Source organism: Astyanax mexicanus, chromosome 19, assembly GCF_023375975.1.
Source record: "Astyanax mexicanus isolate ESR-SI-001 chromosome 19, AstMex3_surface, whole genome shotgun sequence".
NCBI classification, from domain to species: domain Eukaryota; kingdom Metazoa; phylum Chordata; class Actinopteri; order Characiformes; family Acestrorhamphidae; genus Astyanax; species Astyanax mexicanus.
Genome location: NC_064426.1, coordinates 29,123,319 through 29,411,676, shown reverse-complemented (window position 1 = coordinate 29,411,676; position 288,358 = coordinate 29,123,319). Strand labels below are relative to the sequence as shown.

The window sequence follows — 288,358 nt, the reverse complement described above, 5'->3', positions numbered from 1 at the left end:
TGAGTGCAGATCTTTCAGCGTCATTGCCGTAATCTACGGAACACGTTACTACAATTTGTTCACCCCTGCTTTAAAACTTTCTCTCCCATTTTTTAAAACTTAGATCAGTTAATGTCCTGCCAGTTTTATTGTTTTTAATACATTTAACGACACTAAGTATGTAACTATAATTATTATGAATTGTATTACTATTGTTAAAATAATAATTATTAATATTTACTAGGTTTTTGTGTCGCTGTGTAGTTTTGTTGTTTTAATGAACCATTTCTGTAAAAGGCATATATATACACGAAATCATTTCAAAAAAGGCCTTTAAAAAGGAAATGTTGAGCAACTTTCTTATTTACTCGTTATTTTAAGGATATATGTAGTATTTGTATTTAATAAACTAGTATTATTTATATGTTTGTTTGTTTATTTATTTAGCGCTTTTTCCTGCATGACGTTATTCATACTTTTTACCTTATAGTTTACTTCATTGTTTCTATATTAGCCTGAATTCCTTCTTGTTTTCCTGATTAAACCAAAATAATAAAATACAACAGGGCCCGGTATGGTCGGATCTGTCTATTATTATCTGTATAATATATTAAATATCTTATATTTTAAGATTTGTTTATTTACTTACCGAATTGACGTTTCATTTATGTTTCAATTTGAAGTAAATCACATACGTTAAAATATTATGCTTTTGTTTCCTAGTTTTTTTGTTAAGTCGGCTGACTGTTTGTAAAAAACAACCGGTTTCTGATAAGTGTTAGATTGTTTTTCTGGAAATGGAAATTAACTCCAGCAACAGCGCGCACGTGCGCATCTCTCTTTTTCATAGTGCTGAAAATTGCCTTTGTCCCGTAGAGGTCGCCCGCTCCACATTTGTTTGGTTTGGTTTTGTCTCTCTCATTTCAAATGTTGCATCCTTCAGTGAAAATGTTTAGATTTGACTTTGACTTTTTGTTTTTCCCATTATCTTCTCAATTTAGTAGTATTACATTTTAGAGATGTCTTCTGATAAAATAATCCTCTAAACAGGGGGCACTGCATGTCCATGTGCATCGCCAATGATAAAAAAATTGAATAGAAAATTGAAAGCTTCCACCTAGATATGTATCCTGGACAGTAATGGTTAAAAAAGGATGTTAAGTATAAGGTGCATAAAGAAACTTTTAGATTTGCAGAAAATAATTTAGCCTAATAGGACAATACAGATAACCATACTGAGCACCAGAGGGAGACATGCCATATGAAACTGCGAGAGAGAGCATTGCTTTGCCAAATTCCCACAAAAGGGGGCGCTATGGTTCAGTAATAAAAGTGTATTGCAAATTGGCAGGGTGGTAAATTTACATAATTCGTAACTTGTGTACAGTACAAATACTCCAGTTGGTAAATACTTAAAGAATGATTCACATAAAAAGTACTGACCATTTGACAATTTTATTATTTTTAAATAATAATTTATAGTATAACTGCATTGTATATAATATCATACACATAATATTTTAATCTCTGCTTTTTTGTACAACAAAAACTAATGTAATTTAACTGATGAGTTTATGCATAAATTATAAAAATAAAAACTGACCCAAAGACAAAATAAAAACCCTGTAGTAAGAGCATTTTTTATCTTGGATTACATTAAATTTGACTCTTTACAAGATCTTTTAAAACGTTCCGTTTTACTATGTAGTGAACAATATTATCTACATTAGTTAATTTTCTGGTATTTGCCAGTTGACCACTGGTCAGGTAACTCCTGCTGCTTCACATGCTTCAGTTTGATGATTGGTAGTTCCCCTCACAATCAGACTGTGGTATCTGCTGACTCACTATCGGCACTGAATGATCAAACCACTGGTCTTTGGGCAAGCTCACTTCTTTTTAACCATGAAGTTGATCTTCAATATGACTGTATCATTCATCATGACTCGCATACTGTCAGAATTATATGATCAGGCTTTATTTTGACGAGACAGAAAAAAAGCCATGGAATGATGACACACTTGTTGGTATCAAGTCAGCAATTAACATCACTTAAACTACAGGTGGAGATTTTAATATGAGATTTTCAATGATCCATAAAAAAGTAAAGAATTCCAAATTCCTTCATGTTCCTTTCTTCTTCGTGAGGGTTGTAATATTTGGGACAGGTTCTCAGAACATTACATGGTGCATTTCAATTTGTTGGACATGTTAAAGAATTCATACAGTTTTTCCTTATTTCTTTATGTAATTATTTTTTTACATAGGAGATTAATGTTGAAACACGTAAAAAACTATTAAGGGACACCTATGGAATTACGTAGTAAACAGTAAAAAAAAAAATTCTCCTCCACAATCCCCTGAACTAAACCTGATGATCTGAGATGGTGATTCGAGGTGATTTAATTGGGATGAGCTGGAGCTTCAGGTTCTTATTCAGAACCTCCAGGAACTCCTTCTATCAAGATGCAGAGAAAACTATTCAAGATTACTCTTCCCCGTGAGACACTGAGATTAAAATACCAAGAGTGTGCAGATCTGTCCTCAAAGATAAATGTGCTTAGAAAAATCTAAAGTATAAAACATATTCTGGTTTGTTTAACACTTTTTGTTGTATAGCCTGTATAGCTTTAATACAGTCTTTAATATTACATTTACAATGTAAAAAAATCATAAAAAGAAAGAAAACACACTGAATGAGAAGATGTGTGTCCAAACTTTTGACTGTTATTTTATGTGGACACCCCTATATAACTAGAGAGTTTGGTTACTTTTTGTTAAAGGTCCCAAGAGTGAGCGTATATGTAAATGTAAAACCACGTTATATTTGTACTGTAGACACTTTGACCTCAACTGTGTCCTAAGACAGACACCAAAGGAAGTCTGCCGGCTTAGTTCAAATGTCTTCAACAGTGTCTAACTCTAGACAGAGTTAAGATCATGTTTCTAGACTTCCCCTGCTGATAGAGATCAGCACTAGCTATGATTCCACCTGACAGACAGCAGCAGGGGTTGATCTATGGGGTGTCATGTGGTGTGAAAGATCATACAGACGAAACGGAAAGGACATGTACGTCTATAATCCTTCAGAGGAAGTAGCAGCATTTGAGGCTAATTTGACTCGGCTGGTAGTCTCCTGATGTGACATAATAACACCACTTCCCCATGGAGCGGCATGGGTTAAGTGATTTGTTTAGTCAAAGGATTGATCTTAGATTATGGTCAAGATCTTGTCAGGAGGACAGCAAGTGACTGACCACAGCTCTACAGTGGACTAGTCCGAAGTGAATGCTAACAATCTTACATTTAACGTTTACAGGAAAATGAAATTAAAACAGATACTCACGTGTCACATGATAAAATCTTATGACTTTATTATGCCATAGTGTTTGGGCACCCTTACCAGTTGACAACTGTTGATTTTTGCAAAGAATAAGTTGCAAACACTTGTACTAAAACATCTGTAGCTGAGACTTAGTAGAAACATCAAAACATAATATTTGTAGCCGATTCTAGTGCACAGATGTCCACCCCCCTACCTTTTTAACAGTTCTGATTTATGATTTTTTGACATTATCTCAGACCATGATTGGTATCAAGCAAATATCTAGACGGTCAGGCCCAGTTTAGTCCTCGGAGTCCAGACCCCCAAAAAGCTCTAAGAGTCCAAATCCACTAGACAGTTCTGGGAGAGCAGTGCAAAGCCACTATAAACACTTGAATCAAAAAGCCCCTGTAGCTAAAACTTAGTAGACATAAAAACATAAAATCAAACATAAAACTCTATCAAATTCTAGTGGACAGGTAAAATCATGTGCCAAATTAAGTTTGGGCCCCCTTAGCTTGGAAACAGTTATGATTAGAACATGATTGGCAAATCTGGCCTGAGGTATGTCATCTGTTGTATAGGTACAGACAGATGTATTAATCAAATATATGGGATTCCAGAACCACTAGATAGTTCTGGGAGTCAGACCTCCAAACAGCTCTGGGAGTCCAAACCCGCCAGACAGTTCCAGGGAAGCAGTGCAGAGCCATTCTAAACACTTCGACCAAAAAGCCCCTGTAGCTGAGATTTAGTAGACATATAAAGCTTGAAATCAAACATAAATCTTTTTATTCAATGCTATTGGAAAGGTAAAATTATGTGCCAACGTTTGGGCCTCTTTAGCTTGGCAATGATTCTGATCATAACATGATAGGTGAATCTGGTCTAAAGAATGTTATATTACATATTTCTGGGAGTCCAGACCTCCAAAAAGCTCTAAGAGTCCAAATCCACTAGACAGTTCTAGGAGAGCAGTGCAAAGCCACTATAAACACTTGTACAAAAAAGCCTCTGTAGCTGAAACTTAGTAAACTTTTAAAACATAAAATCAATTATAAAATAAAATCGATCAATCTTTTAATCCAATGCTGGTGGACAAGTTTGAGCCGCCTTAGGCATGTCATCTGCTGTACTTAGTTACAGTCAGATGTCTCAAATTTCCAAGCTTATAAATTCCTTCAATCCCTCTGCTCATCTCAGCAACTTCAAATCAATCATCTACTGGCAGCTGCTCACACAGAATTACAAAAAAAAATGTTATGTCAAAAGCCAGGCTCTGTCAGGTTTGGGGTTGTGTCAGTGCCAGAGTCAAATATCAGAATTTTATCATTTTAAATTTGACTTTGAGCTTTAATTGAATCCACCATACAGAATGTTGATGAAGAGGATCCCTAATAGAGAATGAGGGAAACATTTTGGCACATACTGTATATTTTAATGGTTGTAATTTTTTTTTCTAATAAAATGCAGGTCTAAAATACTGGAATTATTTATAGATGTGTCACGTCCCTGTCCTGTCTCTGCTTTGTCAGCCTCCATGTTTTTTCCCCTCATAGCACATGGTTTTTAGTGTCTCTCCTTGTTGTTACGAAGGAGGGTGTGAAGGAGGAGGAGGACGTAAGTGCAAAGATATTTATTATAAACAAACAAGATAAATCAAAACAAATAAAACGCGGGTAACGCAAAACAACACGACTTGGAATAACAAACTAAGAAACACAGACTAAGAAACTAAGACTAGGAAACATACGGGCAGCAAGGATACATACAGATTAAGGATCTCGGATACAGGATACAAAATACAGGATACAAAAGACAAAAGACTCGACACTGAACATTCAAACAAAGGGGCTTAAATACAGGAGGAGAGTGAGAAACACCTGGGCTTGGAAGACGAGGGGGCGGGGTTACAAACAGGACACAGGTGAGAACACTAATACTATAGGGCAGGGCTGGGGCGGAGCTAGGGTGGAGACAAATACTAAAAACAACAATAGCACATGGCTGGGAACACTGACAGGAAAACAGAGGGGCAGGAGCACAAGAGACCAAACGAGGGAGAAACAGAAGACAGACAAAGGCTAGGGTGTAACATAACCCCCCCTCAATGGCGCCACTACCAGAGGCGCCGAGAGAGAGGGAACAGGGACTGGACAGGGGACACGAACGGAGACTGGACAGAGGACTGGACAGGGAACACGAACGGAGACTGGACAGAGGACTGGACAGGGAATGGTAACTGGACAGGAGACGTAGACCGGGCAGGGAACTTGACATGGGACGGAGACTGGAATGTAGACTGGGACGGGGACAGGACACATAGCTGAACAGGGGACTGGACAGGAGACAGAGACTGGACAGGGGACCGAACAGGAGACGGAGACTGGACAGGGAACGGAGACTGGGACTGGACAGGGGACAGGACACAGGGCTGGACACGGGGCTGAGACTGGACAGGGGGCTGGACACTAGACAGGGACGGAGACTGGGCAGCAGACCGAACAGAAGACTGGGACTGGACAAAACTGGACAGGGGAACTGGAACCAAAACAGTGACGGGAACAGAAACAAATACAGTGACTGGGACGGGAACAGAAAAACCACCGGGGACAGGAACTGGAACTGACACAGATACGGGGGCCAGGATAGGGAGAGACAGGGGTACAAACATTGGTGGGTGCCCAGGACTGGCAAAAGTCTGTAGGGAAGTCCAAGGAGCCAGCCTGGGCACAGTTCTGGGGGCAAAGACAGGGGGCCTTGGGGCAGGCCTGGGGGTATACAAAGTTCGAGTAGCAGATACGGGCGCAGCGGGAGCTGCTGGAGCTGGAGCTGAGGCTGAGGCCGGAGCAGCGGGAGCTGCAGGAGCTGAGGCTGAGGCCGGAGCAGCGGGAGCTGCAGGAGCTGGGGCTGAGGCCGGAGCAGCGGGAGCTGCAGGAGCTGGGGCTGAGGCCGGAGCAGCGGGAGCTGCAGGAGCTGGGGCTGAGGCCGGGGCAGCGGGAGCTGCAGGAGCTGGGGCTGTGGCAGCGGGAGCTGCAGGAGCTGGAGCTGTGGCAGCAGGGGCTGGAGCTGTGGCAGCAGGTGCTGGAGCTGGAGCTGTAGCAGCAGGTGCTGGAGCTGGAGCTGTGGCAGCAGGTGCTGGAGCTGGAGCTGTGGCAGCGGGAGCTGCTGGTGCTGGAGCTGAGGCTGTAGCAGCGGGAGCTGCTGGTGCTGGAGCTGAGGCTGTAGCAGCGGGAGCTGCTGGTGCTGGGGCTGTAGCAGCGGGAGCTGCTGGTGCTGGGGCTGTAGCAGCGGGAGCTGCTGGGGCTGGGGCTGTAGCAGCGGGAGCTGCTGGTGCTGGGGCTGTAGCAGCGGAAGCTGCTGGTGCTGGAGCTGGAGCTGTGGCAGCGGGAGCTGCTGGTGCTGGGGCTGTAGCAGCGGAAGCCGCTGGTGCTGGAGCTGGGGCAGTAGCAGCGGGTGCTGCTGGTGCTTGAGCTGGGGCAGCGGGTGCTGCTGGTGCTTGAGCTGGGGCAGCGGGTGCTGCTGGTGCTTGAGCTGGGGCAGCGGGTGCTGCTGGTGCTTGAGCTGGGGCAGCGGGTGCTGCTGGTGCTTGAGCTGGGGCAGCGGGTGCTGCTGGTGCTGGAGCTGGGGCAGCGGGTGCTGCTGGTGCTGGAGCTGGGGCAGCGGGTGCTGCTGGTGCTTGAGCTGGGGCAGCGGGTGCTGCTGGTGCTTGAGCTGGGGCAGAGGGCGCGGCGGGTGCAGCTTGAGCAGGCGCGGCGGGTGCAGCTTGAGCAGGCGCGGCGGGTGCAGCTTGAGCAGGCGCGGCGGGTGCAGCTTGAGCAGGCGCGGCGGGTGCAGCTTGAGCAGGCGCGGCGGGTGCAGCTTGAGCAGGCGCAGCGATCCTAGGAGCTCGTGACCTGGGAGTAGGCACAGGAGCAGAGGCGGGTAGCCCAGGCACATGAACTGGGGTGGCAGCGGGCACAGAGTCAGAGGCGGCCGGAGCCGCGGGCACAGAGTCAGAGGCGGCCGGAGCCGCGGGCACAGGGTCAGAGGCGGCCGGAGCCGCGGGCACAGGGTCAGAGGCGGCCGGAGCCGCGGGCACAGGGTCAGAGGCGGCCGGAGCCGCGGGCACAGGGTCAGAGGCGGCCGGAGCCGCGGGCACAGGGTCAGAGGCGGCCGGAGCCGCTGGCACAGGGTCAGAGGCGGCCGGAGCCGCTGGCACAGGGTCAGAGGCGGCCGGAGCCGCGGGCAGCGCTGATACAGAGGCGGCCGGAGCCGCGGGCAGCGCTGATACAGAGGCGGCCAGTGCCGCGGGCAGCGCTGATACAGAGGCGGCCGGAGCCGCGGGCAGCGCTGATACAGAGGCGGCCAGAGCCGCGGGCAGCGCTGATACAGAGGCGGCCAGTGCCGTGGGCAGCGCTGATACAGAGGCGGTGGGTCCTGCTGCGGTGGAGGCGGCTGCCACCGCGGGCTTGGAAGCGGCTGGCACAGCTGGCGAAGAAGCCGCTTCAGCGGGAGCTGAGAGTGCGGCTGCCGCCAAGATCCGGACTGGAGCCGCAGATTCAGCAGTGGGCGTGGTTGTAAACACCGGACCGGAGCTTGCTTCCGGAGCCGGAGTCGAAGATCTTGAAGCCGGCCGGGCTGGTGAGCTGGAAGCCGGCCGGGCTAGAGAGCTGGAAGCCTGCCGAGCTGGAGTGCTGAAAGTCGGCCGGGCTGGAGAACTGGAAGCTGGCCGCGCTGGAGAGCTGGAAGTCGGCCGCGCTGGAGAGCTGGAAGCCGGCCGAGCTGGAGTGCTGGAAGTCGGCCGGGCTGGAGAGTGCGGTGGAGCTAACATGCTAGTTAGCTTAGCTGGAGCTGGGCCGACACTCTCCACCCCGAGAAGAGGCGCCGGGAGCGGTTCATCCCCCCGAATTAGCTCCGCGAGGAACCGGAGATATTCCAGGTCCGCCTTCCTCGTGGCATTCCACTTTGCTACGTCCATTATAGGTCGAGTCTTATGTTACGAAGGAGGGTGTGAAGGAGGAGGAGGACGTAAGTGCAAAGATATTTATTATAAACAAACAAGATAAATCAAAACAAATAAAACGCGGGTAACGCAAAACAACACGACTTGGAATAACAAACTAAGAAACACAGACTAAGAAACTAAGACTAGGAAACATACGGGCAGCAAGGATACATACAGATTAAGGATCTCGGATACAGGATACAAAATACAGGATACAAAAGACAAAAGACTCGACACTGAACATTCAAACAAAGGGGCTTAAATACAGGAGGAGAGTGAGAAACACCTGGGCTTGGAAGACGAGGGGGCGGGGTTACAAACAGGACACAGGTGAGAACACTAATACTATAGGGCAGGGCTGGGGCGGAGCTAGGGTGGAGACAAATACTAAAAACAACAATAGCACATGGCTGGGAACACTGACAGGAAAACAGAGGGGCAGGAGCACAAGAGACCAAACGAGGGAGAAACAGAAGACAGACAAAGGCTAGGGTGTAACACTTGTCTCCGCCCATGTCTTTCGTGCTCCCATCTGTGTTCATTTGTAGCCCCGCCCCCTCATTACCTGTCCCCAGGTGTTTCCTGTTTCCTGTTCCCTCCATATGTATTTAAGCCCCTGTGTTTTCAGTGTTAGGTTGTCTGGTCTTGTGCATGTTATACGTCAGTCAGGTTGCTGTTTCTTTGTTTTCTGTCTGTATTTTAAGTCTTGTTTATTCTATTAGTCCTGTCTGTTCATATATTGTATTTTGTTTTGAGATTAGTTTTGGTTAATTGTTTTCTTGTTACGAAATTATCATCTTCCCTTCTGCAATAACTGACAAGATGCATATTAAAAAAACATAAAGTATATTGAATTAATACTGTCTGCAGTCCAGTCAAACTTAAAGTCAATGTAAAAAAAAAACACTGGATGTTTTATTTGTACGATTTCAAATAATTCAAATTAACCCTCTGGCATTTTTAAATGGAAAGTGAATTTCAATTATTTTAGCATGCAAAGTGTCTGAGATCGACTAGGTGTGTCCAGCCTTTTGCCTGGACCTAAATGTGTGCACAGGTACCACTTAAGGTCTTAACTTTCACATGACACTCTCATCCCACGCTAGCAAAGAGTAGCAGCTGCTCCCTGATCAGCTCAGAGGTCATGACCCATCAACACTCTGGGTGTGTGGAGGTCAGCTCCAGCTGCTAGACTCTCATGATATCTTTCCCCAGCTCAGCTTAAATACAACCCCTAGGGCTAGACAACTGCCCCGAGGTCTTCACTGCTGAGCTACAGCAGCATTCCTTTATCTATTCCCATCGGACAAGTTCACCTCAAGACATTCTGCTCAGCAACATACCACAGTTCCACCTGGGTATCAGGCAGCACTTCCCATGGCCCCGCCTGTTCATCTGTCTTTGCACCTGCACTTTCAGATGGCAGCTAATATTAACCTGCGGCTGAGCAGTTGGTCCAGTTTTCCTTTTTTGGATGGCTTCTAAAATTTAAAGTGAGAGTTTGTTGAGAAATCTAATTCACATGTTTTTTTCCTGCTTCATGATTGTGCTTTGGTGTCCGAAGTTAACTTGTTAAAGCTAATTCTAATTTTATTTTTACTTTGACCCCCATTTTCTCACGTATTGGAAGGCCAATTGCTTAATTATCCCATTCCTATTTGTATGAACTCTATTACTATTACTAGCATTGCACTCAACACTGTAAATTTGCACTGGAGCTTTGGGAAAACTGTTTATTACCTGGCAAACTGCATGTCCATATCATTACCTATTTTTCACCTCAAACTGTGTTTTTTTTTTTCTAATGTTTTACAAACAAAATATAAAATAAGTTATTTTTCCATCAGTTTCAGGTATGCAAAGACACTTCTAATTTTGTAGAAATAATAAAACTAGAATTGTGAAATTAAACTCGTGTATGCTTTTAGAAGAATCCTCTTTACTGCCATGTAATATATTTAAAGCTATGCAGTTTCCGATTCAAAGACACCAAGCAGGACGAGCAGTGGCCCTCCTATTCAGGGAGATGATGTCAACCATACATCTAGGAGTCTAGACCCACCAGATAGTTCTGTGAGTCCAAGCCCACCAGACAGTTCTGGATGTCAGACCTCCAGACAGTTCTGGGAGTCTAGACCTCCTGACAGTTTGAAGGTCCAAACCCACTAGACAGTTCTGGAAGTCTAGACCTTCAAACTGTTCTGAAAGTTCAAACCCACCAGACAGTTATGTGAGTCCAAACCCACCAGATAGTTCTGTGAGTCCAAACTGTATATATGATCAGACCATCAGCAGGGCTTGTCATTTCCAACTTAGTAGTATATGATATTGGGAAAACATTTGGTATAATCACCACAATGGTTTATGCAGTGTTATGAATATGTTGTATGTCAAACAATAAAAAAAACTTATGAACTGGTGTATTGTATTTCTGGATGCACAGGATGCAGATTAATTTACCATTGTTTATTCCAAAACTAATGACTTACTACATCTGAGGTCAGTGGGAAATTGTGCAAATTCGATTGCTTAAACTTTCAAATGAATCATTTTCAAGAATGCCTTTTTTATGATCTTCTGAAGACCTGCAATAATGAAACCATCTGTAGCCAGCTTTTCAGAGTGTGTCAGCAGCGGAGTAAGTAGACTAGAATTCTTGTGTGGAACAGAGGAGAGCGTGATTTGGTAGACCACTCCATGCATTTCAGAAAAAAGAAACTGACTCACAAAAAATCCCCTCATCAATTCAGTGCTCTGCGGTTAATGGAGACAGCACTGTGAATTTATTTAAAATAAATCTGGATGTTTTTACTGTAGTAAGGTCAGTTAAACTGGGAATTAGAAGGAATTGTTTATATGTATATGTATATGAGACATCAGTGCATTATAGCATGAAATGAAACACAACAAGTTATACAACTTATCTCACATCAATCTGTGTCTACTTAAACTTGATTTAAGAAAGGCAATAAACAGTAACTAACTGTGACCAGAACAATGTTTGTCCAGTATAATCCAAATCTGAACAAAAATAACCATTTAATGTTTTAAGTTCATTTTCCTGATGACCATGAAAAAAATGGCCAGCATTAAACCACCCTTTACATTAGTGACCCCATCACCTCTCACAAACAGACTATCCACACACAACTGACAACAATTATACATCTATAACCAAACTATTCATATATCACCTCTACACACACAGAGATCAAATAATATAGCTATTTGTCTTTATTTGTTTTCTTTATTTTTTCTTTCATATATAACATATTCTTTTTTGCAGCTGTTTGGTTTTCTCTTTGATGTTGTTCTTTAATATTTGTATATTTTGCCTGTTATTTTGCTCTTATTATTATCTCCTTATTACATGCATAATGTCCAAAGATACTAGACGTCTTTTAACTCCCCAATAAACAGAATAAAGAATAAAATAACACTGCTGTTTCCTTAAATAAGCTGCTGGTGTATCTTCACAGCATGAACTCACAGGTCAGTGTCCTCTGCTGAGACGCACACAGCGCCGCACTTTTAAGATACAAAGGCGCCAAAGTCAGAGCTCACCTGCCTCTTAAAGGGAATGACAACTGACACACTGATTGGTTTATTTTATGTTACACACATTACACACATCCATGATTAATAAAGAGAATTAGTACATGCCAAAGTCACAGCGACACGCCCTAATTCCAGATACATGACCCGCAATTGATGTAAAATAGGGATGCAATCAATTGCTCACAGCAAAGCTAGTACAAAGGTAGTAAAAATCTAGTAGCTATTCTTCCTTGGACAGTAGAGACAGTTACTCCAACAAAAGCAGGATAAACTCTTTTTTAATACCTTTGATGTTAAAAGAAACTATAGAGTCAAGAATATCAAATAATAGGGAGAAAGAATTTGTGTACAGATCATATAGTCTCTACATGGTACATAAACCTTCTCTCATCACCATCATGCCAGCTTACATGTGATATAGCTTCTGCATGTGATCATGATGATGCTTTCCATCAAATGCAGTCCAGAACAGTAAACACTGGAGCGTACTCACTGCTTGTTTTGGAGGCTGGCCATGTTTTAGTGTATACAGAGATGAGAGGCTTTTCAATAAACTACTGACTTACTTTCTCACTGTCCTGTATGTACTGCCGGAATGGACGCCCCATTGGTTTGGATCTGTCTGGGAAAGACATCACCATGCAACAGGCTGAGACTTAATGCCACATTTTTTCATTCAGACAGCACAGCAGAGGCCCATTCCAGCTGTTATTCATCCATTTAGAGCTCAGTGTGGCTGATACACAAACCTACAGAGTAGAGGTACAGCCAGGCAAAACGGAAGAAGAAGATGTTGTGAGAATAGAAAGGGTGTGTATGTAAATGTGTAAATGCACCAGTTTATTAATAAAACATACTGTACCTGTAGTAATGAGGCTGAAACAGCACTGAATAGATTCTATAAACTGTAAATTATACGGTAGAATGGTTTCCCAACACACACCCATAAACTGTAACTGAGTTTACTCTAAAGTACTGTATCCAAATATGTGGGTATTGTATCAAAATCTTATTCATTTAAAGTATTTCTTGCTCTTCGGCATCTCCTACAGACGGGAAGTGGAATTTTTACTTTGAGTGTCCCCAGAAAACAGGACATGCTTTACACATGCATTTCTGGACAAGTGAAATAAGCACGTGAACTAAGGCTGTAGAACAATACTACAGGATTTTACATGCAAATTATTTGGGTTTTAGAGGATCCCACAGCTCTAGCAAGCATTGAACAGTATTTTGGTTTGTGTTGCACTTTTTACCACAAGTTTACCACATGATTATTTATGAGTTCCTTCATAGTCTGATGTAGATGACTTTAGTATTAATTTACAATGTAGGAAAAAAAAAATCAAATAAAATGTTAAATGACAAATTTTGACATTGGTACTACATTTTACAATAAAAACAGGAAAAATCATATTAAAATGACAAGAATACTATCAATATACAAAGAAATTAAGTATACTAATTAAGTAATTGATGTACATAATTTTGCTGATTTATCACTATAAAGTGCAGGTCAAAAAAAAAAAGTAAAAAAAAATTCTGAAAGCAGGGTTACCAAAAATGTTTGTAAAAGGTGATCATTTTCTGGAATCCCTACTGCCAAAATTTTTCTTTTTTTGTTTTTACATTTATTTTTTTTTGTAACAGTGGACATTAAAGTAATATGCCACATAAATGCTCTATTCTGTTTTAGACTTTATTAACTTTATTATCTGTTTCAGACTTTTTTTTTAGCGTTGTCATAGCAGGCGCAATTTAGGTTGCCTTAAAATTGTTATTAACCATATTTGGGAATGAGAATATCTTTGTGTGCGTGTGAAGCAATATCACAGGTTTTATAGAAGCTTTATATTATTTAAAGCAAAATTAAAAAGAAAAGAGGAACTGAAATTCTGAGTTATGTCTCCATTCTTTCGGTTTATTGTTCAGACCGAGTGGTCATGCTGGTCGTGCAGATCAGCAGTGTGTGCTGCAGTTTCCCACGTGCCGATCTTCAGCATCGTCATCCCACAGCCTGCTTCAATTAGCTGCTCTGAGCTGCTGTGTGGGGGCGGCTTGCATCATTGAGAAAGCTCGCTGCAGGCGTGCGAATGCTGTGAGAATGTTTGAAGGGTGAGTTGGTAAACAGAGCGCTGGAGTTGAGTCTGAATGCGCTGGCCTGTATGTGACCCGTATCCTTTCTTTGTTTTTTTTTCTTCTTTTTTATGACTGTACACAGACTGCATTATGGATTATAAGGCCTCAGTATGAGGAATCCTGTGCGTGAGATACAGATGGCCTGTGGGAGAGGTGTGGGTACTTTGTACTGAAGTATGAAGGCTATGCTTTTTCATGTTATGGCACGTTGACATTGACAGTCATATCATTTTCTCTTTAATAGCCTGAGGATTAGAACAGCAAGACCCAGCCATTAACTGAAGTATGTGTATGTGTGTGTGTGTGTTCGCTGAACTGTATATTCACTGCTCAATGTCACGTGGGCCAAACCAAGAAACTACACATGCAGATACCAATCAAACAATGTATTATCACAGGAGTGAGGCTTACAGAGGTTGTCAAAGAATGGGAATGGCAGTAATAATAACCAACATACCAGATAGGCTAAAAGGTCATATTCAGGGAATGCAGAAGTTAAAAGATTAGTCATAAAACACAAAAAACAGGTCAGTAACAAAGGAAAACAAACAGAAGAAACGCTTAGTAGAAGAGCTACTAAACTAGCTTCAATACCCAGCCAGGAGCAACTGATAGAGGGGGTATTTATATAAACACAGACAGGTGTGGGTAATCAGAAGCTCGGAGAGTGTGAACGCAGTAGCTTTACGTGATCAGCAGAGTCAGAGAAGTCCGGTGTGAGTGCATGCTGGGAGTTGGAGTCTTTAATGCATGTATCAGAGGCCAGAGCAGGCAGTGGGAGTGAACTGGGGGAGTGCTGTCACTAAATATTTTAATATACAGGAATATGTCAAAATGTTATGATAATCATACACATATGAGGACCACTTTAAAATAAGGCTCCTTTATAAGGGGTTTATAAATAATTTATAAATAAGTTTATTTATGGTTATTAATTAGGTTGTAAATACGTACAAAAAAACATTAATAAGTAGTTTAATTGATTTTTAATTGGAATTAATTAATTGAAAGGGCAACAGTGAATTGCCAAACAGTGATTCCACATATATTTATGATATACCATTAGTCACTATTATCATACCTTTGATAACTTTATTAATTTATCTACCTAAATTATTTATGCATCCAGTGATAATAATAATAATAATAATAATAATAATAATAATAATAATAATAATAATAATAATAATAATAATAATAATGTCGTGCATACAAATTAGTTAAATTAAATGGGTTAACTGACTTTCTATACTATAGCATTAGATATGTGTGGGTTTCTGTTGTTTGGTTTAGTTTTACACAGGCACAAACTTAAACGCACCAAAATATGCATCAAAACCATGAAAACACAGTGTTCCCTCTGATTGGTCAGAGCTGTCTGACTTGGGAACAAGAAATTAAATATAGTGAGAAGAATCTGTTTTCCAGCATGTATATCTGTGCAGTGTGAAGCTGCTTTAACACAGAACGCTGAAAATCTGCCGCTGTGCTTTCAAACACAGTGTTTTCAATGGGACTTGTAGCGCAGATGTACATGTAGTAAATGTGGTTGCACGGCTGCAAGCAGTGACACTGCACATACCATACGTGTAAACAGCATGGAGCAGCAGAGACAGCATTTGTTCATAGCTGTGGTAATTAGTGTTATCTGGATAATATTTCAGATTAAATTGCACTTTTAAGCAGTTCAGCTCAAATAAAAGGAGTATATTTGATAGCTGGGTCGGATTGAGACTGGATCACGTTCTCACCACCGGTCCAGATTTCGTTTGGGATTATTGCCGTTCACACTTGAGTGTGATTACTGTTTTCACACTTGCTCAATTGAACCAGACTAAGGGTACAAACGAACCACAATCTGTTTTAATCGGGTCAAATAGTGCTGGTGTGAAAACACCCTAGGTTGATATGTTAAGCAGCATGGTGATCATGTTTACCTATCAGTGCTGGGGTCTTGGGTTCACATCCCTAGCTGTGTGGAGCTGTACGGGTTTCTACCAATCCAGATCCAGAGAAGGAAAATCACAGAGCCTCACCTGGACAAGAGAAAATCACCCCTACGCACGAATGAGTCACAACTGCATGTCATTTAACCATTGTTAAAAATCTGTGGAAAATACTTAGCTTATCCGCTCAAACACTGAATGTTTAAGTTTATTTGCTTAAACATAATAAATTAATTAAAAAATAGCATGCTTTAACAAGACATTATATATTCAGACTGCATCCAATGACCATAACACAAATGGTTTTCTTATTTAGATAGAATGAGAGACAGAGAGACAAAAAAGAGAGAGAAAGAGAGAGAGATTGTGAGAGAGAATAAAAAGTACAGACAGTCCATAACCACTGTGTGTGTGTGTGTGTGTGTGTGTGTGTGTTGAGACGGAGGACAGATTTATAGGTGGAAAGTGTGGAGCACTCAATGTCTTCATTGTCGGGGAAACACATGGTGAGAGATTTTGGGTAGCTGAGGTTACCGGGGCATTTCACCACGTTTCCCACAGGAGTTACGGGCCAAATTAAAGTCTCACACACACACACACACACACACACACACAGAAGCATGTAAAACCTGGACACATGCTGGAACATGGAAAAACAGCCGGAAACATGCATGCACGACCATATGCCTCTTATACACTCATCACAAAAAAAAACAGTTGCACCCAGAAGGTGATGTTGGATTGCAATGCTCTTCAGAAGGCAGGAACCAGGAATGAATGATTAAAATAGACTGATATGGGCAACTCTTGGTCATATTTACTGAATTACACATACAGAAGTATTGTGTAATGCATGCATAACGCCACATACTTTACTTACAGCATGTAGTTAAATATTCTCAAACAGTTACTGCTGATTTATTGGTAGAGGTGAAGTGTTGAAAGTACATGAAATCAGGGATAGCTAGAGCACAGTATCTGTAGTACAAGTTTTTGAAATGGCAACAGCATGTGGATGAGCATTGTCCTGCTGGAAAACAATACAAATGTGATATACAATACAAGTATATACAACTACATGCAGGATATGTGTTCCTGTTTCAGAATGTCAGTGTACATTATATCACTTCTCATACAACTCTTATAATTATGATTTTCTCTGCCTGTTGAATTTAGTTAACAAGTGGAAAATTAGGTATTTCCCACTTTCTGGCACTGCTCACACACACCCTGGTTAAAAAAAAAAACTTAATTGTACTTAAAACATACTGAGAAATGACTAAGTATGCTGTAAATATACTAACAGATTTATGTACTTACTTAAAATACAGGGGTTGGACAATGAAACTGAAACACCTGGTTTTAGACCACAATAATTTATTGTCCCGGACGGACAGTTCTGGTGGAAACAGGAGAGTTGAGGTGCACATTGAATTCTGCCGTGATTTGGGCAGCCGTGGTTTTATGTTTTTTGGATACAATCCGGGTTAGCACCCGAACATCCCTTTCAGACAGCTTCCACCAGCGTCCACAGTTAATCCTGTTGGATGTGGTTCGTCCTTCTTGATGGTATGCTGACATTACCCTGGATACCGTGGCTTTTGATACATCAAAAAGACTTGCTGTCTTGGCCACAGAGGCGCCAGCAAGACGTCAACCAACAATTTGTCCTCTTTTCAACTCTGGTATGTCACCCATAATGTTGTGTGGATTGCAATATTTTGAGCAAACCTGTGCTCTTACCCTGCTAATTGAACCTTCACACTCTGCTCTTTTTAGTGCAATGTGCAATTAATGAAGATTGGCCACCAGGCTGCTCCAATTTAGCCATGAAACCTCCCACACTAAAATGACAGATGTTTTAGTTTCATCGTCCATCGTCGTACTTCATAAAAAGTACAATATAATGTATTTTAAATAAATAAACTACTATGAAGTACTCTTTTTTTACTTTTAGTTTAATGTAATTTAGTATACTTCTAAAATACCTATTTCCAAATATACTTTTTACATTTTTGTACAACTTTTTAGAAAGTAAATTAAATGACTACACTGGTGGTTTTTTTTTTTTTTTACAAATATATATTTAAGTATTACATCAATATAACAGTTAATATGTATTTCAATGCTCTGCAATTATAATGAGGACAATATAAATATAAGTAATTTATGGGATACAGTGTTAAATAACACATTTAAATGTTAAATATAAAATTAAAGTACATTTGTAACACGCTTGAAAATGTAGTACAGTATATTAAAATATATTTGTTACCCAACAAATTATACTATAAGTGTGCTACCAGCAAAAGACAGGAACAAGAAGCATATTTGTACTCTAATGTAAATAGATCACATATTTAACATCAATCCTTAGTACATTTCTAATATACCTGGTGTATAATACTGAGTATAACAGTTGTAATGCTCATTAAATGTATTTTAATTTTACTGTAAGCATATTTAAAATATGGGGTTACATACATGAAGTAGTTTAAATGTTTAAATGTTACTTAAGTAGATTTAAAATATTTCATTTTAGTAGAGTTAAGTACACTTAGCACAATTTAAGTAGGACTTTTGTGCTATTTTTATACAATTAAAGTAAAATAAATACAACAAAGGTTTAATTATACTGATTAATAATGTGGCTACAAGAACACTTTAGTGCACTATAGTACAATAATGCTTAGTAAACTTTAATCTACTTTTTTTTTTCACTAGGGCGGCCTTACCACAGACATCTTATCTGCAAATGTCTGGTGTGGCTGCAGGTTTTACATTCTAATCAACCTGGTATGACTTGGTTAACTGGGTGCTCTCAATCTTAAAACTGATTAGTTATCTATAGTGCTTCAGCTTGTGCATGGTTGAAATTAAAACCTGGAGCCACACAGGACCCCAGACTTAAAGATAAGATCGGTGACCCTCGGTCTAGAGTGTTGAGTTGTGTTCAGACTGCAGGCAAATCGGATTTGTTTCTCAAATCAGATCTGATGAGATGACTGTCCTGTGACTACTATTTGAAAGTGATAAGATTGGATTTGCATGTCTGGACATCACAATCATCACAATATCACGTATCTACATGGGTTGCTGTGGTATTGCGGTTGTGGCAGTGACTAACCTTTGCCGCTCTTCTTGGACCCCTGCACTTCCTTCACTATAAATTTGATGAGGTTGTTGTTTGTTGGATTGTAAGCAATGCAATTATGGCCCCTTCTCCCCTTTCATCAAGTTACTGTCCGATATCAATCAAAAGATGAAGCTAAACTTTCCTTCAGGACATGAAATGCTGGAAAAAGATTCCACAAGCAGTCAGGTAACCTTTGGTTGAGTTCTTGTGAACTTTTAAAAACTGCATGCACTTGTTCACTTTACCAGCCTTTACCAACTTTTATACCTCTATATTTGCACTGATGTTTATACAGGTTCTGTTCTGTTTACAATGGTACTGTCAGTCCCTCTTAGTGTCCTTATTATTTTTTCATATTTACATTTTTATCTTGCTGTTGTTGTTGGAAGGAGAGTAACGTAATTTTCCTGTACATATTCAGTATTGACAAAAAAATATTTGACTTGACTTGACTTGAGCTCTTTTTGAGATGAGGTTTGTTAATAAATTATAGAAGTAGGAACCATAGTCAGGGGAAGACATTTAGAGGTGCACAGTGGCTCTCCATCACCTTAAAAGCTTGAGAGTGAAAACATACTAATAGTTTTATACTGTCTAGTACTTGTGTAAACTCTCCCAAATACACCAATACACTCTTAAATTCCATTTTACTATTCAATCACACCTAAAAAAAATGAAGTAATTACTTCCAAGTAATATGTTGAGTTCTTCAAAGTTTCAGTTCCACCTTAAATGATGCTGCTATTTTCACACAATCAAACTAACACTGTAAATGGTAAAGCAGTTACAGGTTCCTGGAAAAAAAAAATCTGCACTTTTTAAGGTGACACAAAACTGCAAGCTGGAGAACTAATAGCTGTATTATATAGCCATGCAATAGCTGTTACACAATTATTGTTCAGTAGCTGCTTAAATAATGAAGTTATTGACTCATCTGTACAAAGCTAATTGTGATTAAATTTAAAAACACCTCCAACTGTCCACGCAATTTGTGGCTTTTTAAAGTTAAATCATTGTAATTAAACTGAGAGTTTTTCCAGAAAATCAAATACACCCATTCTATATAATATTTAGTATATGAAAGTTATTAAAGAATTGGAACAGAGTAGTAAACACATGTCTAATGCAAACCAAAAGCAAAGATCTTGTATCTCCTTTTTGACATAATCAAACTGATGACCTTTATAGAAGTTTTGTTAGTCAGTGTAAAAAAATAAAAATATTTATTTATTTCCCATATTTCAGCTTAGCCATGTAACTCACCCACTAGGCGAAGACCAATGCACTCAGAGGAAAGCACTGGATCCCCAGCTCTAACACATCCGCCAACAGATATGTGTATGTGCCAGCCATCACCATTATAAGAGAGATGGGACAATGGGAAATAAACAGTGGCATCTGCCTACCCAGAGAAGGCATGGCTAGTTGCGTTCTCTCTGACTCTGGCTGCTGATGCCAAAGCAGCATGACTCAAGTATTGGAATTTGCACTTTTTGGCCAAAGTTTCTGTATCTTTTCAATGTGTTTTGTTTTCTCCTGTCAAGTTGTGGGTTTGTAGATACAGAATTTTAAACTGACAATGAAAAAAAAAAATGCATTTTAGACATTTTAATCCAAACAGTTGATTAACTTGAGTTATTACATAATTCAGCTTCAGCTTCAAACACTACTATTGTTTAGTCGTTTAGCTTCGTAGATTTTTGTTATCATTTTTTCCTGAGCGATATTAGATTTGTGCTGTTCTGAGCCATCAAAAATATGTGTGGTGTGTAGTTCTTGGCCCACTTCTCCTGTCTGGCTTAAGTTATCACAAAGGGATGTTGAGGGAAGGCAGAGCTCCCATGATTCTGAGCGTGTGTGAGGGATTTGAGTGCCGTGTGACCTGCGCTAACCTGCCAAGTCTGGTCGGACAGTTCCAAAAGCGCAGATTTGTCTGAGCGAAGTGTGTTCAGGGTAAATGGAATGGAACGGAGTTCCACTTTTGCACTGACCTTAAACTTTGATTGGTCTTTTGTTAACGCCGGCGGGGAACGCACACTCGGGGTCAAACTGCAGCACAGTCAGACCCACTCATGTGACAAATTCAATATTATGATGTGGAAAAAATGCTTTATTGTAAATGAAGGATTACTGTAGACTGGAAAAGGCTCAGTCTGTTCAGGTTTTGGCAACATGTGCTGAGCAACTGTTCAGCTCCTGATGGACTTCTCTTTGTTAAGTGTGTGTTAGCCCTTTCAGGCACTTTTTTATTTTCATCCAGAAATTTCGGTAACACTTTATTATACAGCCCACGTTTTAGAGTGTAAGTTTCCTCAACTGTGTCATAACTTCTATGTACAAATAAAGAATAAAGAGTAATAAAGAATAAAGAGTCCCCATACACATTATTTAGCTACCTTGAGATGAGGAAAAAGTTATAGGACATGATATTACTTCCAATTCCTATTGCAATGATATACAGCTCTGGAAAAAAATAAAAGACCACTTAAGTTCCTGAATTAGTTTCTCTGATTTTGCTATTATACATATATAGGTATATGTTTGAGTAAAATAAACATTGTTTTATTCAATGAACTACGGACAACATTTCTCCCAAATTTTAAATAAAAATATTGTAATTTAGAGCATTTATTTGCAGAAAATGAGAAATGGCGGAAATAACAAAAAAGATTAAGAGAAAACAAGTTCATATTCAAAAATATAAAGTTTTAAGAGTTCAGAAATCAATATTTGGTGGAATAACCCTGTTTTTAATCTCAGTTTTTGTGTATCTTGGCCTGTTCTCCTCCACCAGTCTTACACACTGCTTTTGGATAACTTTATGCCTTTACTCCTGGTGCAAACATTTAAGCAGTTCAGCTTGGTTTGATGGCTTGTGATCATCCATCTTCCTCTTGATTATATTCCAATTTCAAATTATTTTCCAGTTTGCAATTTGATAAAATAATAGAAACTCATCATTTTAAGTGGTCTCTTATTTTTTCCAGGGTCGACCCGAGGGGGATGGGTTCCTTCCAAGGTTTCTTCCACTAAATGGGAGTTTTTCCTTGGCATCTCTGTGGTGCTGCTCATAAAAGGCGTGGACCTGTTTTACTCTGGAAAGCTGATTTGTGACGACTTCTGTTGTAAGAAGTGCTATATAAATAAAATTGAATTGAATGTCAGTTTACAAAGAACTAAATTCTTAAGTACCTATGACCTTTTCACGCATTCTAGAATTGTTATGTTTGCTCGATTGTTTTTTCTTCTAGTTGATGCTGTAAAAACACTTTTAGTTGAGTATGTACTTAAACTGCTCTACTCACTTCTAAAAAAATCCTCTTAAAGGCTCTGCCACAGGTTCTTCAGTCAAACGATGAAAGTGTAAGAAAGAGAAGATCTCTCCGTAGATCTGGATGGTTCTGAGAACAAACGTAGAGCTTGTAGTGACTAATGAGTTGCAGACTGTTTTACACACTCAGCTCTGACTCATGTGGATCTAGGCTCCTTTCCTAAAACCTGAAAATGGGGATGGATTACATTAAAGCCGCTAAAATAAAGATTGATGGCCAGAAGTGGAGGCTTTAATTTCTGGAGGCGAACCCACTCTCGTTTTCTCAGACTCACAGTAAAACGCTCCTCCGCTAAACAAACAGCCTGAGGTTACGTTTGTAAATCAGGAGTCAGGATAATTGAGAGGAATTGTGCTTTCAGAATAATAATAACAGACAAAGATCTACCTCAGAGACCTTCATGTGGATTCTGTCATGCTGAATATTCTCTTAAAGTTCTAAAGAGCTGCAATTATACTGTACAGACAGGAGAGACTTTACCCAAGGTCAAAACAATAGTTCTACACAATGCTGCGTCTGTGCTCTCTGAAGTGGTGAAAGCATCCAAAAGCAAAATATTATTTTTTCATGGGTTTCGTTTAAAAAGTTTAGTTAAAGAGATACTGACTGGCATTGTCAAAAAATGTGGTTATATTCTATATAAGTCAAAACTGTACTCAGTCACCCTTAGGGGAAATTTGTTAGCACATTACTTTACAGATCGCTAATAAGTGGGTAATAATATGGTAATATTATGGTAATAAGTTGTATTTATTGATAAATTAAATGTTAATTTCCTACATGTTACTGATTTAAAAAATTGGGTAATAATATAATAAAACTAAGGTAACAAGTTGTATTTACACATTAATTAATTGATCATTTTGTATTTGTTACTAAACAATAAATCAAGTTATTGTAGAGGTAACAGATCAGTAACAAGTAAGTAATGACATGATAATATTATTGTAGTTGTGTTAATAGTTAATAGTTGTGTTATTATTATTATTTTTCTAATTTTCTAGTTGTTACTAAACTAAGAAATAAGGCTTAAAATAAGGCTTATTTATAAAGGGTTTATAAATTGGTTTTAAAAGAGTTTAATACTGATTATTAATTAGGTTATAAACCATTAATAAGCAGTTACAGCACATAAATAGAAAGTGATTTCACATTTATTTAAACCACAGTTCTTACAACATTTCTGTTTATAACTTTATTCATTTAACAATAATAACATATTAAAATGACAAAACAGACTTTTAATATTATTTTATTAAATATGTTAAAAAAAGTAATTGTCACTCTCAGTCTTTTTATTTATGTGTTGTAATTCTTCACTTTTTACAACTTAATGTATAACCACTAATCAACTCCTTTATAAACTATTTATAAACCCTTTAAAAAGGAGACATATTTTAAAGTGGTAAAAAAATATGCTTGCAATTTGGGATCAGAAGGACTTTCTACAGTAGAGTAAATTAACTAGTTTTAAACATAAAGTTGGAGGAAGCATTTCCACCTGGCCCATGTTTCTGTCTGGATTGGCTGTAGAAACTTTTGACTGGGATCCCCATCATCTTGTCTTCAATCAGTTAAGTGTAATGTTGTCGTGTGACCACTAGAACATATGGGCATTGTACTACTTTTGAGTTCAAAGGGTCACATGGTCTCAAGAGGTTAACACTAAAACGTTACCATATTTTTTTCTTTACTTAGTTAAATAGTTTGTGCTATATTATGAATTAGAACATTAATCAAATAAAGCTATTCACTGTATACCTGTAACTCTACCTCTTCACAACTGATGCTCTCAAACACATTAAGAAGTAGTTGACTCTTGACAAGTTCAGCACAGCTGTTAACTGAAAGCTGAACATTTCAGGTGACTCTACCTCATAAAGCATAAAGACTGAGAAAAATGCAGCAAAGATGTGCAAAGCCGTCATCTAAGCAAGAGTTGCCATATTGTGGTTTGTTCCATATGTTTGTCTTCATAGTTTGACTTTTGTATTAATCTACAATGCATAAAATATTAAAATAATGAAAAAACACTGAATTTAAGGTGCGTCCAAGTGTTTGACTGGTACTGTATTACAATTCCATAATGATCTACGATGTACAAAAACTCTAGTGCTGGCCATGGATGTTGCAGACATGAATTATTACATTTACTGAATAAAATCATGTGAATTTCTTATTTAAAAAAATAAAAACTAGTCCAAACACGACTGAAACAGTCAAAATTTCCACTGGGCATAAAAAGAATGCTTTATCTTTTTGGATGCTCATTTGGATGCAAAGCCTCCAAAAAGTGTGAGAATTGATGATACTGAAAGAGTAATGAACAGGTGATGGTTATGCAGCGCTAATATGAACTGTGGCATGTGCTCCTACAGGTGCAGCGTTTTCACTTCAGTTTAACTAAGCAAGATTTTCTTTTCCCACAGCGAGTCTATATGTGTCTGTCACACTGGTCAGCATTCCTCCAGGGACATCACACACACACACGCACACACACACACACATACACACATTCCTTCTGCACTTCTGGTGGAGCACCATCGTTTCCCCCATTCTCTGACCAGTAAAGTCTTAGAGTCTGGTGAGTGGCCTACCACAACCACAGCTGTCTGCAGGGTGACCTTTCCAAATATGACTGACCAGTAACGGCATTGCTCTGGGACTCCAAGCAAAGTGCCAAAGTCTTCTAAATTTTGCCACAAAAAACAAACACAAAACAGCAAAGTTAAATTCTATATTTATTGCTATGTTAGCATATTGTATTATCCAATTTATACAGTATACGTTAGTCAGTTCATGCTACTGTATAATCTGCATAGACGGTCAGGGTTCAGACTGCTACAGTGCCAGTAAAACAGGCTGAGCTGTAAGAATTCTGTTCTATAAGATAAGTAAATGCTCACTGTGGCTGCTGACAGTCACCAGGCCCATGCCATCCATATTAACCTCATCTCCAGACTGAAGCTGCTGCTGATAAGATGCCAGACGAGGAAACACTGAGCTGCCTGTCTATCTTTCATCTGATTTATACAGCACTACCTGAGATGCTTTCCTACAGTCTGGCATTCCTGTTCTGAAGTCTGCTCAAGCGCTTTTAAAAAGTCAATAAACTACATTACAAAAACTAAATGTATCCAAAAAATGCCTGAAATGTGTTCCTTTAAAGTAATAAAGCATACCAGTCCGTATTTTTTTTTAATCATTACCTAACCTTCAAAAAAAATTGTTATTCTTGTGATTTCTGCCTCTGCAGCACCCTCTCAGGTTCAACTGTGCTATAGGTGAGGATGATGTGTTTGTGTACTTTGGTACGCAGGCCCAACATCACAATATGCAGATCAGTATATCAATAATACCACCCCTCTGCTGACGTTGGTATCAGAGACACACTGCTGCTGCTGCACTTCAACCAATCAGCTCTCTCTCCTGCCTCAGCACTAAACCCATACATAATCCAGTGCCCCTCCCAAATTACACCTCCCATTTTTAGTTCTGAGTCAACAAAAATCAGGTGGTTAAGTGCCCCAGGTCATGTTTTTTATTTATAAAACCCTGTGATTCACAGTTTTACCCTTCCATTCTGAAACATATTGTTCTATACAGAAAAACTGGCTCTAACTAACACTGAGACCAACATTTTTTGGGAAAATGCATAACCATAATTTTTTGGACAGGATTTTTGTCCTTTTTTACTGTGGTAATTTCTGCCTCTGCAGCGCCCTCTCAGGTTCAACTGTGCTATAAGCGAGGATGATGTCAGTGCAGCCAATCAGAGCTCTCCCTCCTGCCCCGCCTCTAAACCCATACATCACCCTGGCCCCCTCCCAAACTACACCTTACATTTTTTTTTAGCCTTTATCAGATTTAAGCTCATGGTGGAGTCAATAAAAATCAGGGTGTTTAGTCCACCTGTTTTCTTTAAAAAGAAAAAAAAAGAAAAAAAAAATCTGCCTATGCAGGAGAACTGGCTCTAAACTAACATTAGACTAAACTTAAACTAGTGATAAAACTAGAAATAAATTAGAAATAAAACTGTTGGGGAGAATGCGTAATCATATTTCTTTGGACATCATTTTTTAGAATTAGAATTTAGGATTGCGTTAGACTGTGGATATCACTACAGGTTTAAATGTGCTGCAAATTCTTATATATATATATAAGATTATATATATATATATATATATATATATATATATATATATATATATATATATATATTCAGAATATACCACTGCACTGGAAAGAAAGGCTTCACTTTGATTTGTGCCTTTCCCATCACAACGCACAGTTTTGGTGTTTAAAAATCACAACCTTTAAGACCTGAAAGGGGAATAAACTGCTGTTGATTTGAGATTAAATGTTACGTGCAAATGCCTAAAAAATTAATGTGAACCGCATGATGGCAGATCACCTTTGGTCTTTATTACAGTCACTTAGACAGTCCAACATAATGTTTTAATGAGGTCCTGCAAGCAGTGGCTTTGCCTTTTCTGAAGGCACACTTTGCTGTGCTATTTTCCAACAGGACAATGCTCTTCTACATACTGCTACTGTCTCAATAGCTTGCCTTAAAGACATTGAGATGCTACGCCATGACCAGATGCCTCACCAGATCTGTCCTCGAGCGAAAATGTGCGAGATGCTATTGGACACGCTATCAACACGCTACACTCACCACTACTTCAAAATCTGCAGGAACTGCATGAAAATATTCTCCCGCTGCACGGGATTGGATGGATTATCCCAGAACACCATTAGGAACCTCTACAACTTCATGCCGAGATGTCTGGCATGTTGCCATGTTACACAAATGCATTACACACTACTTCTATACTGTTTGTGCAGCTCAGCAAATATGACCATGAGCTGCACTTCCTTCTTACATTGAGTGTATATTTTGTAGGGATGGGACAATATATTGATATTGCGATAAATGTTGTATTGTTTCGATTTTTTTTTTTTTATTGCCCCAATTTGATTGTCTAAAGTTACTGCTTAATTTCTCCACAAGGTGGCACTGTTAAAATGAATAGTGTAAACCAGCTGTGAAGAATATTGGTTGTTATAATAATTCTGTAATACTGACACCAGTAAATCCATAATTCCTGGTATTTACTTATTTAGAAGCATTTTATCCTCTTTAAAAACATAGATGCCTTGAAGTATTCTAGAGAACTGTCTTGAAATATATATATATATATATATATATATATATATATATATATATATATATATATATATATAGTGTTGCAGAATCACAGTATCCGGATAACATCGTCTTTAAAGACAACGTAATGGGATAATATCAGATCAAGATATCAGGATATGCCCTGTAAATCCCACCCTTAATATTGTGATATAGATTTTGCTCTTATCGTCCAGCCCTATTCCCCAGTACTGTAGGCTGCAGTTGTTCTGGCAGTATTGAGGTTGTCCCCTGAAGAGGTAAGTGGGGACTTCCCTTAGGACCGTACTTTTCCACTGAAGCAGCTGTGTCAGACCTTGTGCGTGCAACAGTTCCACAAGGTCTGAGCCCACTGCTGATCTGCACGTTCTGTTACACTGGCACCGAGCCTACCCAAACACCCCCCCCCCGCACCTTCCCCTTAAACCCTCAACCCCGACCCCGTGACCCCTCCACTGCATGACATGCTAGCCGCAGCTGCTTCCCACGGAGCGGCGGGACAGTGTGTGGGTGAGAGTAGCGCAGAGTGTGGCACTCGTAACCTTCAACCTCGGCCTGCTTTATCTGAGCGTGATCCGGGACTCAGGACCCAGAGTCGCTTATTAAAGAGGAAACAAACTTTCCAAAATCTGTAAAAATAGAAAATGCTTCTGCATCACAACTTCCACTCTTAGCCTCGTAAGTCCGGAGAAAAAAGGAAAAGGGAGACAGAACTGAGTGGGTCGGATTTGCTTTGAATGTCCAGCTGGGAGGTCAGCACTCCTTGGGGACAATGTGAGGATATGAGTGTTTGATGACAACAACTGATAAGGCTTAGTGCTCAGCGGGTTTCGCTTCAGGGGGGTGTATAGGGATGTAGGGGGTGGGGAGAGGTTGAACGCAATGAGATTCTTGTTTTCCTCAGAATTAGTCCTGTTTTCACTCCTCTGAGACATGACTAAGTTTAGCTAATGGCTTGAGGGCCTTGACTTTGGTGACTCATTAGATCTGTTGACATAAGCCTTTGATTGAATCGCTTGCACTACAGCTGCATCATTAGCCTGATGAATTGGTTTGAAAGGCCAAAGGTAGATAGATTTTCTTTCTTTTATCTAGAACAGATTGGTAGACTGGTCATTCTGGTTTTTAATGCTTCAAATAAGTTGTAGTGACTTTAGACCACTGAATGAATGTTGAGGGCTGGTACAAATACATGTATTGTTTGGGTGCTAATCCTCTGGCATGGCATGTTCTGGCACTTGCATAAATGTCAAAGATCTGTTCCCACCAGCTAAAAGTTTCTGATTCTTTTGTGCTTGTACAGTAGAATTTGGACACACCTTCTCATGCAATGTTTTTATTTTATTTATTTTTTTCCTAGATTGTAAATGAATACTGAAGTCATCCAGACTATGAAGGAACACAAGATATGGCATAATGTAGTAACTTTTAGGTGTTAAACAAACTAAAATACTCTATGAAGCATTTAGGTGGCTCTTATCTGGGGAGCTGTTAACCTGTGGTTTCTGAGGCTGGTAACTCTGATGAACTTATCATGTTCAACAGACATAACTCTTGGTCATTTTTTCCTGGGACTGTCCTGATGAGAGCCAGTTCCATCATAACGTTTGATGGTCTTTGCAACTGCACAACTTCAGGCCCCTGAAGCTTTGTGGCACATGTACTACCAGCAGTTGAAGTGCTGCCCTGCCCTAAGCAAACTTACATTTGGTCCCCCAATGACATTAAGGAATACCTTGTAACTTTGAGGATATGTTATTTTTAATTCTTGGTTTCTTGGTGTTTCTGGTTGATGAACCATTAAATAAGCACAAAAAACAATGCTTCTTCAGTGGAAGATGTGGCTTATCTGTCAGATCTCAACATAACAATTGATTACACTACAATAGATATTCATCCATTAAGCTCCAAACGTGTCTCTACTGTAAATAATCATTTTGGTATCTTTTTAGGAAGGCCTACAACTGATGTATCTGTGGGAAAAAAGAACAGTTTACACTATCCAAACACACAACAGGGCACATAAAAATGGCAAGTCTGGGGATAATAGCTTAAGGCCAGTAGGAAACAATCATGTCCATGCAACTCAGTTCCCCGAAACAGTGCTAGCAAAGAGTAAACAGCTCACCTATATCCCAGAGCATTTTATCAGTTCTTGAAGACCTCATCAATGCTTTTATCTGCCCTTCTGGACAATGGGCCCTGGATTCCTGCTTTGTCCACCTGAGGATTAACAATCAATTTAGATAAGCATATCTCAGTGTCTAGACACACAAGCCATGCTGACGGGCTGACGATGTCACTTACTGAAACAGAGCAGCTCCGCAAGGCCGCTGAGCTCTGCTGTTTCCAGGTGTTTCCAGGGCTGCTGTAGCCGAGAGTGGAATCCTGATTGTTTGTGATCTGAGGGCTTAAGATTTGTTGATAAATGGTAAAGATGTTTGAAGAGGCCGGTAGACTGGTGAGCATGACCAGAGATGAAGGCCAAGAAACGTGTGTTTTTTTTTACTGTGTTATAGGAAACTTTCAGTATTGAGCAAGCAATGACCAACCGTCACACAAACCATCTGGAGAGCTGATGTACCAGGCCTCAGATGTGGTGCTGGCAAGCTGCTCAGTCTGGTGTGGAGAGCTGGAAAGAATTTGGGGGAAAAAATGAGGTGGGTGGGGGAAAAAGAGAGAGACTGAATTGTTTAATGATTCAGGATGGTTCTAGTTTATTCACACTGGTATGTCTTCACACTTGAAAATATGTAAAAAAAAAAAAAATAGGTTTCTTAATGCATTTTAATGACTGATTTGTAATATCAGTGTTTTAATTGGTATAGAACCTTTAAATGAACAGAATGTCATTTAGGACACAGCATTTTTTGAAGAACCATCCATTGAAAGGTTCTTCAGGGACCAAATGGTCCCTGTTCTTCAATGGTATTGCAATACATTCCATAACAAATTACATTGAAATGAGTTTAGGAACCACTCACTATCAAAACATGTAGTTACAGTGTATTGTGGTCAGATGAATCAGCATTGCATATCGTTTTAGGAAGAAACGGATGTTGTGTGCTCCACAAAAATGATCAATAATGAAAAGGGCCACCCAGACTGTTATCAGCGACAAGTCCAAACACCAGGGTCTGTCATGGATGGGGGTTTGTTAGTACACTTCTGTGATGCAGCATTAATGAAGAATCTGCAACATATGCTGCATTTAATATGACATATTGTTTGGATGACATGTTTTACACCTTAAGACATGTTTGGAAGAGGAATGGTAAAATAAATAAAAAATAAAACCTCTGGAAAACTTCAGTGACTGGTATCATTGGTGCAGAAATGTCTTTTTAGTTAAAGGACTGGCAACATTATTATTATTATTATTATTATTTTTTTTTTAAATAATAAAGTAATAAAGTAATTAACAAATGAAATGAAGTTAAGCAGACATTACGTTTTTAAAGAACTACTGTACCAGTCAAACATTTTGACACACGTTCCACACTTTTCACTTTTTCTACATTGTCCAGTCATATGAAAAAGTTTGGGCACCCCTATTAATCTTAATCATTTTTAGTTCTAAATATTTGGGTGTTTGCAACAGCCATTTCAGTTTGATATATCTAATAACTGATGGACACAGTAATATTTCAGGATTGAAATGAGGTTTATTGTACTAACAGAAAATGTGCAATATGAATTAAACCATTTGACCGGTGCAAAAGTATGGGCACCCTTTATCATTTTATTGATTTGAATACTCCTAACTACTTTTTACTGCCTTTCTGAAGCACAAAATTGGTTTGGTAACCTCATTGAGCTTTGAACTTCATAGCCAGGTGTATCCAATCATGAGAAAAAGTAATTAAGGTGGCCAATTGCAAGTTGTTCTCCTATTTGAATCTCCTCTGAAGAGTGGCATCATGAGCTCATCAAAACAACTCTCAAATGATCTAAAAACAAAGATTGTTCAACATAGTTGTTCAGGGGAAGGATACAAAAAGTTGACTCAGAGATTTAACCTGTCAGTTTCCACTGTGAGGAACATAGTAAGGAAATGGAAGACCACAGGGACAGTTCTTGTTAAGCCCAGAAGTGGCAGGCCAAGAAAAATATCAGAAAGGCAGAGAAGAAGAATGGTGAGAACAGTCAAGGACAATCCACAGACCACCTCCAAAGAGCTGCAGCATCATCTTGCTGCAGATGGTGTCACTGTGCATCGGTCAATAATACAGTGCACTTTGCACAAGGAGAAGCTGTATGAAGGAGTGATGCGAAAGAAGCCATTTCTGCAAGCACGCCACAAACAGAGTCGCCTGAGGTGTGCTTTTGCTTTTGCATACCTCAGGCAACTCTGTTTGTGGCGTGCTTGCAGAAATGGCCACTCTCCCATACAGCTTCTCCTTGTGCAAAGTGCGCTGTATTGTTGAGCGATGCACAGTGACACAATCTGCAGCAAGATGATGCTGCAGCTCTTTGGAGGTGGTCTGTGGATTGTCCTTGACTGTTCTCACCATTCTTCTTCTCTGCCTTTCTGATATTTTTCTTGGATTAAGATTAATAGGGGTGCCCAAACTTTTTCTATATGACTGTAAATGAATACTGATTGTATTGAACAATAACTTAAAAGTGTTAAACAAACCAAAATACTCTGTGAAGCATTTATGTGATCTTATCTATGGCACTGTTAACTTGTGGTTTCTGAGGCTGGTAACTCTGATGAATGTACAGTATCCTGTGCAACAGAGGTAACTCTAGCTCTTTCATTTCTGGGTCATACCTCTGATGAGAACCAGATAAAATATTAAACATATACTAGTTTTAAATAATTCCATACGTGTTTAATTGTTTAAGACTGTATTCCAGGCACTGTGTGGTTGAATTAGTGCTGCAACACTACAGTCATCTGGAGGCACTTGGTAATTGGGTAAATTGGGCTTATGTGAAAATCTCTGTGGCTCTTATGTGAACTTCAGAGAACCCACAGAATGAGTTGCGGGAACGTACGTGGGAGGGAAATGTGCGGTGGCTTTTTTTTCCTCGAAACGGGAGGAATGCCAGATGCTAAGTGATGATTTCCTGTGAATGAAGCTGAAATGTAAAAACAACAGAAAATCTTCCATACTCTCAGTGGAGTTTCAGAGTTCCCCCAGCATTAGGGAAACAACCACCATGTTTCTCGTAGGCCATGTCTTATAATGACAGGTCTCACTCTCCAACTCTCAAACCCACAGAGCTTGGAGCGAAGGCAATGCTGAGAATAATGAGTGTAGACGAGCAGTGGGATGGATGGGTGGGTGGATATGGGTGGGATGTAGCCCCACTAAAGACAGTATTGAGATACGGGTGGTGGAGCCTCTGGGCCTGAACATTAACTGCATGGGGCTTTTAATGTCAGGGTACGCCTGTGTTGCAAGCCAGTGCTAGGTAATTTGGCAAGGGTGTGAACTCCTTTTGACCTTCTTTATTTAGAAGCATGATGTAAAATTGAAACCCAAAGGCTCAGCTAAACAGGGGCTCATGCATAATATCCAGTTCACTCAAAGTGATGTATTCAGATCAAAACCATGCAGTTCTAAAGAAGCGTGTGCATTTCTGAGAACTGTGACTTTGCAGACTTCTGCAGAGGTGAGAAAACAAGCACGAAAAAGACTGTAGAAGGCTTGAGAATAAAAATTCACAACCTCAGTAACCAAATACAAACCATGCTCGGTCAACTCATTATCACTCTAACCATATGCAGAGCATGAGATGCAGTTTCCTATCAAGTGAAAAACTTTGATTGAGTGAATTGAGCGAATCAACAATGCAAACATTCTTAGTAACACACTGTTATTTACATTTATATTGTTTTTTTATTTAATTGCTGACAATTTAACCCAATATATTTCATGTTTTGTCAAGTTGGATAATCTAATTTAATTCATGAATATACTGTAAATCCATTTCTTCATATCATACCTACAACACATTCCAAAAACATAAAATAATCTTACAACACTTAAAAGACATTCAGGTATCAATGATACAAGCAATAGAATGTGTTGTTTTGTCATTCTTTTCACATTTTTGTTTCAGAAATTCTCTACATATTCTCTATTAGGTACAGTTTGAGACCTCAGACAGGCCAGTTGTCAGCCCTGTCACTATCCGTCTGCCTGCTTTGAATTCTAATTCTTCCGAGAAAGACTCTATTTCCCAGCATGCTCCTGTGCTTAACCCTCCAGACATGCTGGATCATGTGTCTCATCAGCGTTCCAGCTCGCCATGCTTCTAATCATTGCTCACACCAGCACCCTTAGTATATATAACTTCTGTTTTCCTTCACTCTTCTCCCAGTATTGAATATACTGTATTTGCTTAGCTCTTCGACCTTGCATTTTTTGGTTGTTCTTGACCATTTGTTATCGACCCTTTTCACCTCTCTGTTTATCCTTTTTGTATTTTGACAATTTCTTTGCCTTGCCCTTTTTGCACTTTTGTGGATTTCTCTTGCATGACCGTATTAACCTTATTACCTGCTCACTCTGATATGTTGTATGTGTGTTTATGCTGCCATTTTGTCATTGACCCTGCCTGTTGTTGACTACTCTTCTAAGCCTGACCCTTTATTTATTAAATTGAGTGTTTGGTATCCACACTTGTTTGTCCTGTTTTTGGCTCCTGTGACACCAGTCCAGTTCCAGTCTCCTTTCTTCCACAGCCATGCCTTTTTCTTCCAAAAAAGGACTGGACCACCAATTTGTCTAAGTAGAATACACATGTCCACAGTGAGATGGTCCACCCCAGAGCATAAAAAAGCTACACCTTCTCTGGAAATGATTAACATAAACTTTTCCTATGCTAATCAGAAGCCTCAAGTGGTGCTTTTGAATGTATGTAACTCTGTATTGCAGAGCTAGCTGATTAAGGTTTGCTAAATAATTATTTGCTCATGTGGTTTTATTAGCTTTTGTTGAACGGCGGTTATTAAAGCAGTACCATCTGAGAGACTGGACATCATGGGTGATCAAAGTTAGATTTGTCCCCAGTTCACCCAACCCACTCACTGGTGGTGCCCCAAAAACAGGATGGTGAAGACAAGCACATGCCTTCTCCGACACATGTGAAGTCAGACTCCACCACTTTTCAAACTGTTGCTGATGCAGTATTGCTGAGTAGCATCACAGCGCACTCGGAGGAAAGTGCAGCGACTCGGTTCTAATACAACAGCTCATAGACGCAGCCTTTTGCTGATCAACATCACCCTTTGTATTGATGAAGGGAAGGACCACCAACTACCAACCCAAAAAGAGCAGGGCTCAGGCAGCTGATGGCAAGCTGCATGAATGGGATTCAAACCAGCGATCTCCCGATCGCAACCCTTGCCTTTTATACACTTGAAATTCCTTTGAATTCCTTGAATGGTTTAATGATATTATGCTCTGTAGAGGGAGAAAAAGGCAAATTTCTTCCAGTTGTTCTTTGAGAAACATTGTTTATAAACATTCTCATACATTTGTCGAAAAACTGAAGATCATCAGCCCATCTTTGCTTCTCAAGGACATCTGTTTGAAATCACTCATAAATTCGATACTATCCCTAAATTGCGCCTGTTCCAACTATTTTGAAAAATTGAAATGAAGTTGACCAAACAAAACATGAAATATCTTCATGCTAGTTTATACTGTCTCAGATTAAATAAAAAAAGTCAAATTTTATCTAAGAAATGCATACAAACATGTATTTCCTCTAATTTGTAGCACCAGCAAAATCTGGAGCCAGACCCTGTTCTACATTCATTGCATGCACTGCACCCTCAGTTTGACGTCTTGCAACATTTGCATGACCTTTCATGGAAATGCTGTTAAAACTACCAATCTTCTGCAGACTTTTTTAGATACGTGGGACATAGGATTTACGCTACATTTAGCCTACGTAATGTACATGTTCCCGAAACGTGTAAGCATGATTACTGCGAACAGATTGTACTGTGTTGCAATTCCACCAATTTCCTGTTAGAATTTAACCTTCTTTTTAATTTAACTTCTGATTAAAAGTAAATCAAAGTGGTTTGATGTGAAAAGTGCTATTTTACTGTAATGATAGGAACAAGATGTCCAAAGCATTTAGCGTCTCTAAAAGCTCCCACACAGAATGTTCTGACACAACTAAACATGAGCACATGTTTTGTGATAGTTTTGTGATAAGGCTCTGGATTAAAACATACATTATATGGACAAGAGTATTGGGACACCTACTCATTCATTGGTTCTTCTCAAATATAAGCTGTTAAAAAGTCTTTTTTTGGGTAACTGTCTCAACAATCCAGGGAAGGCTTTCTACAAGATTTTGGAGCTTGTCTGTGAGAATTTGATTGCATTCAGCAACAATTGTACTGTGGTAATGATAGAAACACGATGTCCAAACCATGTAGTGTCTCTAAAAGCTCTCAAACTGAGAAACAACTGCTTATTCATTGTTTCTTCTGAAATTAAGTATATTTTGTTGGAGTAACTGTCTCTACTCTCTAAAGGGAGGGATATTTGTCCTAAATTATGGGGAATTGGAGGGAGAATTTGATTGATTTCAGCAAAAAGAGCAAAAGTTAATAGGATCAGGATTTTGGATGATTAGCACCACACCTAATGATCCCCAACTCATCCCAAAAGTATTGAATAAAGCATTCTTATTCCAGACAACACCAGAGTTCCACTGCTCAAGGGCATATTTATCTGCTTCAGAGATTTCTAATCTTTTGTCAATACTGTGTGTGCATTCGCACATACAGCTCTGGAAAAAAATAAGATACCACTTAAAAAATCATCTTTCTTTAACTTTACCAAATTAAAAAAAACCTCTGGAATAAATACAAGAGGAAGATGGATTATTACAAGCCATCAAACCAAACTGAACTGCTGGAATTTTGCACCAGGAGTAAAGGCATAAAGTTATCCAAAAGCAGTGTGTAAGACTGGTGGAGGAGAACATGCCAAGATGCATGAAAACTGTGATTAAAAAACACGGATATTCCAGCAAATATTGATTTCTGAACTTTATGAATATGAACTTGTTTTCTTTGCATTATTTGAGATCTGAAAGCTCTGCACCTTTTTGTTATTTCAGCCATTTCTCATTTTCTGTAGTTTCTGTAGTCTGTAGTTTATAGAATATAACAACAATGTTCATTTTACTCAACCATATACCTATAAATAGCAAAATCAGAGAAACTGATTCAGAAACTGAAGTGGTCTCTTAATTTTTCCAGAGCTGTATATGTCATCAATGGTAGCATCTTAACTAGGCATTCATTCATTGGAACATTAGGACAAATACATATACTACTGTTGTGTTTTACTCATAGGGTAGCAGTATGCAAATAGATCTTTAAGTGTTACCTCAGAGGATGGCTTGGGAATGTCATTGGACATAGCAACATTCATGGCACAAGATAAAACTTTTCATTTATTGAAACTTCAGAATAACTTTGAACTTTTAAGGTTGTAGGTGGAAAATAAGCTCTATAAAGAATACACAACGGACAGTTTAATATTTGACATGGTCACGAAGACTGGGTCTGTCCATAGCCAAAGGACATTTCACAGAATCAGCAGAAGCTTCAGGAAATGTGTAGGAGTTCAAACAGTGGGGCCAAAAAACAACCACGCATAGATAAAAAAAGGAAATGCAAAAGAACAGGAAATCAAGAATCTGATAAGAGAGGTGCATGGAGATCATCAGTGTTACACTGATGTCAGGTCAAACTGTAGATAGCACTTGACCTCATGTCTCCTTATTGCTGACTGGGTAAGATATGTATCATCCTAGGCTGAATCCATGTGACCAATGTGAAACTTATAAGTTACATAGCTGTATGACACACAGAGTGATCTATTTTAAGTGTTTATTTCTTTTATTGTTGATGATTATGGCTTACAGCCGATAAAAACACAAAAAATCAGTTTCTTAGAAAATTTGAATATTATATAAGAACAATAGGTACTTTTGGCAGTGTGCCAAGTCCTGCTGGAAATGGAAATCATCATGCATCTCCACAAAAGTTGTCTGCAGAGGGAAGCATGAAGTGCTGTAAGATTTTCCGGAAAAAACACTGAACTGATATAAATAACACAGTGGATCAACACCAGCAGATGACATGACTCTCCAAACAAACCATCACTGATTGGAGGAAACTTCACACTAGACCTCAAGCAGTTTGGACTGTGTGTTTCTCCACTCTTCCTCCAGACTCTGATCCCTTGATTTCCAAATGAAATGTAAAGTTTACTGATGATCAGTGATGGTTTGGAGAGACATGTCATCTGCTGGTGTTGATCCACTGTGTTTTATCAAGTCTAAACTTTGTATAGTGCATAATTTTAGGTTTCCCCCAGTTTCCTGTGCACAAAGTGCAGGATTTCAAGTCATCTATAATAACATGCCAAAAGTCATGGCATAGCACAATGTAAATTGATCATGATGTGTGACCTCAGGTGATGACTTGGGAACATCTTCAACTGTATAAGTTATAATATGTTCTCTTGTAAGTAAGGTTGAACACATCCAGACTGATGGGACATTCCACTTTTAAAGTGGGCATTTTACATTACTTGATCCAAACACATTTGTGTCACATATGTACTGGAAATACATCATAGACGGCATTACCACCCACAGTGGACAGCGCAGTGGATGGAAATGAGCGTGACTGGCAGATTTTGGCCAGAAGTGTCCATGTATACAGTGCAGCAAAAACCACACCCATATTCAATGCAGGAGACCCCACAGGCATGTCCCCCAGGTCAGTTCAGTGTTCTTTAGCTTCCATGGGACATGGCAAAAGTCGTGGGAGATTATGCTAGTTTCCATCCCATGACTTCTGGCATGTCACTGTTTAAAAATCGCTACTCTTTTTGTAATCTCGAGACATTTAACACAATTAAGAAAACCCAATCGAACTCACTTTTTGCTTCACAAAAAGTTTGAAACAAAGAAAACAAGGTTAATTAGCTAATGCTAATTCACTGATGCACATCAGTCAAAACACTGAAAGCTTGCTTGCATCACCTTAGCAGACTTTTGCATGCGTCCAGCTGCTCATACCAAACACTTTGTGTTGCAGACGCTAAACATTCACAGCTTCTCCACCCATAAAACCACAGGTTTGTTAAAGCGATTCACACATGTTTCTGTTGTCGTATTGAGCAGGCAACCTGATGCAGTAAAAAAAAAAAACCTGACACTTTTACACATCTTGTGCCTGTCAGCGTTAATTAGAATCAGATGTGGCGATTCTTAGAACTTAGTGCTTGTAAGACTTAACACTATGCATACATTAACTATAATTATCTATAATTATGCATTTTCTTTCAGACGGCAGCAGAAACCAAAATTGGCGCTGTAGTTTTTTTTAATTCGACTGCAACTTTCTGGACCTCCAGTGTATAAGAGGTGCAATAAAAAGCAAAATTCAATAGGCTAAAACACATATTAAAGTCTATCTGAGCTCTTTTAGCATTTTGTGTCTGTTCTTATTCCCAGACAAAGGTCAAGTTTGCCTAACCCAACCATTTAGGCTGTATTTTAGCGATGGACACTACTGAGGTAACTTGTTTATAACTGTTTATTTGTCTCTGGTATGATCATTAGAATCATTTAAAGTACTAAGTCACTTTGTGATTTTTTTTCTCTGTGATTAATACATTTATGAGAACACTGGGGACATAGTGGCATCCACCATAATTATGATGCTGTGGCTGTAGAGGTTTTAAGTAGTAGGACCATAGTAGTGTATATATATATGTGATGGGTAGGTGGGAGTTAAATACCACTTCAGTTTCTGAATCAGTTTCTCTGATTTTACAGACAACATTTCTCCCAAATTCCAAATAAAAATATTGGCATTTACAGCATTTATTTGCTGAAAATGAGAAATGGCTAAAAAATAACAAAAAGATGCAGAGCTTTCAGACCTCAAATAATGCAAAGAAAACAAATTCATATCCATAAAGTTTTAAGAGTTTAGTAATCAATATTTGGTGGAATAACCCTGGTTTTAATCATAGTTTTCATGCATCTTGGTATGTTCTCCTCCACCAGTCTTACACAAAGCTTTTGAATAACTTTATGCTACTCCTGAATTAAAAAAACTTGAATTTTTAAGTTTTCCTAAACCCATGTTTTACAGCCTGTTTTAATGCAGTTCTACCTGAGAGCTCAAAGGTCACCAGCATCCAAAACCAAAAGTCCAGATTCTCTAAATTCGTTGATGATTTTTTTATACTGCAGATGGTGGGATATCGAAAGTGTTTGCAATTTTACATTATGAACATTTTTGGATTACTTCCCCCACATTTTTGGATGTAGATTTTTTTTTGTTATTGCAGCTGTTTTTATTAGTACCACTTACTTTTGCATTCCTTTGTTGCTCCATCCCCCCAAAAAAATGTTCTAAAAAAGTTCATTCTGTCTCACTTTCCACATCTGATATGTGGTCTATGTTATTTTTGTGAATAAAATATGGGTCTATAAGATTTGCATAATTGAAATCTGTGTTTATTTACATTCATTTACTTTTTACACAGCATCCCACCCTTTTTTGGAAAGTGTACTGTATATATACCTATAAACGTTCATCTATGCTAAAATATATGGATACAATACTACTGATTTTACTTTTGCTATTCTAATTCTACATTTTCTTAGTTACTCAAGTTTTGTGCTCCAACCACCTGTGATTTGTAATTACTTTTTTAAAGCCCCTCAAAAGCCCATCAACACAAACTTCAGTGGAATCCTAACAGAATGGCTTTGTCTGCGCTCAGTGGCCCAAATTACATTACAGAGCTCCAGCCTTCTTTACACACAGGTGTGGGTTGGATCACTCACTGAGGCCAGTTTATAGCGCTGTGTCATTGTTCCTGTGTTTACGCCAGGGAACACCAGTCACACCACCTGTGTGACTCAGAAACCGGCTGTCTGTAGCTGTGGGACAAGAGACTGAGAAGGTATGAAAGGGATGCGTCACCAAGAGAAAGCCCTATCTCTGAATCACATCCCACAAACCTACCACAAGGCCTCAAACTGTCATTTTCACTTTTTCAGTAAAACCAGAAACCTGACTGAAATTCAGCTCTTCAGAAAAGCTTCTTCACTTCCAATGAATGAGAATGTAAAGATTTTTATTCAAGTCATTTCTATTGTCTATTCATCAGGAAAGTTTGATAATGTAATGTAAAAGACAACGGTCCTATTCACATATTCACAACAGCAGTGCTGTTCTTGTCAAAATGTAACCCCTGCAGTGCTATTATAATCAGATATTTACCTCAGCAGTGCTATTCTAATCCTATATATATATATACTATAGCAGTGCTATTCTAAACACAATTTAACCTCAGCAGTGCTATTCTGCTCATAAATTTGCCTCAGTAGTGATATTCTAATAATATATTCACTTCTGCAGTGCTATTCTAATCAAAATGTAACCTCAGCAGTGCTGTTCTAATCTTAAATTTACCTTGGCAGTGCTATTCTAATCTTAACTTTACCTCAGCAGTGCTATTCTAATCATAAATGTACCTCAGCAGTGCTATTCTGCTCATAAATTCGCCTCAGCGGTGCTATTCTAATCAAAATGTAACCTCAGCAGTGCTATTCTAATCTTAAATTTGCCTTAGCAGTGCTATTCTAATCATTAATGTACCTCAGCAGTGTTATTTTAATCATAAATGTACCTCAGCAGTGCTATTCTGCTCATACATTTACCTCAGTAGTGCTATTCTAATAATGTATTTACTTCTGCAGTGCTATTCTAGTCCAAATAAAACCTCAACAGCACTATTCTAATCATAAATATGCCTCAACAATGCTATTCTAGTCCAAATAAAACCTCAACAGCACTATTCTAATCACACAGTTACTCAGCAGTGCTATTCTAATGATGAATTTACCTCAGCAGTGCTATTCAAAGGGGGAGGTGCAGTGTGAACTTTAAAAAAAAAAATTGTTTGCTGTTAAATAACCAAGATAATCATATAAAGTGGTCCTGAGAACCAGAGTGTTTACAAAACATCCATCAGCAGTGGCTAGCCGCCAGCATTCAGTACCATGGCATGTCATAATGGCATAGCAGTCAAAGGGGGACTTAGTTTCACTTCCTTCCAATAGCTGCCATCGGCTGTGAGTCAAGGCTAAAAACTCAGCGACTCTATCACTGTGCATTTCCTCAGGAAAACCACAGAGGTTACGGTTTTGGTGCCCAAATAAGCAGCATACTATTCACTGGGCATGTGTGTGTGTTTCCTAGAATGTCTAATATAGTATAATAGGATTTTTAGAGACAAAAGAAAAATATTTTTAACAATAATAGTAACAACTTGACACCATTCGATCTATAATATGCTATTATTTGGAATTAATTTATACTTTTAATAATAAAGCTATCTGAAGAGTTGGATGGCCTTCTAAGAAAACCTTTCGATTGGTTTAGTTGCTTTTTATTGCGTGGAAGTTTACAAAGTTTACAAAAATTAGTTTCCAGTGCCAGTACTATTCACTGAAAATATGCTCAGAAATGGTTAAAAGTGGTTTATTGGGTGGATAAATGTGCTCTATTGGATGGAGATCTGGTGACTGTGGAGGCCATTCCAGTACAGTACAGAACTCATTGTCGTGTTCAAGAAACAAGTCTGAGATGATTGGCACTTTATGACATGGCGCATTATCTTGCTGGAAGTAGCCATCAGAAGATGGTACACTGTGGTCATAAAGGGATGGACATGGTCAGCAGCAATACTCAGGTAGGCTGCGGCATTGACATGATGCTTAATTGGTACTAATGGTTCCAAAGTGTGCCAGGAAAATATCCCCCACACCATTGCAGCACTTCCACCACCAGCCTGAACCAGCTGTTGATACAGGGCAGGATGAATCCATGCTTTCATGTTGTTGACGCTAAATTCTGACCCTACCATCCAAATGTCGCAGCAGAAATCATCAGAGACTCATCAGACCAGGTAATGGTTTTCCAATCTTCTATTGTCCAATTTTTTTGAGCCTGTGTGAATTGTAGCCTCAGTTTGAAGCCTGTTCTTAGCTGACAGGAGTCAGGGCACCCGGTGTGATCTTCTGCTGCTGTAGCTCATCCACCCTTAAGGCTTGACGTGTTGTGGTTCAGAGATGCTCTTCTGCAGACCTCGGTTGTAACGAGTGGTTATTTGTGTTACTGTTGTCATTCTATCAGCTGGAACCAGTCTGGCCATTTTCCTCTGATCTCTGGCATCAACAAGCCATTAGCGCACACAGAACTGTATCAGCTCACTGGATTTTTTCTCTTTTCTCCTCAAGGTTGGACTCGTTGTGTTTCAGAGATGCTCTTCTGCAGACCTCGTTTGTAACAAGTGGTTATTTGAGTTACTGTTGTCGTTCTATCAGTTCAAACCAGTCTGGCCATTCTCCTCTGATCTCTGGCATCAACAAGGCATTTGATCCCACAGAACTGAACTGCAGCTCACTGGATATTTTCTCTTTTTCAGATCATTCTCTGTAAACCCTAGAGATGATTGTGCATGAAAATCACAGTAGATCAGCAGTTTCTAAAATACTCAGATCAGCCCGTCTTGCACCAACAACCATGCCACATTCAAAATCATTTAAATCACCTTTCTTCTCCGTTCTGATGCTCGGTTTGAACTGCAGCAGATCGTCTTGGCCATGTCTACATGCCTAAATGCATTAAGTTGCTGCCATGTGATTGACTGATTCGCCAGTTGTGTTCATGTGCAGTTGGACAGGTGTATCTAATAAAATGGTGGGTGAGTGTACACTGACATGCATAAAGTCATGGGACAGAAACTAGTATTGCATTTCCAATTACTTTTACATTAAACAATAGAAGTTATTAAGGAACACTGCACTATTCTGCCACCAACTTCTTAGAATTCCAGTATGTGCAACATCTAGTTTGTTACACAGTTGCATCCTGTTTCTTTTTGCCTGAGGGGAATATTCTGATTAACGATACTGATTGCCACCATATTTACTTACTATAACTGAAGCCACAATTATCGCCATCTGTGTGTGAGGAAGCTCTATGTTAACAACATTCCAGTATGTTTTTTTACCATCACTTTGTTATGGTAACATGTCATGTATTATATTAAAATAGGGGAAACAGATATTTAAAGTTTCAAGCAAAAAAAATTATATGCTGCAATCTGTTTTACATCAGTGTTAACACCAATTACATACAAAACCTGAGATGCAAGGCGGCGGTAATCTGAGACCACTGATCCAGGTGATTTTAGTGCAACTGCACTCTGAATATACTAACGGTCAAAGCAAATATAGTGCTGAAATAGCTGCACAAAGAAGGAAGAATTGGATTTTAATGCTATTTGGAAGAATGTTACCAGGAACAATAAATGATTAAAAGACTGATACATGTATGTACCTTTTGGTCATATTGATTGAGCTACACATACTGAAGTAGTGTGTAATGTATGTGCAGTGCTACAAAATGCCACGTGTCTCGCCATGCAACTGCATTTGTGGGTTGCATGCTGAACTGTGTTCACAGACAGTGATTTCTAGAAGTGTTTTCCCCACCTGAGGGCCCGAAGATCACCAGCATCAAATACTGACTGTCAGCCTTGTACCTTACACAAAGGGATATCTTGAGTGTATTATGTACTGTAGATGGTGGGATATCAAAGTCTTCATAATTGTTCATTGAGAAACATTTCCTAAAATTGTTCCACAATTTTTTATACACTGTTTTTGCAGATACATTTTTTTAAACAGCTTTCCATATTTGCTTCTGAGAGATTCTGTATCTTTAAAATACTTTTTTATACCCAGTGATGTGAGATGTGAAAAATGTTCCTATTGACGCTGTTTTTTATTAGTATTACTTACCTTTCCAGCTTTTTGTTGCACTGTCTCAACTTTTTAAAAATGTGCTGCGGCCATCAAGTCCTAAATAAGTTAATATTTGTCATGAAGGTGTAAAATGTCTATGTTCTACGTCACATTTCTATATTCTGTTGTGAATAAATATGAATGTATAAAAATCGCAAATCTCTTTTTTAGATACATTTATCTACATTTTACACAGCATCCAAACTTTTTAGGAATTGGGGTTGTAAGTTAAAATGTCATGCCAAGGATCAAGTTCAGCAGAAGATAAGAAATCTCAGCATGTCTCCATACATATCTCATGTCATCTGACATCCGCCACTGACCCGTGGGCCTATTTTCAAGGAACGCTTTCCAGGAATAAGTAGAGCAGACGGGAGTTTGGAAGGAATAAACCCTCTAGTGTCATCAGTATATTTTACACTGAAATGCCTCACATACTTCTGTTTTCCATAGTTTTACAATTGAAATGCTGGAGCAGCGGGGAGCTGCGGTGCGGTGTTTCAGTCATGCGCTGGGCGCCATCAGCTTTACAGTATTCAGATTTACAAGCCGGACCCTCACCAGCCACCAGACTGGGCCCCCCACAGCTGTTTCTTATCTTTGAAGCCTGCCTGTGTTCCGTTTGTGCGCAATGACACATTTAGACCCTTGAGCACAACGGTTCCCACATGGATCTTGGTTTCGACATACATAGCTGGGAACACCCTATAGAACGTCTATATTATAACGAGGAGGTTGAAAGGTTTTTCATTCAGTGAGATGATTTACAAAAGGGGAACCAAGAGTTGCACATCGATGTGATCGCTCTAAAGAAAACCTCTTTTGGCACCTGTAATGTTAAGGGTTTAAGAATGAACATGGCAACGTCAAGCTAAATGTGTTCACATACTGATTTGTACAGCTACCTTTGTCACAAAGCAACTTTACAATTTACAAATTCTGGGTTCAAAACAGATACCAACATTGTCAAGGAAATCTCTCTCAGGGCAAGACGTCATTCAGCACTATGTTTCTAAACATTTTCCTAGAAACGTCATAAGACATAAGACTTATAATGCATTCCTAAACCAGTGTTGCCAACTCCACAGTAAGGAAAGTAGCTATTGGCTGTCCTAAAAGTCGCTAGAAGTAACTAAATGACGTCATTACCTAATTTGCATAATACATGTTTTTGAAGCTGTAAAGGATTAAGGTTGTGGGAGAGAAAAAAGTGAGTAAAAACACCATAAATATGTTAGAAAAGTTACAAATGAACAACTTCTGTTGCTTTTTAAATAGGACGTCAGTTTTGTTTACAATAACTTCATTTTTACACAGAATTACATAAATTAGTTTTTTGCCATGTTCTTAAATGTTATTATAAGAGCAGCCGGAACTGTTATTCTACGTTTTTTTTGTTTTTGTTTTTTTTCAGTTTTTTTTTTAGTTTGTTTGTTTTATTTTATTATATTAATTGTTTATTAATTGTTCAATGGTTCAAAAGATATTTAGCTTTTTATAAAGAGGCAGACACTGTGGAGGAGGTGAGTGACAGGCTATGTGGTGAATGAGGTGAGTGAATGATTGAGACTGTGTGAATTAAATTATGGGATTTCTGTTCGTGTCACACTGAAGACACATTAATATTTATACTTCTGCTCTGTAAATACCAGAGCGGGGTCAGTCAGCGGCGGCTGTGGGCACGCGCGATTCATTTACAATGTGTTCGTGGAGCGGTGTGTGTGTGTGTACTCTGAGTGTGTACGCTGCAGCGCGGAGGACAGTAACTGAAGAGCGCGTGTTCATCTCAGAGTCGCCAAAAGTCTCCAATAACACCACAAAAACTCGCTAGATTTGTCGCTAGTCGCTTTTTTACAAAAAAAGTCGCTAGAGGGTCTGAAAAGTCGCTAAGTTGGCAACACTGTCCTAAACTGCAGAATCATTCTCATTCTTGCTTTTGTAATGAAGAATCCCATTATTGTGGTAAATCCCAAATAAGAAAACACTGGTGAATGTCGGTATATTCATGAAAACTGCATTAGTGGCTTTAAGAAGATATGCCATCATCCCACCTCTCCCACAACAGGAGGGATTCTGCATTTTGATAGAAGCTATTGGACAGGATTTACACTCTACCTCTCTTTTTCATAGTGCATCAGTTCAGTTTAGGTTAGTTTAGTTTTGCAGTTCCATGGCAGAGATTAGTGCCGTCATGGGAAAATGACTGTAATACAGAAATAATACAAAATATGGCAGCTTTTAAGATGATGGCCATGTTCTGGACATGAACTTGCTATAAGGATTTCAGATATTTAATTTTCATTTTGTTTAGTTTCACTTTCATTCTGAAATACAAGGGTGTTCTGTGACTTCTGACTCACCCTTTATACGTTGAGGTAGGTTTACAGGTTTTTATTGGTGTAGCTAATCTATATTTACAGTATTGTGCAAATGTTTTAGGCACCTGTGGGAATTTCAGTAAAGAAAAAGCTTCTACAAGAAAAAGCTAAAACATCTCCTAATCTCTCCTCATCTGAGTTTAACAAAGTTGTTTCTAGTTCTCATCATATTAATCAACACCTGGTTTGGTAAATTTCGTAAATTTGTTAAATCAGGTGAGCTGCTGACGGAACTGAACATAATAGACACATGCTGGCTGAGGGAAATCATCCAGGAGAAATCTGGAACTACACTTTGTTCTTCAGCTTGGCTCACAGGATATAACATACTTAGTTAAAAATTAGAATACCTTGTTATGTTTTACTGTCTGTATGTTCAATTGCATCTGTTTAAATCATATGTGGTGCTTTTTTCAGGTAATAACACTCATATTGCTGAGATAAATGGATTAGTGTAATTTGCTTTGGTGCCTAAAACTTTAGCTCAACACTGTAAATAATTATAGACAATATTCTATAATAGTTGCTAGCTGTGTTGCTCTATAGATGTCCTTCATGATGAAACTACTATCCACTCCTTGTGGAACTGCCTTAAGGTAAAATTGAATCCAATAAGAAAACAATGCTTGGTTTGCAGATACAGTAAGATAAAAGACCCAACACTGTAAAAAAAATTGTAAAAAAAAAAATGTGTGGCTTGGTGTTACCTCAATTGTTGAGAAACACTGGGCTAGTAGCAATATAATTTTATCAGTATAGACAGAGTCATCATGTTTCTAAGTCATATTTTGTTCAACATATACTGAGAATGTGGTATCATGAACCCAGAATCAGACCAAATGGTCAGCAGAGAGTTTCCTCTCACATCTAATCAGAAACATTTGGTTAAAGCAATGCAGACATAACACTGATGTTAAACATGGACTGCCATGCATTGGCAATGGTGTCATAGCCTGGCTCATATAGGCCCCAAGTGAGTCTTAACTAAGCTTACAGGAATGCCCAAAGTCCAAGTAGGACCCTAGGCTCAGCCATTGGGCTCAAACATTCTCTTTTTTTTCGTTTCGAATGTTAAAGTATGACTTGCTTCAGACTGAACCAGCTATAATGAGTTCCAGAGACGCACGGAGAGACGCACGGAGTGGATGCGTACGGCTGCCAATAACAACAAAGCCACAAAAAGGCAGAGTAGTTCAGTTCCTGTCACAGCAGTCTGCAGTGACCGCAGAAAGCTCTCATGTACAGTCCAGTTTTAGCTCCACACCAAGGTCTAGTGTGTATATACGGCTTTCTAAAAAGAAGCCTTCAATCTCTCCAATGAGCAAAGGTTATACACACAAAAACAAGGCCAGGGTTTCACCACTGGATTATGTTTTACTACGCCTCTCTACTACAAGCCTCTGAAAACATTCCTAGACTTAGCTGCTAAGAGAAGGTAGTGATAAACGAGCTCTTGCGCTCATTTCTCATTGCAGGAGGAGCATAAACCCATCGTCCAAAAAAATAGTTAAATCAACCAAATGAATGCATGGAATTTGGATTTTCTGAACACACAGTCTGGTGGGTTATTATTCCTAAAAGGACAATGCTCATCCACATCCTGCTGCCATCTCAAGAGCTTGCCTTGAAGACACAGATGCTATGCCATGGCCAACTATATTGCCAGCCCTGTCGATAATATGTGGGATGCTATTGGATGTGCTATCAACACTGCCAACCAGGGATGTCAGTAACACGTTATTCTAATCTGACTATTTTTTTCAGTAACTTGTAATCTAATGTGTTACTATTTCCAATCTAGTAATCAGATTATAAAGTTACTGTAGTGACCGGCTAGATGAGTTAAAGGATGGCAGAGAAAGACATTTACAGTCGAGTCGTTGCTTTATTGGTGAAACTGTCGGCCGCAACCAGGACAAAACAACAACAGGCTAGCGAGCTAACAAGCTAACAGGCTAAAACTAGCACTCAGGCTAAACACACATACGCATACACAGACCCCACGCTCTCTCCACCTCACACACACACAGTGAGCCTCCCTTCTTCTGCTCCTTACACACACACAACGAGCCACTGGAGGGAGGAGAGAGAGGCCTGTTTTCTAGATGAAAATATAGAAATACTCTTCTGAGTTTGAATCAGCAAGGCTAAAGATGACAATATCAAAGCTGTTTGTTTACTTCACTACTTCACTACTTAGCTTCAGAAACACAACGTCAAATTTTAAGAAATATTCGGAATCGCAGCAGCACACTTACAGATCAAGTCCTGAAGGTGGAGCGAACCTTTGGAGAACAGATATGTTAAAAATAATCAAAAGTAACTTAAAATTAACATAGCTACTTTTAAAAAGTTCCTTTTTAAAGGGGTAATCAGCAATCAGATTACTTTTTCAAAGTAACTATGCCATAACTGCTTCCAACCACCCTTTCTGCAAAATATACAGGAACTGTGTGTGCATATTGGAGCTGCAATTATTGCAGCTAAATCTTCCCTCTGAATAGCATTCCAATCCTACACTTCCTTCTGGATACAACTATTTTAACATCTATTACTTTCACAATAAGTGTACAATAGCCAGAGCAGATGCTTAGCATACTGTCCGGTGTGGATGGGTTGGGAAATAGACACTCTTATAGAACAATTCCAAGTGCCTTGGCTCTGCATATCCAAACAAAGCCAGTTTTCCAGAGCTCGGACATTTATCTTTATTACGTGAGAAGGCCTGCAGGAAACCAGCAGAAGGAAAAACAATTGTTTTTCCTTTTGGTTTCACTAAGTACAGAAGCATAGACATGGAAGAACCCCAGACTGGTCCGAGAAAACAATGAACGAGGCCAGCTGTTCCTGCAGAGCCCTCTCTAAAAGTGCACGCTTGTAATTTGGGTTTAACGTTCTGTTTTTTGGGCAGCGACACAAGGGGCCCAGGAAAAGGAACAGAAAGAGGCCAAAACAAGTGTGGCTGATTGAGTAAAGACTGTATCGACACATTGTTTGACTGGTAGACCCCATTTAAACTGGGTCAATTTATGTGAGTAGTGGCCTGTGCCGACCTATGCTGGTTTATACTGGTTCCCATGCCTCCATTTGAGATTTACCTTGTGTGTTTCATGTACAATTCTAGCCAGATGCTGCCGGTCACAATCATTACCACCCAACTGCTCAGTCTACTGTGGGTGGTAATGTTCACCTTTTATGAAATATTTCTAGTACATACACAAATACACAACAGCATTCATCTCCATGATTAGTGAATATAAACTTCCAACAGTTCCTTCTATTGTGTTTGGCATGACGTCAAAGCTTATGTTATCATGATGGAATAACATGACATTGTACAATATGGAGTGATACTAAACTTCAAATTGATTTCACTTGATAGAATCAGATTTTTGAACATTTCAGGAAAAGCCTTTACAGACCTAAACCTCTTTCTATGACTTCCAAAACTGTCTCACACTGACAGAACAGAACAAGAGGCTGCACTCACATGAACTCTTCAAATACTGTAAAAAAAAAAAAGCCAGTGTGAATTAAAAGCATGCAGAGGGAATAGCAAAATTCTAAACTGTCAAAGTTAACATCTGTCATGGAACATTAGCTCTGGCTTGGCTGCAGTTTGTCTGCATCAACAAACTCCATGGTTGAAACAACTGCATCCAAAACCAATAGAGTGAGATCCAGTGAGAACTCTGCACTGGCCTCTCTTTAATCAGTGTTTGTATATAATTAATTATAGATCAATTATAACAACAGATGCAAAAACATGCATGTTTTAAACAATAGACTTATGATTCTTAAATCATCTCAAATACACTGATTGAAAAAAAAAAAGTCGTCACCTGCATTTAAGTAAGTAAATGATGTGGTGTTGATGCTGCAGTTGGTCTGCAGGTCTAGGTTCAGCAGCAACAGTATGTGCTGAAAGAATGAGGTCAGCTGACTACCTGAATATACTGAATATAAACCAGGTTATTCCATCAATGGATTTTTTCTTCCCTGATGAACACGGCCATATTCCAAGATGACAATGCCAGGATTCATGGGGCTGGAATTGTGAAAGAGTGATTCAGGAAGCATGAGATCATCATTTTCATCCATGGATTAAGAGAGTTCACCACAGAGTCCAGATCTTAACCTCATTGAGAATCTTTGGGATGTGCTGGATGGAGAAGGCTTTGTGCAGTGGTCAGACTCTACCATCATCAATGCTGCTGCAAGATCTTGGTGAAAAATTAATGCAACACTGGATTGAAATAAATCTTGTGACATTGCAGAAGATTATTAAAACAATGCCACAGTGAATGTGTGCTGCAATCAAAGATAAAGGCAGTTTAACTAAATTTTAGAGTGTGTGACCATATTTTTGCCCAGGCAGAGTACGTTAGAACAGCTTAATAGGAAGGTTTTACCCTGTAGAGAAAAAAAAAAAAACATTTGAACAACTCATCGCGAGAAATGGAGAATCAACCACAGTGTTTGCATCATTTCAGTTTCACAGCAATCTATTCTATAGTTCAAAAACTATGAGCTCACACCTCTATATACACTACATTGCTAAAGGAAATGCTCTCGGCTGCATTGCAGATCTGGTGACCTTGATCTTTCTTCCAAATAGCATCACAATCAAACACTTACTTCTGCCTGCAACGTTTATCACAACATTTTTTGTTGATGCGTAATTTCTCTGACAATTATGTGTGTTACCAACTGTTCTAACAAACCTTTACCATCAGATTGCTTTCATGAAGTAGAAAAGTACATTTTCTATAGAAAAAATACACTGCCTGGCCAAAAAAAAGGTCACACACTTCAATATTTTGTTGGACCACCTTTATTGACCTTTGATTGGGTCACGCATTCACTTTGGCATTGTTTCAATAAGCTTCTGCAATGTCACAAGATTTATTTCAATCCATTGTTGCATTAATTTTTCACCAAGATCAAAGCAGCGCTTCTCCAGCACATCCCAAAGATTCTCAATGAGGTTAAGATCTGGACTCTGTGGTGAACAATCCATGTGTGAAAATGATGATCTCATGCTCCCTGAATCACTCTTTCACAATTCCAGCCCCATGAATCCTGACATTGTCATCTTGGAATATGGTCATGCCATCAGGGAAGAAAAAATCTATATTCAGTATATTCAGGTAGTCAGCTGACCTCATTCTTTCAGCACATACTGTTGCTGAACCTAGACCTGCAGACCAACTGCAGCTTCAACCCCACATCATTTACTTGTGCAGATAAAGTGGAATCCACTTCCAGGCAGGTGCTAGGTCATTTTTATACGTTTTCTATGGTGTTCCAGGTAGTAGTTTTCTATGCAACAATTAGCTGGTAGCTCTGGTGTTGCTATGTGGTACCTGTGGTATCTCAGGTGGTGGCAGCTCAGCGGTTTCAGCACAGTGGTGAGAACATGATCTGATAATGAAAGCCTGGTTCCCATTTTTCCCACACAGATATAGGGAATGCTGCCGTTTTTCACTCTGAAAGCCTCAGTATCAGTCACCCCCAGCCTTCCCTACAGAGGAAGTGGAGTGCAGAAGAGTTTGAATCTATTTATTTTCATAATTTGTAACCTGGTCACTTTTCTTCTGTCTCTTCTTGATTAATGTTAAAAAATAACAGTTCTTGCCATTCCCTCCCCTACAATTCTTTACATTCTTTGAAATACATTTTCTTTTCCTTTTTTTTTTAATAAAATATCACATTAAAAGGACAATAATAAAATAAGATTAAAATGTATTATGTGACTGCAAGAAAAAACTGTTAGCAGAATACTTCGTTTTTTTCTAAATTTTAGCAACTTTTAGATGGCAATTTTAACAAAAATAACTATAAAAACAACAAGTATTAATTAAAAAAGGAAGCAGCCTTTTCTATCATTTTACACAATCTTACTGGTCATAAGCTGATATTTTACTGTCAGATACAGTTTAAACTCAAATAACAGTAATTTTCAGGCAGCAGGAAAATATTTGTAAAAAAAAAAAAAAAACATTCCATTCTGTAACTTCCGCAAACAGAAAATAACACTTTTTTGCAGATTTTTTTATGATAATCACTATACATTATACAAAAGACTCAAAATTTGCTTAGGTTATATGTTATGTACTATCATTTACTGAGAATGACTTTGTAATAATTAAGAAGTGATAGAAGAGCAATTAAAAAAATGCAACAAAAAGAGATTGTATCGAAAGAAAATAGAATATCCTATAATATTGTATATATTCTCAAAAACACAGTATTGATTTTTAATTCATGGTTTATATATATATATATATATATATAATTACACCACATTACACCACTAAATCTTGAAGATTTCTACTCAAGTCAAAGTCAAGTCAAAGTCAAAGTGTTTTTTATTGTCATTTCAGCTATATACAGAGTACACAGTGAAACGAAACAACGTTTCATTTACTCAAGCATGACATAAAAAGCTTTCATGTTTGATAAGGAACATTGCTGAGAGTCATAATTGTAATTGTAATATAAAATATTTAAAAAAATATTTAAGTAAATCTGCTGATGTCAAAATATAATAAATAAAATAATATAAATGGCTCTTTCCTGAACTTCATTTTTAAATCAATATTTTCCTCAATACAAATCAAACAGTTCACGTCCTCCAAACCTATATTGTAATATATATAAAATCATAACCCCTGTATTGTGCGACAATATCGTCAGTATTTGGCCAATACACAGTACTAGATCTTCTGTTGAATGGCTCAAAGGACATTTTATACATCCTTATTTTTAAGAGCGTAGACTGTAAAATTAGGAAATCTCACGGCGGCACTGCACCACTAGAGCCGCTATAGTCACGTGGCAGGCTGGCATGGGAGTTTGTGTGATTCAGGCATGACAGTAACGTGGTTATGAAATAAGACCTGTGGACGCGACGGCGGCTGCTGTGGTGGTAGACTAGTAACAATAACAGTCTGGGAAGGAATTTCTCTTTATCTTCAGTGACCTCAGCCACCCCGAGGGCTTATCAGACAGAATGTGGGGTGGGATTTGGGGCTGAGAGAGAGAGCGAGAGAGAGAGAGAGAAAGAGAAAGAGAAAGACAGAGAAAGTCAAAAGGGTAGGGGGGTTACACTTTGGGGCGTGAGACTCTGAGTTAACAGGAAAAAAAAATGTTGACAAAATGGTCCAAAATGCTGAGAATGTCAACGCCCTAAGAGCTGATGAAACAGATGATAGAATGAACCCAGAGAAAGATCATGAAAATCAGAAGGATCTATCCTTTAGAGCCCAGGATCCACATTTTCTCATGGGTCACTTTTATAGAATACAAACCCAACACATTTATTTTTGTAAAACAGCCTTCAAAAACCCATTCAAACATGCATATGCATGCAAAGTGTATTTAAGAGCATTAAGAGGAAAAACATGACAACTACATGCATAAAAGTTACTACATTAAAATTTATTATCAAAACTGCACAAACTAAAATAGGCCACAAAATTAGATATTCGCACCTCTTCATATCTCTGCATTCAGAGTACATTAGTAACAAACTCTCTCTGTCTCTTTTTTTTCCCAATATGAAAGACAAGTGCAAAATGGATGAGCATTAATTATTTTTCTTTTTTTTTATTCATTGAGAATCACTGCTTTAGACCTTCACCTTCTTGCGGGGATTTTTCAGGAAGACTCCAGAGACAAGCGTGCAGTAATAACAGCTTTAATTTCAGTAGTATTAATGTATTAGACAAATTATGTAAAGTTAATCTTAAACCAGAATATGTTTCATACTTTAGATTCTTCTAAGTAGCACATGTATCTTTGAGGACAGATTTGCACACACTTGGTATTTTAATATCAGTGTTTTTTTATGAGGGAGAGTCACCTGGAATAGTTTTCTTAACGCCTTGAAGGAAGGAGTTTCTGGAGGTGCTGAACAATAGCTGTTGCTTTTCCTTCATGCTGTGAAGCTCCAGCTCATCCCAAATCACCTCAAATCACCATCTCAGTTCATCAGGTTTAGATCAGAGAATTGTGGACGACAAACACTTATTTTACTGTTTACTACATAATTTTTATGATTTTTAATATATAAATAATATAATCTACCATGTAGAAAATTTATTAAATAAAGAAATAATGAAAAACATGGAATGAGAAGCTGTGTCCAATTTATTTTCCTGCATTAATGCTTCTATCACAAAAGTGTACTGACACATCCCCACGTCCGACCCTAATATTTAGACATTTATGACAGTCTGCTAGCAGCATCCACTGTGTGGGTTCAACCCAGATACCTCTGAGCCCATAATACTCAATGCCACTTTTTTTTTAAATAATCTATTTTGCACATTTTTGCATCAATAATTATATCATGCATCTTTTGATCTTTAAAATATATTGTTATGCATTCTGGATTTGTAACATATTATGATCATAATTGACCATGTTGATCTGTTCACCTATTTTCTATTAACTGCATTACTAGCTCTAAGTTGCATTGTGTTGAAGGTCTGTCAAAGCAGGAATGGATGTACTGTAGATTAACAAATTAAATAATAAAGTTGGCCAAGTAAAATTGGGTTCATACTGTCTACAATCAAGTAAAAGTAAGCGTAAATGTAAAGAAACACTGTCACACATCCATTTCTGTCAAATATTTACTGATTTGAGTTGGTATATTTGAGCTTCTTTAAAGAGTGATAATTTTTTTACTTACACTCAAGTATATTTCTTGTTAAATATACTCAGAATATAATTCTGAAAAATTCTAAAATAATATTAAATACCTTCACCTTACGTTGTATTAATTCCAATATTGACACTTTGCCAGCCTGAGAAGTCAGTTACAGTTTATGGACATTCTCTAGAGGCCTTTATGGGAATCTTTACTGCGGTAAAGTGTAAGATTTATGAATTGGTTATGTCTGCGAATGCTTCACATTTCCAAAGTTTGGCATATTTACTAAGCGAACTGTAAGGCACGACTTCGGCTTCCAAGAAATATGTAGGCCCTTATTTATTCAGTGGAAATTCAGATCATAATCAGACGGCGAGTTTGTTGAGAAGTTTATGCAAGAGACAAGGATGTTTGCAGTTCTATACAAGTGTGTCTTCATATACGGCGAGTATCAGTATAATCAAATGGTCCCAAATGGCAGCCTCTTCCTGTGTTTATTTGGACCAGAAATCTCTGCTGACTAAATCCGCGCCGAACACCACAAAGCTCCGCCCCTCGCTTTCGCCCAATCTCCCCCTTCCTCCCGCACAGAAAAAGAGAAGGAAATTCCGATTTGGAAAGAGATTAAAACAGCAACAATGCGTTTTATCCAGCGCAGCACATGGATGCATTCCTCTATAATCTGCATTTTACAGCTCTGCGTCTCTCAGTAAACGCCGTCTGGCTTTCACGCAAAGACAAACTTCAATAGAGATTTTCCTCGTTAAAAGAAACGCTCACAAGTCGAGCTCAGCAAAGCTGTCTGAAGGCCTGCACACACTAAAGAGGCCGAGCTTTTAAAAGACGAGGAAAAAAAAACTAATTGAAAGAGAAGAGAAATAAACTAGAGCTTTTCCATGAATACAGGCCTGTTTTTGCATAATACAAAAATCCCCTATGAGAAACAATGGATCCATCAATCAAAGTGAAGTTTATAGCTATACTATAGATAAACCACAACGTAGAACAAAAATGGAATAGTATTGATATACATACATTAAATACATACATTTCTGAATTTTAAGCATGCAACCCATTCCAAAAAAGGCCTGCACACACTAAAGAGGTCAAGCTTTTAAAAGATGAGAAAATAAATTATCAAAAGAGAAGAGACATAAACCAGAGCTTTACAATAAATACATTATACAAAAATCAACTGTGCAGAAAAAGTGGACATCTATCAGACAAACAATGGATCCATCAATCAAATCGATGTTTATAGATATTCTATAGATAAACCACAACATAGAAAAAATAGTATAGTAGAATAGTACGAAAAATTCTAATAGAACTGAAGCATAGCATTTCTTTCAATCACTTTGACATTAATTTGATTGCACACAGTATGAACCCATAATATGTAATGTTTTATCTGGTCATATTCATTTAATTTTTAAGTATACATCCATTCCTGCATTTCAGATCTGCAAAACATAAAAAAAAAGTTTTGCTTAAGTTCTGTAAAGCTGTCTGAAGGCCTGATCACACACTAAAGAGGCAGAGCTTTTAAAAGATGAGAAACAGAAAAGAAAAATAATTAAAAGAGAAGAGAAATAAACCAGAGCTTTTCAATAAATACAGGCCTGTTTTTGCATAATACAAAAATCCCCTTTGAGAAAGTCAACTGTGTAAGATGAGTGGACATCTGTCAGACAAACAATGGATCCATCAATCAAACTGATGTTTATAGACAGTATAGATAAACTACAGCTAAGAAAAAAATGGAATAGTATAGGAAATTGAAATAGAACGGAAGCATAACATTTCTTACATTCACTTTGACTTTTCTTTGATAACTATTCGTACATTCCTGAAGTTTAGGCCTGCAACATATTCCAAAGAAAGTTGGGCTCAAGCTCAGCAAAGCTGTCTGAGCTTTTAAAAGATGAGAAAAAAACTAATCAAAAGAGAAGAGAAATAAAACAGAGCTTTTTTCATAAATACGGGATTTTGCATAATACAAAAATACCCTATGAGAAACTCAACTGTGCATGAAGAGTGGACACCTGTCAGACAAACAATGGATACATAAATCAAATCGATGTTTATAGATATACTATAGATAAACCAAAACTAAGAAGAAAAGTTGGAACAGTATGGAAAATTCAAATAGAACTAAAACATAGCATTTCTACAGGCCGGTGGCACTCACATCTCACCTGATGAAGACCCTGGAGAGACTGCTCCTCATCCACCTTCGCCCCCTGGTGAGTTCATCAATGGACCCACTTCAGTTTGCCTATCAACCTGGCATTGGAGTGGAGGATGCCATCATCCATCTGGTACACAGATCTCTGTCCCACCTGGAGAATGCTGGGAGTACTGTGAGAATCATGTTCTTTGATTTCTCCAGTGCTTTCAATACCATCCAACCCATGCTCCTGAAGGACAAGCTGGAGGTCACAGGATTGGACCATCACCTCACTACCTGGATTCTGGACTACCTTACACACAGACCGCAGTATGTGAGGACGCAGGGCTGTCAGTCTGACGTGGTCATCTGCAGCACGGGGGCTCCACAGGGAACAGTTCTTGCTCCTTTCTTGTTCACCTTCTACACTGCGGACTTCAAGTACAGCTCTGCCAGCTGCCACCTGCAAAAGTTCTCAGACGACTCTGCTATCGTTGGACTCATCAGTGATGGAGATGACCAGGAGTACAGAGAACTGACGCAGGACTTTGTGAAATGGTGCCAGAGGAACTGCCTGCAGATCAACGCAGGAAAAACCAAAGAGCTGGTGGTGGACTTCCGCAGGACCAAACACTCTCCTCCGGTGCCTTTGAACATCCAGGGTACGGATATTGAGATAGTGAGGTCCTACAAGTACCTGGGTGTCCACCTCAACAACAAGCTGGACTGGACCGACAACACGGCTGCTCTCTACAGGAAAGGTCAGAGCAGACTGCATCTCCTGAGGAGACTCCGGTCCTTTGGCGTGCAGGGGAAACTCCTGATGACCTTCTTTGATGCTGTGGTGGCATCAGCCATCTTTTATGGAGTGGTCTGCTGGGGCAGCAGCATCTCCACCACCGACAGGAAGAGACTGAACAGAATCATCAGGAAGTCCAGCTCTGTCCTGGGGTGTCCTCTGGACCCAGTGGAGGTGGTGGGAGACAGGAGAATGAGGACTAAGCTTAAGAACATGCTGAAGAACCTGTCTCACCCCATGCACCACTCTCTGAAAGCACTGAACAGCTCCTTCAGTGTCCGGCTGCTGCACCCGCGCTGTGTGAAGGAGAGATACCGCAGGTCCTTCCTTCCACACGCCATCAGACTTTACAACACACCACACTCAAACTAAACACTAGTTTATTATCTCAGTACTTCATACAAACTTACATACTACTCAGTATAGCTGTAATGCTTACCGTGTGCAATATCTACCTCACTACATGTCACCTTATCTACCTTCACCATCTGTGCAATATGTTTAACGTGCAATATTTCTCTCACCTTTTTATCTACTATTTATTTGATATTTATTTACTGCTACTCTTTGTGCAATAATACTGGTCACACCCTACCATAATTATATCTCTATGCACTAGATGTATATATATATATATATATATATATATATATATTTCCTTTACTATATATAATTTTTTTTAAGTAGCTTTTATATATTTCCTGTAATTGTTTTTGTATATATAGATTTATCATTATTTGTTTTTATATATCTTTTTTTCCTGGCATGTTTCTCTGTCCTTTCCTCTGTACTGCTGTAACATTGTAAATTTCCCCATTGCGGGATTAATAAAGGATTATCGTATCGTATCGTATCGTATTTACTTTGACTTTGAAATTGATTTCAGACCGTATGAACCCAAGATATATAATGTTTTATCTGGTCATATTCATTAAATTTGTTAGTATTCATACATTCCTGAAGTTTAGGCCTGCAACATATTTTCCATAAATACAGGCCTGTTTTTGCATAATACAAAAAAAAACCCTATGAGAAAGATAAACTGTGCAAGACGAGTGGACACCTGTCAGACAAACAATGGATCCATCAATCAAATTGATGTTTATAGATATACTATAGATAAAACTCAGAAACAAGATGGAACAGTATGAAAAACTCAAGCTTAGTAAAGCTGTCTGAAGGCCTGCATACACTAAAGAGGCCGAGCTTTTAAAAGATGAGGATAAAAACAAATTGAAAGAGGAGAGAAGTAAACCAGACCTTTTCCATAAATACAGGCCTGTTTTTGCATAATACAAAATCCCCTATGAGAAACTCAACTGAGCAAGACGAGTGGACATCTGTCAGAGAAACAATGGATCCATCAATCAAACTGATGTTTATAGACACACTATACATAAACCGCAACTAAGAAAAAAAAATGGAACAGTATAGGAAATTGAAATAGAACTGAAACATAGCATTTCTTACTTTCACTTTGACTTACATTTGATTGCAGGCAGTATAAACCCAAGATATGTAACGTTTTATCTGGTCATATTCATTGAATTTGTTAGTATTCAAAATTAAATATTGTGTTCATTTTGTTCATGTCTGCACTCAAATAAAAGTCAAAGTAAATGTAAGAAACATTGCTTTTTTATTTTTTTTTACTTAGCATTTTCCATACTGTCCTCATGTTTTCTCATTTAGGGTTGTGTTAAACTGGCATTCTGCCTAAAGGCTGCTGCCTAAACTTAGACAAGCCAAGGCATTTAGGGACAGGAGACAGACGTCCAACACGTCCAACACATCCTGCAAAGAGCAGCCTGAATCAGAGACATTTCCTGAGGCGAACGGGCGAACAGGCCAAGACGTAATGGAAGGAAAGAGACTCCAAAACTTTCTGAAGTTCCTTTCATTAGCAGCACACGTGTGCTGAGGTCATTCCTGGAGGTTTGAATACAAAAGCCAAAAGCACTTTATTAAAACCGCTCTAAAATCCACAACTTTCTCACAGTGGAGTATTTTGAATACAGTTTAATGTCGTATAATGTGATTTAGGAACTCTCCCACTCACAGCTGAGCTTTTTTACACACAATGGCGCATGCTGAAACTCGCATTCGCACTCCAGTGCCACATTTGATCTTCTCGCACTTCACTCTCTCTGCGTCCTTTTACCGCCTCCATTGATCTTAAATGTCACACTGAGTGTGAGTTATAGGCGGGAATGAAAATGTCACCTCGAAGTCGAGTCGACATGTGAGATCTCTCTCGTTACAGTAGGTAGCTGAAGGCTTGTGACGGACCTCCGGGGTCACGGCCAGCCTCCCTTCATATGGGGGAGGAAATCCCATGACCTCAGGGTCCAGCCTTTCCGCCCAGCTGAGGAAGACCAGCCAGGAATATTGGAGTAACCTGTTTTTAAATCCATGGGTACAATCCTGTCTTTCACACTGAGCACCCAGTATAACCACACTTTTCTGTTTATAGATGGTGGGCCAAGCATAGAATATTAGCAAGAGCGCATACTGTAGATAGCAAGTGAAGTAAGGGAACTGATTAAACTGACATCATGAACCCATGGTTGGTGGGATGCACAGTGTGGGAACTTTGCTGGTGCTTATTGGTGGAAAAAAGCCTGAAGGCAGGAACACAGAAGGACAAACAGTTTTTATATTCTTAAAAAAAAGAGTTTTCTTAACTCGAAGGGTATTTTTTACTGATTTTGCTGAGAGTCCAGCATAAACCATTACATCATTAAGATAAAAATGTTTAAAAAAAATTAAGCATAAAGAGTAATTTAGACACAGTTCACAGCTGGCCACTATATGTGACTAGTATCTGGAGTAGAGTGTACCTGGATTAGATTACACCATAAGCATTTACACCTAGTACTCAAATGTGTCCCCAGTGAGTTAACCTGAAATCTGATTGCTATAATAAGTGGGTCGGATTATGCAAAATTGCTTGTTACTTTGCCATTAGGGGAGGGGTTTTGGGTTGTTGAATGGGTCTTACAGTGCTATAACATGGCTCAAATGCATTGCAGACCACAGATCACCTCCTGAAATGGTTTGTTTCAATTTTAAATGTGTCACGGACGTGTTTACATTTGCCCTTTATAGACATATATTCCTAATACTCAAGATGCATGAAGTGACCTGATGTAAAAGTGGTCTTTCTGACTTCGTCTGACATCTGATTTTGTTTATTAATGAATTTTCGAAGCTTTTAACAGGCATTTAACATTCCTCATTTCACAGTAGTTGTCATAAAAGCCATTATCACTCATAAGGGACAGCACAGTGGTTGTTAATTATCAAGACTCCAGCAGATTTCACATCACCATTCAATGCAGGAGGCAAAACACATATGGCAAAAGTCATGGGACATGATCTTGTGACTTTTGACATGTCATTGTATGGTGTATATCGTCGCTGTTTAATAAAAAAAAACATTTATCTAAATTTTTGTCGATTTTTAGTTTTTTAAATAATTTGAACAGACAAACTGTCCCTTACACTGTGACAAAATTTCTTGATGAACGGACCAATAGAAACTCTTCAAAATGACCTGGAATAAACTCTTTTTACATTGACTTCCCTTGAAAGTTTACAAGGTTGTTTTCTCTCTTCTGTAAAGTTGCTGTTTTGGAGATAAGTGTTTTCACTGGAAAGCGACAATATGGCTTTTATGTAATCTGCAATATAGATCACATATAATGTAATAATATATGTTTTTTTCTGCTCAATACAAAAAAAATCCCTTGTTTTAAAAAAACTGTTCTAATTTTCTATTTCCATGACTTTCCTACCAGAGGAATATTATATTTATACCATACCATTTTTAAACATTTTCTTTGAGAAGCAAGTTAAAAAATATTTTTTTCAGTTTAAATATATTTTTTAAATATTTCATTTATGCAGTGGTGAAAAAAGCGGCAAATTTGATTAAAACCTGCAGAAAAATGCTTGTGTTTTGTATTTAATTTTGTTTTGCCGGAAAAAGAATTCAGTGCATTATGCCACTATAATTATTTCTGCACAATCTTCATACTTCTGGTCCAATTCTGTATTTTGTAATATTGCGACATATAAAAAAAATAAAATAAAATAAAATCAATTGCAATTTCTTTTCCCAATACAATGAAGCCCTAATGTGGATGTTCCTTACACTTGAATTAATGCAGGAAAGGTCCTTTAGAAAAGATGTTCCTTAGCAGCTCTGCTCTAAAGGTACAACATGCTTTAGAAGTACTTTCAACACGATTCAGTGTTTCAACTACACAATTTTCAATTGAGAGGTCAATAAAATCCTTAAACTTTCAGACAGTCACTTTAACCATTTTAGACCTGAATTATTGCCAGTAATTGGGGAAAAAAAGTAAAAATTGAGTTTTTTTCATCTGAAATGCACCAAAAAAGTAAAGTAATATTAGTAATATTCTACTGTAAAACCTATATAGCAAATAAATCTTATTAACTAGAATATTTAATATTTTTTTCTATTTTCATTGTATTGGAAGCACAACACTGTGTATATATAATGTGTAATATTTCATATTGCATATTGACCTTTTTATTTTATTAACCTTCCCTAAACTGTAAAAAAATTAAATTACATTAAATTAGTAAAAATGAGCTGTTACTTTGCCTCAATAGCTCTAGTACTACTGTTTTTCCAGTACAGTTACTGTTTTATTGGTTTATAAATGTGTTTATTGGCTGGTTCATGGTCTATTCTGATGGACAACAACTCTCAAATAGTGTTATGTGCAACAATACATAAAAAAAAAAAAAAGAAAATACATGTTGTTCATTGTATTCATTGGGTGCAGCGTCTTAAAGGGTTAAGAGTGTGTGCTGCTGGAATACTACTTATACATAAACACACAATATAAATCCCAATCAGTGTTACAAACTCATCTGGACACACTAATCCCAGTAGCCAAACTGACCTTACATAACAACGAAAATAAATTAAGCTAAATCCTTTTATAACTTTTATAGTATTTTTCCCACACCACTGTAGTCTGGGTTTTAACCAAGCTTTACAGTTACCAGAGAGAAAGTGTCTCCATCTCTCCACAATTAAACTAAATAAACTCAAATAAAATGAGGGAGAAAAAGGATTGGGACGTTTTCTTTGGTGTTTGTTTAGTCAAAACCCGGCCTGTATGTCATTTTGACAAGGCAAACAAGTGCTGAGAATGCCGCAGTTCAAGAGGATTAAGGTCCAGCAGCCCACGGCTCCTACGTTCCCATGCAGCGCAGAGCACATTAATACGTATTCAGGTCCAGAATGCGTCTGCTTGTGATCACATGCTGTGCTTTAACGCTGCTCTTTTATCCGGGCCTAATTAATGCAGTACACAATAAGGGGTGGGCCGTTCAATCATTGTATTGAAGGGTGATCCATCAGAAGGGAGTCCATGCAAATGAGAGAGTGATCAGGTAACACAAAAGCAGGCAACACCAAACGTCTGAGTTAATATCAGCTTAATCAGTCAGACTAGACATACAAACCGTTCAAGCAGTCATTAACCTACTGGAGAATAAAGGGGGAATTTTATTTACAATATGCATTTTAATTAATACTGGAAAAAATTAAGAGACCACTTCTGTTTCTAAATCATTATTTTCTGATTTTGCTATTTATAGGTATATGTATGAGTAAAATGATTTCAGACATTTCTCCCAAATTATAAATACAAATATTGTCATTTAGAGCATTTATTTGCAGAAAATGAGAAATGTCTGAAATAACAAAACAGATGCAGAGCTTTCAGACCTTAAATAATGCGAAGAAAACAAGTTCATATTCATTAAGTTTTAAGAGTTCAAAAATCAATATTTGGTGGAATAACCCTGGTTTTTAATCACAGTTTATGTGCATCTTGGCATGTTCTCCTCCACCAGTCTTACACACTGCTTTTGGATAGCTTTATGCTACTAACTCCTGTTGCAAACATTCAAGCAGTTCAGCTTGGTTTGATGGCTTGTGATCATCCATCTTCCTATTGATTATATTCCATAGGTTTTCAATTTGGTAAAATCAAAGAAACTCATGATTTTAACTATTTAACTAATTTTTACTATTTTTAGAAAAAAATTAATTCTAAAGGTTTACAAACCTTCCAGCACCACTATGGATGCACTGCCCAATGACTTGGGTTTGACAATGAATGTAAATGTTGTAATTTATTTTGTTATTTATTTATTTTTTAAATAGATATGTCATATTAAAGTCACAGGGTATTAATAAAAAAATAAATATTTTTTAGTTCAGGTTTGTGGGACATTTTTTAGTATCAAATAGAGATGGCATGTCGTTATTGATGGGAATTGCTGTTGGTGCTGATTTTAGCAGTAAAATGTTACTGTAACAAATCTAGCCTGAAACAGCACACACTACCACCTCACACAGCGTTGTGATGTTGTTAACTGTGTGTCTTCCTGAGGGGTGGTAGGGTGTTTGAGTTGTTTGAGCTTGATAACCTACTTTTATACTGCTAGAAGTTCATGGCTTCATAGTTAAAGCTTAATAGTTTTTACTTGGAGGGTCCATTTTATGGCCTTGTTGATGCTCAACTGACATTCAACTAACACTGAATTGAATGTCCATTAAATTGAACTTAACCCTATGTTGAATGTAAATTATTCAAAATAGAACCTAACCCTACATCTAACCCTAACCTTAACCCTTAATCAACCATAAAATCAAACCCTACATCTAACCCTTACCCTAACCTTAACCTAAGCTTAAAATCTAAACATAAACCCAATCCTAAAATGTTAAGATTAGAGATTGGGTTAGAGTTGAATGTAGGGTTATATTTAACAAAGAATCATTTACTTTCACCTTTTAGTTCATTTGCATTTAATAGACATGTAGTGGAATGTTAGTTAAATGTCAGTTACGCATCAAAGAGGACATCAAATGGACCATCCAAGTAAAGTGTTACCCAATTTTTTTCTAGAGGTGTATATAATCTAGACTTGGTCATTTATTTATTGAAAAAAAAAAAAAATATATATATATATATATATATATATATATATATGTTACTCATATCTGCGTTGAGTAGTTGTGTTAAGTATTATTGTGCAACAATAATAACGGCAACTAATCATTTCTGCTAACTTTTGATGATTTGTCCTGCAAATCAGCTTGGAGGGATTTTAGCCCTTTCCTCTGTAAAAAAAACAAAAAAAACAACAAAAAAAAACAGCTACAGCTCTGTTACACTTGTATCTTTAATCTTGTGGACTGCTGCTTCAGATCCTTCCACAACATTTCTTTTTAATTTGGATTAAGGCCAGGCGTTTGACTTGGCCCCATTCCAAAGCATTAACTTTATTCTTCTTAAACCTTTCTTTGTTAGAATGACTTAAAGGTTGCTTAAAGGTGCTTGTAGGGTCGTTGTCGTGCTGCATGGCCCACGTTCTCACATTTGCTTGAAAATCAACTCACATACAGTACACAGATGCCCTGCTCTTTTTTTCCTCAGAAATTATTAAGTCTTTTTCTCATTTGTTTGAGTTTATTTAATCTGCTTTTATGGTTTGTGTGGATATCTGATGATTTTTTATGCTGTAATTATGCAGAAAGGATAGTAGAAACAAATTTAATATAAGGATTCAAGCACCATTGTGTGTGTAACTATGTGTAATACAACAGAGTTGCTGAACTCAATGCAAAAAACTAAATCTTAGCAAGTGAAATTTTCTAAATTTAAGGCAATAAATCTTATTCTCTTCTCTGTCAAGACTTTTTGTCTTACTAAGCATTGTGTAAGTGTTAGATTATTTTGCTTATTTTAGGGATAGTTATCTTAATCTTGTACCTTATTTTAAGTAATTTGAACTCAACATAAGCACAATCAAGCAGCAATCAAGTTATTCTGATTCTTGTGTCCAAACACAGTGACTTTTTTGCTTAATTTAGGTGTTATTTCACTCATTTTGAGACTTTGCTTTTTTGTAAGATACCCCATTGGCCGATTTTTTTGCTTAATATACATATATTTGTCTTAATTTGCATATATTTTGTCTAGTCTTTGCCAATAGATTTTTTGCAGTGCTTGCAGTGAAAACCGATGCCAGCATTCCCTGTAGTTACAAAATCAGGAAGCCTTTAGTTGGGGCGTGGTCCCACAGTCTGCTGGAGACCACCGGATGGACAATCATAAACAAGGAAAATTGTTTATACGTGTCCGTCTGAAACGGGGGCTCTTAGGAACTTCCTCATGTGAAGAGCATTCGCGTCACAGTGATAACTCTCTAGAGGAGCTGTATAAACTCTATTGTATAAACTGATGGTTGTTACTGTAAAGTCATAAAGAGTCTTCCACTGCCCTGTATGTGCCTGTAGGAGCTGTCAGGGGTTTGTATGCTGATGGAGGAGACATGCTGGGTCTGTGACACTCAGACTGATAGGGGTGGGGGGTGGGTTCTCTGTAGGTCTGCTGGTTTCTTAGGTCAGTGGGTGGGCATTGGGACCAAGTGGGACAAGAGACCAGGAGGACATAAGGGCAGGTTCCAGCCCACTAGTAGCAATCTGACATTTGACCACCAACTGGAATTCACTAGAATGTGCAGACAGCTTTAAAAAGTGTGACCCTTCCAGGACAGGTGAATAGCAGACAGCCATACAAGGCACCAAATGTCAGGAGTGAAGCCACGAAGCCATCAGAGAGAGTCCCAGAGGAGGAGTGTCCTTGCTGAGTTTAGCAAAAGCAATTAGCAGCACAGTTTTCCAAAGCGATTCCAGCAAATGTGCATCAAAATGTTTGGAATGTGGCCTTCATACTGTTTGTATTTACAGCTTTTATTAGCTCTGCTGCTAATAAAAGCTGTCATGCATTTCCATTTTCCTGTAAACCTCTCTCTCTCTGTGGAAAAGAGGAACGGTGGTCAGTGGAGCTGTGAGGACAGTGTGTTCCCTATGGAGCGAGCACACACTCCGACCCAGCCCTGTATGACCTCATAGGTGTTTCTCAAGGAAATCCCTCTCCCTTCCAGGCACAATGACAGAGGTTCCTGTTTAAAGAAAGCCGTCCACCTACCAACCAGCGTAGACTGACCTCCTGCTTACGTAATTCCTATATTCACCATTACTCACGATCAACATCGAGCTGTTGTTTGCTCTTTGTGAGCGCTAACCTTTTTTTACTTTCATATGAGCTTATAAGAGTAGGTCTAATACATCTAAAACTAATACTTTCCTTTTTAGTTTTTTTTTCTGAGACTCCTAAAATTTTTTCAATAAATGTTTGTTTTATAGACACTTTATAGGCATTTGTGTCTTTGGTGTTGGTTGGCAGCTTACTCATCTGGAAAGGCACTTTCTAAAACAACTCTTTTAAAGGAGAACTCTGGTGTAAAATGGACTTTTGGTGTAGTAAAACATGATAAAAAGTACTTATCTTTAATGTATAGCACACCTTTGTTCTCCCACAGCTTTCCGAGATCCAGAAGTTTTAACAGTTTGTCCAAACACCCTTCAGACAGGGCATAATTTGCCCCAATTTTTTTTTTTTTTTTTTAGGCTCAAAGTAGCTCCACACCTCCTTGCTAGAATCTGGAGAGCCCTTTAAAACAAGACTTTAATAACTTAATGACAGACATATATACATAGATTCCACATAGCCTGACTCATGGCGCTGGCTGCTATGCTTTGCGGAGTCTATGTACATATATATATGTCTAGGTCATTATCAGTACAGTGATGGCGGTGCACAGAACAGAAGCTAGCTTTATAGGATGTAAACAGTGGTTTTTAATAAGCTTCTTGTGCACTTTTTTTAAATGTCAGGGCTCTCTGGATTCTAGCAAGGAGGTGTGGAGCTACTTTGAGCTGGATAACGATGGAAAAAGCAATTTATTAGGCCAAATTATGTCCTGTGTCACCCAGTCTAAAGGGTGTTTGTACAAACTGTTTAAATTTCTGGATTTCTGAACGCTGTGTGAGAACGGAGGTGTGCTAATTATCAAATGTAAAGACTTTTTATCATGTTTTACTACACCAAAACCTATTTTTCACCGGAGTTCTCCTTTAAGAAAGCCCTTGAATATTTTAGCAATACTAAACCACATACTGGAGGAGTCCAGGTGCTGAACTGGCCTTTCTGAAGGATTTTATTGACTTTCACAAGTAGAAAATATTAAGTCCATAATGAATCCAGCTAAAATGTCCCAGGTCTGTTAGTTTAGCAGATAAAATCCTCCCATCTCACTTCCCATCTCCCCAAAACTCCAGCAATTGGTCTCCTCACTTTCCAGATGTGAGGTTTTTTTTTTATAGACTGATGTTAAAAAGATGAGATGAGTCCCAACTTCTTTAGAATTAGCTGTATATTTTAACCCTCAAAGGCATATATATTTTTGGAAGGAAAATAATAACCCACACTGCTTTAGAGTTATTATATGAATATCTAACTAATTCAGAATTACACAATGTTGCCCTGAGGCTGCAAAAGGAAAAATACAGTTTTATGACAATTACAAAAAATAAAAAAGTGGTTTGTTGCCTCAAACCAACACCATGCCTTAAGGGGATTACATACATTGGTACACACCCACCCACTTTCACAAACACACCCACACACACACACTCAACAGCAGAGCAATATTTCTCTTGTGTGTGTGTGGGTGAGGTGACACAGCAGTGGTTAGAAACAGCAAAACAGCACAAGACTTCCAGCAAGTTTCTGAGTACTGAAGTGTCATTTTCATCAAACATCTGTCATTGTTTCACTTCATTTTCACACAAAGCATTCACTCTCTTCAGCTTTACCTTCGCCTTTGTAGTAATGATTACACCAGGGAGGTTAATTTCACCCCTTCCACTCCCCCTGGCCCACCCCAGCCCTCCCACCAGCAAGCCAGGGGCAATTCATTTTCACCTTCTGGGAGCCGCATAAGCAGCCAAGCGTAGAAGAGGGAGGGAGAGGAGGACCAGCCCAGGACCGGCCCACTGCAAGTCTGATCCTGCAGCAGTAACACCCCCCTCAGCACCCCTGCTCCTCAGCTCAGTCTGTCAGAGCAGGCAGAGCGCGAGCACCCGGGGGCTACAGCTCACTCACTACTCACTACTCACAACCACTGGAAACCACTGGAAACTACTAAAAACACTACTGAGGTACGTGGAGTTCATTCTGTACTAACTCGCTTCTGTTTAAAACTAGGAAGATTACTTTGTGTATTACTGTATTCTTTCTGGATAGTACTTAAAAACTGTAAATTGGTCATTGGACTACTTTTAATACAGTTTATTTATAACTGAACACTACTTATTATATGGAGACCTCAAGCTCAGAGGCCAAGATGCTTAATATCACAATGTACAGTACTGTGTAAAAGTTTTAGGCACCAAAGCAAACTACACTAATCCATTTATCTCAGCATTATAAGTGTTTTTACCTAAAAAAAAAGCACCACATATGATTTAAACAGATGCAAATAAACATACATACAGTAAAACGTAACAAGGATTTCTCATTTTTAACTAAGTACTGTATGTTATATCCTGTGAGCCAAGCTGAAGAACAAAGTGTAGTTCCAGATTTCTCCTGGATGATTTCCCTCAGCCAGCATGTGTATACTATGTTCAGTTCCGTCAGCAGCTCACCTGATTTACCAAATGTACTAATTTATCAAATTTACCAAACCAGTTGTTGCTATGAGATATGAGAACTAGAAATAACTCTATTAAGCTCAGATGAGGAGAAGAGATTAGGAGATGTTTTAAGGTAAAACACAGGGATGTAAAAGCAATGCTTTGTGTAAAATTGCTGTTTGTATTTATTGTAATACTAGTGTTTTACTGAGCTAATAAACACTTACTGCACAGATAAGAAGCTTTTTCTTTACTGAAATACCCACAGGTGCCTAAAACTTCTGCACAGTACTGTAAATGTGTCCTAACAGTTTCATTGGTGATGTGTGATTAATTCAGGCAGATAATGTGATGAAAAGCAGTTAGTGGTCTCTAATGGGATCCATGAAGTCAATTTTTATTTTTATGCAAAATGATTCAGGTTTTAGTTAAGAAACACAAGTTTCTATGTCTTTTGCTGATGAGTTTTGTTGAACTGATTGTTGAGCTAAAACTGTTTTAACACTGTAAAACCAAGTACATTTATTATATCTTATGTATTATGTCTATAATTTAAGCATTTAAGCTCAGACGTCAAGCTGGTTGTGATTTCTGATTAATTATGATACATAATGTGATGATTTTTAATGGTATCTAGATAGAAATGTCCAGCAGAAAGGCAGTTAGTGGTCTCTAATGGGATCCATAAAGTTAATGTCCATGATTAAGCAAAATTATTAACATTTTAGTTAAGAAACATATGTTTCTATGTTCTGAGTTTTATTGATGAGTTTTGTTGAGTCAATTCTCTAAAACTGTTTTTAACACTGTAAAACCCAGTATATTTATTAGCTCTTATGTATTATGTCTATAATTTTCGTATTTAAGCTCAGACGTCAAGCTGGTTAGTATCATATATCAAATAGCAACATTATTTTAATTCTTTGTCTTTTTAAAAAGCACAGGTTTCTATGCCCCCTTTACCTCTTTCCATGAGATTTTTGATTCTTATGATGAATATACTGATTTGACCCACTATTTACAGTACAGAGCTTAAACCACTGTGAAACATGTACGTTTGTCAAAAGAATTAATTTTATGTTGATCATCATTCTAGCTCAGAAGTTAGGCTGGTTAATATCACAATGTAAATGTTTTCTTAAAACAGTTTCACTTATTCTGGTCGATTGCTAATGCTATGGTTTTCTAATGGGGTTTAGCTTAAAATGTCCTGCAGGAAAGTAGCCAGTGGTCTCATAAAGCCAATATGACCCAGAAAGCCACAGCAAAATTATTCATGTTTTAATTAAAATAAAAAACACAAGTTTCTGAGCCAGACTGATGGCTTTATACTGTTTTGACACATAATTTACAGTGCAGGGCTTAAGCCACTGTAAAACTATATATATTTTTTAGAAGTTAAACATTATATTCATAATTTAAGCTCAGAATTAAGGCTGCTTAACAATAAGCAGTTTTATAGATGATCTGATAACTAGACTGATTCTGATAACTAGATAATGTGATGGTTTTCTAATAGGATTCAGCTTAAAACGTCTTGCAGGAAAGTTGCATAGTGCTCTCTAATGGGATGCATCAAGTAAGTTCTTATTAGCAAACAAGTTTTAATTAGGAAACACAAGTTTTTACTTCTCAAAATGGTATTTTATCTAACAAAATAGTCTAAAAACTCATTTGAAGCACTATTTAAGCTATTGTACAACCTTGTACATTTATTAATTATTTATTTAAGCTCAGAATGAATTAAAGCTGTTAAATATAGGACACAATCTAAATGTGTCTTAACAGTTTAATATGTAATAAAATGTCCTGCAAAAAAGAAGAGGACTTTAATGGGATGCATGATACCAGTTACCATTATAGCCAGCAAAATAAAAACACATGCATCTATATAGTTAAACTTTCCAGAGGTTTCTTATGATGATATTTTAGCTAGCTGTCGGTGTAATACTGCTTTGGCACACTTATTTATACAGTGCATGGTTTAAAATGTTGGTTAGTAGTACAATTAAGTATCGTTAATTCAGATTGTTTTTAGCTCTGAAATAATAAATTATAGATGATCCTTTCATTATCAGTGTAAAATATATTTGTTAGCTGCACATTCCTTCATAGCTAAAGGTTTTTTCTCAGTGCTGTGTGATGAAGTAACCCCGCAGAGTCAGTATCTCGGGTTTAAATGGTTAAACTGTGAGAACTTTTCTCGTTGTTTTGCTGGAGGGCTTTACCTGCTGAGATGGAGAACACACCCATCTTCTTTTCCTCCTCATTAAACTCACAGTTTGGTTAGTAATCGCAGTTACCTGCCGAGCAGGAGTTATTACTTTTTCTCTTTTCCTTTTTTCTGGTTTGGCTCCTCTTTGTTTATCTTTAAAATCGTGGTCTAAATGCGTATACTTTAGCTACAATACTAGAATACGAAGTATATACTGCTGAATTTCCCAGCTGTAAAAATCATGCAAAGCATTAAACGTGTTAAAAGTTCAGTTGCTAGTAATTTTGTAGTGAAACAAAAATAAAATATAATTAGTCATAAATAATGTTTAATCACAATTATACCACAATTAGTTTCGACCCTGCAATGTGATTGGCTGAGAGGAGTTCTGTGAGTACCATTATCAGCCGGTAACGCAATGCAACCAAAGCTCTCCATATGTAATTCCGCCACATACAGGTAACCTAGCAACGATGCAGCGCTTACAAGCCAAACAGTGCAGCTACAAACAGAGCAGCAATGGAACTATTTTAACTCGCAGAGTTTTTATAACCAAACAGATTGTATTTTCTCATTTCTCTTCAACGCAAATCTTTGGATAAACAGTGATAATGAAACTGTGGTATAAGCGCAATAATACACTCAAAGTTTGTGCGATAATGTTGTATGTGTACTATTGTCTCTGCTGTACTGCCTGTTGTAGGCTTAAAGCCACAGTGCCAATATTAAATGTTATAGCACTCCCTCTTGTGTATCATTGCTTAAATAATCTACATTCATTAACAATATTTGTTATTTGTCAGATGTCATCATTACATCCACAAAAAGTTACCCAGTCCAGCTTTCAAAAGTTTAACTGCATATTGACGTACAAGTGGGGTTATAGTTTGACGTGTTTGAAAAGGTTCCAGGAAGGTTAATCTGTGACATTACAAAAATAATGTTCCAGAAATGTTCTGAAAACATGTGACAGTGACATAATAAATATTATTTGCATCACATTATTAACATTATTAGAACGTCTCTCACATAGCCAACCTAATGTTCCCAGACAGACGAATACTAACTTTATGGAAACGTTAAAAGTATTATTCTTAAAACTACAAAACATTGCAAAGACGTTACCAGAATGTATAAAAACATTAAATAAAAACTTTACAGTGCCTTCTAACATCTTAAATTCATATTCAAACCCTTTTTTTGTACCATGGATTATTTTACCTATTATTTATTCAATTATTTTCTTTCTTATTCTTCCAGGTTCCCCTTAAAAACCCAGACCTCCAGAGTTCCAGCAGCCAAAGTGATCTGAGCCAGCAGGAAACAAGGAGCGACAACCGATCTGCCGAGCAAAGCCTCAACAATTTGTGGATTTACTGCTTCCATCTTGTGGTGGAACCATGATTCCTCTAAGGACTAGTATGTAAGCAGAGAAGCTAAAGAAAGCTTGGTGAAAAGTATGGAAGCATCGCACGCTGCCTATGTTGCTGCGCATCCGACGGCGGCTCCCCTGACCCCGGCTGCGGGATACCTATTCAGAATGTTTCGGGAGTACCAGAGCAACGAGGTTATTGTGGAGCACTACAACTTTACTGGAAAGCTGAACAAGAACAAGTACAGGGATGGCCTGAAACCTGAAGCCATCGTGTTCCTCATTATCTGTCTGCTTATTGTTCTGGAGAACGCTGTGGTTCTTGTAGCAATCTGGAAGAATAAAAAGTTCCACGTGCCCATGTACTACCTGCTGGGCAACTTGACTTTCTCAGACTTGTTGGCAGGATTCACCTACATGGTGAACATTGTAACGTCAGGTGCCAACACTCTCAAAATGACCCCAGTCCAGTGGTTCCTGAGAGAAGGAGGAGTCTTCATAACGCTGGCTGCATCCATCATCAGCCTGCTGGCCATCGCCATCGAACGGCATGTCACAATGGTGCGGATGAAGCCCTACCAGGGGGCCAAGCGTGGACGAATGTTCGCCCTGATTGGTGTGAGCTGGGTGTTGTCTGTCTTCTTGGGTGTGCTGCCCATTATGGGCTGGAACTGCATGGGTAACCTGGAGCAGTGTTCCACAGTCCTGCCGCTCTATTCCAAGAGCTTCATCCTCTGTTGCATCACAGTTTTCACCGCCATCTTACTGGCGATCGTGGTGCTCTACGTCCGCATCTTCCACGTCGTAAAGTCCAACACCAAGCGACTCGGCTGCGGCCCTCAGCGCAAAGGTTCGGCCAAGAGGTCTCAGAAGTACATGGCTCTGTTGAAAACCGTCACCATCGTGCTGGGGGTCTTCATCGCCTGCTGGCTGCCCCTCTTTATTCTCCTTTTGTTGGACTTTTGCTGCCCAGCCCAAAGCTGCGAGGTGCTCTTTAAGGCGGACTACTTCCTGGGTATCGCTATGATCAACTCACTGCTCAACCCCATCATCTACACGCTAACCAGTAAAGACATGTACAAGGCCATCCTGAAACTGCTCTGCAGCTACTGTCTGCTGACTAAAGATGGACACTTGAAGAAGTTCGGAATACCCTTCTTGGAGTGCAGCACGAGTAAGACGGAAGTGCCGTCGCACAGGCTGGAGGGACTGGAGACAACAGTCTCCTCCGGAAACTTTACTCCAACCACGATAAAGACGATTTATCCCAAAATGTCAAAGACGTGAGTTTAGAGACTTTTGACATTTGTGTCAAGACTCTTACACGTTATACTATGGACTATATGATGTAGTAGAGTCAAAAGTGCCTTGACAGGAGGTCAGAGACTGCACAGACTGTACTGAAGGTGTTTCCTTTAAAGGGTAGAGATATACTTGCTGTTAACTGCTTTAACTGCAGTCACGTACGCATATCGTCGTTGTCTAATGAAAAACAAGTGTCTCCATTTTTTCTTAGATTTTTAGTCTACTACATAATTTGAACCGGCAAACTGTCCCTTACACTGTGTCAAAAATTCTTGATTAACAGACCAATAGAAAAACTTATGCATGCATGAGTGTGGCTTCATCTATCCTGCGTCCTTTCAGTGTGGAGGTGCACATCTTCAGATGTTAAAGTGGCTGGGCGATATATATTGTGATAAATATATTTTATCACAATATTTAGAAATAAATTTTCAGATTTATCACATGAAGACATAGCAAATTTAATACTACATTTTTTTTTTAAATAAACAGTGATTTTATTCCAAATGTGCTGCACTTCATCCAGTCAATCAGGACTAATTACACTTAGTCCTCTAAAATCAAATCTATAAGCGATTGGTGTGTCAGCGTGCTTGTAAAGCAAATACGTAACATTCTCTGAGATGTGAATTATTTATCACAATAACAAATTTAGGATGACACCAGAGAATAATTTCATATTGCCCAATCCAAGGTGTAGTACACATAACAATAATAGGGGGCAATAATTTTGTTTTCTTTTGCAAAGATCGCCACTGAGTGAACTGAATAGACTATGAAGAACATCTTATTCATGTATGTATACTGTCTGATGTGTCTCTGCTGCTGTGGCAAGTGGAGGCCTCTAGTGGAAGCCTCCAGTAACACGTAGCACATAGTATAAGCCTAAGTACTGAATGTGAACGAATATTTTCACAACAGTGAAACAGCAAATATATCTCTAGGCCTAACTGAACTAATTATGAAGCTCTTGTAAATTAATATTAGAAAGAAACATTGGACTCAGCAACCCCTTAAAGGCATTAAAACAATGGATACAAACATCCTGGAAGGTTTTCAGTTTTTCTGATTTACTACGATTGTTGCCAGTTGTTCAGTTGACAGCTGGGAGCCTGTTTTCTCTTTAAATCAATCAGAACTTGAAGCAACACGCACTTATTACGATGAGCAAGAACTGCCAAAGAAGTGAGACAGTGGCAGGATATGCTACTGTAGCTACAGCCCTCGAGGTTATCTGGCACACTGTAAATTTTCAGGCTGTTACACAAGATATGTTTTGTAAAACATATGATAATATATTTTCAGTGCTTTACAGTGTTCCTCTGAAAATGCTGTACATTCAATAAGATAAAAAAAAGATAAAATCCCTGAAATACAGTTGCTCATCACCTCTCTATGTTTATATTTTATGAGCGTGCACTTTTGGAAGCCATGCCAGTTAAATCAATATCACGCTAACAGAGGTGCTCAACACTCCCCTTGTTTTTTTGGAGCGACTCCAAAGACTCCAAACACACAATATAAAACCTGTTCTGTTCTCTATGGCAGATACAATCAAAAAGGATGTTACTCAACAAGTTAAAAAAACAGATCTGAGTTTTACGTCAGTAATGAACTGTATGGAACGGTGCCATGATTCTGGGGCAGCTTGAAAAATGATATGTCCAGTCTTTATGTAGCCCTGTGTGTATTATTATGAATTTTATATTATGTATAATGTATTTTTATGTGAATAAGGGGAAAAAAACAGTATTGCTATTATTTGTTGGTTTTGAGAGCTGTTTATAAATTATGATATTGTACTGTATATATGTATATTGTCAATAAAGACATAGCAGTGTTTGTATTAAATCTTTCCTTTGTTTCCATTAACTGGGCCATGAACATTATATTATACACTTATCGTACAATATATAGACATTAGGGCTGAACAATATATATTTTTCATGTAGCTCTAAAAGGCATAACCTCAATCATTTGTGCTGTAAGCCACTGTTTTACCTTCTTAGCAATCTTAGCATGTTTACGTTTATTTAGTATATTTAACGTATTTTCTTATATACAAACAAAATCCAGTATTAATGTTAAGTCAATAAGCTCTTTATTAGGATGTTTTGCATTACTATGGTGTTGTGTTATCATTATATCAGTGACGATAATTTTATTTATTGCAATTATTTCTGGAAAAAAAAAATAATTTAGGGTAACACTTTATAATAACTTTCATTCATATATTTTTAACTATTGATCAGTAGATGTGAACAAAGCAGTAGTTCATCAGAATTTGAATATTAATAAATGCTCAGACATGACACTTATTTATCAGTATGGATATTCATATTTAGAAATGTTAGTAAATCTTTAGATAATCTGAATTTAAACATGAATAAATTGCTAGTTAATAAGAATTTTAAACCAGGCAATTTATATTAATTGCAGTTCATTAGTATTTTTTTTATGTGTTAGGTCATGAATATTACATTATATTATACACTTATTGTACAATATATAGACATTAGGGCTGAACAATATATAATTTTCATGTAGCTCTAAAAGGCATAACCTCTATCATTTGTGCTGTTGGCAATTGTGTTACCTTAGCAACCTTAGCATGTTTACATTTATTTAGTATATTTAAAGTATTTTCTTCTATTCAAAATCCAGTATCTTAACAGTCTTATTAATTACAAGTGAATAAGCTCTTTATTAGGGTGTTTTTGCATTACTATGGTGTCGGTCACCATTATATCAGTGACGATAATTTAATTTATTGCAATTACTTCTGGGACAGTATATCGTCCAATAAAAAAAAACACCTTATAATAACTTTCATTAATATATTTTAACTAATGATCAGTAGAATTTGAATATTAACAAATGCTTACATATGACACATTATTTATCAGTACAGATATTCATATTTAGCAATGTTAGCAAATCTTTAGCTAATCAGAATTTGAATATTTAATATATAAATTGCTAGTTAATAAGAATTTTAAACCAGGCAAATATTTATCAATTGCAGTTCATTAGTATTTTTTTTTAATGTGTTAGGTCATGAATATTACATTATATTGCACTTATTGTACAATATATACACATTAGGACTGAACAATATATAATTTTCGTGTAGCAACCCTAGCATGTTTACATTTATTTCGTATATTTAACTTATTTTTTATATACAAAATCTGCAACACTTTATTATAACTTTCATTAATCTATTTTTAACTAACGATCAGAAAATGTGAACAAAGCAGTATCAACGTTTTAATATTAACAAATGCTAATACAGGACACTTATGCATCAGAACGGATATTTATATTCATAAATGTTAGCAAATCATTAGCTCATCAGAATTTAAACATTAATAAATCGCTACTTAATAAGAGTTTTAAACTGGGCAAATGTTTATCAATTAGCAACTTCTTCGTTTCTTAAAATGTGAAAAATAACAGTTATAAATAATAAAAAAATAAAAATAAAAAACAAAAACAGTCATGATGACAAGCTTACCACCATCATAAAAAATCCCCAAAACAAACAACTGGTTTAAATGATCACATGATCAGCAGGCATACTGGAATCAGTGGTCAGGCTTAGGGCTTTGCGTCATTGACCAGTCTAGCCTCAGTCTGGCAGTGATGTAAAGGAAGATCCTGTGACTTAATAACATCAGGATAAGGAACTGTGAGTACTTTACAGCGTTAGCACATCCAATCCTTCTCGGATCATTTAGTTCTGTCCAGTGGTTGATGAATGGGCCATTAGCTGGTGGTGATCTTACTCATGGAAAATAGATTAAAGCGGTGGGGAAAAAAGTTGATTTGACTTTGATTAATGTAATCAACAGTGATGACTGGAAAGTACACCACAGATCACATTTAATAAATGTTTTCTCTTTATTGTTCCCTTATTACGTTTAATACCTTAAAGCAGTTTTCAACCTGTGGGCTGTGATGCCCCCAGTGGGCTGCCGTAGTACTGCGATAGTGATGCCTTTCACAATAACTATTATAATTTTTTATATAATATATTGTCCCTAAACTAAGTGTGATAAATATTAACAACTTTACAAGCAATTTTATGCCCCAGATATATAATAATAATAATAATAATAATAATAATAATAATAAAATTATGCATTTAAATAGTACTTTTAAAGTGCACTGAGTCTTTAAATAATTTAAAAATATATATATACACTGAAAAAAGGGGCTTATTTAAAATAAATGCTAAAAGAGAAACAAGTTATTTTAAAAATGAATAAATTTACCAATAATTGTTTTATTTAATATTCTAAGCAACACATAAATGCTTGTCCCCAACAGAGATGTGTGAAAATTAAGTGCCATATTGTGAGGTAAATGTTTTTCTACAATTGTAACTCTAATAATTCACACATAACTAAGAAAGACAATATAAAAAGGTAAAGTAAATAATTAATATTATATATATTACTTTATAACATATTTTAGCATATATAATCATGACTCAACATGTGGTTTGATGGTGAGTTGTAGCCATTTTGTAAAATGAATTTTAAGTATAAACCAATAAGTTATGCAATAATATAAATTAAATGATAGAAAACAACGGAACATTTAATTGTTGAAAATTCTACGTATACATTTCTATAGCATCTTAAATAAATAATAAAAAAATAATAATCAGCTTTAAAACAAAGTCAAAAGACATATGATGTAAATTGGTTCTTTGCACCAAGTAAATATAATGTCTAAAAATGTATTGTATAGTCATTTATGTATGTAGTACAATAAATAGATATTGTAATCATTGTGACAGACCTAGGTATTGTACAGATTAACAAGCTGGCTTCATTAATATTAGTGCTAATACTAGTCTGTTTGAAATATTTCTATCTTCTACTGTACGAGTTTTACCCTGCAGGGATAAATGGTTAAAAACAAGGTTGTTCACAACATTAAAAACCAATCAACAAATTTGATAGACTTAATTGGTTGTATTGTATTGCTGTATTTATTCCGATTTAAAATGGTCAATCAATTTTTGTGGGCGGCAGAACATTTGTGGTGGGTTTAATGGGCCACACTCACACACCAATCACCAGCATGCCTGTTTTAACATTTTAATATTTAACAGCAGTAATACAAAAGACAGAACATTAAAATGTGCAATTTAAAGAGAAGGAAAGTCATATAAATGCAACTGTCCATAAGATAATGGCGATATTAGGGATATAATTATCATAAAGTCTGAAAGGAATAACACAAACATACATACACAGTACTATCATACATTTCAGGCTATTATATACAACACATATTTAGAAAAAAAGAAAGAAATTTGCTAAAGGACAGAAAATCAAGGATTCTCCAATGGTCCAGTGAAGTTCTACCAGTCCGTGCTGACCAGGCTCCACAGCTCATCACTGACCTCACATGGAGAACGGGTTGATGTGTCTATGTTGATGGGGGTTGCCAGATTTGTACCATAATGGGCTTGAGGGAAAACATAAACAAAACAAAAATGTTATTGTTAAAACAAATACAAATACATTTCAAATACATCCCAGTACATTCCCGTTTATTCTCAAATGGTAACAGAGACTGGAAATCTGCTGATGGACAGGAAAGGTTGGTCAATATATGGGTTTATATCTCCCTCTAGTGGGATTCACTAGATTCACTATGAGAATTAGAGATTTGCTCATTATAAATTCACACAACTCTGAACAGTTTTCTAGACTAACACTAGCAGTAACAATAATAACAATAATAAAAATAACAATATATGTATTTATGTATTTTTTTATATAGAATTTTCATAAATACAATACAAATCAACAAAAAAGCAAAACAATAGTAAAATGTAACAAAAGCAAAAATATGTGCAATAACAACAGTGGGATCAGAAGATCACAACACTGCTACATATAATGGGCAGGGTTCCAACACAACCTGCCATCAAACTTTTACATAGTAACTTAAAACTGGGTTAAATACTGTTTCTGAAAATTAATACTGTAAAAAAATAACTTTTTACAACTGATGTCAGATGAATATAATGATAACCCTAATAGATCTGCAGAAATCTGGTCGCTGTAAACTACAATTTATTTCAGTGTAGAATCTCCCCTTGACTTTGAAATTGTATGGTTAAAGTACATACCATTAAAAACATAATATTAGGAATTGTTTAAAATAACTCCAATTACTTTTCCAGGTTGATTCCTGCTATTATTATAAATTAGTTAATTTAAAATTAAAACAAAAAATATGTATGTGTTTGGGTTGTTTGTTTACCTCCCCGCAGTATGTGTGGTTCTGTGTTCAGCTCCAGTTTGATTTTGGTAACTTTAAAGTAGAGTTGAGCCAAGTATCTGTAACACAAAGAGGAAAAATATTAGAGAAATTTAAAAACTTACTACAACATACTACAAACATAAAGTACGATATTAAATTCATACACTGGAATAGAGTGACCCAATGTATAAGTGTCTATAGGATCACAATTCTTCTGTTTCTCTGCATACTTTATCATCATCACCTTGTTGTGCTTGTACAAGTGGATCAGATACAGCAGTGCTTTCAATTTTATTAGAACACCTTCATTAGCAACATAGCACCTTGTAGGAAAAGTAAAGTCAGAGACAGAAGCTCTGTTGCTGCACAATTTATGTTAGTCATCATCTGGTTCCTAATCAGTGCTTCATCTGAAACAAATCGGACTGATCTGTTGTTCTGTTGGCTATTTTCTTACATGGCTGAGGGAATGACTTCTGTGGTGTCCTCATCCACTTCCTGTTGGAGAGTTTGTATTTCCTGCTCGTTCTCCTTAAGTCTCTGCAGCTCATTCTGTAGGAATCTGACATTTTACATGAAGGAAAAAACAAGAATAGCTGGGCTAAGAATTACTGTATAAAATCATCAGAGAAACTTGTTTCTGGGTGCTCAATGTCATCAGTTGGCCAGGTTATTTGGGGGACAAAAACATTCACATATTCTAATGTAGACTGAGGTCATTTACCCAATCTTACGATCATTGTGCTACATACTATTAGGACGTAACTTGACAGGAGGTCTGTAAGCTATTGGGGGGAAAAAATTATATTTTCTGTATAATACATTTTACATTATTAATCGAGATTAATAAGAGATTATTTTAAAGCGGATTTCACAAGAAGTAAGTGATTCAAGTCATAACAAGTCATTAATATTGCTAGTGGCATTTTTTCAGTTCTAATCCTATTCCAGTACACAACTGCCCACACCAATGATATCTCCAATTGGGGCTGCATGATATGATAAAAAAAATATTACTAAAATTTTCTGCTGACAATAAATAATTTTAATGTCGATCTGAACAAACAAAAATTGGAAATATCACATTACATTATTGAAACATTTATACCACAATGTATATTTATATTGAATTGCTGTCCAGTTCTAATTCCAGTAGAGGAGCTCGTTTCAAATTCAAATATATATTTTTTACTTTAACTTACTTTAACATTATTACTGTTAAAAATTGTAAGGGCAGTCGACTAAAGACGCTACAGTGATCTTATACATCTGTGACTACAGCGATTAGTGGGGTGGGTTCCTCTGACTGAGTCTTGGTTTCTCCTAAGGTTTCTTTCTCTTAAAGGGAGTTTTTACTTGCCACTTTTGTCACTACAATAATTGGCATCTCTGTGGTTCTGCTCATAAGAGGCGTAGACCTGTTTTCTCTGTAAAGCTGCTTTGTGACTACTTTTGTTGTAAAAAGCGCTATATTAATAAAACTGAATTGAACTGAATTGAAAGTGCTATTCCCATCAGTTCCACAGCTTTTTACCCACAGGTTCAGAGTGTACATGTTGCATGTTATGTTATGGTAAATAGTTGCAGAAAACGGCATCATGTAACAGAAGGATACTGTATCTCTGAGTCCAGCGTGTGGCTCTTCCTCAGACTCAGCTGCACCTCCTGCTCCACACTCTCCAGCTCTCGCATCATCTGACTCTTCTGACTCTCCATGCCCAGAAGCTTATGGCCTACAAACTCCTCAGACTGCACCAGGCCTATAAGTTTTATAAGAGAGAGATCAATTAGTATTATCAGCAAAAACTCCATTCTTAATTTATTGTAAAATCTACAGTTTCATGAAAATGTTGGAAAGCAAAGAAAAAAATCTGTTGTTTGCTTCTAAACTTTTTTTTTTTTTGAAACTGCAAAAGGTGGAAATAAAAAGGTAATCTTGTTTTATTTATTAAAGAAAAGTGTATTTTTTTAAACTTCCAAAATACAATATAATTCACAGTAACAAACCAGGGGTGCCACTGTATGTCTTTCCTAGCATCATAGTTAAGAAAGAGCTAGAAAGAGCAGTTATAAATTAAAATTACCATCACAATGTGTATTACACTACTTATTTATTTTCTTTTTATTTATTGTATGCAAAAACATTTTGCGTGTTCCTGTATAGCTTAATGTCTTTAATATTAAATTTAGAATGTAAAAACAAAAACCCACTAAATAAAAGAAAACAAATAAAATTAGAAGAGGTGTGTATAGATATGCTTATATTTACATATTACATACAGTATATGTATTACTCACTGCACCACCTGTCATGGTTAGTAAGGCACTTTGAGTAAATAATGAGTAAATAATACTGTATATTGTACTTCTGCATATTTAGATTTTATCCAAAGAATTACTAACTGTTTAAGAGGTGAGTGACCGTCCTCTTGGCCTCTGTGTGGTGGTCAAACAGAGCTTGCTGCTTGTTCCTCGCTGCCCTCAGAGCATCTTCAGCTTTACTGCTCTCAATGAGCTCGATGAGCGCCTCTCCTGTGTTCTCCAGGTCAACATAATGTAAAGCGTCGTTCTGTAGCATGTTCTCCTCTTGCTGAGTTTACAAAGTTCCTGAGAACAGAAAAGAAACAAAACATAAACCCCTAAATTACACTTAGATTAAACTGAAATATAAATATTGTCCATCGATTTTTACTAAGAGAGGAGAAATCCTTAATGTAACGTTATTCCCGAGTTAAAATAAAGAATGATTGATGTGAATGGGGTGTCAACTTCGGTCACTCCAAAACCAAGATTGCTTGCGTTATATATCCAATGTTATATATCAAACGCTATGTATCCAATATTCTCAACTAAATTTTCACTGCTTGTTTATAGGGAGTTAATGCATTATTCTGCTATTATTACATCAAATTAAATGTGTGCCTTATTGAGCTTATACTGTCCAAAAACAGCTATTGTGACAGAGCCTTAACGTTACACAAAGTTAGTTAGCTACCCTTCCTATTTAACACAACTAGCTAGCTTAGCTAATATACACAAAAATAAAGGTATATTAACATAAATAACTAAAATACTTTGTTTGTCTGAAATTACACTAACTAGGCTAAATACTGTAGCTTAGCTAGCTAACTATATTACAGAACAAATGGATACAGTGTTAACCCAGCTAGCTACCTAGCTACTCCAGCTGTTACACAGTAGACGTTAGCTGCCATGGTTGTAAAGGTAGTTACTTATTTAGCTAAGCTAAGCTATATATCACTGTTTCTGTATTGTTCTCTAAAAGCACGACGGTGGTACTAAATTCCCGGCACGTCCACGACTATTTTTACTTCATTAAATTGTGTTTTCCTCCTTTAAATCCGATACATTTCACAGCAAATCTCCTCTAAACGCTTCATACCTTCCCCTTCTGCAGCTCTGTTTTCAAACCGGGCCGCTCATTCCCGCGCTTTGCGGAGTCTGCCTGCATAATAATTTAGTACAAAAATACAAATAAACGCAAATAAATATCAAACTTTATCCGCAAATACGTACATTATTAAACATGTCATAAATATGAGGCACTAAATACAAGTGACCAATATGTATTTTCACGTATTCCTAATATTTTATCATTTACTATCAGGCAAAAGAAATGGACTCCTACTTTTTGGTAGCGCAAATCCCACAGAGTCTCTGATGAAGAGGAGATTGCCCACTTAAAAGGGAGGGAGCTCCCGAGTGAGACCAAAATGAATAGGTTCCTATGGAGAAATTGATCAAAATCAAGAGTTTATAAATATTTTATAGTTTTTATACTGAAATTATACTTATTTTCTTTAACATAGAACAATTTTTTTTAAATGTTTTACTATCAAACAATATATTTAAGCTTTTAAACTCCAGTTATAAGACTTTTATACATGCTCTCTCTATTTCCAGCATTAGCAGCATAGACTGTGTATGAAGTTTTTTTACAGCCTCTGATTAGCAGTAATAGTATTTTTCTATTATTTTTTTTTTTCTATAATCTTTATTATACATTCTAAGATAAAAACAAACATGGATAAGTAATTAGTTACTATTTTTTATTTGATATTTTAGTCGTTTAACTCAGTGGCATGCACAGACATTTTGGGGGGGCAAGTGCTGGGGGGGAAGGGCACTTTTTAGCACACGTGGTACACTTCATTATAAAAAAAAATACACGCACATGTTGAATGAAATTTGTCTTTTATTTGTAACATTCACTAAACGTGAGTTGTCAATGGAAAAATGTATGGAGTCAAAAAAGGGTCATAAAGATTTTGAGTTTGTAAAACAGAAGTCACAAATGTACTGAAACTTGTAACTGCGTTTAAACAACTACATGCACAAAAATCCAAATCCACAAATTAACTGGAATGTGCAAACTTGAAACAGAAAGTAATATTAATAATAATTCAAATGTACGAATGCGAAAAAATATTTTAATTATATATAAATATATATTTTTTAATTTGTAAATCCAATCTCTTGAATGTGTGAATCAGTACTGCTCAAATGGCTTAAGCTGGGTCAGACCAAAAATCACATTGAATTTGTGAGGTTGTAAATGTGACAGTGGGTGTTTTTCACTGTGGAGCTAAAAATCCTCTCATTCACCTTCTCTGCTGCGGGTGCGAAGCTCTAGCTGCAGTTGCGAATTTTGACCCTGTTTTGACGCCTGATTGATGAACCAATAGGAAAGCTTTATCCGGACCAATCAGATTACGGGGTTTGTTTAACCAATCAGAACAATGGGTGGGTCTCTGCAGCTCAGAGTACTGGGCGTGTCGAAAGGTGTGGGCGTGTCGAAAGTGTGGCCGCCATTTTGGAGTCAGCCACCATGCGCCCCCGGTGGATTAATTTACACAGAGGAAGGAGTTTAATAAAACAATAATATTCATAACTCTACCAATTTTTTACCTGATTTACACATTACAAATACGTGCTTTCATGCTGAAATACTTTATATTATGTTCTAATTATATGAATTAATTTTATATTTATGTACATAGATGCACACACACACACACACACACACACACACATATATATATATATATATATATATATATATATATATATATATATATATTAATAAATTAATTAATTTATGTACTAATTAATATGCTATACCATATGTCTGTCTTTGATAAAGAGCATAATGTAAAGTATTTCAGCATGAAAGCACATATTTGTAATGTGTGACAGCGTCCTGTATCATTACTACATCTCTGCTGTTTGTAACAAACCAAACCGTGTGTAAATTGGTAGAGTTGTGAATATTATCGGTTTATTAAACTCCTTCCTCAGTGTAAATTGATCCACTGGGGGGCGCATGGTGGCCGACTCCAAAATGGCGGCCACGTGGAACGTCAGCTCCAATAGACCAATAGACGACCACCTTTCGACATGCCCAGTACTCTGAGCTGCAGAGACCCACCCATTGTTCTGATTGGTTAAACAAACCCCGTAATCTGATTGGTCCAGATAAAGCTTTCCTATTGGTTCATCAATCAGGCGTCAAAACAGGGTCAAAATTCGCAACTGCAGCTAGAGCTTCGCACCCGCAGCAGAGAAGGTGAATGAGAGGATTTTTAGCTCCACAGTGAAAAACACCCACTGTCACATTTACAACCTCACAAATTCAATGTGATTTTTGGTCTGACCCAGCTTAAGCCATTTGAGCAGTACTGATTCACACATTCAAGAGATTGGATTTACAAATTAAAAAATATATATTTATATATAATTAAAATATTTTTTCGCATTTGTACATTTGAATTATTATTAATATTACTTTCTGTTTCAAGTTTGCACATTCCAGTTAATTTGTGGATTTGGATTTTCGTGCATGCAGTTGTTTAAACGCAGTTACAAGTTTCAGTACATTTGTGACTTCTGTTTTACAAACTCAAAATCTTTATGACCCTTTTTTGACTCCATAAAAATGTCACACCACCAACTGATAAAATACATAGTAGTTTGGTGCTGTATGAGACATATTACTGCACAACACCTGGCTGGTGGGACACGTGCTGTGCGTGCTGTGCTGAAGACTCGCTGAACTGAACTGCTGCTGCAGCGCATCTAGTGTGCCTTGCTAGCAAGGACGTAGGAGCAGGTTTGATATTGGGGGGGACACATCTATAATGTAATATAATATAATGTAATCTGCTTATTTGAATAAGCCCATTTTATAGTCTCTTAGAACAACATTTGTGGAATTACCTTTAATCACAAATAAACCATTCTTTTTGTACTTCTGTTTATTATTAGTTACATCTTAGTAAAGGTCTGATGTATATAAATGTCTGAACTATATAAAAATATATGATAAAAAAACTGATGAGGTAATGTTTAAAAGAATATAACATATATTATTATTATTAGTATTATTATTATTATGTATTGGCATGTCAATTCTGTTGTATATTTGTATATTTACATTTACGCCACCTTTTTTTCGACCAAAAGTACCTATGATGGTGGTCTTTTACGTAAAAACTAACAAACCCTCCTAGTCTGTTAGTTAAATGAGCTTTTACTTTTAGGACCAGATATATTCCATCACTAAATCTAAGGGGCTAAGGGATTTTAACAGGTAAACTCAATAAATGAGAGTTTATTAGCTGATCATATGGATGGGTTAAGAAACTGCTTTAAACTACCTACATTAAGTACTGTACTAAATTCTGTCTATCCATTACATCCAGCTTCTAGCTAACTAGTTAAACTAGCTAAAATAATTTTCCTTCATTATAATTTACAGTAATCCTAGTCTACAAGTCACAATGACTATCACAAGCTCACAGAGGGTTTGATCTGTGGGTTTTGAGTCGTTTATTTTTAACCAGCTCTCAGAAATAATCTCATAACAGTGTACATGGTAAGCTCCGTTACCTTTTAGAAAAATCGCTGTATATCCAGATCTATTTTAACGTCAGCTCGCTGCACCCGGCTGCTAAATCTAAAAAAGAAAACTCTACAAATCCTCCACAGCAAAGGGGGGCTTCCCCACTCTCTTCCGCGCTCCGCAAAACCAGCGAGCTGATTGGCTGTTTCTATTAAGAGGCGGGATTTTCTTCCTGAACCGGCTTCGTGATTGGCCTATGCTTGCGCAACCGCGCGGGGTCACGTGACAGAGGAAGAGAGAGGTGTGCGAGCTGATTTCAGGGCATTCTGTTTTCACTCGTTTTTAATCGCACAGGTTTTCAAAAGATAATTTCAACACGGCTTCAGTAAAATCTTAATAATAATAATAATAATAATAATAATAATAATAATAATAACAATAATAATAATAATTAAACAAAAAAAAACGAAGTTTCAAAAGGGCACTTTGGTTAATAAAGGGCAGAATTGATGTCTATGTGTGCACGCCTATGGTTTAACTCCATTCACCTCCATTCATTTTGGACCAGGCGGCGAACCAGAGTCTATGGGGCGAACTCGCCATAAAACGACTCTTGACCATAGACTGTGTATAGCTGGACAGAGCATCGTCTCTCAAAAGTGAAGCCACCACAGGTCGGGCGCCCCCTGCTGTACGGCTGCAGAAAGCTGTGTAACTCCACCCATCCCCATAGGTTTCAATGGCAAAACAGACAACTTTCAATCACATTTTTTTCTAATATACGATAATTCTTACTCCATTATTTAAATTCAACAGCTAGTGTAACCTCTGCTTATATTGTCAATTTTTTATATCCCCACAGAATTCGGTTTTTAAAACGTTATTCAGCTCTATTCAAAAAAGGTGTGGGTATTGTAAAAGGGCTGCTTATGGGCGGGTCCAATAACAGACCGTCAGCTCCGCTCCGCCCCGCTCTGCAGTCTGTGACCGAGGCAGCCCTCAGGGGCGGGGTTATTCAAATGAGTAGGTTGCTATCCACAGTCTTTCTCCCTCCTCTGGTCTCTACTGCGCAGAATCAGGTGGCAGGATCGCCAACATGGCGGAAGATTTTGGCTTCATTTTCATTGAATGAATGGGAACGGAGACACGGCGTCCATCTTTTTTACAGTCTCTGCTCTTGACTAATCTGTGAAAGAAAAAATGCGACGCCTTGTGGCGGATTGGTGCAAATACAGCCTGTATGGTTTATTTAAACATTCAATACGATACACAGCTCTGGAAAAAAATTAAGAGGCCACTTCAGTTTCTGAATCAGTTTATCTGATTTTGCTATTTATAGGTATATGTTTGAGTAAAATTAACATTGTTGTTTTATTCTTTAAACTACGGACATTACTCCCAAATTCCAAGTAAATATATTGTCATTTTGAGTAATTATTTGCAGAAAATGGACCTTAAATAATGCAAAGAAAACAAGTTCATATTAATAAAATTTTAAGAGTTCAGAAATCAATATTTGGTGGAATATCTCTGGTTTTTAATCACAGTTTTCATGCATCTTGGCATGTTCTCCTCCACCAGTCTTACACACTGATTTGGATAACTTTATGCCACTCCTGATGCAAAAATTCAAGCAGTTCAGCTTAGTTTGATGGATTGTGATCATCCATCTTCCTCTTGATTATATTCCAGAGGTTTTCAATTTGGCAAAAAATCAAAGAAACTCATAGTTTTTAAGTGGTCTCTTTTTCCAGAGCATTTTTACTGAACTGCATTTTATTCGTAATAATTTTCTCATTCATGTTAATATTAATACTGTACTAAACTTCTTAAAAAAACATTTCTAATACATAAATGTAAAGATTTGTTTTCTAAAGACTATATAAACTGTATATAGCTTTTACTTTTTGTTTATAAATTGTGTTTAATAAAGTATTTTTTTCAAAATAATTAATTTATTTTGTTTATAAATTAAGCCTAGTCCTGGACTACACAACATTTTGAATGGAGATTTAACATTGAAAGGAAAATATAGACTTAAATTAGAATTAATAATCCCTGTCTGTGATTCAAACACAGATTGATTTTTTTTTTTACAAAAAGTAGTTTGAATTCATTGTCTAAAAGATTTAAATATATTGTAAAGCAATTCAATTCAAACAGAGAGCGTAACGTCCTTATTAGAGGACCCTGGTCTTCTCATTAACTAAAATCTAATTGAAAAAAAATTATTGCAATTTAAAGAAAATATGACCACAATTAAATCAGATATTTAAAAACAGTGATTCAAGCCTTCTGAGAACATATTACAACAAATGTTTACTAAAGCATTGATATAAATGTCATGTCTTAATGCAAGACACTGTTATACATGCATGTTTCTTTGTACACAAAAATGTGAAAACAAGCCTTTTATAAAATATTTATTTTTAATATATTAAACAAGAGGAATTGAACAGCTGAAATGTGAAATGTGTATGTAAAACTGAAACTCCACTGTATCATTTATTATTATTCTATATTTGACTACACAGTGTAACTGTACATCAGTATGCACTGATATTTTTAGCCAATAGAAAAAAATGTTCAATGGTTCCCAAAACAGTGAGTGTGCACTTACACATTATGCACTTCATAATCCGATTACTGCAGAGCATTTTTTGGTCAGTAATCTTATCAACATGTTTACATGAACTTTTGTGTTTACATGAACTTTTGTGTTTACATGAACTTTTGTGTTTACATGTGCAGGAAAATAATTGGATTTTTGCTTTGTAACTAGCCAATGATGCATCAGTGCTTGGCCAGTGCACTCAGAGGAAAGCACCGCATGCCCAGTTTTGATACATCAGCTAACAGACGACTGTGCAGACAAACATCAGAAACATGGAAGAGATGTGGCGAGAGGAGAGAGAGAGCCATCTACCCACCGTAAGAAAGGAAAAGCACGGCCAATTGTGTTTTCTCTCTCTGACTCTGGCTGCTGATGGCCAATCAGCATAATGCAGTATTAACTGGATTTTTGAAAAGTCTACTTGAATGATCAGATAACTGCAGATATCTGTTTATAATCAGATTACAATGTTCACGTAAAGCCCACTCAGTAAAATCTTAGTCCCTTATTAACCATGTCAGTCTTAACACCAGCTCTTAATTAGTTTCCTCAGTTTTGTTTTTCAGCTTCTCTGGCTTTTCTGTGTCTTTTCGTTTCTGCCTGTAAAATTGTCTGAAATGCAGCTTGTTGGGGTTCAGGCCGTACGCTCTCAGTCTCTGCCTGCTGAAATCTTGGCCTCCCATTCTGACTGTGAGAGCACTGCGAGAAATCAGCCGCCCGCCCTGCGGACGTTTCTTCAGCCGCTTGGGCTTCTCAGTCCTGGGCTTTTCTTTGTGAGACGCTCTGCTTTCCTCTTTAACAGCAGTTCTCTCCACTTTCATCTTCTTCTTCTTCGGAACCAGGAACTCTGAATCATCCTCCTCCTCCTCGTCCTTTTTAAGCACAGTCAGAGCTTCGGCTGCAACATCATCTGACAATTTAGACGCTGAAGCTCCTGAAATAGACTCCGCCCCCTCATTCTCCTCCTCCTCCTCCTTCATCAGTCCTTTCTCCGAGTTCTCTGCGTTCTTCAGCCGGTCCCTCCTCTTCTTACCCATCTTCACTTTAGTGTCTGACTGGCCAGGTAGTTCATCATCCCTGAGTGGAATAGTGAAGCATTTAATAAAAGCTTGGTTCTTAGGACTAATACAGATTAATCAAATAAATAACAATACAACATATCTAAACTAATAAACAAACTCACTTGAAATTCACCTCAAACACTTCTGAAAGAAATATTTTTATCTTTTTTGCTCCTTAATAGTTAGGCTCCACAACGTATCTGAATATTTTTAAAGCATTTGTTCTATTGGGTATTATCCGAACATTCAGCAATGATTTGGCTGAGAATTGCAAAAAAAAAAAAATTGGTGTTTGGTCAAATAATGAAAATACTAAATACTTCATACTGAACAATAATGTAAATACAAAAAGCATTTGGACTACATAAAAAAAAATCAAAATACTAATTTAAAGTTTTATTTTGTTCTGTTTTGGGCAAATATTCTCATTATTCACTCTTTGAATGTTCAGCCAAATAAGTGAAAAGGCTTATTTATTCAACGGTGAAAATTAGCATATTTTTACATAATTCTATTTACCATATATAGGTTTTTCTTGTATATATTCTTGCACTTTTTGTATTACTGTGCTGTATTGTCTGTCTGGCTTAAAAAGTGGCTAAATGAATTTAAAACTATTTGGAATCGGTTTTTAATTTCACAGCTGTGTGGATGGAATTTTTTAAAAAGCAGGAGAGAAGAAAGGGAAGGAGGAAACCCTCCATTTTAACACTTCACATATTGTCTAACACACGCATGACTATACTGTAGTAGTAGTAGTAGTAGTAGTAGTAGTAGTAGTAGTAACAGAACCATTTTAAACTCAAATGTAGAATATAAGTACTCACTCAGTGTATAAGGAAGTGAAGACTTGTTTCTTCTTATTGACATTTTTAGCTTTGATCTGGTAGTTCTTCACGTCACAGAGCTCTTCATTCTCACTCCTGCCAGAAATAAACGCAGAGAAGTCAAAAGAGTTAGAAAATCATACAGTGCTGTTAAAGCTATAATCACTTTTACACAGGTGGTCCGGTCCAACTTGTCCCCAAATCTATGAACTAAATATTAAACTATAGTAGATCCTGGTCTTCAGCAATTTTATTGCATCATCAATGTATCTTATTGTATCAAGAATGAACTTTCTAAAGCATATGGAGGACATCATTAGATCTTAAAAGAACACTGACCCAATTGTACATTTCATTACATAAGAGTGTATTAAGCCCTGTTTAATTTAATGTGCAGCAAAAAATTTATCAAAATCACAACACCTATTCCTGTACAATTACGCCGTACCTGTACATGCAGGTCTTCTTCAGCGAACACCAGCGATTCAGCTCCTTCTCATCTGCTGCCAAGATCTGCAATCATATGAACAGTCAGAGCAAAACCACAGCCATTATATATAGACTTCAGTTTCTAGTCCTGGATTTTGTAATAACTAGACTTAAAGAAACAACTGATGTAATTGTTTGGGATTCTGAGTATTTACATTACATTACATTATATTTGGCAGACACTTTTGTCCAAAGAGACTTACAATAGTGAAGTACAAAAGTAATAGAAGTTAAAAATAAAACATCTTTAGATAGGGCCTAAAGGAGGTCGAAGGGAAATAATGGGATAGAGGAGTGAAGAAGGGGAAGAAGGAAATGAGGTTAGAATTAGTTAGTTTGTTAGAGGTGTTAGGAGAGTAAGTGCTCTTTGAAGAGCTCTGTCTTCAGGAGTTTATTAAAGATAGTGAGAGATTCTCCTGATCTGATAGTGGAAGGTAGTTTGTTCCACCATTGGGGAACTCTGTATGAGAACAGTCTGGATTGCTTTGTGTGAATGTTTGTTTGTTTGACGTTTATTTGAGGAGAGCAGCGGCCGGGAGGTAGCGTAAGCTTTCAGGAGTGAGTGCAGGTAGGAAGGAGCTGTTCTGTCATCAGCTTGTAGGCGATTGTAAGAGTTTTGAATTTGATACGAGCAGCAACTGGTAGCCAATGGAGCTCAATGAGCAGTGGGGTGACATGTGCTCGTTTTGGCTGGTTGAAGACCAGACGTGCTGCTGCGTTCTGGATCATCTGGAGTGGTTTTACTACACAGGCCGGGAGGCCAGTTAGTAGGGCATTTCAGTAGTCGAGGGGTGAGATGACGACTGCTTGTACCAGGAAGCAGTATTTCTCACACTTCATGGCCAAACTAAACTCGGGGTCCAGATTTGAAGACCCTTGCTCTACAGTTTGCTCAGAGAGAAGATTAGGTCCTCAGGCCCTGGTCAGAGCTGTTCCCGGAGGAGACACAATACCAGGTCAGACATAATCGAATGCTCATCATCGCAAGATCAGATTATTCAACCAAGCTTACAGCCTACTGGCCTGCACAGCAATTAAACACGAAGAGAAGGAGAATTAACTAACAAGAGAAAAACATTTCAAAATGACTCACCTCATCAGTGCTCAGACCAAAGTCATTGGGCACCACTTCTCTGTAGCGGAACCTGCAGGGCAGGTCATCTATGATGTCCTCAAAGTCCAATTTGTAGTACTCATCTAGGTACTGCTCAAACGACTTCTCATCTAAAAAATATAAAAGTAAAATAAAATCAATAAATTAAATAAATAACTGAAATGATCAAAATTAAATAAATATCTATCAAATTGTCTTAAAATGTGCTGCTGATTTCACCACTTAAAATTAAATCTAACCTACAAAAGCCTTAATATTTTTAACGTCTCAGCAAACATACCAAAACACACAATGACAAAATACATCATAAACAAAAAAGTCATAAATCATAAAGCAAAATTATTTGCCATCTCTGTTCAAATCATTCCAGTTGCCAAATATTTGCTAGTCTGCTAGACCACCCGGAGCCCCCTGATTTATCTATTTCAAGTGTTTATTTCTTTAAATGCTGAGTCTGTATCTAAGAAAATTTGAATATTATGCAAGACCAATTTAAAAAATATATTATTTAATACAGAAATGTTTGCAAATACATTTGTTCCATTTTACTTCATTCTAAAGGTTTTCTATCAAAGTTTGTCTATCAAACCGTGAGCATGTTGTTTGCATAATTGTAATAAAATGTAGTTTAGAACACATAAATAAACAGGAATGAAAGATAGAGGTTTTATTTTATTTATTTATATTTTAGTTAACTTACGTGGGTCAAAAACTGGCTTGTTCTGAGTGATGATTTCAGCAAAGCGAGATTTCTTCCTCTTTTTGCCCATCAGCGGAGCATCCTCTCTGCTCATCTTCTTCTTCAGATCTTTCAGTTTCTTCTTCTGCTTCTTAGAGAGTGCATGCTGACTGGGATCGTAGTCTGCATCCATCTGTTCAAGTAACACAGAGCAGAAATGCTGAAATTAAACCTCCCATATTTAATGTTTACTGAACTTATAAAAGGAAGGTAAATTAATCACAAGATTGCAGTGCTTTGAAATGCTCTTACAATAAAGTCCGGATCCTCACAGTCCGGCTGGTAGCTCTGCTCTCCACCCTCATTCTCTCCCTCCTCCTCCTCCTGCTCCTGATATTCTTTCTCTTCTACATATCCATCCTCTTCCTTACCCATCCATGTGTCCCAATTCCAGCGTTCTGCCGAAGAAAAGATACATAATAACATAGAAATACTGAAAACAGTGAAAGTTTATTTACAATATTGCTGGATATACAGTACCAGTCAAAAGTTGGCACAAATCTTCCTATTTTCTGCTTGGGTTTTCTATGTTTTTATGACTTTTTACACTGTAAACTTAATAGCGAAGGCTATACTAAAGCTATACAGAAACACATGCTGTTGTTTTATACTTTAGATTCTTCAAAGCAGCACATTTATCTCTGAGGACAGATCTGCACACTCTTAGTATTTTAATCTCAGTGTCTTCATGAGGGGGAGTCACCTGGAATAGTTTTATGGAGGTGCTGACAATAGTTGCTGTTTTTCCTTCAAGTTTAAAAGCTGCAGCTCATCTCAACTCACCTCAAATCACCATCTCAGTTCATCAAGTTTAGATCAAGGGATTGTGGAGGACAATTACCTTTTTTTTTTCTTTTTTTTTTTTTTTACTGTTTACTAGGTAATTCCATATGTGTCCCTTGATTGTTTAATATTAATCTACACCGTTGAAAATAAATAAATAAAGAAATTAAGAAAAACGATGAATAAGAAGCTGTCACAACTTTTAAATGGTTCTGTACATTCCTCCAAAAAAAAGTAATTCAGAAAATAACTTACCCTCCAACTCCTCATCTTCATCATCAAACTGCGGTTTTTCCTCCTCGCAGTCCCCATAATATTCCTCATTAAAAACTGTCTACAGACGATAAAAGAAAAAATACGTTGTTTAATTAAAACCAAAACGTACAAAAATTCACCAAGCAGTCATCAATTCATTTTTATTTCTAATTTTCCCCATTTTCTCCCCAATTTACACGGCCAATTACCCAACCCACTCATAAGGACTCCCCCTATCACTAGTAATGCCCCAACACACCAGGAAGGTGAAGACTAACACATGCCTCCTCCGATACATGTGAAGTCAGCCACCGCTTCTTTTCGAGCTGCTGCTGATGCAGCATTGCCGAGTAGCATCACAGCGCACTCGGAGAAAAGCGCAGCGACTCGGTTCTGATCAGCTCACAGATGCCCTGTGCTGTGGACATCACCCGAGGAGTGATGTGGGGAGAGAGCGCCATCTATCCACCCGGAGGGAGCAGGGCCAATTTTGCTCCCTCTGGGCGCCGGCAGCTTGATGGCAAAGCTGCATGAGCGGGGGTTCAAACCTGCGACCTGCCACTCACAGTGGCAGCGCTTTTTTCAACGCTGGACCACTCGGCACCCCCCACCAAGTAGTCATTTAATATTTTACTTCCTATTCATATGTCTCATTTAAATCTAAATAGTATAAGCAACTTTCAGAGAGTAATTTTATCAGGTCCTTTACTTGTCAAAGGACCTTAAAGACAATGTAGGAAAGTATTTTTAAAAAAATATCTATAAAAAGGTCTCTTTCAGCCACAGTTCGTCAGTCTAACCTGCATGAGCTGATCGTGCTGCTGAGGATCGAAGTCTCCATCCAGATCCACCTCACTGAAGGCCAGCTCTTTATTCCCTGTGAGTTCCTGCAGTTTCTTCAGCTTCTCCATGATCTCTGCTCTTTTCAGGTTCTTCAACTCCTTCAGCTGTTGCTGCTTCTGTTCTTTCTCCTACTCACACAGAACACAGGCCAGGATCAACATCAGGCATGCAAATTAAAATTTGCATGTTTATTTCTGGTTACACTTTATTTTGAGTGGTTCTTATTAAATGGAATTAAGACACATGACTCAACAACATATCAGTGATGAATTGACCTTTTTTAGTTACTATAAAAAGGTAGTTTTTTGACAAACACAAAATAGAAGTGAAATGGACAAAAAAACAACAAAAGAATATTTCACCTTTTTCTTCCTCTCCTTTACTTCCTCCCTCTTTGTCTTCCTCCTGACATCTTTACTTCGGACAGAGGTGGCAATGTTTCGTGGGTAGGTCTTAATCTGTGGGTTAAATGTGTGTGAAAATGCTTGCGTTTTGTTGCTTTATATTGTTTTTGTTATTTTTATTTTTTATCCCGTACCATGAACTAAGAAAGCATGCACACACACACACACACTACAGTACTTTTAATATAAGTACTTGCCTGCTGAGCTCCGGGCTCCTCAAACCGGAAGTTGTAGTTCCTCTCAAAGCTCTCCTGCTGCTGCAGGAATGATTCTCCTTCCTCCTCAGAGTCTTCCACATCCTCCTGCATTAGCTCGTCATAGGTGGGAATTCTGGAGACAAGACACAAATAAACTATTTACTCCAATGAATCAAAAACCAATGAGCCACTGAGCCTTGTGTTATAGAGGTCTGTCTAAACAACCGAAAAAACTGTAATAATCGCAACTCCACAACCAAATTTGCATGTAAATTCTGTTCCATGCAGCAATCAGATTTCAGTCTGACTAACTGGGGATGCAGTTGCCTCTTATTTGTAAAGACAAGAGGATAAAATCTTATTATGACACAATCCAGTAAGCAGGGTCAAAGCATTCAGTCACATAACATTTCACCTACTTCTCTTCATCTTCTTCCAGGTATCCCTTGTTCAGGATGTAGTCACGTAAAAACAATTCTTTTTCATCCAGTTTGGGATCATTCCAGTATTCCTTCAGGTATTTCTGTTAAATCAAGTTTAGCAACAGAACAATATCATCAGAAATCAACATGACACCAACAATTAAGGGTTAACTCACAAATAAAAATACCAAAGTCAGAAACACCTACAGAAATTAGAATGTCTAATGTCTATATTTACCATGTCCTGAACTTCATCCTTCCCCTCCAGCTCTGCCTGGCCTTTCAACCAGTCCACATAATCAGCCTCCTCTTTATCCTAGAGGGCAGAAAAAGAATGAAAGATCAATAAACATGAAGTGAAATGAAACTTTCAGCAAATTTACAACGTTAAAAAGGACCACAGCTTCATATTCTTTGTGATGTGAGGATGTTAAATTCGTACCTTTTCTTCCTGTGTTTTGGTTCTGCGCTTTAAGAACTGCCCCTCTTCTTCATCACTGCCCTCGGCATCACTATCTTGCACAAACTTCTGAAAGCTACAAGAGAAGCCATTGAACATTTAACATTCCAAGTATGAAGAATTAAAAAGATTTAAGGGGAAATTAAAACTGTAAAAAGGTGACTGACAGTGGAATTAAGAGTGACAACCACAGAACTGGGGCTGGACGATACAGTGAAAGCGCATATCACAACATATTTCTACATTTTGGTTGATACGACACATCAATATTGATATAAACAATAAAAAGACCCACAACAGAGGTCTAAAAATCATTTTTGCCAATTTATGCAATGCTCACTAAAATAAATATGAGTCAATATTAAATATTGATCCAGTTTCTACCTCTTTTTCAGGTCCTCCTGCTCCTGGATGTAGCTGGGAGACATTGCTCTCTGTGGACAGAAATAACAGGGTTAGGAAGATGGTCTATGTTAAGTAATGACACCATTTGATGTACTAAGCGTCAATACCTCCTGCATCTTTCTGGCAGCTTCTTCAGCTTCACTATCGTCCTCATCATCCTCATATTTTCTACAGTGGGCAAAAGAAGTCACATTTAGGAATTTATCATTTCCAATGAACATTTATTATATAAAAATACAACGGCAGCACCACTCTTGTAATTACTTTATAACAGAAGTTATACTACTGAAAATGGGCAACAAAATTTTAATTTTACACTCACAGAGATCATATTTTAAAATGTCATGCTATCAAATATTTCCATTCACACAATACCAAGTTCCAATCTTAATGAATGGGAAGAGACCAAATACTCCCTGATAAATAAATAAAAAAAAAACTTCATGAACATTTTCTTGCATTTGTTCTGGCTACTATTCTTGCACATACTGAGTGGGGGGCCTTCTTACAATTATTTTCTGAATAAACACAACATTTATACACACACTAACCAGCTTATAACTCTTTGACTTACCCTCCTCTCTCCAAAATGACTTTACGCTCATAGTCCTTCAGGAACATTGGTTTTTCTGCCTTTTGAGAAATGGAGGGTTTCTCATCACTTCCTGAGCTGGAAGCTGTGGAAAAGTCAGAAATTCAAACTAAATCAATAATAGACCAATACTTAAGGATACATGTTTACAACATATATATTTAGAGTTATGTATTGTAAATCATTTAAATAATTAATATTAAATAACAAATTTATGTCAACCCAGGACAAAAATAAATTTGTAAACCCTGAAACAGCTGAAAGCAGTTTCTGCAAAAATTAAACTCAGTAAATATATTTACCAGCCAAAAAAAAAAAAAACATTATTACAGACACACTGCTTCACATACCCTCCTCTTCATAGAACTTTGCATCTTTCTGATAGATCTTTGGGTCCTTTTTCTTCAGTAGAGAAAGTGTTCTGTAAAAATCCCTCTCCAGTTTAGGATCAAGTTCCTGTAAACGTAATCAGAATTCTTCAGTTCATCTTTCAAGTACAAATGTCAGAGATATGAGAAGAAATCTCAAGAAGCCTTTACAGGTGAATCTACATTTTATTATGGAAGAACAAGGTCTTACCACTTCACTCTCCTCATCCGATTCAGAGTCTGAAGACCCAGAGGAACTTTCTTCATCCTGGTCCCCAAAGCGATCCTTCACTAGAACAGTCCAGAAAACAAAAACAAAAAGTTTTTTTTTTTTTTTTTTGGAGATTGCAATTCACAGCTTCAAACAGGAATTCAATCAAATATTGAATGCGCCTAAAAGCTACAACATGTAATAATATACTGCTTTGATTTTGTTTCAGGGGGCAACAAGTTATTTAACCCTAACTGATGCAGTAAATAGCTTCTTATTTCTTAAACAAATATGCGGAAAGACTTGGTCCTGTGGTCGTGGAAAAGATGTTAATTGGTCAAATAATCAGCAATCATCAAGCAGACATCTAAAGAGATTAGATGCTGATATAGAAATGGGGGAACAAAGGAAACAATAGCTTTACTTAGCTTCAAATGTGCCAATTTAAAAAGTGAATTTGTTTGTAAGAACTAAAAATGTATTATTTTTATATTTAAAGAATACCAGGATGTACTTTTACTTTCAGTAATTCAGTACTAAATGTTACAATAAACTACTAATAATACTTAAGTCCAAAAAAATGACCCACCTAAGTGTGGAGCTCAAACAACACTTTAACTCAACTTGTACTTTTACTCAAGTCTAGATCTCAAATGTCATTATAGATAAGAAAAAGCGAAATTCAATGTAATTAAACATATTTAGTCGGAATTAAGTTTATGTATTAATGGTTATATTGGAATGAATCTATAGATCTAATTTTAGAACGGCAGAAAACATCTCAAAGTTGATTTGTGAAATGAGAGTTTATAAATGAGAGTTTATAAAGATCTGTAAGTAAAGTACTGACCAGTATTAACAGAGTTATGACTTATTTCTTATTTTCGGTGTAACTTTAAGCTATTTTACGGCGTGCCACACAGTTCCAGCATCAGCTACAAGTAGTAAGACTTTTGGAACAACGTGAGGAAAACTACACCATGCAGCATCAGCATGTAACAATTAATAATCATTTAGCTACTCTTATTAACAACATTTTAAAGATAAAGTAGGATTATCTCTGTTCAAAATCTCTAAACACCTCCAGAAATGTAGTTAGGTTAACTTAGCCAGGTTAGCTAACTTGTAAAAACTCCAGTGTAGCTAACTGAAGCACTGTGAGCTCGGTTAGCATTAGCATTAGCCAGCATGCTAATATAAGCTGCTGTTAAACACTCACGTTTCTGCAGCTCCTCTTTCTGCCTGTATTTGTCGTATTTCTCTGCAAACTTCTTGTTGATCTTCAGTTCCGACATGGCTGCCCGGTACAGCTGCTAACAGTGTTAATAATTTAGTTATTAATTTTACAGCAGGACCGCTGCTAATGCTAACACGCTTCCCTGCGCCAGCATGGGCAGAAGGGAGCCTGCACACCACGTGACTGCTGGAGTCACGCAGCCAATCCAGGACCAGAAGCTTCGACCAATCGGGTATTACATATACATGAATATTAATACAGAGATACTGCGGATATTCTGTATTATATGTTGAATATTCAGTGCAGGGATATATTTAATAATTAAATATACTTAAGCATGCTTATTAATATACAGTAAATGGTAGGATATTAGGGGAATTCTCCAGAGAGCAAAGAACATTGCATATTGCATTATAACGTTTAATGTTAATGATGGAAAAACAATCTTTACATTCAGCCAACACACTTTTTTATAATCTTTCTTTATCATACCATACTATAATATTTATTAATTAATCAATTAATTAATTTATCTTTAATGTTACATGTCATATCTACGTCCATTAACACATTGAATCAACGTCCATTAAAAGATTCTGATTGGTTAAAAGATGCCTCACACAACTAATAATATTCCCACAAATAGTATACAGCAAGACCACAATACAGACTATAACAATAGAATATGTACAAAATACCATACACATGTATGGTTATTAAATTTTAATACAAACAATTGATGTAGATGCAACATGTAACATTATATTACAGATGAAATCAGGCTGAACTGCTTGAATTTTTGCACCAGGAGTTGCATAAAGTTATCCAAAAAAGCATTGTGTAAGATTGGTGGAGGAGAACATGCCAAGATGCATGAAAACTGCAAACAAACAAAAAAACAAGGTTTATGAACTTTTTATGAATATGAACTTTTTTTCTTATTTGAGGTTTGAAAGCTCTGCATCTTTTTGTTATTTCAGCCATTTCTCATTTTCTGTAAATAAATGCTCTAAATGATAATATCTTTATTTGGAATTTGGGAGAAATGTTGTCCGTAGTTTATAGAATAAAACAACAATGTTCATTTTACTCAAACATATACCTATACATAGCAAAATCAGAGAAACTGATTCAGAAACTGAAGTGGTCTCTTAATTTTTTCCAGAGCTGAATATCATGGCCTATACGTATATATCATGGACCATGGTCATAATCATGAAACATCACTTGGTGGCGCTGCAGCACAACATTATCTGTACTAACTATAGACTATAGCGTCTCCCTTTACACACACATTTTCTTTTTCAGAACTCAAGATATAACTTAATTTTACTCATTCTGATCAATCCTTGTTCTTTTTTAACCAAGTAATGTATTATCTATTATTTTATATAAATCTGATAAACTGGTGAACCATTACATCTGAGGTTCATTGTGGGTTCTGATCCCACACATAAAAAGTCTTCACTTCTGTTCACATTTCTAAGGTTTAAAGCTTTAAATTATTGTTAATACTCTTTAGATGCTGTTTTTTGGAGATTATCAAAGTCATTCACAACAATCTCCCCTTTTCTCGACCCCCTGATAAGGATAGAGCGAAAGAGGAATAGAGAGAGGGAGAGGAAAAGAGGGAGGGAGGGGGAGTTTGAAGAATTTTACTTCATTTCTTTTCATTTTTGATTCTTGAAAATACGGTCAGTGCTTTGATTGGCTTTACACTGAGGTTGTGTGTGTGAAGACATCTGATACGGCACAACTGAAAAATATGGTGATAATATGAGCATTTAATTAAACTATTTAGATCCTAACAGTTATTGTAAGGATTTTACACATTAATAAATTAATTACAACTATATTTAAATGTATTTTTTACAGTTGTGTTTGTGTTCAGATTTTTTTTAGAAAGTAATTAAAAATTAATGTTAATTACTTTGTCTTTTGTTTGACTGCAGACAGTATTAACCCAAAATATTTTGTGGTTTGTTTGCTCAACTTCATTTTTTTGTTAATATTAGTGGTATCAACAGATGAATAAAAAAATCTATATTATTTTTATATCTCAGGGTAGTTTTGATGCTTTTTAAATAAAAATATTTCATGTGCTTGAGTGTAGCAGAGCACCTTAATGGAGGAAATGAATGCTAGTCTAGCTCCATATTCCACATTAAACAAATCGGAAAGAATGTATATATATTTACCTCATTTAGAAGTCTAAATTTATTTATGTTTTATGCTACAGGCCTGAAATACAGGAATGGAACAAAAGTTGGAACAAAGCATGAAATATTGTGGGTTCATACTTGCAATCAAATAAAAGTCAACCTAAATTAAAATAAAACCTTTTTTTTGTTTTTTATCGTCCAGTATTTTAAACTATGTAAACTATGAGTTTCTATCAGTGATAAATAGTTAACATAAATATTACAGTACACTTTCCTCATCACAGGTGATAACTGTGACTTTTAAGGGTTAAAGACTTTCTCTGAATCCACTCTTTACTCTTTCGAAGAAATGCCTGAGGAGCTGCACAAACATCTGGAGGAGTTTCCTCAGCCTATCCCATCCTGGCCCCTGTCCCAGGTTCCCCCTCTATGCCGAACTGACCCACATCTCTCAGAAATGTAAATATTTCCCGCCCCCTATATGGGCCTGGCCCAGAGCCAAGGTACATAAAAAACATAAGGATCTGTTCAGAGTGCAGAGCTGCTCCATTAATCATTGCTTTCATGTTAACCTCCACTGTTCTGCAGCACTGAGAGATGTCTCTGTAGAAAGAGATAATACACACGGAGAAGATGGTTGTAAACACAGGTGTAATGCTTCACACATCATGGTTTAAAAGGCTATGATTGCTTTATTACCTTAGATAACTGCTTTACTGGGGGCTTTAACTGTATATAGGATAACAAAGAGATGAGAAACAGTATCTTTAATCAGCCTTTTAAAACAACCTGGGGGCACCAGCTGATCCAGCTTATGCTTCTTTTGCTCAGTATAACTAGCTTTCAAGCACTGTGTGCATTTTAACTTCATAGGTTTGACAGATAGCAATTGAATTTAATGGATGAACTAAAAATTTGGTTCATCTAAGGAAGAATACTGGCCAGTGTGCTCATGACAAGGCCACATAAATAATGAGAGTTGGAATGGGGCCTGATAGTGAATGCCAGATGGAAGAAAAATTCCATTTCTATCACAGTTATTGCAAGAATAGAAGGCATTACCACCCTTAGTGGACAGAGCAGTTGCCAGTAATAACTGTGACCAGTGGCATTTAGCTAGAAATGTCTATGTGAATAAACAAGTGATTTTAAAATGTACATTAGCAATGCTTTTCTTTTTTTATATATATATAAATATTTTTCAATTTTTTTCCACATATTCTTTCCAGTTTACACGGCCAATTACCCAACCCACTCATTAGGACTCCAATTATTACTAGTGATGCCCCAACACCAGGAGGGTGAAGACTAGCACATGCCTCCTCTGACACATGTGAAGTCAGACCCCACCTCTTTTTAAACTGCTGCTGATGCAGTAGCATTGCCGAGTAGCATCACAGCGTGCTCGGAGGAAAGCGCAGCGACTCGTTTCCAATACATCAGCTCACAGATGCCTTGTGCTGATTGACATCACCCTTTGGAGTGAGTGATATCTACCCTCCCAGAGAGAGCAAGGCCAATTGTGCTCTCTCAGGGCTCCGGCAGCTGATGGCAAGCTACATGAACAGAATTCAAACTGGCAATCTCCTGATCTTAGTGGCAGCGCTTAGCCAGCTGGACCATTCGGAGCCCCAGCACTGCTAGTCTTATCTTCGTTTTACCATAGCATGCAGCCAGTCTAAGGGTAAGTTACCTCTGCTGACGTTACTATCCTAGCCCTGTACAGCTCTCACCTTTCAACTGGAAAACAGCCGGGTTGTGAAAAAAGAGGTTTGAGTGTGAAAGTGTGAAAAGTGATGTTAAATTGATTATTTAATTACGTATGAATTAAGCATAAAAATGAACTTGAAGTTTGCTGGTTGGCTGGTGGCTCTCTCCCACACTCTTTGCCAGCACTGTATACAGCAGTGCTCTGATGCACAGTAACATCATTGGGGGCAGAGGGAAGAGAAAGGGTTTCGGTGTGAGCCTTCTGCCACTGCTAAAACAAATCTAAAATGTTAGAGGAAACAATATGCAATATGCTAAAATAATAATATATATATATTTTTAGCTGAATAATTAACGTTCGATGCTCAGTATGCTATGAAACTGTTATATTTTGTGTATGGATTTGTCACAGGCTAGTGATTATGTCTTAAACACTGCCTTTACTATTTTACTACAACTTTATAACAGCCTGTTAACTGCTGTACGTAAGCCAGGCCTGATATTCCAGTTTCCCGCCTCCTTATCTGAGGCCCCTCTTCTCTTCTTCCATTTTTTCTTGGAAACAGCTGTGTTCCCTTTATCCTGGCAGAATAGCGACAGTAAAGCTAACCCATGGTCAAAGCTGGTGGAATGTTTTTTTTACTACATAAACATGATTTTAAGAGCCAATAGCAGAATGTGTACTAGAATAAAGGACAGGACACGGAAACCAGTCGTACCCAGTCAGTACTGATGGTTCACAGCACATTTGGTTCCCGTACAAGAACGTGGTCTTCTCACTGGTTGCCAGAATGTTGTTGATCGATACTTGGGATTGACTTGGTTCAGAATGTGCCAGAAAAGACAGTGGATAATAGAGTAGATTTGTGCTTTATGTTCATGACTGGTTAACTAACACAGTAACTAGCTGTCATAACACACATTTATCATTATATGATGTATCATTTAATTTAAATGTCATATTATCTAATACAAAAACAGAAAAATAAGGATTTGGGATTTATTTCCCCTAATAGTTAATCATTAGTGATGCCATTCTTGTAAACCAGCCTCTTCCATGCCAGTAATAACATGTTGTACTGGCATGCTGTGATGTAATTGAAGCATTTTTTGCAATGGGTCTCAATGGGTTTATGTACACCATGTCACACACAGGTTGATAACTACAACACATCATAATGTCACATAACGTAATTCTGGCAAATGTATTTGTATAGCTCTTTTTACAACTTTTTGACATTATCACACAAAGATCAGTGTTATGCTGGACAAGTGGGCAGTCATAAACTCAGAGAAAGGTATTTAGAGTGTGGCTAACGACTCCAGCAGAACTGACTTTAACAACCTAACTAAAAGGAGAGTGCCAGAAGGTAACATAGGCATGAGGGCGCCCTGAATAACATATTAGCTGGGAGGAAAAAGGATACCTGTATAAATTAGACTAATCTAAGTGTTCACTGTTATAGTTTGTGGTTTTCTCTGGTCTGAATTAGTTATCGAATTTTGAAAATTTGAAGTGTTATTTGGTTTAATTTGTTTTCAACAGGAAAAAATCCAACAGCTCTAAAATGGGTCAGAACAGATCATGTGAGAACATTCGCTTTGCTGATTGGTCAGACATGCCTGGAGCCAGAGCCAGAAGGTAAATACAGGAAGAAGGTCTTGTTTTCTGGACTAGTGTATATTTCTGTGCAGTTTTATATAGAGCACGTCTTCACAGAAATGATTTATGCTTTATTCATACTATATGTTTTGTTTCCCTTGCATTATATACATTCTTCAAATCACAAATGTCCTATCCTTCATGTCCAAATTTCCAAATATCATTCAGTTAGGAACAGCCTTTAATGACATAGTGGCCAAGAAATGCAGCTCACATTGTAGATTATTTATTTACACCTACAAGTGCAGGTAGGAAACCATATTAAAGCGTATGTTAACACTTAATACAGTGCGTTCCCATCTCGAGGGTGGCCCTACAGTCTAACTGCCTGCCTATGTGTATCCAGTTTGAGGAGATCAGAAATTAAAACCCCAGATCAACATTCTACTTAAAAAAGCCCCCCCAGTCTGAGACCTAAAGATGGGAGAAAACAAGAACACAGAATAAACATCTTACAAAATATTTAAACAATTTCATCTGCAGCTCTCTATGTATTGTTGACTAAACAGACATGCAGAAGTAAACAGTGTAAGTATGGGGAACTTTTGAGTTACTGGATCACTGGACAACTTTTTGTGTTAACTCTCTGTTAAAACACTCTGTACTCAGTAACTTTACCATTCTTAGGCCTTTACATTCTTTACAGTGAGTGTAGGGTTATCAGCTGCATTACTCCACAGCCTTGAACCCAGACTTGGCCTGCCAGCTGCAGTGGGCTCACACGGCTCCACTAACATTTACTGTGCCGGAGCCCCACTTTCCCCTCATTTCACGGATTTCCAGGAGCTCCGCATAATAATACGCGTGGGAGTGCCAGAAACGTGAGGCTGAGATAAGCAGCCTGTTTGAAGTGGGCCGCTCGTCCAATCACGTTAGACAAAAACAGTCCAGGCTAAGGGAAGTTCTCTGCCTCTTATTGGTCAGATCTAAAGGTTGGCCCCCTTTTTACCAGAACTGTTGAGAATCACAGGGTCAGTAGGTGGGCTAGGTTTGTTTGGGAAAGTAAAATGTAAGTAATGGAGCTTAAGGCTTCAATCTCCAGATTATTTTACTTATTTCATCTGTTTTGCTCCAGCTGGCTCATGATTATTGTCACTTAAAAAGGTTCGTAATACATTATTAAAAAAGAAAACTGCAGTAAAACAGCACTTATTTAGCCTGCAACTATTTTTGAAATGACTCATTACTTTAAATTAGCAGTTAATATTGTAACATCTAATATAACAGCTATTCTAACAGTTACTAATGGTACTTGTAACATGACACTGACATCCATGTTGAAAAAAAGCTTTTGGATACATTTATGAAACTCTTGACCAATATAAAGAGTGTTTTTGTTTGATTTTGATGGTTTAACTGGTCTACAAACATGAATAACCTGATCAAGCTAGACTACCAATGTGACCATTCATGACTGTGTTGGTTGACCAGCATCCCCATAATAATCAATGAGTATGACCAAGCTTTTTTAACTAGCATGACCAACTAGCAAGCTAGTTAACCAGCTAGATTGTGTTTTGGTCTGGATGACCAGCTTTAAATCACCTTAAACTTGTAAGAGTAACTTAGATAATACAAAACAAATTCTTTAAATCTACCCATATAGAGGACCCTTAGCGCACTTACTAGAACTAAATAGAAATATATTGGGACACAAACAGCTAAATATCTTAAATTTCTAATACTGTGTTTCTTTGGGTTAACAATGTATAAATGCCCAAATGATGATCCAAACAGAACAATTTTATTACCTATAAAATACATAAAAAAATAATGTACCTATTAGTGACTAGGTCTTACATGTTTTAGATTTTATTTTATTGTTTTTTATTTGTCCTCTAAAAGACACCATCTAGAACTTGGTTCTGCCATAACTCCACAAGTTAGTACATGGTCTCCCAGGTTTATCCTCGGCTTCTGTTCCGACAGTCACTCGTCCCATTAAAATTCTTGGGGAGCTCAAGGTTAAAAGCTGACAGCCGATGAGGGGCCTCCAAACATGAGGAAACTAAATCAGGCCTATAGACACATATGGACTCAATATAGCAAACCAATTTAAAAAATCTGAACTCCTGAAAGGGATCCTCTAGTATTTTGTTATAGTTGCTGTTTATATAAAAAGAGTTCACATTAACATTTCATTCTACAGGTTTTTATAAAGAGTCCATGCTTTAAACATGTCTGTTTCAAGTCCTGTCTTCTCACTTTATATAGTTGCTTACATAGATTCAGATATTTTGCTCTGTAAAATAGTTCCACACTGCAGACTCTAACTAAATTCTTCTATTTATGTTCTGAGTACTCCCCTCAGTGCTGCTGGCTGGGCAGTTATGTATAATGTTCATTAATGATGCCTTAAGGACATCAGATGGAGCTCTGACATCCGGCTCACCATGCTATTGATTGCAGTCACCTGGACTCTTTCTATAAATAGCTCACATTTGCCCAGAACCTACCTTGCATAGCTCTTCTACCTCGCGTTTCCTTTGTGTACGCCCTTGCTTAGCCCCTTTGTTTGTTAACTTTTTTTGGCATTGACCTGTTTATGTATTTTGACCATCCCTTTTGCCTTGCCCTTTTTACCTCATTTGGATATCCTATGTATGACCTCTTTGCCTGCATACTAGGCCTGGTATATTGTTTACGCTGCCATTTTGTAACTGACTCTGCCTGCCCTTGACCATTCTTAATTGCCTTGTTCCTTATTTAATAAATTATCTGTGTTGTATCCACATTTATCTGTCCCATGTTTGGATCTTGTAACAATTGGGATTAAAATAGTTGATATGTACACTAAAACATGCCTATATATAAATGGGCATTGACTCAAACCACTTGATCAGATTGGGACATCCTTGAACCATATAACCATAGAAAACATAACTGTAACCACTTAGTAACATCATAGCAAACACCTGTAATACAAGTAACCATGTAGCAGCAGTTAAGCAACTTACCCAATCATGTTTCTTAATCTACCCCTAAACAGACGTATTGAGTATAGCATATACAACAAAATTGGAAATGTTTTGTACATATTTATTTCTATTTTTTTAATCATCATTATGTACACTGTAAGAAATATCCTGAATACTTTCATTAAAAAATGTGTTCATACCTCTTCAATACATAAGATACACGAGAATCATTAGGTGCACTCCTACATCAGCCAGAACATATGGCATCACACGTAGTGGTCCAACACACTGCCACTAATGCAACATCACTGCACAGCTCATATAACAAACTGGCAGTTTAGTGTTCACCTGCAAGCGTGTTGAGCTGTCCAGTAATGCTGCATTAGCAGCAGTTTAAAAACATGCAGTGGCTATAAGATATGATAAGATATAAAACTGTTGAAAAATAACAACATGAACACAAATTCACAAAAATAATCAGGACATGTAGATTCGAAAATAAATAAAATCTATATACATCAAAGCACTTCAAATGTACAAACGGGGGTAATGACCCCAAGACATGAAGTCATATTTACAGACACAAATAAAATATTTACACATCCTCACACAGACCTTTAACCAGACATGGGGGAATGATATAGTTAATGCACGTTATCTGACATACACTGTCTATTGAACCATTAGAATAGTGGTTATATTATATTTTGTTTGTATGTAAAGAATAACACATTTTAACAAATGGCTCACTCTAAAGCTTGACATGATTTCAGATTTTCAGTTGTTTAAAAAAATAAATAAAACGAAAAAACCTTCGTCCAGTTCTGCTCGTTTCATTTTTGATCTTTGCTCCTAGTTGTAAATGCAAACATCTCTTTCCCACTCTCACTGTCACTGACCCAAAATGAGGCCAGAAAGACAGTCGCTATGATTTAAAACCACGCAGGAATCTGAATGACAGTCTTTGCAAGCAGTTTGCAATGATATGTTGCAGATTTGGTAAAGCATGTTGTTCAGAAAGTCATTCATTAAAACAAAAAAATATACAGTATAAAAAAGATACAGCTATAACTTCTGAAAAAGACAGAAGGTACCCTTACTTTAACTGCTGAGCTTTAAAGTAATAATCAGTACAAAATGAAAAAGAGCATGTAAAATGGATACAGCAACAGCAAGGCTTTTAAGTATATTTATATAATGCATACAGCTTCTTGAGCATCTTGAGTATCAGGATTATATCTGGATAAGTCCAAACAGCTTTCAAGAGTAAACGCACCAAAATCTTATTTTAAAAAGTGACAAATCCACTCACTCAAACAAACAACTTCAGTAAGTGATCTGAGAAGCTTTTGAGCCACATATTATAGCATTAGATAACAAAATACCCTCCAAGTACAACAAAAACACTAATAATAACTGAGGTGCAATGGGCAAATCTGCATACTCCATCCCAAATGGTACTGTATTATGCCATGTTTCCCTTCTAATTTAGCAGGTCTCACCGCTGGGTGAAGTAAACAAAACTGTAATAAAAAAAAAAAAAAACTTTCTTTCAAAGTCAAACAAGCGCTGGATGTTAATCTACACATATTTCTCTCCTGAAAACTCAGTAAAGTGCTTTTATTTATTTACAGTAAGCTTAGATTTCCAGATTTTTACGCAGCAACATTGCTAATGTCCCCGGACAGCGTTAAACTGAGGAACCCTGAGTGTTCTGGTAAGCCAGGGCAATATTAGTAGTAGCTATATAATACTCACCTCTGAACAGTTAAAGAGCTAGCGCTTAGCATGCTTAGCGGCTAATGCTAATACTGCTCCAGCCTCTGTGCTAGCCGGGATTAGCAGCAGGCTACAGTTTGATAATACTCACTACTAAATGGTGAAAGAGCTAGCGATTAGCAGCTAATGCTAATACTGATACAGCCTCAGTGCTGCAGAACTAAACTGAAACACTTGTATAACTCTTGTATACTGCTACTTACAACCTGACTGGTTAAATTTATACAAACTGACGATTTTTACAATCAGACATTAATTAGATGTCAGTCCGTCTAACTAGATGCATGTGTTTAAAATCTTATCAGAATTTAATCCAAATACTATTTACATGAAGTGACCAGGTGAAAACAGGGTCTTTGGCAGTCAAAGTTGATTGCTGTATTAAAGAAACAAAGAAAAATTAATTGTTGGACCTCAATTATTACTGGTCTTTTGGCAAACATGCTAATTTGCTCATTGTGTGGATGTTATTAGTGGTGTTTTGGTTGCACCGGGAGGATTTTCGGCTGTTGAATGTGTCGTGGTTAGATGAACGTGTTTACACTGGCTCAAACAGATCTCAGATCATCTCCTGAAGTAAATTGTTTGAGAGATAGGATGTGTAACTGGTGTAAATGTATATTGTGTGTGTATATAATCCAAATATAATCCTAATACAGCGATTTTGTCTTGTAGCTTTCAAGTAACATTCAAACCCTTATCTCTCTTATTCCCACTTGTCCATGACAAAACTGAACTAGCAGCTATTCACATTCTTATAATGAACTCTTAAACACTATATTGACACTAGATTTAACTAGTATCAACAATGACTGAACATATTATCACACACAGAATCAACTATAAAAAAAACTTTGACCAATGATGATTTGCACACATTATCACAGCCACTTTGGTGTCTATTTTTTTTGTTCTAATTTTAAAAAAATATGGTGCAAAAAAGGGTTCTTCGGAGTAATGCATTCCATAAGCATGTTGGTAATGCATTAATGGGATGCAAGAGTGGTTCTATAGCCATTAACATTTTTCTCTTGAAAAAAAGCATCTAAATCTTATCTGAATGTGAACTTTTCCTTGGTTTTAAGAGTGGTGTTAAAATATTTTTCTGTTAAATTTAGATCTCAGTGGTCTGCAGTTAAAACCTATGATATTGACACTGGTTTGTTTCCAGGTGTTTCAAGGTGGAACATTGTGAACTACCTTGTATCATTTGGTGCAATTTATAGACTTTGTGTTATTGATCATCTGTGGTTCTTGTAGGGTTACATAAGCAAAGCTCAGTTTGAAAGTACATCTGATGTGAAGAATTGGTCTTTTAGGTAGAGCTTCATATCAGGCTTTTGTTGTATGTCCTGAGAGTCTGATATGATCATATAAAGTAAAAAAACAAAACAAAAAAAAGCCCTAAAAATATAATAAAAGAAAAATATTTACAATATCTGACAATACCGTACCTAACAATACTATGAATTTAAACACCATATACTATTTAACATCCCTGTAATTGCATTTTTCTTTAAAAAATCCCAAAAATAGGAGATTAATTACAAAAGATCAAAACAAAGACTAAGACTAAGATGTTAACACAGCTGGTGAAAGTGGCCCAAATCTAACCAAATCTGATGTTTATTTTATGATGTTCACACAAACTTTTTAATGTGACCTACAGAGTATCAGATATTTGAATATTAGATGTCTAAAAAAAAGGGTAACGCTTCACATCAAGTTTCGGTTTCAGCATTGCTTTTTTTTATATGCTTGGTTTTATTTAAACATCTGTTACCTCACCATACTTTACTGAACCCCTCCCTCACTGCTGTCATCTATTTTCCCAACAGAGTCAGACTGCTGCGACTGTCCAAATCAGATTATCAAACTATCAAATATATATAAAAATACCAGATTTAGTGTGTTTTTTTGCTGTTCACGTTACCATACAAATTAATTGGATTTGGGCCACTTTTGGCAGCTGTGTGAACATTGCCTAAGACAATGATAAGTGCTCTAGGAGAGGTTGATGTTGTCTGAGGTTAGGTTGTTTTTTCTTTGGGCTTACTAGAAGCTTCCAGGATGGACGACCCTGCTTTGTGCCTGGAACTCTTGTTGTCTCTTGCTGGTGAAACAAAGTGGTTCTGTGTTTTTTCTCCATTGAATGTTCACTTGAATATTCATCCGCCGAAGTCATCCAAGCACAAAAGACAAAAGACATCATTTGTAGCTCTCTTCTGGACCTGACACAGTATCTCTTTCTGCAGCCAGCCTTTCCTTTGATGTTAGTTCATATCTCGTCATCAAGACTGACAACCTGCCGCTGATGAAAAAAATAATAAAGAGCAATTAGCCACAATGCCACAAATTATCATGAGCTAAATCTAAATATCCAGTGTGTATTGTGTACCATTTTTCACACTATTAGGCGCACCGGATTATAAGGCACATTATGAGACACTAGTAAGGAACAGGGGTGTCACCATGTTTCCCTTCTTATTCAGCAGGTCTCGCTGCTTAAATTCAAATGCTAGGTATTAAACTACATAGATTTCTCTGTTTCTCTTTCCGTTTATTTACTGTAAGCTTAGATTTCCAGATTTCACCAAAGGCTGGGTGCAGCAGCATTAGTGGATAACCACTAGCGCTAGCCACATTTAGTGCAAGTAAATGCCATCCAAAAGCACTATACTGAGGAATCATGTGTATAGCTAATGCTTATACATTAGTTAATTTTTAATTAATTTTAGTTTAAAAAAAAGTAAATGTTTTTTTTTATTTTAAGTGTGCTTTATAGTGCGAAAAACCCGATATATCAAATTACATTTCAAAAAGTAATGTTGTGTCTTACAGGTGGGTAGGAGTAGCCATCAGAGTTGAAGTTTCTGCATATATGAACCTTGTCCTCTGTGGTCTTTTGGTAGACTGGGTTATCAAAGTGAATGCTGTTGGTGTTTTTTAGCTTCCAGGCCCTCCACAAAAGCACACCAGCAATGCCAAGCAGACACAACACTCCTTTAAAAAAAAAGTAAAATACTGTTGTCAGTATTGAGCCGCATGACCCATAAAAATAGCATTTACTGTAGTTATCTATAACGTGTTTTCATCCTGTTTGTTACACTGACCTATAGGTAATGTAATATATAGAGCCATTGATGCTGGAGATGTTGTCTTGGCAATGGCTGCAACGACACCACTGTGGTCATCTACAAGAACAAAACGACATCAGAGAGAGAACAACAGAATCGTTAAAATCATGCTTTACTACACTCATCGACAAAAAAGTAAAGTTACATGCAGAAGTAATCAAACAACAGGAATAAATCTTGGTGGGTTGCTGTACCAGACTGTCATGGAGTGACTGCTGCTCCAGCAGTGCTAGCCAGGGGTGGCAGCAGGCTACAGGCTGATAATACTCCCCTCTGAACGGCGAAAGAGCTTGCGCTTAGTGTGGTTAGCGGCTAATGCTAAAACTGCTCAAGTCTGGGTGCTGGAGAAACTTCAATGAAACTCCTGTATAATGCTGTACTTTAGCGGAGTGGCTTTACTGCTCCTTACTACCTGACTGGTAAAATGCCTTCATAAGGCGTACTGGATTATAAGGCGCACTGTCGATTTTTGGGAAAATTTACAGATTTTAAGTGCGCCTTATAGTGCAAACAATACTGTACTGTGAGATTGGTACACATTAGAAAACTCAAGTCAAAAGTCCAAGCCATAAAACAATGTAGATTCTACTTTGTAATTCTGACATTAATTCAGCATAAACTGACCCTTACCTGTCTGTGTGGACACTACAGTTGGAGTGGTGTGTGTTAGAGTATTGTCTTTGCCAGCTGGTGTGGTCTCAATGTGAACAACAGGCCTTTGAGTGGTGATGTGTGGAGCTGAGGTTTCGGTAGCAGAAGGTTTTGGTACAGTAGCTGTGTGAACTGTTGTAGAAGCTTCAGGCTGCACAGGTGGCATTGCAGTTGTTGGCACTGTTGTTGGCACAGCTGTCCCAAACCAAAACATAGGAAAGAGAATGTTTTAAATGCTCAGAATGTATGTGACATTTAAGTGGCACTAATCCCCCAGATTTTTGCTGACTCAAACTCAGCTCAAAAAAGGCTAAAAAATGTGAGGGATAGTTTGGGAGGGGCACTGGGTGATGTATGGGTTTAGAGGCGGGGTAGGAGGAAGAGCTGATTGGCTGAGCTGCAGCAGCACTTATATGGTTGAACTTATATTGATTGACCGATTTGCATATTGTGATGTTTTGTCTGCGTACCAAAGTACACGGACACATCATCTTCACATATAGCACAGTTGAACCTGAGAGGGCGCTGCAGAGGTGGAAATTACCACAATAAAAGCTTTTTTTAAAGATTAAGAAATGTTTACACAAATTTTAAGCAGGACTGGTTTTGTTACTTTAAAATAACACATTTCAGTTATTAATGGAAAGAATGTGTTTTTCAGGTTTAAGTGGCTCTTTAACAATTAACTAAAGGTTTATCAAAGCACCTATTTAGAAATCAGTAACACTTTTGATCTTACCAGGCACACACTTCCTCATAGTCGTGTCCAGCATCATGTTGTCAGGGCAGGCACAAGTGTACTTGGGTGAGAATCTGTTGACTTGTGGGGCAGCCAGGCACAGGAACTCGCATCCACCATTGGCAAATGTGCACCAGTTAGTAGCTGGAGGAAGACAACAGTGCACAATATAAATATTGAGCAAATGCAATACTTTTTGAACTACATGTTTAACATGCACAAATATTTAATTACCTTACTTAAGTAGAAATGTTGTCTTTACTTTACTTGGGTGATTTTTTTTCAGGCTACCTTTTACTTTTACTTCTTACATTTTTACGGAATTATCTGAACGTTCTACTCCTTACATTTTAAAAACAGCCCCCCCCCACCCCCCACACTCCAGCAAGAACACAGCAGATGTATGTAGCCTAGATTGAAGATGATCTGTGCAGAGACTCAGGAGAACTCCAGACAAACGGCAATACATTCATTTACAAAGAGCATATATGAAGCAGGGAGCCTAGTGCATCCCAAATATATCAACATTAACATTTTAATAATATAATATTATAGTCATTATGGCTTTAAAAATGTGTTTTGGGGAAGGGGGTAGTGCACTACAGGACTGTGACACCGCCTAAGCTTTTGTCCTTAATTGCATTTATTCTCTTTACATTACTTTTACTTTTATACTTTAAGTAGTTTTGAAACCAGTACTTTTACACTTTTACTTAAAGAGTAAAAAGCTTGCGTTCAACTTCTACAGAAGTATTTTTCCCAGTTATCTATACCCTAGTATCTATACTTCCACCTACAGAGTAATAAACGCGAACACTTTTGACACCTTTACTTATTTGTGCATTTTCAGTGTGTTTTAGATAATAATAATAATAATAATAATAAAGTAATGAATAATGCTCTTTTTTCCTGGTTTAACCCAAATAACCATCCAATAGTCTAAATTACAGAATGTTTGATCCAATTAAACACTGACATTACTAGTGTGCACTGTTCAAAGCTGCAAATATATAAGAACATTAGTCAACGAACCTCTAGGTTGTTTAAGGTTGTGGAACAGCACAATATCCTCTGGAGACGAGAGATGCTCTGCCACTTTGGTGATGTCTCCTCCTGTCACACGATTAGCACTCAGGATAGCATTGTTGCTAACATCAGTCCAGAACACTTTCTCCTGAGGAGAGGAAATTAGGTCAGTGCAGTTCCTCAACTCAACTCCTCAACGCATTGTCTTGTCATGAGCACCAGTCTTTATCCTCAATCACAAGATAAAACCACACAACTTATACAGGTATTTCCTAGAATATACTTCTACACTTCATTTACTTTGATCTATTTACTGCTATCCCATGTCTTTTGGATTTCTCTTCTGAAATTTCTTAGTTTATTTGTGTGAGTGAAGTGCTTCTGTTTATTTACAGTAAGCATAGACTTCTAGATTTACACTAAGGCTGGGTGCAGCAGCATTAGCATTAGCAGCTAACCCCTAGCTCTAGGTCAGTGGCTAATGCTGAAACTCCTGTATTGTAATATGACTTTAGTTCCCCTTGCAACCTCCTACAGGACACTTGGAGAAGCTGCCTGTTCACTCTCTACCCCACTTAATCATTTTAGATCAGTGAGAGAAATTAACCAAAATTCTGCATGTTTGACAATAGACATAAAACTAGACATCAGTAATGAAACGAAAGGGTTGGAGGATATGAAAATATTGAATTGTATTCAGAAAAATATTTATTTTAAAATAAAAAGAATTTCAGGAAAACACCAATTTTATGTTTTTTTTTATTTTTTTTGACAGTTGCAGACTTACTTTAAATAAAAAAAATATTATCTATTACAGTTACAATTAGCATATTTAGTAACATTTCTTGTAATGCTTAAATATAGAAATCGTAAAGCTATAGGCGTGTAATATCAGGCATGCCTGTTAAGGGGTTATTAATGGATTAAATCGTTTTTTTTAAAGAAGTGTGCACACCTCAAAAACCGTGAGGCTCAGTGGGTGGGCCAGTCTGCCGTGGTCTACAATGAGGGTGCGGCGACTGCCTCCCTGCACATCAATACTGGAGAGGGTGTGCAGTTTGGAGTCCACCCAGTACAGGCGCTGGTTCAACAGATCTGAACAGAGCGAAGGACAAACTGATCAAATACACACTCACGCATTCAATCATCCTGGACATAGCTGGGTGAGGACAGATGTCCACTCAGCCAGTACACACACATCTCACTGACGGACAATGGAGCAGTCAGACAGGTTCTTACCGAGAGTGATCCCATTGGGCCAGACAATGTTATCGGTCACTAGGGCACTGCGGTCCACTCCATTCAGGCCACCCCTCTCAATCTTAGCTGGGGTCCCCCAGTCAGTCCAGTAAACAAAGCTAGAACATAAGACAAGAGGTCAAGTTTCAGGACTGGCTTCTGCATGCTATGTCATTACATGTAAGTCAGGTCAAGAAGTAGTCTGGCCCAATTCCATTTCACACCTTAGCCCTACTATTTACCCCTACCCCTCAAATTCTCAGTTTCATACATTCATGCCTATGGGTCAGGTTGCTCTGATTCTTGTTGTGAGAGAAGGGTAGGGTGAAGTTTTAGTGCTATATGGCCTTAAAACATAGGGTTATCAGAATCATGGCAAGATGGCAGCACAAACAAACAAACAAAAAATGTACCCAATTAGCTTTAGAATTTTGGGGCGCCAAATGGTCCAGCGGTCTAAAGAGCTGCCACTATGATCAGGAGATCTGCATCGAATCCTGGTCATGCAGCTTGCCATCAGCTGCCAGAGCCCCGGGAGAGCACAATAGGTCTAGCTCTTTCTAGGTGGATAGATAGCGCTCTTTCCTCTCATCACTCCTAGGGTGATGTTGATCAGCACAATGGCGTCTGTCAGCTGATGTATCAGATGCTACTCTGCAATTCTGCATCAGCAGCAGTTAAAAAAAAGCGGTGGCTGGCTGACTTCACATGTGTCAGAGGAGGCATGTGCTAGTCCTCACCCTCCTGGTGTTGTGGCATCACTAGTGATAGGGGAATATACAGCTGACTAGCAGCTGAATGAGTGGGACAATCAGCCTAACTAAATTGGGAGAAAATTATAAATAAATGGATATATAAATAAAGAATTTGCTATTTCCTGTTCCACCTTAAATGGTACAACAACAGTTACTGATTGATTCTGCTGCATTTATGGGTAAAAAAATAAACAGACTGGCAGAGGTAGTTACTACAGAGATAGTAGCTGCTAATGAAGCAGTGTTCTCTTTCATTCATTTATTTTAACAACGTATCATGTTCTCATTTCTTAGGGGAGATTTTTTTAACCACTTCCCCATGTAATTCAGTTTAACACTCAAAAAACAAGGAGTAGAGGGTTCAAATCCTCTCCCTAAGAAATGGGCTTGGGCCTATGCGTGGTTACTCACTTTTTTAGTGGGTCGACCACAATAGCTCTTGGCTTGGCCAGGTCTTTTTTGAAGAGCGTCTTGCGCTTCCTCCCATCTGCTGTCGCTACGGAGATTGTGCCACGAATGCTGTCTGTCCAGTAGATATTGCCGTGGATCCAGTCCACAGCGATCCCCTCAGGCGCATCCACACCACTACCGATCACAATGTTGTGCTGGGAGGAGTCTGCTGCTGAATCCATGGAGGCTCTAGGAAAAGCATAGCAGTTCAGTGATTAGAGAGTTGCACAATTGTTGTGGGTTTGATTTTTATACAAGTAAATGGAGAATGATTTTTGGTCAGCTGTGTTATAAATAAATTCACAAGCATACTACTTCCTTTACAGGCCATTTACCAGCTATCCATATTCCTAATTATCTTCTTCCTTTTCTTACATTTGTATCAGGCTCTCCCACAGTCCCACTAACCCCTTTGTTTTTTATTTTCATATTTTTGTACCAATGATCCAAGTGCATCTGTAACATTTAAGCATAAGTGACGTGTTGTACAACTACTTGACAACACCATATAAACAGGCTAGATACCACCTTTAGCAACCACTGGTTATACCACAGCAACCACCTACCATGACCACAGCAATCACCTGGCAAAGACCAACAGAAGCAATGACTAAGTCAAAACATACCAAGAGCATATAAATCAGCTAGCTATCACTTAGCAACACCATAGCAACCACCTAACAGGGGTGTAACAATACCTGTAAATCTTTTTGAGGGACAGGTCACACCAGAAGATCTCCTTAGTGGCAATGTTCATGTCTAACGCAACTGCGTTCTTCAAGCGAGAGATGACCCGTGTGTATTCGCTACGATCCAGCGTCATCTTCCTCACTTCGTGCCGGTTGGTGAAGAACAGGTAAGCGATAGTTCCTGAGTGGGACAGACAGGACAGAAGGACAAAGATGGAGAGAAGAGGGATTAACAAACCCGTTTAAAACGAACAGGCATACAGAAAACACATCAGAGAGTTTAGAGTACACACCAATAGCTTTGCAGGCTTTGGTTGCTGGGTCTATTTGGTAGCCCTCCTCACACTCACACTTGTAGCTGCCCACCTGGTTTATACAGATTTGGCTGCAGGTGTCTGGGTTGGCACACTCATCAATGTCTGTGGAAAAAACAAATGTCAGACTTTAAAGGTCTCATTCCATCGTTTCTTTATTCATTTTAAACAAATTGTGGTCTCTAGTATGATTGAATGCCATTTGAGCCGTTTTTTGTTTCTGTTTAACCCTGCCTTAGGTCACTGAATTAACTGTTTGTGAAGAAAGACAGATTTTGGCTTTTGCTCATGAATATTCATACATGCAAACATATCTCTGGCTAACAGCACTGCAGCAGAGAACGCCCACCTGCCTTCCCCTACAGTCAATTTTACATCTCTAAAACTCAAACAAAAAAATCCCCTCCCTCCCCAGTTAACGTTTGCTAACGTTAACTAGAGCTGAAAACAGAGCTGTGAGCTCCTCCTTAGCTAGCTAGCTCCTTCTGCTATAGCCTGGTTTTAGTGCTGCCTATGGGCGGTCTTGAGCCGAGGTGGGGGAGGCCATAATCTCACTTCTGAGGATTTTCTTTTACTAGCTACTGCAGACAAGTAAGTCTGAGGAAGAGTTTCATATGCAGCAGAGCTCAGAGCAAGGCCAATTATGCTCTCTCTGTCAGTTGATGGCAAGCTACATGACCGGGATTTGAACCAGCGATCTCCCGATCATAGTGGCAATGCTTTAGATCACTAGACCTCTCGGTGCCCTTGTACATTTATGATTTTGACTGTGACAACAAAGACAGACCCTCCACCAGGATGATAGATAGATAGATAGATAGGTTCTTAACGCCGTGCCGACACACTAGGGTCATTTTAACGGCGGTATTTAAGTCAAATCTTCAAACTGTGCATTATTTTATATAAAATTAATTATAAAAGTTGAGTTATATTTAAAAAATTTAAAAAATTCATAATTTTTCCAGGTGCTGCGGCTTTAAGCACATTTGGCATCTCACGTTCAGTAAAAAACCTCAGTCTATCTGAGTGCAGTGGTTTGCAGTCCATTAAAATGTGTTTCAAGGTAAGTCTGTCTTTACAGAGGTGACAGGTTGGAGCATCTTCTCCAGTCAGTAGATGTTGGTGCGTCAACTTTGAGTGACCGATTCTACATTTTGTAAGTATGGTTTGATGTAGACGACTGTCCATTCTAGTGTAGGTTCGTCCGACTTTGTCCTCTATGTCATGCAGTTTGTTAAAGGTTTTACTGTCCCATTCAGTCTGCCATTTGTTTTTGAAATACGCGAAGATCTGTGGATAGCTGTCTCTGGGAGGGATGGGTCGTGTGCTGATTCTGACTGCAGTGGATGTTCTGGCAAGTCGATCTGCTCTTTCATTTCCTGGGATTCCAATATGGCTTGGGATCCAGCAGTAGACTACGTCAAAGTCTTGATCTCGTAGTACTTTGTCCTTTCTCAGTATTTCTGTAACAATGGGATGGACTGTGTCAGGGTGTTCCAAGGCTTTAAGGCAGGATTTGGAGTCTGTAAAAATGATAAATTTTTTCCGGTTGCTTGTTTGGATGTATTCCAAGGCCAATAATAGCGCATATGCTTCTGCGGAGAATATGGAACTGGAGTTTGGTAGCTGTATACTGTGCTGGTAGTTTGCGCATGTGACTGCTGATATGACTCTTGTTTCAGTTTTGGAGCCATCTGTGTAGACTGTCATATGACGTAGGTAACATCCTCTGGTTTCAAGGAATAACTGGTAGTAGTCATTCGGGTGGGTGTTTTGCTTTCGTTTTTCTGCCAGTTTCAATATTATGTTTGGTGTTGTATACTCCCAGGGGGCTATGGGCTGGCAAGTCTGATTCATCGAATCCATGGGAAGCTCCAGGGCTTCCAGGTCCGATTTGATTCGAAGTCCTAGGGGTCGGATCGGTGTTGGTTTGGCCTCATATTTATTTTCGAAGCGATTCCTGAACGTAGCTTTGTAGGCAGGGTTTGATCTATTTCCATAGAGTTTAACAGCATAGTTCAGGGCCATTGTTTGTCGTCTTAGACGAAGCGGTGGTTCATTTGCTTCCACATATAAGCTGTCTATGGGAGATGTTCTGTATGCACCTAAGGCCAGTCTCAGGCCTTGATGTTGAATTGTGTTTAACGGACGAAGGTATGACGTTCTGGTTGCACCATATATAATACTGCCATAGTCCAGTCTGGACTGTATTAGAGCTCTGAAAAGGTGCCGGAGTAGGTGGAAGTTTGCTCCCCATCTAGTATTGGCTAGCACTCTTATTATATTCAGTGTTTTATGACATTTGTTTCTTAAGTACTGGATGTGGTGTTTAAAGGAGAGTTTTTGATCTAGGAATATCCCCAGAAATTTTGTCTCTTTCTCCAGTTTAATGGCTACTCCATCCAGATACAAGACGGGATCTGGGTGAAGTGATCGTAGTTGGCAAAAATGGTTGCATGTTGTTTTAGATTTGGAGATCTTGAACCCATTTTGGGCAGTCCACCGCAATATGTTGTTTATTGCGATTTGAAGTTTTCGTTCGATAGCTGGCATGTATTTTCCTTTGTAGCATATACACAAATCATCAACATAAAGTGAGCACATGATGTCAGTGTCCAGTACTTCAGTTACTTGATTGATTTTGATGTTGAACAAGGTTACAGATAATATGCTACCTTGTGGTACACCCAGTTCCTGAGTATGGGTGTCAGAGTACGTGTCTTTTATTTTAACTTTGAAACGTCTGCCAGTCAGGAAGTTTGCAATAAACGTGGGTAGCCGTCCTTTGAGGCCCATTTTCTTCATATCAGCCAGGATGCCTTGTTTCCATGTGGTGTCATATGCCTTTTCAAGGTCAAAAAATACTGCTACAGTGTGCTGTTTATTCAGAAATCCATTCCTGATGAATGCTTCAATTCTTACTAGATGGTCTATCGTACTTCGGCCACGTCTGAAACCATTCTGAAAACTGCTGAGCAATCCATGTCGTTCCAGCACCCACACAAGTCGTCGATTTATCATTCTTTCCATGGTCTTACATAGGCAGCTCGTAAGCGCTATAGGTCGGTCGTTGTTTGGATCTGTGTGATCCTTTCCCGGCTTTGGAATAGGGATGATAGTTGCTTCCTTCCAACTGGTTGGTATATTGCCCGTTGTCCAAATTTCATTGATTATATGTAATAGTGTTTGGCAAGTGCTGTCCGGAAGGTGCTTTAGGAACTGATAGTGTATTTGGTCTGGTCCTACGGCCGTATCGTGTGCCGTACTAATGGCAAGTTGTAGTTCTTCCAATAAGAAGAGACAGTTGTATGGCTCATGATTGTCTGAGTTAAAAGAGAGTGGGCTTCTAAGTTGTTGTAAGTAGATTTTCCGAAATTCAGGGAGGCAAGTTTCTATGGAAGAGTTGTTCTCGAAAGATCTTGCAAGTTCGTCCGCTATTTCCTTTTCTTTTGTTATTATAGTTCCTTTGCATTGTAGATGTTGAATTTGTGGAGATCTGTTTTTGTTCTTCATGCAGTTGATCATGTTCCAGACCTTCTTTGAGGGAGAGTTCATCTGCAGTTTTGAAACAAAGTTTTCCCACGTGAACCTTTTGGCCGCCCTTATTGTTCTGCGAGCTTGAGCTCTGCTGATTTTTATTTTGATGAAGTTGTCCATAGTGGGGTGTTTGTTGAAATATTTGATTGCTTTTTTCCTATTACGAATAGCAGCTTTGCAGTCTTCATTAAACCATGGATTAAAATGTTTCGTATTTTTTGTTGTGGATTTGGGTATTGTTTGTTCAGCTATGTCTATGAGGGAGTTTGTGAACCATTCAATTGAAGGTTTGTCGTTTAGGTTAAGAATCTGGTACTGTGCTTCACAGGAAGTACGAAAGGCTTGCCAATCGGCCCTTTTGAGTTGCCACTTCGAAGGTTTTAGTAGTCTTGTTTCGGTAGTAAAACTGATCCTTAGTGGGTAGTGGTCACTTCCACATTGATCATCCCAAACTTGCCAAGTCGTGTCAAGTAAGAGGTCCGGGGAACAGATTGTGAGGTCTATAGCAGAGTAAGTTCCATGTCCGGGGTGCAGATAAGTATTGTCCCCATTGTTTAAAAGACATAAACTTCTTGCATTCATAAGGTCTTCAATCATTCTGCCTCTGTTGTCCGTCTTCGTACTTCCCCATAACGTGTTGTGTCCATTAAAATCTCCCATGAGGATGACAGGAGAAGGGAGTTGATTTAATAATGCGTCCAAGTCTTGCTGTTGTACATGGATCACTGGGGGTAGATACATCGAGCACAAGGTTATTGGTTTATGCAGGGTCACTCGAATAGCTGTAGCTTGAATGACAGAGTTTATCATAATTCTACTGTGGAGAACATTGTCCCGGATCAGTATTGCTGTCCCACCTGTTGGCCGATAAGTGGACGGACCTGGTGATAGATACAGAATATACTTTTTGCAGGTTGCAATATTTTGTGCGTCCATTTGTGTCTCCTGGAGACAGAAGGCTATGGGATTCAATATTGCCGCCAATTGTTGGAGTTCCGGAAAATTTGCCTTGAAACCTCTGCAATTCCACTGTACGATATTAATGTCAGCTATCATGTGGGTAGAACATGCAATTGGTCCTTGGGTTTACCTCTGGGTGATGAGCTTCTGTGGCGTCTCGGTTTCGGGTCTTGCATTTCTACTTCGTTTGGTGTATCTTTTGGTTTGTTGTGTTGAAGAGTTGGTTTAGTTTGAGAGCCTGAACTCTTCCTCGATTTACTATTGGTTTCTGATTCCATAGCTTTGTGGCCAGAAGTCGTTTTCTGTTTGTGGGTAACCGTTTCTTGTGCACTTAAAATTGGACAGGGTTTTGCACCACAAACCCATGTTAAATCAGTTTGTGTGTCCACATTTGATGTGACCTTTACTGCTGCTGCGTAGGACTTCCCAGGACGAAAGTTCAGAGTTTGTTCTACAAGTCTCCTGGCTTCGAAGTACGGAATCTTGTTGCTGTGTTTTATTTTCTGGATTTCTTTCTCTTTGTTCCATACAGGACAATATTTGGCAGCCGCACTATGGTCTCCATTACAGTTTACACATTTTGGGGGTTCCTTGCACTCAATTCCATGTTCAGGTTCTCCGCAGGTGATGCATATCGCAGCACTGTTGCAGTTTGTTGCTCCATGTCCGAACTTTTGGCATTTGAAGCATCTGAGCGGGTTTGGAATGTAAGGATCAACCGTTGTTTTTATGTATCCTATGTCCACTTTTTCAGGCAGATGTGCCCTATTGAAAGTCAAAATATATGTATGAGTCTTGAAAGTGTAGTTTGATTTTTTGATAATAATCCGTCTCACGTGTGTAACTCCTTGTAATGACATCTCGTCAGTTATTTCAGAGTCTTCCAGTCCGTCAAGTTCTCGGGTACGTATAACGCCTTTGCTGCTGTTGAGAAAGGGGTGCATAGTCACCTTGATCTTCACACCGGCGAGCTCCGTGGCACGGAGCAGATTGTCCATCTGTGCTTTCTTGGAGCATTCCACCAAAATTTGACCAGATCTCAGTTTTTTGACGTTTTTAACTGTTCCAGCTATACCAAGGATACCCTTGTGGATAGCAAATGGCGACAGTTTAGTAATAGGAGGATCTTGTGTCATGGATTCCAGCAGTACAAAGTGTTGGCCATCGTCTTTCAAAGTTAAGGGTTGATCCGTTTTCTCGTAGTGTAGGTCCAGGTCGATCATCCTTCTTTTAGCATTAGTTCTCTCCATGGTGATATATTGTTTGGTTCGCCATCCCTACTCCCCACCCACCTCGGAGTCCAACTAGGGGACGCACAGAGCCGCGGATCTCCAGCGGATGTGTGTCAGGGATATAGGGATGGTATACTCGAGCAGTCATTAGATGGTATGTCGCTACTCGATTGACCCTTCAGCCGACGCCTTCTGGTCTCACTGATATCCTGGTGGCATATCCGGAGTTTCCAGGGCAGGTCTCGACCAGCCGATTGATCAGAGTGGGCCACTCTGACCACCTGACTATGTGAAGTAGGAGCCAAAGTACCGTGTTGGGTTCTGGGAGCCGCAGCCACCAGTTCCCTCAGACACCAGGATCTCTTCCTCCACAGACACAGGTCGCACCTCACGGCAAACGAGGCGTCCCATTTTTCGCCTCGTACGAAAAGCAAGGGAGTGCTGAGAACCTATTCTATTCCGGGATTCTCACGGAAGGGGGGGGGGGGGTAGGGGGGGGTATGGTTGTCCTGCCCTTGACATATCAGGATGCCTATGGTTGTAGATACCCCTGTTGGCGTCAATTGGAGGATCAATCTAGGCACCTCTTTGGCTGCATCTGCTATCAAGAAGCAGAGCAATCTCCGGGAGGGCCGGCCTCCACCAGGAATTGTATGTCTTGTATTCTTGTATGGGCATGTAAGCATCTTTGGTTACTTTACAGCAAAGCACACTGGATACATTAGATTACATCTACTGCTTAATCATCATCTTTATCTCACCTTCACAGCGTTTCTTGTCCACTAAGCGAAATCCACTGGGACACAAGCATTCATAGCCAATCTTCAGGTCATTACAGACATGAGAGCAGCCGCCATTGTTGTACATACACTCGTTAGAATCTGTTGGATTAAAAATTCAAGGTCATAAATAGTTTCTTGTAATCAGAATCCATTAAACTAAATTTATATCACAATATACACTCGTTATATCAAAGTAATGGTTGCAAAAACAGTTACACCCAGAAGCAAGAGTCAAATTGCAATCCTGCAATAATCCATCACATAGAGCCTCAATATTCTCTTATGTAGTTCCTGCAGATTTCGCAGTGTGATTGTGTGCCCAATAGCATCTGCTATTGTGATTGGTCATGATATAGAAACTTTGTATACAAGCTCTTGAGATGGCATGTGAACGAGCATTGTCCTGTTGGAACAGCACACTGGAGTGTGCATTCAGAAAAGGTAGGGCCACTGGTTTCAAAAGTGATCTACCATTTGGATGTCTTGTTCCCAACACTTGTCTCTGAAAATGCCCCACTGCCATGCTTATTCACTCCATGAAAATCTGGTATGACTACCCACCAATTCTAATTCCTGTCAAATGATACCTTCTGGGTGCAACTTTTTTTTACAATTTGTATATATTGATATATACACTGCCTGGCCAAAAATGTCGCCACCAAAAATAAAGTCACACACTAATATTTTGTTGGACTGCCTACACACACATTCACTGTGGCATTGTTTTGATCAGCTTCTGCAATGTCACAAGATTTATTTCAATCCAGTGTTGCATTAATTTTTCACCAAGATCTTGCAGCAGCATTGATGATGGTAGAGTCTGACCACTGCACAAAAGTCTCCTCCATCCAGCACATCCCAAAGATTCTCAATGAGGTTAAGTTCTGGACTCTGTGGTGAACTCTCTCAATCCATGTGTGAAAATGATGATCTCATGCTCCCTGAATCACTCTTTCACAATTCCAGCCCCATGAATCCTGACATTGTTATCTTGAAATATTCCCGTGTCATCAGGGAACAAAAAATCCATTGATGGAATAACCTGGTCTATATTCAGTATATTCAGGTAGTCAGCTGACCTCATTCTTTCAGCACATACTCTTGCTGAACCTAGACCTGCAGACATTTAATTACTTAAAACCAAGTGGCGACTTTAGTTTTTGTCCAGACAGTGTATAAACAAACATAAAACACTGCTTTCATCTACTCACCACACTCGCGCAGCGGCTCATCCGACCAGTCCCTACAGTCGCGCTGCTTGTTGCAAACCTGCTCCATGCTAATACATTCACCGCTGTGGCACTTAAACCTGGACGGTGCTTCACAATGGGATGCTGCAGAAATTGGTGGGAGAGACAGCTTAACATACTGTACCATATACATACTGTATTTCTAAAAAAAAAAAAAAAAGAAGAAGAGCTATTTCACAGAAACTCACCATTAACACAACCCAGCTCATCAGACATGTCCTTACAGTCATACACCTGGTTGCACTGGCGGCTGCCGTGAATACACGATCCATCACCACACCGAAACTCGTCTGGCTGGCAGGTAGAAACGGCTGCTCAAAGAATTCAAGTAACACTTAACACATCGAAGAGTATCTTACACAATGTGCCCTATTTGGAAATGAACTGATGTATGAAAGAAAAAAGAACACATTTTGAACTACTCACTTCTTATATTTATGAATATGGAAATATGGAAGAGGCACTTATTCTACACACTAAAGTTGAGTGTCAGAAAATGGGGGACACAGGCAGTATGCAAATAGATTGTGCCAGAAGCCAATGGAAAAGTAGCTGCCAGTTGCAACAGATTAAACTCAGTTATTTTAAATTGATTAAACTCAAAGATTTCTGTTTGAATGCATATGAACGCCCACAAATATATGTGCACACCTAATTTAAAATAGTTAAGTAATGTTTGAAAATGTCCAATTTTACAAAGAACAGGCCTAATTTGTTAATAACTAATAACTAAATGTAAGTGTATAATGCATGACAGAGTCTTTGAGGAGCAAAGATGGACAGAGAATCTAAGGTTTGACAGAAAACCAGCACAGACATATCTCATATAGGGCTGCATCTATCGATTATTTTAGTAATCGAGTACTCTACTGAAAAATCAATTTGATTAATCGAGTAATTGGATAAAACATATTTGTTTTCTTAAAGAGTTTTAAAAATACACAAGAGAAAACAAGACATTTCACTTAACTACCAATTGATTTCCTTTTTTTAGATGTTATATTTTTCATTTCACAACATACATTTCCAAACTGCAAATACAGGAATATAGGAATTAATAGGAATTAATAAAGGAATAATAATAGTTTAATAATTAGTACTTTAATAAATTAAGTTAAATTATTTTGAACAAGGATTTCTTGTAAGTATCAAAACTGCAGGAAATGTATCAATAAAAAGGCATGAACATTTGCATTAGGTTGTGCATCTTCGCTTTTGAACAGCAGAGATGTCGCCAGTTCGTCTCACGAGCTGGTGACATGTATTTGTTTATAAACTCCTCATCGCTGTGTTCATTTACATAAAGCCTGTATTAAATCCAGACAGTATTCCTAACAATCAGCGCTCCACAGCGCTGTCATTATGTTATTTAGGTACATTAATGTTAATCTCAATGATTTGTTAAGAGTTTTATTAACCTTCTCTCGGCTCCACCAAGAGACGTGTCTTCGGCTGAGACGGTGCAGCATTAAAACGTGCTGTTGTGGGAGGCAAGAGCGAATACAAGCTGTCCAGCCTAAAATGCTCCATTATTAATGCCCTTTTTCCTCCTAAATTGTCGCTCTTTTCCCTCGCCGCTTTAAAAACCTCTTTTCAACTAAAACCTCCACCGCCTGCTCCTTCTTCCTGTGGGCTGGGGAGGTAGCACTAAACGCGTTGTCACATTAAAAGCGCGAATTACAGCGCGCTGGGTTTTTTAATTAAATAAACAATTACGATTAATCATTTCACCCCTAATCTCATATATCATCTCATCTCAAACATCTTATCTTAAATCTTACATTTTTTACTTCTTAAACATAAGTTGTTCTTTACATTGTATAAAAAAATTATCTTGAATGCACTAATTGTAATCCTTGAAAATAACATTGACTTCCAATAATGGCTTTTGTTTTTGACTTACTGCAGTTTTTCTCATCTGATCGGTCCAGGCAGTCAGGGTCCCCATCACATCTCCAGCTGTTATGAATACATTCTCCACTGCCGCAGTGGAACTCCTGAACAGCGCAGTGCCTGCTCCTCTCGGGAGGTACTGTAGACTGAGCCCCGCAGTTCTGCGGCCACTCATCAGAACCATCGCCGCAATCTGTATCTCCATCACAGGCCCAGAGGCGAGGGATACAGGCTGAGTTATTGCAGTGGAAGGAGCTGGAGCTACAGGTGGTAGGTAAGCATTGGGCCTCATCGCTGCCATCTTGACAGTCTGCCTCTTCATCACAGACAAACGCCCGTGAAACGCACTGCCCACTGGCACAGCGGAATTCGCCACTCAGACAGTGCTTGGTACCTATCAGAGGAGTGGAGGAGAACATTTAGACTTGCAAGATAACAAAAAAAAATTGCTGCAAACTGGACAGATATATCAACAATTACAAGTGTGGTCTGATTAGACACTGAGGGCCCTGTATTACTTTATCCTGTATTGTCCTGTGCAAGGTGCGTCGCAATGCTCATTGCTATCTTACAACCTACCACACCTTGCGCCTGTGCCATTAAAATAATGATATAAATATATCTATGCCTATGGGCATCAAGGTCTGAAAATGGAATTTCTGGTGTGTTGCTCTCTCACACTGTGCCACTGATTAAACCCTGACAACGGTCACCTGTTCACACCTATTTTAGCTACACATGTGTGCCATGCAACTTTTACATCAACATTAAACAGAACACAAAATAAAATAACCTTGCTGTTCCTGTAAATGATCTACTCGCGTACCTTCACTACAAGAACGAGCAGGTCAGTTACCTTTGTTGTGAAATGCACAACCACAGCGCTGTTAAAATACCAATCTGCCAAAGTCAGAGCTCACCTGGCTCTTAAATAGAATGCTGAGTGACACGCTGATTGTTTTATTTTACGTTACACCCAAAGTACACCCTTTTTTACATGCTCACGTATAGATTGCTAAAATACAGCTCTAGGTCCTGCTACAAAGGGTGAAAAAGTGCCTCTCTTGCTGCCCTTTAAAAAGGCCCTTATTGGCAACCTTTAGATAATGCATCTCTTGAGAGAGATGAGAGATTGTGGACTGCTTAAAATTCCTCTTTGATTCAAACATATAAAATGTAATTTTATGCACAGACCCTCATTAAGATATCAGTGTTTCAATTGAATGCAGCTTACCACAGCCGACCTCATCCGCTCCGTTCTCACAGTCGGCATGGCTGTCACACTTCCAGCTGTTGGGGATGCACTGGTTTAGTCGTCCTCCACAGCTGAACTCGCTGGTTCTGCATGTCCTTGTCACTGAAAGAGAAATGGCAGAATACAGTCATGTATTGTTGATACACTGCTTTTTTCGTATGCCATCAGCATGTGATTTACTGGTAGTAGACTGGAAGAGAAGAAGAGAGGTTAAGATGAGGTGCAAAGTACTGAAAGTAACTGTTGTTGTGTACAAAATACCCCACCCCTACTTTTGTTACTCAATCAAACATGTCAGTTAATAGTTAAGGCCGGTGCAACTCGTTGTCATGATCGGCATCACTGATTATGAAAATATGCAGAATACAGCTTTGCATCACTGAAAACAATTATCATGATCTTTATTATTATTAATCACAGAATTGTTGTTATGTGACATTTTTTAGTTTGTTTATTTAAGAAAATATTCATGTTTAGGTGGAAATCTATATTTAAAGTTTTTATGGCTATTTAGTACGTGCTTATTTTGTGCTAAAAAGGAAATTAAATTTTAATAATAATTAAATTTTGATTAAAAAAAAATCTTAAAGGGAGTTAACCCACCAACTTACAGTGATTGGATCAGAGAAATCATGTACCATCTCAAAATAGAAAAGATTAAATTTTACTTTTCTGACCTTTGTTGAAGATTTGGATGCTAGCACTGTGTCAATATAATATTTAATTTATTTATTTTTATAATTACTGTATTATTATTATTATTACCATTACTTAATTTAATTTATTGATATGTTTATATATATATATATATATATATATATATATATATATATATATATATATATATATATATATATATATATATATGTGTGTTTATATGTATGTATCTGTATATTTTTAGATGCATGACTGGCTTTATGTAAATGTACATTTGCATTATGTCTGGTATTGTGAGGGTTGGGGGATGAGGTATATGGTGTATTTCTCTTTTGTTATGCAATATAAAAACACAATAAAAAAAATACTTAGGGGACAACTTGGATATGTTTTTTTCTCTTTTTTTTCTTTTTACTGCAAAATCAAATGACTGTATCAAAAATTGCCATCAAGTATAGACATGTGTGGTTTGGCATACTTACAGCAGGCAGAAGGGAGTTCATCAGTGCCGTCACCACAGTCATCTGCACCATCACACATCCACCTCAATATTATACACTTGCCATTGCCACACTGGAAATCCCTGATTCTGCACGATGCAGCATCTGTGGAATAGTGGAATGTAGATATGCAATATTTAATATTTGAAAAATCCTTTTCAACATTTAACTGTACTGTCTCATCACTCAGAAGCATTGTGTCAACACAGCTCACTGAAACGCTGAAGAAGCAGTAACATCAGGGTGATTCAACGTTCTACGGGAATTTAGGACAGAGAGTCAGACAGGACGTAAAGTCCAGCTCACCGGCCTTTAACACACATTTAGCAACCGATGTTCCCAAACAGCCAACAGAATAAAAAGCACACATCAAATATACAGCCGCCCAGGGTACCTAGGGTATATTGTGCCAGTTTAGAAAAGGAGACATCAGGATTCAAGAGCTCTGCTGCATGTGACGGTTTAATAAACCCTGTAACATCAGCACTGGATAAAGAGCAGCAGCTGTGAGTCATGGATATACATATGAATAGAAATGAATAGAACATAAAGGGTGAGATTACTGTATCTCAGAGTAGATCATGGTTTGATTTAAAGCAGATCTGGTTTGACCTGCTTTGCAGCAGCTGTCAGCCTAGTCAAGTAAACAGAAATGAGGGTGTGAAATATTACTGTTACACCTTTAACTGTAATAAACGATGGATAATTTGGGTAACTTGATCAGTATAAAATATGTATACCAGGAGTTATCAGATAGCAGTATATACACTGACAATGAAGTGTGACTTTAGGGGACTCCTTGGGAACACCAGCGCCCAATCCCATTTCACCCCTTGCCTCTACCACTAGGAGTACCAATCAGGAGGGTGTCCTGATTCTTGTAAGGCTGGAGTGGTAAGGGCTACAGAGATTTTTCAGAGTCACACTTCAAACAGAAGCCTATGAGAGAATCATTGGCAAGATGGCGGCACAAGAGACCAAAAAAACACAAATTTGAGTATTTGCCTTATAAAAAAAAATGGGTTAAGCACAATATTACCATAGTTTAATGTGTAGTCTCAATGTTTTATGGCATTTCTTCATAACAAGCGTAAAAAAACGTCTAGAAGTTTGTCTCAGTCGCTAGCTATCTATCTAACTTTTCCATTTCACCTTAAACAATGCAATAGACTGTAGAGGATTTAGCATTTAAGGTGGAATGGAAAAAATAAGAGTTAATAAACGTTTATAAAAGCTTAAATCAGCTTCCCAACACAGAGGAATTAAGAAATGGACCATGATAATTAATAGCTTTTCCACCTGCCCTCTTTTTGAAGACATACGATGCCCTAAATTTAACTAGTTGAGCAGCAGCTAGCTGACCTTTAGCGTCCACTGCTAGAGATATATCTGTATCAGGTGTTACAGATACAGAGTTGTCCCAATTCTTATGATGAGAATTTGACCCTTCCTTCTTGCAATTCTGTTCTAAAGGGAAGGGTCACACTTAAAAAACAAGGGTTAGGGATACAAAAGGGAAATGGAATTGGGCCCAAAAGCTGTATGAGTTGTAAGGTGTTATTTTGTAAGTGAGGCCTAAATGCTCATTGCAAGTGAGGCATAACAGTGGGTCCAGATGGATGGGATGGGAAACTCAATTCACAGTGCAACGGGTGGTTATGATCATGACTGGCAGTGTCTGGTTAGAATTGTCCAAGTGAACAGACAATTGACTCTACATAGGCATATCAAAGGCATGATAATTATGTTGTTGACTTATCATACAATACCATTACCAGTTGTCAGGGAGAGGAGATCAATGTGAATTAGCTGGGGTATAGAATTTGTTTAAAACAGTTCTTTTACTTATTTATTTATTCACGATTTAACTCACAAATATTAATAAAAATAAAAAGTTCATTGCTCTTTTAATGGTATAGTGCTCACTCCATTATTGACCCCACTCCGCTTGATCAGCCAACAAAGACCAGCCCCCAGCTCACACACAGCTGAGCGAATTACTGTCCAGAATCTGGACGAGCGTCAGCAGAGAAGTGATGGGGTCACTGTACAGTCGGTGACAGGGTCACCTGTTCTAATATGGAACTGAAGAGGAGGAGCTTATGGATCACACCACCCTCTGCATACTGGGTAAACTGGACAAAACTCATGATTAAACAATGACAATTCAAAAGTGCAGAGGGTCAGTAGATGCATAATTTATCACCAGGGATTTCTGACCATGTCTTTGCTGTGTTGCATCTCGGCTTTAAGGCCGATGGCTGTGGAAAAAGGCTTCAATCTTAAGATTCAATGCAAGCCAGTGGAATATGAGGATTATTCCATCATGTATTGATCTCATGGAGAGTAAAGTTAACATTTGAAAACTATACTGAACTACATAACTACATTAAAGAGAAGTAAGTAACATAAAAACCAGTATAGATAATAATTGGTGGCATGACACATTATCGAGAAAATACTATGAAATATTGTGACCTTAATTTAGAACCATATCACCCAGCCCTACTGTAGAAATTGGTTATATTTGGTTTTTTATTGAAAGGGCTTACTGAATCACTGATAATGGTTGTATTGGTGCATCGTTTATCATATAATAAATCATATTACATAGAAAAATGTTAGAAAAATGATTACATGGCCTCAAAATGAAAGTTTTACCATCTCCAGATAATTTGGATTAATATAACGATGACCTATATGTTTGTTCCATTATCTAAAGATTGTCAGATTAGACCCCTGCAATGCCACACCTGTACTTTTTATAATTTAGACCAGGTGTAGACGTAAACTGCCTTCCTGCAGGTTTCAACTCCAACCCCAATCCTACACACCCCGTTTAGCCAGTCAAAGACTTGTGAAGGTTGTAATTAGTAAGATAAGGTGGACCAGGGCTGGATCTAAAGTCCAAAAGAAAGCAGCTCTTTAGAAGCAGGGTTGGAGACCACAGTTTTAAAGGTATTTTCAACATTTCATCAATCAAAAAATAAAAGTATCCTGATTTCAACATTGATCTACAGTAGATCTTTTAAACACTAAGCTATAAGGCTGAAGTTCACGTCACCCACTTGACTGCATGCACTGAGTCAGTTCAGAACAAACACGAGGTACAATATCAAAGATCCCCCTGTACCTGATCCCCCTCAGTTAAGTGCTTCAGCAGAGTAACACATTAACCCTCCTGCTTTAAAAAACCAACAGAGTCCAACAGCAAGTGGAACCATACCTTACCATACCTTTTAACACCAGTTTACAGGGACACTAACAAACTGTGATATGGCTTTAAACCATTAATTACTTTTGAGAGATACTGAGCCTTACAAGCATTTGATGTTCATCAAATATTTCAACATGGTGTTTAACATGCTACTGTTTGTTTTGGAAGAACAGTTAAAAATAATGAACTTACTAATGGAGCCCTTCCAAAAAATTTGACTATTGTAAATTATTTTATTTTAAGTGTTTTTTCATTAACACACATAAGCCAGTAAAAAAAGTTTTCCAAATTAAACAAAATGGAGACAAAAAGAGACATTGTTGATCAGTATCTCACAAAAGTGAGTAAACTACTCTCCTTATATTTTGTAAATATTTTAATATATCTTTTAATGGGACAACACTAAAGATATGACACTTTAATACACTGTAAAGTAGTCAGTTTACAGCTGGAATGAATAAGATAGAATAACTCAACACACAGCCACTGCTCCCCATTCACACCTGAGACCTTATATAACTAACGAGCCACATAGTAAAGTGGCTAATTGGGCACAATTTGGCCATTTTCATTTAAGGGTTTACTCTTAAACTCTGGGTTTACTGCCAGTGGTTTAGACATTAATGACTGTATCAAACAAATTTACATTGTTATACATAATATAAAAGTGTCATATATTTAGTGTTGCCCCATAAAAAGATACAATAAAACATTTACAAAAATGTAAGGGGTATACTTACTATTGTGAGACACTGTTGTTTTTGTTTGCTTAACACTTATACTGTCATTCAGGCTAGAATGTCTGATATATGTATACAGTAGAAGGGAAGGCAATGTTAAAATTTGAAACAATGGACAGTCTGCACTGTGCTGTGCCTGCAAGGCAGTTACAAAGAAGGGGAAGAGGCCTCTCTGTTTTGGTTCATACATCAGGAAAAGGAGGCCAGTTCTGACATGTTTGTGGTGTCACACTTAGAGAAAACCTACGGTGGCCGAGAAAGCCCAACGCAGTGCAAATTGAAAAGCGCTGCAAAAGCACAAAACACATCCATCAAAATTACAACACAGGCGCAGCAAATAGAAAAACGCGCTGCAACTAGAAAAACGCGCTGCAAATAGAAAAACGCGCTGCAAATAGAACCACAACACAACGGAGGTGAGTCACAACACAACTGAATTTTCCCGGGGGACCTTAAAAAATACTGTACCAGCTAAGCTGCGTCTTCAGTAACGTCTCGGACTTCACTATGTGTACAAAGGACAATAAGTGGCAAACAAGGCGTTTTGTGAAGCAGAACTTTTAATAATATGCACACAACCGTGGTAATCACAGGTAATAAACATAACTTACTTTTCAGAAGCTTGTTTGCCACTTATTGTCCTTTGTATACAGCTGGTACCGCATCTTTTAAGGTCCCCCGGGAAAATTCTGTTGTGTTGTGACTCACTTCCGTTGTGTTGTGGTTCTATTTGCAGCGCGTTTTTCTATTTGCAGCGCGTTTTTCTTTTTGCAGCGCGTTTTTCTATTTGCTGCGCCTGTGTTGTAATTTTTATGGATGTGTTTTGTGCTTTTGCAGCGCTTTTCAATTTGCACTGCGCTGGGCTTTCTCGGCCACCGTAGAGAAAACCACACAGTACCCACACTCACACAAATACAGGAACAGAGTATGGTAAGCTGTTATGCTGTTTTACCTTAAAATGACATCAGCAAAGTCCTAACTGTACACTCCTACATTCCTCACTGTAAGGAGGATTTTCTTTAATTTTAGCAAATTGAAAACCTCTGGAATATAATCAAGAGGAAGATGAATGATCACAAGCCATCAAACCAAACTGAACTGCTTGAATTTATGCACCAGGAGTGGCAAAAAAATTATCCAAAAGCAGTGTGAAAGACTGGTGGAGGAGAACATGTAAAGATGCTTGAAACTGTTATTAAAAAAACAGGGTTATTCCACCAAACATTCATTTATGAAGTACTTAATTCTAATGACTAATTAATATCCTAATTACAGATCTATACATTTATTCTGAATGGTAATCAATATTACCAAAATGAAATATCCTTGCAATTCTGACACTGATTTTCATTGCCTGTCAGAATGACAGTGTTAACATATGTAACCACAATTTAAACTAGCAATAAAGTAATTATAGACATTTGCAACAATAAGTGTAGGTTTTTCTAGTAAACAAATGATTATAGATAATATGACTAATCAGAATAGGTTCATAGTTCTGAACACATAATATTATCAAAACAGTTTTGTAACAGTACCAGTAAAACTGCATTACAGAGAACCTGAATTAGGTTTAGCTGAGTTTTAGCAGGTTCAGGTTCACAGTGAGAGGAGGACAGTAGGAGGTGTGTATACTGTGGAGGCTGACTCTCCTGCAGCAGTGAATAAACGGATGCTGAGACTCTACTGTGATTAAACAGAGCTCTGTGATTCAATACAAAACCTGTTTGACAGTAGTTTAACGGAAAGGCGGCAGGTGTTAAGGGCATAAAACTACCATAACCTGTTTCTGCAGCAGTTATGACATCCAAAAATACTGTATATCTTTTCCACACAATCTTTGATCTGCCTGCAAAGATTTTTAGCTGTTTTTATTGCAGTATTATCGACATATACAGGACAGAATATACAGGACAAAACTTTTTACAGCAAAATTGTAATACATTCTTCACATACAACTAAATAAAGCAAAAAAAGAGAAATTAAGGTGGTACTGAGAAGCTCACATTCTCATAAGAATATTTCTTATACATTTCTTATCTTATCAATAATTGATTGCTTTTATAGCATTTAAGCTCTTTACTAGATAGCTAGCTATTTAGCTAGATAATGTGTGTGATTTGGCAGGTTCTAAAAGAAAATAGCATTTTCTAGGTAGTTTTTAACACCTTTTTTAAAATACCCTTTTAATTATAACACATTTTATATATTTAGCTGAAAATATATTTTAAGTATGGAAACAAATAAAAATCTTCGCACAATATCACACAAAATGTTTTTTATTTGTACTTTTTGTACTCTTTTAGCTATTTCCAATACAAAAAGTAAATAGCTAGCTAAGCTAACAGATTTTTACCCAAATGTGTTTTTAAGGGTGTTTTTAATAAACATTAGCTTTTTTATTTTGTCATTTTTAACTTAAAAAAAAAAAAGTTTTATATATAAATATATATAAACAAAAATACAGTTTTAACTATCAAGAGCCATAACAGCTCTTGGATATAAAGAGTTCCACAGTAAGGAACAGAAACAAAGCTTATTTTCTATATTTAACCTGCAGTTTATTTTTATTTATTTATTTAATTATTTTTTTTTCTCTTTGAAATGTATACATATTTTTTTGTACTTAAAATTTACAAATACATTAGAAAAAAATAAAAATTGGAATAAATTAATAAAAACCCAGTTTAAACTAATAACAGGCAGTGCAGTCTCTTACCTGTGTGAACTGGAGCGAATATAAAGGCAGTGAGGAGCAGATATAAGGTTTTTCCCATAGCTTTATCCCTCAGGGTCTGCAGCACGGAGCTCCTGGTGGGTTACAGGCTGTTTACACAGGAACTCTATAAACTTTACACTTTACACAGCTTTTACTTTAATTTGACTGCTTTACTTCCCCTCTTCAGTTTAAACTAATCCACTCAGGACTTCTGTGAGGAGAAAACAGGTTCTGTGGGGTTGTTCTTCAGCACCGGTGCAAAATTCAACTGCGCCTCATGATGAACCAGTTCAATTTCAATGGGTTTTGGGGTGGCGTGTGGGCGGGGCCTGGCTGTTGGGTGGTGTGAGGGGGCGTGGCCTGTGGAACACCCACACAGTGAGGCCTGGCCCCAGCTTCCCTCCAAAACAAGTTACTGGAAGGTTAGGAGGAGGATGGAGAGCAGGAGGCACACACACACGCGCACACACACACACACACCTGCAGTTTTTCATTTCTGAAACAGGAATGGCCAGTGCTGGACTGTAACTGTAAACCAGTGACTGTAGTTGTAGAATTTGATACCCTAAACTACCAGTCAAAAGTTTTAGAACACCCCTATTTTTTAGTAGACAAGCTGCTTTTTTATTTTCACATATTCACATTTCAGACCTCTAATTCTTCTCTTCATTGCTAAAAACTGCTTAACATAACAAATCACGTCAAGCTGAGCTATAGGTGCTGTTGCCATGTGGGTCAGCCAGACCTTTTCCAGTACCAGTTTTCTCCACTTTCCAAGAGTATTTTAAAGATGTAGGTCTCTGGCTTCATCTGTTATTTCTCTAAAGGAAAGACTTCTTGTTTTAATAGTTACAGAGTTCTCTGTGTCTGTATCTTTTTCTAGGTATTATGATGAAAGTGTGAATGTGATAGATAGATAGATAGATAGATAGATAGATAGATAGATAGATAGATAGATAGATAGATAGATAGATAGATAGATAGATAGATAGATAGATAGATACTTTATTTATTCTGAAGGAAATTTAGGAAATTTGTAAAATATGTAAATGCTGCAGTAGAGAGGGCAGTAACACCATTTGTTCCATCACTGTTTTACTACATCAGACAATTTGGTTGATTAATTTGAAATATATTTCCATTGCTACTTACCAGCTGTAAGCTCATAATTTATTGTTTGCTAAAAAAAAGAACCCCTTCTTTTTATATTTTCAGGTTTATTTACAAAAAAAATCAATACATTTCAGTATTTCCAATAGTAAAATAATTTTCCTTAAAGCCCTGGCAGTTTACTGCAAAATTTTGTACACTGGATTTTGCACCATTTTCAGTTATTAACTGGACCCAAACAGCCTAAATGGCAAAAATAAAGGGAAAACTTGGAGGTGTAAAACTTTTAACCTACCATATCCATGACCGAAATGCTAACAGCCATAGCTATAGCCATTGTAGTCCAAAATGTCACAAGCACAGATGACATGCCTATGCGAGGCCCAACTGAAAAAACAAGAAAGCTTTGTCCACAAGTTCCATGTTGGCCCCCATATGAATGTCAGTGATGGGCCCCATTAGGGTCAATACATGGGCCTCATCTGGGTTGTATACTGCAGATGAGGCCTAGATGGGGACTCAAGTGAGAATAAGATGGGCTACAATGATGCGGCTATTCGGGAAGCCTGATTGGGTGCATGTACCAACACATTTAAATATATACTATTCTAGTTTTTTACTAGTATTTTATTTCCTAATATCTAAAACTAGTGTTTGTTTATTAGATTGCAGAGATTACAGCATTAAAACAATGTTAAATTTGAGTTTATACTAAAATTAACTGAGTAGACATTTGTAGACATCTTTGGTGCCACTTTAAGCTAAAACAGCTTGCCATAACATTTTTGCATTTTTCATCCAAAAAATGAAATAGATGTATTTTTTTGTATTTTTGTTTTATTACCAAGTCCTTCTCATACTACAAAGCCCTCTAAATAACCCCTCAGCGCTGATATAACACGTTTAATGACATTAGCTTAGGCTTTGTGTCCTTGACATATCTCAGTGGCTAAACAAAGGTAAACAGAAGCTCATTATCATCATTATCATGCTGTTACCTGTAGTTATCAGTACAATTTATCATAGTGTTTCTACACTAAGAATCTAAACATGACCTGTAATAATAAAGCGCATTTCTGAGAAAAGAATGCTTATTACCCATCTCACATAAAATTCGAGGTTACCTTTTATGGAGCGGCTCCTGATTCGCATTCTTCACTCTTATACACTCACATGAACAAAAGTCATGGGACAGGAACTAGTGTCATATGTGTCCCATGACTTTTGCCATACCTGTAGGCACTGACCTGTGGTGTATTGGAGTATTGTGGGGGCTTCAGCACTGAATGTAGCTGTGAAAGTTCTTTAATTACCTCCTACTGTGCTGTCCACTGTGGGTGGTATTCCTGGTACACATGTGACACTGTGGATTGAGGAAGGTAAATGCCACACTGTCACATTGTTTAAGGGCGTTTTCACACCAGCACCATTTGGTCTCGTTAAAACAGACTCTGGTTCGTTTGTACCTTTAATGTGGTTCTATTGAGCAGGTGTGGAAACAGATCAAAATAACCGTACCCAGACCAACTAGTGAAGGTGGTCTCAGTCCAGTCCCAAACAAACTCTGGAGCAGTTTGCTTGTCGTGAGAACGTGATCCGGTCTCGATCCGACCCAGCTATTAAACATACTCCTTTTATTTGAGCTAAACTGCTGATAAGGTGCAGTTTAATCTGACATATTAGCCAGATAACACTAATCACCACAGCTATGAACAAAGACTGTCTCTGCTGCTCCATGCTGTTTACACGCACAATATGTGCTGCATTCACTACTCGCAGTCCCGCGACTCTGCCCCTGACATCCCATTAAAAACACTGTGTTTAAAAGCACAGCGGCGTTCTGTGTTAAAGCATCTTAACATTTCACAGAATCTTCTTTTTTTTTTCTGATTTTTCCCCATTTTCTCCCAATTTGGATATCCAATTGTCCCACCCCTTTGTACGTCCCCATCACCGGTGACGCCCGTGACCCTTGGAGGATGCGGACGAGCACACGCCTCCTCCAACATGTGTGAAGTCAATCACCCCTTTTTTCGAGCTGCTGCTGATGAATCATTGTCTGAGCAGCTAGCGCGCTCGGAGGAAAGCACAGCAGCCAGGTTCCGATTCATCCGCTCACAGACGCCTCGTGCGGCCCAGCGCCACCTTAAGTGTGATGGGGAGAGAGTGCCATCTACCCACCCGGAGGGAGCAGAGCCAATTTTGCTCCTTCTAAGCACCGGCAGCTGATGGCAAAGATGCATGAGCGGGGGTTCGAACCTGTGACCTCCCGCTCATAGTGGCAGCGCATTAGACCGCTGGACCACTCAGCGCCCCTCACAGAATTTTCTTGCTGTATTTACTTTCTTGCTCCCGCAACAGACAGCTCTGACCAGTCAGAGGAGACTATGTGCTCATGTGGTTTATTGGTGAGGATTTTGGTACGTTTAGGTTTGTGCCTGTGTGAAAACAAATCAAGCAGAGGGAGAAACACTCCAAGTAAACAAACTCAACAACTGATTTGGACCATCGAAATCTAAAAACTACAGGTATGAAAACCCCCTAAAAGGCTATTATGGGTACTAGGATCTAGGGGTAAGTTTCCAAGCCATGTATTAAGCCTATTCAAATAATATATTTTCCCTTTTAATGGAGAATTCCAATTCAGAATGCTGTATAGTCTTAACCCTTGTCTAGGAAACTGCCTGTAAATGTAATGCGTAGGCCTACTCTCTTTAAAGAGTTTTATAAAGAATCATGTCTATTTAGAGTTTAACTGTAAATGTAAAGAACTTCTGAACCTAATGAATGGTTCTTTACACTCCCACACCACCTGAAGTGTCTTTATTTTTAGAAGACATATAAAAGAGACATACATTTCCAAGTTTCTAATCAACCAAATCCAATCCATTTCTACGTCACTCTAAAAAGTTTCTCGAAAGAAGTTTCATCACACTTCTCCTCCTGTTAGAGAAAACATGTTGGGTCAGGGTGCATAATATTTGGACATGCTGCCCCTTTGTACCAGTGTTACGTATTTGTTCTGCTCTAACATGGGAAGCTCATATTGATCAGTCGACGAATTGATAACAAATCAAGCGCCTCCCTCACGGGGCACATCCGATTTTTAGCACACTCCCTCCAATTAAACCACTGGACACTGTCCAAAACACACACGCTCTGCCTCACAAACAGGCCAGCAGGACATAAGGATTAGGTTGAGGTGTAGTGACCTGATTTTTAAGAGGTATACATTTAGAGATAGATACATGTGTATATGTGTATGTGTATATGTGAAACGAGATTACTGTAAGTGTGATTACAGTAGGTGTCTTCTTTTCAGGTTTAATTTATATTTTTAATTATCTTTATCTTTTTAGAACCATTTTTCTTCCTGCAGTTTTTGGGAAACCATTCCAACTCTGATACAGACGGCCTGATCGGGAATAGTGTCATTGATTTATGTCTGTTCAACTTTATGGAAAAAACATAAGCTGATCCCAGATCTCCTATTAAATTATAGCAGTTTTGACCATACCTGTCAAATTTTAGATTAAAAAATAAGGGATATTTTCCTCTGTCCGCTTAAAGTTGTCCCACCAGCCCAACGTAGGTTCAGTATCCCTTACATTTTAAGACAGGTTTACAAAAAAAAACTAAAATAACGACATGTGAACCACTTACACACAATTAGATTATCAGAATCTGAAATGTTGCGGACATTCCTACATATGTCATTCTTTTAATACAGCCAAATTAAAAACACTTTTCCAAATAACCCACCTGGAATATCATAGCTGATCTCTAACAACCACCTAGCAACACCTTAGCAACCATTTAACACCAAAGCAACTACCTGAGACACTGCAGAACCCACCTGGGATATCATAGCTGCTCTCTAGCAACACCTTTGCAACCATTTAACACCAAAGCAACCACCCAGCATAATAACCACCAAACAAACACAGAAGAGAGAATCACTTTAGGTACTCAACCATTGACTTCTTACTTATTACTAACATTATTTTTTAATATTTGATTATTACTACTGTAAACGGCTGTATCTTGGCTTCAGTCTTAAATAAGGGAAAGTGAGAGTGAGAGACAGTGTTTCTCAAATCAGTTGCTTTGGCTGCTGACCTGATCATTCAATACACTTTTACTTTCTCCACTTTTTAATGCACTGCATTGTAAAACCTAGGCCTGTCATAATAATCAAGTTATCAATTTATCAAACAATATATGGGTATAAGATCAATAATAATAATAATAATAATAATAATAATACGTGCTGACCTTAATCTCAATCATTGTGTTTACTAAGTGAGAAAAGCAGTCAGCAGCAGTTTAACTCAGCCCAATTACACTGAAGTTTTCAGTGCTTCAGCCTGGACTGCTTATTGAATAAAGCAGAGCTGCTATGACGGGGCCCGTTTGGCAAGGCCAGCTGGCCCCTAGTAACAACACATGAACAAACCCACACAGAGCTCATGCCCACCTCTAAAAAGCATTCATCACTATCTGCTCTTACTAAGCCCTTACTAAGGACCTCAATAGTTGTATTTTTTGGTAGCATTACATCTGTTAATTTTGATGATGAATTACCAAAATCTATTTAACATTCTCTCATAGGCTCATCAGTTAATGCTTAAAATGCTCACACTGAACCAACGTTCATTTATAGGTTTTTAATTGGTTGGGGCTCCGAGTCGACACTTGCAATGCTTTTAGGAAAAAGGTGATACACTCAAAAAATAAAAATAAAGCTATAAGAATATTATTAATATTTAATATAAATAAGGATTGTATTAAACAATTACATGTAAAAACATAATGTTGAACCAATGTAAAATCTATATGTTCAAATAAATTAAGTATATAATCAAATTCTATAATTTTGCTATTTAGTCATCTTTTTTATCTGAGCTCTGAGAGAATCATAGCAGAGAAGAAAATATTTAAGTGTGGATTAAAAGGATTTGTTGAACAATTATTCAGAGAGCATATTATAAAATAGGTAATAATAACAATAATCAAAAAGTGGAATTAATTGTGTTTTTTTTTTCAATAAACACTAATGTGGCCCTAAAGATTACATAGTTACGTAGTATAGTATTGCTTAAAGTTTGAACTTTTGGACTGGGGGAAATATTTTCTTTTGCCCAAGGTCGCCATCTAGTGTTAAACCTGAGGAAAGACTTAAGATAAAATATGATAGAATAAGACCATTCTTTATTGAAGCATGGTTCCCCAGTATGTGTGTTGTGGTAAACAGTTTTTAATGCTGAATTCAAGTCAACTTAAGTATAGTGAAATATATATGCAATGGATGACTGCTATGGGATTAAAACAGAGTTAATGATACCAGGCAGGAATGTTCCTTTTGTATCATACAGCAAAAAAGCTGTACATCACATTGTGTGTACCATTCAAACATTTCAGGCCGGAATGCATACCGTAATTGTTTTTAAACATATGTTATATTTTTTAGCTATATTATATATTGTGTATATGACTCTCCTGTCTATTTAATGTATTTAAGGGGAATTGTCTCTGTGTTTGTGCACTGCTCTCTTGGTCAGGATTCTCGTGTAAAAGACGTTTTTAATCTCAGTGAGAATACCCTGGTTATATAAAGGGGAAGAAGAAAAAAAAAAAAGTACACAGAGTATTTGTGAGATGCCTTTATTATACTTCTTGAAATCCAGTGACACCGACACAGTACTGAGTCCTAAGCGCTACCTCTCCTTCTCACTGACTGGAGATCAACAAGGGAGAAAGTACCTTAATCCTGCTAATATCCTTAAATTAACCTCAGGGAAGAAATGGAGAGACAAGAAAAAAAGTGAATTGAAAGAGAAAATAATGGTAGAACAACCCATTCAACATTGCTCCTCTACAGACTCGCACAACATGCGCTCTGGAGCGGCTTTTAAAAAACACGCACCGGTAACTTCCGTACACTGATCGTAATGACAGAAAAACTAAACAAGCCATCTAAAACAGTCAGATTAACTCTCCCAGTGGTCCACAGTCCGGTCAGCTTACGCCACAGTCAACATCAGTTTCAATAGAAAACAAAAACAAAAAACAAATCAAAAGGCAGAAAACAACAAAACAACAGTCCTAATATATATATTTATATATTTATAACCTGGGAATGCCTGTTTAAATATGAGGGCTAATTTACTAGACACAGTTTATAAGGTTGGACTGCATTACTTCGTATACAAGGATCCTCCATTTAAAACCGAACAACATTATCCAAAGCCTATCTATTTTGTGTCTGCAAAAACCTGCACAAGATGTTATAATTACTAATCATGAATACAATCTGACTAAAAATCAAATCAATTCAGTTAAGAGTAAAAACTGGACCCTCTGTTCTGGGTTTTCCTGATTAATGTAAAATTATGAAAATCATGATCAGATTCTGCTAAGGTGGCTGAAGAAACGGAGCTTGGTCCAGCTGCTGATAGTTTAATCCTCCTCACTGCCGCTGGCAGAATGCTCCTATGAGAAGGAAAGAAAGAGAGAGAATAGAGATGATGATAATGATTTTACACATTAATTTCAATAGTGATAAGACAGAGTAGATAAGCCACATAATAATTCTGCAAAAATATCCTGAATTAGCCAGTTCAATACATACTTATGCATATTACATATAAAAGCAGAAGTGCCTGAGAATTGTTCTCTTTTTTTTATTAAAAAAGTAGTATTCCAGTTGTTAAGAGGGTAGACTATATTCTAATTAATGGTATCAGTGTCCTGGTACTGAACATCCCTCCAGCTTCTAATAGGAGTGCACTAAAAAAATAGCATTGAAAAAAGTTACCTTATTTTAGTAATTCAGTTCAAAATATGAAACTCATAATATAGATGTATTACACACAAAGTGGTCTAATTTAAGTGTTTCTTTTATTGTTAATAATTTTGGCTTACAGCCAATGAAAACCCAAAAGTCAGTGTCTCAGAAAATTAGAATATTATATAAGTCCCCTTGGTATTTTGGCACTGTGGGCAGTTTGCCAAGTCCTGCTGGAAAATGAAATCTAATAAAAGTTTTCAGCAGAGGAAAGCATGAAGTCCTGCAAGACTATTTTCATTGGACTTCATTGGATCAACGCCAGCAGATGACATGTCTCTTCAAACCATCACTGATCATCAGTACATTTTCAATTTCATTTCATTTCATTTCATTTAACAAATCAAGGGAGCAGAGTCTGGAGGAAGAATGGAGAGACACACAGTTCAAGCTGCTTGAGGTCTAGTGTGAAGTTTCTACAATCAGCGATTGTTTGGAGAGACGGCAGATGTCATCTGCTGGTGTTGATCCACTGTGTTATATTATCAAGTCTAAAGTCAGTGCAGTTTTGTTTTCCCACAAAATATTACAGCACTTCATGCTTCCCTCTGCTGACAACTTTTATAGAGATGTGGATTTCATTTTCCAGCAGGACGTGGCACACTGCCAAAAGTACCAATTGGTCTATATAATATTCTGAGGGTCTAAAAACTGATGTCCATGCGGCATTCGATTTTTTTTCCCCCTGTAAATTTCCAAAATTTACATTTTTTATCACTATTGGGTACGGAGTGCAGTAAAAGTACAAAAACTAGATTTTTTTTTTTAAAACAAAAATGGGAAACAGGGTCGAAATTGTATGCATTAGCCGTTTGTAAGAAAATGTGAGGTGATTTCAAACTACATCACAATATAAAAAGGAATGTTTTGTTTTTTGTGCTTATTATTGTTACATGCCAAAAAAAAAACACAACAGAAATGCAAATAAAAATATTCTCGTTTAATGAATTCCATTGAAAAGGTACCAAAAGTTTTACAGCATGTGATTTTCTGTGTTACCTCTTCCTGCTCCTCGTCACTGTCATCATCGCTGACCACGGGTTTGGGGCGTGAACCTCGCCCGGTGCGCCGCCTGCCTTTCCCGCTTTTCTCTGCCTTTTCCTTACGGCTCAGCTTGATCTTCACTTTTACGGAGCGCGCTGGAACACACACACAAAAAAACCCACTATTTTTTAACCATTCTATTTGTCCTAAACTCCCCTATTCACAATCCTACAGAGAGACAATGCTCACATTCAGACTCTGATCCTTCCTCTGCATCCTCCTCCTCTTCCTCACTCTCCTCGCCCTCACTTTCCTCCTCCTTCTCAATCTTTTGACGCACGCTGGTGAACACAGACTGCAGCACGATGGAGTCTTCATAGATCTAAAAAAAAAAAAAACAAATACAAATAATTTTGTAAGCTGTCAAACCACACAAAGAAAATCTGAATCTTGATAAACTTATTAGCACACAAGCTACATGACCACACTGCATCCTTCACTCAGTTGTGGAGGCTCTTACCAGTGATCCCTCCAGGTTGAAGGTTTGAGCGTTCTGGCAGAGCAGCATGACGTCCTTCTCCAGGTCATTCAGACTGCGATACTTATGACTCCTAATGCGCTCCTGAAAACAGACAAAATAAGTATTTATTAAACATTCATTATTGCTCATTATTTAGCATTTTTACTTTATAAATAACAGCTTCAAATCATTGTGACAATCCACTGACATGTAATAAGGAGAACAGCATTTCTCTCAGGCTTATGCAGGGTTCACACACTTTTTAATAAATACATTTCCATATTTTTTTCATGACTTTTCCATTAAAAAAATTCCAAGGAACATTTTTCATGACCATATGATATTTCATGACCAAAGCATCAGTGCAGACATGGACAATAAACCAAAAAAACAACTAAAACTATAAATCGCTTGCAAGAACTGTGTAACCCTGCCCTGTAATACAACTGTATTTTTTTGCACTATAAGGTGCACTGGAAGGTAAATTTTTAAAGTCAAACTAGACGAGCACTAGATGTTTAACTACACAGATTTCTCTCCCGAAAACTGTTTATTCAGGTGAGTAAAGCGCTTCTGTTTATCTACAGTAAGATTAGAGATTTCCACTAAGGCTAGGCAGACAGGGCTACACTGAGGAACCCTGAGTGTTCCAGTAACCCAGGGCGATATTAGCCAATGGTTTAGCCCACGAAGGCTACAGTCCGATATGCTCACCTCTGACTGGGAAAAGAGCTAGCGCGATTAGCAGGAAATGCTAATGCTGCTCCAGCAGTGCTAGTCAGTGTTAAAAGCAGGCTACAGGCTGATGATCCTCACATCTGAACAGCAATGCTAGCCGAGGTTAGCAAGATACAGTCCGATATACTCACCTCTAGGCGGAAAAAGAGATAGCACTTAGCAAGGTGAGCAGCTAATGCTAATACTGCTCCAGCCTTGAGTCTCTGTGTTGAAGAACTAAACTATAGAACTAAAATTATAATGATTCTCTTAAGTGGAGTGGATTTACTGATCCTTATTTAAAATTTATACATAAGGCGCACCAGATCATAAGGTGCACTGACGATCCTTTAAATTCTTTCATTTTTCCAAAAATTAAGTTAGTGTGTAAAATATGGTTATTGCCTCACTTCACACTTTGTGACAGTGCTGTATTTCTCAGCTTGTCCAGAAATGCATGTGTAAAGCATGTCTATTAGGTGTGGCTTAATTAAATCTCCTAGAGCAAGAAATGCAGATTCTCGCATAAGAGGGAAAAAACCCAAGACAAAACAAAAAACTAACCTCTTAGATAGCAGTAATTAGTATGTAATAGCTACTGTTCACAATGCAAAGCTGCAAGCATGAAATATAAATCCTACAGAAAGAGGATAGACAACATATTCACCAGAAAGAGACACTGCCCTCATTAAATATAAAATTTAGGAGAGTTCAGTTCGATGCGTTACCTTAATCTTGCGGAAGTCCACAGGTTTGCGAATGAGCTCGTAGTATTCAGGAAGTTCCTTGCGAGATGGAAGCTGAATGAAAACTTCGCTCAGCTGCCTTCCATTACTAACATAAAAAGAACATAACCAGATATACAGTTAGTGCACCAAATCAGCAGTCATTAAAATATATTATTTTACAAAACCTACTTTTAAGCAGTTTTACATGCACTAAAGAGCAGATGCCATTACTGATCCTGTAAAAACTCTCAAAGCTTACCCGTCTTTGTATTTTATGACGGCATCAACAATTTTCTTCATCTTCTTGGTGAGGGAGGAGGGGTTGGGGGAGAGTTTCTCGGCAGGAGGCCGTCCTCGTTTTTTCTGTTTCTTGCCGTCCTCATCTTTATCTCTGCTTCTTCCACCACTAGAGCTGGGAGTGGATGGACCCGGGAGGTCGAGGTCACGGTCCCGCTTCCTCTTCCGGGTCGTCTTCTTGTGCCGGACTTCCTCTTCGATCTCATCCAGCGTTCCCTCCTCTATGGCCTGATAGAGAAGAGGATGAAATGTACTGTGATTAAAAAATTTTGTGTCCAATAGATCATTTCATAATCATTAACACCACAACGTGTGCCAGGTCACAGATGGCATATTAAATTATACAGGTCATGCTTTTTTTTGCTTTCACATGATATATTAGTAATAAATCACTGTTCTTACTTTCAATGACATTTTAATAAGACAGATTAGATCTGCCCAAAATCAATTATTTTATTCTGATCTTGGATACAGATTACATTTTTAATATCATGACTAATTGGATCACTGACATCCAGTGGAATTCTTTAAAAAAAAAAAAGCTGACAGTCAGTAAGTCAGTTGCTCGATCCTGCCGCTTCGCGCTTTATAACACCAGGAAAATTAGACCGTTTCTGACGCAACAGGCCACCCAACTCCTGGTACAATCAGTCGTCATCTCACGCCTCGACTACTGCAATGCCCTGCTAACTGGCCTCCTGGCCTGCGTAGTAAAACCACTCCAAATGATCCAGAATGCAGCAGCACGTCTGGTCATCAACCAACCAAAACGGGCACATGTCACCCCGCTGCTCATTGAGCTCCACTGGCTACCAGTTGATGCTCGTATCAAATTCAAAACTCTTACTCTCTCCTACAAGGTGATGACAGAACAGGCTCCTTCCTACCTGCACTCACTCCTGAAGGCTTACGCTACCTCCAGGCCGCTGCGCTCCTCCAATGAATGTCGCCTCGCTTTACCAAACAAACATTCACACAAAGCAATCCAGACTGTTCTCATACAGAGTTCCCCAATGGTGGAACAAACTACCTTCCTCTATCAGATCAGGAGAATCTCTCACTATCTTTAAGAAACTCCTGAAGACAGAGCTCTTCAAAGAGCACTTACTCTCCTAACACCTCTAACAAACTCTAACTACTTCTAACCCCGTTTCCTTCTTCCCCTCCTTCACTTCTCTATCCCTTTATTTCCCTTTGACCTCCTTTAAGCCCTATATAAAATGGGTTATCTTAATTCTTATTACTTTTGTACTTCATTATTGTAAGTCGCTTTGGACAAAAGCATCTGCCAAATGTAATGTAATGTAATGGATATGTGGTGAATTAGGAACCACTCTGGTGACAAGGTGAAATTGCACAGAAAACTACAATTTGGAACTACATCTAATGCAGGTTAATAGAAATAAATTGCTGTGTGGAGTTCTGTGTAGTTCATTTACAGACCAGACAACCTTGAAAGATTTTTTTTATAAGAGAGAGAGAGAGAGAGAGAGAGAGAGAGCGCGCGCAAGTGAGAGAAAAAAAAAAAGAGAGCAGGTAAGAGAGAGAGAGAGAGAGAGAAAGCAGGTGAGGAGAGAGAGAGAGAGAGAGAGAGAGAGAGAGAGAGAGAGAGAGAGAGAGAGAGAGAGAGAGAGAGAGAGAGAGAGAGAGAGAGAGAGAGAGAGAGAGAGAGAGAGAGAGCAATTTGAAGGAAAATGAAGCGTGAATTAAAGTAGTGGATGGCTCGGTAGAAACTTGCAGGAATAGCATATTGTGCCAGGATACTGATATCATTAATATATAATCATGAATATTTTGTCCCTCTGAACCCAAAACCACTGCTGCTTTAATATTGCAATAAAACAAAAATAACCCAATTGTCGTAAAGCCCTCCATTCTAAACAACACATAAAAACTACTGCACACAAAATTCTACTTCACTTTCAAACTAACGAAAAAAACTTTCACCTTCAGCCACTGTTTCTCAGTGAGTGAGTCACTGTAGTCCACCTCCTTCCTCTGGCGGGAGCCACGACCAAACATCTTCTCCTCCTCTTCCTCACACGTCAGTCTCTCCACCTCCGCATCATCCTTCATAATCCATGTAGGAAGCTCATCTTCCTCCATGAGACGAGGCCTTCGCTTCGGGTTCCGTGCTTCCTCGCGGCGCCGGTCCAGATCCATGCGCTGATGAGAAGAAAAGACATTATCATCAAGACAACAGTCAACAGATGAAGAGCTTGAGAAAAGTGGAAAAAATGAAAACGTATGCATGTATTAATGATAAGAGTCTGCATACCATAAAGTGATCAAACTCCTCTTCACTTCTGGCAATCATCTGATTTACTGTTTCATCATCAGGTACCTCATCCTCCTCCTGAAATGAGAAAAGAAAGCAAAACAGACCATCAGACAAAACTGCTAATGTATATTCAGCTCTGGAAAAAAATAAGAGACCACTTTAAAATTATGAGTTACTTTCATTTTACCAAATTGAAAACCTCTGAAATATAATCAAGAGTAAGATTGATGAACAGAAGCCATCAAACCAAAGCGGAACTGCTTAAATTTTTCACCAGCAGTGGCATAAAGTTATCCAAAAGCAGTGTGTAAGACTGGTGGAGGAGAACATACCAAGATGCCTGAAAACTGATTAAAAACCAGGGTTTTTCCACCAAATACTGATTTCTGAACTCTTAAAACTTTATAAATATGAACTTGTTTTCTTTGCATTATTTGAGTTCTGAAAGCTCTGCATCTTTTTTTTTTTATTTCAGACATTTCTCATTTTCTGCAAATAAATGCTCTAAATGACAATATTTCTGTTTGGAATTTGGGAGAAATGTCTGCAGTTTATCGAATAAAACAGCAATGTTCATTTTACTCAAACATTTACCTATAAATAGCAAAATCAGAGAAACTGATTCAAAAACTGAAGTTGTTTGTTAATCTTTTTGAGAGCTTTATGTACATCATAAACTGCTTAGTAAGTTGCATGTATCTTACTGCTATATTTGAGAATTAAAAATAGAGATTTAAAGCAAATATTTTACCTCATCTTGCTCCTCGTGCTCCAGGATTGCCTGCAGGAAAGCTCTTCGCTCATGGCTAGAGGATTTCTGGTCAAACATGCCAGCCTGGATAACCTTCTGATCCACGTTGAGCTTGTACTTGGCAGCAGCCAGGATCTTCTCCTCCACGCTGTTAACGGTGCAGAGACGCAGCACTCGCACCTCGTTCTGCTGCCCGATACGGTGGGCACGATCCTGAGCCTGCAAGTCCTGTATAAAAAAAAAAAAAGGTAATATAGAGAAATTAGTCAGGAGAACTAGTCAGGAACTGATAACAAGAGACTGATAGCAGAGGTAGGTCTGACCTGATGAGGGTTCCAGTCGCTATCAAAAATGATTACGGTGTCGGCAGACTGCAGATTGAGACCCAGACCACCGGCTCTGGTACTCAACAAGAACACGAAGTACGAAGAGGCTGGGTCATTAAAGTTCTTCAGCAGCATACCACGGTCCTCAGCCTTAGTGGTTCCTGGAACAGAAAAAAAGAAGAAAAAACATTGTTTAGAGAGGTCAGGGTGTTTGATGACCACCCCCCCTAGTATTGGATGAAGCATAATTTTGGCAAGATGGCAGCATAAGCGACCAAAGAAACACTCAAGTACTTTCCTTGTTGCCAAGATGCATGGAAACATTGATTAAAAACCAGGTATTAATTTCTGAACTCTTGAAATTATATTAACTTGTATATATTTTTTTGCATTATTTGAGGGCTGAAAGCTCTGCATCTTTTGTGTTATTTCAGCCATTTCTCATTTTCAGCAAATAAATCCTCTAAATTACTATTTTTATTTGGAATTTGGGAGAAATGTTGTCTGTAGTTTATAGAATAAAACAAATGTTCATTTTACTCAAACATATCCTTATAAATAGCAAAAACAGAGAAACAGATTCAGAAACTAAAGTGGTCTCAATTTTTTCCAGATCTGTATATATTATTAGGAGAGAGAGTGCTGAAAAAGTAGTGTTCTCACCATCCAGACGAAGGTATTTGAAATTGCGGTATGCAAAGTAGTCCTCCATAATGGTCATAAGGGTCGTCATCTGACAGAAAAGTAGCACTTTGTGGTTTGTGGCTCGCAGTTTGGGCAGAATGCGGTCCAGCAGCTCAAACTTCCCTGAGGCACGATACAAATCAGGCCTGCACGGAAAGAGGGAAGCAAAGGGAAACATGAGTGAGCCTGAAGACAGAACAGAGAAGAGAGAAGAGAGGAGAGAAAGAAAACCAAGAGCTTCTTGTTTTCTAAGAACACTGTTAAAAGTACGTACCCCTGAACAATTCCTCCTGTGAAGCCCAAATGCTCAGAGAAGGACTCCTAAAAAACAACAACGAAGAGGTAAGAGAACGAAAAACTGATCTGATAAAAATAAGTTGGTCTGATCAGGGTTTTTGGGGAGATATTGGTCACTGATACGATTAAGGGCAGGGCTAAAAGCCACGCTAATCTTTTCAGGCAAGCATAGTAAACCATAGTTCTCCCACATGAGATACTTTGGATTTTTTTATATACATCTGAAAGGTGAAAGGTGAAAGAGCTAGCGCTGCGGCTACCAGCGAATGCTAATGCTGCTGCACCCAGCCTTAGTGCTGGAGAATCTTTACTGAAAACTCATATAACTCATATAATGCTGCACTTCAGCAGAGTGGCTTTACTGCTCCCTAAAACGTGACTGGTAGAATTCTTGCATAAGGCGCACCAGATTTTCAGGTGCACTGTCGATTTTTTGGAAATTTTTCAGTACGACTTAAAGTGCGAAAAATAGAGTACTATTGAAAATAATGACCTCAAGTGGGGTAGTTTCAGCCTAACACATATCTGCTGATTGGTATAGATGGGAAACACTCACATGGGGATTTACCAAGAAGCTGAGCAGAATAAGAAGCAGTTAATGGCTTTTGGAAGGCCTTCTCAAAAATATAAGACATGATCTATAATATATGAACTACACAAGTAAGCTTAAAATAAATAAATGCATATATCATTATGTAAAGAAAAAAAGGAAGACATACACCAGCTGTAGAGACACCATTACCTCAATGTGCTGGAACATGTATGGGTGGTTACAGATCTTCCTGAGTTGCATGATGGTATTCATCAGTGTCTTCGTGCCTCCTTTACCCTGTAATACATTATACAGAAAATTTTACACACATTAATAACTATTAATAACTTACATTCCCATTTATAGCCTAAAGCGCAAAATATGTAACACTGTGGGCCTGTAATCATTACCTTCTTGTCTTTCTCAGAGCCGTCAGTGAGCAGGACTCCTTTAGCCTGCATGTGCCGGTACAGTACTCTCTGCAGAGCCGACATGTCACACTTAATGACGTACTCCACCTGGAGACAGAGGAAAAATCACAGAAAACACAGATGAACCCCACCATATCACGGTACATGAGTAGGAATGGGACTTGCCATTCATTTTGTGCAACATATTGAGAATTGTATCTGTAGTGCATCTATCTGACAATAGAATCAGTGAACATTTGAATGGGTGCAACAGACCTTCTCAGGCAGCTGTGCCTCCACTTCCTTCTTGAGCCTCCTGAGCAGGAAGGGGCGGAGCACTTTGTGCAGACGGCGAATGATCAGAATGGTCTCTTCCTCATTCAGATCCACCTGCAGAATGGACAAAAGGATGAGGACAAGCGATGAGACTACAGCTTTAACAAAACACTACATTCAGCTGTAGAGGATCGAGGTTTACTAATACCATGTTACAGGTTCTAAAAATTCTGTGTGATATGTTTAAAACATATGCCTAGACTTACTAATTATTTACATATTTATATTGTAAATCACATTTATTGCAAATGTGGCTTACCTTTTCACCGGTCATGGCGAAGGGTGCATTGAACCATTGCTCAAAAGTGCTGCAGCTTTTGAAGATGGTGGGCAGCAGGAAGTTGAGCAGAGCCCACAGTTCAGGCAGCTTGTTTTGCAGGGGGGTCCCTGTGAGCAGCAGGCGTCTGGGGGCCAGGTAGTGTGTGTTGAGCACCTGAGTCAGTTTACAGTGATGATTCTTCATACGATGGCCCTCATCCACAATCATGTACTTCCAGCGGATCTGAGAAACACGAACAGCAAGAGATAAGTAAGCAGTCAATGTAGTACTGGGCGGTATGATCAAAAATGGATATCATGGTACTTTTCAAGATTCTGACAGTTTTACAGTATATGACCATTTTTATTATTAATACTTATTTTATATATAGTTATACATCGTTTTTTTTTTTTTGCATGACTGGGATTATGACTTATGACTGGGCTTTTTAAATATATTTGTGACTGTAGGTGTTAGGAGTGTTAGGTGTTAAATAGTATAGGGTTTACTAAACAATATGCCTTAAAAAGACATACGCCAAAACACTGCATCCTTTTTAAAACTAAAAAAAAAAAAAAAAAATCCATAAATACTATTAATGAACCTAAAATGTTTAAGTATTCATAAGAGATATTTCTCAAAAGCTCAATTGCAAAATTAAGACACAAGTTTAATATCAATTTAAAATGTTATTCTTGAAGCCATTAGAGGCATTACAGTATTAAAATCAGCCAAAATTCCCTTCAGTTCAGTGTGTATTAAAAATATCCTTCGAGCTTCAGTATTAAAATATTTAAAAGCTCTTGAAGCTTTTTTGCACCTCCAGAGTTTTACTGAGTTTACTGAGTTTGTCACTTGTGCTGAATAAATAATTCCGCACCCAGGACTGTTTCTGGGTTTGTTTGGGGGATTAGAGGAACTTTTACTTTTAAGCTGTGGATTGATTACACAGTAGTGAGCTGTACCAGATTTCTTCTTTGCCGATGCTATTCTACACTGTGCTCCGCAACAGCGAATAGGAAATTTAAAAGAATGTTTTAATTTCCTATTCGGTATACTGGTTCATCCCAGCCAAGCACTAAGTCAATGCAATGTTAAATGTAAATATATGCTCTAAAACCACAAAATTAATTATAGTTAGCAAAAGGCACAAAACTGCAAACGTTACATCCCTTATAACAGGGGTCGGCAATTAAGTTTGGCCGCGGGCCAGATTTTTTCCAAGCCATTACATGGCGGGCCACAAGCACTTGGCGGGGGGGGGGGGGATTGGCGGGCGCGGTGGCGGGAGGGCGCTCTTAAAATGACAAGCAGACATTCAAGTGGGCTGTTGTGGGTGAAATCTGTGGACTGACCATTGGGGCGCAATTAATGATATACCTGTTTGTTAAATAAAAAAAAAACAAATGAATAAAAAAAAAAATAACAGAATAAAGAAGCTAGCAGTTATCTAACAGCCCGTGGCTCTATCAAAAAATCTTTAATAAATTTTTCTGTTTTGGAAAATTAAGTTTCTAAATAAAGAGCATTTTTGAGACGGACAGTCCGATTTTTTTTTTCATTATAGTTCAACCTCACGGGCCAGATGTTTCTTGCTTGCGGGCCGCATCTGGCCCGCGGGCCGCCTATTGCCGACCTATGCCTTATAATAACAACAAATTTCCTACGGCTTGATGCAAATTGAAAAAAGAAAAAAAAAAAAAAAACAATTGGTGCACAAATATTTCAGGTATAAAATGCGGTACCTTGGCCAACACTTGCTTGTCTTTAATGATGTACTCATAAGTGGTAAGGAGCACATTGAATTTGCCACTGCGTAGAATAGGAAGAAAAGCACGGCGAGCAGCAGGAGAGCCCTGAGAAGAAAACAAAAAGAAAGTAAGTCACTGATGCTACTAGCAATTATTATCTGTAAACATATTTCCAGAGTTCACATCACTTTTATTTCAAAACCGCTTGAATTACCTTGTAGGAGACTTTAACCACAGATGGGGCCCACTTATCAAACTCCAACACCCAGTTTGAGAGTGTGCTGTGGGAAAAAAACAAACAAAAAAACACTGATGTTAGCTCAACAAGAAAAATTATCATATTTTCTAAACTGTACATTTAAGGAAAGAAATGTAGAGTTTAATGCCTCTAATAAAATATTCTCATTTAGAACTTTGAAAACCTAGAAACTAGACCCCACACATGTATCCAGCAGCTCAGGGCAGCATTATTTAGCTTCCATGAGATATATTAGTTCCTGCCCCATGGCACATAGATTACCAATGTAAATGAAAGGGAAAAATTTAATTAACTAAAAAGACAAAAAGAAACTTACGAGAGGGGTACAATGATAAGGAAAGGTCCATTGATGCGTTTGTACTCCATGAGGTAGGTAATTAGTGCAATGGTCTGGATGGTCTTCCCCAAGCCCATCTCATCAGCCAGAATGCCATTCAGATTATTGTTATACAGAGAGACCAGCCACTCCAGACCCTTAATCTATTACAGAGAGAGAAAGGAACAATAGTAAGTTAAGCAAATTTAATTATTTAGGCAGATTTATGTAAATCAAGTATTCAAAAGGGTTCATAAACGTGTGCGAGGGCGTTTCTACCTGGTACTGTTTGAGTGTTCCATTGACCATAAGAGTGGACTGCTTGTCCACGGTCTCAGTGACGGCGTGAGCTACGGAGTAGTAAGACTGCAGGCCCACCTCGAAGGCTGCAGAGCCATACTCATCATCAACGTCCTGCTTAGCGTGACTGCAAACACAAATTCAACAAAGAAACAGTTAACACCTTGGACGCAACCATGCAGAGGAATCTAGCCTTCATCTTTAACCTATTTGTGCAGTGAACAGACGCACATTTTTTCCCACACTATAAGGCGCACTTAAAATCCTTTAATTTCCCCAAAAACCGTCAGTGCGCCTTATGTATGAATTCTACCAGTCAGGTATTAAGGAGCAGTAAAGCAACTCTGCTGAAGCACAGCATTATAAAGGAGTTTCAATTTAGTTCTCCAGCTCTAAGGATGGAGCAGTATTGGCACTAGCCGCTAACTGCACTAAGCACTAGCTCTTTCACTGTTCAGAGTTGAGTATCATTAGCCTCTAGCTTGCTGCTAACCCCGGCTAGCACTGCTGGAGCAGTATTAGCATTAGCCACTAACCGTGCTAAGCAGAATAGAAGCACTTCAAAATCACACAAATTAACATTTTTCAGGAGAGAAATCTGTGTGGATTAGCCTCCAGCACTGGTTTAACCTGGAAACATTTATTTATTTATTTATTTATTCAGAATTACAGTTTTGTTTACTGAGGTGCATCACCCAGTGCGCCTTATAATCCGGTGTGCCATTTAGTGCAGAAAATACAGTTGGCGATACGGCAAATCACTGGATTTTTTTATTTATTTATTAATTTTGAGAAAATACTACTGCAAGAAAAGAAACCTAAAAAAATGTTACATTTCAAAGAAAATACTCACTCAATGATGTGGCGAGCATCCACCTCAGATACGTCCTCACTGTCTGGATCTGGTATTTTCTTCTTCTCCTCTGTGGCCACAGCCTGGGCAAGCTGCTGTTCCTCCTCTTCCTCCTGCAGAGGTGAGACGAAAAAAAAGTGTGAGCATAAATAGGAAGGATCATTAAAATAATGACTTTTTTTTACACTAGGAAAGCACAACGAAAAATATCAAGATGTTTTACACCTAAAAAGTGCAAGTGTGTATATAATAAAATCTCTCCCACAGCACTATTTATTAACACTACTACTACTACGCTTATTTTCCTGTGACCACGCCTGGCAATTATGTATTTAAAAAAAAATGTATTTAAAAAATATGTATTTAAAAAAAAAAAAAAAAAAAAAAAAAGCAATGCTTGGCTTGTGCATGATGTGTTTTCTAAATGAGTGATAAACAGAACAACAGTACCTCTTCCTCCTCTGATCCACTGTCTTCACTGTCAGAACGTGGAGCGACCTCATACCTACACAGCATTTAAATGAAATTAGAAGATGAACAGCACAGTAAATAAATAAATAAATAAACTAATAAACTAATTCTACAGACACTGCATTCAGTCCACAATAGGTTAGAAGATGATTATAAACTGTTGTTTAACTGTTAAGCAAAACATGATTACCTGACCCTCACAAACACAATGTACACTTTATTGATGTTGTATTACTTGCATACAAAGTAACACTGTACACACACTGTGTACACTGGTCCACACATACCCAGGGTTCATCTCCAGCCAGGTCTCCAACTGGCCAGCTTTAGGAGCATCCAAACCAGTCAGGATTTTGCCACTGTCCACATGAATCACTTTAACTGGAAGGTCACTCATCTGACTGGTCTCATCAAGAGCCTACACAGAACAAGGGGAAAAAATATATATGAGGGACACGAAGCAATGTTTTTCCCAAAATCACTTACTTATACTTAATGACAAATGAAAGTAGGAAAAAACTAAAATGAATCAAGCAGATTAAAAAAAATATACAAGCAACATTATTGCTGCCACTGCTTCATAATATTAGGAAACATCATGAAATAGCAATTACAAAACTTTGCAAAGAGTTAAAAATGATAAAGATAGACCCTAGTTATGGTTAAGTTAAAGGTAAAGTTATGGTTAAAAAAGCTAACTTATATATGGTTGCAAACAGCATCTGCCTCCAATATAAAGCCTGTTGATCATCAACAGCAGCTCTGATACCACAACATGCCATGCAGTATTTTGACAGTTCTATTTTAAATAAAGCCATTTTGAGAGCACATGTGAGTGAAATCTACACAATTCTAGAGAAATTAGTAGACAAACAAATGCTAAGCCTATGTTTCCCAAGCTAATTTTACTATCTTAGTCCTGGACAGCTAGTATTTTTCATCTGGAAAAAAAAGTAGTTCTTTGAAGTAAATTGATACCAAACATGATAACTGATGCTAAACACTTAATTTTATTTATTATATGCTAAAAAATTTAAAAATAAACTTGAAACTGGCATTTCAGCCACTGAAAGAAAATAAAAAAATAAATGGATGAAACACTGGACCAAGGGATATGGCATGCATAATGGGGATGTCATACATTTGTATGAATTTTACCTCTCCATCTGGACCCAATGCAAGAGCTCCACCCTCACCATTCTCTCCAGTCTTCTGAAACAAACAAAAAATTAAACAGTTAAAAAGTAGAAAAGATTGCAAACAAACAAACAAAAAAAAAATCAAAGAGTAACCAGTCTACTTTTGTATCTCAAATATTAAAATGCTACCTTCTTTTTCTTTTTCTTCTTCTTCTCCTTGAGCGCTTGCACTGCCTTGTGCGCACGCACAAGTTCGGTGAGGTTAGCCACGTACTCGTCCGTCTGCTGCAGCAGGTAGGCCAGACGCTTGTCCTTCTTCTGATCAATCAGCTTCCTGTAACCTTCTTCATCTTCAGCCTGTGAGAGAAACAGTGTTTTCCTCAATAAAAGCATATGAATCGAGACAGAAGCACTTCGATGCATTTTGTGTAGTTTTGTCTGAGTGTTTACTCACCATCAGCCTCCGCATACGTTCTTTCTCGATGCGCTCATTCTCCTTCTTCTGCTCCCGCTCCGTGTTGGCGTGGTAGGTGGCCACGGCTTTGGTAACTTTCTGAACCTTGCCTGTGATAGAACGATGGTACTCCTTGAAGTCCTTTGCATGCTGGAGGATACTATTCAGATATTCCTGGACAAGACAAAAAGAATAATAAATAAATAATATTCAGACTGGTTTTTTTTTTCTCCTCTTTAAATACTGAAACATATTATATTAGGGCTGGGTATCACTACTGATTTACAGAATCAAGTCGATTGGATTCAGCAGGTCCATTTAGGAGTATTACAGCTATTGTTAGAGGTTTTTATCAGATATGAAAGAGATTTTCAGAAAACTAATGTTGTAACATTAGTGCAAGGAACACTCAGCCTACCATTATTAAAATATTTGTAATAAAAATGTAAGTAATTTTTATTATATCATATTATAATTATATATATATATATATATATATATATATATATATATATATATATATATATATATATTTTTTTTTTTTTTTTTACATATTTTACTCTAAATGTTAATACCAAAGCATTTAAAAATGTAAAACTCAGGAGAAAATGCTAACTTGTTTGAGAGAGAAACAGAGAGAGATGAATTTACTAAAAATGAAACATCTTTTACTAGTCTAGCAGGCTATAAAAAACATGGAGCAAGAGAAAAATAAAACTGGTCCCCAACATAAACCTACCCTCTCTAAAGCTGCGTCATGTTTTGAAACTGCTGGTTAAATGCATTTAAGGTGGAAAGGGGTAACAGGAACTTGGAGAAAATGCTAATGATAACTTATCATTTGTTGCTTATTTGTTGTTGCTTAGCTAAACAGTGATATAAATTAACTTTAAAATGTGGTACATCTTGTATAAGAGCTCTAGCATGCTTTAGTAAGAATAGTGAAAACTTCTATTTTTTAATTTGCTTAATATTAGCTTCTCTAAACTTTTCTTGAAATTACTAACTGTCAGGGGTCAGCTGAACCAATCACAAACTATCTCAGATCCATTACAGGACAAACCTTGAGGTACCTAATGTTTCTCAAAGACAGATGCATCAAAATTTTAACAAATTCATGTTAAAAGTAACAGTTAATCCATGAATCTCTACACTGCTAAAACCTCAGACTCCTAATTGCATCTAATGACTTAACTCATTGTTGTAGAAACTGCAGGATCAGTACCTGATGTTTCTGGCGGCGCTTGCGTTCCTGTTCGATCTTCTGCTGCTTCTCCAGTTTCTCAGTAATGCGAGCCTCACGCAGGGACTGCCTCTTGCTGCGTTTGTAGGCCTTGGCGTTAAGCGCCGTCTCCAGGGCTGTGTCACGCCGCATACACACCACCACCTCCTGCCGGAGCTGCAAGAGAGAAACCGCCATACAGGTTTATATAACTGTAATCTGTAATCCACGGACAGACAAATATATTAGATAAATATTTCTCAGATTTCGGAGAAACGTATCCGCATCTATTGCTGATGAAGTGAATTATCCAACCTGTCTCTGGAAGTTGAGGAGCCTCAGTGCCTTGAGTTCAATTGTAGCTTTGGTCCTCAGGTCTCCTGCCAGAGAGCCCGGAATGTTCTCCAGCTCCTGGATGCGATGGGTTATACGTGCTTGCAGTCTGACAAAGAGAGCACAGGGAATCACCAAGGTTAAAACTAATTTTGTCAGTTTTGTGTGAAAAATGCCATTAATATACATGTATTCATTTTCAAAAGTTGTCCATAAAAGTCATAATTGGTACGAATAGGACTTTGCTTGATGCTTGGGCATTAACTTAAAAATTAGAGATGGACAATAAGGCCAAAATTCATATCACAATATATATTTTTCTTATTATCGATATAAACAGCCTACATAAGCCTAGATGGACTAGTTTTGCTGTTTGATACCATACAAGGGCATTAGGGCTGCACAACATTAAAAAAAATGTGCATTTTAAATGTTCTTTTTTCTGATTATATATAACGTGATTAGAGTTGCACGGTGTACCGAAGGTTCGATTCTTTTTCGATACTACGTCATCACAAACGATTCGGTTCTTTAGCGTTCGATGCTTTCGATACTGTATATAGCCCAGTCACTAGCTTCAAATGAGTCAAATTAGTAGGCGCGATTTGATTCAGTTCATAAGAAAACTGATTCACACCGCAGCAGTCGGTGTGGCAGGATTCAGATAAACTTAGTGTTCTGAACAAATGAATCGATTCACGCGCAAGCCAGCAGAGCAGCAGCGAGTGTAGAATGGCGATGGCTAAAATAACAGATGTCTCTCGTCCGCGACTTGTGGACAAAACGGGCGCGAGGAGTGAAGTGTGGGAAAATAGTCTGAGATGTAGGCATCTGTTTTTTTATTTATATTTTTATTTGTAAATAAAATAACGAAAATAACGAAAACTGAAAGTGAAACTAAACTACTTTATTTATTAGCGCTGTTTTCACTCCCGCAGTTGTACAGCGGGGGGTGTTGTGCCGATTCTGTCCGCGAAGCGGGAGTCGGATTCAGTAGCGGATTCGGCACAAGCGCGGCGGCACCTCGTGGCGGTGTTAGTTGTAAGCGCTCGCGCTAGCCGCAAAATACGACAGAAAACACTGAGGGAGCTGCAGACTTATGTGTGGGACTAGAATATGAGCACGAGGAGATAAAAGAGAACCTTTACCTGTGAGTAGCCGCGTTTGACCTGCAGCACTGTGTTTAGCTGTTCTTAAAAATCATTTTAATTAAATAATAGTTCTATGCTTCTATGTTACAGTGTTATTTAACATAATTCTGATCATATTTCGCTCATTCATTTAGCAGACAAGCACCCTGATCTCTACAAAGAGCTGAGAAGTCGACAGGTTTGTGGAGTTAGTCAAGATACACTCTGTCTGTAGCTTTACTAAGATTTACTAGCAACTGCCAATAAATCACGTTAACACGGAGAGGAGTGTGCAGGAGTTTTGTTTTGGACCCGTGGTTTTCTCTATTTCTCCATTATCCCATTGGCTGTGAAACATGAACTTAAGATGTTCACGTTTTCGCGTTTCCATCGCAAATCTGTGGTCAGGCACGTAGCCTGCTTGATCGTTACACTGAACATGGGCTTATTAAAAACGGTAAACGGTTGATTAATAAAACGGAGCAGTGAGTGTTAAAATGAACATAACATTGTAATGTTCTTCTGTCTCTTTATTTTCCTTATTCAGAACTTAACTTCTGCCCGCCCGTCAGGTTCACATAGTCAGGCTACCATTACCTCTGGTTTTAGTTTTTAGGAAGTGTTTAGATAATTATGTTATAGTTAAGGTTATAATAACGAAACTTGTTTTTTGTTCAAATGTTTCATTTTAGAATAAAAACGTTTGCACCGATTGTTCAGTGTTCAATCCAGTTCAGTCAAAAATAAACATTTTATGTTCAGATATTTTTATCGTTTTTTTTTTTCTTCCAAGTATCGTTTTGGTATCGAGAATCGTGATACTACAGTTGGTATCGGTATCGAAGTCAAAATTTTGGTATCGTGACAACCCTAAACGTGATATTAAAAAATGCAGGCCCATGCTGAGCACTGGAAAACAGCAAAACAACTGCCTAAATAATCAGCCCTTTAATCAATTATTTAAATGGCTTTTTAAAAGGTTAAATACTGAAAACATGAATTTAGTTGTAACTGGAAATATCTGTGCAAAACTGGACTAAGGTGCAAAGCTTTCGACAAGTGTTTACAAGCACATGCCCAACCATGTGGATGGAGGCCATGCGGTTACCTCGCGTTTACTTCTGTTATGGAAACATTTACATTTACTGTTTTATGAGAATCACTAATATACACACGTACATAGGCTTATACTTAGAAATCTTCATGGTTATGGAAATATCTTCTTATCTTCAATTACATTCAGCCAGATCCTTATTGAAGCTGGATTAAATTTAACTAAATACATCTAAATAACTTAGTGTTAATTATATAATTACAAAAGTATGCATTTTGGTGCAGTTAGTCCTCACCTGTACTCTCTCTCCTGCAGAATCTCTACAGGATCCAGGCCTCTAGGCTTCTGAATGGGTGTAATGCGGTTTTGTTTAGGGTGCAGCATCATGGTCGGAGGCTGAGCTGGTTGCCCAGGGGACTGGGTCTGAGGGGGCATGACCGGGGATGCAGCAGGAGGCACTGAGGGCGGGGCTGGAGATGGCCGACCAGTTGGCTGGGGAGGGATCAACTTCTGAGGAGCACTGGCTGGAGCAGCAGCATTCACCATGGGCCCTTGAATAGCAAGCAGAAACATAAGTCACATATTCTTTACCAGTGTTTTAAAACACATTCTTTGGATTACACTGGGTTCAACTGCAGATGGATTTGTTATAAGGCACAATATAAAAAGGTATTAAACAAAAAGTGATGCATCAAAATAACATTTAAATCAAAACACTTAATCGAATACTAAATTTAGTTTTTCACAGATTTTCATAAAATGTTGACAATCTTCTCCACTAAATAAATCAAATATATATGCTGTATATTTGCCTTGCTTTTTAAAATAAAATTAAATAACTAAACTACAATTTAAAAATATTTATTAAATACTTAAAACATATCAGTGCCAGTAAAGTACATTTACCTTAGAAGTGCTATTTCAGTCACAAATGTACTTTTACACTGCTACTGTAATTATATGTTTATCAGTGGTGCTATTCTAATCATAAATTTCCCTGAGCAGTGCTATTCTAGTTATAAAAAAAAAAAAACTCAGCTGTGTTTTTATAATCAAATAATTTTGCTACACTTTTCTATTCAAAATAAAATATTAATTGTTCAGTAAAAAGATTTTTTTTGGTACAACCCAGCTACCAGTCATTTCCTTTAGAAATATAGAGTAAGTAAGTAAATAAATAAATAAAAACATACCTTCAGGCCATGATTTGGGCGGTCCATTGGGGGGCTGACCCTGCATGCCTGGGGGTACACCGGAGGGTCCTGGTCCTGGAAGAGGCATTCCTGCAAGAGACGACCAATTCAGTCTATTAAGGCCAAAACATTCAATTCTTTCTATAAAAAAAAAACAACTTTGATCTGCATCCTAAATGTTCTAAATCCTCTTCTTTTCTATCATGACATTATACAACTTAATACAAAATAATCTTGAGAAAGCCAACCAGCAGATGTCACTAAACTTCAAATATCATAAAATATTCATAAAATCTATGTCATACCAACCTATAAAAATAACATTAAAGTTCCACACATTCTTACCATGAGGTCTGTTGTAGTTGGGGCCTGCTGGTCCAGGGACTCCAGGGACTCCAGGGCCTACAGGTCCCCCAGGGCCCACAGGACCTCCAGGGCCAGGAGGACCAGCTCCAGGCCCAGATGCTGGTGGCATGTTGGGCATGCCCTGCTGCATGCCCGGCATGGGCCGCTTACCCTGCACTGCCATCTGCAAGTGGTCAGGCAGAGCCTGCCCTCGAGCAAGCATCTTGTAGGCCATTATCTGTGCACGCAGTTGGTGGAGCTGGTTCTGGTTGAAGGGTGTGGGTCCTCCTGCACCCCCTGGTCCACCAGCACCTGGGGGTCCTCCACTGGGACCCGAGCCTGGGCCTGCTGGAGGGCCTCCACCACGATTCTGCTGGCCCATTGCCTGAGGATCATTGCCTTCCATGGGGACGCCACCAGGGCCTGAGGGCATCATGGGGCCAGAAGGAGGGCCGTTAGCTGGCACTGGACTAGGGGCATGTTCAGAACCACCTAAAGGAGAGGGATAACCTGCAGAATGATAAAAAAAGTTCAATAAATTGAGATAAATGACAATAAAAGGAGGAAATCATTTGATATAAGAGAAAAGACGCCAGATTAGCCCCTTTAAGATTTATTACAACATATACTTGCCTGTATCTATCTAAACTGCAAGTATTTGAGACTTAAATCACAATCCCACATTAACATTGCATACTAAACTAGTAGTAGTAAATTGTTCCTTTGTATAACGTGTATTAGTTTGTTTAATACAAGCCATGCCAACTAAACACACACACACACACACACATACCTTGTGAATGCGTATCCATGGGACTGGGTGGTGGTCCCATGCCACTGTGAGCACCTTGTCTCATGCCCATGCCCTTCATCTGGCCATAACGAGGGTCATCTGGCATGCCCTTCTCATGCATGCCTTCCATAGGCTTAAAAAGAATGACAGGGTATCAATTTCATGTTTATTTAGAAATGCACAAGAACAGACATGAGAATCTTCTTAAATACAATAAATAAAAAACTCATTAACAACAACAACAAAACAAACAAGTTCACTCTGTATTAGTCCACCGATTCATGAAAAGCCTGCACATTATATTTTATGATAAACTGCATGGTATACTGCAGAAGATTATCAAAGAATTAAGCTAATCTATTAGTGAAGACATGTTCTGTGTTACAAGTCTATTTCTTTAGCATTTTTTGTTTTTACTACTGGAAATGTTCAATAGTCTAAATGCATTCTTATCTTGCCACCACTGCTACAATCCTACATTTAGAGGAAACACTGCAATTTAATTAATATAACAAAATAAATTCATAGTTATTGTTCATTTATTCAGTTGAACACCAACAGTGCCTTTTTTCCCACTATTGTCAGAAAATTGTTCTGTCTGCTATATACTTAGTGCATCCTTAGTGCAAACCGAACCATTCCATTAATAATTCAATCTCATCTATATATATACTCACCTTGTGCATCTGATGCATGTTGTCCTGAGGATAACCAGAGGGTCCTTGAGGAGGTAGAGGGTGCCCTGCAGATGGTGGCCCTGGGCTAGGACCCATCATTCCATGAGCAGAGCCAGGAGAAGGCCCAGGACTAGGACCCAGCATGGCCCCTGGAGAGGGCCCAGGGCCTGGAGAAGGGCCGGGCCGTGGGGTCCCTCCCATGGGGGGGTCCGGAGTGGACATCTCTCAGCAGAGCCGGGAGAGGTGCGAGAAGAAAAGCGCTGTTGTGCATAGAAGAACAAAAACAATACATACAAAGAAAATGAATAATTCTGTTTCTGGTCTTACAGCAACAATAAATATAAAGACCAAGGACAAAAGTGTTAAAGTTAAAACTGTAAAAAAGTATTTTAGCATCTCCTTTGATCATATTTATACATTCATCAGCAGTTTTCATAGCTTTCAGTTGAGATATTATTAAGCATTATTAAAGAATGTTTAAGAAACTGAGCTGTTCTGCTTTAAAAAAAATTTACCAAGCGCCAAAATCAGCTTAGTGTTACTGGTTAAACCAGCCCAGGAAAACCTGCAGACAGCCCATCCAAAAACAATAACAATGGACGGCCCAATCATATTACTAATACTATAAAGAGACAAAACATTTCATATTTATTTTCCTCATGCTGCAGTGTAACGTTACAAAAAAACTCTTCTCCTTTTTCAGAGAGATCAGGCAGTCAGATTTCCACACAACATATTTAAGAATATGAGCCTAAATCATGATACAGTAACACAAATCAAGTAAAATATCCATTCAGTCATATAACCAATAGCTAACAATCTGCACTCATTACCTGCACTGACTAAGCCAATCTCATTAACTACATTAGGTACTAAAATAATGATTGGCAGGTGGGCGGTTTTGGACTGGCATCCACCTTATTCTTTTTCTATTACACACTTCTATAACCATGAAGATTTCTAAGTATAAGCCAATGTACGTGTGTGTATACTAGTGATTCTCGTAAAACTGGACATCCTTGAAGTTAAATTATTTTAGTAATTCCGTTCAAAATGTGAAACTAATCATAGATGTATTACACAGAGTGATCTTTTACGTGTTTAATTATTTTATTGTAGATGTTTATGGCTTACAGCCAATGAAACCCAAAAGTCAGTAATTGAGAAAATTAGAATATTATACAAAACCAATTGGTACTTTTGGCAGTGTAGGCTGTATGCCAAGTCCTGCTGGAAAATGAAATCTGCATCTACATAAATCAGAGGGAAGCATGAAGAGCTGTAAGATTTTCACACTGCACTGACTTTGGACTTGATATAACACAGTGGATCAACACCAGCAGACGAACATGGCTCTCCAAACAAACCATCACTGATCATCAGTAAACTTTGCATTTAATTTGGAAATCAAGGGACCAGATTCTGAAGGAAGCTGAGTGAAGACACACACAGTCCAAACTGCTTGAGGTCTATTGAGAAGTTTCCACAATCAGTGATGGTATTGATATAATACAGTAAAAAGGCTCTAATGTGCCGTATTACTCCTCTCAAAAATAATAGGAACTAGCAGAATTCTGGCAGAAGAATGAGGATTATAATTTATTTTTAAATGATTGACACCACTTCTGCAGTTGTATTTTGTTTTCTCAATGTAATGCATTTATATTTAAATTAATTTGTAGGAATAATTTGTTTTATTTTGTTTTTATAATTGTTTTTAATAAAGCGCCTCAAACATGCTCACTGTTTGTTCCAACAGGATTTGGAAAGAGGGAGTCTCTCATAGTGACAGTTTAAGAACGAGATTACTCAAGTCCACTGTTAAATATATACATTGTGTGAGAATAAGTACAGCTTTTTGCATTTTTTGGTTACAAAAAAAAAGGTATCGAAAAAAGTATCATTTGGATTTCGGTACCGAATTCAAAGCATCGAATTGGGGCCAGCTCTCAAAAATGTAATAACAAAAACAGAGACAGCAGCAGCAGAGCGACCTTGTGATACAAAGAACCACTTAACTAACTAAATGTATTAACTTACTATATGGCCTAGACGTCTACAATAAGATTCACTCCGGTGCTGAGGTGATTTGACAGAATAAAATAAAGAAACTAAAACTGTATTGTCCGAATAAACTGTTTTTCAAATAAGAAAAATAAATAAACCCGGTCTCCAGCGTTTACAGGTAGGCTAACAGGCTTAGCTAACCAAGCTAACTTATACAGTGGCCATTTAACCAGAGATGCTGCCGCTGCTGTGAGGCTGTTGCTAAGCTAATATAGCTTAGCATGCTAATATTAACTTTAAAAACATTATGAACCGAATTAACCGCGTTCCCTTTCACTTAAAAAGCCTAAACGCTATTAAATAAAATAGTACAAAACGGATACCAAGCTACGCTAGCTGTTTCTATATGATTTATTTGTATTTTTGTAGCGGCGTTACCAGCTTCCACTGGGCTATCAACACTAGCTAAGCTAACCAGCGTTAGCTCACGAGCCGGTGTTCTGCCGGTTTGTGCTACCCGACGATACGGCGCTACTTAGCTACTCTGCGCATGCACCGACACAAAGATTTTTTTTACTGTGTTTTTCACGGTTTTATATTACACCACTTTATCAAATCAGACCTCACTGTTTTAAATATGTTGTTTAGCTGTTTACAGAAATATAGAAGCCCACTTTTTTATTATTAAAGGAACTACTCAATTAAGAGACTAAGTCGTTATTTTGAGATAATAAGTCGTTACTTGAAGATGCGTCTTGCTTTTGGAATACACAGTGTCTCAAAATTATGACTTAGTATCTCTAAGAATAATGACGGGGTATCTCAAATTAGTGTGCTAGTATCTGAAAATAACGTCTAAACATCTAAAAACGACCTGGTATGAAAATAATGACACTGAATCTTAAAATATTATAGTATCTAAAGTAAATAGTATCTAAAAAAAAATACTTATAATTTCAGAATAATGACAGAGAAAAAACAAATATGGTCCAGATAGCAAAAGTATTTAAATCAATTCAGTTCATTTTTACATCTTTATTGAATTAAAATAGCATTAATCTTCGACGTCAGGATTAAATTATTTGTGAATACAATTATGACTTAATTTCAAATTAGAATTTCAAAATAATGACATTGGATCGTAAAATATTATGCGGCATCTCAAAATAATGACTTATAACTTAAGAATAATTCCATGATTGTACTTTGAGGGGACTCTGTTTTTTTTTTTTTTTTGATAAGACGCTTTTTAGCCCAATATCAAAGCTGTTTTATATTATTTAATCAACTTTATTTATAAATAATACACGCTGCGGCAACACGTATTGACAGGGTAGCACAAATCGACATAGCACCGGCAAGAGCGGTAGCTAGCTAACTAGTTATCTATTTTAGCTCAACAAAAGAGTAAACGTAGTTATGTGTGTTAGCTACTTTAGGGGAAACATACTTCAAGCATATTAAGAAAAAAAACTCATAAATAATGCATATAATGCAACTAAATTAGTGAGAAACAAACGGATTCTAGCAAATCCTCACTTCAGCCGGGTACTAAGGCTAAAATGGGCAAATCCAGATCCACAAAATTAAAACTCCACTCCACGATTTCCCTTCGACTGCCTGGGTGGATCGGCTGCAGCAGAACCAAAGACGCAATCGGGAGTTGGAGATCCTGGAGTGGAGTTTAACTTTCTGGACATGGATTTGCCAACATTAGGGGTTAGAGCTAGTACTGACAACAAGAAAGGAACTTTAACTGTATTTTTTGTTTAGTTTAGTTTTTACGAACCAGCCACTCAATTGGTGACATTTTCGATGAACAAACCTTTGTAAAAATAAATGGTGAATTGAAGAAACAACGTCAATAAACAAAGCTATAGCTAGAAACTATACTATTTATTACACAGCCGGCCACGCTCTCCTCCCCCATTTCTGTGTGTATGAACTGTAGGTTAGCTAGCTTCCTACCAACCAATCTATGATCAGTGAAAAAGATCAGCTCTGAAACAGCGTGGAAGCATCCCGTACTTTTTTTGTTTGATTAACTAAAGTCGACTGATCCAACCCGCCTTCCGTAGCTTTGGCTCAGTCCACCTTTAGAGTACCCTTTTTTCCCCTAAAATAATCCATTCATTCCCCTTGGTCGCCTCCATCGCAGAGGCTAAGCCTGTAAATGTCTGTAATAGTCGTTTTTAAATATCACAATCTGCACCGGTGACAAAATATTCCGTTTAACTCTAAGGTCACACATGTCTCCAGCGTTTGTACGCCCATTAAAAGCGTGAAAAGTACTTACATTATGTGCAATCAGCTTTCGCCGGTGAGCCAGTCCCCTGTTTTCTTCAGCTAAGCTATGCTAGCTAGCTAGAAACAAAGAGCAGCTCAGCCTGTTCCTCCTTTTTTTTCCCTCTCACCCCCTCCCTCCCTCCACCATCTGATGGCTGATTGTAGCGTTCAGCTCAGTAAGAACACTAACAGAGGCGCCATAAAGCGCTTCACTAGCGCCCCCTTCCCCCTGCAGGCCTGTGGGCAGGCACGCATGGGCTCCGCGCATGCGTAGAGGCATGTGCGCAGGGCGGAATGCAGGCAGGCTGTGAGCTGAGAGAGAGCACGTGGGGGGATGGGAGCTCGTGCAGTAACCTACCAGCTTCTACACAGGAATATTAATATTCACAGATACAGTACATTCAGTATCACAGATATGGATGAAAGGATTATTTCAATCTTCTGTATGTCCTGTGCATATTCAGTCACCTTGTTCCCATGTCAGTGTTTATTACGAGATCAAAATAAAAGATTTCATACATTTGTAAACAAAGTATATCATTTATTAGAAAAGAAGGCAAAGTTGATTGTAAATTTTAACTAATAAACATTTAAAACATTAAAATTCCCCTGAATATCTGTGCAAAATGTGTCAAACATAGATTGTGTATCATATAACAATTGCTGGCTTTCATGAGAATTCTACATTTGGTCTCAACACTTGAGCACCTTTTATGCCAAGGCACCAGATGATCCATGAACATATGGATAATGTGTAACCGTTGTATTAATCAGTCATTGTTGTTCATGTGCACAATATACACCATATTTTTGCATAACATTTCAGTCAATACTGTTAGTTTGATACAAATGAATGAACTTAAGCACCCTGAGTGTCTTTAAATAGATTCAAATAGTACATTGAGTTAAGCTGCTTTTTATATGGTCACAATGATTGTACTAATCAATGTAACATATACAAAATATTCCATTTACCTCCAGTTACATTCAACATTCAGATAATTGTATATTATTTTAACACATTTTCAAAATAGCATATGATGATATTGTATTGACAATGCAGCATTGCACTCAGATAGAAGTAAGACAGTACTGTGTGTCCGACTGATTTAATGAGACACTAATCAATAGAAGTGCGGCAACAAAAAGAAACTGTATAATCCGACTCTGATTTTCCTTCTGTTGATGTGCAGGGGAAAGTCTTTACAAGCAACTCAGTTCACTCAGCAAGTAGGTCATGCGCTTATATCCCCTCATGCAAGACCAGCCTGCTATCTGTTTCAATGGGGGAGAACAAACTAATCAAAACTGATTTTATATCACAGATAAAATACGTAAGAAAACAAAAAACATATTTTTTTCAGCTTGTTATGGCTACTGCGCATGCACAGATCTCCATAGTAATGGGAGGCTCCTTTGTTCTTTTTGTCTCTTTTTGTTGAAGGGCAGGTTTTCCTCATTCATACTAGAGTCAGAGGCTGGTCAGTCTCCTCATTAATAAGTTCTTTGCTCAGGGCAGTTTCTTCAATCTGATGATGATCTAAGAAATCTTGCATAAAAGTTCAAGTTTTTTCCTAATTGCAATAAGAAGAGCCAAAGCAACTTTTTTTTCAAAGAAACTGCAGACATTATAAGAGTTTCGTACAAAATTAGACTTTATCTAGAAATTTGGGCCTACTGGGTCTTGAAGGCTGAGCACCAAACCATGCCACCTAAAGCTTTTAACAACACAACACTGAGGAATATGTCACAATGACTTAAGTGCGTGAATTACTGGACCAACAGAAGGATTTCAACAGAACTTTGCTTGAACAACAGAAAAAAAAGCTTCAAAACTTGTGTACAGATCATAGTTGATTCTTTAAACAGGAGGACTGATGATCTGTCAAAGCAAGTTTATGATTTTTAGGGTGAATCTAGAAATGACGATTTAAAAAAATTATGATTTTAAAGTTTTGTGTAAGACTTGGTCTAAAAACAGTGAGAAAGTCAGAGCAGATTTAGACAGTCTGCAAAAGCATGATCTCACTATCAGAGACAGATTCTTTGGAGGGCCAGTCAAAGCAACATAATATTGCCTTAACACTGAAAATCTTTGTTTGTAAGAATAATAGAACCCTGTTGGTGCAATTCCGTGCCTTCAATGCCTGATTTTAGGGGCGCTAGTGAACCAACAACCCTATGTTCACATAGGAAGTCAGTCACGGCACCCCAAGTTTGTCTCTAGTGGGTATGATCAAAGTGCACAAGTTAACAACTGACCCATCTGAGGTTACAGCTCTGGAAAAAAAGAGACCACTTAAAAATTATGAGTGTTTTTGAATCATTCATGCAGTGAAATGCCACATAGGATCTTTACCAGTGCTGAAAAATCTGTACAAAACCCCGCCCCCATTTTTATAGATTGTATACACAGTAGTAGGCACTTTAAATAAAAAAAAAAATCATCAAGCTTCCTGGTGGAAAAATAAAACATAAAGAAATTATGCATCCTGAATGCAGGGCATGAAATGTTTCTCGTAGTCTGAAGGACAAGCCTGCTCCTCCCATTCCTCATATTCATCATCCCTGCTGGCCTCCTCCTCACTGCTGTCGAGCATCTGACTGTAGTTATTTGTCCCAGGAAGATGCTTGGAATCAATCGTCTCTATTTCTCCAGGCTTGTGTAGCTCTTTATCACCGTCTTCCTCGCGGTCTCTGTCCGTCTCTGGATGAGTTCGCTGGGGCTCAACTTGAGGTAAACCAACTATGAGTTCCTCCTCCTCTTCCTCCTCCTCCTCTGGGTCTAGGGGGTTTTCAGGGATTATGAATACCTCCACCTGGGAGACGGTCAGTGTGTACTCCGAGGGGTTTGCAAGCCATGATTGTCGGAACTGTAACACACACACACACACACACACACACACGGACAGATCATATTAGATTCTGTAATACACAGATCAAGCATAACATTGTGACCACCTCCTTGTTTCTACACCCATCCCATCTCTGAGGTAGAAGCACTGTAGTGTCTAAACATTGTTTAAAACCTTCAGCAGCACAACACACCAACACACTACCACCATGTCATTGTCATCTGTGGAGCCCTGAGAATTGAAGAACAGGGTGGGAGGAGGATAAAGAATGCACTGCAGTGGGTGTAGAAACAGGAAGGCGGTCATAATGTTACGCTTGACTGGTGTGTATAAAAAGCATGAAATCTAATGAAGCTGCTTTATCACTTAATATAGTTACAGCAGATTATCTAGTTTCAGTTTTAATTTTAAAGCAACATTATGTAGCATTTTTAAACTAAACTAATAAGCTTTGAGTCATTGCATCTTATTAAAGAAGGTGTTGAACTTAACCAACCTGATTCTACCTTTTTTACAAATCAGCAGACATACAGCTCTGGAAAAAATTAAGAGACCACTTCAGTTTCTTAATCAGTTTCTCTGATTTTGCTATTTATAGGTATATGCGGGAGCGAAATGAACATTGTTGTTTTATTTTATAAACTACGGACATCTCCTCTCATAAATTCCAAATAATAGATAATTTATTTGCAGAAAATGGGAAATGGTCAAAATAACAAAAAAATGCAGAGCTTTCAGACCTCAAATAATGCAAAGAAAACAATTTCTTATTATCATAAAGTTATAAGAGTTCAGTGGTCTTGGCATGTTCTCCTCCACCGGTCTTACATGCTGCTTTTGGATAACTTTACACATTTCCTAGTGTAAAAATGAATATATCTTTCTCTTAAATATATTCCAGAGGTTTTCAATTTGGTATAATCAATTTTAAGTGGTCTCTTATTTTTTCCAGAGCTGTATATACACACTAATAATATGCACTAGAGGGTGCTGTTTTTCAATGGTGTTTTATTTCACACATGGAATAAAAATATTATTTATATATATTTATATTATTATAGAATCAGAAACTTTATACAACATACACTTTATTAATTTGTGTTTGTGGTTAGTTTTATCATTTTACCATGTCAAATTTTGATAGAGGTGTATATATGTCAAACATTGGGGTCTTTAAACACTAATCATTTTCAATATTGCCCTAAATAAACAACCCCTCCACAACAAGAAGTCACTTTATAACTATATAGCAAAATAGATAAAGCACTCTTTTAATAGGAGAGAATTTCAGCGTGAGCACTAACTGAACACACCTACATTCTGTTAAATGGTCACACATTCACACACTGTCCTGTAGGGATGCCCTCAGGATGACCAGTATATGTCACTTAGTGACTTCACAGACATCCTAAGTCTCCCGGAAGTTTCGGGAGTCTACCTCATGTCAGTAATGGCTCCCTGATGCCCGCAAGTCAAATAAAAAGTCCTGGTCCGGGGTACCTGCCTGAAATTATTTTAGTTATACCAGGCTTCACGAGTGTTCATTTGATCTTCCCTACCTCAACTGCAGCCTAGGCTAGGAATAAATAACCACCCATTCTGACCTGATTGTTCATTGACTGAAACAACTTGCTGTTGATGGGGTCTGGGACTTTAAAGAACTTCAAAATCCACTTGGATCGTGAACAGCAGCTGGACAGATGGAAACAGAGATCAGCTTTATTACAACATGCAAAGTTGCCATGTTTTATTAATAGCACATCATCATGCAATAAACAATACAAAACAAGCTTAATGAAAGCCATACATTTTACACTGACATGCCAACTGTCATGGGAACACACGTTTCAAGAATGCCCACTACTGTATAAGTTGCGTGGTGTTATCTTGTAAGTGAAGCAAGACGGCTTGAGTTGGAGCGAGGTCTCATAGTGGGTGCGAGATGGACGTGACAGACCATTTCCAAAATTGTATGGAAAAAAAAATTGTTCAACATTTTCCAATTCACAGTGTCACAACAGCTTTTACCACCAGCTTTTCCACCCACAGTGGAGTATTGCAGAGCGTGGTAATGATTGTGAGCGGCAGCATCTGGTTAGAACTGTCCATGCAAACAGACAAGCGACTCCAAACAAGTGGATAAAGGGCCAAGTGTTTTCCCTTTTTGGGACACACCAAAATGTATAGGACACAAAACTGGTTCTTATCCACTATTATGTGGCATGTAAGTGTTTTATAGGCAGATAGATCAGAAGCATTATTTGAATTATATGCACATAAAAAATAGTCAACAGCACCAGTACTTACCAAATTATTACAACAACCGATATTATGATGATTAAACAGCTCAGAAAAGTGAAGAATACTGTAATTGAGAAGCTGGAATCTGAAAAACAAAAAAAGACAGACAACTGTACTTTAGTGTAATGTAATTTAGTGTATTGTAAGTTACAGTATTGTCATTTAGTGTATTGTAATTTAGTGTATTGTGCTTTAGTGTATTGTAATTTAGTGCAATGTAACTTAGTTTGTTGTAATTTAGTATATTGTACTTTAATGTAATGTATTTAGTGTATTGTAATTTAAAGTAATGAAATTTAGTTGATTGTAATTTAGTGTTTTGTACTTTAGTGTAATGAAATGTAGTGTATTGTAATTTAGAGAAAATAATTTAGAATAATGTAATATAATGTATTGTAATTTAACAGAATGTAATTAAAGTATTGTAATTAAGTGCATTGTAATTTAAAGTAAAGTAATTTAGTTTATTGTAATTTAGAGTAAAATAATTTACTGTAATGTAACTTAGTTTATTGTAACTTAGTATATTGTACTTTAGAGTAATGTACACTCTAAAAAACAGAGGTACGATATGAGTACTTTTTTGTACTCGAAGGTACATTCTTTATAATTGTACCCTCAAAGGTACAATATTGGTCTTTACAGGGTCAGATTTGTTCCCTCTGAAGTACAAAGTCATTCCTAACAGCAATAAGTACAGATTTGTACCATTTAACCAGCCAAAAGGTACATTCAGTATTCTGTATCACTGTACTAATGAACAGTATATATTTAAATTGCACATTTTTTATTTGAAAGCCAGACAATTTTGTATCATCAAGTTTTTGAGCCATTTTTAGTTGATGACAATGTTTATAATCTTTATAATCTATACTGGCACAAAAACCATGGGTACAAAAAAGGACTTTCACTGAAAGGTACTTTTTTGTGCCTCAATATAAGGTACAGCCCCAGCGACAAGCTTTGTACTCTTTTAAGTACAAATCTGTACTTATATTTCTTAGAGTGTATTTAGTGTATTGTAATTTACAGTAATGTATTTAAGTGAAATGTAATGGTATAAAGACTGAAAGCAGTTAAAAGAGAACAGATACCAGCTGGAGATGTGGTGAACCTGACAGTTGTCCTTTCTCCCTCCCCGGCCACAGTCACCCCACAGATCCACACTTCATACAGCCTTCCAGGATCCAGGTCACATGGCACCCTGGTGCTGTTCTCATCTTTACTCACATTCCACACTGTTCAAAAAAGACACAAGCTTTCAACCACAGACCAAGACACTGCAATCCAGCCACATGTCAGGACTCTGCACTGAAAACAATGGTATCTTTGTGTATACTAACTAACTACTAACTATGGTGCAGGGACTAGTATTGTGTCACATGACTTTTGCCATGCCTCATGGAGTTCAAAAAACTTTGAATTGACCTGTGGGATATGTGTGTTGGGGCCTCCAGCATTAAATATGGATGTGAGTTGCCTGTCTGTCTGTATGGATAAGTCTAGCAGGGGTTAAGGGGGTGAGTAACACAAAAATCTTTTTTGGAGAAGTAACTAGTAACTATAACATTACTTTTTCAAAGTAATGTGCCCAACACTGATCATTACCACCCACTGCACTGTCCACTGTGGGTAGTAATACCTTCTATTCCATAGAATGCTCACACACAATTTCTAAGCCTCACAATTTATATAGGTGTGGCTATTCTCAAGCTGTTCCTCAATGTAACACTTGAATAGTGAATAGTCAATTTAGATACTGCTATCCCATGACATTTGGCATTTCAGTGTAATTGAAATTCAAACGTGTGGATTTGGATTGGTATTATCCAGACAATACACCATGTTTAATGTTGTAATAATGGTGGTCATGACAAAGGTTCTCCTTTATTATGCTGTGCATTATCACATGCTCTCTACTTTTAGGAACACGCCTTACCTGTGTGATTATCGATGCCCACTAAGTACTCCAGAATAAATCCATTGCTTTTTTCAAGTGGAATGGGTTTCCATGTCAGTTTTACTTTGGATGGGAAGATTTCTGTAACTTTCACACCTGTGACTTTTGGAGGCACTGTGGGGAGAAAAAGAAGCATAATCTGATTCTGATTACATTCTGATTGATTGCTGGTTGCTATATCATTGCTAATGGGTTGCTAATGTGTTGTGATTGTGAATGGGTGGGATGGTAAGGTGTGGCTAAGCAGTTTTTAAGGTGTTGGAAATGAATGGGCGTGAATGAGATAGGGTTGCTAAGGTAAAGTTATGGAATAGTACTTGGCTGCTAAGCCCTTGCTAGGTGGTTACTATGGTGTTGCTACATGGTTACTTGTTTTAAAGGTGTTGGAAAAAATGAGTGAGTAAGAGAATGAGAGGACAGAGGAATGAAAAAAATCACTAATAGATTAGTGAAGACAAGTATGGCTGTAGTTTTAGAACTTGGATTAAAAATTGGAATGAAAAACGGATGGTAAAAAAGCCAATAAATAAGTACAGGCCAAAACAGCAGTACAGTTAAGCTTGGGGGTTTGCCAGGAAATCGTGATCAAAATAGTGTGTATTCGTCAAATACACAGTGTTTTGTAGAAAAATATGATTCAATTGGGGAAAAAGGGAGGAAAATGATTGAAATGGGTAACAATCTAGAGTTGGAACATTGTTGATATCTTGACAACTAAAAGGGAATAATACACAGCAAAAATCCAGCAGACAAGAAGAAGAAGAGACAAAAGAACAAAAAACATATTATATATATATATATATATATATATATATATATATATATATATAATTATAATAGCATCAACATACCTCCTTGTACAGCGTACACAACATCAGACTGGAGCAATCGGCTCCCGTTGTTGATGACGGCGAACAGGGACACATTGTAACGTTTGTAGTTACGAAACTGACCTGCAGATGGAGACAAATGGCAGCAGGAAGCCATCAAATGTCGTGATCTTCTACATATCTTCTACAAAAGCTTGTGATATGTTGTTATAATCTAACCCTGCTTTAAACTTCTTCACAACTTCATCTCTGACCTGTCTGGTATGCTCTTTGGTTATCAGGATGCTGTTTGTCCACTAGTGTTCACTAGTGCTTTTTGTTCATTAGTGTTCTCTAACAAACCTCTGGAGGCCTTCACAAAACAGGTGTAATTATATTGAGACTAAATTACACACAGCTGAACTCTTAACTAATTTCATATAATAGGAATATTCTATAACCCAGTATTTCCTTACTCTGGAAACTTTGCACAGTTTTCTCAGGACATCTAAACAGTTTAATTGCCTTTTTATTTTAAACCTCTACCTGTGCCGAGTTGACTTATGAGCTACTAAACCGTAAACTATATATTTTTCCTTAATAGCTGAAATTTGTTCCTATTTGAAGTAATGAAACATTACAGTCCTGCTTAAAAAACTCTTTTATTTTGGTACCTTTTTGCACCTCTGCAGCGCCCTCTCAGGTTCAACCAATCAGCCCAACCAATCAGCTCTTCCTCCTGGCCCAGCTCTAAACCCATACATCACTCAGTGCCCCTCCCAACCTAACTCTGTCATTTTTTTAGCCTCTTTCAAATTTGAGCTGAGGGTGGAGTCAGCTAAAATCAGGAGGTTTAGTGTCTCTTAAGGTGCAACAGTGCAGATGAAAGACAAAGCTATATGGTGTAACAGGGTGGTGATAGTAGGGTGGAACAGCTAGGAAACCGTAATGCTGTAACCTACAGTTTCATTTCTGAATGGATTTGGGTGAAATGTAATTTGTGGTTAAATGTGATGCCAGGGCAGATTCACTTAAGTCACTCAAGCAGCACATATCCATTTTCATTCTGACTCATAGCTACATCCGTTAAAAGGAAATGGCACAACTAGCTAAAGCATATTTGTTATAAGAACTGCTGATGGTTACAGGAGACGTGATTACTAGGAAATCATAAATCAACAAACTGAAACAAGCATGTACACACTTACCTTTGAGTCTGACGGAATTTGTGGTTTTGTTAACTTTGGTCCAGTCCAGGCACAGCTGGTGAGGTAGTCCTATAAGCTTATACTGCACTACATACTCCTGTATGCTCTCACTGAACTGCTGAGGCGCTGACCACGATACGTCCAGCGACTGGCTCTTCATTTTCACCGTCATATTCACCTCAGGTATTGGTAGACCTAGTAAAACAAAAGGCAGTAAAACACTATTAAGACTCTATCTTACACCAAGGCGCGTCACGACGCTTATTGCTATCTTATAGTCCACCAACAGGCTATTTTGATATCTTGTGTCTGTAAAATAGCAAAGGCTCTTACTACTATTTCTGTGCCGACTTATTAATACTGTATTTTTCAGACAATATGGTGCACCTAAAATCCTTTAATATTCTCAAAAATCAACGGTGTGCCTTATAATCTGGTGTACCTTATGTATGAATTCTTGTTATGTGGTACACGGCGCCGCCTGTTGCAGACATAGCATTTCTGCACTGTGCCTCCCAGTGGAGTAAAATGTACTCGCATTTGACCCGTGTGGGCACCCATACACTGCTTGCTTTAGGAAAACATGGCGACATCCTTGTTCACTTCGATATAGGCATCCTATATAGTGTACCATTTTTAAAAAATTGCAGTGTGGGATTCATGCAATTTTTTAGAAACAGATTTACAACATTGTTAGCAATACTAAAATAATGTTTAATGATGGGATTTTTTGTGAGAATAAAGTGTACAGTGTTTGTCTCAGGTGGAAGCTGGTGTGTTTTGAGACAGGGAGGCAACGCTGGGTGAGTTATGCCACTATCTGGGCTCTGGGCATGCTTGATGCTGAAATCGCCCAATTGTTAATCTCAGACACTATAGATGAAGCATTTAATGGATTTTTAGAAAGAAATGAAGTAAAAACATAAAGTGTATTGTTTTGTATTTTATGTCTTACAACTGCACAATGGTGAGAGAGTTACTGTTAATGAGTTAAAGTTTGACATATCTGACTGTTTTCTTTTTTTGCTTAATGCGCCTTATATATTGGCACAAACCCAACTTTTATTTCAACAAACAGAATAAACAAAATACAAAATAAAATAACATTGCTGTTTCTGTAAATGACTTGCTTATGTACCTTCACAAAATAAACGAGCAGGATAGTTTACTCTGCTGAGAAGCACAGAAACGTTTCGCCGTTACAATAGCAATCCGTCAAATTCAGAGCGCACCTGTCTCTTAAAGGGAATGGCTCGCCTACAGATCGCTAAAATAGGACCCTTGTTGTAAAAAAAATTCTTGTCATTTATCATCGCTTATGAACATGCAGATTAAAAAAACATCAAAAGACATCAGTTATACAGATAAAATGAAGTTGTTTTTAAGAAAAAGTATTGCAAATGACAGATGATTAATTTCAAGGCTCCACTTACTTTTTCTGGCCTGCAATGTGGATGTTAACTTAATGTGCTTAATAAAAAAAACATGAAAAGACACAACTGGTCGTGTGTTATTAGATTACTTAGATTTTGTTTGTTTTTAATTGTGACTTATAATTTAATGCTGAAGGCATATTTTGTATTCTTGGTGTTATACAGAGTTTTAAAATGTAAGAAGTTTATATATATTTCATTACAGGAAATATCTGGAACCAGTGTCTAAGAGATATAGGGAAGTTAAAATGATGTGCAGATTTCCAACTTGAGTAAACGTATGGTTTCTAGTGTTAACTTCTTCTAATCGTTATCCATATATGTTAACAATGATGCCAGTTAATGCCTAATAAAAGCAAATCGTTCAACATTGATAACATTAACCAGAAGGCAACTGCATGATTCACATAGCTGGCCCAAAACAATACTACAATTAATGAAGAAAAACATTCATATACAATGCTTTAATTTCCTGCTATTTTATAGGAATACATATTATTACTAATAACACTGAACATTTCTATGACATAAGTTTACATGACCTCCCTAAAATGTGGACAAACCCATGAAATGTGGTGGTCAAAAAAACTGCTGGTGTAGAAGCAGGGATTCTAAAATGTATATGTTTTTAATATAATTATTAAAATTTTAATTTATATTCTCAAGTATGTTCTCTCTGAATTTGTTGCAGATTTAATTTGTCTTGTTTTGGTACTGTTTTGTAACTTTTGTTTCCCCTTTTCTCCCCAAAGCCAACGACTAAAGTGACTCTTGATAGCCTGCTCTCAGACTGATGGCCCTATCTAACTTTGGTATCGTGAGGGTGCAAAAAATATGCATTGGCAAGCTCGAAACATGCAAAAGGCATGAACTTATTCTCTTAATTAATCATGGGTGTGTTTTTTTTGGCATAATGTTAAATAAAACATTCTGTGTGCCAGTTGTCATTCCCTTCAAGAGGCAGGTGAGCTCTGACTTTGGCACGTTCCTATCTTAATAGCGCAGCTCTTTTGTGAGTCCTGGCAGAGGATACTGACCTGCGTGTTCACTCTGTGAAGGTACACCTGCAGCTCATTTAACCTTTTCAGACCTGAATTATGTTCCAGTCAAAAATATATAAGAATGACGTTTTCTGTCTGCAGTGCAGTAAAAAAGAAGACTCTAATTGTCTAAACAGAATTCTGTATAAAATGTTTAATTGCTTTTAAATGTCCATTGCATTGGATGCCTGTGTTTAACATTTTTATTTTAGATTTGATATTGACCTTCACAAATCATCCATAAACAGTTACATTAACATGATAAAAGTGTTCTTAAATCACATAAAATTAGTAAAAATAGCTCTCACTTTGCCACATTGGCTCTAGAGCTGCCATGCCCTAATGTCTGAGTTGTTTTTTTTTTTCTGATGCAGAAGGTGGGGCAAAGCTACTGTACATTTTTCATTAGCTTGTTAATGTTCTGTTCTGATGGATAATAGGTTTAAATTAGCGTTATATGCAACAAAACATTTTAAAAAACAAATTGGGTTCATTGTAATGGACGCTGGGTCTGAAAATGTTAAGGGAACAACAATGTTATTTTATTCTTTATTCGGTTTATTGTTGAGTTAAAAAATCGGGTTTGCGCTCTGCAGTGCATTGCAGCACGGCACACCTGCGTAGCTATGATAGGTATAGACTCTGATGATTGACTGTTCTATATGTTGTGGCTGTTTTTGTTGTTTAGCTTACTAATGCCATGTTCATTGATTTACCTGTTCTGGGTAACGCCACGAGTGCTGGACGGCTCTGCCCCACCAATGAATTAGCGGTCACACGAATGTCCTTTACATCCTGGAGAGGAACCTGGATGCAGCACTGGCACTGCTCTTGGGGACAGCTTTTACATGAATCCGCTACCGTCTCACACTGTTTGCACTGTGCAGCCTTGTACTCGGCACTGCCCAACTCTGAGCCATTATTCAGCTTCACACTCATCCTGTAACCGTCGATCTGGCTTCTCGCCTCGATCTTTGGCATCTCCTTGGCAGAAAGGAAAGACAGACATCTCAACATCAAAAGTGAGCCGCTACCATGTTTAGCTGTAGAAAAAATACCTTTAACTATCTTTTTCCAACTTTAAATTGTATGACTTTTCCTAAAGGCACCCCAATCATTAGAAAAAGTCATGCTTCATTTTTGTGCATGTTTCCATGTGGGCTGTACACCACTAGGGTACAAAGATTGCCTTATGGGTCATTTTTGACCTATAAATTATAAAAGCATTTAAACACTAGAAAAAAGTATAAAGGCCACACACAAACTCTTTCTAATACACACAGCATCAAACATCATGGGCCAACAGTGTATTCAGCTGCCTATATCCAGGACATTTCATCCCATAAACCTTTTTCCTGTTCATCACATCAGCCATCCAAAAAAAATAATCCTGGAGAATTCCAGTTTAAAGGATTTAAAATTCAATTAGGCTGCTTTATTTAGAGCGGATAATTTTTGACCCATAGGAAAAGGGGAGTAAATAGAACATTAAGATCGCACAAGGGTTAATACTGTGATTTTCTCAACATAAGGCGCACTCAAAATCCTTTAATTTTCCCAAAAATCGTCAGTACACCTTATAATACGTTGCAACTTATGTATGAATTTTACCAGTCAGGTTGTAAGGAGCAGTAAAGCCACTCCGCTGAAGTGCAGCGTTACATTATCTACAGGAACACCTTACTCCTTACAATCCGCCACGTTCACTCCGCTCCCAAGACGCTGGCCTGTTATTAGTCCCGCGTATTAGGAAAAACTATGCAGGAGGAAGAGCGTTCTTTTATAAAGCTCCCCAACTTTGGAATAACCTCCCTATTAATATACGGGACTCAGACACACTCTCAATCTTTAAATCTAGACTCAAAACATTTCTATTTGCTCAAGCTTTTGAGTAATGTCTCATTACAATTTTCTTCCTCTTACAGCTTATCCAGCAAATATAAACCCTGTCCTAATCATCTGCTTTCTCTTTCTCTCCCCATGTCCTGAGCTGCTGCTACCAGTGCCCATCCCACTCCAGCAGAGTTTTATAAAACCATTCTAACCCCTTTTTCTTCCCTCCCCTCTCTGTTCTCTCTCTCTATCTTTCTCACATGTGCTGAGATGCCCGGCCGGTCTGCCTGGATCTGTCCGTTTGTGGTTCCAGCTTTCAGGAATCAGCCCTGTCCTTCTACTCATCACAATTATTACACAACCTTTCTAACTCCTGCTTTTTGTTTCTCTTTCTTTTTTTCTTTCTTTCCTTTCTGTTTTCTCTATCTATCTCTTTTACATGTATGGAGATGCCCTGTTCCTGATGTTCCCAGCCTGGCTCTCCACTGCCCGCTGTGTTGTACTCCAGCTCTGCAGCCCTGCACTGATTAAAATTAGCACACTCAGTATCTGTTTCTGTATTAGCCATAGCTCTACAGTTTGTGCCCATCACATTTTTATATTCATAAATTAGTACCTGTTATATTAGCCATAGTTCACATTAATTCTCTGTACTGTTTTTGTTCTGTTATTTGTTTGTTGTTTGTTACTTGTTTGTACTGAGCGGGTCAACCCGAGTAGGATGGGTTCCTCTAACTGAGTCTTGGTTCCTTCCAAGGTTTCTTCCTCTTAAAGGGAGTTTTTTCTTGCCACTGTGTCACCATAAAATTGGCATCTCTGTGGTGCTGCTCATAAGAGGCGTGGGCCTGTTTTTCCTGTAAAGCGACTTTGTGACAACCTTTGTTGTAAAAAGCGCTATATAAATAAAATTGAATTGAATTGAATTCTCCAGCACCGGGGCAGGAGTATCATTAGCATTAGTCGCTAACCGCTATTTCCCAGTTCAGAGATGAGTATTATCGGCCTCTAGCCTGCTGCTAACTCCAGCTAGCACTGCTGGAACAGCATTAGCATTAACCGCTAAACAAACTAGCTCTTTTGTTGTACAGAGTTGTATATATCGGACTGTAGCCTGTATGCTTACCGAAACACTCAGGGTTCCTGAGTGTAGCGCTGTCAGGTGCCATTAGCTATTACCTGCTAGAAGTTAGCCGCTAATGCTAATGCTCCAGCCTTAGTGCTGGAGAAATTCAGGAATCTAAGCTTACTGTAAATAAACGGAAGTGTTTTACTCACCCTAATAAACAGTTTTTTGAAGAGAAATCTGTGTAGATTAACATCCAGCGCTCGTTTGAATTTAAAAGAAAATGTTTTTTTTTAAGATTTACAGTTTTGTTTACTTAGCTTAGCTTTACTTAACTATGTTAGCAAGTATAAGTCTAAGTATAAATTGGCCATAGGTCCGACCAGGGTGTCCAAGTTTAAGTTCAGAAGCATACCTTCCATAGGATGTGGCAGATGGGCTCATCTAAATCAGCCTCACAGTTACTCCAAACATCAAGTTTTCCAACCGGAGCTGAGAAATGACCACAAGAGGAACAGAAAGATCTTATTTCTGCATTGTTGCACTGAGCTTTAAATAGACTGGTTAGTTAGGAAATATGGGCAAACATTAACAGGAAGAGATGTATGTAGTTAATGTATAATACAGCCTCTCTGGACTGGGCTGCATTGGCATAGTGTAGCATAGGCAGGGTTCATACACTTTTTATTCAATACGTTTCCATGATAATTTTTTTATGATTTTTCCAAATTAGAAAATGCAGAATTACTGAATTAACTCGTATTTGTAAGTTCTAATTAGATTTTCTCCATCGATAAACAGAAACATAAATATTTGTAGACCTAATTTCCATGACTTTTCCAACCTTTTTGGGTATTTTCATTTTTCCAAAACTGAACCAGGCCTGGAAATTGCTATTTTCACATTCCATTATATGATTGCGTTTAATGACTTTTGTCATGACCCATTTCATGGCTGTCCAATAAATAATAACATGAATTTCCAAAACAGCAACTTTATATGAAAGCGATAAAACCTTCTTTGAATGGAAGTCAATGTAAAAAGAGTTTATATTACAGAATTAACGCTGGAGAATTTCTATTGGTCCATTCATCAAGACATTTTGACACAAAGCAAGGTACAGTTTGTGTGTTTAAATTACTGTTTTTTCGTTGGACAGCAACGAAATGCGGGTGAATTCAACTTTTTGTTTGCATGGACAATTCTAGCCAGACACTTCTGGTCACGATCATTACCATCCACTGCACAGCTCTGTCCACTGTGGGTGGTAATATTAGCCTTCTACAATGTATTTCTGGTAAACACATTCATGACTGTGGATTGGGGAATGTTAAATCTGGCACCCACTATACCAACACTATCACATCGCCTTGCCAAGAGCACACTGGCAATGTTCAGCATCAATCACAAGATCATTGTTTAACACCTCGCAACTTATATAGGTGTGGGCGTTCCCAAACAGTCCCCCCAGGTAACACTATATAATCAGTTTTACATACTGCTGTCCCATAACTTTTGGAACATAAGTGTATAGTCTAAAGAATGAAGAATGACAATGCTGTGTATGTGTATTAAATTACCTGCAGCAGGGGTCTGAACGGTGTACGAGGACCAGTTACTCATAGTGATGCCTTCTTGGTAATCACCAAACCCACAGCGAACGAGAAACGTATAGTTGGTGAACGGCTCAGTGTCTTGCAGCACATAGACTCCCTCAAATGTATCTTTGACCTACATCATCGCCACACACACACACACAAAAACACAAGGAAATAAAATTAAACAACAAATATCATCTGAAAATCTAAAAAAAAGAAAAATCGAATGTCATGCTGTAAAATCTGAATCCTGATCCAGTGTGCTACTGTTTCTCTGCTTTGCTGCACCAAGTGAGGAGGGAAGGTCCTGAGGTCCCAACCAAAAAACACAGCCAGCTGACCTCTTCAAATTCATGGGGGTATAGTATTCATTTAAAATTAATATATTAAGAGACCACTTTAGTTTCTGAATCAGTTTTTCTGATTTTGCTATTTATAGGTATATGTTTGAGTAAAATGAACGTTGTTTAATTATATAAACTACAGACATTTCTCCCAAATTCCAAATAAAAATATTGTCATTTACAGCATTTATTTACAGAAAATGAGAAATGTCTGAAATAACACAAAAGATGCAGAGCTTTCAGACCTATGCAAAGAAAGCAAGTTCAGAAATCAATATTTGGTGGAATAACCCTGGTTTTTAATCACAGTTGTCATGCATCTTGGCATGTTCTCCTCCACCAGTCTTACACACTGCTTTTGGATAACTTTATGCCACTCCTGCTGCAAAAAAATCATGCCTGTTCAGCTTGGTTTGATGGCTTGTGATCACCTGTCTTCCTCTTGATTATATTCCAGAGGTTTTCATTTGAGTAAAATTGAAGAAACTCATCATTTTTAGTGGTCTCTTGTTTTTTCCAGAGCTGTATATATTTATTTTATATATTATAAAAATCCTCTCACCTCTGTCCAGTCCAGCGTCCACTCGTTCTTGTAACGCACTTCACAGTGGCATTTCTCAACGTTGTCGTCTTCTCTCTCCACATTCCAGAAGATCTCCAAGGGATTAAATGTGTTACTGGTAAACTCAGGAGGGATTGGCTCTCCTGTAGAACATATGGAGGGTTATACAACAAAAATGCAGCAAAGAAAATTAAATAAAATGAATAAATAAATACAAAAAAAACTCACGGATGCTGCCTGTGTGGAAGTCTGCAAAGTCTGAATGCACAGAGCCCATTGGGCTTTCAGCAGAAACCCGCACTCTGATTTTTTCAAAATATACAAAATCAGTACGAAGGATCCTGCCTCTGTCACCTTCCCACAGACTATAGCCATGGTCCCTGTATCACAACACACACACACACACACACACACAAACTGTTAAGTACTATGGAACAACAGTTATTTCTTTTACTCATTGAATAACTGCCTAATACAGCATGTCAGCATTTTACAAACGTGAAAATTAGCACACAAAAACACACACACACACACACACAAGATATCTCTTGAAGTTCTTTGCATTTTTTGTGGCGCACTTACGTTATCATAAAAAGGACAATGTAATCTAATTAATCCTAATTGCTAGCTCTGGGAAAATGGAGTGAGCCTATTAAATGAGCTGAGGAGGAGCCTGGATCTACAGGTCTGGAAAAAAATAAGAGACCACTTAAAATGATTAGTTTCTTTGATTTTACCAAATTAAAAAACTCTGGAATATAATTAAGAGGAAGATGAATGATCTCAAGACATCAAACCAAGCTGAACTGCTTGAATTTTTGCACCAGGAGTGGCATAAAGTTATCCAAAAGCAGTGTGTAAGACTGGTGGAGGAGAACATGTCAAGAGGCACAAAATTGTGAAAAAAAAAAACAGGTTTATCTTTTACCAAATATTGATTTCTGAACTCTTAAAACTTTATAATACAAACTTGTTTTTTTTGTAAACGCACTGTATGCACTGTAACCGAAGCTCTCCATGTATTACTCCACCACATGCAGGTTACCTATCAATGATGTAGCGCTTACAAGCCAAACAGCACAGCTACAAACAGAGCAGCAATTAAACTATTTTAACTTGCAGAGCATTTATAACCAAACATATCTTATTTTCTTTTTCTCTTTAGCTCAAAATCCTTTAATAAACAGCTATAATGAAACTGTGGTACACTGACGCAGTCCTCCAGGTGGACGGTTGTTTCCGGTTAAGAGTACCCTGTGCTTTATTGGCTGCCGCTTCTCCCCGTGGAGAAGTGTGTGGATGAGTGCTGAGCATAAATGGTTGTTTGTATAAAAACGTGATTGTAAAGAATCCTTGGGTTTCTAGAAAGGCGCCATATAAGTGAAAGTTCATTCATTCATATATCAAGGTGATTCAACAGAAAAAGAAAAAGGTGACATGGATAAAATGACAGGTATTACCTGCTTTTAGGGACCTCCTCCCAGTGAAGGGTGATGTTGTAAAGATTTGAGGAATGGTGATCCCAGAAGCAGTGGATTACTTTCCGCTCATATTCGAAATCTGGGATCAAGCAGGTGGGAGGTGGATCTGCAGAGACAGAAAGAGAGTGAGTGAGCTGTTCATACAACAAATGGGATATTCAAATAAATATATCTTTTATATACTTATATTTTTATATAAGTAATACTTTTCAGTGTTTTGTCATATTAACAAGAACGCTGTAATCGCAAAAAGCCTGGAAATATTGTGATATTATTTCTGGACCACATCGGCCACCACACTTCATATATGATCAGAAACCTAATAGATACACTGTAAAGCAGCATGCAAAATTTGGCCACCCCTAGTTAGAATGACTGTTACTGTAAATAATTATCTCCAATAGGCATAAATCTGAAAAAGGGAAAGATGTGCCTTTCAAAAGTATAGAAACCCAAGGAGATATGAGCACTTATAACTTAAATTAAATTAAAAATCTTAATTAGCCTGTAAGGATTATAGCTCATAATGACAGTTAGAAAAGGTCATGTAATATGTGGCATAAAATTATCCGAAAGCAGTGTGTAAGACTGGTGGAGGAGAACATGCCAAGATGCATGAAAACTGTGATTAAAAACCAGGGTTATTCCACCAAATATTGATTTCTTATCTCTTAAAACTTTATGAATATGAACTTGTTTTCTTTGCATTTTTTGAGGTCTAAAAGCTCTTTTTTATTTCAGCCATTTCTCATTTTCTGCTAAATAAATGCTTTAAATGACAATATTTTTATTTGTAATTTGGGACCCTAGTTAGAACAACCATGTTCATTTTACTCAAACATATACCGATAAATAGCAAAATCAGAGAAACTGACTCAGATACTGAAGTGGACTGTGTGTCACTGATCCTTAACCTGTATAATAATCAATACAGGGTCTGGTTCAGGATGATTTGGAATTTCTAATGTTGAAGAGTTTAGTATTTATTACAAAAAGTAGCAAAGCAAAATACATACAAGTGAAAGGTGACAATCTGAGAGTGCACTCTGTTTCTCTCTCACAGACATGAGGCTCTATGTCAGGGGTGTCAAACTCATTTTGGCCGAGGGCCACATTGGCATATTGGCTGTCCTCCGAGGGCCAGATGTAACTTATAAATGTAATAAAATGTAACCAAATGTAATATATGTAAATGAATGTAATTACTCCTTAATGTTAAATAACTCTCAATATATTATTTATTCAATCAAATATTACAGTTGCATGGAAAAAATGTTTGCTTGTTGCTCTATTAACATAAATCCTTTTAATTTGTCATGTCATGAAATCCAAAAACTCCATCAATCAAGAACCAAACTATTCAAGTGAATAGAAATGACATCAAGTTATATTAACTTTGAAATTATTAACTGAAATAAGGCTTAATAAATATAAAATCAAAAATTGTGAGCTGTTAAGAACATAGCATTTCCTCAGATTTAGCAGTTCCTCATCCAACCACTAGTGGGAGCTGCAGCAGCAGCACCACAAGTCCGCAGTCTTTACTGAGTCAGAGCTACAGCCCAGCCACGGGCTACAGGGCTCAGCTCAGCCAGTCTGGAGCGTTTTTACAATTTTTAAGTTCTTCTGTGTATGAAATAAAGATTTTTGTAACCGAATAATACAGCTCTCTACAGTTCATCTTTCAGCCCAATCAGCTAACAGCAGCCGTTTAGAGCATGAGTCACTGCTGGGATTACATTATAAACAGGTCAGTTATCGCGCTGCTAACCTCAGGATGTTTATAACTACGGAGTTTAGTGGACACACCACGGCTGCAAGGTTAGACTGTTGAAGGCTACTGAAGACTATTAAAGGCTATTGGAGGTTATTGAAAGGGTTATTGAGGGCAGAAATCAGTAAAGGCTGGTTAGATAAGTGATTCACGTCCTCGTACTTTGCTGCGGTGAAACTGCGACTAGCGCTGTCCCAGTGATGTTTATTAACGTCATTAAAACAGATTTTGTCAGCTATTGTCTTATAAATATTTACACAGAACTTATATCTCTCCTAAAAAGCGTTTATTTTGGTCAGTAACACTCTTCGTAACACAAAAGGCATACCGGTCTTTCGCCTTGAAGCACAGCCGTCCGTCTGCATCAACTTCTCTTTTTCTGGACATTATGGGATAAACATTTATATGTCTCAATTCCACCCGCGAAGTTACACCTTCCCTCCGGCAGGGTTTCCACATCAATGACTACACTGCCGTGTAGTGGCAGTAAGCCGTAACTTTGCGGGTAATACAATCGACAAGCATTGTGGGAAATGTATTTTTTGGTCAAAGAACGCTTCTGACTTATTTATTATAGACACTAAGATCTTACAAGCTCTCGCGGGCCACATAAAAAGACGTGGCGGGCCACATTTGGCCCGCGGGCCTTGTGTTTGACACATGTGCTCTATGTATTTCCTTACTTCTCATGAACCTTCTCTCACAAGGGTCTCATACAAAACAATCGCACAGCATTACACAAGTGAACAAATATGTGAGAGGCTGCATGCACACAGGAAGTCATGTCAGTAGGTGTGCAAAAGCAGGCCCACCACAGCACGCCGCTTCTCCTCAGTACCTTTGTTCTTCACACGAACATATTGTCACAGTGCTTTGTTGGCATTTTTTCTGCATTTCAGATAAATAAGAGCATTCTTTCAGTGGGATCACACCCTGTGTGAACTGTTGTAAGGACGTCAGTACATTGTCTGTACAGAGTCACATGATCAGCAAAAGCAGAAATGGGTAATTCCTGATATAATGAATCATCATGTTAAGGAGCACTTTTATTATTACTATTATAATATAATTTATTAACTCAATAGGCTCTATATCAGGGGTCGGCAATAGACATGAAAGATCTGGCCAGTGAGGTTGTATGAACTATAATGAACAATAATGAAAAAAAATTATAATAAAATCCTTTTCTGGTGAGCTTTTGTTTACATTCTTCCCCTGTTTCTCTCTGTTGTGCTCGGCTTGACTTTACTCTCTGACCGTTCTCGTTTTCCACCTGTTCCTGGGCTTCCTATCTCCTTATAAGGGCGTTTTTTCCCAGCCATGTCCCAATTCACTAGCCAGGGCAGCAGTAGTGTATTGGATCGCGGCCCTGACAACACAGGTTCGATCCCGTGTGAGGAGCACGGTGTTTATTCTTGGGTTTACGTGTTTTGGATGGATAGCTACTAGTCTGTAGCACTCCATCCCATTACACACATTTTCCAAAACAGATTTTTTTTCCGTGGCCCGCCACGAATGAATTGGAAAATATGTGGCCTGCTTCCAAACTTTTCCAAAAAATTTTCGACCCCTGCTCTATATGGTACCACACAAAATGTATTTATTTATTTTTTTCCACAGTGCTAACTGCTGTAGCATCTAACCCATGCACTAAGTATAGTATAAAGATCATAATAATAAAAAAGTACAGAAAATAAACTAGGGATGCACCGAATATTTGGCAACCAAAATTATTTTGTGAAAGAAATTGGCTAGACTTACTCTTTTATTGTTAGGCCCAAATAATAAGAAGGCCCAAAATAAAAATACGTAATAATTTATAGCATATAAATAATAATGACTCATTGATTTTATTTAAATCATATTTCATTGTTTTCTCTAATGTTAAGATTTTTTTAAGCAGCGACTGCAGGCCCCCACTCCCTACCTCCACCAGTGGTGCTGCAAATGTACAGATAGCTGCTGTGTACTAGGCAGCTAGGCAGTGTGGGAGAGAGCCAACAGGCAGATCCAGCAAAACGATTTAACGGCTTAAGGTTATATTTTCACTCTACTCACACAAATGAAACAAAGTAAAGGGTTCACACCTCATAAGCCACCACTATGCTAATCAGTGCTAATCACTGCAGTGCTAAAAAAAATAGCTCACCACCAAAATAAAAATACCTTCTGCTCAGTGGTGTTTTTTCTGTTCTGTGGGATCTTGAGCATTGGAGGATAGTAATAAAGTTTACAGAGAAACCGATACAGGACTACAGTTTGTAATTATAGAACTACAAAAATGCTCCTATATGATATGTGGAGCTGATATAATGGATAATAACTGTAGAAAAGGGTATCACTAACTGTTTATTAAGTGTTTATTACATGATGGGTTTTTTTCTTTAGTAAGTCTCTGAGGATACCTCTGTGTGACCTAATTCATCACAACAATGACGATATCATATTCTAGCCCTGATCTCACTTTAGCCTAATCTGTGGTATCATTCCACACACAGCGGTGAATAGTACTACAACATGTGGTGTTAAAGAAAGATGATAACAGAGGTCTCATTTATCTTACTGCGGCTAGCGCTGCTGCTAATCACGCTTTTGAAAATATTGGAAATCTAAGCTTACTGTAAATAAACAGAAGCGCTTTACTCACCCATATAAACATTTTTTAAACTGTGCCTTATAATCCGTAAATTACGCTACTTGCACTAAAATGTCAGGTAAACTACTCTGGGAACCCATTCCTCTGTGTATATAAAACATTATGAAACCTATTAAAATGTGCTTTCTTTAATATATTTTGCATAATACTTTATTCTGTATATATATATATATATATATATATATATATATATATATATATATATATATATACAGCTCTGAAAAAAAATAAGAGAACACTTAATGAGTTTCTTTGATTTAACCAAATTGAAAACCTCTGCAATATAATCAAGACGAAGATGGATTATCTCAATCCATCAAACCAAGCTGAACTGCTTGAATTTTTCCACCAGGAGTGGCAAAAAGTTATTCAAAAACAGTGTGTAAGACTGGTGGAGGAGAACATGCCAAGATGCAGGAAAAATGTGAATATGTAAAAACCAGGATTATTCACCAAATATTGATTCTGAACTCTTAAAACTTTTCTTTGCATTATTAAAGGTCTGAAAGCTCTGTCTCTTTTTTGTTATTTCAGCCATTTCTCATTTACTGTAAATAAATGCTCTAAAAACAATATTTTTATATGGAATTTGGGAGCAATGTTGTCCGTAGATTATAGAATAAAACAACAATGTTCATTTTACTCAAACATAAACCTATAAATAGCAAAATCAGAGAAACTGATTCAGAAACTGACGTGGTCTTTTCATTTTTTCCATAGATTTATATATGATCAACTATACATTATTAAGACCAGTGAACATATGTTTTAAAAAAAATCCTATCCTGTCTGCTTTTTCTCAGAATTTAGAAACTGAGTAATCAGCACACTTTTACTGATTATGTGGTAAAATCTATGTATGTATGGCTTATTAAAACAAAACACCATTATCATTCACGTAAAAGTAACTTGCTGTTTAATGCTTTAAAGAGCTTGTTTATTCCAAAACTATTACAAATGCATTCAGGTCTACACATTTTTATGTTATGCAGTTATGAGAAAATGAGAAATTAAGGTGTAGAACTTTTTGTCTGTACTTTGTTTTACTTCATCTGTATTTGTGCATGTTGTCTAAAAGCTTATGGATACAGAATGGAATAGAGCTGTGGGCCTTCACTTATCAGGTATTGGCTAGATACATTTAATCCCAAATCCAGTTCCAAATCTTTGTTTTAATCTCCTTTTCCAGAGCGCCATCTGGTGCCCACAAGGCGCAATTACCGGAGGAGAGTTCTCAGAAGGTAAATAAAAAGAGTTTAGTTAGTGTCTGCAGTGTGGAATAATTTTACAGTGGAGTATAAAACCACATAATAACTTTCCCCCAAATGCTCCATTATACCCAATACAGCAAAGTTATAGTGCTGTTACTTATCGCCCCATCAGATATATTTATCTATTTACAGTTAAAACAGAGTAATACTCACATCCTTCTTTTATAATACAGTCCTGAGGTCCTTGGTCAGGGCACCAGAGCTTGGCCTGTACATCCTGCATTGCCTGCGGTGACAGAACAGCGGTGAAATTTGCAGCGTTGCGGGAGCATTGGTGAAGGTCAGCCTGGGTTGTGTTTTCAGACGTGGTAAGACGAAGTCGACACTGCCCACACTTCTGCAGGAAACTGGGTGGATTTGCATGGCACTCTATGGACACCTGGCCATCATGTGAGACGTTATTCCACCAGCAACTTGCATTCTGTCCACATGAAGCTGGGTGAACAAAGAAAGACGGACAAAAATAATTTGTAATACATGAGAATTAGACATTTAATTCATTTGTCTTATTTCAACTAAAAATATTTACATAAATGGTCAAAAATTATATTTAATACAAAACAATTCCCATTTGTCAGTTTTTGCCATTTTCGTTTTTTTTTGCAAAAATTAAAAAAAATTGTCATATACATATTATTATTCATTTAGTTCCTCGTCAAAAAAAAAAAGTCAACAAATATTTTTCTTAATTTTCAATAATGAAAATAACACTGGATCAGACACAGCAGTGCTGCTGGAGTTTGTAAACACTGTGTTCTTCACTCACTGTATTAGACTCTATTACACACTTCTACTACCTACAGCTGCTCCACCTTGTAGGTGAAGTAAAATCAAAGACAGAAGCTCTGAATCTATTGCTGCACAGATTGTGTTGGTCATCCTCTAGTCCTTCATCAGTTGTAACAAGACTGCCCACAGGTCACTGCCCACAGGATGCTGCCCACAGGACGCTGCCCACAGGACGCTGCCCACATGACATTGAAAAAAATTACATTGCAAATGTTCTTTTTTCGCTGATATATATTGCGATATAAAACAATGCAGGGCCCATGACATCACCAGCCCCGCCCCCCACCCGAGCGCTGTCTCGTGTCCAGACCGTTCAAGAGCTGAGTCGGCGCCGAGCACTTAAACCCTGAGGAAAACAGCAAAACAACTGTAATCAGCCTTTTAATCAGGCATTTAAATGGCTTATTAAAAGTTACATAAAAGCGTTTTTCTGGGATTAAAAGTGTGAATTCAGCTGTAACTGGAAATATCTGCGCAAAACTGTGCTGGACTGAGATGCACAGCTTTTGACAAGTGTGTTTACAACCACTTTCCCCCTCACGCTTCTCAGGCAGCAGCAGCCTGTTACTCACACAGACACAGAGACAATGCTGTGTATCTACTTCTTGTGTCAAGAATCAAAACACTGCAACATGACGATTTAATTGCCTTAAGTGACATCACACGTCCTGCAATGTGACTATTGCAGCCCAGAGGACACTGCCCACAGGACACTGTTGGTGGACTATTCTCAGTCAAGCAGTGACACAGAGCTGTTTTAAAACTCCAGCAGCACTGCTGATATGTCCAAATATTTGTGGATACCCTTCAAATAAATGCATCCATTGCTGACACAGATATGCAAATGGACACACACACAATTTAGCTAGAAATTTCTGCCAGTAGAATAGGACTCTCTGGACGACATGGAGCACATGAACCAATTTACATCATGTCTAATGCCTAATGCACACAAGGACAAGACATGTATAACACACAGCATACACTTTGCTTTCTGAATTAGTTTCTTTAATTTTGCTATTTATAGGTATATGTTTCAGTAAAATATTTTCAGTTTTTTTTTATATATATATAAACTACGTACAACATTTCTCCTAAATTCCAAAAAAAAAATTGTAATTTAATGCATTTATTTGCAGAAAATGAGAAATGGCTGAAATAACAAGAGGATGCAGAGCTTTCAGACCTCAAATAATGCAAAGAAAACAAGTTCATATTATAAAGTTTTAAGAGTTCAGAAATCAATATTTGGTGGAATAACCCTGTTTTTAATCGCAGTTTTCATGCATCTTGGCATGTTCTCCTTCAACAGTCTTACATACTGCTTTTGGACAATTTTATGCCACTCCTGGTGCAAAAATTCAAGCAGTTCAGCTTGGTTTGATGGATTGTGATCATCCATCTTCCTCTTGATTATATTCCAGAGGTTTTCAATTTGGAAAATCAAAGAAACACATAATTTTTAAGTGGTCTCTTATCTTAGCTGTAGAGCTATGGAGCAGTGGAAGAATTCTGGAATAATGGCACTCCGTCCAATACTATTGGGATAAGATGGGGAGTTAAATATGAGGTAGGTCATCCTGCCAAACGATTGTTTTGGTGTTAATCAGCTCCGCCACTCTCACACTACAGTATAGCTGTCCTGCTCTTTCAGGAAACATGCTTTGAGTGTTAAAAAGATTCAAGGAACAGGAAGTTCAGTCTTAGAAGCTGCAACGTGTTCTGCTTCCACCCATCCAATAACCTCAAATGCACTGAATGGTGTTAAGGACTTGTTTGTACAATATATGAGAATGATTTTACAATATAAGGACATGACCTCATGTGGCTCACTGTGCTGACTTCTGAGGTGAGAACACTCAATATGAATGAGCCACTGTGTCAATTGTTTATTTTCAAGTTCCATTGTATGAATATCCTTAAAAGTTCATTGCTCTTTAAAATATATATATGCAATGTAACTATAATTAGTAAAAAGTCAATTTGTAACCAGCATAGATCTATATATTTTTTGTATTTTTATATTCTCTTGTATGTTTGTTTTCTCCTTTATATACAGTATACAGTTTTTATATATTTGCTGTACCGTTGCAAATTTCCCCAATGTTGGATTAATAAAGAATGATCTTAGCATATCTTAACAAGTACAACACTGTTTTTTATGGAGTGAATTTTGTGCCAAAAGTTTTACGTAAAAAAATAAAATCCACAATCAAAATTTTAAGAATCAAAAGTAAAACATGTATGTTGCAAATTCAAAAGAGAAAAAATATATATCAAATATATATATTTAAATATACTTGGTTATTTTATTATTCTTTGCACTTATTTGAAAATTATTTTAGTTTGGATTTTGCCAGTCTTTGCTTTCATTTTTGGATTTTTTTGGATTTTCTGTGGATTTTTGTGGATTTTGCTGCTAAAGACTTTTGCTTCTGGAATCTCTCCTTTGCTTCTGCTTCATTTTTTTGGTTCTGATTTTTGGCACACTTTTCACGGGTGGGCGGGGCTTAGAAGAAGGCGTTCCCCTTTAATCTCTATTGGTCACCTACCCTGAACCCTCGTCTGAGACAGACCACGCCCACCCCGCCAGCTTCAAGCGCTCTTCCAAACAAGGCGGAGCGAACGGGGTTCAGCTCACAGCAGCACCAGCAGGTACTTTTCCAATTAAATTTCATACAGACGTTATGTTTAATGTTATATTTCTTTTTTAAGTAAGTGTTTAACTCTATTAAGATGCTCATGTTAGCGGGGTGTGCTAAATATCCATGCTTAAATTATACTAGTTAGTTAGTGAACACTAACCTACCTAGTAGTCAGTGAGTTAGCTAGTTTACCTAGGTCATCTGGTCAGTGAGTTAGTGGGTTAGCTAAGCTAGTTAGGTTACCTAGTCAGTGAGTTAGCTAGTTAACCTAGGTTATCTGGTCAGCGAGTTAGCTAGCTACTTAACCTAGGTCATCTGGTCAGTGAGTTAGTGGGTTAGCTAAGCTAGTTAGGTTACCTAGTCAGTGAGCTAGTGGGTTAGCTAAGCTAGTTATTATGCCCCAGGGCAAAGCCAAGTAAGTGCTGGTTACGGTTAACTAGCTAACTCACTGACTAGGTAACCTAACTAGCTTAGCTAACCCACTAACTCACTGACCAGATAACCTAGGTTAACTAGCTAACTCACTGACTAGGTAACCTAACTAGCTTAGCTAACCCACTAACTCACTGACCAGGTGACCTAGGTAAACTAGCTAACTCACTGACTACTAGGTAGGTTAGTGTTCACTAACTAACTAGTATAATTTAAGCATGGATATTTAGCACACCCCGCTAACATGAGCATCTTAATAGAGTTAAACACTTACTTAAAAAAGAAATATAACATTAAACATAACGTCTGTATGAAATTTAATTGGAAAAGTACCTGCTGGTGCTGCTGTGAGCTGAACCCCGTTCGCTCTGCCTTGTTTGGAAGAGCGCTTGAAGCTGGCGGGGTGGGCGTGGTCTGTCTCAGACGAGGGTTCAGGGTAGGTGACCAATAGAGATTAAAGGGGAACGCCTTCTTCTAAGCCCCGCCCACCCGTGAAAAGTGTGCCAAAAATCAGAACCAAAAAAATGAAGCAGAAGCAAAGGAGAGATTCCAGAAGCAAAAGTCTTTAGCAGCAAAATCCACAAAAATCCACAGAAAATCCAAAAAAATCCAAAAATGAAAGCAAAGACTGGCAAAATCCAAACTAAAATAATTTTCAAATAAGTGCAAAGAATAATAAAATAACCAAGTATATATATTTTTTCTCTTTTGAATTTGCAACATACATGTTTTACTTTTGATTCTTAAAATTTTGATTGTGGATTTTATTTTTTTACGTAAAACTTTTGGCACAAAATTCACTCCATAGTTTTTTAGTGGATGGGCTTTAAACACATCACTAAATGAAGCACTGTCTGATGCCAACATTTACATGTAAACTACTACATAAGGATCAATATTGTGTTTTTGAAAGTCAACATACAGTACGGCAAAACATAATATCGCAATCTTGAATCAATATTGAAATTTTATTACACCCATTTTTTTTTTGGTTAGTAGAACGTTTTCTGAAGGTTGCTGTTTACATTCTTTAAACTTTCAATCTGTTTTCTTAATGTAAGGTCCGTGTTTCATTTCCCCGGTGTCGATCCTTGTACGTTTTTCGTCTGTCAGTGTTCCATGGTTTCCAGAGTTTCCCCTAGTCCTGTGTTCAGTAAATCCCGGTGTGTTTTGTATTTGTTTTCTTTAATAAATCCCTTTTGTTTGCATATTGCGTCCGCCTCCTCGTCTACCCTGCACCCCCGCCCTGACAGAAGGATCGACCCCAAAAATGGACGCAGCAAACCGCTGCACCGGCTCCAGGTTGGCGATCCGCCATGCACCATGCGGGACCCCGGCGTTGGAATCCCCGAGGCCTAAAGGACGCCGCAGGCCTCGGGGTAGACGTTCTAAGGGGTCCCGCCAGCATGAAGAGGATCCCTTTACGGGGGAGGATTTGCTTGGGGGGGCGCTAAGGGCTGATGCGTTGAGCCTCGGGTCTCATCCCGTGTGTGGCAGTAGCCTTGAGTACCCGAGGCAAGTGGCGCGCAGCCCGTGGGACTACCTGGGATGTGCGCCCAGTAGCTCCGAGGAGGAGGAGGAGCTCTACCCCGCACCAGCCCGTACTCCATTGCCGTTTCCCCCAGGGGCTGTACTCTACCCGCGCTCCGAGAATCCCGCGGCCGAGACGCCGCGCTCCGAGAATCCCGCGACCGAGACGCCACGCTCCGTGAAGCCAGCGGATGGGACGCCACGCTCTGTGACTCCAGTGGCTCATCCGCGCTCCAAGAAGCACGCGGCTGAGGCTCCACGCCCCGTGACTCCCGTGGCTCAGCCGCTCCCCGAGACTTCAGCGGCGGCCGCGCCACTCCCCGAGACTACAGCGGCAGTGGCAGTGCCGCTCTCTGAAGCTCCAGCTAAGCTAGCTAGCCTGCTGGCTTCACCGCGCTCCAAGAAGCACGCGGCTGAGGCTCCACGCCCCGTGACTCCCGTGGCTCAGCCGCTCCCCGAGACTTCAGCGGCGGCCGCGCCGCTCCCCGAGACAGCGGCGGCGGCAGCGCCGCTCTCTGAAGCTCCAGCTAAGCTAGCTAGCCTGCTAGCTCCACCGCACTCTCCAGCTCGGCCGGCTTCCAGCTCTCCAGCCCGGCCGACTTCCAGCACTCCAGCTCGACCGGCTTCCAGCTCTCCAGCCCGGCCGACTTCCAGCACACCAGCGCGGCCGGCTTCCAGCTCTCCAGCCCGGCCGACTTCCAACACTCCAGCTCGGCAGGCTTCCAGCTCACCAGCCCGGCCGGCTTCCAGATCCTCGACTCCGGCTCCGGAAGCAAGCTCCGGTCCGGTGTTTACAACCACGCCCACTGCTGAATCAGCGGCTCCAGTCCGGGTCTTGGCGGCAGCCGCACTCTCAGCTCCCGCTGAAGCGGCTTCTTCGCCAGCGGTGCCAGCCGCCCCCAAGCCCGCGGTGCCAGCCGCCTCCACGTCAGCGGTGCCTGCCGCGCTCACGCCGGCAGGACCCACCGCCTCTGTTTCAGCGCTGCCCGCGGCTCCGGCCGCCTCTGACTCTGTGCCCGCTGCCTCCCCAGTTCACGTGCCTGGGCTACCCGCCTCTGCTCCTGTGCCTACTCCCAGGTCACGAGCTCCTAGGATCGCCGCGCCTGCTCAAGCAGCACCCGCTGCCCCAGCTCAAGCACCAGCAGCACCCGCTGCCCCAGCTCAAGCACCAGCAGCTCCTGCAGCTCCCGCTGCTCCGGCCTCAGCCTCAGCTCCTGCAGCTCCCGCTGCCCCGGCCTCAGCCTCAGCTCCAGCTCCCGCTGCTCCTGTATCTGCTCCTCGAACTTTGTATACCCCCAGGCCTGCCCCAAGGCCCCCTGTCTTTGCCCCCAGAACTGTGCCCAGGCTGGCTCCTTGGACTTCCCTACAGACTTTTGCCAGTCCTGGGCACCCACCAATGTTTGTACCCCTGTCTCTCCCTATCCTGGTCCCCGTATCTGTGTCAGTTCCAGTTCCTGTCCCCGGTGGTTTTTCTGTTCCCGTCCCAGTCACTGTATTTGTTTCTGTCCCCGTCACTGTTATGGTTCCAGTTCCCCTGTCCAGTTTTGTCCAGTCCCCGTCTTCTGTTCGGTCTGCTGCCCAGTCTCCGTCCCTGTCTAGTGTCCAGCCCCCTGTCCAGTCTCAGCCCCCTGTCCAGTCTCAGCCCCGTGTCCAGTCTCAGCCCTGTGTTCTGTTCCCTGTCCAGTCTCAGTCCCCAGTCCAGTCGTTTGTTCAGTCTGAACCCCCTGTCCAGTCCCAGTCTCCGTTCCCTGTCCAGTCTCCGTCTCCTGGTCGGTCCCCTGTCCAGTCCTTGCCCCATGTTCAGTCTGTGTCCAGTGTCATGCCCCAGTCTCCTGTCCTGTCCAGTGTCCAGTCCCCAGTACGGCCTTATGTCCAGTCTCTGTCACCTGTCCAGTCTCCGTCTCCCTTTGTGTCCCCTGTCCAGTCCCTGTTCCAGTGTCCGTCCCTGTCTCCTGTCCAGTTCCCTGTCCGGTCTCCGTCCTAGTTCTGTCTTGTCTTGTTCTTTGTTTTCCGCCCTCTCCTGACCTGCTCCTGGGGTTTCGTTTTTCGCACCCCGGGAGTTGCGCGTTAAGGGGGGGGTTATGTAAGGTCCGTGTTTCATTTCCCCGGTGTCGATCCTTGTACGTTTTTCGTCTGTCAGTGTTCCATGGTTTCCAGAGTTTCCCCTAGTCCTGTGTTCAGTAAATCCCGGTGTTTTGTATTTGTTTTCTTTAATAAATCCCTTTTGTTTCCATATTGCGTCCGCCTCCTCGTCTACCCTGCACCCCCGCCCTGACACTTAAACTTTCAATCTGTTTTCTAACGTTTTTAAACGTCACTTGTGTTTACAGTTTTTGGAATGTTAAAGCCAATTTTAACGTTTCCATAATGTAAGTATTCCTGTAACTGGGAACTTAATGTGAGAAAGGTTGTAATAACGTTGTGATGTAAATGTTCTTAGAAAATTTAATCAGTCATGTTTACTAATATTTCTAAACATTCTGGCCACATCACTTGTGTCAATGTTTACAATTTTATTTTTGGAAATGTTAGTGCTACTTAAAAAATGTCCATAATGTAGGTATTCCTCTAACTGGGAATGTTATGTGAGAAACGTTCTAAAAACGTTGTGATGCAAAAATTATTGTACATACAGCTTCTAAACATGATGCAACTTCACACGCAGCAAACAAATGTTGGTTTGTAGAACGTTCTCTGAACGTTACAGTTAACGTTCCTAGAACATTCTATCTGTCACGTTTTCTAACGTTTTAAAACGTTAAAAAAACGTTAACATTTAAAGTTTTGTGAAGGTTAAAGCCACAGGCAGCTTCTAAACATGATGCTACTTCAGACGCAGCAAACAATTTTTGTTTTGTAGAACGTTTTCTGAACGTTCAAATTATCAAATTATCATGTTTTTTTAGAACGTTTTTTATTTAACGTTTTTAAATGTTCTGGCAAAGTCAATATTTATTTAACACTACTTTTTTCCTTAGAGCGTTTTATCAGTCAGGTTTTCTTTTATTTAAACTTTCCGTTAACGTTGGTACAATGTTTACATTTTTAGTTTTAACGTTACAATGATGTTAGTATTCCTCTAGCTTGTAATCTTAGCTTGCTTAGTATTGTGAGAAACGTTTTAACAACGTTGTGATGCAAACCATTATTATTATTATTATCATGTCACCTTCCTGGAACATTTTTTCTGTAATGTTATAGGCTAATTTTCGTGGAACATATTTACATACCTGTCAAGTCTCCCGTTTTGGCCGGGAAACTACCGTATTTTACTCCTCTTTCCCGCCGTCCTCCCGTATTAGTATTTTCCCGTAAATTTCCCTACTAAATAAAAAAATATATAGGCCACAGGCGACAATGCACTGACCGCTGTGTGTCTCTTAACCAATCGTGGTGCCGGTTCAAGGAGAAAGTCCCGCCTTTCAGGAGAAACAGCCAATCAGCTTGCTGGTTTTGCGGAGAGCTGTTTAGTGTGGGAGCAGCTGTCGTTAAAACTAATCTGGATATACGGAGATTTTTCTAAAAGAAAGGTAATGAAGAGTAACTGTTTATTATACTTTGGGTGTATTGACAAATATCTTTCAGTTATGATTACTTATCTTAGTATCTATAATTACATAATCATTGTGTATATAGCGGTTTACAGTCTTTATTATCATTATACCCATGAGGGCGACGGTTATGATTATCTGGAGCCATATTGGAATAGTCAGAGGAAATGCTGGTTGGTTGTAGTGTCCGTACTTTGACCTGTCCCACTCCCTTTTTCCGTACCAAGCCATTATTAAACCATAAATGTGTTTTCCCTCTAAGTTTCCCACTATTTAGTAAACGTGTTATCTATAGCCCTATATGTGTAAGTGTTAAGGTTACAGAGTGTATTTTTTTTTTTTACAATTTCGTTTTTACAAGAGTCCAAGGCAACCTGTAAAGGAAAGCAATGTCCAGGACAACCTGTAAAGAAAAAATAATGTGTTCCCCCCCTAATTTAGCAAATCACAGTTCATAACCCTATATGTGTAAATGTTAAAGTTACAATGCGTGTTGTTCTTTTCTTCTTTCTTCTTGCTTCAGGGTTCTGAAGGTAGACTACCTCAGCCCCACGTTCGAAGAGCTTTATTCTGGCTCTTGATGTCTGTGATGAGATTGTTTCTGATAGCTGGTTAAAAAGACTCTTCTCTGAATCAAAACATAAATTAAACCCACTGTGTGTTTAATAAAATCCAGCTTGTGACTCAGTTAGCTTAACTTTAGAATTAGCTAGATAGATATTCAGGGTTTGAGAAAAATCTATATATATATATATATATATATATATATATATATATATATATATATATATATATATATATATATATATAATGCCCTGCCCTTATGTGCCTGATCAGCCAATAACTATAATTTCCAAACTCTATTTGTTCAGGGCTAGTTTTAGGGTTTGTTAGAATTTGTTTAAATCTCAAGTATTGTGGTGTAATGTATTATTTAGAAGGGGTAGAAGAGATGGTTGAGCTGGAGAGAGAGAAAATGTGAAGAGGGCTGAAATTAACTGAACTGATCAGGAGTGGACTGAACAATAGAAAGAAGTATTAATGAAAGATTAGTAATTGTGTAGGCCCCTTAGGACTATTATTTACTTATGGAATATATCTGATCCATGTCCTTCTTGTACATTTGTGCACCCTTCAATTTCATATATATATATATATATATATATATATATATATATATATATATATATATATATATATATATATATATATTAAGCACAAGCCCTCGGTTGGCTCGGTCATACATGAATGAGTCACTAGGCAGGCTGAGTCACAGCAGCAGTTTGTTTAGTAGTTTAATTTACTTTTCCTACAATTTTAACCTTTCTGCTCCAGAAATACCATAAGATATTACAATATTTATGACTCACCTTCAGGAAAAAGCCAGATGAATAAGTTGAGGGTGAAGAAGAGAGGCAGGAGTAGCGCTCCATTCTGCCATGCCATTACTTTACATTACACTGACTGACTGCATCACTCATACAGCCACACACCTACTAACTAACTACACTACATTCAGCTCAGACCCATATATCCAGCCACGAGTTCTGCCCAGTTATTTACTGTAAAACAGTGGAAAAAGCCACTTAAAACAAAAACAGCGGTATAGTTTAACTATCTACACACTTCCTAAACTAGTTTATGAACATACACATCCACTGCGACTCGTTTTCTTTAAAAAACAAACAGTAAAATTCTATTTATATTCTATCTTACGCAACTCTCCATCTTAGCTTTCATTCTCATTCTTAGCTTTCAGTCTGACAGCACATGCGTGTTTACACATATGGCAAGCACCATTCTCCACGTATGGGGGGTGGACATATAAAAACAGCTTAATAACATTAAAAAAACATCTCTCACAGTTTCGTGCTCAGACTTTTTTAGGCCCTGTACATTTTATTTTTCATACTTTAGAATACCCACCCAAATGTAGATAATAAGCTTCGTTTCTAAATGTTAATTCTTTATCTTAAACGCCAACCCCCCCTTCTTGGACTAAACCAACTGAGTATGTACGCAGATGCCAGGATTTCCCGTCACAGGCTCCGCCCAGAATGCTACTGAAAGCCATGTGGACGCTCTCTACAGACCGGTTTAACACCAAAACGCGGTGGCAGAGCGAAATATAACGTTTAAATAAGACATTATTTTATGTTAAATTTAAATATGTGATGCTTAAAAGCAAAATCTGCCGTTTTTAGGAAGAAAAAGCTCACTATAACGGTCTATATCAGTGTAGACAATGTGGCTACTGCAACATCCCACCTCGTAACAGCCAATTATGGTACAGCTCTGAAAACAAAATAAGATACCACTTAAAAATGATAAGTTTCTTTGATTTTACCAAATCTAAAACCTCTGAAATATAATCAAGAGGAAGATGGATGATCACAAGCCATCAAACCATGCTGAACTGCTTGAATCTTTGCACCAGGAGTGCCATAATTATCCAAAAGCAGTGTGTAAGACTGGTGGAGGAGAACATGCCAAGATACACAAAAACTGTGATAAAAACCCAGGGTTATTCCACCAAATACTGATTTCTGAACTCTTAAAACTATAATAACTATATATAAATGCGCACCAAGAAAGTAACAATTGCGAGAAGATTTTGAGCTCCAGCGCATATTATATCTGTGCTGTGTGAAGCTGCTTAAATACTGTGTTTTAAACAGTGTTTTTAATGAGACGAGCAGGGTAGATGTGAGCAGTGAACACTGCACATCACTGCATAAGTAAACAAGCATGGAGCAGCAGAGATAGCGTTTGTTCATAGCAGTATATTATCTGCCTAATATCAGGTTAAACTGCGCCTAATCCGCCATAATTAAGTTTAAAATGTTTAGATTTTTAATAATTTTATATCAAACAACTTAGAAATCACAGTTTCCCAGTTTAATCCAAGTATTATTTACAGTTTATATCTTATCATGTATGAATTTTAGCAAAAAGTTGCTTTTGAATAAAACATGTTGACCTTCTGTTTTAACCATACATTAAGATTTTCTCAAATAATTTTAATTAGTGTGATATTAATGCTGTCATGCTACAGCGAACTCTGAACTGCTATCAGCCACAGCAGAGGAATGTGCTAATTTCTGTAAGTTTAATGACCTTGAACTTGGGAACCTGTGTGGGATTTGCATTGATGGGGAGGGGGCAGAGCAAACAACCCTGTCCAGTGTTTTAAAATTGGGCTGCACTATCTATATTTCATGATTGTTGTCATTTTTGGATGGGCATGATTATCTTAATTAAATGAGGCCAGGAACCAACAAGAAAAATGCATAGATTAATGTGAAGTTTAGTAAATTATGAATGATAAACAATTATAAAGTCCACCAAGAACTGTAAATAACTTTTACTTGAATATATAGTCTGGTTAATTTACTAGGAGTTTTTATGTGAAAAACAAAATGTGTTCCTATTTGATTTTAAAAGTAAATCTGACAATCTGAAGACACATATTATTGAACACAAAAAATACTGTAAACTGTTCACATGGCTATGAGAATTGATTCAACAATGTCTTTATTCAAGAGTTCACCATATTATAAAACAATGAAATACATTTTGTGCTCAGTAGCGACCATAAGAACACATTTAAATTAAAATCCAAACAGAGGGCAATTTAGGGCATGAGCCCACGTGTCATTATAAAGCAAAAAAAGTTCACACAGTTAACAGTAGCAGCAATCTCAAACTGTCTGTGAAAACAGGAAGACACACAGACACGTACGCACACACACACAACCTTACATGCACAGCCTTACACACACACACACACACACAAGCACTTTCAGCACAAGGAGCTGATCTCGCTCTTGCTGCAGCCCCACTTGCAGCAGGCGTTAGACAGTCCCACCACCACGTCCCGGCCCTTCCTGCTGGATGTACGCAGGGCCTCCAGAACCTCCTCAGACAGGATGGAGCGCGCAGGACGGTTGAACACTGTGCCCTCCTGCCTGCTGCGGGACAGTCCCAAAGAGGTGGCCTCGGCATCCTGCTGCTGGACGAGCATCTCTGGACCAGAGGGAAGAGGCCAGCCGTCTGAGGCGTCTCTGTCTTCTGTGGAGAATGGGTCTAGAGCAAGATCATCTGCAGAGAACAGGATAATAGTATTATAACGAGATCACACATTGATGAAAGTGATATGATAACGTATGGAAGTGCTGTTAATAATATATAAACAATATTCTAGGGTCTAAACAATTAGTGGGATACTACAAAGGTTCATCCTGCAGTTATGTTTTAGGCATATATGTAAAGCATATAAGGGTGTAAAAGTGCTTTCCCTGCTGCCCTTCCGTTAGTGTACTAGGGCTGCAACAATTAGTCGATATAATCAATAGTGTTGATTATTTAAATTTGTCGACTACAAATTTCATTGTTGACTAATCGTTAATTTGTAAGAGTCCTGCATTACACAATGTGCTGGGGACAATAGCACAATGGGAAATGGGTAAATGGCTCACTCACACAGTTTAAAATCAACTTAGTTTGTGTCTCCAAAAGTGCCCAAACACAACAGATTATATATTTACTTACTAAATATCAGTACTTTCCACGTTTAAACAACATCCAGACATTTAAATGCCTTTTAAATCTCATGTTCAGCTGTTTTTATTGTTTTTTAGAGATGGCGAACATGGCAGAAATAATCGTTGACTAATCAAAAAAATAATCATCAGATTATTTGACTACCAAAATAATCATTAGTTGCAGCCCTATAGTGTACCTCCTGGTGAGAGATCATTGACTACTAGACATGCCCAAAGCTGTGAATAATATTCACACTTATTTCTCAGGTAGAAGTATAGATACTAGGGTTTTAAATACTTCTATATACTTTGCTACTCAAGTAAATCAATGAAAACAAGCTGAAATGAAATAGCAGTAAAGAGGAGGATAGAATGTACAGTTTACTGAAAATGTAAAGGGAAGTAAAAGTAATCTGAAAAATAATTACTCCAGTAAAGTGGTTCCAGCTTTCAGGAATCAGCCCTGTCCTGTTATTACACAACCTTTCTAACTCCTGCTTTTTCTCTTTCTTTCCTTTCTGTTTTCTCTATCTATCTCTTTTACATGTATGGAGATGCCCTGTTCCTGATGTTCCCAGCCTGGCTCTCCACTGCCCGCTGTGTTGTACTCCAGCTCTGCAGCCCTGAAATGATTAACATTAACACATTCAGAATCTGCTTCTATATTAGCCATAGCTCTATAGTTTGTGCCCATCACATTTTTCTATTCATAAATTAGTACCTGTTATATTAGGCATAGTTCACATTAATTCTCTATACTGTTTTTGTTCTGTTATTTGTTTGTTGTTTGTTACTTGTTTGTACTGAGCGGGTCAACCCAAGTAGGATGGGTTCCTCTAACTGAGTCTTGGTTCCTTTTAAGGTTTCTTCCTCTTAAAGGGAGTTTTTTCTTGCCACTGTGTCACCATAAAAATCTCTGTGGCGCTGCTCTGTGGCAACCTTTGTTGTAAAAAGCGCTGTATAAATAAAATTGAATTGAATTGAAAGTATAGATAACAAAAAAACAAAAAGAAGAGACAGTATGGTCATTTAAAAAAACAGTTGTGTCATATACAAGAAACCTGTACTGCTACAGACTTGATCCGCATCATTCGATTCACCCCTAGTAGTGATACGAGGGACACTAACAGCTCAGTATGCTCAAGATTATTGGTAGTAGTGCATGGTTTCCAACTGGCACTTTTAGCAGGATAATTCTCACCCACACGCAGCAAGGTTTTTTTCCATGTTGGTTGGGCCTGATTATTCACTAGATTTATCACCAATACGGCATTTAGGGACCCAGCAGGGATGCCAGCTTTGGCAACCTATGAGCGTGCAAGATCTATATGGCCATCATCAGTATCCGTAGGCAAATGTGCCATTTGGAACTTGTATGCCCCCATTTCTATTGTGCAGGGTAGGGAACCTCCAGAACCAGAGTTAAGAAACAATAAGAATATGGATAGTGTCAGCATGTTATGCTAACTTGCATATTCAGATACATTCAAAAGAGGATGTTCCCTCAGTTGAAACAAACAACTGTAGAGATTGTGAAAGAAACGTTTACACAATTAGCACAATTCCTGTTGCTCCTAGACCTGTTGCAACAGCAAAACAACTAAAACCTGGATTATGAACTTGTGGCATAGAATTGATTAATAGTATTTATCTTTTCTAGTGTAGGTCTTTTAACTGGTGCAGTGATATTCCTGGTAGGTCATCAAAACTGTAATTTAAAATTGCCGGATTTTAGGTGAACTTGGACAAAACTACAGTGCCAGTAGTGATTCAGCACTGTCAATTTTGGTCTAGGCCAGTAAGGCCAGGAGATGTTTTTATTTATTACACGACTTTTCTGGCTAAAAAACTCAAAAAAAAAAAAAAAAAAGATCTCTGGGCCAATTTTTTGAAGCTTAAAAACTGAATCAGTTTTTTTTAAATACTTGAATTAAATTAACTGTTATTACTTGTTTAAAACTTAAAATATTGCCATAATTCATACATTATGAGGTTGTGAAATTGGCTGTTAAAGACTACATTTAAAACTTGTATAATTTTCATATTTCAATTCAGATCTATAAATTCAAAACTATCTGATTCAGATCTCAAATTTAAAAAATTAGGTCAGAGTTACATGCTGCCTAGAAAAAGTAAATTTTCTCAGACTGATTGAAGTCGTCCTTTAACTAAACCCATTGCCACCTTAATTCATCTCACAAATTTGTGTTTCTGATTTTAAAATCAGACAGATTTGAAAGTATGGATCATATTTTTTGGATTGAATGGATTTTTTAACGTAAAACTAAAACTTTTGTTTTTTAATATATACATTTAAATGGTTGTAAAATGCCTTCTCTGATACATGAGAAATTAGCTATCAACCCTTTGTGAGCTGCAAAAACAGGAAAAATGTTTCTTGCATAAAATTGCTGAGGTATATAATCAAATTACTCGCCAGTGTTTCTCCTTCATGTGAGTCTGTCACTCTTTTGCTCTTTCTCGCCTGATTGCTGCTAAAATTGTGCAAGCAAGCCTGATATACAATGTCCTTAACTCCAGGATATTTTACATGATTTGTCTGATTCGGAGAGCCAATTTGAATTAATGTTGTATTCTGTCATTAGATCCCACTGTTCTGAACTTTGAATTGACTCAGATTTTAGAAATATGATATTGTGTTTTAATACTCACAATATATCTCAATATATCTATTGATTCGGAACTGCTGTATCGTAATGTGTGTCATATCCCCAAATTCTAGCGAATTCACAGCCTTAGTTTCAATATGAGTGAAACTTCCGTAAGTCGCAGGAGAAGTGGGATATCATCTGAAGCAGACTTGTTTTTTTAAAGCTCAAGTGTTGTCAAAGCTCTAAGTGTGAGTGAGGCTGTTATCTTTACCTGAGCTCATGATGGAGCGTCTCCAGCGAGAGCCTCCACAGGTGAAGATGACCGCACGGATGAACTCACGGCCGCACAGCTTGACCCCATACGTGGGCCCATTCATCGCCTTCACTCCAGCCAGTAACAGACATGTAGCCAGAACTGCAGCTTTCCACATCGCGGAGCGGAAGGTGAAGAGACGAGGAAAAGAAGGGCGTCAGGTGGTCAGTCTCAGATCTTCTGATGAAGGAAGCTGGGTCTGGATCTGTGTTGGGTGTGGAGGTTTCTGATGGTTTTGAATCTCAGGCCACCCTTATAAAGGGGTTTGATGAGCACACACAGACACACACGCACACACACACACACACACACACACACACACACACAGGCACCTTCCAGGCCCACCTGACTGAGGTGTCATAGATAACCCAGTGAGGTAAAACCAGAGACCTTTCCATAGACAAAAGCAGTGACCAGGAACAGCATAATTAACTTGGGTACCTAAAATGAAAAACGAGGAACTATCTGATCGAAAGGGACAATTGTCTACGTAAGCACCTCCTCATCTGCATGTCTGTTTTTTTTTGCCATTTAGTCCAAAAAAAAATATTACTTTCATATTTTTTTATATAGGCGGAAGGTGGAATTACATTAGCTCTAATACAGGCTAAGAAAACAATAAATTTTACATTCCGTTTGGTATATTTTATCAATATACACTGACAAAAAGCAGCTTGAATTCATATTTCACTAATATTGGAAATAGCTGTGCTTATGTAACATTCAAAACCCCTATCAGAAACAACATGGGACAGTATGAATAAGGTGAATACAGATAACTCAGTGTATAAGACTATTATACATACAAATCCAAAAAACTTCAACTTTATTTTATTTATTAATGTACATCCAATGCTTCATTTCAGGTCTATAACACACTGCAAATAATGTTGGTAAGGAAAAGGATTTTTCAGTCTCACATCACTTAAAAGAGAATTTAGGACTGAGGTTACCCAGCAATAAAGAGTTTCAGGTGTTATTTTGTCCCTTTCGTCCTACATGTCTTAAGATGTAGTATCAAAGTTCTCCACACATTTTATTGGGGTCAGGTCAGGACTGCAGAGCTGGTTCTAATTTCTGATGCATGCAGCATGTGGCTTTACCTTGTCTTCTTGAAAAACTACATGGACACCACTAGAAATTATGTCGTCTTGAAGGCAGCACATGTTGCTCTACGGTCACAGTGTACATTTCTGCTTTAATGCTACATCTGGATGGATGGTTCTTTTTCTCTTTGGTAATTTTCTTACAAAAGAAAAATGAATACTAATTTGTACAGTACATGGTTCCACATAACCACATCTTATCAGATGTCTTTGGGCCCAGAGAAGTCAATGGCGCTTCTGGACTTGGTCAACATGAGGCGTCTGTTTTGCACAATAAGGTAGTATTGCCTCACAGTTATACTAAACTGTGATTTTGATTGGCCAGTGGACGTTTTTTGGGGAAATTTTTAACATGGCAAATATTAAGTGAATGTGTTTTTTCTTTTGTAGGTTAATTTTTTTTAGAAAGTTAACACTAAATGTAAATTTGAGGACTCACTTCTTGAACACTAGTTTTATTGGATTTTATATATATTTTCACCATCAAATACAGATTAAAACAAAAGACATAATGTTTTACATAATTTACACTGAAAATTAAGTAAATCATTATTAATAATTAATAGTAAAATTACATTACAAAAAAATAATAAACTTATACTTAAAATAAAATAAATAATAATTAATAAATAACAAATAAAGGTGCAGTCAACAGCTTACCACACTTTCAATACATTTTTACAGTCTATATTTGTGTGTTTAAGCATGCCAGTTTCCAAGAGGTGAACTGCGTTGGCCGTCACAGGCCGGGAGGGGTTTAGGGTTGAGAGCCACGCAAGATTCAGAGAGCATGACATTTTCAAAATGTGATAACGCATTTTTGCTATCTTTCTAACAACATAGACAAAGGTCCGCTATTTCCAAAATGACAATGGAATAATGAATGTGTAATTAGTGTGTTGATAATAAAGCCAACAACATGACATTTTGAGGGACATTCACCAGAATACGTACCCTGCCACACTGTCTGCAGTGGACAGAGGAGAGGTCAAGGGCGTTTGGTGACAGAATTGTACAGTTTTCTCTCCCTTTATTTTCCAACCATAGTCTAGTACTTGATTAAATATCACCTTAGTGCTCTTTAACATTAGCTAGCGCCTTTTTTCAGTCAGTCAGGAAAGAGAGATGTTTTGTAGCTATGAACTTGATGTATTCATTTGGGCCCAACATGTAATAAAAAAGAAGGAATTAATTAATTAATGGATGGAGTTATGCCTTAATAGCAACTTCGTAGGACCCAACTACTCTATAAAATCAACATTGTGCATACTGTACAAATAAGTCACACACAGTGTACTCTTAAAAATGCATTTACCAAGAACTGCAAAGTTCCCAGATGTGTTCTTTCTCTGCCCCGAAAACCGAGGATGCATTCGTTGGTGACTCGTGGAGGAAAACTAACGGAAATTCCCATCACAATAATTCCACAAAGATGTGAGGCAAAAGATGTTGTTCAGACCTACAATAAAACGCTTTTAAGTTCATGTGTTTTAAAAAAACAGGACTCCTGGTTATGCTTTTCAGGGAAACAATGGGAAATTTGTGAAATTTAATTTAATTTGACGCAAACAACCATTGTTTATAATGTTAGGTTGTTAGCCCCATATACCCTGCTGTGGTAGCCTTAGCTAACCTGGTTAGCTTTAGATAATAGTGGCTAACCAGAAAGGTGGATTTACTATTATTTTAGTATAATAAAACAGTAAGTACACAACATCTTAATGTGCCTTATAATCTTGTGAGTTTGTTCCTGCAAAATACCTTTTCAAAAACAAATCCATAATTAGAACATGATTTTGAGAGCACTTTAAACTATGGGATGGTAATTTATCATAAACAGTGCACCAAAACGTGGTACGACCACCGCTAGCTTGTACTGTGCCATCAAACAAAGCTGAACTGCTTGAATTTTTGCGCCAGGACTTGCATAAGTCCCCCAAAAGCAGTGTAAAAACTGGTGGAGGAGAGCATGCCCAGACACATGGAAGCTGTGATTAAAAACCTGGGTTATTCTACCAATTATTGATTCTGAACTCTTCCTTAGATAAAACTTTAGTATTGTTGTTGTTTCTAAATGAATATGAACTTGTTTTCTTTGCATTATATCTTTTTTTTAGTTATTTCAGACATTTCTTATTTTCTGCAAATAAATGCTCTAAATGACAATATTTTGATTTGTAATTTGGGAGAAATGTTGTTGGTAGTTTATAGAATAAAACAACAAGGTTCATTTTACTCAAATATATACCTATAAATAGCAAAGTCAGAGAAACTGATTCAGAAACCTGAGTGGTCTATTTTTTTTCAAAGCTATATTTATATAAAACCTACCCCTGTAAAAACTGTACTCTAATTTAGTATTTTTTGTGTAAATATTCAGTATTATTTTACAGAATGTGTTTTTTTTTATATGTTCTATATTTTGTTCTGGGTTGAATACAAAGACGAATGTTGACAAATGGCTGGGTACTGTTGCTGTGCACAAATAGTCAATTAAATAAAATAATTTTAGAAATGATGTTCGTTCCGCTTTAAGAAGCCTCGCGGCTGTGATTGACGGAAACCACGGGCGAATGAAAAGACGCGGCCGGCGCCGACACCCTTTTTCGACCAATGGGCTAGAGACAACTTAGTTGTTGCTGCTCTGCTCGGGCCAATCAGACGCGGAAAGGGGGCGGGAGCGTATGCGGGTGGGTAGCAACAGTTGCCCGGGTGAGGACGAAGCGCCATAGCCACGGTAGTCCTGGCGACAAGAACCCAGCAACGAGAATCAACAACAACAGCCCGATTCAGTGAAACAATAAAAATCAGAAATCTCGCTGGATAATCCGCTCGGACTGAAAGGTGATCAGATTTTATTACATTCCGCTTCTCCAGGCGCGGCGGGGCTGTAGGAAAAGCGCTTTCGGGGACTGTTGTTTTTCCCTATAACCGGAGCTGCTAGCTGCTGATAATGTGTCAGGGGCCATTATAGCGCTGCCCCACTCTCAGCCCGGCTCCAGCGCCGCTCCGCGGGAGGAGGAGGCCCGGGGGGGCAGCGCGGGGCCGCGGGGGAGCGGTGCCAGCCCGCCGGCCACACTACCACCGTCTGTCCGCCTCTGCAGCGCTGTCCGTTGTTATGACGATGTCAAATGCTAAGATTGGCTGTACAAAATGGCGGGTGTTGTTAGCATGAATATACGCGAGTCTACACACACACTAAGCTACACACACACACTTAGCTACACGCACACACACACACAGCCAGCCAGCCAGCCAGCAGCCTCCTCTCACTTTCACTAGCCACCACACTGCTGCTAGGCTAGCGTTGCTAGGTAGCCAAGCCGCTAAACATAAACGCCGTTGGCTACAGCGCAGGATCTGCCCTCCCCTGCTAACCTTAGTTACCAACATCTCCATTTATCACAGTCAGCCTCACACACTGAGCCCAATTTACACTAAACTAGCTAACCTAGGTTATGTTATTTAGTTATCTATCTTAAACATCCAGTGTGAAGTGTTGTTGTTAAGGTGTTGCTATGATAACAGTGTTACTCACAAGGTTTTGGCTGCACAAATGTTGTAGGTTAGCTAGTTAGCTCAATTAACTAAATATTGGAGTCCAAAAACATTTGGCTAAACGGTTAAATGCAAATACATGTAGATAACAGTGCTGTGTCAGCAAGTTTTTGATTAAATGTTTAAGCCCAAAAAAGTCCAAAAACATTTCACTCCTGTCTAAACAAAACTATGAGTTTGAGTGTGTGAGTGCAGCTCAGCAGGATTGGTTGTTAAATTGTTGCTATGATAAAAATGTTGTAAATGGTGGAGTCGAAAAACGTTTGGCTAAATGGTAGAATTAAAAAACAATTGACTTGAATGGTGAAAGGCAAATAAGCTTTGATAAAAGGCTGTGTCATATACAGTGTCCAGTTTACACTTAATTAGCTTAACATGGTTTGCTTGTTAAGGTTTTGCTACGATAACAGTGTTGTTCACAAGATCTTGGCTGTACAAATGTTGTAGGTTAGCTTGTTAGCTCAGCTACCTTAATATTGGAGTCCAAAAACATTTGTCTGTTGTCCAAACAGAACTGTCAGTGTGAGTGAAGCTCAGCAGGGTTGGTTGTTAAGGTGTTGCTATGATATCTATGATATATATCAGTTTTGTCCAAAAACATTTGGATAAATGGTTGCTAAAATACAAATATACATGGTTAGAAGAGCTGTCTGCAAAAAGATGTGGCTAATACAGTTGTGTTTACAAGCTTTTGGTTATAGGCTGAAGTCCAAAACATTTGGTTGAATGGTGGAGCCAAAGTAGGTTTTGCTGACAGAGCTGTGTCCATTTCTCACATACAGTGTGTCCAGAGTGTACAGGTTACAAAAACATTTGACTAAATTGTGGAGTTTACAAACATTTGACTGAATAGTGAATTCACATACAGTGTCCAGTTTCAACTAAACTAGCTACAAGTGTGAGTACATTTGGTGGAATTGTGAAAAGCAAATATGTTTGTGTCCACAAGCTTTTAGATGTTGGAGTTCAAATACATTTGACTGAATGGTGTAGTGTGCTGGTATGTTGACTTTGTTTAAACCAGTGGTTTTATTGATTTAGGATATATAATTTTTTTATTCCAATAATTTCAATGTCTAAATATTTGTAATAATTAAAAGTTCTTTGTTTTTTTTAAGTAAGATGTAAATGCAATATCAGTGGCATGATTTGGTCTTAAAATGTCAATAATGTAATTTATAGCGGTTATTAATGGTACAAGATATTTTCCAAAAACTGGTTATCACAACAAGCTTATTAAAGTCCCATTTAGTATTTAATGACTAAGTAAATTCAGTCATCATCTTTTTTCACACTAACTTAAGAGTGAGGCATGAATTGACATAAACTAAGTTAATTCACACCTTCACCACAGATAAAGTAACTGTGTATTTAGCCCAAGTAGTCCAAGTAGTCTAATTTGGATCCAAAGAAGCATTATGTTTATGAGACAAATGAATTATTGCCGCTAATAAAGGGAGATGGTGTAATCAGGGGGCAAGCTGCGTAATCTGGCTAAAAAGTGGGTCCATAGAGACAGAGGACCTAAAAATAGTCAGCAGACTGAGGAACTTACAGGAACTCTCTAGCTAACCTTTGCTGGGAGGTGTTCACCTTTCCCTGCTTTTGTTTGTTCTGTGAATGACTGCTTTGAGTTTCTGCCAGGGTGGTAACATGCCCACACCGACTGCTTTGCAAACAGGGCTCATGTTACTGTAATAGGATATCAGAAGCTTTGCTCAGGCTTCCCTCTTTCATCTGTGCAGAGCTGGGCCTGTAAGGCAGGGGTGGAGTCCACTTTAGTTTAATGATTTCACTACTCCAAACCACCAATTAAACCTTGCTGTTAACAGGTGAAAGCAGGTTAAATCAGGTGAGCTTGAGCAGGAAAAACACAAAACTGTGCAGGAATCTGACCCTCCTGAACCAGAATGACCTATTTCTACTCTAAAGGCTGGTGGGAGAAGATATGTGAAAGTGTTTTTTTCTGTTTACACCTCATATCAGGATGTGATTACAGGAATTATGTTCAGATCATGTTTCTATTTCACTAGAAATCTTAAAAGCAAAAGTAAACCCAGGCTGCACTGTGACTGGATCACTCTTGACCAAATTTTACAGAGGTGTCAACTAGGGGTTTGTCATATCGGATCACACGATATAATATTGGAAATCATATTGGAAATAATGGAAAAATCCACATTTTAATAATATAATTGATCTAGTCTTTTTGTATTTGTTTTGTTATTTTCTTTAATGGGTATTTCATGTATAGTTGTTTATGATTGCAATTTATATGCACTCACATACATGTGCTGTTTTTGATAGAATATTTTGTTACATTTTTATTATTTAAAAAAAAAAAACAGAATATAAAGTAGAAAAAATTTACAGTTTTTTTCCGCAGAACGTATACGAAATAAAACGTTAATATGTATTTGTTTTGCTGTAGTATATTATTAAAATATTATTGACAAAATATTGTAATTGCAAAAATAACCTGAAATATAGATTTTTCTTATTTTAGGGTTATTGTGCCCTTGGACAGTAATGAAGGAAATGTAATTTGTTATTCTATTTAAGTACTTTTATTTGTATATTTACTCTATTTAAGTAAACCAATTGTGCTCTCTCAGGGCTCCGGCAGCTGATGGCAAGCTACATGAACAGGATTCGAACTAGCGATCACCTGATCATAGTGGTAGCGTTTAGCCCGCTGGACCACTTGGAGCCAGTTGTGATTTTTTTACTTTAACTTTACTACATTTTAAAGTCAATTGTTTTACATTGTACTTTTTTAATATTAGTGTTTTCACAAAAAAAACAGCAAAAAATATTGGATTATTATTATTTTAGGATCTAATCGCTCACATCTAGTGTGAACACAGCCAATGTATCCAAATACAGTTAGGCAAGTCATGTGAATGCATCTGTCCATAAAGTTAACATGTGTAATAATTACTGGAATTATTACACATGTTAGCATTGCTAAGGTGTTGCCTGATGGTGTAATGCAAGTATGTTTAGCCAATACTATAGAGCAGTGCCTTTAAACTTTTGTATTATAATACTGTTTAGTGCATTATAAATTATGAAACTATGCAATGAGTTTAATTTACTCTTGAAAATGCTTTTCAGTACACACCCATTACTAAGGATCTGTTACACAATTGTTACTGTCTCCCTTACAAAATACAAGAAAGTACAGAACTGTTATATAAAGATGTAATTCCACATTGCCAATCTTCTTTTTTACATTTTAATATCCACCATTAGAAGCTTACACCTTAAAAAAATGAAAAGGTGTTATTGATCATGATTAATCACAGAATACTGTTTTGAATATTATTATTTTGAATTATTATTATTTGAATATCAATTTAACGCAACTATTTAATACCCAACAATATTGTGCGTTGTCTGCTGGGATGTTAAAATGTTCTATGTTAAGTAAATCCTTTTTAATTGTAGTTTATGCAATAGTGCAAAGTGGACAAATCAATTAAAATTTCCACAAAAAAAAACACACATTTGCTATTCTGTATTTAGCCAAATGTTTCATTTTGTCTTTTTTCAGTTTTGGCAAAAAAATAAATCTATTCATTATATCTCTTAATGGAACAACAGACGCAGGGAGGAAGAATTACAAAGGTGTGAATGTGTAAATGGAACAACAGACATTTACTGATCTGATTCTCTCTGCTCTTTTGCAGCTTATAACCTCAACCATCTTCATGACAACTCCAGCCTATGTGGGGGAGCTGCAACAGGCCTCCCAGCCTCAAGGGGGCAGTGTAACCGTAGCACCAGGGCAGCCTGCTCCTGTTGCTCCCACGGCACCTCAGCAGTTCCTTGCAGAGCTGCAGACCACAGTGGTGACCGGACCAGCACCGACGCCCACCGGCCAGGCCACACCTCCTCCCACAGCGGTCCAGAAAACTCAAGCAGTAGTCCAGACCCCACCCTCTCAAGCTCCGCCCACACAGACTCAGTATGTCACAGCAGAGATTCAGAGTTCACCCACACAGTCCAGCAATGCCCAAAGCACACCGCAGTACATCGTGGTTACAGTTACAGGTGAGGGCTTCTTTTTTCCACACTATTTAAGATGTACTATCTAAGGGCAGAACCCTGAGAATGAATTCAACTGCATTTTCTTATTCAGCAGTTCACAAGCCATCTATTTCTTAGCCATACTCACTCAAACTCATTTATTTTTCATTTGTTCTCCCATGCACTCTCATTAATTTTCACACACGCCCAAGCCATAGGGTTTCTGTGTCCTGACTGCCACCAAACTTTATTCTCTTAAGGCAGATAATGAAGTATTCTGCAGTGTGACAGTGAGCTCTTATGTTTATTTTCTCAATATTCATTTTCAGAGGGCTCCCTCCATTCCAGTGACTCGGTTTCAGATTCCAGTCCTCCTCCTACAGTGGTGCAGACCGGAGTTCCCACTCAGGTGGTGCAACAGGTGCAGGCAGCCCAGCAGGTACCATCACACATCCATACATATCAAGCAAGTCACAAAACAGAGCATTTTGAATTTACCTGACTAAAAGCTTATGTTAGTAGGGATGATGTTTCAGATTTCTCCTCACAATCAGCTACAGTATATAGAATTATATTTTTCTTTTCAATCCCTTTTCACGCCCAGCACACATCCTTCTGTACGCAGAATTAATAATAGGGTGTCTGTGCAGGGTGAACTGTGGGCAGATCGGTGGGGTAAATACTCAATTATTCACACTGTGCACCAGAGGATATTCTGGGAGGATAATAGGTTAAGAGCATGAAATTGGGACACTGTCTGCAATTGTCCACAGAGGAGAGTCAGCAGTAAAACTGGCACATTTACACTGTGGAGTAAAACCCAGGTATTACATAGTCCATAGACAGGCATGACACCCTTCAGCTTTTGGTTTGTAAGCTGTGTTTCATTTACCTCAAATTTAAGATCTTTGTCCTTAGAATTATGTCACCATAGAAATTCAGACAGTTTGATATTATTTCATAACATTTCCAAAAAATAGTTAGCTGATGATTTTTCCCACAGTTTCCCACAACTTACAACAGATGGTTTAACAGTTATTTACCAGTGGCAAAACATATCACACTTTTTATGTCCCAGGGTATTTTTTTTTTTATTTGGGTGGTTAGCATTGTACCAGGTTGGCGTTGTTAGCATTGTTCCAGGTTATGATTGTTAACATTGTACCAGGTTAGCATTGTTAACATTGTAGCAGGTTATCATTGTTAGAATTGTACCAGGTTAAAATTGTTAGCATTGTACTAGGTTATGATTGTTAACAGTGTACCGGGTTATGATTGTTAACATTGTACAAGCTTATTATTGTTAACATTGTACCAGGTTTGCATTGTAACAGGTTAGCATTGTTAGCGTTGTACCAAGTTTGCATTGTTGACGTTGTACAAGGTTATGATTGTTGACGTTGTACCATGTTATCATTGTTAGCATCGTACTAGGTTATCATTGTTAGCATTGTACCAGGTTAGCATTGTACCAGGTTATCACTGTTAGCTTTGTACCATGTTATCATTGTTAGCTCTGTACCATGTTATCATTGTTAGCATTGAACCAGATTATTATTGTTAGCATTGTACCAGGTTATGATTGTTAGCAGTGTACCAGGTTATGATTGTTAACATTGTACAAGCTTATTATTGTTAACATTGTACCAGGTTTGCATTGTAACAGGTTAGCATTGTTAGCATTGTACCAGGTTATGATTGTTGACGTTGTACCAGGTTATCATTGTTAGCATCGTACTAGGTTATCATTGTTAGCATTGTACCAGGTTAGCATTGTACCAGGTCATCACTGTTAGCTTTGTACCATGTTATCACTGTTAGCTTTGTACCATGTTATCATTGTTAGCATTGAACCAGGTTAGCATTGTTAGCATTGTACCAGGTTACCATTGTTAGTGATGCAATTGAAAATGCATAATGTTATTTTATACATTTAAACACATTGTAAACAGTTCACAGATAGAAACTGACAGATTTAATGAGACACAAATAGAGAGAAGTTATAATGAACTGTATAACACTACTGCTGTTACTGTTTTCTCTGCAATTATTTAACATTGTTTGTCAAAGCCAAGTGAAATATGGCTAAAATTGGTGGATATATTTGCAAATGTGTTGATTTCTGTATTTTTGTGCACAGAGGTCGGTGGTCCAAGCCACATCTCAGCAAACCAAGACTGAACAGAGCACCCAACTGAGCGTCACCAGCTTACAGCCTGTACATTTGACTCAGGAGGTGAATTCACCTACATATACACACACTATAGTATATTTTCCCTCCTTTTTTTAATGCATTTTCTCACACAGTCTCACGCTTAGCCTGCTTAAAATTGCATTATATAATGTATGTATGGTTTGTATAACATTTATATGTTGTATATCTATACATTTACCTTCTAGCCTAAGAAAGTGTTGTTTGTCCAACTTAACCAGGCAGCACTGTGGACATGGCAAAAAAAGCCACCCCCACATTGAAGGTTAACATTTGTAACATTTACATTTTTTAATAATGTTGAATTTTGAAAATGAATCGTTACACAAAATTTTAACTTAAATAATTTAAACAACTATTCTACAAAATATACAAAAGGCACATTATATTGATAATGATCTTTATGTTTAAAGACTCGTATAATTTAAGTATAAACACATTAACCCTCCTGTTATGCTCATTTGTCAGAAACAGCAATGGTGTTTTCCTGGGTCAATTTGATACGGTGCATGTTTAATTATCCAAAATATGTCTGAAACAAAAAAATCCAACAAGCAGTTTGAATATTTCATTACTCTATAACTCCATTGCTATTTATTCTAAAAAAATATTTAGTGCAATGGTGTTTTTTTTATTATTTTTATTTTACCTCTAACAGGTAATGATTCAATTAGGATAATTCACTTGTTTTTCATTAAAAAAATCAAGTTCAATTTATTTTTTAATATTTCAGTACTTTTGAACGACCAACATATAAAACACAATAGTTGAAACATAACATTGCAATTTTGTTTTAGTTTTAGTTTTTGCAGGGGGTGGCTGCAAATATGTGATATGAGTCATTTTCATATTATATGTTGTTTTCACTAATTAAGGCAAGCAGAAATAGTTTCATACTTTTTAAAATACTTTTAATGATTTTCTAGATCTTCAAGCTTTAAAATGGGTCAGTTTGACCCAGAACATAACAGGAGGGTTAAAGCAGTACATTGTGTTGACATCATTTTAATATGAACTGTATGTGATGCTGTGCTGTGTTGTGCTGATCTAGTTTAGGCAGAACTCTGTATAACCCTCCAATGCTTATTTCCAGAGTTATAGTGTACAGCCAGGGGAGGAGAAACCGAGGAAGAGGAGTAGGGAGAGTGAGAGAGAGATAGCCGAGTGGTTGGAGCACAGGGCGGCAGCAGCAGCGATAGCATACAGATATGTAGACTCTTACAGAGGTGGCATCTCCCACTTGGCTAGCAAAGCAGACCCCACACCGGACTACCCGACAGTGTCCTCCTACTACTCCTACTCACTGCCTGTGGCCTACCAGCCATACACCACCTATTCTGTCCCAGTTATCACTTTGGGCTGGGAGTCAGAGCAGCCCCTGTACTCAGCTGTCTCCGCAGTGGACGTAGACAAGTCCTTCCTGTACGAAACTGCTTCCAGCCATGCAGTAGGTGGCTTTAATAAAGCGACTTGTTGAGATTGTTTGGCCCACAATCAAATTTTCATCACAAGTAACTGTAGCTACAGGCTAGGTTAAAGCAATTCTGTGGTAAAAAAAAAACTCAAAAAACTCAAATTACCATGAATTTTATAATCAAAAGTTTGTGGGCTTTTGTTGAAAGCATTTAATAAATCCTGTACATAGGCCCACACTTTCTCATAGTTCTCCTTCCTTTTATCTGCAGTACTACTTCATTCACATTAGCTAAAATACTACTTATAAAATACGAATTATTACTTATAGATACTTTTGTCCATACATATTGTGTAGTATAGTTTTATCGCCTACTTAGGGGCAGAAAGGGAGCCAATACATATTTAATAACTTTTATGTGCTTCTTTGGTTTAAAAGGATATATCTAAAAGCACTGCCATTATGATCGTGAGATCGCTGGTTTAAATCCCGATCATGCAGCTTGCTATCGGCTGCCAGAGCCCTGAGAGAGCACAATTGGCCTTGCTCTCTCTGGGTGGGTAGATGGTGCTCTCACCCATCTCATCACTCCAAGGTTGACGTCGATCAGCACATGGCTGATGCTACTCGGCATATGTGTCGCATGTGTTGGAGGAGGCATTGCTAGTCCTTACCCTCCTGGTGTTGGGGCATCATTAGTGATAGGGGGAGTGATCTGGGGTTTGTTAGCAATTAGCCATTAGTCTAAGATTCATTATTTTAAACCAAACTGTTTTAACTGATTGACTGCATTTGGGGTAAATGATAAATCCGTTCATATCATTTTATTCATTTACTTACTACTACAGCTTATAAAATATACTATTAGCAAAAATGCTAATGCTAGTACCTTTACAAATGGATAAAACTGTAAAGCTTAAAACAGTATTATCAGTTTTAAAGAGTTAAAGAGTTTCAAAGTTAAAGAGTTTTTTTGTCTTTCTCTCTGTTTTTGGGTGAGACAGGGAGGTGGAAAAGGTGAGAAATTTTGCTTTTTGGCCAAACATTCAGTTTAAAATAGAGACTGAGAGTAAAGAGTTAACTTAGAGCTGGTGTTGTAGCAGTGAAGCCATGTACAGCTGAAGCTAAATAATAAAAAGCTTGAAAAGGCAAAAGCAATAGGGCTTTCTCAGAAAGAGCTCAGTAAAAGGAAGGAAGTGAGGAAGTGAGGATTGTGTGTGTGTTGTGTGTCTGGGTGTGTGCTCACATGTGTGCATGTTTCTGTCTGCAGCAGCTTCAGCAGGTGCCGGTGCAGCATGTCTATGCTAACCAGGTTCAGTATGTGGAAGGAGACACTAACTACACTACCAGCACCATGTAAGTCCACAGGGCTGACCGTTCCATTGTATCAAAGCATATACTTGTATACATTCTTCTAAATAAAAATCCATTAAGAGGTATTAAAAGGCCTACTTTGATTCTATGGAAGAACAAGTAATGGTTCTTTAAAGAAACATGTTTGTGCAAGTGTGAAGAACCTGTTGTGATACTGTAGTTAATTGCTGATTTTTTTTAGGTATATAAAAAGTTCTTCACACTTTATTATTATATCCAGAGGTGGAAAGTAACTAATTACATTTACTCACATTACTGTAACTGAGTAGATTTTATGAGTAATTTGTCATTTTTAAAGTAGTTTTTAAAATAGATAATTTTACTTCTACATTTTGACACTACTTTGGAAAACTTCCGTTACTGAGCAAAAAATAAAATGCTGGGGAAAAAACAAATTGTTTGAATAAAAAAATTGAGTTTTGTTCTCCGTGGCAGCGCAGCTGAAACTTTTCCCACCAGTGTTTATTACGGTTAGCGGGAGGACGCTGTGTGAATCAGCTGTGCTCAGGGGAACCAGTGTTCTGTCGAGTTATGCTAACCATCGATATGTGTTTCTTTACGGCACTGCGCATGCGCTGACCAACAGGTTTTTTTTGTAGGATTTCATGTTTTTAATGATAATTCCTTAAGTTTTTATTGGGAACACTAAACAGTCTGCTTGAATGTAACAAAAACTGTAAATATCAAAAATGTAATGTAAAAATGTAAATATCAGATAAAGCATAGCAATGGCAAGTTAAAAACTTAATAATGAACTGTAAATCTATAAAAATACAGTTTATAGTCACCTCTGATTATATCTCTATTACAAACATTAGGCTACATTTATTGATATTTTCTTATTAATCATTAGTGCGATTGCACTGGGAAATTATGTAATTCTTCTTAATTTCTTGTTAATGTTCTTTTTTAATGCTTCCAGCTATACCGTTAATCTCTAAATCCCTATTCGTACGGGACAAGTTTCTCAGGGGGACATCTGTGTAAAATATTTCATATTTCTACTCAGTGATAAAACACTTGCTTCCAGACTGCAATTGAAAAAACAGGAGGACCAGTGAGTTTTTTGGCTTTCTCGGTCACAAGACATCGCGTTCAGTAGCTCCTCCATTTCCACTCCTGGTGTATTTACAAGGATCTCTGTGGAAACGCGTGCTCAAAGTGTAATTACAGTGCGTGGCAGTTGAAAAATAGCTATTTTTTTAAACATGAGGTGACGAAACTCAGAGATGTGCAACCGGATGGGACTAAAATTACCCCAGGACCTCCTGAGAACTTAATCCTGTCTGTTTAGGGCTTTAGACACATTAGAGGGAACTGAAACTCCTCCTAGCACAATCGAAATCTCATAATAATTGCTGTGCAATAAGAGAAAATAGGCATTTTCTGTCCCCTCTATTTAACACAATTATTTTTAAATACATTATGAAGTGTGGAATATTCAAGCAATTCCATTGACCCGAATTATGTTTTTTTCTCTAGTCGCTCCAGCAGTTTCCCCTACACAGATGCCCCTCTGTACACCCAGACCACTGGCGCCCAGTACTACGAGACCACCTCCGCCTCTGGCTCCCAGGCCCCCTCTCCCGGCACCCCTCTGACCGTCGCAGTAACCACGGGCTCCACCGGTGTCTCCATGTTTGTTGCCGGGACGGGTCAGATTGTGGCTAACCCCACGCCGGGTGCCGGAGGCGGAGCCACGGCAGTGATCGCAACCTCGGGGACTGCGGCTAACGGCTCTGGGGAAGAAGGGGGTGGAGCTAACGGAAGCAGCGGTAGCTACGTGATCCAGGGAGGCTACATGCTAAGTGGCAGTGGTGGCGCCAGCAGCAGCAACAGCGGGAACGGTCAGGGTTACTCACACAACGCCCGGGCGTCCCCGGCCACCGTGAGTATTAGCGAGGGAGAGGAGAATAGCGTGCCGTCGGCAGACAAGAAGGTATGACCGAAAGCAAAACCACGAGATGATCCTGGACAGAATGTTTGGCCACACTTGTCTCTCACTCGTCACCTTCACCCCTCCCAGTACACATGCAATGCATGATATCTTGGCAAGTGAAATCATTTTAAATGTGGTTTATATGTCTAATATTTCCTATTACACGGCTTGTTAGACAATTACAGTGTGACTAAACCTACTGTAAGACATATGTACTCGTTTTAAAGGTGATGCCCTACTTTTCCACAATGCAGTTACACGTTTGTGATGTGCTACCTTAAAAAAATCGAGCACCACAGCACCCTTTTCAGTCCAAATAAAATAATAATAATAATAATAATAAAAAAAACATTCATAATTATGATTCATGCTGTTAGCATTGTGGCTAAATGCTCCAAGTCTAGAGTAATGGGTTAGCTGCAATGCTAACAGCTTGCCTTGGCAGTGTTGAAGTGATTAGCCAAAATGCTAAGAGCTAGCCTTATTAGGTTTGAGGCATTTAGCCAAGATGTTAACAGCCTGCACCAGCCATGTTTGACCAGTGAGCTGCATTGTTTGTAGTCGGACTCTGCAGGTTTGGGGCATGTTAGCCTTGATGCTAACTGTTTTACTCACTGTGCTAGCTGGATTACTCACATGACAGGCACTGCATTAGTTAGATAGTCTGTTATTTTATGTATATTATCTTTATATGCTAAGATACTTTGTTGGTCAGAACATTGACACCGTCCACATGCTTCTCTTTTTCTCAGGGACTGTTCTGTATTTCTCAGCTTGTCCAGAAATGCATGTCTTTAGTGATGGTTCACAGCGCAAATTACACTTCTTGACTGTAGGGGGAGCCCAGGAGCAAGTCATGGCCAATCACACAAGTAAACAAGTACAATATGTCAAGGAATAGGTTGAGAAATATCAGTTATTTTTTTATATGTACGATGATCTCACCTGCCAAGATATGATTTATTTTGCAGTGTATCAGAATGATGATGATGATGATGATGATGTCATTGTTCGATCTCACGCATCAGAGAGCACAGTTAAAGAGCAGTGAGTCAAAGAGTGAGTCAGTGAGAGTCATGAAGGTCAGCCATGAGGTTGCTCCAAAGATATGATCTCAGGACATTAGAACAAAAATGAATATAGAGTTATGGGAGTTGCTGTACAAAAAAAAATAGTGTCAGTAGAACTCCAGAATTTTAATATTCGCATTTATATGATGAAACAAATATATTTATGCTAAGGAAGAACATGCACAAGTGGGACAGCACTAGCACAGGTGTTATTTTTCTTTCACTGTGCTGTCATGTTCATCCAATGGAAATGCAGAATTCAATCATATCGCCATCATGTCTCATATCATAAATTTGCATGAGCGAGGGAAGCCATTTTTTTATATTTCACATCCACTCGAATGCCCCTCCCTACATGGCTGCATACCTTGCTAGAGGAACCAGTCAAAGCTGCCTGCAGGCATCCCATTGGTCGTATGTTCTGTTGCATACCCGGACTGTATGCGACGGCACGCAGAAAACCCTGTGGCACTGATACACGTGTGTGTATGACTGTATGACACAGTGTGTTTATGTGGTTTTAAAGGTCGTAATATGCATGCTGTTTCATGTGTGATCACTTTTTCATACGTTTTCATAGTTCACATTGTGTCATTTTTCCCCTTTTCATAAACATAATGCACCTAAATGCAAATCTCGAGTGATGTATCTCGTTGCTGGCACACAAAAACCTTTAAATAAAATATCACTGACAAAAAAAAGAACAGAAGCAAAAACACGGTTTTGTTTTAGGCAGATATGTAAATGATTACAGGTGTAGACTGATTGGACACACGGATTCCTGCCACAAGAAGGTGTAAAAGTGCTTCTCCTGCTGCCTAATAAAAAGGCTCTAAGAGACTATTTTTGGATAGCGTACCTCCTGGTGAGAGATTGTAGACTGCTAGACATACCTCTCCATTCCAAATCATGCCTCTTTTTAATAAACAGGTAGATTACACACACAGTAACGTGAGGTTGATAAGCTAATAAGTCACGTGAATACTCACATTTGTTTTGGACTGGAGTTGGTGAAACAGGAGTTAGCAAATATTGCAAGGACAGGAGAATAGGAGAATTATTTTGCTAATTTTGCTTTTTAATTTTCCTTGTCAGTCGACATAGATAGATAGATAGATGTAAAGTTTTTGTAACATACATTACAAAAGAAGGATACGATAGAATGATACAGATAAAAATACAAACAAATGTATATATATGTGTAATGCATATTAAGTATATTGTGACTTAATTTCAAGGTGCTGTGTGTATAAACAGTGTTTTTCAAGATCTTATTTTAAATTTCAGGACCCCTCTGAATTCTACCAATGAAGTGTGGACATACATTGAGCTTGTTAAAGGAGTAAAAAAATAAAATAAAAAAAGAATTTGCATAAGCAATGCTATGCCCCTATCACTAGCATTGAAAGCCTGTTGGGAGCATTTTCTAAAAGCGCTGTATTTCAAATTGCTGGGGCAAATGGAGGTGGGGCATTTGAGTAAACTTTGTAGGCAAAATCATGTTTTACTACACTCCAAGTTCATTTCACACCAGATTTCTCCTTTAACACAATTTGAGAGGGACACATCATGTGATTGAGAGCAGAGTTTCCACTTTGGAGATACATTTGTTTGTGTGACAGCCACCTTACACTCGAATATGCATAACTGGTGCACAGAAAAAAGTGTGTGCATATACAGCTCTGGAAGAAAATAAGAGACCACTAAAATTGATGAGTTTCTTTGATTTTACCGAATTGAAAACCTCTGGAATATAATCAAGAGGAAGATGGATGATCGCAAGCCATCAAACCAAACTGAACTGCTTGAATTTTTGGGCCAGGAGTGGCATAAAGTTATTCAAAAGCAGTGTGTAAGACTGGTGGAGGAGAACATGCCAGGATGCATGAAAACTGTGATTAGAAACCAGGGTTATTTCACCAAATATTAATTTATGTAGTCTTAAATTGTTCATGAATATAAACTTGTTTTCTTTGCATTATTTGCTCTGCATTTTTTTCCAGACATTTCTCATTTTCTACAAATAAATGCTTTAAATGACGATATTTTTATTTGGAATTTGGGTGTAATTTTGTTAGTAGTTTATAGAATAAAACAACAATGTTAATTTAATTTAACATGTACCTATATATAGCAAAATCAGGGAAACTGATTCAGAAACAGAAGTGGTCTCTTAATTTTTTTTCAGCGCTGTATATTCTCTATGCCCGTGTGGCCTTTGCCTTCTTTTTTACTGTGTGCTTATTTGTGTCGGACTGTTCCTGAACCCGCTGTATAAATGTGTGTGTGTGGCTGTGTTTGTCTCATCCCTGCAGCTGTCCTCTGGCCCTCAGGTACAGTGGTTGTTGGATAATTATGAGACAGCGGAGGGTGTGAGTCTGCCGCGCTCCACCCTCTACTGCCACTACCTGCTGCACTGCCAGGAGCAAAAGCTGGAGCCGGTTAACGCTGCATCCTTCGGCAAGCTCATCCGCTCCGTCTTCATGGGCCTGAAGACGCGGCGCCTGGGCACCCGGTGAGTGAGGACACACACACAGGACATGCAAAAGCAGTATATGCACACACAGTATATGCAAACATTTTATATCCTTGCTTAAAATGTCTGTTACTGTGAACAGATAAGCTAGTAAATGATGAGCTGGTGTTCATTAGGTATAAAGATGACACATTTCTTTAATGTTTAAAGTAAGATTAATTTATTATTTTTATGACTGACAGTTTAAAATTACTACATTTATGGCTGAAACTACAGAAAATAAAGAATTTTGCAGAAGACTATAATATATATAATGAATATAAAATACCATACATGCTTTTCCCCTTTGTTTTTAAACTTACTTTGCTAACTTACTTTCCACCATTACATAAATTAAGCAGCATCTTTTTAGACCCCAATAAAAATAGGTAAAAGGAGAAATATTTATTGCACAATAAACCAACAAAGTGAACAATACATTTACCTCAGCAGTGCTACCCTAATCACAAATTTACTTCAGCAGTGTTATTCAAGTCACACACCTACCTCACCAGTGTAATTGTAGCCTTAAATTTCAGTCCATAGTTCTATTCTAATCATGAATGTATTTCAGTAGTGCTGCCCAAGTCACTCACATGTGAGTGAAATTTACACAGAGAAAGACTCCCTGCCGTTTGCTAACCAAATAAATGCTACGGCTAAGGTAGCTACTATCCTAGCCCTGTACAGCTCATACCTTACAACAGAATGCACACATGTAACAGAGGTACATTTTATACAGCAGTGCTCTGATATGCAGAAAACAAGACTTCGATTGTGGACTGCTTCCACTGCTGAAAAAACACTGCAATAAGACTTAAAATAAATGATTCACTGTTCTGTTCTGTCTTCTCACGTATTTCCAAACGACTGTTTGTTGCATCCGTAATGAAGATGTCTCTGTGTCTGTCTGTTTCAGAGGGAACTCTAAATACCACTACTATGGGCTGAGGATTAAAGCCGGCTCCTCTCTGCTCCGGCTGATGGAAGACCAACAGCATCTGGCCATGAGACAGCAGCCCTTCTCACAGAAGCAGAGGTAGGTGTCTGTCTCTCTGTCTTATTCTGTCTCTCAGACACTGGTTTTCTGTTTCCTAAAACCTGTACAGCCTTTTTTACATATTCATTGGAACCCACACTTTTTTCAAACATCACTCAGAGGAGCTTCATGTGTGAACACAAATGTCCAGATCAGTCGTATCAGACTATATCCTATTCGTTAACAGTACAAAAAACTTGGCTGAATTCTTAGTAAGGTAATGTTTTACCAGGGCAGGAAATATTCTAAAAAAAAAAAAAAAAAAAAAAATATATATATATATATATATATATATATATATATACGTATATATATATATATATTTAGCTTTACACTACATGTGTAAAAACAAAAAAGGCTGGTATCTTTATAGTTTCATAGTCTTTAAGTCACCCTGACTGTGAATGTTCGTACCCTATAGGTTGAAGCCGGTGCAGAAAGTGGAGGGAATGACTAATGGGATGTCGTCAGGAGCAGGACAGCAGCAGCAGCAACAGGGATCAGGCCTTTCAGACATCAGTGCTCAGGTGCAGCAGTACCAGCAGTTTCTGGGTAAGTACGGCTGCAGTCACGGTGTGTTTGGAGGGTCCTTGTAAACTCTTTGATTGGAAAATTCTTTTGTAAATAGGCCTGTAATGATCAAATAAAAAAAACTGAATTAAATTATTTCCAGAGCATTTTACGCCACATGTATCATTTGTTTTGTTGATGTTTTGTTCATGTTAATGGTCTTTCTTCACAATGGCCCTACCCCTTGTTTTCGAGTGTAACAAGGGGAAGGGGTGAAATCCTCCCCCTAAAAATTAGGACAACTCTTCAAGCACCAGATACAGATACAGATATAGCTATAGCAGTGGAGTGCATAAGTTGAGCAACCTAGCTGCTGTATAACTAGTTAACTTTAGGGGGCAGGTTATTTATTATTTGACCTTAAATGATGCAGCCTTTTCCCCCTTTTGCACCATTTAAGGTGGACTAAGTACTAGTGATTTTTTTATGCTTTTTATGAAGAAAAGGGCCATAAAACATAGAAAGTACACATTAAACTATGGCTTTATAGTGGTAATTGTAATTTTTAAACAAGGAAAATACTTAAATGTGTTTGTTTCTTTGGTCGCTTGTACCAGTGATTCTCATAGCTCCAGTTTTGGAGTGTACCTCTGAAAAAACTCAATGCAAGTGTGTGAATGTGCAAAAAATAGGGGTACGGCTGAGTGGTAGAGACAAGGTGTGAGTTGGGATTCGGCCTAAGTAGACACAATGGGTAAGATTGAGGTCTGTGAAATGATATTTTGTATAATAATCGAAAATGCAGTTATCATAGATACAAGGTGCGAATTTAGGCAATATGTGATGCCAGGATGTTAAATGATCACCACCTATGCTCATCCTTAAATCCCTGATTAATCCCGGAAATATTGGATGCCATTCCATCTTTCACCTTTACAGAGAACACAGTTCCATTGATCCACAGCTCATTGCTGGTGGGCTTTATACCCCACTAGCCCACACCTGTCCCGACCTTAGTCTTGGTTCCAAAAGGTTCATGTTTATCTGTTTCAGAGAGTCCTTTAAATGGCATTACACTTCTATAAAACTTCTCTACAGAGAGATATGTGTCTACGTGTATAAGTGCAACTAAAAGTAGCTGAATGTAATCATTGGAAGGGGTATCCACAAACATTTGGACAAATAGTGTAGCTAAGTAAGGCCCAATCCCATTTTACCCCTTGGCCCTACCACTTACCCCTACCCTACCCCTTGTTTTCGAGAGTAACCCTTCCCCCTGGAACAGAGTTCCTCCTGCTAAACCTGGGACAACCCTTCAATCACCAAATACATTATCAGAAACACTAAAGTTCAGTAACCTAGCTGATGCTCATTAACTAGGTAATTTTAGGGCATTGTATGTCTTCAGAAAGGGGGGGGAGATGCTGTAGAAATTAATTATTATTGTCCTTAACTTAATTCCTCAGTGATAGGAAGCTGAAATCAGCTATTTTATTTTTCCATTCTGCCTTAAATGCTGCAGCCTCTGCTGTCTGCTACTAACTACTAGTGATCTTTTATTATCCTTGTTATGAAGAATTTGGCCAAAAGCATTGAAACTACAAATAAAACTATGGTAATATAGTGCTAATCGTCACTTTTAAAAAGGAAAATATTTACATTTGTGGGTTTCTTAATATCCCTTCCCCCTACCCCGCCAGCCTAACAAGAATCAGGACCCCCTACCCCTCTGCATGCACGTGCAAAACAGAGGAGTAGGGTAAGGAGTAGGGCCAAGGGGTGAAAGGGAATTGTGAAAGTGTTTTCTAACTTGACTGTCAGTTACTGACTATACCATGCCAAGACTGAAAAACTGCACCTTTTGGCTGGCGATCAGCAAAGCTTTATTAATGAGGGTTTTTAGTCGATTCCAGATTGGCTGTTTCTGTAACATCCTGTTGCTGTTTTTGCAGACGCGTCCCGTGCCCTCCCAGAGTTCCCCGATATCGACCTGCAGGGGAAACCTTTGCCAGAAGGTATCGAGCTGGAGCATATTAAGAGCTTTCAACTGCTCTACAGAGAGCACTGCGAGGTAATCCACCACACTGTCTATCCACCACACTCTCCATCTACCCGTCTGCCTGGCTGGCAGGCTGAGTATCTGAACAGGCCAGGGGGACACGCAGCATTTGTTGCTCAGCTGCAGTCTTCACTGCTATAGTCTCTGGGGCTTTCATTTCTTCAATGGCTTTGACTGGATTGGCTTGAAAGCTGAGTGTTATATGGAGTGTTAGTGGGCTGCTCTCCGTGTTCCCCCCAGGCTATTCTGGACGTGATGGTGAACCTGCAGTTCACGCTGGTGGAGACACTGTGGAAAACCTTCTGGAGGTTCAGCGAGAGCCAGGCTGGAGACACAGCCACGCTGGCAGTGTGAGTATGCTGCTCTTTTTGCGCACTCAAGGAATTGCCTGAAATAGGCCTGTCACGTTATCTATTTACAGTTACAAGAAAAAGTATGTGAACCCTTTGGGATTACTTGGATTTCTGCGTAAATTGGTCATTGCTTGTGTCCTGATCTTTTTCTAAGGCACACCAATAGATAAACACAGTCTGCTTAAACTAATACCACACAAAAAATTAAATGTTAACATCACAGTGCAGGGTGTAAAAAGTATGTTAACCTTTGGATTAAATTACTGGTTGACTCTCCTTTAGCAGCAATAACCTTAACCAAACATTTAATGACCAATTTATGCAAAAATCCAAGTAATCCCAAAGGGTTCACATACTTTTGCAACTGTATCTTACAATATGTGTGTGACTCATATGCGTGAACGATATGTCCCTAAAATAATAACACAATATTTTAGGGTATTTTTGCAATAACAATCTTGATGATATTACAAAAAACACTTCAAATCATTTTAGTAATTTCAACAATATACTGGAAGTGAACCTCAAACACTGTTGTGTCTTCTTTTTAAATAGACAGCTGTAAACTTGATGTAAAAATCCAAAACCTCCATGAAATGTAAAAGTTGTAGACTCATCATTTGACTGTGAAAGCTACTAAAAGCCAACACTAGGCTAACCAGATGCTAGGCTAGAAGCTAACCAAGCCATTTCCTATGGAAGATAAAGAAATCTTCACTGACCTGTGAGATGTGTGTGTGGCCTTCTACATTAAATGTGGATGTGATTTTTGTTGCTTGTCTGTACACGTGGACTAATCAAACCAGACACAGTGGGTCACAATCATTACCATCCACTACTGTACTGTCTACTGTTTATTATAGTTTCAGTTTCAAAGTTTAGGTACCTCACATCAGCCGATGCTCTATACCAGGGGTGTCCATACGTGAGGTATTTAAGAAATAGAGTGAAAGTTGGTTTTTATTATGTGAGATTCAAAGTTTGAAAGCTAGGTGTCAGAAACGGGCCAAAGAGTCTAAAAGCGGAGAGAGTGCGCATTTCTAGCGCAGAAACGGGCCAAAGAGTCTAAAAGCAGAGAGGGTGCGCATTTCTAGCGCAAAAAAAAACTGCCAAAGAGTCTAAAAGCGGAGAGGGTGCGCGTTTCTAGCGTAGAAAAACGGGCAAGAAGTCTAAAAGCGGAGAGGGTGCGCATTTTTAGCGCAAAAGAAAAAGGGGCCAAAGAGTCTAAAAGCGGAGAGAGTGCGCAGTTTTAGCGCAGAAAAAGGGCAAATGAGTCTAAAAGTTGCTGTAATTAAGGAGTTTAATATTAAGAGACATCATGAAATGAAACATCAATTTGAAAAATCTTAGTTTACACAACACTGTCAAAGATTAAGAAAGTAAGTAAAATGGTGTGTAAGTGAAAGTAATCAGGAAAATTTATTATTTAAAGTGGTATATTTTATTACAACATCTAACAACCACTTAGCAACACCATAGCAACTACCCACAAACCAGCACTGCAACCACAGTCGCCACAGGAACTGCACTCTAGTTCTAGTTTAAATTTCTGTTAATTTGTGACATTAGCGAAACTGTATGTATGGCAAGTATGGCTGCATGTTTTATTTAAGAGATCTACAATCAAGATAAAATTATTTAAATAAACCTGATAATATACATTATTCTCAATGTTGCATAAGCTCAGTCATGTTGCAACTATTTTTGGTAACAATGTACAATAAGAGTACATTAATTAACAGTACTTACTTACTATAGAATATGTGATTTTTTTTATTGACACTAATTAACACACATTTGTGAGTTAATTATTCAAGGATTCAAGAGATTTTATTGTCATTTCACATCACATGTGGTACATGAGGTGGAACGAAATGGCATTCTCACGTTTCAGTTTACACCCAAAGAGCAATTTTAGTGGATAAATGAAGTTGTACAACACCTCAAGTTGGAAAAGATTAGATACTCTCTTCAAGGATCTCTTAAAAAATGTACACAATATGGCAAGGGTTTCTGACCTATATAGAGAAGTTGGGCACATAGATTTGCCCAATTGTGTATATGTCCCTTAATTGTTTATGGTATGATGGAGTGATGTGATATTTAAGATGGCCTTTGTTAAATGTATGGACTGTAAATATGTTAGGATTGATTGAAGCAGGTCTGGGGGTGGGCAGAATGTATGTTATGTTCAGTTCTATGTTCAGTTAAAAATATATATGTGTAAAAAATAATAATAATAAAAAGACCTTGATCAAAGAGCAATTTTAAAATAGATAAATATAAAGACTAAATAAAATAGAATAAAAAACTCAATATTAAAGTAGATAGGATAAATATACAGAATAATTTAAAGGAGTAGGCAAGTAGCAGCAACATGGAGTCCAAAGTGCGAATTGCTATAGCAGCATGATGATTGTGCTTGGATATCAGTAACATGGAAAGTGATAAAGTGTCTCAGTGCGGGTAAATAATTTAAAATCTTAAATTATTAGTTGAGACATTACTTAACCATTTAATAACGTGTTCACTTGTTGTAATACTGTTGTTAATTGCGACACTTATTGTAAAGTGTTACAGGATTTTTTTATTTTATTCATTTTTTCAATATGAGTCACAATCTTCTCCGGGGCTCTAATGTTGGGTGGGAAACACGCAGACACGTCTACGTTAGTTACAGTTATCTACCACCATCTTGTAGATTAGCAGTGGGAGACTCATTTAAGCAGGACGTGGGAGTCCACTATTAGGAGACTTATGAGAAGCCGTAGGAGAACGTAAGATAAGAGATCGTGTGGCTTCTGGAGGGACATTTGTGCAAATATTTTTTTTTTGTTCCTCTGTGTTTCAGTCACGATGAGTCAGAGAAGCGGCTGCCCAAGTCGTGCCTGGTGCTGCTGTGTAAATACGACCCAGCGCTGCTCTGGAGCCGGGACTGCGACAACACGCTGTACCAGGGCCTGGTGGAGATCCTCATACCAGACGTACTGAGACCCATACCCAGTGAGTTACACTCAGCTCTGCAGGAAAAAACACACACTTCCCCCCCGGGGCAGCGCTCGAGGCAAAGCCACTGAAACTGTGAACTGAAACTAAAGGGCATAAACTACTCTAATAACACAGCGTCCTGCTGCAAAACTACACAACTCGCACCGGCACAGCCTGGTACTTTCCCTGAGAAACATGTGTGCTAAATATGGTAACTACTACAGTGAGTGCTGAACTGAATCAGACATGTATATAAGCTGAGTATTTAGTCGCCACAATTATCTAGTACAATTCTATCAATGTACAGTCTCCTTTAAAAGTATTAGACAAAAGTTGCTATCTTCTGAACTGTGAATTAGATCCAGATGTAAATACCTAAAAAAAATAGAAGCTAAAATGTTGATCTTTTGTATCATATTCATTTAGAATGACAAACCCCAAAGTTTTCAATCTACAAAACGAAATAGGGATTGGTCTCATTGTTCCAGTACTTTTGGAGAGGACTGTATAATAACATGCCAAATGGATCATTGGATCCAAACTAGTATCATGTTCCAATACATTTGCAATGTTTCATGTTGGCACGGACAATTCTAGCTTTATGGTGCCGGTCACAAAAATTAGGATTTCAAGCTACACTACACAATATTGCCAAAAGTATCTGCATGACTTTATTGCATTTGGTATTGTAGTCTTGGATGGAGCTGCTCGGCCATGGAAACCCATTCCATAAAGCTCTTTACTTTCTACTGTTCTTGAGCTGATTTGAAGCTATATGAAGTTTGGAGGTCTGTAGTGATGGACTCTGCAGAAAGTTGGTGACTTATTTGCTCTATGCTTCTCAGCATCTGCTTACAGTATATCATCCCTGACAGTTGGCTGTGGAATATTTAGGAGTGAGTAGTAAAATTTCACAACTTGTTGCACAGGTGTTGCATTAGGACTTTCCCTATCACTAGTAATACCCAACACCAGGAGGGTGAAAATAAGCACATGCCTCCTCCGATACATGTGAAGTCAGTGGAACTCGGAGGAAAGCACACAGCGACTCGGTTCCGATACATATGCTTACAGACGTCTTGTGCTAAATGACATCACCCTTTGGACTGATGTAAGGGAAATATTGCCATTTACCCACCCAGAGAGAGCAAGGCTGGAGTTTATTGAGCTCCTGAGAGCGACCCCTTCTTTCAATAGTGTTTGTAGAAGCAGTCTGCATGCATAGGTGCTTGATTATATTATACACCTTTGGTCGTGGAAGTGAATGGACTCTGAGTTCAATCATTTTAATGTGGGAGCGAATACTTTTGGCAATATAGTATTGATTGTAGAATGGTGCATGGCTGCAATTTGAAGCTTCCCATATGTCTCATCCATCTGGCACCCACTATTAAACCTCTCTCAAACTCTGAAAAGTTGCGTTTCCTTGTCATGAGCAAGCTGACCAATCTTCAACCTCACCCAAAAAATAAGAACACCTCACAAATTATACAACTTTAGATGTTTCCAAGCCATTCCCAAATATAACACTTTATAATCAATTTATATACTGCTGTCCCATAACTTCTGGCATGTCCATATATGCGGGATGCTATTAATACACCCTCTTGTCTCTCTGCAGGTGCCTTAACTCAAGCCATCCGTAACTTTGCCAAGAGTTTGGAGAGCTGGCTCACTAACGCCATGATGAACATTCCTGAGGAGATGGTCCGCATCAAGGTCAGAACTGCTGAGCTTTTATGGCCTTTTGGTTCCTGTAACAGTTTTTCCTAGATAAAATGCTAAACACACTTCTAATTGTAATTGTATTGTTTTAACCCATGTGTGTATCATTTATATACATGTATAAAAAAGTGTCAATCAATAAAAAAATGCAATCAGATTAATCACAAAAATATTCTGTGATTAACTGCGAAGAATCGCACTTGTTCTTCCTAAGACGCACATTTTTATAGTGGATATTTAAAGTTGCAGGCCGTATTATTTTATTTCTAAACTGAAAGCAGAAGCATTTCTAAGTGGAGAAGGGATAAATTATTGTGTTTAATGATACCAGTGTGCTGAAACAACCATCCCTGCTAAGACTAATATATTTATTCTAAAAACTGGGGTGTCTGGATGCTTTTCGTGTGAGTTTTTCTGGCCACGTCACACGTCTTTACGTACCTACATCACATGTACAGCTTCTAAAAGAGGATCTGGCTCAGTTTTACTGAACGCCAGTGGCTGGTGGAGCAATGGAGACTTCAGAATGGGAAACTCAGTACTCAGTAACTTATTCAGCTATAGTAAAACCAAAGAAACTAAGAAGTGAAGTTTCTGACTGAATGCGCTCTCTATCTATCTCTGAATAACCATAACCTGGAATCGGATTCATCCGCTCTGAAAGGAGACCACATCACACCCGCCCAATTTAAAATGATTATTCCACATGCTCTGTGCAGTTACCCAGTATTCAGTAATGTGTAGACTCTCTTTTTAAGAGACTTGTTTGCTAAATGTGTGGATCACTACTGTAGCGTGTGTAGCGGGAGCAAGAAAATAAATACAGTAAGAAGGTTCTGTGTTCCAGTGCATATATCTGTGCAGTGTGAAGCTGCTTTAACACAGAACAGAAAATGTATTGTGTTGTCTGTGTGTGCGCACTAGGGGTGTACTATACCGTATCGTTCACGATAATACCGGTATAATTTTTAAAACGGTACAAAAAAATAAATATCGCGATATTAGCGGTATTCTGCGTTGTTTACGTATGTACGTCATACAGTTACGCGTGTGGCGTACGTTCATTACGTGGGGCGTTTGGACACAGCAACAAGTATGTCAGAAAGCGGCTCTGCTGTGGAGAAGCCCGTTCGGAATAGGAGAGCCAGTTAAGTAGTGTGGCAGTGATTTGGTGACAAAATATCTGATACACACTGTAATATGTAAGGTATGTCCGAAGCGCATAATATCAAAACAGAAACACCCAGTTCAGTACGAGGAAAGCCAAAAAAGTCGCGGAGTGACTGCAGTGGCCAGTGTGAGTAACGCTACTCCAAGCAGACAAGTCTACGCTGATTCAGCACAACATCGCCACAGCTTTGGAAATATACACTCCCTATGACAGAAAGAGCAAACGCTGGAAATAAATTACTGAATTATCGCATTTTGTTTAGCTATAGGATATGATTTGTTTAGGATATGATGCCAATTTAAACTGTTGAGAAGAAAGGCTTTACCAAACGCAGCCAAACACAAAGGTACCGAGCAAGTAATGAAAAATAGTGGACATATTACTTCAGCGATGTGAAATTCGTAATCCTACCGTTTCTAAAAACTGCAGAGTCATCGCTGTGCGGTTAGATATATTGTTAAACAATAATGTGCGCTTCTGTTTCCTCCACGTTTTAACTTTAGAGTCCTTATTTCAGTCAGAAACTCGCGTTTAAGTTTAATCCACTGTCTGAGTTTCTCCGTGGCTCTGCGGCTATCAACGCTTGAGCTTGTAAACAATGTTTTGAATCACGGATCATTGACTTGTGAATAGATTCACTCAGTGAGTCGACTCCTCACTCAACCCAAAGCGTCTGAAAATCAAACAGATCACATGATAATTCCCTATATCCGTGGAGTTAAATGTTCAAAATTTCTTGCATATATATATATATATATATATATATATATATATATATATATATATATATATATATATATATTTGTCATCTGTATGTTTAGTTTATATTTGTTCTTCTGTTGACTTTGAAGCTTTAGAATATTTTTGTATAATTTGTTGCAGGTAAAAGTTTAAATCATGCAATTTTTTTTAAGGAGTTTGTGATATTTGTTACATTAGAGTCTTGAAAAGGCAAAAAAAAAGTAATATGTAAGTGTGAAATGCATTTATACTAAATAAAGCTTAGACATAATTTTTTTTCTGCAATACTGTTTTTTTGAAATTAATAAAATATCTTTGTTATATCGTCAAAAATATCGTTATCGCGATATTTCCCTGAAATATCGTGATATTATTTTAGGGCCATATCGCCCACCCCTAGTGCGCACCTGTTGGGTGGGGCCGGGCAGATTTTGGGGGTCAAACTTGGTGATGTAATTAATTAGCGACAATAAGACAATAATAACGCATTACTGATTCCAAATTACGGAAATTGCGTGCGTTAATGCTTTGACATTGACAGCCCTATAAAAACTATTAAAAAAATAAAAAGTCTCACTTGCACAGGTTAAAATTTAACATAGTTTGTGTCTCTAAAAGTTACATATTTAATGACGACAAAATATCAGTACTTTCCTGTTTAGACATCCAAATGCCTTTTAAATCTCATGTTCAGCTGTTTCTATTGTTTTTAAAGATGGAGGACATGGTAGAAATAATCGTTGACAAACAAATAATCATTAGATTAGTTGACTACCAAAATAATGTTATGTTCACCGTTTTCCACAGTACTGATGATGGGAATAGGAACATCCAAAACAGGGTGTAAAAAGACCAAAACTGAAGTAAATACAAGTAAAGACAAGGAAAATGGAAAAAAGAAGGGGGGATTTGTGGTGCACTGGCAATCTTTTTTGTTATGACTTAATATTACTTTGAATATTTATGGTTTGAAGGTTGGGATGCTGATGATAATGTGGTTGTGTGCAGGTGACGAGTGCGAATGCCTTTGCGCAGACCCTCCGCAGGTACACCTCCCTAAACCATCTGGCTCAGGCCGCCCGCGCTGTGCTGCAGAACACCGCACAGATCAACCAGATGCTCAGCGACCTCAACAGAGTTGACTTCGCTAACGTGCAGGTCTGTCTGAGTGCTGAGTGTTTTCATACAGTGGCTTGCAAAAGTATTAATTCCCCTTGAACTTTTCCATATTTTGTCACATTACAACCACAAACATTAATATATATTTGCATTGTAATTGAATGTGAAAGACCATCACAATGTGGTATACAGTTGTGAAGAGGAAAGACAATTATGTATGACACAAAACATTTTTTACAAATAAAAAAAACAGAAAAGTGTGGTGTGCAAACTTATTCTCTAAGTGTAACTAATTGCATTCAGAAGTTGGCTGATGACTGTTAATCACAAAAAATGTCCACCTGTGTGTAATCTAATCTCAGTACAAATACAGCTGCTCAGTGACAACCTCAGAGGTTGGTTAAGAGAATTTTGGATAGCTAACAGCATCATGAAGTCCGAATAACACACCAGACAGGTCAGGAATAAGGTTGTGGAGAAGTTTAAAGCAAGCTTATGCTATAAAAAGATTTCCCAAGCTTTGCACATTTCACAGAGCACTCCATTATCCTGAAATGGAAAGAGTATGGCACAACTGTAAACCTACGGCCTAAAGACAAGGCCGTCCACCTAAACTTACAGGCCCTTCAACCCTTCAAACTTACAGGACCTTACAACCACACACTTTTTTATTTTAATAAAATAAAAAGTGTGTGGCTGTAAGGTGAAAAAAAAGGAAAAGTTCAAGGGGTATGAATACTTTTGCAAGCCACTGTATCTAGTAATACGATCAATGATTGTAAGTTACGGTAGAAATGTGTAGTGTGCAGGGAGAGAGAGATCTATAGATCTATAGATAGTATTGTGTGCAAGTGAAATGTCACCGTGTGGTCTTCTCACACGTGTGGGTGGAAAGTGTGAAAAAGCTTAATGACCACAAGAAGTTTGTTGTAAACAGAGTGATGACCTCCTGGACTTTTCAGCCACTGCAGGTGGTATCCCACCATGTCTCAGTTTTCTCAGGGCCTCTGTCTCACAGCTAGGGCTTGACGATTTTGAGGAAATTAGGACCAGTATAAAAATATGAAAAGAAAAAAAAAAAAGATTAGCAATTTCTCTTTACAAATTTTCATATTATTATTAAACTACTCATGGAATCGGGAGGAATTTCAGTGAGAAAACCCTTGATCTCCTATCTCTCAGATGGTTCTACATCAAGAACAGTAATTCAACACTAAAAAAAATAGACGCATAGACTTGGGATTACATTTGCAAATCTTTTTCATACACAACAATAAAAACTTTATATTATTATTATTTACAAATACCATTGAAAACTGGACTGTGCAAAACAGAAGCCTTATGTTAGAGTTGGCCTCTTTGGGCTTAGAGGCATCTGGGATTGATTAGCATCAGCATTTAATGGTCTGAATACTGTGCATGAACTGTAATGTAGGGCTGGGCGATATGGCTCTAAAATAATATCATGATATTTCATGGTATTTTTACGATAGCGATACTTTTGGCGATATGACAATTATTATTTAAATTATTTTGAATTTTATTATTGCATGCAATATGATATGGCTAACTGAGATATTTAAAAAAAAGAATTTGATCAGATTTGTAACAATGTCAATGATCCAGAATGCCATGATACTAGTAATGCACTTAAAATATCTACAAATATCCAGGATTAAAGTAAAATAAATGATACCGGACAGATATAATCTGTCTCTGTCTCTAGATATATAATGGGTAATTAGAACAGTGTGAATATTTCTTTTGCTAAATTAGGTAATTAGGGGTGGGTGATATGGCACAATATTTCAGGGTATAACATCGTTCACGATATTAAATTTTTTTGGCGATATTATCACATACGATACGATATGGCACACCCCTACTGTAATGTAGCCAGACCTTTCTGTAAAGATGTTATCTATAATTATCGTGGTTTTGTCAAAGTATATAATCAAGCCAGTAATAATCAACTGCTTGTGCAGTATTTTCAGTATTAGTGCGAGGTGTGTGTTTTATTGGCAGATGTTATCTGCCAGCCACTGTACCACATCCACTTGGTTGTGTCGTGCTGACCACATCAGTTAGCATTGCTGCCCTCCTCTGTCTCTCTTCAGGAACAGGCTTCTTGGGTGTGTAGATGTGAGGACCGGGTGGTGCAGCGCTTGGAGCAGGACTTTAAGCTGACCCTCCAGCAGCAGAACTCTCTGGAGCAGTGGGCAGCCTGGCTGGACGGCGTGGTCTCGCAGGTTCTAAAGCCCTACCAGGCCAGCTCGGCCTTCCCCAAGGCCGCCAAACTTTTTCTGCTCAGGTGGAGCTTCTACAGGTGAGCCACCATTCTTCAGCAGGTTCTACAGCAAATATAATAGAAAAGTCCATCATTGGGATGTGGTGGAGACAACCTTTTACACTAGAAATCCAAAATACCAAAAGCCAAGATACCAATATCCGAATTACATGATTTAAAACAATACAATTAATACATTCAAAACATTAAACAATTCAACAATGTTTTATCATTAGAGATTTGTCATGTTTTCTTCAGTGATGGGATCTATCATTATAAGAACAAAACCTGTAAACATTTTTGCCTTTTAAAAACACACCAAGAATCCGACTTAAACTTTTCTCAAGACTCGAATTTAAAAACAGGTTAAAAAAAGGGAGGGGTAGTCTGGAAAAGGTACTGGGTGATGTATGGGTTTAGAGGCAGGGCAGGAGGGAAAGCGATTGGCAGTGTGCCCCTGATAGCAGTAAGACCCAGATGGTTGGACAAGGGGTTCATCAAGGGGGCGGTATTATTGACTGTTTGATCTGCATATTGTGATGTGTCTGCTTACCAAAGTACACAAACACATCATCACTGTATATAGCACAGCTGAACCTGTAAGGGCGCTGCAGAGGCACAATTTACCACAATAAAAAAACCCTCTTTTTTAAAGGTTATGAAAAAATGTAAGCAGGACTGGTATGTTTCATTACTTTAAAGGAACACATTTTAAACATTCATGGGAAAAGTATGGTTTAGGATTTTGTGGCTCTTTAAGAAGAATAAATGAATGAATGAAGTCTATGAAACACTAATACTGTTTTTTCCCTCTTTGCAGCTCTATGGTGATCAGAGATCTGACACTGCGCAGTGCAGCGAGTTTTGGCTCGTTTCATCTGATCCGTCTGCTGTACGACGAGTACATGTACTACCTTATAGAGCACAGGGTGGCCCAGGCGAAAGGTGAAACCCCCATCGCTGTGATGGGAGAGGTACGTGAGGGCACAATGCAAGAAATGAGAAATCTCACTTTGTCATTTTGCTTTCTGGATGTGGGGAACGGTGAGTGCCACCTCATACAGAAAGTTATTGTAGTTTTGATTTTGTAAATAAACACCTTATTGCTTCTTCTTTTTTACTTTTAGTTTGCGAGCCTTGGCCGCAGTCTGAATTCACTGGATCCTGATAAAGGTAAAGGTTACGTTTTCTCTCAAACAATATGCTGTAGGGCAGACTGTGCTCACGTGAAGAAACAGGGCTGAGGTTGAGTGAAGTAATAGAAGACAGAGAGGCTGAGGGAGGCAGAGTGAGGTTGAGTGAGGTAGAGGTCCACAGTGAACCCACACACCTAGCTTCTTCTTAAGCCCAATTTGTACTTCTGCGTTGAACCTACCCCATAGCCTACGCGCAAGGGCGTAGGAGTGGGTTTAATATTATGGGGGACACATTTGCTAATATGAACCAAAGCCCACCCTATAGTGTCCTAGAACAACATTTGTGGAATTACTTTTAATCACAAATAATCCCTTTTTTCTGCATTCTGTTAATTGTTAGTTACAGCAAAGTAAAGGTGACTTTGCAACCTAAACATGTTACTCCACATTATAATTAATGTTGTCAGGACATGTGGTCTTACTGTGGTCTTACTGTGAACTACAAATGAACAGAAGTCAAGTTACAGCAGTGTTTCTCAACCCTGTTCCTGCATATTCTACTGCATATTCCCAATGTTCTGTATATTCTAGTTCCATATTGTGCATTGTTCAAATAACTGAATCCTATTAACCCTTTAAGGTACAGTGTCACTGTAAGAAACCTCCTTGTTTTTTTTTTATTTCTCACTTTGTTTTAATGTTTATTAATATTAGTTCAGGGGCAATTTCTAGTGCTCATGTGCAGCAGATACCAAAACAGGGCCCATGTCAGTGAGTGCAGGAAACTTTACTTCAGCTTGCTTTCGAGTGCTAGTATCTTGTCACACCCTGCTTTAGTGCACGCTTACCTGAAAAAGGCTGTGGTGGTGTGAGTGGTGGTGTGAGCAGTAGTGCTGCTGTGTTCTTTGAGTGGATGCACTTTTGCCCTTATTTACTGAAATCAGTTTTGCATACAGTTTCAGAAACCACACAAAAGGAAGTCTATTTGAGCTCACTTAGCGGAGAGTTTGTAAAGATAAAGGCATGTTTGCATAATGTTAATACAGGTGGAGGGAGATTAGCTAGTCTGAGGCAGGTGGCAGTTATTTGAATGGCGGGAAGCTGGTCTGTGACGGGTAACGAGATCCTGACAGTCAGGCAGGTGGGAAGTCATTACCTAGGAAAGGTAAAGAGATGGAATTAGTTCTGTTTATCAGTGTTTGGCTGATGTTTCCAGCAGATCTGACTATAACAGCCTAAATTAAATGAGAGAGCCAGAAGGTAACATACACACGAGAGCACCCTGAAATTCTGGCATCTAGCCATTAGCCTTATATACATAGTTCAAAATCGTAATCATAATCGTAAAAATGTTGTTGAGAATGATGTGCTGAAATCTGTGTTTTTTGTTTTTTTTTAATATTGTATTTATGTTTTTTTGTTTGTTTGTTTGTTGTTTTGACAGTTTTTCTATTGTTTTGTTCTGGATAGATTTCATTTTGATTTTGATTTGAACTTTTTCTTTTCTGACAAATTTTTCCTCCAATTTCTGTATTTCCTTCTTTTCACGGTATTATAATATTTCCGTGATTTTGTTATAAAGTGTCAGGCCAAACATGGAATGGCTCAGATTTCTTCCAGCCTTTTCCCTCTGGAAAGTCACTTTATTTATATTTATCCAGAATGTTTTTCATTCTGCCATATTTGTCCTTTATTTTCTGTATTTCTGTTGTCCGTTTTTTTTTTTTTTTTACAGAAATATAATATTTTCGTGATTTTGAAGTGTCAGGCCAAAAAGTCACTTTATTTATCTTCAAATAGCTTTTTTTCAACATTTTTTCAATCTGGATTTTTCCGTTCTGCCTTATTATTCCTCCATTTTCTGTATTTCCATTGTCCGTTTATCTTTTTTCATGGAAATACAATATTTCCGTGATTTTGAAGTGTTAGGCCCAACATGGAATCTCTCAGATTTGATCTAACCTTTTCCCCCTGGAAAGTCACTTTATTTATATTTAAGCAATTTTTCATTCAGGATTTTTTTCGTTCTGCCTTATTTTTTCTCCATTTTCTGTATTTCTATTGTCTGATTTATTTTTTTTATGGAATTAGAATATTTCTGTGATTTTTTTTTTATGAAGTGTCAGGCCAAACATGGAATGGCTCAAATTTCCTCCAACCTTTTCCTGGAAAGTCACTTAATTTATCTTTAAATAATTGTGTTCTGAATTCCTTCATTTCCTGTTGGAGTGTCAGGCCAAATTTGGCTTTATTTTATTAATGTGCTTAATATATAAGAAATTCCACATATTTTAAAACACTTCTGTCCCATCTGTGCTGGTGTTAACTCTTGCTATTCCCTGTGTGTTTGTGCATCTCAGAAGAGGAAGAGGAGGAGGAAGAAGAGAGTGAGGATGAGTGTCAAGATTTGGTGCTGCCTGCTGATGCTCCTCTGGGGGAGGAGTCTCTGGAACCTCCGGCCAAGCTAGCCAGAACCGACCAGAGAGTGCTGTTCAGCACGGGCAACGCAGAGAACTGAGAACACACACGTTTCACTACGCACACACACATTTCACTACACACACACACACAACTCACTCTCACATCAGACTGATACTGTGTACTGTTTGTGCACACATAGTGTAATGGAAAAATATGCTGCAGTCTACACAAGCCCACTGTTTTCACACACGCACATACATATATATAAACACACACACACTGAAACAGAAGCACATAAGGTACACTTCCCCTGCCAGCAACACACACACACACGCACAAACATATGTCGATACAAGGCGAGTTGATGTGAAATTAATCAGAATCCTGAACTGTATTAATGCAAACACTTTCACAAGCTCTCTCTCACACACACATGCACACACCCTGTCTCACTCACAGATACACACACAACATGAGAAATTGTGTGTGTTCTAGTCAGTCCAGCAGCAGCAGAGATGCTCTGCCTCTTTTGTATTGCCCTCTTGGCACTGGCACACAGAGCTGTGGCAGGAAAAACGACGACATCAACACTGGAAACACTGGAATCCTGAGGTTTTCTGAAGGACAGCACTGGGCTGAGTGGCCCCACGAGGTTTTGTGGACTTCAGTCAAACTCCTGTGGCCCATTGAGGGACCAAACTGTTACACATGGGAGACTGGCTGGCTGTAGATTGGCTGCAAGTGTGTGTGTATAAGTGTGCGTGCGTGTGTGTCAGTGTGTGTGTGTGTTTTACGTATCGTTCGCGGCCGCCCCGCTGTGTGTTGTCAGTGTGTTTTTGGGTGCACTGGGGCCTGCCGCTCTGATTTTATCAGTCTGAGTGAACATATGTGCGTGCTTTTTGTGTCTTTGTGTGCTAGCAAAAATGTGTGTTTGTGCGTGTGAGTGAAAGTGAGTGAGTGAGTGAAAGTGTATATATGTGTGTGTATGTGGTTCTCAAGAAGTGTTGATAGTTGTTTATGTTGGTGGATATTTTCAAAGGCATCCATTTCTCACAATTTTCTTTGATCTACTTCCCTTTACCTTCATTAAAACAACACTACTACTGTGTGCTCCGCCCCCTTTTGGGAGAAGGAAGTAGTTTCTGCTGTTTATCAGAATAGGAATGATTTTTTTTTCCTCTGGCATGTCACTTTAAATATTTTTTGCCTTAATTTTTCCTTTATTTTCCGTATTTCCATTTTATTTTTTCTAAAATTTTCTGGTTTTTTTTTTTGTTTTTTTTTTTATATTGTATTTCAGCATTTTCAGTTGTTTTTGACAATACTACTTTTTCATTGTTTTGTTCTGTATTGTTCTGGAGTGTCACAGATTTTATTTTCATTTTGTTTTCAACTTTTTTTCTTCTGCCTTATTTTTCTTCCATTTTCTGTACTTTTGTTGTCCGTTTTTTTTTTTTTTAACATTACAATATTTCTGTCATTTTGTTATGAAGTGTCAGGCCAAACATGGAATGGCTCAGATTTCATCCAACCTTTTCCCTCTGGAAAGTCACCTTATTTATTTTTAAATTCTCTTCTGCCTTATTTTTTTCTGCATTGTCCGTATTTCCATATTTCAGTTTTTTTTTAATGTTATTTATTTTATTTTTCTGCACTTCTATTTTTAAAATTGTGTACTGTATTCCTTCTTTTTGTTTTGGAGTGTCAGGCCAAATATGGCATAGCTTTATTTTATCCAACTTTTCCCATCTGGAAAGTCACTTTAATTTTGTTTAACTATCATATTTTTTAGGGACATTAGGAGCATTTGTTTTGTATCTTTTCAAATTGGATTTTTCCTCTACTGCCTTATTTTTTCTTAGTTTTGTATTGTCCGTAGTTCCTTTGTTTTAGGGAATTACTGTGTTTGTCATTTCATTCTGCTGTGGCTCCTCAAATTTCATCCAGCTTTTCCATAATTTTTCGCTGCAGATTTTTTTTTTTAATACAGACAAACAAAGTGATCCTGTTCTCTGTGATAGAATGGATTCGCAGTGTTTCGTGCACATGTAATGGTTTGTTGTGTATTCGGTTCTGACCCATGCTCTTTCTCTTTAATTCCCAAAACTGCCTACACTCAATCTCTTTGCACCCATATAGAGCGGGAGGGACGTTTTAAAAACAGCTATTTTTTATGAAAAGCTATTTCTTTAGCTAATGGTTTTACCTTCGTTGGATCACATTTGGTATTTGATCCTTTTCCTGTGTTGATGTATTGAAATCTGTTTTCTGTAAATTCTGGTCCGTCTCCATCGTTTGACGGATTTCATACTTGCAGTTCATTCCTCGTTCCGTTTTTTTTTTTTTTGTGCTGTGTTCAGCATTATTTATTAGAGTGAACATTTTTTGTGAGCCACTGGAGCTAGCTAGCATTGGCCACCCTGATGTTGACCCGTCAACGTGACACAAACCAGCATGTATTCTTCTTTCTCTCTCTCTCTCTCTCTTTCTTTCTCTCTCTCTGTCTATCACTCTTTTTCTCTCTCGCTCGCTCCCTCAGAGTCTAGTGATACAAAGACAGACAAAAACAAACAAACAAAAAAAAAAGAATGAAGACATATCACACAACCTTCTGAAGAAGCCTTTCAGTACTATAGCCATTTTCATAACGGAGACAATTAACCCTTTTAAGGTCATTTCAGTTTCTTACGAAAAACAAAGGGGGGAAAAAAAGAAGATAAAAAAGTGAAACAAACAAAACAGAGTGGCAGTGTTTTATGAAATCTTCTGAACCACGAGAATGATTGTGCCTTTGGAGTAATCGAATGAAATTCAAATGTTTTTAATTTAAGATATGAATAAATTAAGAATTTCTAAAATTGTGAATTTGTCCAAAAAACAAGTCTACTGCTCTGTCTTTGTGAATGAATGAATGAAGTTATGAAGTTACACTTATTTTCTTTTGGGTTTCACATGATGCAGTGATTATATAATATACAGTCTGGGACTGACTAGCCAGCTAGCTAGTTAGCACTAACAAATCTGTGCATAGTACTGAATAGAAAGCCTAGCTTGGTCAGGTATAATCTCTTCTAGACAGCCTAGCACAGCCTAGGTACACAACTAACAAATTAGTGCCCATTTCTTCAGTATAATTCCATATAAAATTCCGGCACCTCATCACAGGCTTTCACAAACATTAGCTACATCTTTTAATTCTGAGTCCCTTCATGATCTGGGAAATGTGTGTTTTGCAGGGGGAGTAGTGCACTATGGGACCCTGTGGCGCCACCTATGCTTTTGTCGTTAATGGAATGCCCTATCCAGACAGGATTAGTTTCTCAGGGGGGACATCTGTGAAAATATTTCAACTCTTGCATCTGGACTGCAATTAAAAAAAACTGGAGGACCAGTGAGTTTTTTTGACTTTCTTGGTCACATGACATCCCGTTCAGTAGCTCCTCCATTTCTACTCGCTGTTGTGTTCACGTGGATCTTTGTGGAAACGTGCACCCAAAGTGTAATTACGGTGCACAAATAGCTATTTTATTAAACGCGAAGAGACGAAACTATTTTAGGGGACTAAAAAAACTGGAGGACCACGGAGTTCAGCGAAAAACAGGAGATAATTCAGCCTGTCTGAGAAAAACACATACATGTTAATTCTGGGCGGAAATTAAATCACAGAGGACCCCATTAAAAAGAAAAATACCGCAGGACCCCCTGAGAAACTAATTCTGTACTTTTACTTTTATACTTTAAGTAGTTTTAAAACCAATACTTTTTTTAAATATAATTTTTTATTTCAAATGTTTCCCATTTTCTTCCCAATTTACACGGCCAATTACCCAACCCAGTCATTAGGACTCCCCCAATCACTATGCCCCAACACACCAGGAGGGCGAAGACTAACACATGCTTCCTCCGATACATGTAAAGCCAGCCACCGCTTCTTTTCGAGCTCGCTCGGAGGAAAGCGCAGCAGCTTGGTTTTGATACATCAGCTCACAGATGCCCTGTGCTGAAGACATCACCGTAGGACTGATGTGGGGAGAGAGTGCCATCTACCCACCCAGAGGGAGCAGGGACATTTGTGCTCGCTCTGAGCGCCGGCAGCTTGATGGCAAAGCTGCATGAGCGGGGGTTTGAACCTGCGACCTCCAGCTCTTAGTGGCAGTGCTTTAGACCGCTGGACCACTCAGCACTGAAACCAGTACTTTTACTTGAGTAAAAAGCTTGAGTTGATTCTTCAGCTTCTACAGAATTATTTTTTTTTAAAACCTGGTGTCTATACCTCTACCTACAGAATAATGAACATGGATACTTTTATTTTTCACAGCTTTGTTTGCACCAGGGCAATAATTTAGATTAACCAATTAACCTAAACTCTGTTTTAGACTGTGGTAGGAAACCAGAGTCCCCAGAGGAACTCCACACAGACAAGAGAAGAACGTGGAAACATCAACCTTGTAGAGACTTAAACCCGAGATCTCAGGGCTAAGAGGCAATCATGCTAGTATCCACCAAGCCACTTTGCCACCCAACTGTTTTTTTTGTCAATTGTTTTTTTTTTGTTTATGTCTCTGAAAGTCTGTCTCTCGCTTTGACTGATGGCTCCCAGCAACTGTTGCAGTCACTGCAAATGTGTTACATCCTGCTTCGAAAAATAGCTCGCACGCATGTGAAGGTGGCCAATTTGCAGAAAACACACATATGCGCACACGTACGTTAGAAAGTCTGGGGGGAAATGCTGCAGACAGGTGCTTTTTTTCTTCACACAGATAAACAGAACGGTCACACCTTTCGAGGAAGTCACTAATGAACTAATGAGAATCTTGCTGTGATTCTGACTAGCAGGCCTCTATTTATATATCTAAAAAAAAAAAACTCAGAAGAAAAAAAAGCAGCTGTGGGCTCATGCAGCGGTCGACTCATTCTCAGACACTCAGCGCTCTGCGTGAGATCTGGGTGCTCTGGTACTTTCACACAGCTGCCCTTTCTACACATCACCAGCTAAGAGTGGGTGGGTGGGTAGACAGAAGCTCAAGTATCAGTATTTGACTCTAATGTTACTTTATTAAGATCTTTCCTATAAAGTATAAAAAATTATACTATCTTCTTTGTTTAATCAGCAATTTAAATAGAAAATGTTAAAAGTATTTTATTGTTGCCAGTAATGCGTAGAATATAAATATAAATTATGGTCCTGTTCACATCTGGCATTAAAATGCATCCTGGGTGATTTGATTATAAGTCTAGCCAAAAAAGAACAGTTGTGTAAGTGGTAGAATGTGTCTACTGGATGCATCATAATATGATCACTGAAAATGATTCATTTAGAGATTCAGTTTCTCTGATTTTGCTATTTATAGGTTTAAGTTTGAGTAAAATGAACATTGTTATAAACTACTATAAACTACAGACAACAATTCTCCCAAATTCCAAATAAAAATATTGTAATTTAGATCATTTATTTGCGAAAAAAGAGAAATGGCTCAAATAACAAACAAGATGCAGAGCTTTCAGACCTCAAATAGTGCAAAGAAAACAAGTTCATATTCATAAAGTTTTAAGAGTTCAGAAATCAATATTTAGTGGAATAACCCTGGTTTTTAATCACAGTTTTCATGCATCTTGGCATGTTCTCCTCCACCAGTCTTACACACTGCTTTTGGATAACTTTATGCCACTCCTGGTGCAAAAACTCAAGCGATTCAGCTTGGTTTGATGGCTTGTGATCATCCATCTTCCTCTTTATTATATTCCAGAGGTTTTCAATTTGGTAAAATCAAAGAAACTCATAATTTTAAGTGGTCTCTTTTTCCCCAGAGCTGACCACATTATCATAGTGTAGTGTACCCTACAAAGTGATTCAATGAATTACTAACAGAGCAAAGCACCACCTGCATTAACCATGCCTTTCCCCCATTGGAGATAATATATTTAATTTGATTACAAGCAATCACAAAAGCTGTTTTCTCTTGTGTAATTAGCAGAACCTCATTTAAACCGGTGTAGAAATATCCACTAAGATTGCTGAGCTTAATAATTTTGTAACTATTCCACAATGTTACTCATTGCAAACCATAGCAATGACTGTTAGTTAAAACCTTACAAAAACATGAAAACAAAAAATAAACAATTGATACTCAATGTGATGCACCTCTGGGGCCTATATGGGTAGCCCAATTGCCAACCAATGTTTTGTTCACAGGTTTCATCTAATACTTACATATGTGATGATCCCCATCAGAGCCAGCAATCAGTTGAAGAGCCGCCATTTCGACAATTGTGGTTGAGAACCTCAGACAGTGCACAAAAGAATTAGCCAGCGGACTTTGTCTGGCAGAGGGATCTGTACCTACTCTCCGTAGCAAGTCATCAGATGATGAAGAAGTAAGTGCTTTAACATTTCCACATGACACACAAACCATGTTGATGCAAGGTGTAAACACCCTCTCAGAAACAGAAACACTTTTATTTAGGACACACAATGAAAACTATATACAAAAAAGTAAAGTATTTAGTCTAAATAAATAAGAATGTTTAGTGCAAAATAAGTACTTAGTAAAAATATGCGAGTACACCATACCTAGCTTTAGTTTGAGTTAAGGTAATTTTACACTTTTTTTGTGGACACTATTGGGTCATTAACTGATATTATTTGGTTTGAAACATCATATAAATATGTTTGAAGCACTAGAAGTAAACAATATTGGTTGCGGAAAAGGAAATTGCACATATTTTTGTTGTGAAAAAGTCCCTTTTTTCAACACTTTGAGGAATCAGTGCGCAGAAAACGGACCAAAGGGTCTAATTAAGCAGCGACAATGCCCAGTTGTTGCGCAGAAAAACGGGCCAAAGAGTCTAAAAGCGGCAAGAATGTGCAGTTGTTGCGCAGAAAACGGGCAAAAGAGTCAAAAAGCGACAAGAGTGGGTAGTTGTTGCGCAGAAAACGGACCAAAGAGTTTAAAAGCGGCGAGAGTGGGCAGTTGTTGAGCAGAAAACGGACCAAAGAGTCTAAAAACGGCGAGAGTGGGCAGTTGTTGCGCAGAAAACAGACCAAAGAGTCTAAAAGCGGCGAGAGTGCTCAGTTGTAGCGCAGAAAACATGCCAAAGAGTCAAAAACGGACTAATGTGTCTAAAAGCGGCGAGAGTGGGCAGTTGTTGCGCAGAAAACGATTTTGGACGTAAAATCTGTCTGTAGGGTTCTAAGGGTTATACCAGGGGTTTCCAAACTACGGCCCGTTTCCTATTTTAGAAATAAAATGAAAGTTGGCCCGCTATTAAGCAGGTTTTCATAAGTGAGATTCAAAACGGGCCCAACAGTCTAAAAGCAGCGAGAATGTGCAGTTGTTGCGCAGAAAACGGACCAAAGAGTCTAAAAGCGGCGAGAGTGCTCCGTTGTAGCGCAGAGAACAGGCCAAAGAGTCAAAAACGGACTAATGTGTCTAAAAGCGGCGAGAGTGGGCAGTTGTTGCGCAGAAAACGGGCCAAAGAGTCTAAAAGCGGCGAGAGTGGGCAGTTGTTGCGCAGAAAACGGACCAAAGAGTCTAAAAGCGGCGAGAGTGCGCAGTTGTTGCACAGAAAACGGAACAAAGGGTATAATTAAGCAGCGACAATGCGCAGTTGTTGCGCAGAAAAACGGGCCAAAGAGTCTAAAAGCGGAGAGAGTGCTCAGTTGTAGCACAAAAAATGGGCCAAAGAGTCTAAAAGTGGCAAGAATGCGCAGTTGTTGCGCAGAAAACGGGCAAAAGAGTCTAAAAGCGACAAGAGTGGGCAGTTGTTGCGCAGAAAACGGACCAAAGAGTCTAAAAGCGGCGAGAGTGGGCAGTTGTTGCGCAGAAAACGGACCAGAGTCTAAAAGCGGCGAGAGTGCGCAGTTGTTGCGCAGAAAACGGACCAAAGGGTCTAATTAAGCAGCGACAATGCCCAGTTGTTGCGCAGAAAAACGGGCCAAAGAGTCTAAAAGCGGCAAGAATGTGCAGTTGTTGCGCAGAAAACGGGCAAAAGAGTCAAAAAGCGACAAGAGTGGGTAGTTGTTGCGCAGAAAACGGACCAAAGAGTTTAAAAGCGGCGAGAGTGGGCAGTTGTTGAGCAGAAAACGGACCAAAGAGTCTAAAAACGGCGAGAGTGGGCAGTTGTTGCGCAGAAAACAGACCAAAGAGTCTGAAAGCGGCGAGAGTGCTCAGTTGTAGCGCAGAAAACAGGCCAAAGAGTCAAAAACGGACTAATGTGTCTAAAAGCGGCGAGAGTGGGCAGTTGTTGCGCAGAAAACGGACCAAAGAGTCTAAAAGCGACAAGAGTGCGCAGTTGTTGCGCAGAAAACGGACCAAAGAGTCTAAAAGCGGCGAGAGTGCGCTTTTAGGACCAAAGAGTCTAAAGGCGGAGAGAGTGCTCAGTTGTAGCACAAAAAATGGGCCAAAGAGTCTAAAAGTGGCAAGAATGCGCAGTTGTTGCGCAGAAAACGGGCAAAAGAGTCTAAAAGCGACAAGAGTGGGTAGTTGTTGCGCAGAAAACGGACCAAAGAGTTTAAAAGCGGCGAGAGTGGGCAGTTGTTGTGCAGAAAACGGACCAAAGAGTCTAAAAGCGGCGAGAATGCGCAGTTGTTGCTCAGAAAACGGGCCAAAGAGTCTAAAAGTGGCGAGAGTGGGCAGTTGTTGCGCAGAAAACGGACGAAAGAGTCTAAAAGCGGCAAGAATGCGCAGTTGTTGCTCAGAAAACGGGCCAAAGAGTCTAAAAGTGGCGAGAGTGGGCAGTTGTAGCGCAGAAACCAGACTAAAGAGTCTAAAGCGGCGAGAATACGCAGTTGTATCATAGAACACGAGCCAAAGAGTCGAAAAGCGGAGAGAGTGCGCAGTTGTACGTGTGATCATGTAGGTACGTAAGGACGTGTGACGTGGCCAGAGGAACCCCCGCGAAAAGCGACCAGACACCCCAGTTTTTAGAATGAATATATAAGGCTTAGCAGGGATGGTGGTTTCAGAACACTGTTACCATTAAACACAATATTTAATCCTTATTCTTCTACACTCAAAAATGCTTCTGCTTTCAGTTTTGAAACTAAATAATAATGAAGACTGTTGCTTTAATGTTCCTTATTATAGTAATCAAGTATTAAGTATTATTATAGGTAATATATTTCATTATTTGTTTTATTACAGAGTTTGTGGCCCGTGACTGCACATATATTTCACCTTCTGGCCCCCAACAAAAAAGTTTGGACACCCCTGGTGTTCAGGTCTGTGGGACCCGTTTTCATTTTTCATCAAATGATACAAAAAAAATATTTTTTCTAACTCAAACTCATTGTCATTGGCTCATTTTTTGTGAGAAACATATATCAAAACACACACACACATTTATTTTACATACAGTATGTTTGGCCAAGGGCTAATAAACATTGCTTCATTTGTAAATTTGAAACTAAACAAATTTTCTACTCATATCTTGAGTTTAATTCATTTTCTTTTACATTTTATTAAAAAACTAATAAAAAAAAGTGTAGCACTTTTTAAAAGAAATGTAACATAAGAAAGGTAAAGGGCATATATTAACCATGTAAGCTGTTTATATTGCTTGCAATTTAGGTGAAGCAAGCATGTGTAAAGCATTTTAATGTAAAATTGCTTAATTTTGCTGAATTAAATACAAGTAACAAAGTAAACGAGTAACAAAAATATGAACACCACACAAGGGTTTAACTGTGACTTAAATGATCATTTTTCTCTTGTTCTCTTCTGCTTCCACTAGAGGGCAGCATAAGACTAATACTGAAGAAGTCTTGTTGGCGTGACCAGCAGCATCATCCCGAACCTCAGCATGAGTGTGAAGTTTCAGGCGTGACACACCACTGCTTACACACTGCCCTGTGAGTGTGTGATTGGGGTGAGTTTAGAGACAGTTATAGAGAGAAATAAGGAGATGTGAAGGGGAGGAACGCTGCAGGAGGCCGGACTGCACAGCCAGACTGCTGTTCATCAAAGCAGCACGTGTCTGTAATGAGCTGTTGCTCTGCGGAAGATGATTAGGCAGATTCTCACACCATTCTTAAATCTTACAGCAGATTTTTAATATTAAATCACATTTTATACTGTAGAAGTTTTTACAGTCGAACAGTCCGTAAGGGACCATTCAAAAGAGATATGCACTGACAGGCCAAAAGTCATGGGACAGCAGTTTATAAATTGAAAAGAAGAAGTATCTCAAGGGACAGCAGTGGGAGACCACTGAGCATGTTGGGAGCTCCCCCGTGAGCTTCTAAACCCTCCCACACTTGGCAATGACACAAATCTGTAAATGCACTAATAAGCATTAGATTACGAGTACAAGTAGAAAAGAACTAAAATCCAGCATTCACTTATCAGAAAAAGTCAAAATGGTCAGTAATTAATTACTTTATTTACTTAATAATGAACAACTAGGTACTGGATTGTTGCTATAAATATTCCTTCCTCAAGAGAGGAGAGCTCCTGAAATGGTTACACTAACTTACACATATCAAATCGCAATATATTGTTTATTTGTACATACATATAGATTTGTTCCACAGTAATGTATATGTCAACAGTGCGGTTTTATATTCCCATTATCGATTATGCTTCTGAAGAGCAGGTTAAATGTTCCATAAACAGCATGTTTTTCATACTTCAGTAACAGAACAAAAACAAGATTTTAAAACCAATTAAAACTATGCATTATGCAGCTACTGTATGTTTTAGGCAAAAATGATGTTACTTTTGGGTAGTGTTCCTCTTGGTGAGAGATGGTTGACTGCCTGACAAGCCTCTAAGGTCCAAAACAGCTTACAACAGATATAAATAAAAATATATATGTTTTTTCATTGTTCTTTTTCATTCTTGAAGGTAATTAAAATAAGTTCGAATAGTAAAGAAGAAAAATACATACCAGTGCATCTCAAAAAATGTTGAATATCATCAAAAAGTTACGTTTTTTCACTAATTCAGTTCAAAATGTGAAACTCATATGTTATATTAATGTATTACACACAGAGTGATCTTTATTTCTTTTATATAAGACCGATTGGTACTTTTGGCAGTGTGGGCAGTGTGCCAAATCCTGCTGGAAAATGAAATCTGCATCTTCATAAAACTTGTCAGTAGAGGGAAGGATGAAGTGCTGTTAGATTTCTTTCTTTGGACTTGATAGAACACAGTGGATCAACACCAGCAGATGACATGTCTCTCCAAACCATCACTGATCATCAGTAAATTTTTGCATTTTAATTTGTAAATCAAGGGATCAGAGTCTGGAGGAAGAGTGGAGAGACACACAGTCTAAACTGCTTGAGGTCTAGTGTGAAGTTTCCACAATGGTTTGGTTTTTCAGTGATGCTGTGACGTCATTCTCAGCTCATTCGACATCCGATTTCTGAGGTAATCGGACAGCAGCATTAGTGCTTTGCCCAACAGTATCCTGAGATTTGAACCCTCTGCCTTCTGGTTGCTGCTACTACAGTCCTTTCACCATTAAAGTACCCAACTACAGCTACCACCGACCTCACTGCACCACAAGACAGGAGGTAATCATACAGCATGTTGTGGGAAACTCTATCCAGGCCACAGGGATCTCCCAGGGGCTCCTGACACCAGATCATCTCTGAGGTGGAGAAGTAGTAGAAGCTGCTGGGGAGTTGTGTAGTCTGGTCCACAGCAGACTCACAGCCAAAGACGTAGGAGCGGGTTTGATATTGGGGGCTAAAATGAATCAAAGCCCACCCTATAGTGAAAAAAACAAAATTATATATTTTTTCTGTACTTCTGTTTATTATTAGTTAAATCCAACCAAAGATAACTTTACAACCTAAGCATGTAACTCTACATTACATTTACTGTTGTTAGAAAAAAAATATGCATGCAATGTTTAAATTATATACATATATATGACACAAAAAACTGATCAGTTATCTCCTATTAATTAAAATATTACAACAATAGATTATTATTATTATTATTATTATTATTATTATTATTAGCACGTCAGTTCTGTTGCATACTTAGCTGTACTTTTGGTAGCTGTATTTTCTCCACTCTCACTCCCAGTACTCAGTAGCGTTGTGTCCTTTGTTTTGAATTTTTTTCGACTTAAAAAAATTAATAACATTCTTATGATGGTGTCCTTTTATTTAAAAAATGTAGCTTTATGTTTTATAGAGATTTTTGCAAGCAGTTAATTTAAACGTTAGATAATCTATAGACAAGACATTACCCAGAAACCGTTTTTATTGCAGTATATTGTTATTGTTGTGATTCATTGCTCTCATCACTGACCTCGCGAGTAAAGCCGGTGTAGTGCCTAAATCTGCACCCCCGCCAGGAAAAGCACCCTCTCTCGGCAGTGCGTACGCACCGTCTTCTTGATAAAAGCGGAGATAATTGTTTTTAGCTAACTTTAATTAGAAATGTGCTCCAGAGAGGGGGTGCTTTTTGTGGTGGGGGTGCAGATTTTGGCGCGGTTTCAAAATAAAAGTCCCATCCTAATCCAATGCTTATGTCACTGCAGTCCCTTAAAAAAATCACATATTCTATAATGGAATCTCTCACATGATGAAGTGTCAGATAAGGAAAAGGCGTATGCGAATAATAGCGGTAAACCCCACAGGAGCACTTTCAGATTACAGCAGCTCATCAAAACCGTCACAGAGTGCAGAACCCAAACCGTACCGAACTCACCGGCAAAGGGCAGCATGGAGAAATGGCCTCATTACCTGTAATTGCCAACAGGAGAAGTAGCCCGTTCTCAGTGAACTAAAGATAGTGGATCGGTGCGCCGTGCGTGATGGTCCACGCCACACAGGAGGACATTTTCCACCTGACCCAAAAGAGGAACGCTAAAACACAAATCCATTACTAACAGGAGCTCCGTCAATACAGGAGGAGCAGAGCTCTCCATCTGCCAACGCAGGCAATAAGCCATGATCTTTATAAAAACAGCAGCAGCTGCAGGTTAGAGGAGCCAGAGAGAAATGAATAGATAGAAAGAGAATATTAAACTTAACAATCTAATGTTCAACCACCGTCCCAACAATATACAAAAAAAACTTTTATTCACTTTGTAAAAAAAACATTTTAAGGTAACTAATGTAACTAATAAACATTAATAATAATAAACACTAAAATTCTAAACTTTGTGAATAAAGTTGTAATATTTTGAGTGAAATGTCATACAGTATGGCAATTTAAGGATAAGTAACAATCATTAATGATAATAAACAATAAAATACTAAACTTTGTGAGTAAAGTCGTAATATTTTGAGAGAAAGGTCATATGGTATGGCATTTTAAGGATAACTAATTAACATTTGTGATGTTTTGGGAATACAATTATAATATTTAGAGAATAAAGTCACAAAGTAATTTTTTTTTGGAATACAGTCGAGAATATAATAGTAATATTTTGGGGATCAATTCATAATTTTAAGTTGTAATGCAAAAAAGATTTTTGGACGATAAAGTGCAATGGCATTTGAAAAATAAAATCACAGGTTGTTTTGGGGAGTAAAGTTGTAATAGTTTGAGAATAAATGAAAATGATTTTATTTAAAAAATAAAGGCCGGGAAAAGTTGCATTTTTAACCAACAAATCCTTTTTCTTTAAATCCTTTTTCTTTATTCTGTATTCTTGAAACATTATCACTTTTTCTGGAAACAATATGATTTTATTCTTGAATTTTTTTAGTATTTCTCAGTTGCCCTAAAATGCTGTCATAATTAATGTGCTCAATTTATGTTCTAATTTGTGTTCTATTAGCACACGAATATCAAAATTTCCACTCCAAACATTCGGAGAATATTCAGATAAATTCCAATATGGCTGCACTGCACTTCAGCAGCAGTAAAGACAGTAGTATTATATTAATATACTATTATTATTATCTATTAGCAGCTTGTATATCTATTAGTGTCTTATAAAACTGGCAAAAAGGGGTAAATATTGTGGTTAAATTCTCCAAAAAGCACCACTAGCGCATACAACTGTCTAACCAGGTGTGGTTAAAAAAGTCAAATAAATCATATGATCTTTATAAAAACACCAGCAGTGGCTTTTAGAAGAGGCGAGGATGGAGAGAAAGAGATGCACATGCAAACAAACAAACAGAGAGAGAGAGAGAAAGAGAGAGATAGAATGAAAGAGGTGGAGTGGAAGTTGGAGGGAAAGGCTGGGTTGAGGACGTAAGCCGAGCTGCCTTTGGTCAATACTCAGAGACGTCTGGCTATATTTGGCCGCTCCCCTGAGGTCTGGCCAGCGCTGAGTTTGGCCCCTTTCCCTGCTTTTTCTCTGGTTCTGTCACAAGAGCACGGCTAATAATACCGACAGATTCGTTCCGACAGACGGAAGAGTGTGTACTCAGACATCAGGACTTCAGGCACACATGCCAGACCTGCCAGAGTCTTGTCACACACTTCTTTTGCTGTGTTTACCGCGTCTTCCTGTTGTTCTCCTCCGTTTCTCCTGTTTAGCCGCAGCGCTGGTGCACTCGTCCACCTCGCGAGCACGCGAGACGCGCTGGCCAAGCCGTGCAGAGGGAGCATATGGTCCTCGCTGCCTCTCTCTTCCATCCTGACACGTGTAGCTTCCTCTGCCCCGCGCCCACCTGTTCCTGCAAGGCCTCTGCTGTCACTCCGCTAGCGTCGGCGCTAATCTCCTCAGGGTCGCCAGCAGCTACTGCTGACATGCTAACAGCCACAATCAACACTGACCACTGCACGGCTCCTGAGAGACTGATGACTTTCTGCCCCCGGTGACCTCGATCGGGATGAAGGAGCACTAAAAACGAGCCGGGATTAGGAACTGGACAAGAAGGGGCAGTATCCCACACACAGGGATTAAGGCCCTACCCTTTGTTTTTGAGTGAAAACCTTCCATTTAAACAAATTTACACGGTAAAGGGGTGAAATCCTCCCCCTATAAGAACTGGGACAAACCTTCAAGCACCTGATACAGATATAGTTATATAGCTAAAGCAGTGGAGCACTAAAGTTCAGCAACCTAGCTGCTGCTGGTTAGCTAGTTAGTTAACTTTACACTGTAAGCCCTGATAAGTTGAATTTACTTAAAAATTTGAGGAAACTGGTTGCCTTAAAAAAGTTAAGTAATGGGTTATGAAAACTTATGTTAGTATAATTTAGAACATCATGTTATTACAACTAAAGGGGAAGTTGGTTTAACTTTTTTATTTTATTTAAACGGAAGGACCGGATAAGTTGAGTTTACTTAACTTTTTTTTAAGGCCTCCGGTTTGCTCAATTTTGAAAGGAATAGGGAATGAAAATTTGAGTTAGCATAAATTAAAACTTCAAGTTATTACAACTAAAGGGGAACTTGATTTATTTCTAAGGTAGCCCAGGGGAAATCACTACACACTGATGGTGAGTGTCAGAAACTGTTGGACACACTGTTAAGAAACAGTAAATATTAATATTAAAGGTATTTTTCAGCTGATCAGACAAAATGACATTTAATCCAAAAACCTGATTATGATTAAGAGAATGAAGTGTCATGTGAGTGATCTTGTTTGGGCTGACTCAAGTGTCTGAAACTAGTGAGTTGTTTCTGGATATTGGACCTGAACTGTGTATGTGGGTGAGTGTGCAAAGGACAGTTAGGCTGGCACCTCAAAACTGAATGTCCAGTATGTAGCATGTAATGCAGAAGTCAGCGCCTAAGCAGCAGAGATGAGGCCGGAGGACACATAGAAAACAGTAGTAATCAATAAATGATTTAACTTAATCAGTTAGAAACAGTTGCTGAGGAACCGCTTAACTGACCTTTGCACAGTATGTATGGGTGGGATTTTGGGGATATAAGGTCTTGTAAGGATCATTGAACTTCTTCTACTGAAACTCTGTCTGAGTGGAAGGGGTTCCCAGAGCTCTGTTGTAATAAATTGCTAATTTGCTGAAGATCTAAGTATCCTGTCTCTCTATCAACTCTACTTCAGGCTTCCATCAAAAGAATCAAGGGGAACGCACTGGAGCAGTTGAGGGTAGTGCTGATTTTCCCAACAACACCCAGTATGCAAATAGATTGTGACAGGAGCCAATAAAAAAAACTCAGATATTATAAGTTGGTTCAACTCAAAGATCTCAGTTTAAATGTTCAGCTCAAACTCAAAATAGTTGAATGTTGTTTAGAAATATCTAATTTTATGTTAAATAGAATCATTTGAGTTCAAACAACGTATAGATTTACAATGTAGGGCTTTATTGTATGTCTTAAGAAAGGAGGCAGGTGGTTCAGCAACTAATTATTTACTTTAATTTTATTTTATTTTTTTGTTCCACCTTAAATGCTGCATCTTCTGCTGTCTGTTGCACAATTTAAGGTGGGATGGGAAAGTAAGCTAGCTAGCTATTAAAATAAACTAGATATACTATATATGTTATGCTTGTTATGAAGAAAATTGTCATAAAACATTGAAACTACACATTAAACTTAATGTAGTGATTAATCTTAATGTAATGTATATTAAATCTTAATCTAGTGGTTATAGCGGTTACAAAGGAAATACTCAAGTTTGTTGGGAGATTCTTTGCTTGCTTGCCAGTGATTCTCTCATAGTCCTCTGTTTTGGAGTGTTCCTCTAAAAAAATAATGTTTAAAGGGTCATTTAGCCCTTACACTTCACCTTACCTCTACAGCCTATCAAGAATCAGGACACCCTACTCTCTAAGTGTAAATTATCAGAATACGTTTGGCTCTCTACATTAGAAAAAATGGCTATTTATTTAGGACATTTTTCCACCTTAACCACTTAATATTTCCACCACACACTGCGGACAGTGAAAGGTAGACTGTTTTATCTAAAATTGGCATTTAAAGGGGACATATTATGCAAAACTAGCTTTTTGTGTGCTTTTGTATTTCCACTTACGTCTCGACTGCCCCATAAACACACTAAGCACAAATTGTTTAAGAATCAAATGCTTTCTATGAGACCTGCATAGAACCTTCCTGACACCACCCCACCAGAGCCCCACCCACTAGATAAGTTGATGTACATGGCAGGATTAGCCAGGAGACTTCGTCTGAAGGAGGGATCGGTACCTACTGTCTTTGGTAAATCAGCAGATGAGGGAGATTTAAGTACTTTTAAATGATTAGTTTTTGTTGTGGCTGGAAGGGATTGGGCTTCATTGTGGATCATATATGCCATCTATATTAATTTCTGTGGTTATAGAAAGGCAATGATATATATTTATATTTAATAAACCTACCACTTTTACCAAATACTGTTTGATCCTCATGGTGTCTCAGAGACTTTTCGTAACATTCTGAAATCACTTAGCCAATCAGAACACACCATCATGTAACCATCTGGACTGAATAATTTACCTAGCCAATCAGATCACCCAAATCAAGGATTCAAGCAATCAATCGATCTATCTAATTAGAGTTTGGGAATAATGCATTCCGTCAGGCTGCAGGAGTTAATGAGCCGATCGTTAGATTAAACGATTTGGATGGACACTGTGAAACAGACAGTAAAAAGAAAACTGTAATCGTCCAGAATCATCTAACATATCTTCCCAACACGTAATTATCTCCAGCCGTATGGGTCAGCCTGTTTTGCTTATCAATCGCGCATCAATTAGCTAAAGCCGGCATCAGATCCTTCTGATCAGCCGTGACAAGCAACGGCCTGGATGCTTATCACCCCTGTGATTGATGAGGTCATTGAGAATACGCCCTCCAGCCTTTGCTGAGCATACATCATCATGACATGACCAAGATTTCTCAGTGCAGACGTGACAGGATCATAAAACCCCATGCTGTTCTTCAGATTCATCACCCAGAGCTTTTAAACAACACCAGGCTGAGAGAGGAGCTGTATACACCACAGCCTTATTGGATGTGATGTCTATTTTTCCTGCACCTGAACAACCGTTAAACTCGTGGCTGTGTGTAATGAGAGCATAGTTAATCCAGCAGCAGCGCAGCATTCTCCATTTCATCTGATTAGCTGTATCTTTAGCGTTATCGCAACGAGTTCTTAAGATAAACACATCTGCAATAATATTGTAAACAAGGTAAAAGGAGGCAGAGCTAAGGAAGTAAAGCAAGGTAGAATAAGGTAGAACAAGGGGAAGTGAGGTAAATTGAAGTAGTATAAGCTAGAGTGAGGTAGGATTAGGTAGATTAAAGTAGAGTGAGGTAGAGAAATGTAGAATGAGTTAAAGTGAGTCAGAGGGAGGTAGAGTTAGGCAGATTGAGGTATTGCAAGATTGAGTGAGGTAGAGAGATGTATTGCTAATTATAGAGAGATAGAATGAGATAGAGTGATGTATTTTAAGGTAGAGTGGGGTTAGTCAAGGAAAAATCAGTACATTTCATTCTAAAGACAAAGCATGGTAGAGTGTGGTAAAGCGAGATAGAGAGAGGTAGAACAAGGTAGAGTGAACAAAAGTGAGAGAGGTAGAGTGAGGATGTTCAAGGTTGAGTGAGGTAGAGTGAAGTAGAGAGAGGTAGTGCTTGTAAAAGAGAGATAGAATGATGTAATTTGAGGTAAAGTGAGTGAGGTAGATCAAGAAGGATTAAGTTAGAGTAAGGCGAGGTGGAGTGAGGTAGAGTGAGGCAAAATGAGCTGGAGTGAGATAGAACAAGGCAGATTAATTTAGAGTAGGGCAGAGCAGATGGAGTGAGGCAAATGTTGGGGTCACTCAAGGAAAAATCTGTACATTTCATTTATATATATTTCGTATATGTTTTGAGATAGAGCAAGGTCGAGTGAGCTAAAATGAGCTAGAGAGAGGTAGAGTTCAGCAGAGTTATCTAGAGCAAGGTAGTGTGAGGAAGATTGAAGAAGAGTGGGCTAAAGTGAGGTATATTCAGGTAGATTGAAATAGAGTGAGGTTAAGGGAGGTAGAGCGAGCTAGAGTGAGGTAGAGAGAGGTGGTGCTAGTTAAAAGAGATAGAGTGAGGTAGAGTGATGTATATTGAGGTAGAGTGAGGCAGAGCTAGGTAGAGTGAGGTAATGCTGGTTAGAAAGAGATAGAGTGAGGTAGAGTGATGCATATCGAGGTAGAGTGAGGCAGAGCTAGATAGAGTAAGGTAGAGAGGTAGTGCTAGTTAGAAAGAGATAGAGTGAGTCAGAGCTAGGTAGAGTGAGGTAGAAAGAGGTAGTGCTAGTTAGAAAGAGATAGAGTGAGGTAGAGTGATGTATATTGAGGTAGAATGAGTCAGAGCTAGGTAGAGTGAGGTAGAAAGAGGTAGTGCTAGTTAGGAAGAGATAGAGTGAGGTAGAGTGATTTATATTGAGGTAGAGCGAGGTAGAGTGAGGTAGAGAGAGGTAGTGCTAGTTAGAGAGAGATAGATTGAGGTAGAGTGATGTATATTGAGGTAGAGTGAGGCAGAGCTAGGTAGAGTGACGTAAAAAGAGGTAGTGTTAGTTAGAGAGAGATAGAGTGAGGTAGAGTGATGTATATTGAGGTACAGCGAGGTAGAGTGAGGTAGAGAGAGGTGGTGCTAGTTAGAGAGAGATAGAGTGAGGTAGAGTGAGGCAGAGCGAGGTAGAGAGACAGAGTGAGGTAGAAAGATTTATATTGAGCTAGAGTGAGGCAGAGCAGGGTAGAAAGATAGAGTGAGGTAGAGTGATGTATATTGAGGTGAAGCAAGGTAAAGTGAGGTAGAGAGAGGTAGTGCTAGTTAGAGAGAGATAGAGTGATGTATATTGAGGTAGAGTGAGGTAGAGAGAGGTAGTGCTAGTTAGAGAGAGATAGAGTGAGGTAGAGTGATGTATATTGAGGTAGAGTAGAGTGAGGTAGAGAGAGGTAGAGTGAGGTAGTGCTAGTTAGAGAGAGATAGAGTGATGTATATTGAGGTAGAGTATAGCGAGGTAGAGTGAGGTAGTGCTAGTTAGAGAGAGATAGAGTGATGTATATTGAGGTAGAGTGAGGTAGAGAGAGGTAGTGCTAGTTAGAGAGAGATAGAGTGAGGTAGAGTGATGTATATTGAGGTAGAGTAGAGTGAGGTAGAGAGAGGTAGAGTGAGGTAGTGCTAGTTAGAGAGAAATAGAGTGATGTATATTGAGGTAGAGTATAGCGAGGTAGAGTGAGGTAGTGCTAGTTAGAGAGAGATAGAGTGATGTATATTGAGGTAGAGTGAGGTAGAGAGAGGTAGTGCTAGTTAGACAGAGAGAGAGTGAGGTAGAGTGATGTATATTGAGGTAGAGTAGAGTGAGGTAGAGAGAGGTAGAGTGAGGTAGTGCTAGTTAGAGAGAGATAGAGTGATGTATATTGAGGTAGAGTTTAGCGAGGTAGAGTGAGGTAGTGCTAGTTAGAGAGAGATAGAGTGATGTATATTGAGGTAGAGTTTAGCGAGGTAGAGTGAGGTAGTGCTAGTCAGAGAGAGATAGAGTGAGGTAGAGTGATGTCTATCGAGGTAGAGTATAGCGAGGTAGAGTGAGGTAGTGCTAGTTAGAGAGAGAGATAGAGTGATATATATTGAGGTAGAGTAGAGAGAGGTAGAGTGAGGTAGAGAGAGGTAGTGCTAGTTAGAGAGAGAGATAGAGTGAGGTAGAGTGATGTATATTGAGGTCCCTCAAAGGTTGTGCAACATTTTAAACTCCTTGTAGTCGTTAAAAATAAGCTGATTACTCTCTGTATATACGAGAACCTTATTGGATGTGACGCCTATTCTTCCTGCACCTGAACTACCGTTAAACTCCCGGCTGCGTGTCTGAGGGTGTAGTTAATCCAGCAGCAGCGCTCGTTCTCCATTTCGTGTGTTTGCAGAGCAATACTGCCCACAATTATTGCTCATGAATACCATTTCCAAGTGTGAGAAAATGTGTGAGGTGAAGGCTATTTATGTGTCTTTGTGTGAAGCAGAGAAAATGGCTTTGTGAGCGATTGTTCATGCTTGTATGTGTGTGTATGTGTGTGTAGTGGGAACAGGGGAGCTGAAATCATTTGCAGGCCCCTCAGGTTTTTAATACTGCTACCCTGTGATTGGAGGAGGGAACAAGGCAAAACACTTTAGCATACATCTCCAGTGAAGCGCCGGGCTCCTGCGCCGCATGCATTTTATTAACTCTGCACCGGTTCTGCGGTTCTTCTGAGGAACGTGTACTTTTCTTGATTATGTATTATGTACTGGGGTGAGATTAGGTTAAAGCACTTTTGTCCTTGGTGAATGCTAGGACATAATGTTGGTTTCTGATGGACAGTATGGATAAGGTCCAAAGAGTGCTGTCTTAATGTTTCAGGTGAATAAATAAGCTCTGGTCATGTTCTCAATTGATTTTGACACACCGTCCATGACCCAGTCCAGATTCACAAGTACATTTTTAACTCTACTGTAAAATATATGTTATGTAACAGTTGTCTGACTTGAGTAAATAACTTAACTTCACTTGGTTACCAACAAAATGTGTTTCTTACTAGTAGACTTTAGATCCCAGTTAATTGAGGGTAAAAAACAGAGTTGAAAACAATTACACAATAACTACATTATCGACTTATCGTTCAATAATTTGACATGACTCCGATCATTTTAATAATCGTGAAATCATCCATTGTGTTTGCACTTTCAAAATGCACTTTCATATATTGTGACTGTGGGCGTGGCTGCAGTGACCCAGTAGTGCGGAAGCATAGACACAGACACAGAGGAGTGAATTAACTCAAAACATATTTATTATACTTAAGTAGGAAAAATGGTCTCCATCAACACCCAAAACTAGCTTAAAGAAATGTATATAGTAATGGCCCAGTGTGGTTCTAGTTGCTTAACTTTAGTGTCTTAGGTTCGTGTAGCCTCAGCCTTACAATTACCATCAGCGTATCTCTCAAGTGAAGGGTGATGCAGGGTCTTTATGCCGGTTCAACGTGGGCCAGCTGGGACAGACCGGGGCTGCACGTCATGGTGTGGGGCAGACCCTCGGTTCCCCTGCCTTTACACTTCCCAAAATTAGGTGTGGTTCCAAAATTAGGTGCGTAAACAGGAATGGAAAGTTTATTGTCTTTAAAAGGGTTAATTCCTTTGTTATGATATTATGTTAGCATTTTTATTAGTGCCAAATTAGTGGTCTAAACATTTCAACAATACCATTTATCGCAATAATTTCTGGGACAAAATATCGTTCGCAAAAACTTGTTAACATGACAGGCCTAATTACATAGTAAAAAAAACCAACCAAAAAAAACATCTGTGCTGTGAGCATGCTCAGTAGCATGATACAATCTCTTGCTCCAGACAGGATTGGCAGCCATATTGTGGAAGTTAAAAAAAGAAATAGACAAAGCATACAGGTGCGTTTAAAAAATTAGAATATCATTGAAAAGTTACGCTATTTCAGTAATTCAGTTCAAAATGTGAAACTCATATATTATGTAGATGTATAACACACACAGAGTGATCTGTTTTAAGTGTTTATTTATTTTATTGTTGATTATTATGGCTTACAGGCAATGAAAACCCAAAAATCAGTGTCTCAGAAAATTTTAATATTATATAAGACCAATTGTTACTTTTTTTTGGCAGTGTGCCAAGTCCTGCTGGAAAATGAAATCCGCATCTTCATAAAAGTTGTCAGCAGAGGGAAGCATGAAGTGCTGTAAGATTTTCTGTGAAAACAAAACTGCACTGACTTTAGACTGATACAACACAGTGTACCAACACCAGCAGATGACATGACTCTCCAAACAAACCGTCACTGATTATCAGTAAATTTTACATTTCATTTGTAAATCAAGAGACCAGAGTCTGGAGGAAGAGTGGAGAGACACACAGTCCAAACTGCTTGAGGTCTAGTGTGAAGTTTTTCACAATGGTTTGAAAAGCCATGTCAGCTTTTATGGAGATGCAGATTTCATTTTCCAGCAGGACTTGGCACACTGCCCACACTGCTAAAAGTACCAATTGGTTTTATATAATATTTTAATTTTCTGAGACACTGATTTTTTTTTTAATTGACTGTAAGCCATAATCATCATCAAGAAAATAAATAAATGCTTAAAATAGATCACTCTGTGTGTAATACATCTATATAATAAATGAGTTTCACATTTTAAACTGAACTACAGAAATAAAGTAACTTTTCAATGATATTTTAATTGTTTGAGATGCACTAGTATTTCGTCGATGTCCAATGAAAAACACTTATCTCCAAAACAGCAACTTTACAGGAGAGAGAAAAAAACCTCGTAAACTTTCAATGGAAGTCAATGTAAAATGAGTTTATTTTAGGTCATTTTAAAGAGTTTTTATTGGTCCGTTCATCAAGTAATTTTGGCACAGTGTAAGGGACAGTTTGTCTGTTCAAATTATGTAGTAAACTAAAAATCGACAAAAATGGAGATAAGTGTTTTTCATACTAGGCAATTCCTCCTGTTGCTGACACTCATCATCAATGTGCATTATTTCTCATGGGTTACCATCTCTTCTTTTAATCATCTATTAGATATACTGTATATGTATATATTATGTAATGATTGACGTAATGATTGATGTTGAGTGATTCTTACAGTCCAAGCACATTGTTATTTGTTGGTTAACATAAGATAAGGCTATTGTACATACTTTTTGTAAAATGTGCCCACAGAATCAAACTGTTCCCAAAATACGATCTGTGGCATTTCGGTAAGGCTATTTATAGTGCTTCCCAAAAAAAAGTAAATTGTTCTTTTGTTTTGTGTCATCGCTCCAGCCTCCTTTCCTCTAACCCAAATCTCTGACACGTAATCAATAGCTGGAAGCATTTCTCTCCTGGCATGTATTTCACCGGCCAGAAAATTAGCCACTCACAAAGCGTCCCCATCCAGCGGGCCAGGAGAATTAATCACACTGTGCTCAGTGTAGAGGCGGGAAGGAGCGAGTTAATCTGAATAAAACTATACCTCACTGCAGCTGATAATTACCACCTTCACTGGCATTTACCATGTGTTCCTCTCTGTGTTTTGTAATCACTGTTAATTTGTGCCCAAACTAATCACCATTAACATTCAAGCATTACGCTCTGGCACATCAGCGTCTGCCGACTGATACGTGCTCTCGCACCTCCTGTAGTTGAGCAAAAAGCAAAACAAATTATTGTTACCACTTAAACAGGTTTATAAATAGTTTATAAAGGAGTTTATTAATGGTTATGAATTAAGTTGTAAATACTTTAAAAAGATTAATAAGCTACAGGGGTTGGACAACGAAACTGAAACACCTGTCATTTTAGTGTGGGAGGTTTCATGGCTAAATTGGAGCAACCTGGTGTCCAATCTTCATTAATTGCACATTGCACCAGTAAGAGCATAAAGAGTGTAAAGGTTCAATTAGCAGGGTAAGAGCACAGTTTTACTCAAAATGTTGCAATGCACATAACATTATGGGTGACATACCAGAGTTCAAAAGAGGACAAATTGTTGGTGCACGTCTTGCTGGAGCATCTGTGACCAAGACAGCAAGTCTTTGTGATGTATCAAGAGCCACGGTATCCAGGGTAATGTCAGCACACCACCAAGAAGGACGAACCACATCCAACAGGATTAACTGTGGACGCTGTAAGAGGAAGCTGTCTGAAAGGGATGTTCGGCTGCTAACCCGGATTGTATCCAAAAAACATAAAACCACGGCTGCCCAAATCACGGCAGAATTCAATGTGCACCTCAACTCTCCTGTTTCCACCAGAACTGTCCATCAGGACAATAAATTATTGTGGTCTAAAACCAGGTGTTTCAGTTTCATTGTCCAACCCCGTAGTTGACAACACATAAATAAAAAGAACAACAGAGACAATGACTTTTTTTTTAACATATCTAATAAAATAATATAGAAAGTCAGTTTATCAGTCAGTCATTTAATATGTTATTATATTAAAACAAATAAAGTTATTAACAGAAATGTTAATGATGACTGATGGAAAATTCAAAGTAAGTTAAGCATCTAGTAAGATCTGAGGTTTAACAGTATAAACAATGTGGAAACCCTATTTGGTGCACTGTTGCCCTTCCTATTTATGTGCTATAACTGCTTATTAATGGTTTATTACCCAATTAACAACCATTAATAAACTCCATTGTAAACTATTTATAAACCCTTTATAAAGGAGCCTTATTTTTTTAAGTGGTACCAAATTATTTGTTGAATTTTCATGATCGTACACTGAAAAAAAAAAGTAAGATGTAGCCTCAGAAGAGAAACAATCCAAGCAAAACAAAATTCATATTGTATTATTGTAATTGTATTGTATTAAAAGTGTTCAGCAATCCAAATACTGGTGGGCTTAGTTTCTAAAGCTGGTAACTGATTCTATGCACCAAAGGAAACTCTTGCTCTTCCTTTCCTGGGGCCGTCCTGATAAGAGACACTTTCATCATATAACGTTTGATGGTCTTTGCAACAGGGTACTTTCTTCAAGTTGCTTCAAGTTAAAACCTAATTAGTAACCACTTATTTATAAACTATTTATAAACCCTTTATTAAGGAAACTATATATTTGTTGAATTTTCAAGATCAAACACTGGACATTAAAGTGAAATCTAGCCTCAAAAGAGAAACAATCAAAGCAAAACATCTACAAAATATCAGTTTCCAACAGCAAATAGAACTTTTCAGATTATTTTAGTAAGTGGTGTTTGGATTAGGAACATATCATATCACATTGTACACAATAGTATTGTTATAATTTTTGTGATTAAAATTAGTGAAAAAGTGAGTTTCTATAAATATTCTACACTTATATGTTCCATTATTTGTTGAATCATTACACTATGTGAAGGGCCTTTAAATCTTTAAACGGTTCTTCATACTCTCTAATCTATACTCTAATCTCTTTCATCTCAAACCTGTTTCCTGATTCTGTTTAGGTGTGAAGATGTTTCACAGCGATGGTCTGATTTAGGGTTGCAGCGGTAACCGGTTTCACGGTATACCGTGGTATTAAAATGCACGGTTATCATACCGTGTGTGTTTGCTTATTACCGGTAAAACTCAAGCCAGCGGAGAAAGTCACCCGCGCATGCGCAACTCTGCTCCGCTTCAGCTACTCAGCACACAGCGGTGAGAATGGCAGAAGTGCATCAGACTAGAGCTTAGATTCTCTGCCCGAACCAGACCTGACCCGAGGACCGACCCGAAATCGGGTCCGTTCGGGCCGAGATTTCCCACCACATTCCTCGGGCCGGGTCGGGTTGGGCTCCAGAAAATAGTCTGAGATGTAGGCATCTGTTTTTTAATTATATATTTTATTTTTAAATAAAGCTCTGGTGTGATAATCACAATGTTAATGCTAAGTAACCAATTATTATTGTTAATGAAAACGAACCAAATAACGAAAACTGAAAGTGAAACTTAACTAACTTATTTATAAGCGCTGTTTTCACTCCCGCAGTTCTACAGCGGGAGGTGTTGTGCCGATTCTGTCCGCGAAGCGGGAGTCGGATTGAGCAGGGAGTCGGATTCGGCATAACAGCGGCAGCGCGGCTGCACCTCGCGGTCCGCGGTGTTAGTTGTAAGCGCTCGCGCTAGCCGCAAAATACGACAGAAAACACTGAGAAACTGCAGAATTATGAATTGGACTAAAATGAGCACGAGGAGATAAAAGAGAACCTTTACCTGTGAGTAGCTCACATCAGAACACGCAAATCTCTCTCTCTCTCTGTGTCTCTCTCTCTCGCACGTGAACTTCTCCGCACTGTGTTTAGCTGTTCTTAAAAATCATTTTTTATTAAATAATAGTTCTATGCTTCTATGTTAGTGTTAATTAACATAATTCTGATCATATTTCGCTCATTCAAACAGCCTGAAAACAGACTTGTAATCTTGTAATCAACAAGCTTGTAATCAATGTGGCCGTAGTCACAGCTAAAGGAGGAAATACATCAAACCTGTTCTCCCATCTCCGAGAACACCACCCCGCTGTGCAGCGCAAAGTATGTGTTCAGTTTATAATTTTACCTAAATAACCTAAATAAAACTTCTTTGTAGTCGTGCACAACCCATGCGGTAAGCGCCCGCAAAAGCGCTGAGTTATCCGAAATTTGGGCACGCAGGTACAGGCGTGAAGTGCGTGCTACGATGGATTCACGTGTCCGTGTAAAGGTCCTGGCCGGACTGGATGTGAAAGACGCCATTCATTTACATGCGTTAATTTTCAAATTCTGACGTGCCTGTTTTTCATATGTTGAAGGTTTTAAGGTGTGAAAGCCTTAAAATAGAAATCTCTATTGTGAGGATCATGTCAGAAATAAATCCCCTCTTTCTGCAGTATCTGGTTATATACCAACTTTTTTTATATATATATACACTCTTAATGCCCTTAAGAGTAGTGGAAAAACATGGTTTCCTTCACCTGATGGTGTAGTTTCTACAATAAATAGTTAATTGAACAAAAAAACTTTGTTGTAATTTATTTAAGGGTCAGTTTAATAATATATGTAACAAACTGTTATACCGTGATAACCGTGATACCGCGGTATTTTCCGAGACGGTTATCATACCGTGAAAATCTCATACCGTTGCAACCCTAGTCTGATTTAAGAGGATCAGTAACCTTTTGCCTCATTTCTTTCTCGTGCATTCTTAAATCTTCCTCATGCTGACAGATGACTAAGGGTGTTTGACCTTTGTGTCACCTCTTATTTATACTCCAGTGAAATAGGAGGAGAAGGACGGACACTCGGGACTAACTGAGGAAAAGATTTAAACGTTCAAAAGAAGGTAAAAAAACGTTTAGCGAGATTAAACAAGAGACGATTGTACTTTATAATGCAGTTTATAAGAATGAAAATGATGAGCTCATGCATTATAATAGTTTAAGATGGAAGCTCAGTGTAGTTTACAGCATGAGCTCAGCCGTGAGACAGTACTGTTCCGTGAGATTTATCTGATTTATGAGATTTATGAGATTAGGTATGTTCCTCCATTTGATTTCCTATATCTCAGACTAAATGGCTTCAGATAATCAGTGTTGGGAGTAACGGCGTTAAAACTAACGGCGTTACTAACGCCGTTACTTTTTTTCAGTAACGAGTAATCTAACTAATTACTATGACTGTAACTATAACGCCGTTACCATTTCCGACACCCCGTTACTGCACGTTACTTTAGCAGCTCTATGAACTTTTTTTTTTTTTATTTCGCTTTGCCCTGGTTAACCCCTCCTCTGTCCGGTGAACTTGAGCTTCTGGCCGCTGTGCCTGTGGTTTGGCGTGGTGAAGTGAGGCACAATTGTGACGATTTGCGTGCTCTAATCAATTCAGTGATTGCCGTGGACAACCCAAGTTCCGAATTAAGGACGTTAAGCTCTTTTTAGCTGCTCCGGTTTTTGTGGTGCTGCTGCTTTCTATTTTAGAGCTTAGATTCTCTGCCCGAATCCCACCTGACCTGAGGACCGACCCGAAATCAGGCTCCTATTTTTATTTTATATAAAGCTCTGGTGTGATAATCACAATGTTGCTAAGTAACCAATTATTATTGTTCACTAAAGCGAACGAAATAGCGAAAATTGAAAGTGAAAAACATTTGTGTTAACTGAATCTAATAAAAACGGTAATTAAAAGGAAAAACATAACTATCTGGAACTGTATTTTGTGTTTATAAAACTAACTAAAACGAACTGAAATTACTGATAGAATACCCTCATTTTTGTGTTTAATTTATTTATAAGCGCTGTTGTAAAGCGGAGTTGTACAGCGGGAGTTGTTGTGCCGAGCGCGCGGCACTCGTGGTCCGTTAGTTCTTGTGTAAAGCGCTCGCGCTAGCAAGCCCACCCTAAAATGAACAGAAAAAATAAAAACAAAATAAAATTAAACTATAATAAAAATGAAAACTGTAATCACGTAGCTCTGGGCGCACGTGAACGCCTCCGCGTTTGACTTGCAGCATTGTGTGTAGCTGTTCTTAAAAATCATTTAAATTAAATAATAGTTCTATGCTTCTATGTTACAGTGTTAATTAACATAATTCTGATTATATTTCGCTCATTCAATCAGCCCGAAAACAGACAGTTTATGGGGCGGATCGGGTCAGGCTCATAATGACAGTTTATGGTTCGGGCTTGGGCAGAATGTGCACGGGCTCCGGCTGGGTCGGATTTTTTGGGCATGATCTAAGCTCTATTCTCTTTTGGTGAAGCTGTTATATTAATACCATTTTAACGGGCATTAAATTGTTGTTTTTGTCCATTATTTTGTTTTATATATACATATTTCTTTTGAGTGTGGCTTGGTTTGTTAAATTTCATCCCCAGACGCGTTTTTCCGCTTTTTTCAGTATTACAAGTTTTAGTAATTTTCTTTGGTTGTGTGGAGAATTTCGTTTTATTTTTTTGAAATTCGTTAGATTATATTTTTGTCAACATTTTGGGTTTATTTTCGTTTGTTATTTTTTGTTATTTTTCTAATAATAATAGTAAATGCATAATTGATTTCCTTTTTTTGACGGGCGAATAATAAAAAGTAACGCGATAGTTACTTTTACTGGTAACTAATTACTTTTATAGTGGAGTAACTCCGTTAGTAACTCAGTTACTTTTTTGGAGAAGTAACGAGTAACTATAACTAATTACTTTTTCAAAGTAACGTGCCCAACACTGCAGATAATCATGGAAAAACAAAACAAATAAAATAAGATTTTTAATTGAAAGGGTTTAAAACACCTGTATCCCCCATTCTCAAAAGAAATTACTCGTATCACCTAATGTCGTGCATTGCCACATCGTATTATCTTGTGAGTCAAGTTGAACAGTGGCCAGTCTTCGGACCACAGAACATTATCTTATGGGTCATCATAGAAGTTTTAATTTGTAAAATACAGCTCTGGAAAAAATAACACTTACAAATGATGAGTTTCTTTGATTTTACCAAATTAAAAACTACTGGAATATAATAAAGAGGAAGATGGATGATCACAAGCCATCAAACCAAGCTGAACTGCTTGAATATTTGCACCAGGAGCAGCATAAAGTTATCCAAAAGTAGTGTGTAAGACTGGTGGAGGAGAACATGATGCCAAGATGCATGAAAACTTTGATTAAAACCAGGTTTTTTCCACCAAATATTGATGTTGGACTCTTCAAACTTTATGAATAAGAGCTTGTTTTATTTGCATTATTTGAGGTCTGAAAGCTCTGAAGCTCTGAAGTGGATCATATTGCCCCCGGTTTTTCTCTTGTGTTTTTTTGTGGCCATGTATCAGTGTGGCTGGAAAGCTACCTATCCGCTACTTTATTCCACACCTCATCAAATCTCTCCCAATTGCTCCAGATTTTGAGCAAAATATGCTAAATATAACACAGCAAAGAAATAATCAGCATCTATGAGCCACTCTATTGTGTTTAGAACCACAAGTATGAAATGCTCCATCGTGATATTATTAATGCTTTTCATTAATTGCACATTGCACCAGTAAGAGCAGAGTGTGAAGGTTCAATTAGCAGGGTAAGAGCACAGTTTTGCCAAAATATTGCAATGCACACAACATTATGTATGACACACCAGAGTTGAAAAGAGGAAAAGTTGTTGGTGCACGTCTTGCTGGCGCATCTGTGACCAAGACAGCAAGTCTTTATGATGTATAAAGAGCCACGGTATCCAGGGTAATGTCAGCACACCACCAAGAAGGACGAACCACATCCAACAGGATTAACTGTGGACGCTGTAAGAGGAAGCTGTCTGAAAGGGATGTTCGGGTGCTAACCCGGATTGTATCCAAAAAACATAAAACCACGACTGATCAAATCACGGTAGAATTCAATGTGCACCTTAACTCTCCTGTTTCCTCCAGGAAACATATAAAGTCATGGTTGTAGAAGAAAAAGCATGTGGCCCTATTTTTCATATCCTTCATACGTTATAAGTTTTGATTATTGGTTTAGATTAATTCAATTCAGTTCAATTCAATGAATCGCTCTACTTTAATGTCATGAAAACTAAAATATATATATATGTATATATATATTCACTGTTCTGCATCTAATAGAACATAGAGGTCTACAGGACCTGTTGATGAATGATGTCCTGCAAGGGCAAGCAAATCGAAGAAGGACAAGCGGGATGATATGGGAATGACGGATGAGCCTGAGGAAAAGAGAAAGAGAGAATGAGAGAGAGAGAAAAAGAAGACGAAAGAAGATATAAGTGCTAATGATCAAAGGCTATAGAAATGGAAGTAATATAGGGTGCTACTTCTTCTTCTTTGGAAGGGAGAGAGGGAGGGACAGGGGGTGGGAGAAGAGGAGAGAGGACGGGATGGGTTGGAGAGAGAGAGAGAGAGAGAGAGAGAGAGAGAGAGAGAGAAACAGACGCAGGATAAATCCTTACCACATAATGATTACGGCTCACAAGCCTTTGCTCTGACATGGAGTGCAGGAGGAGGCAGGATTACAACTGGACGCAGTAATCCTGAGGCCAGGACGGCACACCACTACTACAACTACAACAATGACCAGCTACTACATGTTCCGCTAACGGAGAGGGCGGAGCCATCCAAACAACTCTATTACTAATACTTTATTTGGGACCTGAGCTTTAACAGCAAAGAATTGATTGATTGTCTTCAAATAAAACAAAAAAGAATAAAAAAGACAGAAAAACTGCACCAAACTGGAACCAAGGCTCCCCTACGAAGAAACCCAGTAACGCAGTAACGCATGAAAGAAAAAAAAACGCTAAAAAAAAGAGAGAGAAAAAGAGAGAGAGAGAGAGAAAGAGAGAGAGAACACTAACGCTAAGCCCGTCACTGGCCTGGACTTGTCAACACAAGAGGCTTCAGCCCGTGCCATCTGTGTGCCAGCCTCCACCACCCGTCTGCATCTGGAGCCCCATCAGCTCTGCTCTAATGGAGGGACGGCACGCGACACGTGAGGAGAGAGCAGGTGAACGAGGCCAACCGGAGGTCCAGGCTCTTCCATAGACTAACTGAAAAAATTCACTCGTCTTCCTCGAGACACTTCCTCACTTCCAGGCTTCCCTTCTGGACCTTCCCGAAGGCTTGGCGACTCTCGGACGAGGCTACAGAGGATACATCTTGCGACTCTTCTTGCGAAATTTCGTAATTTGACAGTACCAGACAGTACCTGATGCTGATGACCTTTTGGAAAGTTTCTCTGGCTCCTTTCTTCTGGCTTTTCCTTGGATTTTCTTGGACAAAGACATCTAAAAGAACATAAGAGGTGAGAGAGCACTTTTTAATTTAACTTAATAAATAAACAGCTGATAAGGAAAAAACATGTTTGGTTCCCTAAAGTAGCAGTTGTGATTCTCAAGCAGGTCATCAAGGACGTTGGGATAATCCTGATGCTTCTGCTCCAACCAAAATTGAACCACACTGGAATTAGATCAGCCAATGTGGAGCGTCTAGTGTTTACTGAGAACCAGTTTGAGCACCACTGTTCTAACAAATCTTTCAACAAATAACTCAAAAGTGGTTCTTTATGGGTAAATTTATGGTGAAATGAATAGTTAATGCTATATCAAAGTGAGAATTCAAAGAACCATCTGAATCTGTGGTTGATATCTGTTGTAAATGGTTCAAAAAAGTGTTTTTTCAAGGGTTCTTTAGTAAAGCTAATAGGTCTACAACCATCCAAGAGCATATAGGGTTCCTATCTATGACAGATCTGTAGTAAATTGTTCTTTAAAGTAGCACTAAAAAGGATGCGAAAGGGTAAGGTTCTTCAAGTGTTCTTTAGTGAAGTGATTCATTTTCATTCAAAGAGGACAAGTCAAAAAACCATCATAAATGTTCTTAAAGCTACAAAAGGTTTATTCTATATGATGGATCCATTATAAATAATTTGTTAAAGAACGTTTTAAACAGCGATTCAATAATACAGCATCCAAAAGGACGTAAAGTTTTCAAGGGATCTTAAATAAAGTGAATAAACACTTATGGTGCTTTTTCAAGAAGCACCAAAAAGGCTGTGAGGTTCTTCAAGGGTTCTTTAGTGAATTTAACAGTTCTACGTAGAGGTAACAGCCTTCACAACCAGCCAAATGCATTAAGTGTTCTTATCAATGATGTATTTGTTGTAAATGGTTCTTTTATAGAACCTTTTAGGGAGATCTGTTAGAGATCTGTTGTAAAATCAACATTTCTCCATAAAAATGACAGCTAAAGAACCATCCAAATGTGTGTTCATAAAGTGTTCATATCAATGATTGATAAGGACAGCACCAAAATTAATGTAAGGTTCTCCAATTTTTCTTTTGTTAAACGGATTAGTTCTACAAAAATTACACAACTAAATATTTCTACAAAAAAATAATATCATAATACATCCTAATAAACTGTAACGCCAGACAGAGTGGAGCGACGCTTGCAGGGTAAAATGAACAAACAGGTTTATTTACAGATAGATAACCAGATGGTACAGATGTTAGAGCCAAACAAACTATTATCTCACCAAAAACCAAAGCCGCAGTAGTATAAACAGTCCGAGTTCGAAACCAGAAGAAGTCCAAACGAGCTAATAAATCCAAAAGGGGCAAAACAAGAGACATAAACCGATAAACCAGAAAAGAGGGTCGTAACGAGAAGGCAATAGAAGGAAACATGAGAAACGCTTAGTATGCAACCAAAGTCGACAATACCTCGCGACGATAGAACACATAAGACAGCCTAAAATAGAAAACATGATGAGCATAACCCGGAACTTCCTCAGAACACAGGTGAATCTGAGCGTCGTAGCGTAACGTGATTGGGCGAAGGAGAGCGACTGACGGTGACGTCATAAAACATAGGATTCTGGGAAACGGAGTCCGGTAGTGTGGAAGGAGACTCAGGCTGCGTAACATAAACAAGTAGAATCTAGTGTTTTGCTGCTTTTTTGGAATGAAAAACTGCACTCAAACCAGCTTTTGTGGATAAGATTGGTGATCCCTGGCAGAAAGGGCTCTTCTGTATGGTGGGGTTGTTGTAAGTGGTTCTTTTTTAAAAAGCACCATAGAGAATTTAAGTTTTTTTTAATGATTCTTCAGTAAAATGAAAAGTCCTACAAAAAAAACTCAACTAAAAGAAATGAAGAGTCCAAAATGCATATGGAGCTCTTATCTATGGTGGATCTGTTGTAAAATATGTTTAAGAGAACCTTTGAAACAATGGTTCTCTAATAAAGCACGAAATAGAATGTAAGGTTCTTCAAATATTCTTCAGTAAAATGAAAAGACCTACAGAAAACCATCAACTAAAAGAACTGAAGAGTCCACATGCATACAGCGCTTTTATATATGGTGGATGTGTTGCACAATTATGCTTTAAAGAACCTGTTAAACAATGGTTCTTTTGTCAAATTAATATGTCTGAATTAAAGTGAAACAACTCTGTTAACCTCTTTGTGCAGTAAACACACACACACACACACAAAAACATACTGTATATGTACAGTGCATACCCAGTGTATATAGTGTATATAGTGAGCACACAGGCCCGATGCAGTGGGCATCCATCGTTGCAGAACCCAGGAAGCTGTTTGGGTTAGTGGGTTAGCAAGAGTTTGCCGAAGCTGACACAGGGCATAATTTGCCCCGATAAATCGCTTTTCCACCGTTATCCAGCTCAAAGTAGCTCCACACCTCCTTGCTAGAATCTGGAGAGCCCTGACATTTAAAACGACTAACCATGCTATTGAGCTGGCTTGAGCTCGGAGCGCCGCCATTACTTCTGACGCTGGTTACGCTATGCTATGCGGAGTCTATGTAGACTTGGAGCTCAGAGCTGAAAGCTAGCCTTATAGGATGTAAACAGTGGTTTTTAATAAGCTTCTTGTGCACTTTTTAAGTTATTAATACCTGGTTTTAAATGTCAGGGCTCTCCGGATTCTAGCAAGGAAGTGTGGAGCTACTTTGAGCTACTGGATAACGGTGGAAAAAGCAATTTATTGGGGCAAATTATGCCCTATGTCGGCCAGTTTGAAGGGTTTCGGACAAACTGTTAAAATGGCTGGATCTCGGAAAGCTGTGGGAGAACGGAGGTAAGCTATTCGTCAAAGGTAAATACTTTTTATCATGTTTAACTACACCAAAAGTCCATTTTACACCGGAGTTTTCCTTTTTTAACATTCAGAACATTCAGAGTGGAAAGGTTCTTTACCAATGCTGGAACCATTAAACATACAAATTTCCTTGTATGATTTACGATGTTCGTCTCTCTTTTTCCATCCTTTCCTGGCTATCCCTATCCTCACTCTCCCGCTCCATCTCTCTCCCCCTCCTCCCCTCCCTCCCTCTCTCTCTCTCTCTCTCTCTCTCTCTCTCTTTCCTCCCTCCCTCCCCTCGCAGAGCAAGATGATGTGACCTTCTGCCAAACTGCTCGAAACCATGCCACCGACACAGCGGGCTCCAGTGTCCACACTGAAATAGGCTCAAACAAGTGCAGACTGGAGAGAGAGAGGGAGCGAGGGAGAGAGGGAGCTGCATAGAGAGAGAGAGAAAGAGAGAGAGGAAAGAAAGAGAGAAAGAGAGAGAGAGAGAGAGAGAGAGAGAGAGGGAGAAAAAAAAGAAAAAGAAACAGGACGTCAGAGTGTGAAGGAGGAATGTGCTGTCAGGAGCCTGGGCTGGATGCGGCTTGCCGTCGCAGGTAAGTGTCTGACTGATCACCTTCACTTCTCTCCGCTGAGCTGGGGAACAACGTGGGTAGTGTGAACTGGTCACCAGCAGCAACTGTTAGTTGTTGTTGTTGTTGTTTGCCTACGGGACATCTGTGTGAATGTGTGTATTAGTGCGTATTTGTGTGTATATGAGTGTATTTCTCAGTCGTATCAGATTTGTATGCATGCAGGGGATAGATAAATGGACCTGTGTGTTTCTGTGTGTATATGTATGTATGTGTGTGTGTGCTTGGTGTCTATGTGTGCGTGTGTGTGTGTGCTGTGCCGAAAACCGTCCCGCTGTGGTGTAAAACAGGTGCTATATCTTGTGCAAGTTCATCCACAGGTAGGACACTTGCTGGGACAGGCTGGCTGTGGATGGGTACACTCACCCTCTCTATATCTCTTTATATCTCTCTATATCTCTCTTTATCTCTCTATCGCTTTATCTCTCCATCTCTTTAATCTGTATCAGGTGAAATTAAGCTTTTAAGTAACATGTGAAGAGTATATGTAAAGAGATTATATGATATATTATATTAAGCTTATTATATTGCTATACCGTGTATATCCGTCTGTGCACAGCATCTGTAGCAAATCTGTAGTTGACCAATTTTGGATTATGTTGGTTTATATATTGATTTGTCATCCATTTATTGAATTTATAGATGCAAAATATTTATATTTATACCCAAAGAAACCTTATGTAGAATCAGAAGATTAGATTGGTTCAGTAATCGACCCATTGTTTGTCAAAGTAATAGTAATTTTTACACTGCCTGGGCAAAAAAAAAAAAAAAAAAAATATATATATATATATATATATATATATATTCCAAGATATTCCAAGAATGTCAGGATTTATGGGGCTGGAATTGTGAAAGAGTGATTCAGGGAGCATGAGATCATCATTGGATTTCACACATGGATTGAGAGAGTTCACCACAGAGTCCAGACCTTAACCTCATTGAGAATCTTTGGGATGTGCTGGAGAAGTGCTGCTTTGTGCAGAGGTCAGACTCTACCATCATCAATGCTGCTGCAAGATCTTGGTGAAAAATTAATGCAACACTGGATTGAAATAAATCTTGTAACATTGCAGAAGATTATTGAAACAATGCCACAGTGAATGTGTCAAGCAGTCAAAGCTAAACGCGGTCCAACCAAATATTATTAGAGTGTGTTACCTTTTTTTTTGGTGGCCAGGCACTGTAATATTGTGCCCCTATGGATTTCCACTATACACTCATATACCAAAAAAAAAGAATGCACCAAGAAATGCTTTAAATGGAATGAAACTTTATATGCTTAAATATAATGATTATATTTGTAAGTATAGGGGAGCAATGTACAATAGAAAGGAGGCTCTAGTACCTTGTTGGGTCCCTCTAGCCTGGACACAAAAGGCAGGCCAAGTAAGCGTTGAAATTTGGAGGAGACATTCCTAGTAAAACCTTGCTGTATGTGGACGAGCATTATCCTGCTGAAAAATGCTAATTGAAAGCCCTGACTGTTGTATGCAATGGCTCCCCAGATTATTACACCAGCAGTTAAGGTATTATGTTGCCCCAAAGCAACAGCAGAATGAAAGATCTTACCACAAGGTCTTCATACTCAAACCTGACTGTCACTGGATCCCAAACAGAACCTTGATTCATTGCTAAAGACAATACACTCCCAGTCCATAGCAGTTCAGGTTCTTTGTTCATGACACCACTACAAATGAAGGTGGTGATGGATGGTGACAGATGGACGTATGGGTGAACAGTTTGTTGAAACAATTCGCCCCTCTCAAAGTCTGTCAACTGGGCAAAATATCTTCAAATGTATCGTAGAGGCATGTCAAGCTGTCAGTGATTTCTCGCCAAGAGGTACACAACCCAAAAGGGAGCTTTTCAATAGGGCAGTGGGGGAAGCACTTTTGCACCCTCTTGTTGGAAACACCCATAGCGCTTTTTTCCACCGAAATAACTTTTGATGGTTCTTGAACCAGTTCCATTCGTGCTTAAAGGAACCGTGGTGCTTTCCACCAGTTTTTTTAAGTAGAACCATCAAAACGTCACATTATACGTCATCAACAGAGGGCGCTGCACAGCGGCGGTGAACAAAAACGGTCACGGTTTGCACTAAGAAACCTAGAATTATTTAGTTTCCACTGTTAACGAAGGTTCCTGGTTCTGGAACCTACTTTTGTTGGTGGAAACTTGGCAAACCGGTTCACAATTAAGTTGGTGCCAGTTCCACACCAGTGGGAAAGCGCTACCAGTGTCTAATCTAAGCACACATATTTGCTTAAGAAATAAATACAATTTGTTTGTAAGTTTTGCAGAGTTTATTTAAGATTATGTCATTTTCATTTTCTGTTGCATATCTACCAGAGGCAGATTTTACACTCTTTGACAAAAATTAATAAATGAATAAACAAATAAATAAATAACTCACAAAGTAGGAACCTGAATGCAAAAGGTATTATGTAAGGTATTAATTACACTTGGGCAAGAAGGCATACAGGTTCCATATGGCATCCTTCTGCACACTCGTAAGTGTGTTGTTGTGTGGGTGAACATTATCCTGCTGAAAGTCCATAAATGTATACGGTATACTATTAAGTAATAAATTTGGGACAAAGTGTTTTCTCCTCTTTTTACTAAAGCACAGATCAGCCTATTAAAAT

At 38.3% G+C, this 288,358-nt stretch overlaps 9 protein-coding genes and 1 non-coding gene across 16 annotated transcripts in view; 3 read left to right on the top strand and 7 right to left on the bottom strand.

The window, feature by feature from the left end:
* Positions 1–69,474: 69,474 nt before the first annotated feature.
* On the top strand, positions 69,475–75,288 carry s1pr5a (sphingosine-1-phosphate receptor 5a). Its single transcript, XM_022673649.2, has 2 exons — positions 69,475–69,620; positions 73,573–75,288. Exon 2 carries the CDS (start codon positions 73,772–73,774, stop codon positions 74,969–74,971), a length of 1,200 nt encoding a protein of 399 aa, XP_022529370.1. The 5' UTR covers positions 69,475–69,620; positions 73,573–73,771; the 3' UTR covers positions 74,972–75,288.
* A 4,680-nt stretch (positions 75,289–79,968) lies between these two features.
* spc24 (SPC24 component of NDC80 kinetochore complex) lies at positions 79,969–84,759 on the bottom strand. Of its 2 annotated transcripts, none has more exons than XM_007234906.4 (6): positions 84,681–84,759; positions 83,681–83,884; positions 82,893–83,037; positions 81,735–81,839; positions 81,278–81,354; positions 79,969–80,473 (listed from the first exon to the last, which is right to left on the bottom strand). In XM_007234906.4, exons 2-6 carry the CDS (start codon positions 83,853–83,855, stop codon positions 80,367–80,369), a joined length of 609 nt encoding a protein of 202 aa, XP_007234968.1. In that variant the 5' UTR covers positions 83,856–83,884; positions 84,681–84,759; the 3' UTR covers positions 79,969–80,366. The 2 variants fall into 2 exon arrangements, with proteins under 2 accessions (XP_007234968.1, XP_015457256.1); XM_015601770.3 differs by having other exon boundaries at positions 84,610–84,691.
* A 5,788-nt stretch (positions 84,760–90,547) lies between these two features.
* kri1 (KRI1 homolog) lies at positions 90,548–101,350 on the bottom strand. The gene is made up of 19 exons (XM_022673670.2): positions 101,143–101,350; positions 99,924–100,003; positions 99,695–99,800; positions 99,327–99,429; positions 98,860–98,920; positions 98,732–98,781; positions 98,330–98,423; positions 98,126–98,203; positions 97,885–97,988; positions 97,466–97,598; positions 97,227–97,322; positions 96,822–96,992; positions 96,022–96,100; positions 95,236–95,381; positions 94,945–95,116; positions 94,224–94,354; positions 93,090–93,154; positions 92,642–92,737; positions 90,548–91,830 (listed from the first exon to the last, which is right to left on the bottom strand). The coding sequence occupies exons 1-19, from the start codon at positions 101,216–101,218 to the stop codon at positions 91,290–91,292; spliced, it is 2,382 nt and encodes a 793-aa protein (XP_022529391.2). The 5' UTR covers positions 101,219–101,350; the 3' UTR covers positions 90,548–91,289.
* Positions 94,019–94,117, bottom strand: LOC125784548 (Z30 small nucleolar RNA). Its single transcript, XR_007427330.1, has one exon. It is a non-coding gene; the product is annotated as a Z30 small nucleolar RNA (small nucleolar RNA).
* Positions 101,351–109,720: 8,370 nt separating the features above from the next.
* On the bottom strand, positions 109,721–139,398 carry ldlra (low density lipoprotein receptor a). The gene is made up of 18 exons (XM_022673676.2): positions 139,135–139,398; positions 132,441–132,563; positions 131,281–131,403; positions 130,057–130,440; positions 128,342–128,464; positions 128,115–128,237; positions 126,883–127,002; positions 120,372–120,497; positions 120,088–120,259; positions 119,351–119,578; positions 118,185–118,303; positions 117,901–118,040; positions 116,952–117,093; positions 115,920–116,063; positions 115,160–115,375; positions 114,506–114,586; positions 114,232–114,395; positions 109,721–113,703 (listed from the first exon to the last, which is right to left on the bottom strand). The coding sequence occupies exons 1-18, from the start codon at positions 139,190–139,192 to the stop codon at positions 113,671–113,673; spliced, it is 2,619 nt and encodes an 872-aa protein (XP_022529397.2). The 5' UTR covers positions 139,193–139,398; the 3' UTR covers positions 109,721–113,670.
* A 6,494-nt stretch (positions 139,399–145,892) lies between these two features.
* On the bottom strand, positions 145,893–172,942 carry smarca4a (SWI/SNF related, matrix associated, actin dependent regulator of chromatin, subfamily a, member 4a). Of its 2 annotated transcripts, none has more exons than XM_049467884.1 (34): positions 172,807–172,942; positions 168,504–168,763; positions 167,827–167,959; positions 167,034–167,543; positions 166,689–166,778; positions 165,791–166,046; positions 163,294–163,420; positions 162,982–163,155; positions 161,757–161,930; positions 161,492–161,659; positions 161,322–161,375; positions 160,451–160,581; positions 160,143–160,197; positions 159,693–159,805; positions 158,819–158,966; positions 158,540–158,703; positions 158,179–158,245; positions 157,959–158,069; positions 156,214–156,456; positions 155,895–156,008; positions 155,619–155,726; positions 155,419–155,505; positions 154,654–154,700; positions 154,359–154,525; positions 153,693–153,856; positions 153,370–153,597; positions 152,616–152,693; positions 152,285–152,503; positions 150,300–150,565; positions 150,041–150,146; positions 148,596–148,697; positions 148,325–148,457; positions 148,091–148,230; positions 145,893–146,736 (listed from the first exon to the last, which is right to left on the bottom strand). In XM_049467884.1, exons 2-34 carry the CDS (start codon positions 168,723–168,725, stop codon positions 146,704–146,706), a joined length of 4,932 nt encoding a protein of 1,643 aa, XP_049323841.1. In that variant the 5' UTR covers positions 168,726–168,763; positions 172,807–172,942; the 3' UTR covers positions 145,893–146,703. The 2 variants fall into 2 exon arrangements, with proteins under 2 accessions (XP_049323841.1, XP_049323842.1); XM_049467885.1 differs by having other exon boundaries at positions 161,322–161,372.
* Positions 172,943–173,316: 374 nt separating this feature from the next.
* il12rb2l (interleukin 12 receptor, beta 2a, like) lies at positions 173,317–207,678 on the bottom strand. Of its 2 annotated transcripts, none has more exons than XM_022673703.2 (15): positions 207,302–207,678; positions 197,138–197,419; positions 191,263–191,389; positions 190,031–190,182; positions 189,803–189,945; positions 188,879–189,029; positions 187,714–187,790; positions 185,119–185,386; positions 181,930–182,124; positions 180,764–180,865; positions 179,892–180,026; positions 179,047–179,190; positions 177,959–178,037; positions 177,256–177,343; positions 173,317–175,669 (listed from the first exon to the last, which is right to left on the bottom strand). In XM_022673703.2, the coding sequence occupies exons 1-15, from the start codon at positions 207,375–207,377 to the stop codon at positions 175,280–175,282; spliced, it is 2,409 nt and encodes an 802-aa protein (XP_022529424.2). In that variant the 5' UTR covers positions 207,378–207,678; the 3' UTR covers positions 173,317–175,279. The 2 variants fall into 2 exon arrangements, with proteins under 2 accessions (XP_022529424.2, XP_022529428.2); XM_022673707.2 differs by having other exon boundaries at positions 185,119–185,383.
* A 1,770-nt stretch (positions 207,679–209,448) lies between these two features.
* rln3a (relaxin 3a) lies at positions 209,449–213,741 on the bottom strand. The gene is made up of 2 exons (XM_007234908.3): positions 213,359–213,741; positions 209,449–210,032 (listed from the first exon to the last, which is right to left on the bottom strand). The coding sequence occupies exons 1-2, from the start codon at positions 213,516–213,518 to the stop codon at positions 209,734–209,736; spliced, it is 459 nt and encodes a 152-aa protein (XP_007234970.2). The 5' UTR covers positions 213,519–213,741; the 3' UTR covers positions 209,449–209,733.
* A 3,402-nt stretch (positions 213,742–217,143) lies between these two features.
* Positions 217,144–253,030, top strand: rfx1a (regulatory factor X, 1a (influences HLA class II expression)). 4 transcript variants are annotated; one of them, XM_022673721.2, is made up of 19 exons: positions 217,144–217,350; positions 221,757–222,120; positions 222,426–222,535; positions 224,237–224,332; positions 225,402–225,755; positions 226,993–227,078; positions 228,579–229,035; positions 232,421–232,620; positions 233,540–233,659; positions 234,081–234,211; positions 236,122–236,240; positions 236,469–236,578; positions 239,433–239,584; positions 241,191–241,288; positions 244,215–244,364; positions 246,443–246,651; positions 247,433–247,656; positions 247,740–247,785; positions 250,109–250,238. In XM_022673721.2, the coding sequence occupies exons 2-18, from the start codon at positions 221,778–221,780 to the stop codon at positions 247,778–247,780; spliced, it is 3,000 nt and encodes a 999-aa protein (XP_022529442.2). In that variant the 5' UTR covers positions 217,144–217,350; positions 221,757–221,777; the 3' UTR covers positions 247,781–247,785; positions 250,109–250,238. The 4 variants fall into 4 exon arrangements, with proteins under 4 accessions (XP_022529442.2, XP_022529436.2, XP_022529440.2 ...); XM_022673715.2 differs by having other exon boundaries at positions 217,148–217,350; positions 247,433–247,586; positions 250,109–253,030; XM_022673719.2 differs by having other exon boundaries at positions 217,150–217,350; positions 228,579–228,984; positions 247,433–247,586; positions 250,109–253,030.
* Positions 253,031–281,524: 28,494 nt separating this feature from the next.
* grin2ca (glutamate receptor, ionotropic, N-methyl D-aspartate 2Ca) overlaps positions 281,525–288,358 on the top strand; it is a 136,795-nt gene continuing 129,961 nt past the window's right edge. The window contains exons 1-2 of the mRNA XM_022673735.2: positions 281,525–282,270; positions 285,377–285,674. The gene's annotated coding sequence lies outside the window, so the exon portion shown is untranslated. The remainder of the gene's footprint in view (positions 282,271–285,376; positions 285,675–288,358) is intronic.

What these genes read in the sequence shown, in the direction of transcription:
- s1pr5a (XM_022673649.2), top strand. Translation starts at nt 73,772, where the DNA reads ATGGAAGCATCGCACGCTGCCTATGTTGCTGCGCATCCGACGGCGGCT.
- rln3a (XM_007234908.3), bottom strand. Translation starts at nt 213,518, where the DNA reads ATGTGGAAAGCTGCAGTTCTGGCTACATGTCTGTTACTGGCTGGAGTG. An exon ending in ACGCTCCATCATGAGCTCAG is followed by an intron (nt 210,033 to 213,358) that starts GTAAAGATAACA and finishes TGTTCTCTGCAG; the next exon opens with ATGATCTTGCTCTAGACCCA.
- il12rb2l (XM_022673703.2), bottom strand. Translation starts at nt 207,377, where the DNA reads ATGGCATGGCAGAATGGAGCGCTACTCCTGCCTCTCTTCTTCACCCTC. An exon ending in GGACGCTGGACTGGACAGAG is followed by an intron (nt 189,030 to 189,802) that starts GTGAGAGGATTT and finishes GCGATGATGTAG; the next exon opens with GTCAAAGATACATTTGAGGG. An exon ending in TCTGCCACATCCTATGGAAG is followed by an intron (nt 185,387 to 187,713) that starts GTATGCTTCTGA and finishes CTTTCTGCCAAG; the next exon opens with GAGATGCCAAAGATCGAGGC.
- ldlra (XM_022673676.2), bottom strand. Translation starts at nt 139,192, where the DNA reads ATGGGAAAAACCTTATATCTGCTCCTCACTGCCTTTATATTCGCTCCA. An exon ending in TGAACTCCCTTCTGCCTGCT is followed by an intron (nt 131,404 to 132,440) that starts GTAAGTATGCCA and finishes TTTCTCTTTCAG; the next exon opens with TGACAAGGACATGCAGAACC. An exon ending in GCCCAATGGGATCACTCTCG is followed by an intron (nt 118,041 to 118,184) that starts GTAAGAACCTGT and finishes CGCTCTGTTCAG; the next exon opens with ATCTGTTGAACCAGCGCCTG.
- smarca4a (XM_049467884.1), bottom strand. Translation starts at nt 168,725, where the DNA reads ATGTCCACTCCGGACCCCCCCATGGGAGGGACCCCACGGCCCGGCCCT. An exon ending in CAACTACAACAGACCTCATG is followed by an intron (nt 166,779 to 167,033) that starts GTAAGAATGTGT and finishes CGTCTCTTGCAG; the next exon opens with GAATGCCTCTTCCAGGACCA. An exon ending in CAAATACCTTCGTCTGGATG is followed by an intron (nt 153,857 to 154,358) that starts GTGAGAACACTA and finishes TTTCTGTTCCAG; the next exon opens with GAACCACTAAGGCTGAGGAC.
- kri1 (XM_022673670.2), bottom strand. Translation starts at nt 101,218, where the DNA reads ATGTCGGAACTGAAGATCAACAAGAAGTTTGCAGAGAAATACGACAAA. An exon ending in GAAAGAGGAGCTGCAGAAAC is followed by an intron (nt 100,004 to 101,142) that starts GTGAGTGTTTAA and finishes GGACTGTTCTAG; the next exon opens with TGAAGGATCGCTTTGGGGAC. An exon ending in TGAAGATGAGGAGTTGGAGG is followed by an intron (nt 95,382 to 96,021) that starts GTAAGTTATTTT and finishes TTTCTTCGGCAG; the next exon opens with AACGCTGGAATTGGGACACA.
- rfx1a (XM_022673715.2), top strand. Translation starts at nt 221,778, where the DNA reads ATGACAACTCCAGCCTATGTGGGGGAGCTGCAACAGGCCTCCCAGCCT. An exon ending in GACACAGCCACGCTGGCAGT is followed by an intron (nt 236,579 to 239,432) that starts GTGAGTATGCTG and finishes TCTGTGTTTCAG; the next exon opens with TCACGATGAGTCAGAGAAGC. An exon ending in CCATCGCTGTGATGGGAGAG is followed by an intron (nt 247,587 to 247,739) that starts GTACGTGAGGGC and finishes TTTTACTTTTAG; the next exon opens with TTTGCGAGCCTTGGCCGCAG.
- spc24 (XM_007234906.4), bottom strand. Translation starts at nt 83,855, where the DNA reads ATGCTACAGAACGACGCTTTACATTATGTTGACCTGGAGAACACAGGA. An exon ending in ACGCTGGACTCAGAGATACA is followed by an intron (nt 81,840 to 82,892) that starts GTATCCTTCTGT and finishes GTAAAATGTCAG; the next exon opens with ATTCCTACAGAATGAGCTGC. An exon ending in ACCACACATACTGCGGGGAG is followed by an intron (nt 80,474 to 81,277) that starts GTAAACAAACAA and finishes TTTTCCCTCAAG; the next exon opens with CCCATTATGGTACAAATCTG.